The sequence below is a fragment of the Phacochoerus africanus genome, chromosome 13 (genome assembly GCF_016906955.1).
Source record: "Phacochoerus africanus isolate WHEZ1 chromosome 13, ROS_Pafr_v1, whole genome shotgun sequence".
NCBI lineage: Eukaryota > Metazoa > Chordata > Mammalia > Artiodactyla > Suidae > Phacochoerus > Phacochoerus africanus.
The window spans coordinates 56,838,001-57,126,358 of record NC_062556.1 but is presented as its reverse complement, the minus strand read 5'-3'; the positions used below and the strand labels follow the sequence as shown (position 1 = coordinate 57,126,358).

At 33.9% G+C, this 288,358-nt stretch overlaps 1 long non-coding RNA gene across 1 annotated transcript; it reads right to left on the bottom strand.

Annotated features, from left to right (window-relative positions):
- Positions 1-76,418: 76,418 nt before the first annotated feature.
- LOC125113144 (uncharacterized) lies at positions 76,419-280,667 on the bottom strand. The gene is made up of 3 exons (XR_007131364.1): positions 280,623-280,667; positions 80,673-80,718; positions 76,419-76,708 (listed from the first exon to the last, which is right to left on the bottom strand). It is a non-coding gene; the product is annotated as an uncharacterized LOC125113144 (long non-coding RNA).
- Between the last annotated feature and the right edge of the window lie 7,691 nt (positions 280,668-288,358).

Below are 288,358 nucleotides of genomic sequence, written 5' to 3'. Positions count from 1 at the left end.
AGGTTGCAAAAAAAATCTGTTTTCCTTTCTTTCTCACCATGGACATGGCATCTAAACAGTCAGCTCACATTAAGAAGAAAATCATAATCTATAACCTATGAACCTTTCTCATAATGGCATATTGCCTATAGCTATAATTACCAATTGAGAAAATGGAGCATAAAATTACTAAAGAAGCATAGATAGTTAATATTTAAACTCACAAGAAAACTTAATTAATTGAGAGGGCAATCAACAGAAGTAGAAATGTTATTGAGAAAATGATTATATGAACTGTGATGGGGTGAAGTTGGGGAGAAGATAAAACACTGAATTTCACATTAGTTTCATTACTTTTTATAAAGTTAGGAAAATTAAATGCCTTGACTTTAATTAATGTTCAAATGAAAGAGTGACATCTTGAATACATTTTAAAACATTATGTTTCAGAAAAGATTTTTCAAGGGCCTCTTGTAGTCTAATGGTGTGCTTGGGATTTTTTGGTTTGGTTTTTGGTCTGGGTTTTTTTTGGTGTAAAATGTGTGTTTAAGGCATTTTCTCAGTCTTTCTCCACTTCTCCCTGCCATCACTGATATTCTCTCCCTTCACAAGAATCCCCTGTTTTGTGGTGCATCCTTTCAACCCAAGACTGTTATTTCATTTTAAATTTATCTTCCATTTAGACTGATTATTTTGCTAATTTTAGGGTAATTATAAGGTACAGTACTGGAAATTATGTTCCTCTTAATTAAAAGCTCTTTTAAAAATAAAATAATTTTTCTATTCCTCAAATTTACCATTTGTATTACATGGTTTTAATTTTTTTTAATTTTTTGTTAGAGGTGAGTGTTGCAATATCTATAACTGCTCTCATTTGCTTTCTTCCTTGTAATCATAAGATCATAAGCTCACCATAGGTTCAGGTATTAGTCTACCAATTCCAATGTCAGTTTTTCAAGAAAGCTGTAATGATACGGGCTAGTTTGATTTCTAAAGATATCTCATTCTGTAATTGCTCATCATTAAACTCATTTAATTTTTTTCCAGAAACTCTGATAAGAAGTCATCCTAAAATTGGACATTTAGTAAAAGACAAATTATTTTCTTTTTTACTTTACGTTTGCTTCATAATAGCATATTTTTGAGTTACAACTTTAAATTGCATTTAAGACAATTATTCTTATGCAAGGCCATCTTATCAATTTTGATGTATATATATGTGTCAGAGATAGAACCATCATGTGCTTTTTTAGTCATTTTTGTTGATGTGATGATATTTAACACAAAGCTTTACTCACATTGTAAAAAGTTGCATATAGTATTTGAACAGATAGGTATATCAATTATCTGTAACATTATTATGTATGTGTATAATGGCCATTTTGTGTGTAAACTATATCATTCATATCCATTATATATAAAATGTGAAACTTTTATATCTCTATATACTGAATGTATTTTAAATTTTTATTCCCCTCTGGACCCAAATATGTGCAGCGTGTAGAAGATTATCAGCACAAAAATTGTGGTGTGAAAAAATAGATAACACTTTTGGCAGTCACTACAGTCATTCTTTTAAATATTTAGATGAATTTTATTATTTAACTCAAAAAAATCATGTCCATGAAGCCATAATTAATCCCCATTTTACAGATGAGGAAATTGGGGCTGTTAGCTACTGCTCTAGGAATTGAGGATAGAAAAACAAACAAAAAAAATGTTATTTACCTTCATAGTGCATGTATTCTAGTGAAAAAGACAACCAACAACTTAGTAAAGAAACAAGTAAGTACAGAATTTCCAGATAAACAAAAAGAGGACAACCATTCAAAATAAGGGCAGAGAGGCTGCTTCATTTTCGTTTCTTTTCTTTTCTTTGGCCATCCTGTGGCATGTGGAGTTCCCAGGCCAGAGGTCAGATCTGAGCTGCATTTGGTTGGACCTATGTGGCAGCTGCAGAGAGGCCGCTTCATACTGCAAGATGGAGAAAGCTTTTCTGATGGTGTAACACCAACAATGAGACCTGGAGAAAAATAAAGAGCTGCCCATGGAAAGACTCCTAAAGAATTTATCTCAGTGTAAAGGAACATAGAAAATGCAAAAGCTCCAAGTGAGAGGATAACTCCTAGCCTATAAGGTAGTCAATTGACAGAAGAACAGTGTGGCTAGACTATTGTGAGTGCACATAATATAATACAGCCTGGCTGAAGGATAACCAAGAGTGCTGGAACTCAGGGGCAAGATTAGGCAGAGCCTTGACAGCCATGTTGACAATTCCTGACTGCATCTTAAGTCAGTAGAACTTTCAGTGTGGACTGAAATCCTGCGTTTCCTCACATGCTCAGCTATTACCTTGTTCACGCGTGGTAGTTTACGTGGCATTTCAATTTTCTTTTTGTTTTTATCTTCCACAGTATTTGAATTGTTTTAAGAACAGGGCTTCTTCTTCCTCTATTTATTCTCAGACCTAACATAATACTGGCAAAGTTTTAGGACATGATTAACTTTAAATGAATGAGGCTTCTTCTTCCTCTATTTATTCTCAGACCTAACATAATACTGGCAAAGTTTTAGGACATGATTAACTTTAAATGAATGATCTAAACTTTAGAGGATTTAATAATGGCTATTTCCACTAACTAATATATATGAATTACAATCAGAGACACAGAAAATTTTAACCCAGTTTCGCAAACTTGTATCAATTACTACTCTCCAAAAATCGCTTTTAGAATGAATTGAATCTTTAATTGTGGATTTTATATAGTGACTTACAGGTTTTCTCATTAACCGGAGGATGTAATACAATATACACCAGATCTTTCAACATCTTTTATAAAATATCAGACACATATTTTAAAATACTACCAAAATGGTTAAGATTATTGTTTGTATTTTTTACCATTTTCCCCAGGTATTAAAAATGTATATCTAAAAATTGTTACATTAATATAAGCCCTTTTGCCTGATAATCTATACCACTGAAAATTCTTCAGAAGGCATTAAGCTTAATATGGCTTAATGCCTAGCTTAAAATCCATCTATTTGATCTCTCTTCAAAGCAGTCATTCATATTTATTCCCTAACTTTCTTATTTCTCACAAAAGAAAAAACATCCAGCAAAACATCTGCCTATAATTGCCGTTTGTGCTGAGGCTGATAGATATGAAATAAGGTACAGAGATACGGCGAAAGTGACAAGGCTTTTTTTCCCTTGTATTTTAACATCATTTTATTTCATAATCCCTGTTTATCACTGCACTGGAAAGTCACTTTGACCCTGAGTGAAAAAGCTCAGACAGACTTCTTTTCTAACCTTTTACGTCCCATTTTTCACTTTGTAGTTTCTTACTAATTTAAAAACTACTTGGCTTTATCAAATTCTTCACTCAGGACCTACATTACTGGGTTTTGCGCTTTGAAATTGTAATTATTAATTTAGATTAGAGTCTCATCTAGTTTCACAAATGCTCCTCCACCAGGAAAGAGAAATAAAAGACTGATGAAGCTCTGACCTGACTTTGAAATCAGAGGATAGAGAGCCCTGTTATAAATCAGTCTTAGAATAGTGAAGACATAACAGATCCTTTAAAAAAAAATAGACATCTACACATTTTACATAATGCCAAGTTTAAGAAGCCTTTCAGCTTTGAGGGAATGATCTACCCTAGTTAAATTACATATTTTTTCCTATATTTTCAGTATTGTCTCATCAAAGTTAAATGCAACTTGTTCAAGATAGTTCAGAGACCCAGAACTACTAGTCCACTTCCTTGGCAAACTCATTTTATTTACACTGAAAGAAAAAGCATATTTTTTCCTACTGCATCCTTACTTGCTTCTCCCTGTGTGTCAACCTTCTCCCCATTTAGTTCATAAAAGATATATTTTAAAGTATATAGTTAAAACAACACTGAGATGTAAATTTCATTTTTTCCCTTAAAACCACCTTTATTACATATGTAATAAGTATTACATATATAAACACCTCTATACGCATTACAAAATGTATATCATATCCATTTTCTTAAATAAGACTGTTCTCAAAGTAGCAAGTACATACCACTCTTAGAACTGTCTTTTTTACATTTTTAAGTAAATTGAGATGTAAGACATATTGGTCACTAGAGATTTGTTAAATGTTGATCTGGGATTGATAGCAGTTTCTTTACAAAGAGAAGCCATCTGTGCCCATGTATCTATGACAGAGACCAGGAGAAAGACATGATTATATAAAGAAACATTGTGGGCCAGGATGAATGTTGACAGTTTAATATTGTTTTCTAGATTTGGCACAAGAAATATATAATAAAACTGAAGACTATATTACAAACAATACCTTCTACCTCAATTAAACAGCATGTGCTATATTTCAACATGATGTCTATGTTTATAAAGATGATATAAATAAGTTCAAAATGGTATGTTATTACTTTCTTACTGTGACAAATATCTACTTTTATTCTGTGCTTATAATGTCAGAGGCTTTGTTTGCTTTACGTTATCTCACTTATCCTACAGTAGAGCATTATGTTCATTTTACCCATTGTCCCTGAAAAGAAATGACATGGTTTGCATCTACCTCTCAAAAATGCTTTCACCCCTAATTTTCTCATTTTAAACTCATGGAAACCTGTGAAATAGCATCATTATTTCCATTTTGCAGACTAAACACAGAGGCAAAGTTCCTTTGCTGGGACCCAAGAAAAATTTAAGATTCTCTATTATCATTTCTTGAAAGGGCCTAACAATTGCTCCCCCTCATACTTCACACTCTCTATATATATCTGAAGATATTAGAAGCAATTGTATTATACAGATTATTGTCTTTTCTGTATTGAATGATAAATTGGGGTGTGCCAAAATAATTAAAAGTCTTTATTTCGAAGATTAATGGTAAATTGAAAGATTCTTTAAATGTTGAGCTTATCCATTCTTCCACAGAACATTGAGTAACAGGAGAGCTGGTGATTTGAAATGGCATTTTACATTATAATTTCAACTTAAATGAGATTTTGAATATTTTAATAAGTTATGTAGTGTTTTCAATAGAATCTATAATTGACATCTCAAAGTAAAACTTTCCCTTTCATTTCTTTATGCTTGAGCAACTTTTTAAAGAACATTTATATGAAATGCATTTTAACATTTTAATTATTGATGTTAATGTTTGACACCAAAAGTTGGTAAATTCAGTTTCCTAGAGCACTACCCTCTTCAAGGGAGCACTTAAAAGAATATATTGACCCAAGTAAGTAGGTCAACTTTGCAAAGAAGGTTTTGAAACTCCTGCCTAATTGCTTCCATAAATGTACTGTTTTGAACATTTTTTAGTGTAATAACATCTTTTCCATGGAAGGTGATATTTATGCCATATCATGATTTGATAATGACACTATAGTAAATGGCAGCTATGTTACCAAGTCAGGTCGGAAAAATTGAGTGATCTTTATAAACCTCATCAGCTGTATTTAAAAGACTCTCCTTTTCCAGCCTTTTCCCAAATTCAGCCTCATATATATAATTTACCCCCAAATTGTGATTATTCTAAATCATATGACTGATTATAATGGAATAAATGATTTATAAAGCAATCATTCTCTCGGCTGCTTCCTTGCTTGAATTATTCATGTATTATAAAATATACCAAATTAAAATTATCAATATTGTAGTTGCAAAATTAGAAGGGACCATCTAAGGAAAATATTAACAAAGTAAATTGTACCCTTGACTGGTAAAGTCTTATTTCAAATGAACCTTTAAAAAGTGCAATATCAAAAAAAAAAAAATGAGGAAGGAGTCAAATCATCTTTGCTATCTTGGTAAATGTGAAAAGAAACTCCAGAGAATGAGAATATTTACAAATTGAAGAATCATAGGATGTTCTCCTTGTGACAGTGAAGAAACATTGATGACTTTTCCAAACTGTACAAGGCATAAAGTCCATTTTCACCAGGGTCCTCTGTTCTGGAGATTCCCGCTGAGACCAGCTTCCTTGGTGTGCCCCACAGAGGCTGTGCCTGGAGCACAAATGTAGTTTAGGCAGTTTAGCATCAACTGAGTGAGACTAGACTGTCACATCCATTTTTGCATCAAGAACGTTCAAAAATGGAAGATTGTATTCATGATAAGTCCTCTACTACTCAGACAAAAGGTTGAGAGGAAAGAAGAGAGAATGGGAGTCATAGTCTTTGTTAACAGAACTTAATTTTTTCAACCTCTTGTGGCTTCTGTTCTTGTTTTCCAGAACTGCACAGATGTAAAGTGTTACACTCTTAAAGAACCACTACACTTTCATGCCCTTGCTGGGGAATTTTTATAATGGCCTGGATCCTGCCTTATCAATACCATTTTTTTATTCTTTTTTTTTTGGCTTTTTGTCTTTTTTGTTGTTGTTGCTATTTCTTGGGCCGCTCCCGCGGCATATGGAGGTCCCCAGGCTAGGGGTTGAATCGGAGCTGTAGCCACCGGCCTATGCCAGAGCCACAGCAACGCGGGATTCGAGCAACCTACACCACAGCTCACGGCAACGCCGGATCGTTAACCCACTGAGCAAGGGCAGGGACCGAACCCGCAACCTCATGGTTCCTAGTCGGATTCGTTAGCCACTGCGCCACGACGGGAACTCCCATTTTTTTATTCTTAAACTCAATGTTCAGGTCAAATTTTAATTGCAACTCCCAAATACCCCATTCATCTCACGTTGGCATTTGTTTTTTCCTCATCTTGTAGTACCCTTCCTTCTTCACCTGGATAATGACCATGCATCTCTTGCCTGAGTTTCTATGCCATTACTTACGGAAATAAATTTCTAATGGTTCACAAAACCTGCGCTGTCTCATCTAGTCTACCTATACCCTGTATTTATCCTCATCTTAGCGGTGAAAGCAATGGGCTGTAAAATCTAATAAGCTCGACTTCACAAATACTCTGGAACTTTAATGACAGCTGGGAGTGTGTGTCTGTCTCGCTGCTGTTTTTTTAATGCTAGCACAATACCTGGTACATAGGAGATTATCAGTGCATATTTTTTGGTTGTATGGGAGATTATCAATATGACTGTGGAACACCTACCCAAATCCTACTGTGTATAACACGTTTGTACATAAACATATTGAGTTTCAACAAAGGAAATCAAGTAAACTTCTTGCTAATCACTTTTGGTGTCTGACCATTTGTAGAGAAGAGAGTAGTTGCAAACACATGACTGCATCTCAATATTTGACTACAAAACAAGTTTGAGCTTTTCAAGTACCTTAAAAACTATGCACTTTTATTACTGTTATTATTTTGCTTTTTTAGGGCTGCACCTGTGGCATATGGAAGTTCCCAGGCTAGGGGCTGAATCAAACCTACAGCTGCCAGCCTACACCATAGCCACAGCAATGCCAGATCCAAGCTGCATTTGCGATCTACACCACAGCTCACGGCAATGCTGGACCCTTAATCCACTGAGTGAGGCCAGGGATCAAACCCGCATGGTTCCTAGTCGGATTCGATTCCACTGCACAATAGGAACTCCAAAAACTATACTCTTTAACACCCTTAGAGAAAGGAATTATGAAACATAAGAATCATATGTCAAAAAATTAAATCATTAGTAACTAGATCCACCCTAAGAAATCAGTCTCCTGAGTCCAAGTTTAGTGAACTTAACTTATTAATCTATCCCATAACTTGTCCCTTATGTAAAACAAATTAGAAGATTTTGCCTTAAAAATATTGTGCTAATGAGGAAATGTTCCCATATTCTATAATACTATATTCAAGATTTGTAAATCATCATTAAGAGATTTTGCTGTTTAATTATAACATCTCCCATATAGTGTATAAGTTATGAATAATGCACTTGCAATACATAAAAAAGATATTATAGTTTAGAAATTGCATTTATTTTCAACATTGAAAATTACTGAGCTGTATATTCTCAAAGCAAGAAATATTCTGGTTACCCAGATACCAGTAGGAATTAATGAGTCCAAAGCAATTGAGAATTTATGCAATACCAGGTCAATCTTGTTCTCTTTTATACCATCTTTGGAAAAAAATTGACATAACATTTAAAATGCTTTATAAGTGAATAATTCATAAGTAATAATTTAATGATCATTATAGATCTAGAATGCTAAAGAGGTAATAGCAGATTTTGGAATGAAGATCACAAGTTATGATTCTTCCCTGACGTCATCTAGGCAGATCAGAAACATGCATTCCTCTTTGCATTATTCATCTAGAAGAGTGGAACACTGAAATTTCTGTTTTGGTTCATTTACCGTCAATAAATATTCCTACATTATAATTATAAAGCATATCATGAAATAAAACTATTTCAATATTTAAAAAAGCATTTTATGAGCATTCTTGGCTAAAATTTTATATACTTTTATGTTTGTCATGATTACATTTAAGAAAATAAGTTTAACAAATTATCATATGTGATACTGTATATTTTGTTCCTTTTAAACGTTAAATACAATGATATATATATGCACTGTGTGTGTATATGTATATATGAACATATTTGTGCGTTTGACATTGTAGCTCATACCGCATTTTATAATAGTTACATTTGATTTTTACAAAAATTGCAAAAGAAAGTATGCATGGCATTATAAAGGGAGACATTTAGATAGAAAATCTTCATGTTCAAATATTTGATTCTTTGTATAGGACTCTGCAAACCAACTAACTGAAAGTCTCTTCATTCTAAATTGCTTGTGAAAAATGCTACATTATGTGGACTGGATTTTGATTTTAATCTATGTATTTACTATCATTAATAATTCTTATTAATGGAAAGTAGTTTTGGCATACTGAAATTCATCAAATCGATAGAATTATCTATCATATTAGATAAAATGAGATAATTTTTTCTACTAGTTTTTATTACTATTTACTGATATAAATAATTTAATTATGCATTTTTAAATAAAATATATAAAATAAATAAATATGAGAAATAAAATTACACATTTGATTGTGAGATAAAGTGTAGACCTCAATTTTTTATTTTTAAAAGGTGTGATTATGTAAAACATCAACGTTAGAACTAGCTCATCTTTTATTAGCTGTTCTACGAATCTCTTAATAGATGCTTTTTTTTGTCCAATGGCATTTTTTAACATCACCATACCCCACTTCATACTCTGTCCTTATGATTGAAAGGCAGGGTCCATGTGGTTGATTTTCCCACCATATTGTAAACTGAACATCTCTTTCGAGCTTTATGCTATTTGGACATATGATCCTCTATCTTCATTATTTCCAGTAACTTCAGTTTCTTTGATTACACTTTCCTGATTTTTTTCCCTCTTATCTATCTAGCAAATTCATATTCATTCTGCTTTGCTGACATTTTGGCCTCTATTCATTCTGAAAATATTGGTATAACTACCAATTCATTTCTAGGACACCTACTCTACAAAGACTTCTTAAGCAGAAAATACCCTCTTCTCTGGATTTAATGTTACATATATGCTTGTGGTTCATAATGCACATGTCCAACACAAATATATTTTCAACCGCCTACCCACCCCACATTAGAAGTAAAATTAAGTGACATTTTGCTAACTATTCATTCCAGGGTTCATTCTCTCAAAAAACGATGTATAAATAAATGTTTAAAAGTTTAGATTCAGCTTTGATGCCATCTTTGTCCTTATCTTTCCATTTCTTAACAATCATCAAGCCGTTACAATTAGCTCCCAAATATTTCTCCCATCCATCTACTTTATTCCCTCTCTACTGCTTTTGGTAATCTTGCTCTCTTCCAATTAATTGTTCTCCAAGTTGATAAAACTGTATTTATAAAATACAGATTGAATTGAAAGTCTCCTTGAAGTCATCTAATGACATTCCTTTATATAAAGATTAAATTCCATACCCTGACTTACAGAATAACTCATCAATAATTCTTCCGTATTTTATGTTCCAGACTCTTTGGATCTCTTCCAATGCATTCTTCTGTCATACCTCTAGGTTTTCACCACATATGCACAACGCTAAACTTTTTACTTCATGTCTTTCCTGATCTGCATTACTCCTACATTTATTGTGCTCTCAGATTAAGCATGATTTTCCTGGAAGTAATTTGGGAAGATTAGAGGGAGTTAAGATAGAAAAACTGGTTCAGTTGAGTTTAAAAACGATAAATTCATAACGTTATGCTATGGGTGTGTAGCATAACACACCCACATATATATATATACATACATAATACATATATATGTATATATGTATGTACTTGAAGTATTCTATATAAAATATTTACTGTAGGAGTAAAGACTGAAAATAGTGCCTACATTGGCTTATTTCATGCAGTTTTTAGGATATCTCTCCAATAAAAACTATGTCAAACACTAAAACAATGGCTTCAGATAACATTTTTTTTTTAAAAAAAGAATACTGCTGTGTAGCACTGGGAACTCTGTCTAGTCAATTATGATGGAACACGTAAAGTGAGAAAAAAGGATGTATACATGTATGTGTAACTGGGTCACCATGCTGTACGATAGAAAAAATATATATATAAAGAAATGAAAAAAAAAGAACACCATGTCATGTTATCATGTTTCTTTATCAATGTATCTTAAAATTTTAACAAATCTAATTTCTAGTTAGCTATTGTTAACTAAAGCATGCCCCAAACAGAAGCTGTTTTCTACTATTAACTAATTGATTCTCAGTGGAACAAATTAGCTACAAAATTTACATAAAATGAGGTGATAAGGCTGATTCTCAGACAACTTTTGTTGTTACAATGCAGCATATTTTAAAAGGTATAATAATAAGATTTTAAATACTAATTAGATGAAAAAATGTATTTTTTTACATTATGTATTATAATTTCAGTTGTCATACTTGCATCTTGCCAGCTTTTTTTTTAAACATTTAAACAGGTTGTTCCAACTATCAGAGCATTAAATTAGAATATAAAAGTAAAATTTATCTCTGTGTTGTAAGAGTATTTTGACTAAAAGTAGACTCAAGTAGACAGGTGAATAAGAAATGTGATTCCCATAATTTTGCTTTTGTTGTTTTCTGATTAGAGTTTATGTTTTAATTTTAACATTAAGAAATCCATATTTACTTTTTGAAATAAAATTATATAATTTTAGGTCATTAATTTACTTCTATTTTGCCTAGATTTCCAGATCACTGCTTGATGACATTTCAAACTGTGGGTACGTAATCTTTTGGTTTATCAGAGATTCAATTTTCTCTTTGAGATTGCTGTCTCTGAAATGCTTGTCTTTAGATTCAAATCTATATCCTGCTTCTCCTCTCATTTTGGATGCCTAAGAAAGTGATGTTTTTCTCAAAGCAAGCTCATATTTGTGCTTTCCTTTGAGTAAATTGCACCAGTGAACTATAGGATAGTCAGGTTTAGAAGGGCAAAGACTTTTCGGATTACCTTGCCTCCATACCTCTCTCTCCCTGTGGTGTGAGAGGATGAATGGCACCGCACAGCAAGTCTGTATTAAATTCTGATATAAGAAGTCCTCAAGAAGCAAAGGAGAAAATGTAGGTACCTTACTAAAAACAGACAAACATTTGGAGCACTGCATCAGCTTTATCTTTAAAAATTTCTATTTAATCTATTTTATTTCTCACATTATCACTGCGAACTACTGCTTTTTGTACTTTTGTGTGACAGTCACTAATTCTCATGGCATGCTTGATTTTTCTTTTCATGCATGTGGCAATTTACTCTTGTCTCACAAGAACTAGACTGGGATATTTTACTTTCTGTACCTAATAAAATATAAGTCGAAGTAATGGGTGACACAATCTGGGTAGACCCTTGAGAGTTGTTCACTTCATTCTAGCTTCCTTGCCTGTGTAACCATGGTAGCATGTGGAGATGAGGCCTGAATCTCTGAATAACCAGCGTGGAGACTTTTGGCTGACCCGAGATAGAAAGGTGGTATGAGGATAGTTCCTGTTGTGGCTCAGCAGGTTAAGAACCTGACTAGTATCCATGAGGATGCAGGCTTGATCCCTGGCCTCACTCAATGGGTTAAGTATCTGGAGTTGCTGCAAGCTGTGGCATAAGTCACAGATGTGTCTCAGATTTGGTGCTGCTGTGGCTGTGGCTATGGTCGGCAGCTGCAGCTCTGATTCAAACCCTAGCCTGGGAACCTCCACATGCCAGGTGCAGCCCAAAAACATTAAAGAAAAAAAAAGAAATGTGGTATGAGGAAAAATTTTTTGTTGTTTCAATACACTGAGATGAGTGTGTTCTTATTCCATCACATAATCAAATCTTTCCTTACTTACAGTTTCCGTACCAACTTCCATTCTCTACTTACTCAAACTTTTTTTATTCATAATCACCTTAATGATTTCTCTAAAAGCTCAGCTACTTCCATATCAAAGTATTATGTATCTCTCCACTCCCTGGTAAGTTAAATATAAACTCTTGGGACCTAAATTTGAGATTATATTCACCATCATTGCCATTTTGGCAGTAGTTGTGAAATAGATATTTGGATACATCGGATAAAACCAGAAAAGGAACAAGTCATAACTGGGCAGGTTTTAATTCTATAACATTTGCTGAAAATAGGGAGAAAATTTACCGTCATGGCCTACAAGACTGACTTTGGGTCTACAGAAGGATTATTCTCATGAAAGAAAGAATCACTATTATGGGGAAAAAATATAGTGATTGAAATGATCATTTAAATTTTAATTGAAAATAGTGTGCCATGACGTCTTCCTTTTCAACCCAGATCTATTCTCCAATTTTCTTCATCATTTTCTGTGTATTAAGTGGCTGACCTAGATGGGCTCTGTCAACCACTTCCCATGCAAAACCCTCAAGAATGAGAATAGTGCCCTTATAAAAGAGATCATAAAGCGCTTTGGTCTCCTTTCTGCAGCATAAGGACACAAGGAAAAGATGAGGCAGGAAGGAGCTCTCCAGAGATGGAATCTACAGGTGTGTTAATCTCGGACCTCCTGGCCTTCAGAACTATGAGAAATAAATTTTGATTATTTATAAGCCATCTATTTCTATGGCATTTGTTATAGAAGCCTGAACAGACTAAGATAGAAACTGGTACCAAGCCATGGGTATGTTATTGTAACAATTACCTAAAAACGTAGAAATGACTTTGGAACTGCTAGTTGAGGCAAGAAGAGTTTTGAGGGGTGTGCTAGAGCCTACCTTGCCATAAACAGACCTTTTTAAAGGTGACACTGGTAAATCTCAGAAAGAGAAGAAGACAGCTATATGAAAGCTTTAGTTTGCATAGAGAACACGTAAGTAATCCTGTTTACAGAAGGTTGGTTGAAATATGAACAATGAAGGTCATTCTGATGATGTCTCTTGTGGAACTGAGGATCACATTTTTGGTCACTAGAGGAAAGGAGATCCTTGTTATAAAGTGGCAGAGAACTTAGATGAGCTGTGTTCATGTCCTGGTGTTTTGTGGAAGATAGAAATTGCAAGAACTGAAATTGGGTGTTTGGCTGGGTAAATCTTTGAGCAAAGTGTTGAAGTAGTGACCCACCTCTCCCTATCTGCTTATAGTGAAATGTGAGACGAGAGAAATAACCTGAAGATTACATTGAGAAACAAAGAGGAACCAGAAATTTAGAATTTGGAAGATTCTCAGGCTTTTCATACTGAAATGAACGTGAAAGTCTATTGGGGAGAGAACACTAAGGTTGGGGCCTCATTGCCGTTCGATAAGGCAATTAGTCAGCCATCTCAATAGCCACCTGGAAATACTATCCCAGGTAAAGGAAGAAGGACCCCAAAGGCAATCCCAGATCATTAGGATGGCTTCGTCTATCAGGGGTTCAGAATGCAAGGGTCAGAGGGCAGAGTGGTTGACCTCAGCAGGTCCTGCCAGCACCACCTCACATGGCAAGCCCCATTTCCTGTCTGGAGCAATCCCAGGTGGGGCATTGCAGGCCTCAGTGAAGGCCAGACCCAGTGGCTACCCCTCTAGAGGTAGGTGGAAAACTCTGATGGCGTCTTCATGGCTTTCCATGTTGGCACACATGCACAAGCTGAGAGCCACTGGGCAAAGCTGCCTTCACCTAGATTTCAGAGGGCCAGGCCCTACAGAAAAATCTGGAGAAGGCAGCATCCGCTTAGAGGGTCCAAACTAGAAGAGCCACCTGCTCCCCTGTAGAACTGCATGTGGCAGGTCCCAATTGGGAAGAGCAGAAGAAGCAGAGCTGTCCCTAGGAAGAAGTGCAGGCAGTAGACTCCAGCCCCTGGGAGCTAAGGAGGTGAAGCCACAACCCCAGCAGAAGGAGGATTCTTTTTTGAGCCTGAACATTCAATGCTGTCGTGTTAGGTTGTAGATTTATCAAAATCACTCATTTCTGCCACTCCTTCCTTCATTCCTATTTCTCCCTTTGGGATTAGCAGTGTCTATTCTATGCCGATTACACAACTGTGTTTTAGAAGCACTATACAGATTCATAGCTGTAGAGGACGTTGCCTCAGGATGAATTATACGTTGAGTCTCAACCATATCTAATTTTGATGATTTTTAGATTAGACTTTGAACTTTATACTTTTGAGTTGATTCTGGACCAAGTTAAGTTTTTGGGGGATATTCCAGTTGAATGAATGTATTTTGTGTGAGAGAAGGACATGGATTTGGGGGTTCAGGAACAGAAAGAATGCTATAGACAGTGGTTGTGTCCTCCCAAAATTCTTATGTTGAAACCTAATCCCAGACATGATGTTATTCAGAGGTGGGGCCTTTGGGTGATTAGGTCAGGAGAGTGGGACAGCCCCTTCACTCCTTCCTCCATATGAGAAAGACAACCATCTAGAAACCAGGAAATGGCTGTTACCAGACATTGAATCTATTGATGCCTTGATCTTGGACCTTCAGCCTCTCCAAGTGTGAGAAATAAATTTCCGTTCTTTATAAACCACCCAGTCTATGGTATTTTGTCAGAGGAGCCCAAACAGATTAAGACACCCTGGAAGATTATCAAAGTCAGGGGAAAGTGTGGACATTTATGTGTGTCTCTTAGTCCCTGTGGGATCACCACAGAGGGGCTGTGTTCCTGTGTGAAATTCATTACTTCCATACACTGTACTTCTGTATTTCTGGATCCTAGCAATGAGCCTATCCCCTCTTTCCCAAGGAGAGAGTCACAGCTCCATGTGGTTAAACAGTAGTAAATGCACTATCCTCTTGCTGCTCAATAACCCCTCTGCTCTTTGTAAATGACCCTTTAATTACCCATTAATTATTTTACTTTGGGTGGGTTTTATGATAAGTTGCTGACTGACTTAAGTTTAGCTAAATATGGCCTAGTTGCTGAATATTTGTAGTTGAAAATAATTTTCATAGTTAACATTCCATAAATTTGAGATATAATATTGATATAATATTGAGTAAATACATCTTGGGGCCAGAATGATGAAATAAATATGAAAAAGTGCTATTAACAATTAGTGTCTGGCTTACTGTTAAAATCTGTTTAAATATTAATAAAATCACACCTAGGATAACATCCATGATTATATTTCTACTACAAAAATAGTATCAAACCCTAGAGTGAGACTGCAGGCTCTATAAAACTATTGAAAATGAGAATCTAGAATGTAGTCACAACCTCATTTGCTATGTGTCTGTGATGTACCTCATGGCTTTTTCTGTTTTAGTACATATTCCAACTTCTCTCAACAAATCTAGCCACAATGATCATCTCTTTGGGGGATGATAAGCATTTAATTGAATATATTTATCAAGAGCACTTGAATACAAAAATGATTGTCATTAAAATAAAATAGCCATTATTTTTGTATAAGCTTCACCATTCTGTCATTACAGAGGAGGTCAGAATATAATAAAATGTCTCACTCAGGTTTTGAATGAGACAGCAGAGACATTAAGAATGAGGGGAACATGATGCATTTCTTTTCAGAAAATGTATTCACAAAGGATCTTAAAATTTGTCCTTTTGGGCTGTGCAGTTTTGCCAAATGGCCCAGGTAGAGTTACTTCTTTTTCTACTGTCAGAGGTAAGGACATAAAAAGAAAGAAACCCTTCACCCTTTAAACATTTTTTCATGCTTCTGCCTACAGTCATTTAGCAATGGGAATTATAGCATTTTTTTTTATATTTATTCCCTTGATAACAATGCTTTGAATAACAACGTGACTTTAGAATTGAGAGTAATCTTTAGAATAATTTATATGCTTACCAGTATTGTTAAAATTCACTTACTGTCTAAATATTTCTATTTATATGCAGGGATAAGTATTGTGTTAGTATTCTTATCTATTTATTAACATTTTAATAAATAGATAAATCTTAAGCTGATTTAAAACAAAAACCTTTAAGGAGGTCCCGTTGTGGATCATTAGGTTAAGAAACCAAGTAGTATCCATGAGGATGCGGGTTCAATCCCTGACCTTGCTCAGTGAGTTGGGATGTAGGTCGCAGACACAGCTTGGATCTGGTGTTGCTTGGGCTGTGGCCTAGGCTGGCAGCTGAAGCTCCAAACTCCAATTTGACCCCTACCCTGCGAACTTCCAAAAACCTCAGGTTCGACTGTAAAAAGTAAAAACAAACAAACAAAAAACCTCTATTATATTTCAATTTAATTCAGTATTCATCTGGCATAGTATAATTCACATACAGCAAACTATGGTCCGTAACAATATTAATAATAATATTTGTTGAATAATCCATATGTATTAAATTTTAACAGCATCATACTAACATTATTTATTTTAATCCTTATTTCAATCCTGTGAAAAAGTTGTTTAATTTTAGGAATATTAGAATGTTTAAGAAATTAAAGACCATTGAGATTTGGAAATGACCATTCTCACATAGTTACCAAATGAAAAATCCCTATAATGTTGGTGATGCTGACAACTACTTGATGAAACTATTAGAGAAAATAGTATACTCTACTCTGTCTCCCAAAAGAATGAGAGTAATCTTTGAGTCATTTAAAAAACAAGCAAAAAAAACTTTATCAGATTAAACTTTCCCATTCACCTACCATAGTGAATGTTCTTGACATTTTAAATGTCTTTGCTGTCTTGATTAGCTATCTTAATAAATCAAGTACTGTTATAACACATATGTGATCTCATTTTTTTAAATTTAAGAAAATAAATATTACTCCACTTCAATTGTTTTGAAACTTTGTTTATATCACAAAGCTTCAAATATTCAGCTGTCTCTATAAACAAGACCAATTTATCTATAACATAAATAATTACTTATATTTATGAATATTTGTATATATTTTAATTTATATTTTATAGCAATAAAATGAAAATATAATAGTGTGAGGTCTGTATATGTCATATTTCTTAGACACACGATGATCACATAAATATCATTTTGCTGAGAATGAGGAAAATTAGGAATATACAGAATATTAAGTCTTTCTGAATTTTCTTTAGGTGACTTAAATTATAGCTGGAATTGATCATATTACTTCACTCAGTAGGATTCAAAATAAAATTTATACTAAAGCAATTTGAGAAAAAAAAGTGTATTTTTCTTTATATTCTCAAAACTGTTAACATTCACCATTATAATAAGCAGCTGGATTTTCAGTATAATTCAGTCATAATAAAAATGTAATTCAATATGCTCTTTTTTCACTTTAGACTTAATAACATTTGGTATTCCTTCAGTTGCTAAGATTAAAATACAGAGAGCCAAATATAAATGGAATATATCCAACTTCAGTATAAAATCAACTTTCCCAAAGGAATATTTTCCTAAACTCAATTTCATCCAAACACCTGGGGTAATATGTTGTATATATGCATCAAGAGAGGGCCAGAGGGTTAAGGATCCATCACTGCCACAGGTGTGGCTCTGTTTACTGCTGTGGCAGGGGTTCAATCCCTGGTCCAGGAACTTGCATATGCATCAGGTGCAGTCAAAAAAAAATAAAAAATAAAAACATTTAAAAAAGGAAAGAAAGAAAGAAAGAGCCGTTGTTAGAATGTTAGAATTTAGAACACAGATTCCCAACCTCTGCTTATACATCTGTAAAACTAATAACTGTTCTTTAATATTGGGAAGTGTAAATTATTTTTTAAAACTTTTAAATTTTAATTAAATCAATAATCCTTTCCATGAATTTGTGCTTTGAATAGATTCTTCTTTACTTTCCTCGTAACTTATTTTCAGACATAACTCTAATTCTTCTGCCACTTTCTAAGGTATCACATTGGAATAAGAAACAAAAATATTATGGCCACAAATAATACCTCCTGGAGAAAAGTTAACTTGATAAAAATTCTCTATTGTCCTGTTGGTGATGATAAAGAATTTTTGCTGGTCTTATCTCTTTATAACTCAAAAAATAAAACAAAATGATAGAATTTGTAGGCAAGAAAATTGCTTTTTTTAGTGTTCCCTATCATTGCAGTTCATGACATCAGAGAATATTTATATTTGCATTTTTTTTCAGATTCTGACTGGAGATGCAAAGATGTTGCTTATTGTAAGAAAATTAACTGTTTATCCATAATATAAACTTGGATATGAATAATGTCTCGCACATAACAAGTAGTCAATATCTACATAATGAATAAGTTCATAAGCATAAAATATAGCAGATTTAACATCCTACATAAAATATATTATATATGACTGATCTCTTTTTATACTCTATAAATACTATTGGCATATAGAATTATAATTCCAAGTCAGTGCAAAAGAAAAAATCTGTGACTTTAGGATAAATGAAAACTTTAACTCAATTTTAGTTTTTGCATAATGTAGTATTTATAAATACTTTTAAAATACATATACACGAGCCCTAATCAAAGTCTAAATCAGGGTTGTCTGAAGGATGACATAGTTTGCAACTTCAGTAATTTTAAATTAATTTTAATGTCTTTGAAAACTTTTTATTATAGTTTATTTACAATATTCTTCCAATTTCTGCTGTACTGCAAAGTGAACCAGTTATACATACATACATACATACATATATATATATATATATATATATATATATACATTCTTTTTCTCACATTATCTTCTATCCTGTTCCAGCACAAGTGATTATAGTTCCTTGCACTATACAGCAGGATCTCATTGCTTGCTTATCCACTCCACCTGCAATAGTTTGCATCTACTAACCCCAAACTCTCAGTCCAACCTACTCCCTCCCCGTCCTCCTTGGTAACCACAAGTGTGTACTCCATGTCCATGAGTTTGTTTCTTTGCTGTAGATACTATCAAATTTTAGATATAGAGAAAAAAACTTAATTAAAAATATTTTCTATAAGATGGGAAACTAAGATTTATATGAGAGATATTAAAACTAAAGAATAAAGGATATAATTTTCCACAGTCTTCCATGCTCAACTTTCTTTCACTGCATGCATGACTTAGCCAATAATTTTCATACACTCTTTTTTTTTTGTCTTTTTGTCTTTTGTCTTTTTTGTTGTTGTTGTTGCTATTTCTTGGGCCGCTCCCACGGCATATGGAGGTTCCCAGGCTAGGGGTTGAATCGGAGCTGTAGCCACCGGCCTACGCCAGAGCCACAGCAACGCGGGATCCGAGCCGTGTCTGCAACCTACACCACAGCTCAAGGCAACGCCGGATCGTTAACCCACTGAGCAAGACCAGGGACCGAACCCGCAACCCCATGGTTCCTAGTCGGATTTGTTAACCACTGCGCCACGACGGGAACTCCAAATTTTCATACATTCTTAATGCTTGAAACTATGCAGGGCATCGGAGTATGAATTATGCTTCAACAAAGTTGAAATTACTCAAGTGTTTTAAGAGCTTAAAGTGTGATTATACCTATATTTCAGAATGCATATAGGAGAAGATTGAAGAAGTGAAGCTGAGGAGGAGACCATCGAGAACGGATCAATCAGGACTTTAACACAGTAATGCAGACAAGCCAGGAGAGAGTCTTGGGCTAGGAAAGTGAAGAAAAAGTGATTTCAATGAATTTCATTTTTGACAATCAACTGAAATATGCAAGTCCCAGCTATATATAGATGAAAGATCCAAAGGAAATGTAGCTCTCTCATACGGGGGTGACAGCATGTGAGATTTCAAGTCCCTATGTAATATAATTTCGTCTGAACACGTGCATGTATTTGGCAGTTCTTGGAACTGGTTGTGTGTCCAATTGAAGCTTATGAAAAAAATATAAGCTAAAGAAATTTTTCTGGGCCTAATTAAGTTCCTAAATTATTTTCAAGGCTTTAATAAATAGTTATCAAGATTAAGTCGTATTACAATGAAGAAACGGTGGTATAGAACATACGGTCTTGTATTTCGGATAGAGTTATTTTTGTTTCTTTTTATTTGCTCTGCATGTGGTTTATCTATCTCTTTATCTAGCCATATCTATCTCTCAGTTAATAGCTTAGCTTTTCTTTATTTTATGCTGATTTTCTTGAAGCCTGTGATTGAGTAGAGATGCCAGAATTTAAATCTAAGTGGAGAATTAGGATGCAATCTGGTCTGTACAAAGTGGGTTCCTGGATAAAATAAAAATATAGTTTTTATTCATTCTGATATTCCTAGTTTGAGTAGACCAAGCCATCTGCTCTTTAAAATCTTCCAATGAAGAGCTATTTTAGTTAGATCTGAAACATGTCAGTGATACATGCAACCTGAATACATTATTGTAATTCCATTAATTGTAATGAATTTGTGATGTCCTTGAGGCACCCTATTTTATTCAGCTTTATGACAGCTGCCTGCATCCAGCATACAGTTAGTAGTTAACAAACGTTTGCTATTTTAATTACATAACATATATTATCACAAAAATAACTGAATAAAATTGTGTAGTTAAATATTTAACACAGCTCTAAAACAATTATGAAAATGTTTTGAAAATCCACCCCCTACATGAAAAAATTGTTTTGTGTTTGAATGTATTCATGTTCTTTGACCCAGTAATTTCACTCCTATGCGTATTTACAAATTTGTACCTAAATGCAAAAAAAAGACATGTACATATATGTCTTGGAGGCATAAATATTAATAGCTTAAACTATAAACAAGCCCCATGCTGTAATACAAGGGTTATAATTGGTATATTATTTGTATATGTTATATATTACTATAAATAATATATATGGTACCTATAGTTATAGAAACACATGTGTAAGATATACATAGTAATAAATAGACATATTTTAGGTTATAATAAACACAAAATAAACTATTCAGTAGTATGTTGGTACATGATTTTCAAATTATTATATATTAATCTCAATTGTCCCATTCCTCCTAAAATCATAGGTACTGTAATTATACTCTTGTGTATCTATCCAGGGCAAGGAACTGCTCACACATGCACATTACTTTTTCCTCTTTCTTATTCTTTCAGTGCTTGGTATTCCAACCAATGATACTATTTGACTTTCAATATTATAGAGGAAATAATCCATGGAGTCACTCTACTACTCATCTTCTTTGTTATTTCTTGGTTAATTTTTAAAAATTTGATCATATGTACATGATTAGAGGACATATAACTTGCAATATTTCTGTTGCTTTAAAACTCATATTTGTTTTATATTTACTCTTTGTATAAATATGTTCAATCATCACTGCTTGTCCTTTAGCTGTAATTTCCCAAGTTATTTCTTGGTTGCTTAAAGCTCATCCTCTAGTAATTTCCCAAGACAGCCTCATGAGCACAAAATGAGTTCTTGCTTGCATGTTTAAAATAATTTTATATTGGCTATATACTCGAGGAAATTTGAACTGCTTTTAAAGTTCGTGGATCACACGGTCTTTCTCAAACTATACAGTAGGAGTAACTCAATTGGACTGTGATTTTTCCCATTATGCTTTTGAGAATATTGAGACCACTTGATTTATTTTCCACTACAAGTGATTAAAAAACACTTGATTCCTTTTATTTTTAGTGTACAAGGGTGTTATCTGAATGTGATGATTAACTATTTTAAATGAATTTTTCTTAGCACATTGAATAGAATAACATTTCGATATGTAGATTCATATAGCTGTGTTCACAGAAGTATTGCTGTGCCCACAGCCTGCAGAAGTACCCAGGCTAGGGATCAAACCCACACCATAGCAGTGGCAATACCAGGTTCCTAACCCACTGAGCCACCAGGGAACTCCAACTATTTCATAGTTTTAATGACTCATTAGACCGAAGGGAAGAGGGGACACAAGAAGATTCCCTCAGGAGTTCCCATTGTGGCTCAGCAGGTTAAGAACCTGACATTGTCTCCCTGAAGATGTGGGTTTGATCCCTGGCCTCACTCAGTGGGTTAAGGACCCAGTGTTACTGCCAAGCTGCTGCATAGTTTGCAGATGCAGTTCAGATCCAGTGCTGCTGTGGCTGTGGCATAGGCCGGCAGCTGCAGCTCTGATATGAGCCATAGCCTAGGAACTCATATGCTGTAGGTGAAGTCCTTAAAAAAAAAAAAAAAAAAAGATTCCCTCAGGAGCAAAAATTGAGTTTTCTTATCTGTTGCTGTATTGTTTTTCAGGATAGAAGGTAGAATATGTGAAGACAGTCAGTAGAAGAGGAAAAAATAATGTTAAAAGGGAAAAACTGGAATTTGAGTCACCCTTCACAGCAAAAAAAGAGATTTGCCAAAGGGTTAAACATAAAATAAAACAAACAACAAAAATTATAAAAGGAAGTGCATTTACAATGGAATGGGAGCTGTAACTGCCAGCCTACACCACAGCCACAGCAACACCAGATCCGAGCCACATCTGCAACCTGCACCACAGCTCATGGCAATGCCAGATCCTTAACCCACTGAGCGTGGCCAGGGATCAAACCTGCAACCTCATGGTTCCTGGTCGGATTCATTTCCTCTGCTGCCACAAGGGGAACTCCAAGAAAGCATATTTTAAAAAGAGTGAAAAATCTTTAAGAGAGCACATATACAGCTTTACAATGTTACTTAAGAAGTTATTATTAGGGTATATTTATAGTCATAATTTCTTGATTTTTTCCCTTTTGTTTATTTATTATCTTAATTGAAGTCTCTGTGTGTTACATTGTGGAGTTATACTTTTATCTCACTTAAGAAGAACTAAAATGTAAAAGAAGATACTAGTTAATCTCACGTATTTCATGGTAGAGTAAAACATACATTTCTAGAAAGTTTAGAGATAAAGACTGCTTGAGAGGAACTCAAAGCAATTCACTTACTCTGCCATTAGTGTGATTCAGTGGTCTGCCTCCAATTTTTAAAATTTTCTTCCTCAAACATTCACACTTCATGACAAGTTGTGAAACTGTATCCCACTTGTAAAATGTTTGTCTGACTACTTAGCTTTAACCTTGGAGAGAAAATATAATACAAACACTGTGCTGACAAATAGATGGAGGGAGGAAAGGGAACTTAAGAGAAAGAGTTAACAAAGACACACAAATGGAAGCCAATTGCATTTGACTCTCCATTGTTATTCACTTTTGCTCTTGTGAAAGAGCCAAATACAAATATTCTACCTATAGACAGGTAACAAAAGAGAAATATGGACTTTTCACCCACATGTTCAATGCTTTTCAAATGTTGAAGTATATCTTCACCTTTTAAAAATGTTGGAACACGTATTTGAAAAGCTGAACATTGATTATTGAGATCTAGCCATTAAGTTGTTCTTAATCATAAAATATCGTTAAAATAAAATCTTACTGCATATATGTTAAACATTGTGATTATATGTGCATATATGTGTGCATGTTTATATGTATATATCATAATTTTCCCTTTTAATATACAAATTGTTTGCAAGTTGATTTTGAAAATTAGTGAAATCTAAGATAATGAACTTTTATTTAAAATGGAAAGAATGGGAGTTCCTGTTGTGGTTCAGTGGTAACTAGCCTGACGACTATCCATGAGGATGTGGGATCTATCCCTGGCCTTGCTCAGTGGGTTAAGGATCTGGTGTTGCCATGAGCTGAGGTGTAGGTCTCAGATGTGACTAGGATCTGGCATTGTTGTGGCTGTGGTATAGGCTGGCAGCTGAAGCTCTGATTAGACCACTAGCCTGGGAACTTCCATATGCCCTGGGTGTGGCACTAAAATGGAAAAAAAAAAAAGGAAAAGAAAAAGAAAGCATGTACTCAGTACTCATAGTATCTCAGCAGCTTGAACTCTCTATTTGCAAGGATTTTCTGTTTCGTTTTTTTGTTTTTGGCCACACCCATAGAAATTTATTTACATGTGCAAATATGCTCTATTTATGCTGTGCTCTGAAATACTAAAAAAAGGCAAATGCAAGAATAGACTTGGGCTATCAAATGTCTGCAATTAAAAGAAGTAGAGAGATCCTTCCTATTGTGGCTCAGCAGTAATGAAACCAACTAGTATCCATTAGAATGAGGGTTGGATCCCTGGCCTAACTCAGTGGGTTAAGGTTCTGGCATTGCTGCAAGCTGTGGTTTAGGTCACAGATATGGTTTGAATCTGGCATTGTGGTGACAGTGGCATAGGCCACCTGCTACAGCTCCGATTCGACCCTTAGCCTGGCAACTTCCATATGCCACAGGTGCAGCCCTTAAAAAAAAAAAAAGTAGAAGTAGAGAAGAAGTTGAGAGGGATAATTTGGGAGGATGGGGTTGGCACATGCACAATACTATACATAGGGTAGATAACTAACAAGATGTGACATATAGCAAAAGAGGTCTACTCAATGTTCTGTGAGAACCTATATGGGAAAAAAATAGATATAGGTACCTGTATAAGTGATTCACTTTGCTGTACATCTAAAGGTAGCCCAACATTGCAAATCAACTCTACGCCAATAAAATTAAAAAAAGAAGACAGGTAATTTTCTGATGCGATAGGTAAGGTAGCAATTTGGGAAAGAGTGATAAACTGCCTTTACGCTCAGAGATGTTTGATGTGAGGCTACAGATTTCTTTGTAAACTTTCCTGTCTACAGTCTGAAATGAGATTTATTCTTCAGTGAGAGATTCTTGTACCATAGCCTTTGCTTTCTAATTCAGGCTATTCCAAAATATTGAGTTTTATGAACAGTTAGTATTGTGAGGAACTAATTAATCAAATAATTATTATGCTAGGGATCATGAAAGTGACTAAGTGAATGATCTCCCTATTGTGCATTAACACAGTACTGTAAGATCAAGCATTGGTGTCAAGATGCCCATGGAAGCTCAGCTCCCAGACTGACAGACTGACAGACTGTGTGACTTTAACTTTATTTAATTTCTTTATTCCTGAAGCTCCTTATCAATAAATATGTATTGAAATAATAACTATCTTACTACTTTTGTAATGGACAGTGGGTTTTAGTATTTCAAACATAATAAATTTTTTCAAACATAATAAATTTTATATATTATTGTTAATACTAATTTATAAATTATTACAGAGAGATAACAAACTTCTACCAGGTAACTTTTCTGGTTAACAATTAGCTTAGCTTATAAAATTTGAGAACCATAACATCAAATCAACAATGACCAAGCATATCATATGTGCTCTATTTAATAGCAATGAAGTGAAAAACCAAAGCAATACTATTCCCACTTAGGTCTTTAAGCAAGAAGTCTAGAATGGAATTTTTTTTTTGTCTTTTTGCTATTTCTTGGGCCGCTCCCGTGGCATATGGAGGTTCCCAGGCTAGGGGTTGAATCGGAGCTGCAGCCACCGGCCTACACCAGAGCCACAGCAATGCTGGATCCGAGCCGCGTCTGCAACCTACACCTCACGGCAACGCCGGATCCTCAACCCACTGAGCAAGGGCAGGGACCGAACCTGCAACCTCATGGTTCCTAGTCGGATTCGTTAACCACTGCGCCACAATGGAAACTCCCTACAATGGAATTTTAATCAATAGTGGCAGAAGTTAATTTGGATCAGTTAATTTTGATCATTCATGCATCATTATAAAGCAAATACTTATTTGTTAATTTTTATTCCCACATGATAGTGAATAAGACAGTTTTTACTTTCAAGATGATTTCAAACTATTGTGAGAGATGAAATCAACAGAAAATATAATCTATTGCAATCAATTTTATTATCAATATAAGAGAAAAGTCTTATAATTGTACAAGAGAAACTGAGTCAGTTTTGCAAGCCTTTGGAAGTGAGGCCTATACTGTTTCTAGCAAAATGTAAAAATGACAGCTGGCTTGGGGGAGAGAGAGAGAGTGTTGGAGAAAGGAAGATGATTAAAAAATAGATACGCTACAAGTTGGATGGATTGTATAGATTACAATATGCAGAGTCATGGCATTCAATGTCATCTTCATAAAAAGTGTATATTATGCTAAAGATGAGAAGATGCTGGCAGACTTAAAAAGTGCAGTAAGAGCTGAAGTATTTAATTATGTATTTTTGAATTTTCAATCTGAATTCACTGTGAAGACACTGAATAGAGAATAGCTTGGCTCTGGCCTGGGAGACTTAGTGAAACGCCATTTGAATTACTGAAACAAAAGATGACCAGAAACTAAATTTAAAGAACAGAAAATTCAGAATAAAAAGTAGATGATTTCAACTTTACACATTGCTGATGGAGTCACTACAATCACTTTGGAAAATTTTACAGTATAATATAAAGTTATGTATACATCTATCTTTGACTAAGCAGTTCCATTCATAGATATTGAACCAACTTTATATATATATATATATATATATGAACTTTTGTATCTATATCTTAAAGCCTATATATCTATAATGTATAGATATTATCTATAATATATGTGCACATAATATACATAATATATATATTACACAAAGATGTTTACAAGCATATTCTTAGCAATTTTATTCATAATAACCAAAGATTAAAAACACTAAAAAAACAAGAAATTCTGTCAAAAGAAAGATGGATAAACAAATTGTTTCACAGTCATACAGTGAAATATTACTCAGAAGTAAAAAGAGGGTGCTGACCTTTGTAATCTGATGGATGATGCACATATAGTTTATATAGACAGGAGGCAGACACACATACACATGGACTAGTAAGACTACTACAGGATTACTCAACTCATACGAAATTACTTCAAAGTTAACCCCTCATTTATTACAAGAATATGTTTCCAATTATAGTGCTATAGTTCTATAATAGCTATAATGCTGTGTTTAAAGTTAATAGAGCCAACAAAATAGAAAAAAAATGGAATGAATTATATTCACAAACATATCACAAAAGGCAAAAATTAAATATTATACCTGAAAGTCAAGTGGCTAATTTGACTTACACAAATGTGGAGGAAATAAAGGGGTGTTAAACATGGTCGTGTAAAACAAAACATTAAGACAATTATTTGGCAGTAAACATTTATAGGAACTTGGTCACATCATGCTCTTGGATTCTCTAGTTTCTTATTCTCAAGAGAATGGTCAACTGCAACCATGATGCTCCCCATGGACAACTTGCCTTTTGAAACCTCCCTTATGGGCATCACAGTTTGACTGAATGCATAGTTTCATTTATCAGTCCTTTCCTAATATAAGCCAGAAGTTGCTAAATGTTTTATTTTTTACTTTGAATGCTGAAAAATGAACTTCAGACTCCTTGGATAAAATCTCTTCAAATTAACTTCCCAAGCATGACCCTTTACCCTCTTCCCTCTATACCAATTCTCTTTCTGCATTTTACTATGTTTATTGTCTCCTCAATATTTTCCTCTAAGTTAGTTTATTATGGACATTCTTTTCATGTCTGCTTATGGAAGGAGAAAACCCATTCAAAATCATTAGCTTAAGCATTTATTAAAATATTACAATCCTAGAATAATTGCCATGGGGGGCAGATTTCAGAATTTATAGGAAAGTCTGACAAAAGTCAGGTACAGTTTTGTACTGAGAACTGTTCACTGTTCAAATTCTTGGAAGGTGTAAATATATTTAGGGATATTAATATAGGATGAAGTTCATTAAAACAGGCATCACAGATGAGAAGTCTTTTGTATAATAAGATAGATGGAAAGAGTTAACAGTGAATGAATGGCTTGCAAGGTTCAAAGTGAAAAATGTCTAGTCTTTCTGGCATTGAAACACTGAAAAATGAATCTTGAATCTGCTGCATACACTTTCTGATATGTGAGCAAACTATTCTCTTTGAGTCTTTCCTTCCTGACTATGAAATATGAATACAACTTATTTTATAAGTTTTTCAGAATATATGTACAATACTTAATAAACTGTCTAGCCTATAAAAAACAAAATATAGAGTGGAAACTATTTTTATTAAAAATCAGTGGTTTTCTGTTTTTTGCTTTTTTTTTAAATCTCAAACTGCCTTACATTAAGTTCACAGGATTTTTGATAAATCAAAGGGTTTTTTGTTTTTTTTTTAATGAGGATTTTTGTGATTATCCCATCTGTTACCATGCCTTGTCTAGGCTTCTTCCAGAATATTTTTGAAACCAACTCTCCATATTGCTTCTTCTTTAGTTCTAGTCTGTATTAATGAAGTTGTAGTGGCTCAAAGCTAATTTCCTTACTCAGTCTGTAACTCATTTAAACAAATGTATATGTCAATGCCAGGCGAGACTTCCCTAGGATTAATTCGTTTCTAGTCCAAACATCTAATGGCTCCTTATTTCTAGAGTAAGATATACTTCTTCAGTTTTGTATTCATGATTTTCTGTTAAATTTATTGTCTGAAATAACTGGCCCTATTTGATTTCTAAGGCTCCTTCTTACATAACCTTTCTACCAACTAAACTGATACACATGCTTCTTTTAAACTATATCCCATAATTTCTTGAAATCATTTTTTTTTTTGCTTATTTAGTACTCTTTAGCCAGAATTCCCTTATTTTTTCAGTACAGGTTAAAGTATACTTAAGCTTTCCAAATTACTATCTTGTTGTTCTCAAAGATTTGCCACAATCCAGTAATACTGTAGTAAATTTCTCCTTAATCTGAACTTCTGTAATACCTAATCTATATCCTACAACCATGTAGATAATTCTAAATTTACATTTTTTTTTGCCCACACCCATGGCATGCAGAAGTTCCTGGGCAAGGACTCCTCACTACAGCTCTAACCAGAGCCACAGCAGTGACAATGCCAGATCTGTAATCCTCTGAGCCACCAGGGAACCCCCTAAATTAACATTTCATATTAGTTCATCGATTAGACCAAGCTCCTTGATACTGAGAGCTATCTTTGAATTTTTTTTTTTTTTTTTGGTCACCGCAACCAGACCTAGAATACTCATGCATCTCAATGACTGAATGGCAGAATTTTTTCCTGCCATCACGTGCTGACAACTCTCTAATATAATACCACCGGCCTTTACAAAGCAAAGACTTGGCATTATACAGGATAACTGACTCATAAAAATTAGAGTTGCAGGTTTCTAATGTGTTGTCATTTCTTGAAAAAGGGATTCAGATAATCATTCTTTAGAATATCATGTGTGGATATAGTACAGTACATTTTGGTTTTTATTTCTGTAAATATAAATGAAAAAAAACTGAAGGTGAGAATCTGTAACTGTACTTGTCAATGAAGCAAAGTTTGTTTTGTAAATGATTTGGGTCACTGTAAGATCAAATATTGTAAGTACTTTTTGATTACACTTACCAAGGGCATTTTTTGCAAGATAACAGTCTCCTCACATTTCACTCTCATCACTAGACTAGCACATAGTAAGTAGGCGGCTTACGATAAAAGCTGAGCTGCTGGGTTATGTCTATCCTAAACAGTACTAATCAAATGATGAAAAGACTGCCAAGAGGTTTGACATTTAAATGGAACTATTTAGCAGGCTTTGGGAGTGGTTGGGCAGTAGCCTGTGATCCATGATAAAAGCTTAAACAACGAATTAATTCATTGATGTGAATGATTCAAAGGCATATTTGTAAAATACATCTTCGTGATACTGGTTTAACAAGAGTTTTTAAAGACCATTTTAAATGATTTTCATTCGCATCTATTCCTATTGATAGAAAAATAAAAACAGCATGGTACTGTGCCTAAGAAGTGGGGAGCATCAGGATGAATTACAAAGGCTTAACATGGGAAGATGTGATTTCCAGTGTCAGCTTCACAGCCTAAAGTTTATGTGATTTTTGGATAAGTTAATTAAATTTTAAAATTTTGTTCCTTTAAACTACAATACTGGAAAAATTAAATATCTGCTTGTATTATTTTCCAGAAATTTAGGCAAGATTAATTGAAATAACAGATGAGATTATGTTTTAGCTAATGAAAGATAAGGTGAGGTGAATACATTGCAAATGTTCTAGTTAAAATTGAAGCATTATAAAAAATTAAAGAATAATTGAAACAATGTTTAATATATATATAAATAGGTTATGTATTTTGGATTTATTTTTAAATCATTCTCACAAATAGTACTTCCTAAGAACCTATTGAATTTTCACTCATTGAATAAGGTAGAATAAGGTAGCAGATATGAAAGAGAATTTATGTATTAGGGTAGATCAAATAAACACATGAAAAAACTTTAACTTCAAAGAAAATGGAAAGGTTTTGAGGATGTGGTAATAGACTTAAAGTAGGGAAGAATTCATTCTGAATCATGATAAATCAAAGAAAACCTCAGAGGTCAGGTTTATTTTAAGGTAGCAATTAAATAGTTTGTAGAACATATATTTTTGCCCCCCAAATGAGATAATCTTATAAATAAACCAGCAGAAAAAAAATTCAAGGTCTGTTTTGTGAAGTGCCAAGGTAAAGAAACTACGTAAAACCGAAGAAGAGAATGAAAATCAAGCTTGAATTAGTAACAAAACTCTCTCAGACCACAATTTGCAAGATTTTGGAATGAACAGCATTCCTGCAAAGCAATGTTTTTGCTGTGTCCTCTGATCAAACAACAACAAACCCCCCCAAAGAAAGATGTAAACCAAAAATGAAAAAAAACACACAACAAACTCCATCTTCAATGTACATTTCCTGGTCCAATTAAAGAACTAGTTGAAGCCAGAATCAAATTGTGCCTTTCCAAGTTCCAGTGTTTGCTGTAGCTTCAGATCATTTTCAAATACACACATATACATCTGGATTACATGAAAAATGATGATAAAGGATGATTGTAAAATAAAAGCATTACAATGTCAGCTATGCTTCATCCTGTTTTATAAAGTTCTTAGTAGCCATGATATTAACCTGGTATCAATCACAATAATAAACCTGCTTCTGGCAACTGTTCCTGTCCCCATTCCTGGTGTGTATTGAATTAAGGATTAAAACAATATTTTTAGAAAAATTTTTGAGACGGCTTAACTCTCATCAGTATAGGTGGATTTGTCCCTGAGTAGCTTTGCAGCAAGGCGGATAATAGAATGGGGAGGAGCATGCCCTGTGGTGAAAGTGACCTGGACTGATCTGTAGCACATGTACTGGAGGGGTTCAGGAAAATGACATTTCCTCTCTAAGCCTCAGTTTTCACCAATGTCAAACCGAGATATTCAAATGTCTCTCAGACATTATTTACGAATATAAAATGAAATACTCTTTATTTTTGTGACGTATTTAGCTTAATGTCTGGTGCATAGAACATGTGCACTGTATGGTGACTAATTATCAATCACTATAGCCCAGGATTAACTCTTATTTCCCCAAAGCAATTTTACCATGAATTAGATGATAGAAAGTAGTCAACATTGCCGCCCCGCTTTTTTTTCTTTTTTCTCATGGCTGCATCAGCAGCATATGGAAACTCCTGGGTCAGGGATAGGATCCAAGCTGCAGCTTCAACCTATGCTGCTGCAACATATGATACTTTAACCCATTGCACTGGATGGGGGTTGAACCCTCACCTCAGCAGCTACCTGAGCCGCTGCATCTGGATTCTTAACACACAGCAGGATCTCCTCAATCCCTTTTTATATTGAGAGGAACTGTAGATTTTGGGTGCTGAGAAGTCATATTTAGACTTGTAAAGTAAGTTACAAGCTCTTTGCAGTCAGGGACAATCTTATTTGTTTTCTTCATCCCCAGTGCCTAGCAAAGGGTCCGGTAGATAGTAGATGCAATGAATGTTTGATGAAAACAGCTATTGAAAGGAAGAGGGAAAAACCAACAAATACTTTCTGCCCATCAGTTGCAGCCAGTGGAATAGACCAGTTTAGATAACTTCAGGTGTTGGACAAGAAGCAAGTCTGAAGGGCTTGAGACAGCCAGTTTTGAATTGAGCACTGATACTCTTCTGTCCATTGGGGACCTGAAACAATCATGCTGGAATGGCAAGTTTTTAGAACACTTCTAGGAAAAGGAGTTGTTTTATATTATGACCTGATTGCTATTGTTTTTCCACAGGGTCTTTTCCAGTATATTATGCAATAATATGTTTTATAAAAATAACTTATTTGTATATATATTACTTTCTTAATGCATGCAGGAGGAAAATACTTATTTTACACATTAGTAACTCAGTACTCATATATAACAACCATTGATATATTAGGATCATTTATATAAAGTTGCCTAGATGGATAAGTATGTCTTAAGGTTAAAAAACAAGAATAATTGTTCAAAGGGAGGAACATTAAAATTGGTATTTTAAAATAAATATTTTCATTAGAATGCGTGAAACTTATAAAGAAACTAAAATAAATTTGATCAAATTACTGTGTTATAGATAAGTGTGTACACCTAAAGGAAATATTGATTCTTTTAAAAATTAATGAGGTCAAAACTATTTTTATAATAATACTAAGATATTATTTGCCATTTCCAGGGTGCTGACATTAACACTGATAGTGTCAAAGCAATGATGGTTACAGCTTCTGGCACTTTATCACAAATAAAAATAGTACATTTTCAGAATGTCCCTAGTGAAATAGTACTAAACTATTAATTTCATTAAATCTGGATCCTGATTATACATCTTTTCTTTTTTAATATTGGATATGACAAAAGGCATCAATATGGAATGCACTTCTCCCACAAACTGAAGTATAAAAAATATTGTGTTTTAAAATACATTTCTGCACTCATTATCCTCATATTTTGTCGAGAATTATTGCATCTACATTGATAGGAATGTTGATCCATACTTTTCTTTTTTTTTTTGTCTATATAGTTCAGATTTTGTTTTCCAGTACTGCTAATATTCCCTTACATAAGTAGTTTCACATCTGGAATTTAGTGATGATGTCATGTTAGCCTTAGGAACATATATTTTAGTGTTTTTATATTTCATATTATCACTTATATGTACATGGCATAAGGGATATTCCATATTTTATTATTAACACAAAAATCTCTTTTCTCATCCTTCTATAGCCCAAGGTACAGCCTCCGGAAGGAAAATTTTTACTTTTAGATTTAAACTACACATTATTGTAAATAGAATAAAAAACAGATTAATGTAATAACCAGATTCCCACCAGTTAGACTGAACAAATATAAACAGATGCCACATTTAAGTGAGATTTTTTTAAAAATACAATTTAATTAAACTTACCTGACCTACTATCTCTCCCATAGATAATGTTACTGAAATTGATATAATATTTTCTGGTTTGGATTGTTTTCAAAGGGAATTCTTCTGTCATTCTTATATTTTTTCTTATGTATGTAATATTTTTGTCTGTTTATAAGATCTCCTAATTATTGATGTTAAACAAATTGGTTATGCTATGACAGTGAATTTTTTATCTGGCTAACACCCATCTTACTTTCCTGAGGCTACCATTACAAACTACAATATACTGCATAGCTTAAAACAACAGAAATATCTTCTGTCACAGTTCCAGAGGCAGAATCCAAAATCAAGGTGTCAGCAAGGACCACACTCCTTCCCCTCCAGAGGCCCCACAAGAGAATCATTTTATGCCCCTTTTAGTTTCTGACAGCTGGCAGCATCCTTTGATTTGTGGCTGCATCTCTTTCTCCTCATCCCCTTCTGTGTTTCTCTTGTAAGATACCTGTCATTGGATTTCACACCAACCAAGATAATCCAGGGTGATCTCCTCACCTTAAAATCTTTAATTATATCTACAGATTCTTTTTACAAGTAAGGTAACAGTCACAGGTACCAAGGAGTAAGATACAGACATATCCTTTGTGGAACTACCACCCAGCCCATTACCACCCTAACTAGTCTATTCTTCATATCACTCATTTTATTTTTTACCTTTAGAAATGTGATGGTCCTTTTATTATACTTTTTACATTCCTACTTAATGTATTTCTTTCCCTTTTTGAGCATAAGAAATATAGTTATAATAGCTTTTTATGTGCCCTTTTCTAATAATTGTAACATTTGTCTCATTTCTCAGTCTGTTTCTTTGTTTGTTTTCCTCTTTATAAGTCACATCTTCCAGTTTCTTTGCATGTCTGGTACTTTGTGATTAAAGGATAGGGATCTTCCATTTTAGCTTTTTGGATGCTAGATAGATTGTATCCCTGCAAGTATTCTGGAGCCATGTTCTGGGATATAATTATGTTATTGAAATTAAATTTGATAATATTATACTTTTTTTGGTGTTTTTCTTAGGGCTGCACCCTAAGGGTTTCTCAGGCTAGGGGATGAATCAGAGCTGTAGCCACCTGCCTACACCTCAGCCACAGCAATGCCATATCTGAGCCATGTCCATGAGCTACACCACAGCTCAGGCTACACCAGATCCTTAACCCACTGAACAAGGCCAGGGATCGAACCTGTGTCCTCACGGATACTAGTCAGATTCATTTCTGCTGAGCCACAACGGGAACGCCATTACACTCTCTTTTAATCTTCACTTGTCCAGGGCCATTTTGTCTCACTAATGAGGCAATATCTTTCTGAATATCCTATCCAATACTCTATAAATTAGGAAATTTGCTGCTGTGGATGTTTGAATTATTCCTAATCCTTTATGATCCACAGCCTCTCTCCACTTTCCGAGCGCTTCTTTCCCTAACTGCTATGGACTGAATCGTGTCCCCTCAAAATTCACATAGTGAATCTCTGGTCCTCAGTAGGACTGGTTTGGGGTTATAGAGCCTTAGAAGAGGAAATTAAGCTTCAGTTAGGCTTTAAAGGTGTAGCTCTAATCCACTATGACCAGTGTCCTTACAGAAGAGGAAGAAACACCAGAGATATAAGCAGATAAGAGGCCATGTGAGGATAAAATGAGGAGATGGCCATTTGCAAACCAAGGAGAGAAGCCTCAGGAGAAACCAGACCTACTGACATCTTGCTCTTGGACTTCTAGTGTCTAGAACTGTGAGAAAATGGATTTCTCTCTTCCAAGCTACCCATTCTGTGGTATGGCAGCCCTAGCCTGCTAGTACATTGGTGCTGGACCATTTCCACTTCAGGAGAACCCCCTGAAGATCGCTGGTTCTCTCTCTGTGACACTCTCTCCTCTCTAACACATTTCCCTGTGACTCTCCCCACTTCAAACTCCTGGACTTCCAGCTCTGGTCTTCAAGAGAAAGACTCAACAGTGTACACATGTCAAGTTAACCTTAATTTAATCTACAATTCCAATGCATTCTCAAAGTTATTTCAAAAAGGATTATTCTCAGAAATAAAGTTACTTTAAAGTGCATCCTTTAGAAAAATTAAACAATAATCTTAAAATATATAAAGAGGGCAGTAAAGGATTGGAGCTGTTCAAGCCCTGCACCTCAAAGTTCTTCTATAGGGTTCTCTATTGATTTTTATCACCATGACATTTTTTTAACTCAATTTTATATTTTCATTATATAATTCTATACTTTTAACCACAAATTTTATATTATTTTATCTGAATAAAACTCCATGATAGCTCAGCCTTCCTCAAGAATGACATACTTTTCTGATTTTATTCATATTTCTTTGTTTAACACTATCAGATATTGATTTGAGAGACTTATGCAATATCTAATGATGCTCTACAACTCCTGTGCAGATTTAACTATCTCCACATAGAAATTTCCCATCTCCTCCCAATACTTCTTAAGTATATTATTTGAGTATTTCTAGTGGCTAAATCTGTACCCATGGGTATAGTATATCCAATTATTTAACATCAAAATAAAAGACATATACTTTAAACAATCCTGATATTAAATGGGCCGGCAATTATTTTTTTATATCCAATAATTATTACCATCAATATTGTCCACTAATTTTTATGGCAGTGTGGAAGTATATATGCTCTAATTAAGAGACGTGAACCATTTGCCCTCAGGCACTTTCTAACGACAGAGGGGGAATGATCCTCACAGGCAATATTGCCCATTGGTCAATAATAGCTCATTTCTGCCTGGGTTTGTCCTATATGAAGTGCTATGGGATATTAGAGAATAAAAGGGCCAGAGGCACTGGTTCTTATTTCTCCTTTTTATCTAGTAGATTCTTGTCATTGCTACCTCTTTTCGTAGTAACTAGGAGATCTCCAAGCAGATCTCTGTAATTACAGCTTTTGCCTGTTAAGCCTGTTCTGCCCTGGGCTCTAGCAGTATCATGACTTCTGTTGACTGAGCTGTTCCATCATCTCTTAAACCAATTATCTACATCAAATCCCCTATTTAAAATACTTAGAGTAGTTTGTTTCATCCTGGATGTAATCTCACTAAAAACATTTACATTAAGAAATCCTCATTAGAATATTATTTTACGCATTTTTCCTGAGGAAGTGGGTAAATTTAAATTGATAAATTAGACTAATAGAATGGTCCATAACATCTCAGTGAGTTCTGATTGTTTAGCTTCAAGAAAAATAGGAAAATGGGTAATATTAACTGGTTCAACCATGTGAAATATTAAAGAGGAGGACAATGGTCAGCTGTTATTAATCTCAATACAGAGATAGAATAAGAAAAAAAACATGCAAAGTGTTTCAAAATGGACAAACAGCTGCTAGCAAAATAACCCAATTTAGAAGGAATCGTAATGGAAAACTAGAATGCCCAATAGGGTAGGGCCATTACATTGTATACAGATACATACTAGAAACAGCCTTCTCTTATGGAAGTTGGAGAAATTTCTATTCGGAAAGCATATCACAGTACCCAAAGCTATGGTGAAAAATTCCATTTAATAATTGGCTTATCACTAATTTAAGTGAGGTACATTAACACCTAAACTTGGGAGCATGCGATTTTAATGCTTTAAATAATCTAGAGAGCATTAAATCTAATTTGTTCACATTATTAGAAATAAATTAAGTTAAAAATTTTAAAAGTCAGGTGATCTGAAGTTTATAATGTCTGAATTCAATCTAAAAGTCAAATATTTGCCTCTTAAGATTGTGTTTATTTCGCTGTTTCTAAAAGTGTTATAAACAAGGTTATTTAAATTGGTACATTGTAATGACTTTGTGTTTATTGAATGTCTACTTTAAAAAATAGTGACTACATATTTATTTAATTTGTATTTAGATAAGAAATCCAATGAATAGTACACTGTATCACAAATACTGTAACTGAGAGTTCCCGTCGTGGCGCAGTGGTTAACGAATCCGACTAGGAACCATGAGGTTGCGGGTTCAGTCCCCGCCCTTGCTCAGTGGGTTAAGGATCCGGCGTTGCTGTGAGCTGTGGTGTAGGTCGCAGACGCGGCTCGGATCCTGCGTTGCTGTGGCTCTGGCGTAGGCCGGTGGCTACAGCTTCAATTGGACCCCTAGCCTGGGAACCTCCATATGCCGCAGGAGCGGCCCAAGAAATAGCAAAAAGACAAAAAAAAACCCAAAAAAAACAAATACTGTAACTTAGTAAAATTTCTTATTCCTTTCTTATTGCCTGCTCTATAAGGAAGAAGAACAATGGTGTGGAGAGAGACACCCTTCTGCTGAATGCATGCCTCTTTGGGATAAAGAATGGGTTGAAGAACTTATGCCTTCTGTTAGTTAATCTTGACCCCCAAATTTTCCTTTTTCTTAAGTCAAACCGTATGATATCAAGGATGTCATCTAACTTTATATACATGACAATTATTTGAGGAATAATGTAAAAGGATTTACACTAGCAGTACTCTGCACACATATTACTACGTAAATGGAATGCTGGGGCTTTGTAGCGCTAACAGCTAGAAATCATTTCAGATTGTATAAGGGACACTTAAGGAGTGCTGGTGTATGCTAATCAATAGAGTTGTAGGCTCAAAGGGGGCCAATATTATATAAATGAGAATTGATGGAAAAGGTCTGCCAATAGTTGGGTAGTTCACATACAACTTGACCTTACAAGAAAATCAAAATGACATTAGAAAAGAGAAAGACCTAAAGCTCAAGACAGACTAGATCCTCTTGGTAAGTTAGTAAAAGACTTAACATTTACATTGGAAATGTACTACAGGAATGGAATTAATTATAGCAATAAAACAAACGGAAAATAACATTAAAGATAAAAAAGAGTGAGTCTGGGAGTTCCCGTCGTGACTCAGTGGTTAACGAACCATGAGGTTGCGGGTTCGATTCCTGGCCTTGCTCCATGGGTTAAGGTTCTGGTGTTGCTGTGAGCTGTAGTGTAGGTTGCAGATGTGTCTTGGACCTGGCGTTGTTGTGGCTGTGGCGTAGGGTGCTGGCTACAGCTCCTATTAGACCCCTAGCCTGGGAACCTCCATATGCCGTGGGAGTGGCCCTAGAAAAGGCAAAAAGACCAAAAAAAAAAAAAAAAGAGTGAGTCTGTTCTGAAGCTAAATCACCACTTTCGTTAATCTGAAGTATTTCATATGCTCCTGACTAGTATCACAGGTTCCCTAGTCTTTGTAAGATGCCTGTACCTATAAAAGTAATAAAGGATATTTGGATATTTATTGTGGCTAGATTCCAGAGTCAGAGATTTGCAGTCATTACAAAGGGTTTTAAAGGGGTTTGAGTTAACTGACTCATTGTTTCTTAAACTATGGTTGATGCAAAAGTCAACTACACCAGAATCACTTGGGAAGGTGTTATAATATTTATTACTTCATCCTCCAAACCATTAAATGAAGCACAATTCTGGGAGTGGGTCCTGGCGATCTGAATTACTAACAGGCTTCACAGGTGACTCTTATATATAATATTGGAGAACCTTGGGCCTAAGCAGATGCTATTGATTGGACAGTTGACTAAACAGAGGCTACATTTCTAAAGAAAGGTATGAGATATCAACCACAGATATCTTTAAATATAGGATTTAAAAAATCTGCTCCAAGGAGATAAGCATAGCTATCCCTGGAGGTGACCTTCAGTTCTGAGATTCTTTTTTTTTTTCTTTCTAAAACAGGATTAATCACCTCTCACTGGGTGGGTGTTAGTTTCAAGTATTTTGATTATTTTCCCCTTCCACATAATTTTGTTTATGAGTCATCAAAGCTAAGCTGTTTTAAAAACAAATTTCACTAGTTCTATTAGATGATCCTCATGTATATACAATATCCTCGTTTTGAACCCTGGTTGTATTTCATTTTTTAAAACCACCGTTAATACATGCTAGCTATCTAATTATTTTATAAAAGCACAAATAGGACCCAGTATAGCCCCAAGACTGTCTCCATGTTGTTAGGACTTTATCTTCTGACCACATTAGTAAAGATAAACTTGTTAATTGCATATATTCAAAAGGATCATGTATTTCAGAACTTGAGAACCATGAGCAGGTCTGTAGTTTTCTGGCACATCAGACTGGCTTGTCTGTGTTTAAAGAACTTTAAAATGAATCTTGAGGAAATTTTTGCAAAATAAGAAAAGCTAAGTGTGCGTAAGGACAGAAAAAAAATGTACCAGTTTTGGCAGAAAATCCATTGACAAATTCTATGCTTATTTTTTAAAATACATTTGTTTCTAAAACCACATATTTTTCACATCTACTGAAAAAGAGTAAAAAAAAAAAAAAAACTACTGTCCCTCTTTCAGGGGGAAATTTCTACAGTGAGTACCCAGTTTACTACAGCACAAAGACACTGAAGTAGGACACCTATGGCTGTTTCCTATTTCAACAATAGTGTTAAATACTGTTTTCAGACAGGATTAATCTATCTCACGGTCTTGGTTCATGAGACAAAAGTTGTTGAGGAGGAAAGGCTATTGTAATCTAATATCCTTCAGGAAAAGTAGGAAAAATCTGAAGAGTGATTGAAAACAGAGGTTTTTATGATGATTGTAAACTCTTCAATTTTCACATTAAGAATTAAAAAGCCATGTTCACATTTTGCATTTATTTTTTTGAGAAGAAGCAATAAGTTATAATCTTAAATGGAGGACTTTTCAAAAATATTTTCATGAATATTCTCTAGTGACTGATCCTTAGATGATGACAAAGGAATTGGCCATCACCAGAAATGAATGAATGAGGCAGAAATGAAACAGACCGGCAAGGAGAGAACAGTCTCATATCAAAATATGTCTTCTCATATTCTGGTTGAAATGAGGCATTTTTATTCATTAGTTGAGAGATCCTCTTTTGAAGTGCACAATGTATTGTTTGCTGATTCAGATTTGACAGTACCTTGGTCAGTTACTGAAAGGATCCAATTTCATTCCAAATCAGTGCAACACACAGTTTTAAGCATTTCCTTTCCTGTCTGTGGATTTTAAGAATGTAATCTCTTGTGTTGGTTGCATTCAGATTTCTTATGTATTCTGGAAGAAGCTTCACTTTTGATATGTGTGATAGATTGAATTTCTGGCCATCCGTGTCTCTACAACATAAATTGATATATATTACCTTCCTGTTCACTTTGGGTTTTACATTTTATGCTTTCTTAATTGGGTTTGGGACCCTTTTCCCTACTTTCTCTGTCACACACATATACAAACATGCAACTGCATATATTTGCTTTGCTCCCAGACTCAAATTTTTTTACTCATATTTCCTTATAGTTTTAAATTACTTGTCCCCAGAAAAAAATGCTCTTTGACTTTTGTCTGTGTACAGTCAGCATAGAAAATATGCTGTAATATTGGGATTGGTCTGAGGAAAACAGTGTTATTTAGGATGAATGATTAGATAATAAATCAGATATAAATAATGTAAATTTTAATATTTGATGTTGCACTTTTGAATTTTAGATATGCTTTATGCTTAGAAAAAATATTTAGTTCGATTTGGGCATAAGCATAAGCAATTCCTTTGAGAATTGTATGATGTAGCTATTATGGTCAAAGCCATGTGTATAACTATCATTTTCATGATATATCAGCAATAAGCATTCTTAAGTAGTACTTTACACACCCATAACATAACAGTCATCACAATAATATTCATTTTTCAGATTTGGTGTAAGGAATAGTTGATTTTATATATAAAATGTTTGGAGAAGTTCTGATGTCTGATAAATTCTCCTGTGTTAGCTGTAATTTGGGGCTTTTTTAAATAATTAAAGTATAGAATAATGGTAATATTTGTATATACCAAAAAAACATGTATTGAAATCCTAATCCCCAGAACCTATAAATGTGACCTTATTTGCAAATAGCGTTTTAGTAGATGAGATAAATTCTAGATTTGGTCATACTGGATTAGGATGCTACAAATCCAATACGACTGGGTGTCCTTAGAGAAGTAGTCATACAGACACAGAAGGCGAGACTCTCATGAGATGGCAGAGACTGAGATTGGAGCGATGCATTTACAAGTCAAGAAACACCAAGTTTTGCTGATAATTGCCAGAATCTAGGAGAGGGTCATGAAACAGATTCTCCCTCAGTGTTTCCAGAAGGAACCAAACCTCCTGACACCTTGATTTCATACTTCTAACCTCCAGAACTGTGAAACAACAAAGCTCTTTTGTTTTAAGCTTCCTAGTTTGTGGTACATGGTTATGGCAGCCCTAGGAAACTAAACAAACATGGCATTAAAATTATAGCAACATTTGCCATTACAATTGAATAGATACAATTTGTGAAGCCCAACTAAGAGAGGTTAAAGTGAAGTCACATGCTAAAAGCACAGCAAGAAAAAGCAGGTAGAAGAATCATCCACCACGCATACTGGGGATCAGGAAAGAAACAGGTGGAGAGAGGATACCCAAGAAAATAAATCAGGCACTATTCAGGTGTCAAGGGAGGACAGCCAAGAGGTGAACCATTAAGATAGGTGGGTAAGCAAAACAAAATGAAACAGATGTATGCTAATCAGAAAAGTCCAACATAGAATACAGTAACTTGGATGGATCCAGGAATAGGACTGTGGAATATATCAGAGCTAGTTATTTTAGCTTTGCAAAATACTGGCAAATGGTATAACTTGATATTGCATCACTATATACTGACACAGAGCTCTCAAATAATCTCTGTACAAGTTATTTCTCTAGTTCAGTAACATACTTAGAACTTGGAAAGGGCAGACAAGTTTAGGAGTGGGAATAAAAATTTTGCCTAGGATACAAATGATGTGGGGCAGGTAATTTTTAAGCAATTTAGATAACTTTTTTCTAAATCCACCCATTATCCCTTCCAGGCTTTATCTACCATTACCCCAGTCTTTTATAAGTATTATTAAGATTCTGAATTTTAAATAATTAGATATCCTTTAGCTTTCCCTATCTGTCTAAAGTTTTGCCTTCAGTGTTTTGTGACTCACAGCCATTCTACAGATTAGGGATTTTTATTCAAGTAAACTAAAGAAACATAAAATTTATCTAAATATATCTAGAAAATAGGGGGAAAGTGTTAGACAATGGAAATAATTGTGAGCTCTACTGAATCAGTAAAGTACATTTATTTGGGGTTTTGTTTAAAGTCAAATCTTGGTTATATTGTTCTTTTTTCCATCACCATGTTAGTATGTTCATTTTGTTATCTGAGTCATTCTATTTATCAGTTTCAGTGAGTAATCTTCTTTTGTTTCTTAGCTTTAGCTGAGACTAGATATCATAGGTATCACCACTACCTTAACTACTAAATTATGTTTAATTTCATGTTTATTTCTCTTTTTTCATTTTTAAAGTTTTATTGAAGTACAGTTGACTTACAACATTGTGAAAATTTCTGCTGTACAACAAGGTGGTTCAGTTATACATGTATACACATCCATTATTTTTCATTTTTTTTTTTACTGTATAGATTATCTTAGAATATCAGGTACAGTTCCCTGTGCTATATAGCAGGTCCCTGTTATTTCTTTTCTCTATGTGAAAACACTCATTTCATTCCCCCTGTTACTTTTGGCTGTTTTGGAAACTTAGGAAAACTTTTGCAGAGAAATTCTGTTCAACATGCCCTATAAATGTTCTTCCGTGTCACATAGATAAATAGACACACACATCCTCAACGATGATAGAAATTTGTTTTATAAGTAATGTGATCTGCTTGTTGTGTGACAATAAATGGCGTTCAATTGTTTCTTTACATTTATACCAAAATATTACCCATTATGTAGATAAATCAGTCAATCCATAATTTGTTTTCAAAATCTTAACTATAGTAAATGCAGAGCATGGAAAATGCGCTGCAATAAAAATTAATGTAAGTAAAAATAATTCAATATTAAGACAATTTTGACGTATTAATGAATTTGACATTTAGGCCCATTAGAGTTTTCAGCATATTCAGCAAAAAAAAAAAAAAATCAAGCAACAATATATTTAGTCTGTTACAATCATGAGCAAATTTCAGACTTTTTAATGAGACATACAGATGTTATCCTTTAGATTTCAAGCTCGTCTGTCTTATTTCAAAATATCAGCAATTCTTTACACCTTAACTTTGTGAACTTGTAGATTTTTGTTGGGTTCTTATGTCGAAATGATTGGTGAACTACTGCATTTAAAAAGAAACAAGACTCTTTATAGAATCAGTTCCAATTATTATCTGGAACTTATTATGAAAGAAATATTAACATTATTTCTCACTGAACTTTTCACACTGTTAGCAATCTTTCACAAAAGTAAACATATCAATCAAATAAATATAGATATGTTCTCTATACTTGTTCTTGTAAAAGCTGAGCTTGGTATTCAGAATGACATCTTCTTTAATCATCAGCTCCTAGTAAAGGACTCCCACAAGCTTCCTCAGGGATATTAGAATCAATCTTCCATAAAGATAAAAGGTATTCAAGAGCATTCATACTCTTTCATGAGCTAGGATTCTTACAGGTGCATGGGAATAGAGTGATGAGTAACTGCTAAATAGGCAGAAAGTAGAACCTCTTTTTCCCTAACTCTAGACTCTCTTATAACTCCATACCAATCCCTTCAAACAAACATAAATATGACATAGATTAGGCAGCTGACAGAACACTTTTGGGCAAGACCAACTGCATAACTTGTAGAACCAGGTGCTAAATGGAAACTCAAGCTTATTGTTTAGAAATTAATAAGAATTTTAAGATGCCGGCAGCATAATGTTAAACCAAGTCTGGGAGACCCTATGATACTAGATAGATTGCATGTCTGTAAATCCAAAAAAACTTGTTTTGAGGGATTCTCAAGGACTCTGAATGGGTGAATCTAATGGCCATCAGAGTGGCTCCAGTCTTTTACATATTTATTCTATTTAAGCCTTCTGCCCAGAAAGGCAGGAAAAGCATTTCATTGTCCTCTGTTTTCTAATACTGTTAATGTCACAAACAATACCCAGCCCTGCAACCTCCCTTTTCCAATAGACCCAGTTGGGGAAAAAATTGCAAACAATCAGCTTCCTTACAAAGACTAGCATAATAAACTATTATATTTTAGAATTGCATCTTGATAAGCAAAAGTAGTATACTTATAATTTGAGCATTATACATGCTGGGCACTATTCAGTGGTTTCACATGTATTAGCTCATTTAATCTTCAAAAAAAATAGGAATTACATTATTCTCAATTTACTGGGAGTGAAACAGAAGTGAAGAAACAGGAAAGTAAGCCATTCCTGCTTTTCCATGTAGTATAGTCAGACCCCGGTACAAATCAAGGCATTGTGTGTTCAGAATCTGCACTTAAGTATCAGGTTATTTTATATTGACAAATGATGCACTTTCTTCTTGGTGATTTATTGACTATTTTATTGATGTGGGACCTTTATGTAGAAAAAGTAAATATAGCATATGTGTATAGTGCAGTTAATTAGCACAAACTCTCCAGCAGCCTCAATAAACCCCTTCAAAAGCTCTCACAATTGTTAATCACTCCTGTTCTCCAAAAGCAACTACTACTCCAAATTCTAAACCCATAAACATACTTGCCTGTTCTTTAAATTTATATAAATGGAATTATTCAGTATGGGCTATATATTTGGGCATCATTCTCTTGATATTATGCTCGTGAAATTTACCCATACTGCTGATGCAGCCATAGTGAAATCATTTTTATTGCTATGTAGACATTGCACTGTTCTATATCAAATTTATTTTTTTAATGTACTGTTGGGCATCCAAGTTGTTTCTAGTTGGTTTTCCTTTATGGGTGATTCTGTGGTAAACATCTGTGTGCATGTGTTTTGTTGCCCTGGGAGTAAAACTGTTAAATGACAGTATATACATATGTTCAATTTCAGTACATACTGCCAAAATGATTTTCAAAATTTTTAAAACAGCTTACATTCCTACCAGCAGTCACTCTAAATTTGTCTACTTTTATAAGTGTGGGTAATATTCTCAGATATTACTTTGCATTTCCTTGATGAATAATGGATTTGAGCATGTTTTCAATTGTTCATTGACCATTGGGATAGCATCATCTATGATGTGTTTGTTCATGGTTTTGTAATTTTTTTAACTATCTTGTTCTTATTTAGATGTAGGACCTCTTTATGCACTATAAATATGACACCTATGGTAGTTATAAATTTTGTAACTATCTTCCTTTACTCTGGGGTGAACTGCTCATTTTCTTATTATTTCTTATTGATGAACAGAAGCACATTTTGTGTTTAATGTATTCAAATTATTTTGTTTAGAGGTTTCTGTAAACTCCTTTTTTTGCTGAAAACTTTTTTATTTTATTTTTGTATTTATTTTTTATTGTTATTTCCCCAACACACCTTTTATCCCCTGCCCCCCCCCCCCCGCCACTGTATTAAACTCTTTAATTCTATATCAAGTTCAGGAAGGAATTCTCACATGTGTTTTTTAAAAGATTTATTTTCTCCTTTAACATTTTACATTTATATTGACTATAGAACTCAGTATTTTATAGTGTGAATTGGGGTAAAATTACTTTCTTTCCTAAACAGATATCCAATTGAATCAGAAGTTTTAATTTAAAAAATTGATCTTGGAGTTCCCTTCGTGGCTCAAAGATTAATGAACCTGAGTAGGATCCATGAGGATGCAGTTCGATCCCTGGCCTTGCTCAGTGAGTTAAGGATCTGGCATTACTGTGGCTGTGGTGTAGGCTGGAAGCTATAGCTCTGATTCGACCCTAGCCTGGGAACTTCCATATACCGTGGGTGCAGCTCTAAATAACAACAAAAAAAGGAGTAAAAAATCGATCTTTCCTCAGGTTTGTAATTCCACCTATAATTATATGTCCATACGTGTGTGATTCTGTTTATCTTTTTTCATTCTAATAATCTACATTTCTAATCTTGCCCTAGCACCATCCTGTTTTAATTCAATGTTTCATGATAAATAAAGATGCCAGTCAGACATTTACCCACCTATGTTTACCTCTGGAGTGTCCTAGCTATTCTTGGGGCTTGGTTTCTCAATGTATGTTTTAGAATTGACTTCAAGTTTTATGAAAAAATCTAGTGAGGAGAAAATACATATGTATATGATACTGAGTCTTAACATGGTAAGAATATTAAATTTTCTAATCAAGTTAGGTTTCTTTAAAGTCTTTCAATAAATTTGAACAATTTTCTTTACAAAATGATTATACACATTGTTCAATTTATAATGAATATGGTAGTATAAGTCCTATACATTTTTTTTTCGTTATTTCCTTTGCTATCATTGTTTCTCGGCATTTCAGGGTCATTTTAGGAAAAGAATATTAATCTCCCATTCTGCTTCCTTCCAAAATATTTTGGGACCCTTATTCTAATTCCACTGAACCTATAGATCAAATTGAGAGAAGGACAATTTTACAACATTAAACATTCAATATCATAACATAGTATATACCTTAACTTATTGAAATATTTCGTATTTTATCTCAATAATGTTATATTTTTCTATGTGAAGATCTGACATATCATTCAGTGATTATTTTTAAGTGATTAAATTCTTTAACATATCAAAAATATCTTAACCCTTCATTTCTAATGTTTTACAACTGCATTACAGAAATGAAGTTGACTTTTATTTTGATTGATATCTAGTGACCCTGACAATTTCACTTATGAAATGTGTGAGTGTCTGTAACTATTAAAGATTTTCTGTGTACCCACTAATGCCATGTGTGGATAAGGACTTTTTTTGGTATTCTTTTCAAGTCTTTCTGCCCTCTATTTCCTTGTCAATGCTCTGATTAGTTCTCTTAGTAAAAGAGTGACTAAAATAGCAAGCATATTTCTAATAAGAAAATCTCACCCAATCTCACCAAGAAGTTTTAAATATTTTATTGTTGGCCTGGATTCAATAAGCTTTTCCCATAAAGGGACAGATGTATGTACCTTCATCTTTGTGGCCCATACAATGTCTGTCACTACAACTACAAAACTGAGGATGGGGCAAAAAAGTAGCCAGAGATAAAATGCAAATGAATAGCCATAGCTCTGTGCATACATACTTATATTTTATAACAAGGAGGGGCTGCATCTGTTTGAGGGCCATTGTTGGGCGGCTGTTTTCAAGAGTAAAGATACCTCTCTGTGTGCAATTTTCTGTGTTTTGTATCATGAATATATGTTGAATTTTATCAAATACGCTGAATCTTTTATGACAATAGTTCTTTTTATCTCCTTTATTCTGTGAACCTTCTGAATTGCAGTAACTGATTTTCAAATATTAACCATGCATGCCTAGAGTATAACCCAATTGACTGTGATGAATTATTTATCTTTCTTAAAAACTATTTTTATTGATTTAGTTTTTTAAATATATTTGTTAGACTTTTTGTTTATTTTTTTGTTTTGCTTGTTTGTTTTTTTTTAAATTGCTCTATGCTATAAATTTTTCCTCGTGTTATTTTTGTCTTACTTTTCTATCAAGATCATTCCTCAACTTAATGAGTTTGGAAGCATTTTCTTTTTTTTTTTCTTGGCTGTTACGTGGATGCTTCCAGGCCAGGGATTAAACCCAGGCCACAGCAGTGGCCCAAGCCACAGCAGTGACAACACCAGATCCTGCAGAATCATCAGGGAACTCTAACGAAGTAATTTCTCTTATTCAGCCTTCTGATTTCTGGGAAATATAACAGTATGCTTGTCTTTTAGATATTTGGTGAAGTAATCTGGACATGAACTTTTCTTGTGCAATAGTTTTTAATGGCAGGTTAAAATTGTTTCATAGATATAGTACTGTTTAGAATTTTTAACACCTTCTTGTATTAGTTGACTATGTTTTTGAGGAATTCTTTTTCCACTTCATAAAAATCATAAATTTTATGGCAAATATATATTCAGAAAATCAAATTTCTTTTTTCTGCCCAAGTGAGGCAGTCCAGAGAGGGCAATTGTCAGGGCATAGAATAAGACCAAGCAGGGTGGAATATAAAATTCTTGATCTGAGAATGTGACTGAGAGGAAAATGTTTCTACCTTGGTATTAATTTATACATTACAGTTTGGAAAGACACCCACTCAACAACTAAATATTCATTTCCTTATGGAGATTATCTTTAAATTATAATTTGGAGAAAAATGGTATTTAAAATTCGATAGGCTACAATTTTCTGATCTTGATTTTATGCAGAATTTGATTTTGGCATTTTATTAGCATAATCACTTGATTTACTTCATAAGGTAATACAGGTATATTATTATATACTTAAATAAGCTAAGGTTGAATTGATAACAAGCAGTCATGTTATCAAATTCTTGAATATTGTATTTTTTCCTACAGGAATTTCCTCCCAATCACTTTCATCCCAGTTACATTGGCAACAATATTGTGGATCAAGTATGCTCATTGTTTCTGAATATTTATTTACTTGTTTTGTAATCAGCCAATGATTAATAATCAAGAGCCTAATATAAATTCATCTTTGTTCTAATATAGAGAAAGACAGCACAGGAAGTAAAATCCACTGCTTATCTCCCTGAACAACATCTTTTCTATATGAGAAACCTAGAGAACCATAAATCAAATTGAGGTGAATAAAACAAAGGTGTTCATTATATGAAACAATTATATATTTTTTGCTCATGGTGAAAGTCAAGCATATAGTGAGCATCCACTACATACAAAGCTATAATAGATACATGAGATGCAATAAAAAAGGTCTGTGTACATTAAACAAGAACCTGTTCATCAAAATCACAATTGAAGTAGTAAATAGGATTTAAAATAATAAGAGAAGATGTTACATAGGAAGTAAAAGTAGAGTTGGACTCAGATCATGTAGAAAATTTGGATTTTCTTTAACAGCACAAGGTGATTTGTAGTCAGCACAGAAACAGCAGATTTGAAATTTGAAGAGCTAAATTTTTATGCTCCATTGGAAAATAGATATTAGGTTTTTATAAAGGCTATCTTATAGTAAATTGGAAAACCAGCAATAAAGATTTTAAAGCTGTAGTCAGATACTTTTGACATTTTTAAATATTTTAGAATAGTTTTAGATTTACAGAAAAAAATTAGATAATACAGAATTCATTTACACTCTGCACACAGTTTCTGCATTATTCATATCTGATATTATTGTGGTACAGTTGTTACAAGCAATGAACCAATGCCAAAGCCACTGTTATTAACTAAACTTTATACTTTATTCATGTTTTCTTAGTTATTACCTTATATTCTTTTTCTGTTCCAAGATTTCATCCAGGATATTGCATGATATTTAGGTGTTATATTTCCTTAGGCTCTTCTTGGCTGTGACTTTTGCAGATTTTCCATTTTTGATGACCTTGACAATTTTGAGGAATACATGTCAGGTATTTTACTGAATGTTTCTCAGTTGGAATTTATCCGTTTTTTGTTTTTGTTTTTTTTTTTTTTTTCAACTAGTAGATACACTGGAGTTGTGGGTGTTAGGGAGGAAAATCATAGGATAAAGAGCCATTTTTATCATACCATATAAAAGACACATACCATTAACTTGATTAATAGTATTAATATTGATGTTGACGTTGGCTTTGATCTCCTGGCTGGAGTAGTGTTGTCAGGTTTTCTCATTGCTCATTTTCTTCTCTTTCCATTTTGTCTTCTTAGGAGGAATTCACTACACACACCCTATGCCTAAGGATTGGGGGTTTATCCTCCACTTCTGTGCAGGCAGAGTACTACATATTTGTCATTCTTCAACAGGGAAGATCTCTCTCTCCTCCATTTATTTATTTAATCACTTCTTTATATCAGCCTGGACACGTGTGACAAGACATTTTTGTCACTTCCCTAGATAAAATTTCAGACTAAAATGATCAATTTCATAGAACGTCTCAGGCACACATTGAGTCAAAATTGAAACTACTAAAGATTTACTTATTGTTAAAATCTTGTTTCCTTTTGCAAGAGTGCTAACCATGCTTCTCTGTGGAACTAAGTAAGCTATTTTTTCCTAAATGTTTATTAGGTAGATCTTTTTATTATTGATTGGTAGTCAATCTTGAAATTTACTTGCTATTTCCTAGTGCACAAATCTATGAACTAAAATGAAAAACTACTTTCTGGTTGTTTTTGTAGTTCTTTTTTGTGGCTTTTTTTCTCTCTTCCCTTGTGACTTTATGACTATCTCTAGTGCTATGCTTGGAATCCTCTCAGGTTTTTTGTTTGTGGTTGCCATGCGATTCATACATAATAGCATAAATAAACTAAATAATCATACATATATAAGCCCACTCTAAATTTTTAGCCCCCCACCACATTTAATGTTTTTGACTTCAAAGTTTACATCTTTTTGTTTTCTATATTGCTTATCTATTTATTGTGAATTTAGATTACTTTTCTCTTTTATGTCTTTTTGCCTTTTTTTTTTTCTAGGGCTGCTCCCACGGCATATGGAGATTCCCAGGCTAGGGGTCTAATTGGAGCTGTAGCTGCCAGCCTATGCCAGAGCCACAGCAACTCGGGATCCGAGCCACATCTGCAACCTACACCACAGCTCACGGCAATGCCAGATCCTTAACTCACTGAGCAAAGCCAGGGATAGAACCCGCAACCTCAAGGTTCTTAGTCGGATTCATTAACCACTGCGCCAGGACGGGAACTCCATAGATTACTTTTGTCTTTTAATCTTTCTAGTAGCTTTGTAAGTGGCTGATCTACTACTTTTACCAAATGTTTGGCTTTACCAGTGAGATTTTTCTTTCCTAATTTTTGCACTTGTACTTGTGACCTTTTCTTTTTCCACTTAAGTCTCTTCAACATTTCTTATAAAGCCAGATTGGTGGTGATGGGGTCTTTTAGTTTTTACTTGTCTCTAGAACTCTTTATCTCTCTTTCAAATATGAATGATAACTTTGTCAGGTGGAGCATTCTTAATTTTTTTTTTCCTTTCAGTACTTTGAATATATTATGCCACTCTCCTCAACCTGTAAAGTTTCCACTGAAAAGTCAATTAACTTTGACTTGTGTACAACTCATGGGAGTTGTGTTGCATATAACTAGTTTCTTTTCTCTGGCTGGTTTTAAGATTATTTATCTTTAATTTTTGGCAATTAATTATAATGTGCCTTGGTGTGGACCACTTTGGGTTCATCTTGTTTGATACCCTCTTGTTTCCTGCAGTTAGATTTCTATTTCCTTCCAACTTCCAAGGTTAGAGAAGTGTTCAGTTATTGCTTCTTCAAATAATTTCTCTTCCTCTTTATCTCTCTCTTCTCCTTCTGAGACACTTGTAATGCAAATGTTAATATACCTGATGTCCCAGAGGTCTCTTAATATATCCTCATTTTCTTTAAATTTTTTTTTCCTTTTCTCTTTTCAGATTTCCATGACGCTGTCTTCAAGATCACTGATCTGTTCCTTTGTCTCCTCAAGCTCACTGTTGATTACTTCTAATGTATTTTAATATCAGTTTTATTGTATTCTTCAGCTGAGTTGAGTTTTATTTCTTCTTTACATTTTCTAATTCTATGTTGAGTTCTGTATTCATCCATTCTTTTCCTAAGTTCCTTGAGCATCTTTATGATCATGACCTTGAGATCTTTATCAGGTAAATTGCTTATCTCCACTTTGTTTAGTTCTTTTTCTGAGGTTTTGTCCTGTTCTATTGTTTGAAATATATTTCTCTCCTCATTTTGCCCAATTCTCGCTGTTTTTGTTTTCTATGTGTTAGGCCAGTTGATTACGTTTCCTTATCTTGGAGAAGTATTCTTATGTTGAAGATGTCCTTATGTAGAAGATGGCTCAGCAGCATGCTGGTCATGAGAGCTATACACTATTCTCTATGTGGGCTACATACACCCTTCTATTGTGCAAGGCTAACTACTGTGGGTGCAAGGAAAGGCAGGGCTGACCCCTAGCCTGGTGAGCTGCAAGGCCTTGCTTTATGCATGTGGTGGCTATGGCCTGCTGAGGGAAGGGTATACTTCCCATAAAGTTGGATGTACAGCCCACGGGGGTGCAGGGCTGCTGCCTGTCAACTGATAAGAAGGTCAGGTCCTCTAATAGCTGACTGGCTAAGGGGGCTAGGGCTAGTGCCAGGCAGTTTGTGGGTAGGTTCCAGCACTAATATCTTGAGGGAGAATTCCAAAATAATGCTTGCCATCAGCAGCTATTACAGTAGAATGAAACCCCCAAAATGGCTGCCTCCAGCATCCATGTTCCCAGGAAAACTTGTGGGTGCCCCTGCCTGTCTGAGAGGCTCTCCAAGATCAGCAAGTGGGTCTGACCCAGACTTATTTTATTTTATCTTATCTATTTTATTTTTTTTTCTGTAATTCTTGTAGCATGTGGAAGTTCTTGGGCCAGAGATCAAACCTACCCCACAGTAGCGACCCAAGCCACTGCAGTGACAACACTGGATCCTTAATCCTTAACCTTCTGTCCCACAAGAAAACTCCCACAGGATCCTTTTAACCTATTTACTCTTAGGGTGTGTGAGATTTTGTGAGCCTTCTTTAGGTGTGGGTTATCTGTTTCCTATATAGCTCTCCATTTCTCTGTACAGAGGACTTGCTAGTTTTCAAAACATCTCTCCAGTACACAAATGCCCTAGGAAAAATCTTTTTGCTGTAATAGCTCCCATATCAAGCAAAGCGCAAGTGCGTCTGACTGATAGAACTTAGGTAACATTCATTCCTTATACATGAGCGACTTTAAAAAATGTTATGCTACATTTGAAAGTCAAACATAAAAATTTAAACTTTAAAAATATGGGATGAATTACAAAAGATGTTACATAGCTGTGAAAAACAAACATTGGTTATGGCATTTAATCCCATTATGATAGGGAATCCTCGTAATTGAATGTTAAGGTCTCCTTGTGGAGACTTCTATTATATTAAAGAATATATATATATATTGAGAATTGTGACAGGTATATATGAGTGTGTGTGTGTGTGTGTGTGTGTGTGTGTGTGTGTGTTAGGGCTGTGTGCCTGTGTGTATTCATGTATTTGTGTCTTTCATACTATTTATCTTCAGGACTACTTATCACTGGTACTATTTATCATTCAAGACTGAAGTGACTTGAATACAACTCTACACATTTAAATGGTGGACATACCTGGGATATAGCAATCCACGACTATTTTATCAGACTTTGACACTTGCTTTGGAAAATCATAAAACAAATAACTAAGGGAAATGTAGCATAATATGAAGGAATTAAAATGCATAAGCAAGTTGAGAGGAGTGTGGTCTCTATGTTGGGTGGAGCCTGCTGAGATCAAAAGAAGAAAGTAATTTCAGAAAGTTCATGGGCAAACCTGAAGACAAAGTATAAAGTTCATAATGAATGTATTCAAGAGAGCAAATGTTTGACTTAGATAATTAAACTTATTTAGGTTATAAAAGCAATGGTATTTAATATATAACTGCTATTTTAATATCTGTAAGTTAACTTCATATTTTCCCCAAATTTCAGTAAAGTCTGAAGTACACAGTCTTCTTCGTGTGTCCTATAGAAAAGTGGGAAGAGAGAGAAAAGGATATAAACACTGCCCAATATTAATTTCTCTGCTGACATCCATTGAGATGGATCGGCATTCTATCAAGGGCACTTTGTCCAATATATCCAGAAGATGAACAGCTACAGAGTGAGTGAGCAGCTATCCATGTCAGAACTGGGACAGCAGTAAAAAGAACCAAACAATGCAGAGAAAGTAACAGCATGATATATGAGGATGCAAAACTGACACAGCCCTGCCTCCATTTTGAATAATTATGTGTATTATTCCATCTCCCAGATAGGAAGGAAAAAGTAGTACTTTACTCAGAGAAACAAATGATAACAAAAAACTGGGTCAAACTGTATTTGCCTGGTATCCAAAATAAACAGAACCTTGAAGTAATTAGCTGATAAAATATTAAACCTATTAAATACATTTTACAGTGCTGATGTTCAAGGAAATCTTATAACCTTTACTCATATCATAATTGTGGAAGAAAATCCATATAACTGTGGAAGAAAAATCATATTTCCACCATGAAAGATATTCAGTAAATTCAGAAGTTCCCACGATAGCTCAGCAGTAACAAACCCAACTAGTACCCACGAGGATGCAGTTTTGATCCCTGGCCTTGCTCAGTGTGTTAAGGATCTAGCATTGCCATGAGCTGTGGCATAGGCCTGCAGCTGAATCTCCAATTCAACCCCCTAGCCTGAGAACCTTCATAAGCTTCAGGTGTGGCCCTAAAAACCAAACAAAAAAATATAAGAAAGAAATTAAATAAATTCAATATTATTGTTTTTTTCCTTTCAAGCCAGTACCGATGTCCAGTCTCCTTCATAGCTCAACTTGTTTTCTTTCACTTGCCTATCTTTGTTTGACAGTGTCTGAAGGAAAATTTAACACCTTTCTTCCTTTTCTTTCTCACCATTCATTACAGAAAATTAATTTATAATAAAACAATGAAAGATTGGGGGAAAAAAGACTGACCTGAGGTTTGTATTGTGCAGGATGTGTCCAGAATTATTTAAAATTTGAACTAAATTATTATCCTATCATAGAACCACTTGCCTATTATAATCTCTCAATGTTTATCTAAACAGGCTCAAAGGGAATGTAAATGAAGCACATGAATACTTTAAAACAGCCAAACACAGTACAAAAATGTGGGTAGCCCTGTTATAAAAATTGTCTACATGATCATATCTAGGCAGAGATACTGATTCAGTGTGGTTGTTGTAGACAAGACTGGATGTATACAGTGTTTCATGAACTCAGCAGGTTGGCACTTCCCTTAGATCCATGTACTTTGATTTTAAATATATATTTTTCTGTATAACAATGCTACATATATACAGGAAATCCCTACAGATATCCTACACAGATAATAACACAACAAGGGTTTGAATAGTGCAGGTCTATTTATAGGCAGATTTTTTTCAGGATTTACATAGTAATATACAATCTGTGATTGGCTGAACCTATGGATGTAGAACCTCAAATAAGGGCCAACTGTAAAGTAAGAAGCATATTTTCAACTGTGTGGGAGTCAGGGCCAACCTTTGCATTGTTCAAGGGCGAACTGTACATTATTTCAAAACAACGTATCATTGATGCAATTTAGATTGAGGTTATGAAGAGGTAATTAAGTATACTCTTCAGATCAAAATAATTATTCAGCATAATCTTTGATAATACGTATAAAAAGAATCTCCAAGATCAAGAGAGCATTTTTTAAAAATATGAATGACCAGTAATTCTAGTTTTGTGTAATGAAGATTAGGCTTCCAAAGTAAATGGAGAAAATAATAGCAACAACAACAAAAGCTTTTGAGACATACATTTTCTATTGAAAACAACATAACTCTCAAAAACATTCATCAGAAGAGTAAAGTTGTAGAGATGATATTTTTCGTTGGACACCCTGAAAGAATTGGGAATTCTAGGCCATTTCATCACCAAACAAAAAATAAAATCGTCTAGAATTAATAGCTTGGAGATAATTCTAGTTGAAACAGGAAGCCAACATAAATCTGCCAAGATAGGACTAATATGTTGTTTCTTCACAGTGAAAGTTAAATTATGATCCAACAAGTTCTAGACATGCTGTAATTTGGAGATAGCCTTATCAAAAAAGCCATAAAACTAAATAGTACAGTAATAGGTTGCTATAGCAACTGTGATGTGAAATAAATAAGTGAGACCTTTAAAAAAGCAAGTTATATGAAACATGCAAAGCTATGGCATAATTCATAGGGCATTAAATTCACATAAATTCAAAAAAATCTTGTTGAAATATGAATGCTTGCACTCTTCTTTTGAAAGGGTTTAAATATATTTAAAAGCTTAAAGGTACATATTTAAAAATGCCATGTAAAAGAAGTTTCTTGTTTGCAAGATGGAGAATTCCATTCAAGAGTATAACACAAAATGACTTTTAAGTGCATGTTATGTATTTGAATATTAAATATTAGTATTAATACTATCAAATCATCCAAGCACACACAATTTTAAAAGACCAGATTTTCCTAAAACAATTTTTTTTCCTTTCCTGTCACATTCTTCTGCTCTTCTCTCTCAGCCTCCCTCTCCCTCTTTTTACTAAGAAGTCAACATTTTCAAAATATTTTAATAATATGTTACACTACAATTAAATTGATAGAATAATATTTTCTCCATAGTCAGGTGAAGGAATATGAATAGTAGTAGTCATATTTGGTTTAAACCAGTTTCTCCACATTTCCACCAACACTTTTGTTTTTTTGATAATAGCCATTCTGACAGGTGTGAGATATTATCTCCTTGTGGTTTAGATTTGCATTTCCCTGAGGATTACTGACATTAACTATCTTTCAATATACATATTGGTTATTTGTATGTCTTTTCCAGAGAAATGACTCTTCAAGTCCTTAGCCCATTTTTCAATCAGGTTATTAGTTTTTTTGTTTTTGTTTTTAGCTATGAGTTGTAAAAGTTCCTTAGAGATTTTGGAGATTATCTTCTTATCAGATATATGCGTCGCAAATATTTTTCCCATTCCATTAGTTTTATTTTCTATTATTGTTCTCTTTGCTGTAAAGAAGCTTTTTGTTTGACATATTCTCATTTATTTTTGTTTTTGTTGTCCTCAATTTTGGTATTGTATTCATTAAACCACTGCAGAAACCAGTATCCAAAAGAATCAGAATCTCAGATATTAGCACTTCCATGTTCATTGCAGCATTATTCACATTAGCCAAGATGTGGAGACAACCTAAATAAATGTTCATCGAGAGATAAGTGGATGGAGAAAATATGATATATTCACGCAATGGAATGCTGTTTAACTTTAAAAAGAAGGACATTCTGGAGTTCCTGTTGTGCAACAGTAACAAATATGACCAATGTCCATGATGATGTGGGTTTGATCCCTGGCCCTGCTCAATGGGATAAGAATCCAGCATTGCTGTGAGCTGTGGTATAGGACACAGGCGTGGCTCAGTTCTGGCACTGCTGTGGCTGTGGTGTAGGCTGGCATGTGTAGCTCCAATTCAACCCCTAGCCTGGGAACTTCCATATGCCTTGGGTGCCACCCTAAAAAAAAAAAAAAAGGACATTCTGCAGTATGTGACAATATGAATGAATCTTGAGACATCATGTTATGTGAAATAAGCCAGTCACAGAAAGACAAATATTGCACGATTCCATCTATATACGTTTTCTAAATTAGTCAAATTTGTAGAATCAAAGAGTAGAATGTTGGTTGCCAGGGTCCAGTAAAGGGAGAAATGGAGAGTTATTAATCAAAAGGCATAAAGTTTTAGTTAAATAAGATGAATAAATTCTAGAGGTCTGCTATACAATATTTTACATACAATCTAATGTATTGTACCCTTAAAACTTTATTAGGGTAGATCTCATGTTCAGTGTTCTTGCCATAACAAAAGAAAACAAATAAATGAAAGCTTATAATCAAATATTTATCTAATTTTCCTAGAGGAAACCAAATTTTAGGTAAGTTAACTGAAGTATTTTGTGTCAAACCCAGCTAGGTGCTTTCATGAAATCCATCATTCTCTTACTCCTTCTATTGGAATCTCAAGTATTCAGAGGGATTGAAGAGCCCAGATTAAGATTTCCCAGGATCTCATGAAGGAAGGAATGTAAATGCAACATGCTCGTAACTAAAAAGACCTCAGTGAAAGTCTACCAGTGGAGTTTTCAGAAACCTGATTTCTGTCTTGATTGAAAAGTAAAGTGTCTGGTAGCATGAAGATTTTGTATTTATTTACCCTTCTTTATTCTTCTGGTTTGTGGTATCTTTGCAATAGTGGGGCCAGACTATGAGGAGGGTGTAATGTCACCTTCATGAGATAAGTAGAGTAGAAAGATACATTGTATGAATAGATCAATGACATCATCAAGCTACATTGTCAGTCCTGGATCATTCATTCAATACCAGGGCATTGTTTGTTTATGTGAGATACATAATCCCCCCCCCCTTTTTTTTTTTGATAAATCAGTTGCCTGCAGCAGAAATTTGATATCAGTATTTTGGTTCCCTAAATGTTCTACTCTTACATAGGATAGTCACATTAAAGAAAAGAAAATCTTTTTGCTCTTTTGGTTTCGTTCTAGGAGGCAAATTTCCTATTCTCTTTAAATGGCATCTATATCATCAGAATAAGTCAATATTTGTCCTTTAACTTGCATTTTTAAAGGCCATAATCGAATCTATAGGCTCTATTTATAAGGCTCTAGCCTTCACTACTTCCAGATTTTCTCTAATTCTACTAGAACCCAATAGGAAGGGAATGGTTAAAACACAGGATTTAGCATATATATAAGTCCATTCCTTGGATAGTGGAGCCTCCCAGATAGACTCAGATCAAAAAGTTTAAAAGATTCAAGTACTTTCAATTCAATTAGCATTTCCCTTTTGAATAATTTTTTCATACTCACAGTGCCTCTTGATGAGAAAAGATCATGATGAAGAATGCGTTTATACTGATATGTGCTTACCTTAAAAATCTTTGTTACATGGATATGTTTAATTTACTAATGAAACATTTTAGATGTAAGTGAAGTAGAAATACTTAAGCTGAAATCTGTTGGGCTTGAAATTACTATAATCAAGTTTCTATAGAAACGTAAATTAATTTGAAATTCCTGAAAGTTTTACAAGCTAGTTGAAGCAAAAATTAGGAAAACCTTCCACTATTATTATAAATGCCAACTTGAGGTATCATTGTTGTTCTTGTTGTCTTGGGTGAGAATGCTTATATCCTATATCTAGATATAGGTCCCCAGAATTTTGTTCCTTTGGAGAAAGAATTCAGCAAAGAGACTGAGGGTGGTGAGGCAATTAAGTGCTTATTTGAAGAGGCAAGAGAAGTGTTGAGAAAATATATGCACAGACAGGCTGAGGGGGTGGGGTTATAGAAAGGGAAAGAGAAAGAGAAAGACAGAGGCAAAGACAGAGAGAAAGAGTAAGAGGGGAAGAGAGCAACATATGCTTTGGAGGTTGTTTAATCACTTGTACTGGGTTGGTCCTTCTGGATTCCTATGGCCAAGCATTTTGCTTTGTCTGGCTTTGTCCTGACTCAGGGCCCTGCCCTCAGGATGGATTTTACCACCAGGGTCTCTGGGAAGTTGATGGGATGTACTAGGGTCCGGTGCCCCTCCTTTCTCTGACACCCTCCCGAGGAAACTTCCTGTGAGTGTGTAGCTCTGGAGGTCAAGAAGGAGAAAGAGATGGTCTCTATCTTTTATCCAAGCAGGATGCAGCTTTGATCTTGAAGTTATCTGTCCACAAGGAACAGATTACAGCTGCTCAGCCTGGGACCCATCTATGTCCTGCTTTAGTATTATTCTTATATTCTTACGGCAATTGGATATTCTTCAATTCCAGCAAGACTTTCTTTGATATCTATATTCCTTAGAGGGATATGTTATTTAAGAGTCTGATATTAGAAATTAAAAACAAAAACAAAAACACTTAAAAAAGAATAAATAAAAAAGAGGTTTTTAAAAAATATCTTTTTATCACCAGATACCACACTTCTGATGAATAAAATTAACAATCATACTCAAGGGATTCTAAAGTAGACAAATTATATGTAAAGTGCCTTTTAGAATACAATGTGTCAAGGACTATATATAGCATGGCCATTCTGATAGAGTTTATGTGACTGCAAGTCTTATATTATTTATAAAACCGATTTCATGGTGATTCAAAAATCACATTTCACAGCTTGCCTTGTCAGATATACCACATGATTAAAACTGGGAATGGTTCTTTTATAGTAATCAAATGGTCTAGCCATTTTCTCAGGTCAAATGAGTGTGAAAAAATGAAGCTTACTATCTTGGCAGTGATCTGCTTCATACTTTTACACTAGGCAACCATGACCTTAAATCTGTTCTTTCCTACTAATTCCTACTTTATTTTTGCCCTCACCACTTAGAAATTCTGCCATAATAATTTCCTAAGTCTTTATGAAACAGGTTCAGAGTAGCGGGTCTAACAAAAGATGCTTTCTCAATAACTCCTACAAACTTAGCATCTGCACTGCTGAGATTTTCTTTGACAGAACAAGTAACAGAGTCTTGACTCAGATCACCTAAATTCAAATTTTTGTTCCACTTTGTCTTTGTGATTTTGGTCAAGTTCCTACATTTTTCTGTGCCTCACAACCTTTGACTTTAAGTTGGAGATAAGAGTACTGCCTAGTTGCCGTGAGCTGTGGTGCAGGTTGCAGACGCGGCTCAGATCCCGCGTTGCTGTGGCTCTGGCGTAGGCCGGTGGCTACAGCTCCGATTCAACCCCTAGCCTGGGAACCTTCATATGCCGCGGGAGCGGCCCAAGAAATAGCAACAACAACAACAACAACAACAACAACAACAACAACAACAACAAAAAAGACAAAAAAAAATTGCAAACTACCAGAATACAATCCTGAGAATAAAACAGTATGTTAAAAAAAAAAAAAAAAAGAGTACTGCCTAGCTTATAGGATTGTTGTAAGAACATACTATGTAATATCCATGAAACTGTATTTAGATCAATGGCTCTAGTACACGAATATTACTTGCCAATCATAATAGGATTGTTATATTATTATAATATAGGAGTAATCATATATTTTAAAAACACTAAAGCCATTTTATTTTGAAACAAATTGATGTGAGAAGAGTTCAGCCGACTTTCAAAAAATGTAGTAGCTTATATGTTTGAAATTGTGGAGATGCAAAAGGAATATAAAATAAATGTGTGAATAGAGAACAACACATTATCAAGAATGGTGACATGTCAAGGAAAGAAAAACAGTTATTTAATTATATCCTCTTAGGTTTCAAAACCAGTCTTCCTTCTGTGATTGGGTGATAAATATGTTACTTTATGTCTGAGAGCTTCTACTTAATTAAAGTGAGGAAAATATCATCACTTAACCTTCTGTGTGTGACACATAATAAGAAGTATTGTACATGCACGATAAATTGTATATGTTACAATGTTCTTATCTTGTCCTTTGCTCTATTTTTGTTTACTAGCCTCTTGTTGCCTTATGTGTTCTTGCCTCAGCCTCAAGACATGTGGGTAAATCTTTAGACTGTTTTCTTTACTTATTTTATGTATTTATTTTACATTGCAATTGACAACATTGTGTACACCCCTCTGATTTATCCCTTTAAAATGTTTTCCTTTTATTTCCTAACATGGAAACATATGGCTAAATTCATTCCATGATATTTTGTTTAAGAAGATAATTTTATTTAAAACAAGAATTTTTAACAAACACTTAATATGAGGGAAAGCTGTTACAAAGTAATGCGTATGTATTGATGATGTATCAGGCATTTTAAATTTACTATCTCATTTTAATTCTTAGACAAATATCTACAAAGTCATAGAAGTTAGTAATATTTCAAAACACTATTTTTCAATACTTTTAATTAACAGGTGATTAATACATAGATATTTTATAGGCACATTCCTTTGTTAGTTTAATATGTTATGTTGTATTTTGATTTGCTAATACACTATTCAGAAGGATTGCAAAGAAGATGTGCAGGGGTGATTATCCCTTTAAGAAAACCTAATAAGATAACTCAGAGACAAAAAGTATACGAAAAAATGTGGACATTACGCAGTCCACTCAATATAAGAAAACCAGGTAATAAATATTTTTACCACCAAGGCATTTGTTGACATAGGTAATAGAAGCAGGAACATAAAAAGAATTTCAGTGGAAAAGAAGCAGCAGGCTTACATATACAAGGCCCTTGAATTATTTCTCAAAAGGCATGCAATCAATAAACTTACTATCTATTTTGTTCTAAAACAAGGCAAAACTTCATTATCTACTAAAATACCTTTGATATTAAAAGGCAAGATTGTGGAGTTCCCGTCGTGGCGCAATGGTTAATGAATCTGACTAGGAACCCTGAGGTTGCAGGTTTGATCCCTGGCCTCGCTCAGTGGGTTAAGGATCTGGTGGTGTTGTGAGCTGTGGTGTAGGTCTCAGATGTGGCTCAGATCTGGCATTGCTGTGGCAGTGGCGTAGGCCAGCAGCTACAGCTCTGATTAGACCCCTAGCCTGAGAACCTCCACAATGCCTTGGGTGAGGCCCTAAAAAGACAAAAGATGAAAAGAAAAAAAAAAAAAAGGCAAGATTGTTTAATTTTGTCTTTTCCTTCTCATATGAACAGTCATTCTCCCAGAGAGAGCCTGGTGTCACCTAGTATTAAAATAATCCAAATTTATATATACCATATGCTTTTGATCTGCTTTATGGTGGAGGCTGAAAATTATTGCAGCAAAGCAGTGATTTGTGATTAAAGTCTACAGCTTCAACTAGTTCAAGGAAAGGGTTGCACCTGATTAGAACTAGAACTAAGTGAGTTCAGTCCCTGCATGTACAGGAACGAAAATGCCTGCCATCCCAAGACACTAAAAAGGTGTATTTCTTCTACCTTTCTCAAGTTCTGCAATTTTGTGCCCTAATTCTGCCACCTGCTGGTATGCTATAGAACTGAAATGAGCTGATCAAACAATTTTGCAGGAAGCATACAATTAAGTTTTAATTTTCTTTGCAAAGTAGTTTGTATTTAAATTATATAAGTATATTTAATGGAGGATGATAAAGAAGGTAGATAACTTTTTTATGTCAATTATTCCCTGTTTTCCATAACTTCTTTTAAGGACTTGATGTTAAAATAAAAGATATTCCTATCAGGCATTGAGAAAAGTATGCGAACCAGTAATGTAACCAGTAATTTTCTAAGAAACTCAGATAATAAATATGCGTGGCTTACAAACCATCAATTTTAAAAATAATAATTCTTATATTTTCTTGGTTTTCTCAGCTTCTTGGCATCTTTTGCCTTCCACACAAATGTGGGCCAGGGAATGTAGCCACAATGGAGTCACATGAGGGTAAGCTATTGTATTGTTGCCATACAATGATCATACAGAAGAGGAGCTAAATCTGCACTGAGAGAAATTATAGGGACACTGTGTAATTATGGTTTGCAAGGAAACCTATATGATTATAATTTGAAGAATTTAAAGAAATTGCTTTTTCACACTTGAGGACAAAATCTTTATCTTGTGGAAACTAATTCTTTTTCCTTTTCAGGAGAGCAAAGACAATTATATACTCAGAAACGTAATTAGTACAATACTGATTAAAGGCAACAGGCATTTAAAAAGACCATTTATTAGTCATGCATTTTTTTCATTATGTCAAGAGAATATCTTAGGAAAAGGCAAAAAATAAAAAATTCAAAGAATTAAAAAATGCACTTAGTGTAGTAGATTATGCCTTATTTTTTTTAGCACTTTATCCAAATTAAAATTGTTCATGCTGATTAAATTGAAGTTAGTTAGATATATTTGTAAAGGCTGTCAGATTTTCTCAGGCTGTTTTGCAGAAAGTGGAGCCTGCCTGAGGCAAAGGCTTCTTTGCTAGTACTCTGCTCAGCAGAGCAACTCAGGGAACAAGTTGACATGACTTAAATATTACTTATAGGTCAGGAAACTTTGAGAAGGAAGGAGTACCTTTCAGTTAATCATCCATATATTTGTGAATAAATGTCTTTGTAGTGTTGTCTGGAGGAAGAATCTGAGCATCAGATTGTCATTGCTAGGTTAGGTTACAAAAGAGAAAACTCCTGGACAAGCCAAAAAATAATGGCCAAAAGTTTTTTGTACATGTGTTTGTCAGTTTGTTTTAAGGTGTATTATAACAGAACTAAATATTTAAATTCAGGATGGCAAAGAAATGTCAATTTACTGTTACTTTTAAATTGTTAAAATCTGAAGCTAAAAAATCATCAAAATGTATGGTTTCACATAATGGTTACCAACCAGATTGCTAATGTATATATATTTTTTCTCTTTTTATCTGTTCTTTTTTTGTTTGTTTGTATCATATCTATATAAATACAGAATTTTAAACCTTGAATATCCCACTTATATCACTACTAGGTGTCTATCGCCAATTTTTTTTCTCTCCATTCAGTCCACTGTTCTCATAGTCTACTGCCAATGACTCTGAAGACCCCAGAAAGGTTGCTGATGCTAATTATTGACAGAGAGGTGACCATTAATGGAGTTCAGGTGATTTCTGAAACTATCTTGTGCATTAAATGTTTCTTCTTGTCTGTACCGAGCTAATCAAGGTTTATGTCCAAGGGGGTAGGTCTTGTCTAAAGTTTCCTTCTTTATGGCTGTCCAAGATATTAGCTTGGTGTCCTCTGGTGTTTAAAATACTGCCAAGGGGGAGGGGTAGGGAGCAGGGTGGTTGGGGAGCTTGGAGTTAATAGACACAAACTATTGATTTTGGAATGGATTAGCAATGATATCCTGCTGTGTAGCACTGGGAACTATGTCTAGTCACGTGATGGAGCATGATAATGTGTGAAAACAGGATGTGTACATGTATGTGTAACTGGGTCACCATGCTGTAGAGTAGGAAAAAAAGTTGTATTGGGGAAATAACTATTAAAAAAATGAAAAAATAAAATGACAGAACATTGTAAATCAACCATAAATTAAAAAAAATAAAATAAAATACTGGACGTGTGATGGCATCATAATCTTTTTTCTCTCTAGAAGTCAGAAGAGCTCTTCTCTTCAAATTTTGGAAATATTTTGTTATGTAAGTTTTTGAGATAGACTTCTTTATTCTCTCAAATATCATCTTGATTCCTTTAGCATACATCTGTAAAGTCCTATACCTAGACTCAAACACAATCCACAGAATTAGGGCAAGAATACAATTTGAGTGGATATGTTCAAAGTTCTAGTCACGATGATGTTCATTGCAAATTGAGGATCAAAGTTAATAATGCCACAATATATTCTATAGTCATTAAATAAAACAAAAAGGAAAAGAAGGATCTTCCTTATAGTAGAACACAAAATTTTATATATATACATGTATATACGCATTTAGAAAATCTCCAAATCTACTCTAAAACTAGTAGGTTAAATTTTGAGATGGAACAGGATTTTTATATAATTTGAAGTTAAATACCTATAGAATGATTATTAATTAGTTATAATTATTAATGATTTTACAGAGGAGAGAAGTTGTGGGCACTGCCTTTACCAAGTAGTCAAACCTAACATTACCAAAGGCTGGGGAAAAATGACATCATACATCTTCAGATACAAGGTATTAAGAAGGATGCAATATGGATGGTGGGTATGCCTGACAAAGAGCATAAGGTGAACCTAATCACTAGGAAATATCAGACGAAGTCAATTCAGAGACATCTTACAAAATAACCGACCTATACTTTTTAACAGTGTCAAGGTCAATAAATAGAAATAATGACTGATGACTCTGGAACTGCTCCAGATTAAAGGTGGCTAAGGAGATATGACAACTAATATCACATGTGATCTTGTATTGGATCCTGGAAGGGAAACGATACCTACAACGGTCATTATTTGGACAACTGACGTATGAGCAGGAGACTTGATGATTACACTATTTCAATGTATATTTTCCAACTTTTAAAACTTCATGGTTATGTAAAATAATTCCCTTTTTCCTTGAAAATACAAACTGAAGTGATAAGGGTAAAGGGGCAATACATCCAACTTGCTCTCAAATTATTCTGAAAAATAAATGTATACTTATAAACAGAATTGTAAAACAAATGAGACAAATTATTAATGCTCAGGAGTAAGGGCAGCATTGGATGAAGGATACATGGAAGTTCATGGTGTTATGCTTTCAGTTTCCTTGTAAATTTAAAATTACACCAAATCAAGAGCTCTTAAAACTTACTTCCCATCTTATACACCATTTCATGATGGCCCATTTTCCTTAGCAAACATTGTGCACCTTGGTTTTCTCTTGTCTTAAAATAGTCCCAGGAGTTCCTGTCGTGGCTCAATAGTTAATGAATCCGACTAGGAACCATGAGGTTGTGGGTTTGATCCCTGGCCTCACTCAGTGGGTTAAGGATCAGGCATTGCCATGAGCTGTGGCGTAGGTTGTAGATGCAGTTGGAACTGGCGTTGCTGTGGCTCTGGCGTAGGCTGGTGACTGCAGCTCTGATTAGACCCCTAGCCTGGGAACCTCCATATGCCATGGGTGTGGCCCTAGAAAAGACAAAAAAAGAAAAAGAAAAAAAAGAAAAAATTCCCAGAAGACACTTTGATCCTTCATTTAAGTAGATCTCTAGAAATCTGGACACATAGGTTTTAATAAAACTATAAAACATTTATGTGTATCTTTACTATGAGCAAAATTTGGTTGAGAAAGTAAAAAGAAAAAAGGAATAATATTCTGTCATGAATACTTATGGATGCCTTAGATTAATGCCCTAATTTGAGGGAATAAATGATTGTATTAAAAGACATTCTTTAGGTAGGACAGTGAACAGATTTCATAGCATATAGCTAGTGCCCAATAATATTTCATATTACCTATCAGAGGTGAAAATGCAAATAAAAAAGTGTATGGCAAACAAAAAGCTTTCTTTTATCTTTTCCAAATTAATAACACATAGTCACGATTTTCTATTTTCTGGTTTCCCCAATGAAGAGAAACTAATTGGGCTTAACATTTCTAATTAAAGAGAAATGTTTTCAATTAATTTATTTTATCATGTCTTGCTCTTTACCAAATCAATGCTATGGTGTATAAGTTACCTCCAGAAAAGATGGATATTAAGAATCTGTTATGAAAGCCATGTAGTATAATATAATACGTTTATCATAATAGTAACATGTATATTGACACCACGATTTTCATAGAAATTAGAGAGTATAACTTATGTCTATCTTGGTTAAAGAAATAGGAGTGCTGTTGATTTGTTAAAGTCAATACCTGAGGTTAAAAAGCATCTATGATGCAGGTATCCTATTATTCCCATTTTAAAGAATTGGAAGCAGAGGCCCGAAAGGCTTTTATCAATTTGCTTACTGCTACAAAGCTATTTTGCTTTTCAATAATATAGACAGGTAATATAGACAAGTAATTTAGAAATATTTGTGTTCTTTGGTGAGTACAGACCATTCTCTACTCAAAAGAACCATTATTATTTTTAGAAACTTGCAATTTAAATAACAGAATTCCATATTGCTTATCTTAACATCTGAACATAAAACTCAGTGGTAGAAGTTTGCCTGCTAAACTTGTTGTCAATTATTTCACTGTTTATAACTTATGAATAATCTATTGAATGATAAATCATAGAAATCAGTTAATACAAAATCATGACACATTTATAGCAAACAGAATTTGGCTGTAAATAACATGACAGTTCACACTTTTTTTCAGTCAAATGATAATATGTATAACAAAAATGCATCCTAAGGTATTTAAACTCTGATCAGAGTGAGTTTAAGAATCGGCAGCTCAGTGCCTCCATCAGGTGGAGAGCAATGAAGAATTTCCGGAGGTTGTTTATAACTCCCCAAATTTGTTTGAAACATCTGGGCATGGAGCCTAGGACCAAAAAGGTCTTTGAATTCAGACATAGGTAGTTAAAGTCATTTTGTTTTTTATTTTCTCAACATAGTTTTATTATTTGATTCAATAGATGAAATATATGTTTATACTTAATCTTATCCATGTGAAAAGAGTACTCTTTGAATTTTGTGTTATAGTTACTACTGTCTGAAAAAAAAGTTATGAGAGCTATTGTGCTAAATGTTCCAGAGACTCAAGGCACAAATTGACACTATTATTTTTCCTTTATTATTCCTTATGCATTCTGTTTTAGATTATGTTATTACATTAATCATCTGGTATGAAAATCCATCCTAAAAATTTCAACACCTTAAAGAGAACTTTCATTTCCTATTTTCTTATCTATTTGTAAGGGTTAATGTTTATCAGACTTTCCATTTCATCATAACTAAGCAATGATAAGAATGTTCTTAAATTATACTTTATGACAATGAACTACCCACAAGACAATTTAAATGCAATTTGTTGTGCTGAAAATATTTCCCCTAAAAATGTTAATTGATCTCAGTGTTCAGACATGAATTTAAAAACACAATGCTATGTAATCAAGGCTGAGTAGACCCTGCTTATATTGTCTCTGAGATATGATTATTGCTCTGTGGTATAATGATCTCTAATGAAAATCAAAAGTCATAAGGACATGGCAACATAATGAATTTCCAGCTGGAAATATAACTTGTAAAATGGGGATAATATGAATGTTTAGTCCTTTTGGAAGGAGGAAAAAGAGCAAGACAAACTTAGATCTTCACTGGGGATTAACATGGTAATTACACACATATTTGAAAAATACTTGATTGTTGCTTGTACTTGATTGATATTTAATTGTTTAACTCAGTACAGCTCTTGGAAAAACTGAGCATTTTTTGGGGAAATTATTTATTTTTCAATAATTGTATCAGTAGGTGCACTACTAGGATTATTTTAAACTTTTTTTTTTGTCTTTTTTGCCATTTTTCTTGGGCCACTCCCGAGGCACATGGAGGTTCCCAGGCTAGGGGTCTAATCGAAGCTGTAGCCATCGGCCTATGCCAGAGCCACAGCAACGCGGGATCCGAGCCACATCTGTGACCTACACCACAGCTCACAGCAACGCCGGATCCTTAACCCACTGAGCAAGGCCAGGGACCAAACCCGCAACCTCATGGTTCCTAGTCGGATTCGTTAACCACTGAGCCACGACGGGAACTCCAAGATTATTCTACACTTTTTGTAATGACTTGGAGAATAAGTAAAAACTAATCACTTTATTACTCTGTTTTGAAAAATATATTGAGTGAAACTGATTGTCACTTTGAATTGGGAAAACTAAAAATTTGTAAATGTCTTAAGAGTAAAACATGTTTATTTGTTTTCCCAAATCATTAATATGTTTTGAAATAAAATGTAATATCAGAAATAAAGCTTTATAGCAGATACTACTACTATACTACACTAGACATAACAGGGTTGGTAAAATTTTATTTTCATGCTGAATATTTCTGAGATGTTAAAATATATTCAAATATTTCTTTTATAATTCAAAATATACATGCTAATATAGAATTTGAAATATATATGAAAGATATCAAATATGTACTCTACCAATAAACAACTATAGCTCTCTGAATAAAATGTAATTTATTGTTAAGCATTTTGATTAAATAGTAACTCAACATTTCATAACCTCTATTGATTTAGAATGAATTTGTGTATTTATAGTGAATTCATTGAAATAAAATAATTAAAACTGGTTATTTGGTACTGAACTGAGTTTAATTTTCTATGAAATAATTTTATTCAAATTTGCAGTACCAGACCACAAGCATACAAAACTACAAATAGCTATGAGAAATTCATTCGATTATTTAATATTCATTTTTGAAAAACAATTTTTGGAGTGATCTTGAAAGTTGACAGCTTTTCTGACAAAATTTTCCAACTTCTTTGGTTTGTGTTTGCATTGTGTAAATGTAACTCCCGGTATATCAGAGAAGATTCAGAAGGGTGAAGGTTAACTTTTCTTCTCATTTAACTAAAACTAAAATGTATATTTCTGATTCAACACATTAAATAGAGTTGTATTTGCCCCTTTATCCCATAGCTTGGAATGGAGAATTAGGAATCTTTGAAAAATTAATAAATTCTAACACCATAAATACAAAGAAATTATCACTCTAATTTTATTTTTGTATATCCACCAGGAAAAAAAAATAGACATTTCCTCTTAATACTTAGAGTTGAGATGAAAATTTATTTGAAGCCATGACTGTAGAAGAGATGGGTAATAAGATTAATTACCATCGAGCAGAGCAAGATGTAACAAAAGCTCTAGTAGTTTTCACCTACTATATAATTCAGGTTACAAATGTGCAGATGAAAAGGGACATTTTGAAATGAAAATGAATGTTACATAAATAGTATTTCAGCAATAGTTGGACCAATAAATAACATTTGAAACTATATTTATTTTTGAAACATTATTATTAAAGTATAGTTGATTTATAATGTTGTGATCATTTCTGCTGTGCAGCAAAACTAGATTGTACAGCAAGAAGAGTACCTCTAGAAACTTTACTAATATTCGAAGAGATGGTCTTATCAAGGGAGATAATAATAGCAGAGCATAAGCGAATCCATTTAACGGAGAGAATCAGAGAACCAGGCACGCAAATAATACATGAATTTACATAGAGAAGAGATAGTTATCCAAGCATTTAAGTGAGATTATAATATACAGTCCAGGACGATAAGTAAAAAACATAGTATATGTATCATCTAAGCACGACTTACAGAAATGTTGACTTGAAAATTTACTGTGCGACTGATCCACCCAATTCATACCCCTTCACCTCCCCACATCCTGCAATATAGGATCCTGATTTATTTCCAAGTTTCGAAACAAAGCTAATACTTGTGCTATGTACATAGTAGACTTTAATAGTACTATTTTCTATTTGGAAGGTTGTCAAAACAGATGTATATGAGTGGGGGAAAAAAAAAGAAAGCTTATCCAGATATAATATAAATACTTAGCTACAGATTACAACTATTTTCTTGAGTTTTTCTGTTTCCTTACAGAATAGTTACTGTGTTCCTTATTTAAAGTCAAGTGATAGTTCCATTTATTATGTATTTTGAAGTGATAAATGTTTTGATATTTAATACTTTTGATAATTAAATATTACTTTATTTTGTCCTATTGTTTTTACTATTGTTTTTTGAATCTCTAATTTATTGATTTCTTCTCTGATCTTTATGATTACCTTCCTTCTGCTGACTTTAGGTTTCATTTGTTCTGTTTCCAATTCATTTAGGTGGTGGGTTAAGTTGTTGATTTGAGATTTTTCTTATTTTTTGAGGAAGGCCTGCATCACTATAAATTTCTCTCTCAGCTCTGCTTTTGTGGCATCCCATAGGTATTGAACGGTTGTGTCTTCATCATCATTTGTCTCAAGGTATTTTTTAATTTACTTTTTGATTTCCTCATTGACCATTGGTTTTTTAGTAGCATGTTGTTTAGTCTCTATGTGTTTAATTTTTTCTCATTTTTTTTCTGTGGTTGATTTCTACTTTCATACCATTGTAGTCAGAGAAGATACTTGAAACAGCTTCTATACTCTTGAATTAGTTGAGGTTAGTTTTGTGCCCCAGTATGTGGTCAATCCTTGAGAATGTTCCATGTGCACTTGAAAAGAATGTATATTCTAATTTTTTGGATGTAATGTCTTGAAAATAACAATCAAGTCTAACTTTTCTATTGTGTCATTTAGGCTCTCTCTCGCCTTATTGACTTTCTGTCTAGAGGATCTGTCCACTGATGTGAGTGGGGTGTTAAAATCTCCTACTATGACTGTGTTCCCATCCATTTCTCTTTCTATGTCTGTTAGTATTTGTTGTATGTATCTGGGTGCGCTTATGTTAGGGACATATATATTGATGATTGTAATATCCTTTTCTTGAATGGATACTTTTATCATTAAATAGTGTCCTTCTTTGTCTTGATGGCCTTCATTTTAAAGTCTATTGTGTCCAATATGAGTATTGCAACTCTGCTTTCCTGTCTTGTCCATTGGCATGAAATATCTTTTCTCATCCCCTCACTATGTATCCTTTGCCCTAAGGTAAGTCTCTTGTAGACAGCATATTTTAGGTTTTTGCTTTTTTATACAATCTGCCACTCTGTGTCTTTTGATTGGAGCATCTAGTCCATTGACATTTAAGGTAATTATTAATAAATATGTATTTACTGACATTTTAAACCTTGTTTTCCAGTTGATTTTATGTTTCTCCTTTGTTCCTTGCCTTTACTTAATCAGTTAATAATCAAGTAGCAATTGATGATAATGGTGGTAGTATAATTCTTTAATAATAAATAGAGAGTGATGCACATACTAAATAATAATGAAACTCCTAACTGGTAAGTGATCAATTGTGTCACTCTCTAGGATAAATAGAAACACATGTCACAGTGCATCCAGTCAAAATTCCATTCATTATGAACTATTTTTACTATATGTCTTATACTTTGCAGAAATCTGCAAACAATTGATGATTGTCATACTGCCTGCTTTAAAGTTATCACTCAGTAAAACACAGTAAATTATAGTTGATGTATGATCACTCAGTAAAAATATGGTTAAATCAGTAACTTAAATGAATATGAGTCAATTAGATAAAAAGATAGCATATATTTCCTGATTTTTCAGAGGGCTTTTTTTTTTTTTTTTTTTTGCAGTGGTTCATGGGCCAGGATTTGAACTTGTGCCACAGCAATGACAACACAGGATCCTCTTACTGCTAGGCCACCAGGAAATTCCTGCATATGCCACAGGTTTTTAATGACACATTTTCCTTTGTTAATTACCAAGTAGTAGATAAAAGACTAATTACTATCCGGCCCTACAAGATTGAAGTGTAATCAATAGCTAAGCAGAAAGGAATTGGATTTTTATATATTCCATCAACATGTGGGAAAATTTATTTGGCTGTCAAAATATCACCTCTCACCATCCATAAAATCATTTCATTTTGATGGACCCTAGTATCTGCTGATATTTTGGTAAATTATTACTGTTGGAGAAAAATAAATCACATGGTTTCCAGGCATAAGGGCAAAATTCTCTTGGGTCATTAACTAACATCTACTTACTAAAATAATCAGCTGACAGATGAGAAACCAAGTATCAAAGGGCAAGCCTACATGTTCTGACTAGTAAAAACACAGGGGAAAATGAGCTTACTTTCATGTCTTCATAAGGCACAGATGGAATTTTGAAGGCATTATATTTTATTTAAAAGTTAAGCGTCATCCAATACCACATGAATAACTCTGTATAATAAATAAATAGATTTCTTCAGTGAACATATGGCATATTATTTGTACAAATTAAAGTCATGTAAAGTCTATAGATACACTTGTGTTTCTAATCAGTATGTTCTGGATGATTTCACAACGAGCAAAAATCAGTATTTCTTTCTGAAATTGATAAATTGTCAGAAAAAGACAATTCATGTAGAAGTTTCAATTAGTCTAAGCAATTTTTGAGAGTAGGATCAAAAAGGTGCCGATTTAGTGTCTTTAGTGAAGTATTTATTAAATGCGAAATAATCATTCATGACTTAAGTACACCGAAGCAGAGATAAAGACTCTAACTAGCCAAGAAAGAGAAAAATGGAATATTTCTAAAATTAATTCCAATTCTAGTAAATTTTCCATTAAAAAAGATCACAGAAGAGTTCCTGTCATGGCGCAGTAGTTAAGGAATCCGACTAGGAGCATGAGGCTGCGGGTTCGATCCCTAGCCTTGCTCAGTGGGTTAAGGATCTGGTGTTGCCGTGAGCTGTGGTGTAGGTCGCAGATGCGGCTCGGATCCTGCGTTACTGTGGCTGTGGTGTAGGCCGGCAGCTACAGCTCCGATTAGACCTCTAGCCTGGGAACTTCCATATGCCATGGAAAGTGGCCCTAGAAAAGGCAAAAAGACAAAAAAAAAAAATAAATAAAAAAAAAAGATCACGGAAGTCAGAATATGTAGCATGCTATAATGTGTGTGAGAGGCAGTATTTTGGGTTTCCGTATATTGTTTAAATAAATTTAAACAGAAAAATTTTCCATTTGTAGTTTTTACAGCGAATTGTTTCATTTTTCCAATGTTGTCTATTTCGTATACAGCTATAAATATACAGTTACATAGAATCTAACTATAATATTCAGTTCTTGACATGTAAAAAAAAAAAAAAACTCCAGGTACTCAATAACTTACTGATCAGTTTATATTTTCATTTCTAATTTGCATATACTACACTCTATCATCATATTACAATGCTTTGAGTTCTATGTGTCTAATTTTATGCTTTTTTGCCATATGAATCTCATTTGAACCTGTCAACTCTGAAAACTAGCTTTAGGTTCTGCTTTTTACAAAAGAAGTTTGTAACAGAGGTTAAGATAGATTAAATATACAGTTCCATGTCAAACTACCACTAAGTGTGCCATAGCCAGAACTGAAAATAGGCATGGCCTGTTTAACACTGGAGACATAGCACAATCTAAACTCAGAAAATCATATCTGATTTTCTTTATTCCCCCTCAGCTCTCCAACAGCAGTGGTAGAATTTATTGCATGGTATATGGTGGAAAGGAGATGTGAGGGGGCAATCGTCCTCATATTTTAGTTCATCCACATTAAAAAAAATGAGAATTATTGAATTAGTGTTAGTTATCAATCTTATGATAAATATTGGGACATATGGAAAGACATGTATAAATTCCTGTAGCTATTTTTAGTGATGTAGTTAACACCAATCAAGTTATCCAATTTGCCAGGCTGGACTCTCTGCAAAGATAAATATTCTGGTAGAATTTTTTTTCCAAGCAAAATATAGTTCATTTTTTAACATCAAAAACAATATTAATATTGAAAAATTAAAATCAAGGCATTAAGGAAATGGAACAGAATAATCGTGATGCAATTCTAATTCATTTATGGCTGCTGCCCTCCAGCAAAGATCTTACTTATTACCGAAGGAATAAAAGAGAAATTAACACATTCCCCCCAACGGTCTAGTGATTTACTGTCTTAACTTTGTAAAATAATGGAGAGGTTTCAAAGACTGATTCAATTTTCTGAGCTAATATTGATACTGATTTTACGGATATTAAAAAGACTGTAGAAATGCTTCCTTATGTTATTTCTAGTGAAGTGTGTAGTTGATAGGCAGAGGGAATGTTGAGGAAACAGTCTTCATGTTCTTGTTCTCAACCATCAGCATGTTACCAGAATTCAAAAGGACCAGAGAGGCTAGTCTCCTAGATCTCCCAGGTACCCAGCAGGCTGTTGTCTACATGTCCTCCAGTGGTTACCAGAAAGAGTTAAAAGGATTACCTAGAGCACATTTCCCCACTCTCTCAAATACCTCTTAACCATGAGACTCTCTGCCATCTTCTCGTCTAAGCCCTAGTTACCACTTTAAATCTCAAACCATTCACTTTCTGATGCTCCCCAAATTTTCGCATTCATTTTATTTTGACAGATCTGTTATCTTGTCCATGAGCTCTGTCAACCCTTCAGAGTGAGTTGGACAAAAGAAGGCATGGCTCATAGTATTTCTTTATTATCATCAGAAAATGGAAAGACATGTTTTTCACTGTTACATTTTAAAATCTGTAATATTTGCAAAGTGTGACATGTAACATATTACAATTTGAATAACACTGGTGAACCAACCATAATATTTAATGGGATAGGCATAAATTGGTAATATTGGTGTCAAAAGACAAATCAATTACTCTGAGGAATTAAAATGATGGAATTCATTGGTGCACTATGATTTTCCAGGGCTATGAAGAAATAGAAATTCCTAAATTGCAAGTAAAGTTTTAAAAAATGTGTAGTTACCACATCCAATATTTTAATATTTGAAATTCTCCTTCCAGAGTTCAAATTATGCAAAACATATCTATAGAATAAATACTTTATTATCTAAGTTTAAAATGTCACCATAACATTCTCCATTGAATGTGACAGTGATATTTTAACGTATTTCTCGTAAGTATACTAGGCTAACAGAATAAAGAAAAGACAGATTTAACCTGTATATTCTCAGAATGCTTTACTGATGCAGTAGTGCAGAGAAGCTAATAGGTAAGAGTAAAAGAAGTAATATATATATATATAATGCTTTTATTTAACCCACATGCATGTTGTCATATATTTAAATGGAATTTATCTTTAGAATAATTTTAAATTGATAGAAAAATAAACATGAAGATAGTCCAGAGAGTTGGCATACTCAGTTTGCTCCATTTTTAACATTTTACAATGGCATGCTGCAACTTTCACAAATACTGAAAATATATTGATACATTAATCTTTTTTTTTTTTAAGGGCCTGCACCTGTGGCATATGGAGGTTCCCAGGTTAGGGGTCTAATTGGAGCTGTAGCCACCGGCCTACTCCACAGCCACAGCAACGCAGGATCTGAGCTGCATCTGCAACCTATGCCACAGCTCATGGCAACGCCAAATCCTTAACCCACTGAGCAAGGCCAGGGATCAAACCCGCAACCTTATGGTTCCTAGTCGGATTCATTTCCGCTGAGCCATGATGGGAACCCCTTGATACATTAGTGATTAAAGTCTCTATTTTCTTCAGGTTTCATTAATATAATGTCCTTTTCTGTTCCACTATCCCAATGTGCTTCACATTTAGCTATTAGGTCTCCTTAGAGTCCACTTGGCTCTGACAGTTTCTCAGACCAAGAGGAGCAACTTCCAGACTTGATTGAAGGAACCCTGCATCAGCTCGATACAATGGGCTTTGAAGCAAATATAACAATTTGTTGAGATGCTTGGTCTGGGATTGAATGTGCTCTGTGGGTAAGATAAAATAAACAACCAGCTATTAAAGTGGAAACCAGCTATTTGAGCAGAAACTGATAGCTATTCTGAAGTCCTTCCTCCCCATCTTCCTCTGTAGGGGTGATGTTCAGCTTGGCACAGTGCTGTTCTAAAATAAGATCTCTATTTCCCTTCTTCTTATGTAGCTAATGAGGGCATGTGACTAGATTCAGATGTCCAAAGTAAGTAGGAGTATTGAGAGGCAGTTGCAGCAGTCTTCCTTAGAAAGTGGCTTGGAAATAATCTTTGTTTCTTTTCCTTAATTTCTTGTTTTTATTTTTATTTTTTCCTCCAGGAGTACAGTCAGAGTCCTGAAGAGTGAAGTCCATGTTGCACAAGGTGAAGTGATGAACACAACTTGATCCTGGGTCTCTGACGACTTAATATAGCAGAGCCTGCATGCCTGCTCTTATTTGCATTCTTATGAGCTTTTATTTTAAATTTAGATGAAATTCTATTATTTTTTAACTGCACTTATTCTGGGATATTTTTTCTTTATATCTACAGCATAGCCTAATCAAAACTAATATAGTTAATGAAGCCAGGTATTAGTTATACAGATTAGAATGTGTGACTTCATTCCTTGTTGGCTTCGTGTTCTCTTAGTTCTTCTTACATCAGTAACATACATGTGCATGTTTTCAGATTGAGCATGCAAGCTGACCTGTTCCTTGGATCAGAATGAAAGAGAGTTTCTCCCACAATTTGACCTCTAGAATAATGGTGGGAAAATGTGTAAGTTTTTTGTTTGTTTGTTTGTTTTGTTTTTGTTTGTTTGTTTGTTTTTTACAGGGGAATAGAGGCAAATACACTCATGCTTGGCATACAACCTTTGCCTCTAAAATGGGAATCTAGCCTTTTCTACTGGAATTCATGAAACTGTGGTATATTAACCTGTTAGCTGGTACAAAGGAAAAATGTCAGAGACTCAACAGTTCTTGATATGGTAAACATGACCGAGCAAATTATCTACTGCGGGAAAAGCCCTGCACATTTCCCAGACAAAGGAACCTCTTCTCTAGCATGGGAGAGCTGTCTGCTTTTGCTTGTCCAGAGGTTTCAGGGGAATCTGGGTATTAAATTTCCTCTAGCAAATTCACTGGTATCTGCTTTTCCCATGTGGCTGTAACTCACTCCTTGCTTATCAGGGATCAGTCCTTGCATGGGGACCTACTTGAATGGGCTGTGAATTCAACCATTGTGCTATTTAGCTACTCTACCAATATTCCTCAGCCTGATTTTCCATCAAAGCTGGCTCTCTGGTTGCTGAAGGAAAGGGTATCTTTTGACACTTATGTAAGCCCATCTGACTGTCACACTTTCCCTTCAATGGTGTTTTGGCTGAACTGGCCCTGCAAATTACTTTTTATAGGTGTATTAATGATAGTTAAGAAAAGTCAATGGAGTTTCCACCATGGCGCAGTGGTTAATAAATCCAACTAGGAACCATGAGGTTGCAGGTTCAATCCCTGGCCTTGTTCAGAGGGTTAAGGATCCAGCGTTGCCCTGAGCTGTGGTGTAGGTTGCAGATGTGGCTTGGATCTGGCGTTGCTGTGGCTCTGGCGTAGACCGGCATCCACAGCTCTGATTAGACCCCTAGCCTGGGAACCTCCATATGCCGCGGGAGGAGCTCTAGAAAAGGCAAAAAGACAAAAAAAAGACAAAAAAAAAGAGAGAGAGAGAGAAGTCAATGGACTTCTTTGCCCTTATAATTCACTGTTCCTAATAATTCTCAGATTTTCCTTATTTTTGGATAATTCTAAAAGTATTATACTAGGCCAGTGCAATTCCTTCTACCTAAATACCATTCTAATTCAAGTCAGGTAAGAGTCAATAAATATTATGCTAAGAAAGAAGATAGTAGATTTTTTTTGTCCACTAAATTGTGTCAATCATTGGTCAAACCCATGGCCTTTCAAGATTTCCCTGAAAACAGCCAGATTCAGCTGGCCTGAGCAGACATTGGTATTTACAAGTTTGGTTAATGTGCAGAAAAAAAAAAAAAAACACACCATAGTAAGTACCAGCGATATTGATAAGACACCAATGGTGTCTGTTGCTTCCAGAGAAGCCCTTCACATTAACACTGCAAAAGCATTTGCTTTTCCAAAGCACTCCTGAAACATACATGTGGACAAAACACTTCTGAAAATGGAAAATGGTGATAAATTGATTCTTGAATCAGCTGTCTTTATTTTATTTACTAGCATTCATTAAAAGAACACTTAGAATAGTGCATTTCCTTTAACACTGGAGTGAATTAAAAGAAAATAAATGTTTTTAGTAGTACAGTCTAATATTTATTGATAACAGAGATAAAAAGCCATTAAAGGTAAAAGTATAATATAAACCGTTTTAGAAGTAATCTCAATATATAAGACTGGTTAAGGAAAGTACAAAAATTCCAACGGGTTTAATACCATTGAATTAATGAATGTTAATTGGTTGGAAAATTTTCATTATTTAGACATTAAAAGGAGCAATAACAGTAGAATAATTTGAAAGTTCAGGGTCACATGATCCTCAAAGAGGAGCAGTCAACCCACACTGTGACTTAAAATCCAGATAACTAAGGCTGAGAATTATTGCTTTCCTTGAAACTGTGTGACATTCTCTGAAGTATTAAGGCAAGAGCATTGTGATAAAGTGAATCAGTGAAAATAAGAAACCTGAAACTGGACGGAATTCCGATGACTTGATGGATTTTCCCAATTTTTGACTGAGAAGTGCTCGAAAATTTACATTTTAGGACAATAATATCTCACTAACTCAACAACATTGTGAGAAATGCACATAATATAACATTTGAGATACAAAGGTGTAATGCTACAAAAAAGATTATCACACAAAAGTAAAAAATGTCCTACTATAATAAAACATGAGATCTTTATCATTACACTTTAACTGCATTATTACAAAGAGAAGAGGTAGAAAGTATAAAATTGTTTTGAAATTTCATTAGTTTAATTAATTTAGCACATGTTCATTTTAAAATAGATGCTTAAGGCATAATTTTATCAAATATTTTGAATATCAAATTTATAAAGGAAATTCCAAATATGGACAAATACTTTCTTTAATATTTCTAATATGAATGCCCAGGTTCACAAACTGTACTTTGTTTCCTTGTTTAAAACTTTAAAAAAATTTGGCAATTTAATACCTCTGGAAAAGGACTGAGCCCTATATTTGATATTCTAGTCAGGGGTACATATTTTTTTTTGTTCTTAGGTAATTTTATTGATGGATACAAATTTACTTGATGTTACATTGACTATAGTCTTATAACTTTTAATTTTTGCTCTCATTACGAAGAAAACATATATATGGAAAAACGGCATGAAATCAATATAAGCAGCTTAACAAAAACTTATAATGCAAGGACCCATTAAACCAAAACCATATCAATAAATAAAACATTTCCTCTATCCCACAGCCATTTATGTACCTTTCAAAGTCAAAACAAGTTATCTCCACTATAGAAATAACTAAAGGAATTACTATATTGTCTAGTTTGTTTAAAGTTTTAAGATACACATACATATGTATATATTCCAAATGCATACATATTGTCTAATTTTGAAATTTTAGATTTATTAATTATATTGTAGTCATAAGACATACACTATGTTTTCATCTTTTAAAATTGTTCATACAATGTATTATCTAGTCAGTTGTGGGTTTTTTTTGTATTTTAAGAAGCTGTTTACCTTTTTAAAATCGGTTTTATTGAGATAAAATTTATATATCATATACTTCATCCACTTAAAATGTGTAATTCAGTGTTTTTTAGTATATCAACCTTTTGTGTCTGTCTCATTCTATTGTCAACCAAAGTTGTGGTTTAACTGAACCTTGTGGTTCTTATGATTACAAGACACCTTTTGGCAATAGCCATCAGGGAACTTTGGGGGGAAAAAAAATATGTATTACTTACATGTCCTTGAAATTACATGGCATATCTGGGGCCACGTGGTTAGGTCCTGGGGAGAGAAAAAGAGATAACAAAATTAAAATCAATATCAGTATTAATGTATAGAGTACACCAGGGTATCTAGAGTTTGGTATTTATTGGAGTGGGGGCATCGGCTTTCAAAGTGTGAGTGTAAGGTTTCAAGGGCTGATTCTGTATTGGTTAAGACAAAAGAAGAAATTCAAAGCACAGAAAGAGAAAAAATAAGTGATCCAAATTGTCAGTTATCAAAATCAACCATGATTTCCCAAAGAAGCCTAAGGGTGGAAGGTGATTGGCTCTTTTAGTCCTGTGGCTAGTAATGCATTTCTTGAAAATAGCCATCTTTGGAGAGAATGTCTCTTTGATATTGATGCCTCCATAACTAAAGCTTAAGTCAGGTATTTGTATTACAAAAAAAGTGGCGGGGGGGGAACTTTCAGAGTTTACACTACAAGTTTGTGCAACCATTACCATCATCAGTTATGAAACATACTCATCAACCTCACAAGAAATCTTAGATTTTAGCTATCACCTCACTACACACTACCCCATTCCCTACTTTAGCCCTAAACAACCACAATTCTATTTCTGTCCCTACAGATTTCCCTTTTTTATACTTTTATATAAATGGACTCATATAATATATGGTCTTTGTGATTGACTTCCTTTACGTAGCATGATGCTTTCAAGGTTTATCCATGCTCTACTAAGTGTCAATACTTCATACATTTTTATGGCTGAATAATATTCTGTGGTATGGATATACTATATTTTGTTTCTCCATTCATCCTTTAATGGACATTCGTGGTGTTGCTAATTTTGGCTATTATGAATAACTCTGACATATATATATATATATATATATATATATATATATATATATTTATTCATAGTTTCTCTCTGAACACATTTTAATTGTTCTTGGATATATGCTAAATATTAAAATAACGACTAACAAGTCATGGACAATAGCTATTCACAGAAATCTCTCCTCAATCCTCTGCTACAAGGTTGAAGGACTCCTAGGGTAAAAATCCAACAGATAAATTGTGATAGCAGTGGTAGATTCAGACTGTGATGAATACAGAGAAATCTTATGATGCCTTTAATCCATAAAGCCCTGATCAAGTTAGTTCTATTTATTTATTTTTTGGTCACAACACGTCATAGGGAAGTTCCTGGCCAGGGATCGAAACTGATCCACAGCAGTGGCAATGTTAAATTCTTAACCACTAAGCCACCAGGGATCTCCAAGTTAGCTCTATTTAGATGAATGGCTTATAAGGCAGACTTTCTGGAATGCAGCTGGCCTGTTTCATTCCCTCGTTTGATATATACTCCTCCACAGTGTATTTTAAAATTTTAGATCTTCCATCTCTTTTGCTTGTCATCTGGGTGAGTTTCTTCAACTGATCTCCCAGGTAAGTAACTAAGTTGTTCTTTGGCAATAATTTTGCTTCTCAGTCTAACAATTGAGTTTTTTATATAAACTTTTATATTGTCCATATTCTGAATCCAACATGTTTTTTATAACTACTCATCCCTACTTCATCATTTCAGTATCAGACTGGATTTCCTTGAAGATATTCATATCCTTGCTATCAATTCCATGACAAATAATTTTTCCTTTGAACATATATTTCTTCTGAGATAAAAGGAACCCTGGTTCTTAAAATATGCTGTGATTAGGAATGAAAGCTCAAGACCAAGTTTTGCTTTATATTTAGAAACTTCAGTTGTATTTATTTTAAAAGTCCTGAATAAAGTAAGAAGATAGAGATATGCAGGGAAGATATTTTTAAGAAATCATGAGGTTTATAGATGCTTTTAACTGAACCAAAGACACTACATAACGGGTATCTTAATGATGAATGAATGATTAGTACAGTAAGATATTATTTAAATATAAGGAAGTCGTGTGTACATGGAAAAGAGTACTAGGTGGGTTATGAGGAATTCTGCTTATCATTTATTGTTCTATGTCACTATGAATAAGAACTCAAAACACAAAATCTAGCCATCTAATATAATATTGAAAATATAAAAACAGAAATCACACAGAACATAAAAACAAGCACTGATTCATCTACAGAGCAATAGTTGAAGATCACAAAGATTGTCAGCTATTTTATATTTTAAAGCTCTCTGTATTTTATTATTATATAATCCTTTATATTAGTACTCTAATAAAAATAAATATTTTCTGATTCAAATGGACACAAATGTAGATTCATAGTCTATATCTTTCAAAAATCAATGAAAAGGAACCATAGCTGATAGATTTTTAATTCTTAAAGTAATATTACTTTATTCCATGTCACCATGAGATAAAGTAAAACTAAAAATTTCAGAATAGAAAAGTCTTAGAATAAAACAACATGCAAAACAGCATTGAACTAATTCTAATACAAATGGCTGAATATTTATGTAAATGTTTAAGATCTATGTACATGAGTAAATATATTGTACATAATTCATATAGATGCAGTGTGTAGAAAGAAAAAAATCATAGACTATAAAAATTAGCTCTAGAAATTAGGACAGAAGGAAAATAAAATATAATAAATAAATTTCTTCTTGTGTAAAGGATGAAATAAAAATGAAATAAACAAATTTTCACTCTTGACCTTGAAAATTCAAGAAATAAACACCAAAGCATGGTTTTTTAAATGGAGTCTTTTTAAAATAGAATTTATTTTAAATAGAGTATAATACAGATTATGTCTCTTTAAAATGTTTGAGGAAGAACAATGAAAGATGAACAAAAAGTTATATGTTGTTTCTTTTTGATTATTTATCCTATATATGTATAAAAATCAATTAATGAGGATAAAAGAATAAATATGTCAGATTATTCTCTATATATATGAACTATATTGCCATAAAAAACACATTTATAATTTTTCAGAAATATTCAGAAATATTCAAATTATTCATAAAGGCTAAGACTAAAATTTTACATGTAGATGTGGTTTTTTTTCAATTTAAATAATACAAGTAACTTTCTGGAAGTATAATTAACTTTATTCATTTTTTTCCTTTAAAAAATAGGATACTTAGGATTGCTACGTGAACTAAAGCATAAGAGATTTTGTATATATATTTTTAGATTAACATATTTGAACATATCAAAGGGATTGGTTTCTAAGGTACATAGTAGTAAAATTAAGTCAGAATAAGAACTTTATAATTGATATCAAAGAAGTAAATTAATTTTTAAAGAAGTATTTCAAAATAAGTATTTGACTAAAATTGATCCACAGTCACCTCCCTTTTTGTAAAACATCTAAGGAATTGTAATCCCTGAAGCCTTGGTATCAAATAAGATATGGAAGTAAATATGGAAAAAGCAAAAGTAATTACTTAGAATAAGTAATAATTATAAGTAATAAACAAAAATAATTGTTTAGAATAAGCACATTCTTAGGGTATTTTGGGGGCAATAAAACATTTCTGCCAACAAAAGACGCCTCTGTAGCAACATAGAAGAGAGACAAACAGTTAATTACTGAGTGAGCATTAACAGACTTGCGTTCATATAAGATAGCATGGAAATGAATTTTAAAAGGTAGACAGACTATCACAAATTTAAACAGTAAGGCAGGATAAAGAACAATTAAAACTTCTCTGATCTCTTCCTGAGAGAAAAGGGTCAATCCTCCTGATAGTCCCTGGTATATCTTCTCAGAGACCCCTTGGCTAATTCTGACAGAATATTTTTACATATATAGAGGTTATTTAGCCCAAAAACTTAAAGATAAATCTACATTGTAAAAACTGGAGATCAACTTAATCCCTAGAGAGATTTATCTCTATTCTATGCTAGAGTCAGTTTCACTATGTCTCCAAGGAAACATAGTGGAGAAAGAATTGAAGAAAGAGGTAATATATTTATCAATGGAAAAAATAAATTTTTATTTACCTTACAATATCTCCAATGGAAACAGTAATCATTGTTTAGAATAAGCACGTATTTCTGGCTTGTTTCTAGCTTGTTGCCTTTGAGCTATGTTAAAACTAAGTATGTTAAAGAAAACAAATGATGAGACATATGCAAATAATTCTGTTCTGTGAAGAGATTCACACTCCTTTCCCCCTCAAAAAACTAAAAAAGTTTGACAGACCATTAACAAGTTTATTTAACGTGCTTGAGCTATAAATATGCCTGCTATTGATAGGGATGGAGTAAGAGAGTTACACAGGTAGTTTAGTAGTCCCAATAGGGGACCATAGATGGAGAGGGAAGCCTAGAGAACTTTGGGAGATCAGTGTAAGTTAATAATCACTCAAGAAAGCCATCAAAAAGAAGCAGGCTTCGGAGTTCCCGTCCTGGCTCAGTGGTTAACGAATCCAACTAGGAACCATGAGGTGGCGGGTTCCATCTCTGTTCTTGCTTAGTGGGTTAGGGATCCGGCGTTGCTGTGAGCTGTGGTGTAGGTTGCAGATGTGGCTGTGGCATAGACTGGTGGCTATAACTCCGATTCAACCCCTAGCATGGGAACCTCCATATGCCATGGGAGTGGCCCAAGAAATAGCAAAAAAAGACAAAAAAAAGAAAGAAAGAAAGAAAGAAAGAAAGAAAGAAAGAAAGAAAGAAAGAAGAAAGAAAGAAAGAAAGAAAGAAAGAAAGAGAAAGAAAGAAAGAAAGAAAGAAAGAAAGAAAGAAAGAAAGAAAGAAAGAAAGAAAGAAAGAAAGAAAGAAAGAAAGAAAGAAAGAAAAGAAAGAGAAGGAAAGAAAGAAAGAAAGAAGCAGGCTTACCACAAATAAAAGTACAACATGCTTTGGGTCATTACCCTTAGGGCAAAAGAAAGGAGTTTAAGGACCACCCTTCTGCTGATTTGATGAGCACAGAGACTGTCCTAGTTTGCCCTCATAGGGTCAACTCTCTTATTGGAAAAGTAAGGAGAAGCTACTAATTGAAGAAAGAGGAAGAGGTGATCTTTTCCCACTCCCCACTTTCCTTGGATTATAAAAATGTAGCCCCTCTAATCCTTGGGTCAGATCCTCCTCGCCTGCTCCCCTGCATCTCTCACAACTATCTTATCTTAATAAATCTATTTCTTGCTTATCACTTTGTCTCTTGCTGAATTCCTTCTGAGCTGAGGCACAAAGAACCTCAGTAAGTCCAGATACTGGGTGAGTGGTTATAATTTAAAAACCATGGATTCAAGTCCCAACCTGGGTGTTGGCTAGGTTTAAGTCATAAGTGTTATCAGTTTCACTATTTTCATTCTTTTTAAACCTTTGTTGTAAATACATGCCTTCTTTCCTCATTCATAATGAGTTAAAGAAAACTTTTAATACATGTTCACTTTATATTTCTGTGAAAGTTATAATTTTACCCTTGTTGGAATATGTCTTTGAACAGATATGTTTAGTAGCAAGAAACTTGAAAACAGATTCAAGTTGACAAACTATGCATAAGAAAACACAGTTGTGTACTGGGATAGGCAAAGACAGGCATGCAGGTATCCAGTTAAAGGCAAATATCCATGTAGAGGCATCTTGAAAGAAAGGATGTGGCCATAGTCGCTACTCGGAATATCCAGAAAGTTGGTTAACTGGTCTAAATACAAGCAAAACTGATATAACATAATTAATCTGACCAAAGAAAATCTGCTGAGGTCGCATAAATTAGTCACAGAGATGCCCTATCACTGCAGACAACTCTCAAGGGATCAGGGGCAGAAAGGTGTGGGTTAGTCAGTCAGTCAAAGCAGTTTTGTTGATGGCATCTTTCTTTCAGTCTCCAAATCCAGCCATTTCCCACTTTTCACCCCAAAAGGTTAAGAATAAGAATACATTTCAGAACTCCTAGAACAATGCTACTTTTCACATTATTAATCCATAATTTTAATCACTTTGTGAGAAGAGATGAGATGTAAAAATTCAGTGTGTTTGTATTGGATATTGGATATGTGAAAAACTATGGGCTCTTGATGAACTATATTTAGTTTATCATGGCATCAGACATGGAATATAAGTAAATAATAAAACTTATTATAAAATCTATTGCAGAACCAGAGATGAGAACAATCAAATTTCTTCTAGAAGTGCTACAAGGAATTTAGGGATTTTGTTTGTTTGTTTTTTCTTTCTTCCTTCCTTTTTTTTTTTTTTTTTTAGCCATATCTTCTTGTACATTTCCTATGGCCCTAAAGTAACCAAGATACCAAGATACATTTTAATTTTAATTTTCACAAAGAAAATGTTCAATTTAATTTTAATTTAATTTAGATCTAATTTTCATTTTCACAAGGAAAATATTCATTTTCTAAGACTTCTTTGTATTGGTAAAAACATAGGATTCAATGTAGACTTTTAAGTCTGTTTCTTTAACTTAGGGATGTATAAATCTTGATACCACTGTGACTGCATATAGCAACTGTTGTTTTTCACCATTGTGTGATATGACTGATTGTCTTTTCACCATTAAAATAAGTAGCCTTGTTTGAAAAATCTGGCAGTAATTATAGTGCTAGCTCTATGGTCATGAACAAAACAAATAAATATAAAGTAATGGGATGGAGCTAAGCTGTTAATGAACCCAACAAGTATCCACGAGGACATGTGTTTGATCCCTGGCCTTGCTCAGTGGGTTAAGGATCCAGTGTTGCCATGAGCTGTGGTGTAGGTCATAGATGCAGTTCGGATCTGTTGTTGCTGTGGCATAGGCCGGCAGCTACAGCTCCAACATGACTCCTAGCCTGGGAGCCTATGAATGCAGCCCTAAAATACCCATAATTAATTAATTAATCAATTAATTAATGGGAGGATAGATTTAGCCTTCTGTTATATTCTACCCAAGTTTATAAGAGTGATGTCATTTTCAGGATTGCCTTTTCCTGTATAGGCAAAATTAAACATGGCATTGCTCAAAACAATGAACTGTTACACTTTTCAACTTGTATTCATAGAGTTTCATTCAGCTTCCATGGAGATGAAAATGAGCATGTATTTATTTAACTTCAGAAAAGGAGAGAGTAATACAGAAGAGGAGAAGGTGGCTGTATTTAAATAAGTGCATTTGGCTATCACTTATTTATCCTATTTCATGTGTCCCCTAGAATGTTAGAAGTTAAAAGATGAAATATTATCTCAATCTATTGTCAGAATCTAGGTTGATTATCACAAATTATAATAACCACAGAGCAAAACAATTTGTGTCCTGCAGAATGGCACAAATGTTATCAGATATACAATCAGTAAATATAATGGAATCGTGCTAGGGAGATGGTAGAGATGAAGACGGAAAAAGAGAAAAAAAATACTTGGCCAAAAATTTTTTTTAAAAAATAAACATCCTCAGAAGCCACAAACATGACTACAAATGCTGAGACAAGACATATTGCTGATTTTACACTGGAGTTATTCCCTGAACCCTAGTGAACTTAAGTTTCTATTTTAAAGGTCAAGTAGAATTAGAAGAAAAGAGATAAAATATGGAATCTGCCCAAAGTTCAGGTTCAAATAAAAGCTTCCATGTGTATGTGGACCACAAAGGTCTAAACTTCAAGTAAAGATGAATTAGATATAAATTAATTCTACAGAACGGCCCGCAAAGAGATTTTTCCTGTCTGAAAACTAGTGCTGGATGGAGGGAACAAATTCTCTGCTAAGAATATGTAACTAGAGTTCCCTTCGTGGCTCAGCAATTAACAAACACGACTAGGATCCATGAGGATGTGGGTTCAATCCCTGGACTTGCTCAGTGTGTTAAGGATCTGGCATTGCCCTGAGCTGTGGTGTAGGTTGCAGATGCAGCTCGGATTCCGCATTTGTTGTAGCTGTGGTGTAGACCCACAGCTGTACGTTGATTTGACCCCTAGACTGGGAACTTCTATATGCTGTGGGTTTGCCCTAAAAAGCAAATAATTAATAATAATAATAATAATAATAATACGTAACTACAAATAGAACTTCAAATGCATATGTGTTCCAAATCAGAGACCAGTGTCATCCAAACAACTGCTGAGCAGTGAAATGTGTCCGTGAACGAAAAGTCGGTAATTATCAGTCTCTATGTCCAAAATTAATACAGTGAGGGATTACAACTCTAGCTGGTAGTAAGACCTTCTCCTTCCCTTCAGATGACACTTACCCTATCCTGGAAAATATTGAACTAAAGCTAGAAGGGTAAGGGGGTTTGCAGTTAGGACAGAGAGAAGAACCTGAGCACCTGGCCCAACATATCTTTTTATCTTCATTATAAGCTTTCAATGAGGAACAACACTGAAAATGTGAAGAAGACTTCCATTGAAACAATGTTTTGAGTTTTAATAATTATAGTTTAATTTTTGTAATAAAACTGCTATTTTGACTTTAAGTGAGAAATGCTTAGGATAATACACAAAAATTGTAATTATACATGGGATTTTTTTTTTTTGTCTTTTGTCTTTTTAGGTCTGCACCTGTGGCATATGGAGGTTCCCAGACTAGGGGTCTAATTGGAACTGTTGCTGCTGGCCTATGCCAGAGCCACAGCAATGCCATATCTGAGCCATGTCTGTGACCTAGACCACAGCACAAGGCAATGCTGGATCCTTAACCTGCTGATCCAGGCCAGGGATCAAACCCACAACCTCATGGTTCCTAGTCGGATTTGTTTCCGCTGTACCACGACAAGAATTCCTACATGGGATTGTTTCTATTCTTTTTTTTGTGTGTGCCAGTGTGACAGTTTTAATTGTTAAAATTTAATAATAAATCTGGAGTTCCCTTTGTGGCTCAGTGGTTAACGAATCTGACTAGGAACCACGAGGTTGCGGGTTCGATCCCTGGCCTTGCTCAGTGGGTTAAGGATCCGGCGTTGCTGTGAGCTGTGATGTAGGTCGCAGATGCGGCTCAGATCCCACGTTGCTGTGGCTGCAGTGTAGGCCAGTGGCTACAGCTCCAATTAGACCCCTAGACTGGGTACCTCCATATGTCAAGGAGTGGCCCATGAAATGGCAAAAAGACAAAAATAATAATAATAATAATAATAATAATAAATCTAAATATCTTACTGGTAAAGTCACTTTTTTTAACCTTTCAAATATACTGGTTTAAGTGAGGGCCTTTTTTTATTCACATGAATTTTAGGGACAACTTTTTACAAAAATAATTGGATTTGGAATATCATTTATTTCATTGACAATATGGACGGAAATGCCTTATTAATAGCATTACATCTTTCCATCCATGAATATAGTATAGCTTACCCAATGTTTAGTTCTCCTTGTATTTAGTATATCTAAGTGTTTATAGTGGATGATTTTTCTAGTCACCAAACAGACTAGAACAAGTAATCACCTCTTTTCTCCACTAATAAATTTTAAATCATTCAGATCTTCTATTGACCCTTTTTACTTATAAAAAGACACTGACTTTTTAGTCTGTTGCTTCCTATGTAAGAGAATAGTACTTTAAAAAAGTTAAAAAGCAAGCACATATAAATTATATTTGTATGTATTTCTAATGAGCCTATAGGCATTTATATTACCATAATAATTCTAAATAATTCAATACAGCATGAACTTATATAGATGCCTTTATAAAAGATTCATTATGACACTGCATTTTTGACACTACATTTCTGTCTTGTGTATATAGGCATTTCTTTGTTGTTGTTGTTCAAAGTTAAGATTTTAACATTAGGGTCTGTCTCTCAGGAATTTTTATCTTAGCCCAGAGGATAAATTTACACTCAACCTTAAAGGAGTTGTAGGTGATTCCAACAGGCAACAAAAATGTGAAATCTTTGTGCTTAAAGAGAGACTGGAGAAGTAGTGCTTTTAATTTTTTTTTTTCAATTTAGTGATATTTTCCAAGCAAAATAGGCAAAATATTTTAAATATTTTCCTTTTAAAACACTCTTGGGATAACTGTCAGTTTTTGGTCCCCTCCCAACCCCACCTCTAGTCAAAAAGTAGAGTAAGAACTTTTTGAAAAAAGGAATCTCTCTAGGGATTCTCTTTCTGCACACAGCAGGGTTTGACCCCATGTGAGTGAGTAATTGCCCAGCTGAAGGAAGGGATGAGGAATGACCTCACAGCCTGAAATCCAGAGAAACCCCAGAGGCTTGAAAGACAAAATGAAAATGAGACTGGGCTGTAACTCTTCCTTGATTCATTTTTTTTTTTTCTCCCTGCTTGACTGTCATTTAATTTTTGCGGCCCTACACCTTTTTGTATTGTTTCCTGCACCTTCCCCCACCACACAGCAAACTTATATTTCTTGTAACTAGAAAGGAAGAATTGTTTTCTCTCCACAACTACTGATAGCACTTAGCCCAGGATACCTAAAATGGTTATGGAGTTAAACAGAAATGATAAATGAGAAGAGGAAAATAGGATTTTTGTTCCTTTAAATTATTTTTTGACATTACACTCTCCTGTAATTCTGTATCAGCACAGTTATATTACAACTATAATGAAAGAGACTTTACAAGAAAAAAAGCATTTATGAACATTCCCCTCTACCTACATCATCGTTTGGCAAACTTCAAGAGTAAACCGAAACCCATGTGAACCTTATTGAAAGTAGAATAACATTTTAAAGTGTGAGTTAATATTCTGCTTAAATTCTTTTTGTGTGTGTGAGTTTCTGAGTAGATATCTGGGTAGTATAACTTTTCTTACATAATTTCAGTTTGTCTTTTACAATCTGAAATTGTTCTATGAGGTTTACAACATTAAAAACCACTGCAGAGAAATGAGAGTTATAATATTTTTTCTTAAAAATAATTATAGTGATATTTACAATACTTTAATTATTAGTTGCAGAAGTCAAATATCATGCCCATCTCTTTAGTTTAAATGCATCAAGGTCACATTAAATCTGCCTCAATTTTTACATTATACCATAGATTTGTAGAAAGTTTTTCAAGTTCCCATTGTGGATCAGCGGAAATGAGTCTGACTACCATCCATGAGGATGAAGGTTCCATCCCTGGCCTTGCTCAGTGGGTTAGGATCCAGCGTTGCGGTGAGCTGTGGTATAGGTCACAGACACAGCTCGGATCTGGCTTTGCTGTGGCTGTAGTATAGGCCGGCAGCTAGAGCTCTGATTAGACCCCTAACCTAGGAACCTCCATATGCCACCGGTGTGAGTCTAAAAAGATTAAAAAAAAAAAAAAAGTTTTACAATAAATTTTGAAACTTGTTCTCCTTATTCCATAATAACCATTTCCTTTTAGAATTGTATTTGATATATTTAAATTTAATTGTTAGGTAGGATAAGATAGGGAATAGAACTGGGGGTGGGGGAGTACTCAGAACAGACCATTCATCATTACCAAAAACAGGAAGCCTGTGATCAAACAATAAGAAAGAACACATGGAAACACAAGGGACTCTTCTGGACACTTCCCTATTACCCATGCAGATGAAACACCCTGCCTGAAACCAATCAGAGGATCAAATGTTCCCCATACAGAGCTTAATCAAGGCTCAGACCTTTTGCACAGGCAGAGGGGTCGGCAGGAATAATAGTGGGCCTGGGGTGGAAGAAATCAGGTCCCCTTCAAGTCCCCAGTATGGAGATTTAAAGGGAAACCCAATTGAGGCCAGTCTCTACTCCCAGGGCAGCCTGTGCTCTCTCTCTCTCGGAGAGTGTAAACAAAGCTGTAGACTTCCATGCTGGGCACATTATTGGACTAGATCGCAGTCTCCAAGGCAATCCACAAGGGCAATGTTTTCATTCTGGTGGAGGAAGGCTGAGTGACACCCCCTTAAACCACCCCAACAAGAGCTATTTACTCTCCTCTCGTGTCAGCGGTCACTTTAAGGGGTTCCCTTTGGGTCACCTTGACTGTTTGGATCCCAGTGCAGCACTCCTGCCTAGAGAGCCTGCCTACCTTCATCTCTAATGCCCACCAGCTTTAATTCCTTGATGTGCAGAGGTGGGGATTGAGGGAATAATGCAGAGCCTTAACATAATTTTTTTTTTTTAGCAAGTGTAAAAACTATGGGTTAAATGATTATAAAGAATGAAAATAATTCTATATTTTACATATTGATTGCTTATTCTGAATATACTTTTAATAAAAACACATCAAGAGGTATTTGAAGTGTTACAGAAGACCGAAATGAGTGGAGAGACCAAAAACTGCAGAAATATGGCAAAGAAGAGGCATATGGATGTAACCAAGGAGAGTATGTAAAGAAAACAACTCATTAAGCTCTGGTGAAGATTTCCACTAATCTGACTTTAGAACAGCCTTATCTATGCAACATTGTTTTTCACTTGTAAGTCATGCCACAACTCCCACCTCCACCCCACCAAAGATATCTCTTGCTCTCTCTCACACACGCACATAACACAGGAATGGGCATACACATTGCACAGAGAGGAGATAAAAAGGGAAATGCATGTACACTCATTCACAAAATCTTTGTGAGAAATAAAATACATAAATCTGGAGTGAGTTCTCCAGAGGCCATGTGGGATCTGGAGAGAACAGAATAGGTAGATTCTAAGGACCAGAGAAGGGCAAGGCCTGAACTGATAAGTACTGGATGTCTCTGAAGAGTTGCCTCCTATCGTGTGTGGAACATGGGAAAAGAGCTCTCTTTCGCATTTGATGTAAATAAGACAAAACTGTGATTGCGGTCGCTATATACCTAATTTCAAAACCACAAGTTGTTTTAGGGATGCGTTCCAGTCGTGAGGCAGTGGAAACGAATCCCTCTAGGAACCATGAGGTTGCAGGTTCGATCCCTGGCCTTGCTCGGTGGGTTAAGGATCCGGTGTTGCCGTGAGCTGTGGTGTAGGTCTCAGGCATGGCTTGGATCTGGCATTGCTGTGGCTGTGGTGTAGGCTATAGCTCAGATTGGACCCCTAGCCTGGGAACCTCCATATGTTCCATATGGCCCTAAAAAGCAAAACAAAACAAGAACAAAACCAAAAAAAACATGTTGTTTTAGTGTGAAAAAGATTCAAAAAACAAATAAAATTTGGCATTTTTTTTATTGTCTAACAAATTCATTGTATTATGCTGGTAGACTTACAGGAAAATTCTACTTAAGGTCCTTCTCAAAAATTAGTTTATTTTTATGAGATGAAAACAATATATATATGCATCCAAATAAAAGCCCAATTAAAAAAGTATGCTGCTTATCTAAATATCAAAAGGAGTTCCTGCTGTGGCACAACAGGAGTGGTGATTGTGCCACAGGATGCAGCATCAGGATGCAGGTTCCATCCCAGGCCCAGCACAGTGGGTTAAAGGATTGGCATTGCCACAGGTGTGGCATAGGTCACAATGTGGCTTGGGTCTAATCCCTGGTCCCAGAATTCCACGTTCTGGGACAGTCAAAAAAGAAAAAGAAAAAGAAAAGACAACATAAAAGAGCAATCTGCGGCTACATATTCGAGTATGCTAATATGTTTCTGAGCCTAGCTGTTTCTAAGATCAGAGTATTTTCCTTAAAAATAAATTGACTTTTCAATTTGATCTAATTATTTTTAATTTTAAAATAATTCCTAGAGCCTTCCACGTCATTTCATTTTATGGTTAAAATTTTTGGAAGGGTGGTCAATATCAATTAACTCTTCTCTCTATAATATAGTGTTTTTGGGAAATAAAATGCTCCCTATATATGCTGAGGTTCCTGGCAACCTGAGGATAAACTTGGTTAAACATAGACATTTTTTGTATTCCATTTAAAAATTGAAATATATAAACACTGCAGGCAAAATATTTTTACAAATATAGTTTTCCAGTTTTGTTTTCCCCTATACAGTTTATTTTAGAAAAACATTTTTAGCAAGACAACACATCAAATAAATTGTTGTCACTATTTATAAATATTTGAATGTATTGCAAAATGTACATGCTACAAAATTGTAGACTTTTTCATTTTTATTCCATTTAGATGAAGATTATAAATTTATCCAATTCAAAATATGGACCTATCAAAAGATTCTCTCCACATGTTCAGATATCCAAAGTTCCATCATGTTTTTTAAAATTAAATGATATTTTGTTATTTAATATATATTTGTCTTTCTCTTGGTTGATGAATTTCAACAACTTCTTGCTTGCATGTTTGTTTTCATTAATTGCAATTAGCCATAAAATTTCAAGTGCTGAATATTTTGGACTTCCAATTAGTAATTTCAACATTAGTGATTTGAAAATAAAGGCATTACCATTGCAATACCATTACATGTCACTAATTCTTCAAACTTATATAATATGTTAAATTCTAATTAACAAGAAGCAGCAAAGAGAAAGTGAATATTGTCATGCTGAAGTATTTTTATGTATTCAGCATCAAGCTCCTTATATTAGCATTTTATAGTTGCTTGGGTATAATGTGTGTGTAAATACTAATAAATTAAGCTTATCATTAGAACATTATACCCTTTTTGGATAGAATCATAAGTTGTATATTCACTACAACCTATTGCAGAATCCTTTTGGCTCCATAGTTTTCTGAGTTTAATAAAAAATATTGTTTACATAATAACATTTGCCTCACCAGATTTGGAATGCATTTTATCATTGCAAAAATTAATTTTATCATTAATGTACCTTTACCTGAATTTATAACATATTTAAAAAGTCATATAATCAATTTTTAAAATATACTCTCAAGAGCTTTAGTCTGATTTACAAATTGGATGAATGAATATATTTGAACCATTCTTTGCATTTACCTGATTTTCTATTGACTGTTTTAGATGATATTGTATAAAACTGCCTTTCAATGTTTGCGAATATTTTCTTCTACTAGTCAGCTAATATATTCACAAGTATCAATTCACTTTTCCATGTACACATGAAAATTTGATTAAAATGATCAAAATTAATTTAGAAAGAGAAACTTTTGACCTAAATAAAAAGCAAATCTCCAGAGTAATATGGAAAAGTTATTTCTGCTGCTGCATGTGGGGTATTTTCACCATACCTTTGTATTAACTACTCACTGTTGAAATGGATGATAATGTTTCTGCACCAGATTTGATTTTTCTGACTTCATGGGTTCAGTGATGTCCCTACTACCTCTCTGTCATGGTTGGTGGCTAATGTCAACAAATATTTTGTTCATCATGAACTTTTTTAAAATAAAATATACATATATTTATTTATTTATGCATTTATTTATTTATTTTGTCTTTTTGCCTTTTCTAGGGCCCCACCAGTGGCATATCGAAGTTCCCAGGCTAGGGGTCTAATTGAGCTGCAGCCACCGGCCTATGCCAGAGCCACAGGAACTGGGGATCTGGGATCTGAACCGCATCTACAACCTACACCACAGCTCACGGCAACGCAGGATTCTCAACCCACTGAGTAAGGCCAGGGATCAAACCTGGATTGTTAACCACTAAGCCATGACGGGAACTCCATGTTTCAATTAAAATGCTCTATCATTTGTTAGATCACTGTTACCAAAGGGGTTTACCATCAAATTTTTAAATTGCATTGTTAACCAATAAAGGATATAAGCAACTTGGACCTGCATGGTAGAAGAAACACCATAGTCTTAGTTAGTTTGGGCTGCTAAAACAAAGTATCATTAACTGGGTGGCTAAAACAATGAAATTTGAGCTTCCTGTAAGCTGGGAAGTTCAAGATCAAGGTGCCTACAGATTCAGTGTCTGGTGGGGGCCCATGGTCCATATTCATACAAGGTCTTCTCACTTTGTCCTCACGTAGTATAGAAAAAGGCAAGAGAGATCTCTGGGATCTCTTTAATAAAGGCATTAATCCCATTCATGAGAAGTCACCCTCATGACCTAATCACCTCCAATAAGCATAACCTCTTAATACCATCATTTCAGGGGTTAGAATTTCAACACATGAATGTTGGGGAGACAAAATATTCAGTACAGCAATTATAGGGGCTTTTTTTGACATTTATTATATAATTATATGATCCCTATTTTTGTCCTACTGGGAAAACAAAACAATCCTACCAATTAAAAGACACTTTGTACCAATGTGGAAGATAAAAATAACAAAATTAAATATTGAGTAAATATATTACTATTTTTATTTTTGCTGTGATAAAATACTATAAATTTTGTGGTTTAAACCATATAAATTTATTCTTTTATAGTTCTGCATGATAGAAGTCCTAAAATCAGGAAGGCTTTCCTTTTCTACATACCCTCTCCAGCATTTGTTATTCGTAGACCTATTAATAATGACAATCATTCTGAGAGGTGTGAGGTGGTATCTCATTACAGTTTTGATTAGTATTTCTCTAATAATTAGTGATGTTGAGCATTTTTCATGTGATTTCTGGCCATCTGTATGTCTTCTTTGGAGAAATGTCTATTTAGGTTTTCTGCCCATTTTTGATTGGGTTATTTGCTTTTATGTTTTCGAGTTGTATAAGCTGTTTGTAGTATTTTAGAGATTGAGCCCTTGTCAGTTTCATTGCTTGCAACTATTGTCTCCCATTCAGTGGGTTGCCATTTTGTTTATGGTTTCCTTTGCTGTGCAAAAGCTTGTAAGTTTGATTACGTCCCATTTGTTTATTTTGGTTTTTATTTCTATTGCCTTGGGAGACTGACCTAAGAAAACATTCATATGGCTTATGTCAGAGATTGTTTTGCCTATGTTCTCTTCTAGGAGTTTTATGGTGTCAGTGGGAATGTAAATTGGTAAAACCACTATAGAAAATATTATGAAGGTTCCATACAAAACTAAATATAGAACTACCATATGATCCAGCAATCCCACTCCTAAGCATATATCCAGACAAAACTACAATTCAAAAAGATATATGCACACCCATGCTTACTGCAGTACTATTCACAATATCTAAGACATGGAAATAACCTAAATGTCCACTGACATATGAATGGATTAAGAAGATTTGGTGCATATATATAATGGAATACTACTCAGACACAAAAAGAACAAAACAATGCCATTTGCAGCAACATGGATGGAACTAGAGATTCATACTAAGTGAAGTAATTCAGAAAGAGAAAGACAAATGCCATGTGATATCACTTATATGTGGGATCCAAAATAAGGCACAAATGAACCTACCTACAAAACAGAAACAGACTCACAGAAATAGAAAACAAATTTGTGGTTGCCAAGAGGGAGTGGGGAAGAAGTGGGATGGTGGGCAAGTTTGGGGTTGGTGGATACATTTAGAATGGATAGGCAATGAGGTCCTACTGTATATCACAGGGAACCATATTCCATCTCTTGTGATAGAGCATGATGGGAAATAGTATGAGAAAGGAGAATGTATATATACATTTATGATTGTGTCATTTTGCCTTACAGCAGAAATTGACTCAACATTGTAAATCAACTCTACCTTAATTTAAAAAAAGGAAAAAAAAATCCTAAAATCAGACTGTTGGTAAGGTTGCATACTGTCAGTAACCTCTAGGAAAGAATCTATTCCCTTGCTTTTTCTAGTTTCTCGAATGCCCACATTCCTTGGCTCACAGACCTACCTCACTCCAAATTCTATGTCTGCCATTGTATATCCTTCTCTGCCTCTGCCCTCCTCTTCCCTTTCCCTTACAAGGACCCTTGTGATTACACTGGGTACAACTAGGTAATCCAGGATACCCTTCCCTATCTCAAAATCTTTAATATAATCACATCTGCAAAATCTCTCTTTACTATGTTACGTGTTCACATGTTCTGGGAATGGACTGGGGCTCCTTTTTAAGGTCATTATTCTTTCTACCAAAGTAAACATTAATAACATGCATGTAAAGCAACTCAAAAGGCAATACCAAGTTAGGATAAAATCTCACACACTTTATATATCAAAGAAGGAAAGATAGTTGCCCTCATCTCTTTTAGAGATCAGGAGCTATATCTCCTAATGGTTTTCTTTACATTTTGTGAGAGGCCACTGAGCTAATTTTATGAAAAATTTTTACATATGTAAAGGTTTGCAAACTTGGAGACACCACTGCCTTGTAAAAACTCAACTCCCAGAGAGATCTCTACTCTACAGGTTAGAATAAGAACTGGACTCAGATTAATTATGTCACCAAGGAAACACTCTAGCAAAGATGGAAAGGGATGACAAAGAGAAACTGCACCTGATTTTTTTACCCAGCAAGGTTATTGTAATAGAGGTCAAGTTTATTGCTATAAGGATGAGCAATTGAACTCAACTCTGCTCAAAAATAATATGAGAGAGATTCTAAGAGCTGCCATGAGCTAGTAGAAAAGTATTGGAGAACATTGTGGGGGAAGTGGGTCAATATGATTAGGTCATATGCATTTGCTATTTCCTGCTTATCAAAGTTAGGTGCCTACACATTCTTGGAAACTAAGATAGAAGCTCTATCTCTGATGATTATATTTCCAAAGTGGTGATTTGTGATTTCTTGAGAAAGACACTCCTGCATTGTAAAACTGGCCAGAGGCTAAGAGATTTATATCTTAAAGGGCCAAGAAAGAATGTACATTGTAAGTTTTCTGAAGTAAATTCTCTAAGAAAAAGCAAGTCAGGAGCCTAGACTTAGAAAGAGACCTGCTGAAAGTTTAATCAAGCTAAGGGGAATTTTAAGGAAGTCTTGGTCAGGGAAAATGGTCTTTGCCCTTTGTAAATGGAGAAAGGCATTTTTATTTATCCATTAATTTTACCTACACCTTAATTCTAAGTTTCCACATTTCTTACTGGCCTCCCAAAACTGGTTTCTGGGCAGTTGAACAAATGACCTTTTGGAACTACCATATTTAACAACGTCTCCCATCACATGACTCTGCATTCAACTCTTTTTAAGAACATCGCATTTTATCAACGAATAAGTACCCTGACTGCAGACCTCAAAAGGAAGTTTTCTGTGAACATGAACATATCTAGGAAAAAAAGAGAGTTTTGGTCATGTGTTAAACTAAGGATTCTGCTTACTGGAAATGTATTTTGCAACACAGCAGAAATTGGAAATATGCAGCAAGCCCACTCTGATATGTTAATAAAAATGAGTAATATTTCAGTAAAGAGACAGTACATGGAAAATATTGATGTAAGTTCTGAACCAGGAAGAAACTTGGAATAACAGAAGGAAACCAAGAAAGTTGTGGGCAAACCTTGACTTCTGGTCTTTATGGAATCTGGCAATGACACATTGCAAGGCACCACACTATTGGCAATAGGGGAGCCTCTTTAACCCTAAGAAAATCAGAAACAATACATCTATTTTTCTGTGGACAATAACCCCCCAGGCAACTTGATACATATGGAGTGCAGCGTATAGTGGAAATAAGCTCGTTCCAGGAATGATAATCTTTTGAAACAATTATAGAGATAAGGAATGACTGAAAACTAAATTTCAGCTGTAAAACTAAGAGACATATCCAGAAGCAATTCTAGAATTGATCAGGCTCTGCTTATGGAATAGATAATGAAAAATGCAGGGATTACTCAGAAATAAAAATATTAATCTAAAGAATGAAACCAAGCTTGAAGACTCAAGATAGAAAATTCAGACTTCCGAAATAAGTCAGGTGATGCCTCCTTAATTTGTTTTTCCTCAAGTGGTAACACAACAAAAAGCTACTGAGTGAGGCATTTCAATATAAATGGATAAATCAATAATGCACAATCAAAACTTTCTAAACTTTCTAGGTTGTTCAAATGGTACCATACATGACAAGTGTTTGAGATAATCAGTTAAAGTAAGTATATTTGGGTGTCTATATGCACCGTGAGGTAAACACAGATAGTGAATAAATTTAAGCATTTTGAACTTTTAATACACAATTAGCATTTTTTTTCAGTGTCACATAATACAGCCATTTTCTGTGCTTCAAAAATCTTAAATTTATAAAAAATGTATAAAGTACATTAAAAAGTTTACTAAATTACCATCTTATCATTTAGATAGTCTCTCTATAAAAAGATAAGTTAGAAAAAATGTTTCAGTATTTACATCTATTTATTAAAAGGTTAATTTGAAGGAAAATAAACCACTCAAACATGAAAGATACTTTTAAATAAGAAAGTAATAGACAAAAACTATTCTGCCTTATTCCTTTCAAAAGGTTAAACTTCAGGCTTGGCTTTTCTTTGTCCTTTGTTATCTAGAGACAGAAAGTTACCTTGGGGGCATATCATCTTCATTCTGCTAAGAAGACATGATTTTTTCCCCTTTATTCATGCAAATGTTATGCTAGAAGGCACATTTAGATGGGTGAGGGTATAAAAGGACCTATTGTGTCCTGAAAAGGGAGCCCCTCATAAATCTTTCTCACTGGGAGCTGTCACGAGGCAGGAATAGGGACGGCCACTGTGGGGTAAGTAGACTCCTGGGAGTATAGGGCTTGACACTCTCACTCCTTCTATAATTTGAAACTTCAGGAATCGTCTGATGCCCGAAGTCTTTGGAGGAAAGGACATAGATAAGAGGAAAACATCATGGAAAGACAAGAACCTCAGGGTGATTGATTCACGATTAATACAATAAACCGAATTTCCTGAAGGACAGCTTGCTTCAGCAGAGCATGTGGCTAAGGATGAACACAGTGTTTTCAAGAAGGGTATCAATGATTATTTGACTGGATGGGCTGCTGTGTTTCTATATATGCCTGCAGTGCCCAGGGAGTGATTTGGAACAACCAGATGATCACATTTGTGGAGAAAGAATGGGTGTCAATCACAAAGGGCAAGACTAATTTACCAAACAGCTAACTCAAGTCACTGAGAAGCAGCAGTTGTGCCAGAATGATTAGACCCCACGTTTTTTCTCTATCTGGAAGCAAGATTATCCTATGTTGGATATTAAAAGAAAACTCTGGAATTTTGGTCAATTATTTTTTGGTCAAAAATAATTTCTTGTTAATGAAGACAAATCTGTGTTGGAAGGGAGAGGAGATAAACAAATAGGCAATAAATATTGTGAAAAAAGAGTGGCTTGATATGCTGCTGTGAACTGACCTAAAATGATTGCGTTGTTCACAATTAATGGATATTTCAAATTAATACTATAAGCTTCCTTCCCACAAGGGTGCTATCAAACAGTATGATTATAATGAAAATGAATGTCAGTCTAAATTCTGCCCCAATTGGAAATGTTCATTATCAAACAACCAAGGAAATACTTATAGAACCCAATTTTTAAGCTTGAAAAAAATCACCAGCTCCCTGGCCTTTTAGAAACTTGTACAATAAATCTAGAAATGATATTCAGCTTGCTTTCTAGTGTGATCACACAACAAAATTTTCATATCTGTAGTTAGGATGTGGTATCCTAGTATCTAGGTCACCATTCCCAAGGGAAGAAATCCCCGAGTGGTTCAAAAGCCAACTAAGTACTACTGATCATCTGTGCTAAAAAGTTTAATCACAGATCATACTATATATACAAACAAGTGAACTAAGCAAGTATAACAATATCATTTTTTTTCCTCCTTTGACTTACTGGGTAATAGTTGCTTCTAAAATGTCTGAGAAAGTTCCTGCTAGGGGTAATGGGAATTTGAAAAATGAATAGTTCATAACTTAGTTGGAAATTTTAGAAGCAGAAGGAAGTAAACTATTTTTAGAATGGATATGCTGTTTCAGAAGCTGACTGATTTTGGTGAGTAGAACAAGACGAGGTAAGACCAGGAAAAAGGCTATTTAATGTGTTCAGATATGAGTCTACTTTTTGTCCTGATCAGTGGTTACACAGGTATGAAAATGTAGCAGGCTGTGTACTTGTAAAGTCTCTAGATTTTTGTAGGATGTCGTATATCATTAAAAGGTTAATGAACTATGTTTTAAAAATTAAAAACAGAGACAACAAATGCATGGTGGATGTGTAGTGGGGGAATTATAAAACTGACTAAAGTAAATCTGTATAAGTTTTGTTTAGAACGTTTCAGCTTGTATGTGAAAAATGACTTGAGATTTCCAGAACAAAAGTGAGCATTCTAGTGCATATATACTGACTAGATCTGCAAAAGAGCTTTGGAAAATGTTCCAAATAGCCATGGTAAAAGGTGAATGAAGGTGGGTTATAATGGGAATCAAGAAAGAAAAGCAGGAGGCAGACTAAGAATGCTTCACATTACCAAAGCAACAAGTTAATATGTTATTCCTTAAAAAATATAAAGGAAATAGAACTCAGAAAAAAATCCTGGTGATAATTTACATGAAACGATGAATAGAAGTGCATGATCTTAGCGCTATTATTTGATCATCCCCAGTAGTACAGGTAAGGGAAATGATTTACAGTGTGCTTAAGGAATTTGCACAGATGGCACGTGGTGGAGAAAAGATGCAAAGACAGCCTATTCAAAATGGACCTAGCACTTAATTACTAAAGTAAAGTGGAAGTGGAAGTTACTAAAGATAAGGAAGTTGAGGAAAGGACTGGCTGGGTAACACAGATGATTGGCTGAGTTTCCTGTTTCTAAAGTTTGGGAATAAAGAAAAGAGTCGGGATTAAGTATCAAATGCCTAGACAGATTTGATAGAAGGACCTACCAGGAAGAGGACTGTAGCAAATGGTATATTGGGGTACTGGGACTCTCAAAAAGTGTTTACACCAGTTTCCAACGGATCTTGCAAAATATACAGGAATGGTGAGCTGATCTTAGGAGGCTACAAAGGGGTTTTTATTTGCCTTTGATTATGTTTTAGTTAAGACAAGAGATTTGAGGCAGCACAATTTTTAGAGTAAATTTGGGAAGGGTTATATAATTGAGGTTTGTATGTTAAATTTATCCATAAATATCTTGTCTTTATTCAAGGTTTAAGTAGAATCTGCCAAAACACAATTCAGGTCATCTTTTTTATTTCTAAAGTGGCTGTAATTATAAGGAAAATAGAGTGTGTCTTTAACAACTAATATTTTGCATAGGAAAAATGAAAGAAAAGTCATTATGAAATACTGTTTAATTGCTTCTTTGAATTTGATCTGAAGGAAGATGTAGGATATGAGTACTTAATTGGGTCAGAATTTCAGTCCACAATTCCATGCTGGCAGGAGCTGTGTATCGCAGCAGTTTACTCGATAAAAGGAAGATGGAAAATCAGGATTTGATGGTATGGGTGATGAGTTATAATACTAGGGAGATAAACATGCATCAGGTGATCTTCATTTCTGATAAGATGAGAGACACTGCGCCAAAAATCTAAAGTGGGGGTTTTAGATTGTGATGACACACGTAGCAGCAAAACCATTTCTGAAAATCTCCTTTGCCATGTGGGTCAGCCTTCTAAAGGGTGCAGGAGTCAAGACATAAGTTATTTATAATCCATTCATTTACTGCTATTGTGTCTTACATGAATCACTGCAAACTGCTGCATGCTTAGAATAATGAGTCAGTTCTCCAGTTACAGGTTTATAAAGAAATTCAGGAATACTGAATTTACAATTCTGACAATGTATGTAATTGCAATTATAATCATTATAGATAGAAGCTTTACCTTGGAAATAAATCCACTGATGCTCTAATTACATTCTAAAGTGTACAAAATAATTGATGTAGCCATTTAACAAACATCTAGTTTAAGGTCAGCAGAGTCTCTTGATTTTAAAATACAGCCTTACAGTGCTATAGACTCTACATGACAGTATCTTCAGGACAGATTTTTAATTTAAGAACATGTAGAAGAGTAAGTACATAGAGTCTTTTTTATAATTTATGTAAAATGCTTGCACATTTGTTTTATATATACCTACATATATGATAACATGTATGGGGAAAAAGAGCTTTTCTAGCTAGCTATTTATCTAGAATCTCTCCTGAAAGAGGCATAAGAAACTGGTAACTGGGTGTTTTCATAGCAGCAAATTAGATCACAGGGAACAAGGGTGTAAAGAAAACTTAGATTTTGTGGTACATCCTTTTGTTTCTTGTCACTTTGCTCATACATGTGTATTCTTGATTAATATTATCAGCTAATCAGAATCAAGAAAAGAAGATGACTGAACACAGCCTTCTGGGCAATAGACCTCTGAGCCCTCATGAACCTGCATCTAACTCTGAGATTCTAGAGAGGCTAATAAATATTGGAGAGTGAATGTTGTGTCAAAAATAATGAAACTATAATGTTAAAAAGACAGAAATGTAGGCCATTGGATTATTGTTAGTTTGGAAATATTAATGTTTTTTCTCAGAGTAAATAAATCAGGAAGTGGTGAATATGAGCATCATTTCTTCTAACCAACATATCAGGGAAACATGAACTCCTTTTATGATATGCTGGTTGAAGAAGTAGTAGGCTATTGCCATTTTCTTTGTCCAGCATTTAGTTCAGAATATTTTCTCTATACGTTACAGAAAGAGCTACTCATTCCACCATTAAATATTTATCCACTCTCTAAATCAATGTGTTTAATCCACCTGACACCAAGTTGACCAAGGCATATAATTACTTTGAACCTATTTTAGAAGAGTTCAATATGCTTAGAAATAAAATCAAATATCCTTGGATAATTAACATTTATATTTTATAATACTTTCCAAATATTAAATTAGATATACTTATATTTATATAGAGAGTTCAATATGCTTAGAAATAGGATCAAATATCCTTGGATAATTAAACATTTATATTTTATAATACTTTCCAAATATTGAATTAGATGTACCTATATTTATATAGAGATAGGTAGATAGATATTTAGATTAAAAATGGAAACATGTAGAAAATATTTTCCTTTTGGTTTTAATTTAGATATTCTGTTGTGATAAAAAATATTCTCTTAGATCAAGTAACATAATCATAGTATTTAGCAGCAATAATTGGTTGGACAGTACCAGAACTAAGAGAATAATAGAAACCCCACAGGGGAAAGGATGATAATTATTGGTAATGCCAAGTAGATCTCTTTTGAAGAAAAAGACAAAGCAATTAAAAATGGACTTAACTACATGTACGCCCTTTGTTTTGATGAAGGATGCTTTAAACATTTCCATAAATAAAGAATATACATACATGGAATTATTTGATTGTCATTAAGTAGTCTTTCAATTATTGAAAATTCCAGTGAACTGATATGTGTTAGATATTTTTGAAAGAAGTTTATAGATTTAAATAGAGAACACCCTTAAATTTTTTATAATTGAATATTTTCCACTATGAAATAGTAATATTAAAAGAATATATATCTCTTTAAAGGGCACAGCTGATGGTGATTATTTTAAGCATTGTAAAGGAAAGGATCTTCTTTTGATATTTTAGACTCAGTTTAAATAGATAAGCTCATATAGTGCTTTGGCCCTTCAATTAATTTTTTTAAAGTTTAATAGGTTATTGATACACATTTTAATAAAAATGTCTCAGCTTGCATTCTCTCAAGCCATATTAACAAACCATATGCTTTATAATTTGCATCTTTGCAAAGAATAAACAATACAGTGTCTTCGCAAACTAAATCATCTAAATAGAGATATCTAGATACATTAAATGAAATTTATGTTAATTTTCAACTAATCCATTTCAGCTTATCCTACATTTGCCTAGGCAATTGATTTTGAATTTTGCATAAGTGACACAAGATATAGTCACATAACAATGGCAAACGTGATGGAACAAATTTACACAACTGTATTTTATTGAACATAGCTGAGTTTGAGGACCTATGACCATTTTCAGTATTGTCTTTTTGTCTTTGAGGCCATTATAACAGAGTTTAGCTTCTCTCTAATGAATTACTGGTTGGTTGCTAACATTTAGTAATCTACCACTAGATGAACACAGGTGAACTAATGGATTGGGAAAGGAGAGGATTCAATGTTCATGCGATATTAAGGATTGTCAATAAGTGAATTATATATAATTATTTTTCTCACTGTTTTACTTTGTTTCTAATGCTTTGGGCTATGATAATATACAATATGTTTAATGTGAACAATTGATGTATGTAATTATTTACTAGCATAAATATATTTTCAATAACAGATAATTCTAGAAATGCACACTACTATTTATTACTTGTCCTTCCATGTCAATACAAGTATAAAATAAAATACTGGAGATATAATTTGTGAGTCATAATATATATGCATTTTAAAAATTGCCAAAGATGTTAAGTATAGAAGATACTAATATTTTTCCTGTTAGCCACTTATTTGTTTGTTTGCTTTAGTGTAGGGTATTATGCTGTAATTTTAATTTTTTTATAAAGTCATATTTAGTGATATTTTCTAAGAATTCTGTTTCCTGGCTTTACTGCCTTGCTTAGAAAAGGATGTTTCATTTTATTCTTATTATATAAAGTGTCTTTGATTATAAACAGATAAGTTACTTTAGTGATATTTCCAAGTTTACTGAGATGACTAAAAACTCCAGTAGAGTAGAAAATAGAAATAGTGACAGTGAAAATTCACCACTTCAATGGTAACACCAGGAATTTTTCACTAGTAAGTATAATCTTTGCTAAAGATTTTAGCTAATAAAATGTATTTGAAATTCATTAAGTTCCCTTTTATTTGAAGTTTATTTAAACTTTATTTTAACTTGTACAGTATTATAAATATTTCCTGACTATTGATATAATTGTATAGTCACTTTACATTAATTTCAAAATTTGGAATTGTGCTATATTAAGATAGTTTCTAATACTAGCATGTTCTTGGATTCACAGTATAAACTCTATTTAGTCATAGGTTATTTTTTAAATTTTTGTTTCTGGATAAAATTTGCCCATGTATTATCTTTGTATGTTTGCATGTAAGTCCATGAATAAAGATAATGCCATGTAATGACATTGATTGGTTTGGGCATCGATATTATATCAATCCCCAAAAATAGCTGAGATACAGGAGACCTCTCTCTACTTTATTTGAAACTTCTTGTGGGATTATAATTATTTCATAGTGAAAAGTAAAAAAGAAGAGAATAAAAAGAATGCATTATTACTAAATGCAACAACATGGATGAACATTTAATGTTGAGCAAAAGAATCTAGATACAAAAAGTAAACACACAATAATGCCATTAATGTTGGGTTCAGTTTGGATAATGGCCACGAGCTACAGTTTTAAGCATTGTGATACACATAAATTTCTTCCAAGCAAAAATCCACCTTTCCACTTTATCTGTTGTCATATTTTTCCCATTTCTCTTTGCTACATTTTGAAATATTTTAAAATGATACTTAGTGTATAGGAGCCACAGCAGAAGTATGAAAAGCATACAGTATTTTGCTTTCTATTATGCACAGATGGGAAAAATAAGAACATAACATAAAAACAGAAAGAAAAACTTACTTGTAAGTAAAAACTAGTAGCACACATTGAAAAGAGTAAAATACAATTGTTTCTTTTTTGTACATAGTAGAATGGTTTAAATATGATGAAAAATAAGATGGACTAACTTAGTTTTCTTTAGTCAGCTTTGTATAAAGAAAGAATTAAAATGCTTTGATTTCTTAGGCTATGGAAACTTATGGTTGAACAACTTTGATAATTACATAGAAAAACAACCTTTGCAACCATTTAGCTATAGGTCTATAGATGACAAACATGGACTGAAATTTTTTATAAGTCCTTCCATTTATTTGATATATTAATTTAATTTTTATTATATGTCAGATTGTGCGGTTAGTATTTCTGATTTAAACAAACAAAAAGAGACAAATTATAACAAAGCAAAATAGATCTTTCTTCCAATAGTCTATAGCTTAGTAGGCAAAACAATAAAAAAACACATGATGTCTTTAAAATAGTTGTCTATTCTTACTATTATTCCCAAAGAATTTGCTTGAAATGGCCATCTATACAAGCTTACAGTAGTCAAGAGCAAAAGAAATCTGATTAGCTTTTAACATTATATAAAAAATGAAGAACTCAAATGGTAAGAGGATCACAGGTACTGAGTTTAGAATCTAAGTATAATCACTGTTTTCCCTTCCATCACTCTGGAGGAAATTTCATTTTTTCCACTTGCTATGAAAAAATGGAAACCCAAGATAAGTGGCACTTATGGCTTAAGGTGTGGCCAGTTTAAATAAAACTATAACAGAAAAATAAAAGCAATAAAAAACAAAACTTTAGATAAGAAAGATTAAACCTTAGCCTTACATAACTGCTATCTGCTGGAATGGCCTTTTAGAAAGTTGTGGCAGTTACCATTCTCACTAATGATTGTTACGCAGCAACATTCACATGGCACATTCCTACATTCAAGAATATTCTTATGTTTTATTTTCAGAATGTTCAACTCTAATTTCTGGGTGATTATTAAAATATCTGATAATAATTATGTCCTAGAGATGAAAAGGGATGGAAATAGATAAGAATACCAGGTGAAGTTATTTGAATTGTAATAGAAAATTCTTGGAAAGAGAATAGCTTAGTCCAAACAAACTAAATGGTTTCATAAAAAGGAAAATATTTTAAAGGAAATAGTGTTTTTTGTAATACCACTCAGAACTCAAGATAATAGGTCGGCTTGTCTGATTTTGCAATGTAGATGGGAAATTCTGGCTTTGTAGATACATCAATTTCTATAGTAAGTGATTGTTCACTAAAAGGCATAGAACACTTCTCTTCAAAAGAGCATTTCTTTTAGAGTGTGTGTGTGTGCGTGCATGCATGTGTATTTGTGTGACTTGGAGAGGGAGAAGGAGATAGAATGGTGATTCTGTGTCCCTCTGAAAACTAAAATGTGAACACACATGTATAAAGTCTTTAAATGAGTAGTGTTTTATTTATTTTTCTATGCTATGGATGACTCAGTGGCTATAGATGAATGGATGATACCAGTGCGTACATATTGAATTTATTTCAATAACAGAGATCGCAATTAAAATCTTATATTTCACAGCTGTACTGTTACTCAAAATCAGAAGTGTATATGGAAATGAAACTGACAACACTTAAGACATGAACCCAGCCAAAACCCGGTTTGGAACTTGAAACCATGGTTTTTAAGTTAGAATCACTAACCCGGTGCCTGGACTTACTGAGGTTCATGCTCTTTGTTCCTCAGTGCAGAAGGACTTCAGCAAGAAACAAAATGATAGACAAGAAATAGATTTATTAGATAAGATACTTGTGAGAGATACAAGCAGGCAGGCAAGGAGGTTCTGCCCCAAGGATTAAGTGAGCTACATTTTTATAATCCAAGGGAAATGGGGGTAGGAAAAGACTTCTTCATTCTCTTTCTTCCAATAGTAGTTCCTCCTTGGTATCCAGTAAGAGAGTATTTGATCCTATAAGGTAAAACTAGGACTGTCATGGTGCTTAATCAAATCAACCTAAGTAAGGATGGTGGTCCTTAAACTCTAGCCCTTGGTCTGAACCTAAGTGCACACCTCGCCCCATCCCTCACCGAATGACCTGAGGCATATCTCATGCCTCCACTAGTCAAGCAAGGGTGCCTCATTCTGAGGGCCCTCTCAAGCTATCACCAATACCCACAGTGATCTCCCCAAACTCCCCAGGCTCCCCTCTCCATCCATGGTCCCCCACTGGGACCCCCACAACCAACCATGCAACTATCCTACTCTATCCCTATCAGAAATGTCCAGGGTTGTTTCAGGATTGCAACATGTGCATTTTTGAATCAATTCCTGATTTTAAAAATGATCAGCGTAAGAGAAAGCTAATAATTTTGGGATCTGAATCACCTGGAAATATTTTTTCGTATTAAAAATTTAGGCTTAAAATATTTTTCAAGGACAAACCTATATACTGCATACAAAGGAAGTCCATTTATAATGAAGTAAATTCAATAGATAGGTATAGAATGTGAAGAGACCAGGTACAATTATGCTCCCAAATCTGTATATAGTTGTATAATTAAAACAATTTGAGCTATAAGTAGGTACAATAAGATAAAAAGGTTTGCCAAAATATCAAAGCCAGCAATAATATCTAAAATGTAAGAGTGGAAGTTCCATAAACCTTTCCAAATAGTTATCTCATTCTATGCTTTGAGAAATAACTCTGAGATCCTGTAAATTGAAACAAAGCAGAAAAACTTTACAGCAGCAACCTGCTCCACACACCGTGGCCTTGGAGTAATGAAAGGTCAAGTCCGGTGATCATCTATCTCCATAATTTCACTAACAATTGACAAACACAATTTAGAAACTGCCAAAAAGTGAAATTGATCTTGTTCCTAGCAAAAATTGTATCTATCTGTTTAGATTTCTCTACTATGTTATGATAGCAACAATGATAAAGAATTCATTCACATCCATCAATAAGAGTATGAAAGCAGTACTTTGTAAATGGTTTGATTCAATTTACAGAACAGAAGTTCCATTTAAATGATATATCTTAGAGAGAACTAGGAAATCCTCTAATGTTATAGTTTTTCTTTACTACATGCATCTATGATTTGAAACAACCACAGTTACGGTATGGTATGGTATGGTATGGTATGGTATGGTATGAAACCATAGCTATACACCAAATGGTCACACCTTGAAAATACATAATTAAATATATTAGAAATTAGCATAAAGTAAGAGTTTAATGTTTTCAAAGTGTGCCTGAGATTTTATTCTTTAGGAAAAAGTCAGCTGAGAGTTAGCTCGAGGGTTTTTTTTTAATGTGTCATATCTTTTGGTCATTAGAAGTGTCTGCTCTGCTTGTGTACCACTTGGCATTCTATGCCATGCTTATTTAAAGCATAGCATGCTTAGAATTAAGACTATAAACTTAAAGGAACATTTTATAATGGTTATTATTAACTGATATTCCTAATTTGGGGTTGTAAATATTAACTATATTGAAAATGATTTAAAACATGTAATTATTTGTTGAGAACATTTTAACACATATTTCATGGTAAGAACTAGGAACATTTCACAATATTATACATTTATCCTTAGGTAGGTAATTATCCATGTATACATGCATCTATGCATTTGTATATATTTACATGCATGCATTGATGTATATGTATATCATAATGTATGCTATTACTACATCATTTGCCATTTATCAGGAGAATATATATTTAAATAAAGGATATACTAATATGTATACATATTAGTTATTCCCTTGGAAACAAGAGGATTGTAAGTCAGTATCAGAATTAACATAAGTGGGTTGCAGCAGTATGCTGTCAGTTAAAATTTTTTTCTTATTGGAGTTCCTGCTGTGGCACAATGGGTTAAGTATCCTGCATTGTCTCTGTGGCAGCACAGGTTCGATCTCTGGCTGGGGGATAGTTACTGCAGCTGTGGCCCTGAGTGAAAGTCTATGGAGGCAACTTAGAAGACTCCGTGGTATTATCAATACCACTGTTAAAAATAGATAAATAAATAAAGCCCTGAAGAATATGTATATTCAACATGTGATGCTTTGTGTACTTATAATAGTGGATATATGAAATAAGTAACATGCATACATACACAAATAAAAATACCAAGACATACACAAGTATATTTAAACAGTGACATTTCATTTTTTGAAAGTTGCCATTTCTGTTAGATTTTAAAATAGCCATACATTTCCCCCCTTGTTGCAACCATGCTATTGCAATGTGATATTGTGGATCCTCCCAACAAGAGGCATGAGCTTTCCCTCCACTCTGATTCTGGCTTAGTGATGAGGCTAGTTTTGGCCATGAGACCTTATAAATGAAATGCAAACCTAGGTTTGAAAAGTGTTTGCTCATGATTATGTGCTTTCTTGCTGCCATTCGGAATCCTGAGACCACCACAGGATATCACTGGAAGAAGCCCAGGCTAGCCTACTGGGTGACAAGGAAACACGAAGAGCAGAAATGAGTTGACACAGCAAATCACCCCATCCCAACAGGCCACCAACTACTGAACATTTGAGTGAGACCATCCTGGAGCATTTAGCTGCCAGGTGACGCATCAGCTGGCAATGGCAGCATGAGAGAACCCAGTAGAGATCAAAAGAATCTCAAAACACAGCTGAGCCACACAATTACAAGCTACATAAAATGATTTTACTTTAAGCTACTAAGTTTGTGTTAGTTTATTATGCAGGAAAGCCTGGTTAATATACTCTTAATGTTTCTATACTTTGTAAACATGTAGTCGAGGGTGCCACCTCTTTTATTTTTTTATTTATTTAGTTTTGGTGTGAAGCTAATCCATTACATGGATAAAGAAGTAGATTTATTAATATGCCAGAATGAACTGCAGAAGAATTAGAAATGGTGTAGTGGTTTGGAGAATATATACTCAAACAATTTTTCTTTCACTCTCTTGTACATTAATAAAAACAGTTTTGTGTTATTACTACAGCCTATCAGATATAAATTATTATTTCTGCATGTGATTCTTCATTGAGTTCCTGTACTGTGTTCTTCATTTTTACCTTCTGATTGAGATTTACTCTAATTATTTGGTGCCTTTTATTCAAATTTAAATATACATATATATTTCATTTTATTTAATTTTATATTTGTATTAAGATGTAGTTGAGATGTAATTATCCTATATCATTAAATGAGTTTCAAGTGTACAACATTAAGATTTGACACTTATACATTTTGAGAAATGATCACAAGTCCATCACCACATATAGTCACAGTTTTTTTCCTTCTGATGAGAACTTTTAAGATCTACTCCCTTATTCACTGCCAAATATATAATACAGTATTATTATCTACAGTCACCTTGCTGTACATTACATTCTCAGTATTTTTACTTTGTAAGTTCGAACCCTTTGATCACTCCCTGTTTCTGATAACCACCAATCTATTTTCTGTGAGTTGGGGGTTTTATTTTTATTTTTAGATTCCACATATAAATGAGATTATATGGTATTTGTCTTTCTCCATGTGACATTTCACTTTGCATAGTATCATCAGGGTTCAAATGGCAAGATTTCCTTCTAATTTATGGCTGAATAATATTCCATTTTGTATATATGCCACATTGTCTTTGTCCAATCATCCACTGATGGAAAAGGTTACTTCCATATCTTGGCCAATGTAAATGATATTGCAATGAACATAGTGGTTCATAGTCATATATCTTATCAAATTAGTGTTTTCATTTCCTTAGAAAAATATAGATTTTATAATTTTCAAAGAAATTGAAATCATAGCTTTCAATATAGTGCATTCTGAAACCTGGCATGATGTGTATAATGATATTCAGAAAATTGCACTGCATGCAATTTTAACCTTTAGTAAAACATGAGCAGAGGCTTTTTATTTTTGCTTTTGTTGACATTTTTAGAATAATTTTCATCAGAGTCATACATACTCATGATAGCATATCATTTGCACGTAGAAGAGTTTATCATGAAAAAGTCTCCTTGTATTCTGAATTATTCAATGCTATTACGCCTAGCTGATATAAAATAACAATCCCCAAATTTCTGCAGCTTAACACATAAAATGTTTGTTTGTTGCTCTCTCAAAGACTGCTGTAGATGTTCCTAGGAGAACTAATGTGATAGACAGCCCTCCTTTAAGTGGTTCTTGCTATAGACCGGAGAAAATGGGGGAAAAAAAAGAAGTAAATGGGGAGCTGATGAAGGGCAGGAGGACTGTTTCATTTCTATTGACATCATTTGGCAGGAACTAGTTACATGTTACCAAATGGGAACATAGAGACTTGATTATTATTATTATTGTTATTTTTTTTTTGCATGCACAGGATGAAAATGAATAAATTTGGTAAGCAAATAACATTCACCTTTGCAAAATTCTCCTTGCCCATTCCAAGTCCTACTCCTCAAAGGCAAATTCTTAAAATTTTTCTATGTTTATATGTAACATATTAAATCCATTTTCCATTTATCAGTGTAAGTATGTTTGCTTTTACTCCTTGCTTTGAAACATAGTTTCAACTTTAAACTCAACATAAAGTTTTATATCTACTTCAATCAACTACTAACAGAATATCAGCTTATCCTGAGAGTAATTTTTGCCCTGAATCTCCCCAATTTCTATCATTAGTACTTTTAATTTAGCATTTTCAGGGTTGTTAAGAGTTATTTTAAGTTATCTCTTCAAAATTTTTTTTATTCTCTGTTCCAAGGTTGATTAAGATTATGAAGCAACATGATTTTTGTATTCTTACTAGAAATTATGTTTAATGATGTGCCAAGTAATTTAAATATTCAATTTTCATTTGTATGTGGCTATTATTACTACTTCACAGACAGTCAAATATAACTATCCCTAGCTAGCTTCAAAGCAATTATTTTGATTGTATTGTAACCCTCCAATTTTTTTTTCTCTCCACCTCATCTTTTGTTTTGGTTCAATTTAAACTGTAACTTTTATACATAATATGATTACTTTTTTATTATTTTATTCATTTTTGTGTCTTTATCACCAAAATTTTCTGAATTTTCAATCATACTTAATGTTTTATCTGGATCCCTTATTTCTTAGAAATATCCCTATTGAATATTTCTGCATGATTTGGAGAAGTCGTCCATTAGGACACCACAGGTATTTGTCCAATTCTCTATATTTAGAGTCATTGTCTCCTGGGCCACATCTTCTACACTGACCTTCTCCCCACCACTGTCAACACCATACCACCAGCAATTTGTCTAGCACATAAACTGAATTTATCAGAAGCAATTTTTCTTTCTCTTTTATGCATGAAAATATCTTTCATGGATTTATAGTTGATTGAATATCTGGCTGAGAATAAGTTTGAGATGTGACCCCAAAACATCTTTTTCCTCAGACACTTGACAGCAACATTCTAGTATCTGTGAAGTACATTTTTTATTTTTATTTCCATTATTAGAAAATATTTTCCCTTTCTTTCTTTTAGTTTAAGGATTTGCTCCTTATTTTTTGTGTTTTAAAATTCTATATATTTTTCACTTACTCTGTCTATCTTAAAAGGAGCTTTTTACATCATCTAAGAGCGTAAGTAAATTTTCTTCTATTATTTCTTTCATAGCAGATTCTTATACATTTTCTCTCCTCTCTTTATACAAAATTTATTGAGTAGATTGTGTGGACATTTACTTAGCACTGAATCCTCTCTTATTGAACTTATCACAAATCTAGCATATAACTGTGAAATTCAGGGTTGTTATTCTTACCTCATCTTTATTTCTTCTTTCAAATGAACATATAATTCCTTTTCCCATCCTATTTGAGTGTATGGGCACAATTTAGGCTGATGTACATCAAGTAAATATATCCTGTGGGAAGGGCAAGATACCTACTTTTTATGGCCTATGGCAAAACGAAAATACAGGGTCTCTTCTTCAAAAAGAAAAGGAGAAAAGTGCCATGAAAGCTACCAAAATACAACCTTGTAAATCAAATATACTTCAATAAAACTTAAATAAAAGTACCAAAGTATAACATTTCTCTTTCGTTTTAAGTCTCTCTCTCCTGATGTATTTTTATTTGTTATTTAATGCCATGATCCCTCTGGCAATAGACCCTTAGCATATTTGCAAGGTGAGTACAGACCTTACCTTGACAATCTACTCTTGTATCACACCAACTGCCTATTCTGCATTATGCCAGATACTGGTCCGTGGCTCTTCCCCTGTCCTAGGACTTGCCTACTGTTCACAGCTTGAACCAACAGCAGGTGGATGACCCCTATTGTTTACCAAACTCTACATCAGGATAGTCTTAGGATTAGAAGTGGGCAAAAGGTGCATCTCCACTGAATCATAAGGCAGAACACACTCAGTTCTGAGTGTGTGAAGGGCTATCATCATGCTCATCTCTGAAATGTGGATGTAGGGATATGAAGTTGGCTCTGATTAGGGCTTCTGAAAAAGAAGCTTTCTTCTTGTTCTGCTGAAGCTACTTGGAAAGATACTCATTATCTGGATAGTGTGGCATGTAGATGCGACAAGATAAACTGTTCCCGTAGTTAGGATAAAGATCACACATGCAGGTAAGCACATCTAAGAGTATGACAGAGAAAGAGGCTGAGCCCTTCACAAGGAATTTCCATTGCTTATCCCATCTCTGGACCTTTCAGATACAAGAGCAAACACATTTTTAATACAATTTGTTAGGTTCCCGCCTATGTATAGTAGGAAGCATCTAAACCGACACTTAGTATTGTGCATTTCCAAAGGTATAGGTCTGTCTTTCTTTCACAGGCTTTCTTTTAATGTTTTTCTTTATATCTTGGGAGAATATTTTTGAGTATATCATTTATAGCCCCTTCATTTTTCTTTAAAATATAAATTCCATTTTTAGTTTTTGAGTTTTATGTTTTTACTTAATTATTCTTCAATGTCATATTATTTTTAAGGAATATATTTTCCCCAAATATCTGAATATTTGAATATTCAACTGAATTTACATTTAGCTTATTGTGAATTTTTCATTTTCCTAAATTATCCTTGTTTACCTTGGTTCAGTTTTTTATTGTTTCTTCGCTTGCTTTTGTTTTTGCCTAGTTGTTATTGGTGATGCTTAGTGTTCTCCTTTAAGCATGAGGATATTTAATTTCCCCAATACCTATGTTAAGTCCAGTGATGGTATGTGGGGGATATTTTTTTCTATACTGTTGATTTAGTAGATCTGTTACAGGGTAGACAATCCGTGGAAAAAGCCTTTGAACTTTCTAGCCATCACTCTTGGAAAATAACTGGCAAAACTCACTTTCAGATGAGGAAATCTGGATGCTGTTGGATTATGGACTTTCAGTAATGACACAAGAAATGCTCATATGTGGAGGTCTTCTTTACAGGCATTCACACCATTATTAGATTGTCTGGGAATGATGCAGGCTCCCTGTTTTCTGTATGCTCCTGTGAGAGGATATAGTACCACAAGGTCTGAATTGATTCCTTTGGTTTTAAGATGAATTTCATTTCAGCTCTCCTACTTTCTGACTGTGAGCCTAGAATCTCTTGGAAATCCTCTTGGGCTGCCTTCTCTTCCCTTTTATTGGGCAGCATTGAACCATATTCTTTGCCCTGACTTGAATGTTTGTTTCTATTTCATGTTAGCATCTCTCTTTCTTTCTCTGGAATACTCTAAAATCTTTGTTTATGAGCTCCTTCTTGCTTATTATGTGTTCGTTCCTTTCTCTACTTCTGCACTCTCATGTCATCATGGGAGGTGCAAAAAACAAAAGAAATGTTCTTACCTTAATTCCTGCACTGAATTTCAATGACCCATCACCTTGCTTTTTTTATTGCACAATTCTATATGAAATGAATTACCTACTCTACAATTGATTGCTTGAATAATTCTGTAATGCATTCTAGTTTGTCAAATTTAGCCTAAAAACAAAAGAGCCATAAAAACAGGTTTTAGCATTCTTCAGCTGTTTAATATGTGTCTCCTTTGCAGTTCAGTAGCTATGCATTACAATATTTGTGGGTATCTCCTTACTAGTGAGAAAGAATTACTGATTTATATTCAATAGCTCATATAAATACTTAGTAAGATAGCATCTGATTAACTACAAATAATGTGGCACATGAAATGGCACTTCCCCTTCCTCTAGAGATTCAAATGCTCTCTCTGCTCTAACATTCTTCTTCTTTTTTTTTTTTTTTCTGGCTGCACCTGAGGATATGGAAGTTCCTGGGCCAGGGACAGAATCCAAGCTGCAGCTATGACTTATGCCACAGCTCTGGCAGTGTGATATCCTTAATTCATGGCTACAGGACGCATATTGAACCCATGCCTCCACAGAGACCTCAGCCACCACAGTGACAATGGGGGATCCTTAACCTGCTGGACCACAGCAGGAATTCCCTCTGCTCTAATACTCTTATGAGCACACATATACATGCACTAGTAACATAGCAAAAAAAAATTGTTCTGATCCTTATTTTTGAAAGATATAAAAAATAGCTGTTACATGTCAACCAAAAATTAATTACGATCAACAAATATTATTCAACTTTAAGGTTCAAGATAGAATGAAAGAAATGCAGGTAATACAGTTTAAAATAGTGCCCCCCTTCAGTCTCAATTAGGTAACATTCCCTCAGGGAAGTATAGAGAACATAATTCTAGTTATATTAGCTTAGTTCTCCTCATTAACCACTAATGCATAAGTGTGATGGTTAAGAAGTTTATATAATGATTTGCTTATTAGACCAATCAACACACAATCATTTCTAAAGTCAATCAATATAATAGGTGATAAATCACTTGCTAATTCAATATTAAATTCAGTTTTGTCCATCTCTTATACCTTTAAGCTCACCTCTTTCTTTATCACAGGCATTTGACATCATTAACTCAACACACTTACATCTCCCCATCTTATTAAAAAGAACAACAAATAAATGCTCTCTCTAATAAGATCTCTTTTTAATTTCCATTACAGAACATATTACAAATAGCGGGTTTTATATTCTCTGTGTACATTTTTGTGCTCCGAAGTATCCTTTTACTGGACTCATTAATTTCAATAAAGTTAAAACAAAATCAAAACAAGGTCAAACCCTGTTTCTCCCATATTCTACCAAGAGAACGAATTCCCTTTCCTGCAATAACTATCATAGTGAGGGTTATAAGTTCCAGGTCTTTATTTCAGACTCAGACATTTATGCAGATAGCTAGAAGAGTATATGCAACTCTTTCTTGAATCCATCTACATACGTGTTTCTCAACTTAATACAATGAATGCTATATAAAAAGTGATCAGTGAATATGTATTTAATAAATGAATACATATGTGTAATTTTATTTTTTTCTTGAACTATGACATGGATTTGTGTACACTGGTAACAAATATGGTAAAGAAGCAATAAGTGAACTATAATATTGTTTTGTCCCCAATATCATATGTCAAATTATTGAGTCCATTATAAACATTAGATTAGTCTTATGACAACAACTTATAACCACTCTAAACAGAGCCACAGCTTGCACCAACACTATATACGTTAGGAAAGTAGGAAAATAAAATGATAAAGTACTAAGCTTTAATATTAAATTAAAATTGATTTATCTGGGCATAAAATCCATTCATGGATTTTAATCATAGACATTGAGGAGATCACAAAGAAAACTCTGGTTGATAATAAGTCAAGTTGCTATTCCCCAGACCACTGAATACAATCATAATAAATGAAATGATAGAGCAAGGAAGTCATTACTAGCAAACAGAATAGTGAGGTTTCATCTTGTATTAAAAAAAAAAAAACAACTTTATCTGATCCTGTTAAATGCATCAGCCAGGAGAAAGAGAACAATAAAATTAATAATGTGTTCCCTGATAACACAGGGAGCAAGCTGAATGATAAATCAGATAGGATGGCACATAGTAAACCTGAAAACGGTGGAAATGATACCAATGAGACTAAAGAGAATGTTCATGAAATGCAAACAAATGAAAAAAGTAAAAATAATAATGGATACAATGATGGTGATATAAGTAATGCTGAGAGGCTTATCTTTAAGAGAAATTACAGAAAAATGAATGCCCTAAGTTTCTTCAAAGTGAATATGCGCTAACTTAGAAAAGAAAAAAAAAAGTAAACATTACCTTATGGTTGTTGGTGCTACATATTATAAATCAAAGTTTGAAAGAGATATTTTAAATTTTTTAAAGTAAAAGTCTCTATATCATTAAGTATTCCTAGAGATGATTCCTTTAACTATCGACTGTGCAGTCCATACAATAAAAATATTACTGATTAAAAGTATTTAGCCTACACTGAGACCAAACTTGCATAACCACGAATATAATCGCAGAATTTCAAGAACCAGCCTACATATTTGAATCAGTTTATCTTGGCTCCTTGTCTTTCGTTGTTGATCCTTGTTTTGACAGAGTTTCTGGGAACCTATTCCTGAGCATACACTACCACACAGCAGATGGGGTCAGCTCATTCAGTACCCAATTAGTCACCAATTAGTAACTTCCCTAGCCTCAGGCAGTTTGCATCTCTGAAACCATGCCAGATACTGCTTGGGATCTCAGCCTGTTCTAAATGAATACCAACAAAAGTATTGTGGGAAAATTAGTAATTTCAGGTAATTCCTTTCCATTCATGCCATTCTCCCCTGTGATCTTTGGAGGTCAAACAGAAATCAAACTATATTCAGGCTTCTCTTTCCAATCTACTCATACTTACAGCACTTGTTGCATATAATTCTCATTATGCCTCACTGGTAACCTTATATCTATTGTAAATAAACTGACTTGTAAATGTTAAATTCCACAGAATATTCTCTTCAGCCCCAAAGATGAATTGAATCCTGATTCAGAACTGAGCCCTTGGATTCTTTTTTTTACCAATCTAACTTGTAGTAAAGTAAAATAAAATCAAGTAAAATCATACTAAACAAAATTGCCAGTCCCAACAGACCCCACTTATCATGGTACCGGGTCTAGACAGACCACCAAATTTCTTCTTGTTTAGCAATACTGCTACATAATATTTACACTTTTACTATCAACAAATTTCCAAATTTCAAGATTTCTGACATTCAGCTGTGTTAGACTTTCAAGATATCTTTAATTATTTGCGTGCTTCCATTCTCTCCAATTCTACCATGTTTCTCATGTTTGTTCTCCTTTTTATTATACCCATCCCTATACTCAGGGTTGATCATCTAAACTTTACTTTTATTTAGAATTTCTTAACCTAGGTTTGCTAAAAAGTGAAAATTAAGGCTAATTCTTTATTGGGATGTACAAGGCTAGGACAAAGAGAGTGAGGGAAAAAAAGAGAAGAATGGGAAAAGATACCTTGCCCACTGCTAGAAAAGATAGAACCAGTCAACTGGTATGGAGAACGGATCAGGGCAGGTTGTATAGAAACAATCAATGAAATGAAAGGATCATTGTACAACTATAGATGTGATAAATTCATTTGAGTAATAAAAAAATTTAAAAAATAATAATAATAATAAAAAAAGAGAAACTATCTATGAAAGGAGGAAATAGAGAAGTTTACCTGGAACACTCTCTCTTATCTCTCATCTATAGTCATCAAACTCTCTCCTATAGGGAATTAACTTCTCTGCAGTTAGATAGTAGTCCCTTGACTCTTTCAGTAGCTACTGTGAAAGCCAGAAACTTTAATATGTTGTTTAAGTCTGGAAGAACTGGGGAAAGCCAGGCCTTGAGGCTTAGTGAAAGGACTGTTTAGGTTTCTACAAAATTCTTTGTTGTGTTTGCTGGAGCACAATCAGTAGCTGAGAGCTGGGAAAATCTGAGGCATTTCATGCAAAATATTACGGGTACTTAGCAACACCCTCCTTTCCCCTGTATCCCCATCTTAGGGGAGCTGCACAGCAGATCAATTTCCCGATTAACCTTATGCTTTTTATACCCAGAAAGTTGAATCTTACAGTACAGAAATTTGTGTGGCATAAAAATAAAATCCTTTGAGTTAATAATTCCATTATAATTCCATTTCTATAGGAAATGAAAAATATATATTAATAGCTTAACTTATCCCTCTATCACCAAGAACACATCTTTATTGTTCTAGAAATCTGGGATCCTTTTATTCTAAGGTTCAAATCTTTAAAACACAGACTCAAAAAATAGATATAGAGTTTAATATTCTGAATGGAAATTGCTTCCTCCCATCAAGTTTAAAACTGAACAAAGTTTGTTTTGATATAGAAGCATAAAAAAAAGTAAAAGAATAGAAGGAAGGAAGAGATTGAGTGTAGGAGGTAGGAAAGGAGGAGATTCATATTCTTTAAAGAGAGTCATGGAAAAATAGGTGTGCTATTTCCCATTCATTATAAACAAGAATTATATAGCTAATTTCTACTGTTTGCAAACCTAAAATTATGACAGTAAACAATCTCGTTTTACCCACCATAGGAAAGTGTGTAGGTATATCTTTGTGAAATAAATAATAATTAAAAATACTATATAATGAAATATAATAAAATAACAAAATTAATAAGTAATAGTAAAATACATAATATATAATAAAATATAATAATATTAAAACTGAAATAAATAATAGATATAATAAAAGGGATGAAAGGAAGAATTAGGTTTATTTTGTTATTATAAAGTACTTATTCATGGGGACTTTCCACTGTGGCTTGGCAGAAACAAATCTGACTAGCATCCATGAGGACACAGGTTCAATCCCTGGCCTTGCTCAGTGGGTTAAGGATCTGGCATTGTGGTGAGATATGGTATAGATTGCAGATGTGGCTTGGACCCCGTGTTGCTGTGGCTGTGGTGTAGGCCAACAGCTGTAGCTCCGATTAGACCCTTACCCTGGGGACCTCCATGTGCTGTGGGTGTAGTCCTAAAAAAACAAAAATAAAATACTTACTCATGAAGTGGTATCGTGTTACTGCAATGTGGATTTGCATTATCTGTAAATGTATATTTAAAACTCTAGGGTAACATTAAAAAAAGTAAAGAGATAACTATAACCAACATGCTGAGAAAGGAGATCAGTGGTTGCCAGAGGTTAAGACAGAGGGAGGCATGAATACAAAGAGCATTCTTTCCTCTCCCCATAGGTGGGAGACAATGCTAGAGTGGGCTGGAGCTGGGTAATTTCTTTCTTTCAGGTCAGTTTTGCTCTGATAACACCCCAGCATGTTAGGCTCTGGTTAACTAATTTCTCCCGAGGGCAGGCCTTGATAAGAACACAGTCCAGTGGGGAGTTCCTGTTGTGTCTCAGGGGGTTAAGAACCTGACTAGTTACCTAGTTACCCTGAGGATCCAGGTTTTATCCCTGGCCTCGCTCAGTGGGTTAAGTATCCGGCGTTGCCATGAGCTGTGATGTAGGTCACAGATGTGGCCTAGATCCAGCATTGCTGTGGCTGTAACGTAGGCCAGCAGCTGCAGCTCTGATTTGACTCCTTGCCTGGGAACTTCCATTTGCCGCAGGTGCAGCCCTGAAAAGCAAAAGCAAAACAAAACAAAACAAACAAAACAAAACAAAACAAAATAAAACAAAAAAAAACAGATTCCTGTGGTCCTGTGGAGTAATATTTTCCTTCCTCCCCACCCTCACCTCCACTCACCCTACTTTGTCCACATACTGAAAGCAAGAGGGGATTTTCCTCCAATATTTGCTCTTTGAACCTGGCAAACCTTCTGGAGGTAAGATTCGCAAAAGTGTGGTGTCTCCCCTCTGACTGGGTTCTGAGTTTTAATTCTCAGATTAGTCCACATTGTGGCTCTAGCAATTCATCAATTCCAGTTTAGCACTGGTTGCCATGGTCATTTACCCTCACTGATTTTTCTTTGGTAAGCCTTGGCTCCCTATATTTGCCTGTTTTTTTTTTTTTCCTCCAATCTCAGGGACCATGGATTGTCCTATGTTTTCAAGTCCCATAGATCCTAGAAGAGCTGTTCATTTTTCAGTCTCTTCAGCTTTTTCATTAGGATGGAGTGGCAACTTCCAAGCTTCTAATGTGCAGAGACAAAAACTGAAACCTTTGACGGTTTTAACAAAAATAGATTTTTCAATGAACAATGATCATAGTTTGATACTCCTTCATATATACTTATTTTTAAATTTTTTATTAGAAGTGTCAACAACCTTTAGGACATATTTTAATTATGACCATGTTCTTTTGGGCAGAATTGTCGCTGTTTCCCTTCTTTCTCCGTGTCTGCTGTTGTTTCCCTGTCTCCGCCTCATCTCTCTCTCTCTCTCTCCCTCATCTCTTTCTATCTCAGGCAAGATGAATTTCTATGCCTCTAGGTGGGGTTCATTTTTTAAAAAAGAGTGACCAAAGCTCACAATAGCATTATAGTTGCCACTTCCCATATTTAAATTACCAATTTGGTCAAAGATGTTTGATTTATTCCTATCATATATGATTCTTCATAATGCTTTACAATAGTTTTCTCCTGATTTTGGTATGTTGGGTAAAACTGGAGACCACAGAGGGAAGTGAAATATTATCTACCGAGAAATGTCCAAATTCACTGTGTGCTACTAAAGGCAAATATGAGTTTTAGAAAGTGGAATATTATTTCCAATATCAAAGTATAGAATGATCCAAATAGTCTGAAGAGGATATTTTATGATATGTTCTACTGTCAGCCCATTAAGCTATTTGGTGGAATATAAAAAGCTACTATTCAGCTGCCTTAGCATAAAAATAATTTTTAACCACAAATGATTTTTAAACTTAAATGCAAGGGGGATTTATGTTGTTAAACCTGACATTGCTCTGGAAATAATAAAATACTAGGGTCATTTCCAAAATCATTATATTATGCAAGGGAAATGATTATAAAGCATATTCTGTGTTGAGTGTGTGTGTGTATGTGTGCATTCATGCATGCATGTGTGTGTTGAACTTTAAGCAGAATATACTAATGCACCTAGTTTGGTGAAATATATGTTTTATGTACAAAAAAAGACTGTGCTCTTAGATTCAGATGCTATATTAAGTCAAGTTGTAGCTGTAAATCACACATATAAATATTTGATTTCTGTACTACTCCTACACCTTGGCTGCTAAACGCTGCAGCAGAAAAAAGCAAAGCTATGCAAATTAGTGTCCTCATTCATAGTCATGGGTTCCACAGCCATTTATATGATGTTAAGGCCAAAATCTATATCTTTAGAATAAATCTTTCATCCTGACCTCTAACTTGTAGCATTGTTTCATAATTTATTTACTTTACAATATTTTCCTTGACTATTCTCTGAATATTTGCAATCAGATGTGTTCTAGACAGTACACATTAAACCAGTCTGAAGCTAAACTCATCTCAATATGTGACAAATAGGTCTGCTCTATGTATTCTATATTTTACCACTAACATTGTCCACTACAAGTCACCATAGGAAAAAACCCAGAAGTTTAAGGTTACATTTTCTACTTACTATTTACATTAAAACAAAGAAGAGGTTCTTTGGATTTCACTTCCTATATATTTTATAAAGATATTAAATTCTTCATAAACATTTTGTGTATTGCTTTAGTTATGATTTTCATGATTTTGTACTGGGATTGTTTAAATAACTTCCTATCCATACATTAAAGACTCTCTCTCTCTCTCTATATATATATATATATATATTCACACACATATATGTGTGTGTATACATATCTAAAATTGGAATTGTTGTGGTAAAAGTAACCTGAATTTGAAATTTTTTTTTTTTTGGCTGCACTGGCAACATACGGAAGTTTCTAGGCTATAACTCATTTTTTCTTTTTATGGTTACATCTGCAGCATATGGAAGTTCCCAGCCAGGGGTCTAATCAGAGCCTCCAGCTAAGGCCTAAGACATAGCTACACCAGATCCGAGCTGCATTTGTGACCTATGCTGCATCTTATGCTGATGTTGGATCCTTAACCCAGCATCCTCACAGAGACAATGTGAGGCCCCTAAGCTGATGAGCCACAATGGTTACTGCTAATCTCCACACATTTAAATTCATGGATTTTTAAACAATGCATGGAGGTAATTTGTTAGTCTTTGATTTTTTTTTTCTGCTTAAATAAATGCCTGTTACATAGCAGATACTGTCATCGTTATCTTTTTTAATTTTTTAAAATTATAGTTGATTTATAATGTTGTGCCAATTTCTGTGGTAAGCAAAGTGACCCAGTCATACATATATATATATACATTCCCTTTCGTATATTATCTTCCATCACGGTCTATTCCAAGAGACAGGATATAGTTCCTATGCTATACAGTAAGACCTCATTGCTTATGCATTCTAAATGAATAGTTCGATTCTACTAACTCCAAATGCCCAATATTCCCAATCATTCCTCCACCACCTCAAACCCACTAGGCAACCAAAAGTCTGTTCTCCATGTCTATGAATCTGCTTCTGGTTTGTAGATAGGTTCACTTGTGCCATATTTTAGATTCCACATATAAGTGATAGCATATGGTTATTTGTCTTTCTCTTCTACTTCACTTAGCATGAGAATCTCTAGTTGCATCCTAGTTGCTGCAAATGGGCATTCTTTTGTGATTTTTATGGCTAAGTAGTATTCCGTTGTGCATATGTACCACATTTTCTTAATCCATTCATCTGAGGATGAACATTTAGTTTGCTTTCATGTATTGGCTATTGTGAATACTGGTGCTATGAACATACAGGTGCATTTATCTTTTTGAATTGCGGTTTCATCTGGAGTAGGATCTCTGGAGCATATGGTAGTTCTACATTTAGTTTGCTGAGGAAGCTCCATACCATTTTCCATAGTGGTTATACCAATGTATATTCCTGCTAATAGTGGAGGAGGGTTCCCTTTTCTCCATACCATCTCTAGCGTTTTTGTTATTTGTATACTTAATAAAGATGGCCCATCAATATTTTGATAAGCTGTTATCCAATGTACTGTTAGTGGGAACAGAAGCAAGAACAGACTATTTATTATCCCTGTTCAATATTTTTTTTTTTGGCAGGTCTGCAATTAGAAAAGAAGTATTAGCATATGCTAATAATGAAAATCTTGGAAAAATATTTGTTGCTAAAAATATAAATATATTTAAGTCCAATAATATATTACTCACTTATAACTAATAAGATTTATTAAGTAGCCTGTCACATAAACATCAAAATATAAAAATCTCTTGTAGGTCTATGTAATATGAATATTGAAATGTTTTAAAATAACCATGAAGTCCAAAAAAAAAATTTTCTGACTGACATTTTAAAATGAATCAAAATATGCAAAACTATTTTTACTTGTAGGGAGAAAATAGGCCATTTGCTTTCACTAATTTGGGTAAATACATCTAAAATTAACATGCTTTTGGAAGGATTAAATTAAGAAAGTTTTAAATTATTGTGCAAAAGCTTAGCCTAGATAAAGTAGATTAACATACCCAAAACAAAGCATTTATATAAATAGATACATATTTATATTTTCTAATGATAAATATTTGAATGTTCTTTTTAATGTACTTTCTTTAGTATTCCATAATTTTAAAGCTCTTTTGTTCATATGTAATACAAGTCATAATCTCAAGAGAGATTGATTTATTTCATTTTCTAAAATATGTATATAAAATGAACTGAAGAGGTAATTTTCTACAGTTTTCATCTACTTTATAGACGAATTATTTAAATTTGTATTTTATTTTCTATCAACTTTATAAATAAATTGTGACCTACTGTGTGAAATTCTGTGGAAAAAGTGTAAAAGCTCCATGAGTGTGATTAATTTTTTGACAAATACTAATTTAATTTATGAACAAGACAAAACAGATCATTGAAATATCCATCAAAAATAAAAACACAACTTCCTTGCTCAAACATTAAAAAATATATAATTTTTTTCTGTCATTTAAGTTGTTAGGAAGCAGAGAAGAAAAAAGAGATCCCAATTCACATTTTTTGTCTTTTGTCTTTTTAGAGCTGCACCTGCAGCATATGAAGGTTCTCAGGCTAGAGGTCTAATCAGAGCTGTTGCTGCTGGCCTATGCCAGAGCCATAGCAATGTCAGATCTGAGCCCTATCTGCGACCTACACCACAGCTCATGGCAACACTGGATTCCCAACCCACTGAGCAAGGCCAGGGTTCTAACCCACCAACTCATAGTTCCTAGTCGGATTCACTTCCACTGTGCCATGATGGGAACACCCAATTCATTTTTTTCAATCTCACTTAATCCTGAAATCAAACTCAGAATGAGAAAAAAGTGAAAATTCATCATTTTAATATTAAGTTGCAAATATTCTAAGCTAAACATTAACAACCAAATTTAGCAACACCTTTAAAGATTACTATGTCATAACTAATAAATTTGTTTAAATTAAGGAACAGTTTTAATATTATTTTTGTGTGTTATAAATCAACAAAATCAAAAGAGAAATAATTATGTTGTATTTTGGTAAATTAAAAAAATAATTTTAATGAAATTTATGATTCATTATGGAAACCAGGGTTAAATAGAAGTGCATATATCATGTGCAGACATTATTTCTCAGTCTTATAGGTAATATCCTACTTAAAGTTAACATATAGCACTTATTCAAATTAAAGTCAGAAACAAGAAATGAATGGTTACCTTTATCATTACTGAATACTATTGTCCTTAACATTGTAGCCAAATGAATTGTCAGACAAATAAATATAATTCCCCAACACCTTTTTCTTCTCTCTTTTAAATAAACATGCAACACCTTCTTAATTTTAAAGGAAAAAAATGAAAGCAACAAATATAATTTCTTTAACTTTCAACCCCCAAATTTTACAGGTCATTTCTTCTACTCTTTTTTTTTTTTTAACATTCCTAGTTCTATTGCTACTGTTTTTCATATTTTCCCCCAGTTTTACTCTTTTAAATTTAAATTTAATATTTTCCTGCTTTTATTGCAATATAGTTGATTTACAATATTGTGTTTTTTCATGTGCACAACAAAGTGATTCAGTTATTCTTTTTTTTCAGGTTATATTCCATTATAGATTATTACAAGATATTGAATATAATTCCCTGTACTACACAGTACTCATTCTTATTGATCCTTAAGATAGATCTTTTTGTTTACTAAGGAATCAGCTTAACTCAATGTGTTTGAATAGAGTGCTAATTTAGACTTATCAGACTTCCTTAACTGCATCATACCTGGAGTAGAAACACAGAAAAATTGTGTAAGATGACACTTGCATATGCAGTAGGTTGAGTTATAGAATTCTAAGTTTAGGAAACTCAGATTTATCTAATAAGAAATAAGCACACTTGCCCTTTGCTCAGGGCCGTAGAAGTTACTTGAATCCTATTCTACATCAACACCACTATAATTTTCATACCAAAGGAAATAAACTATTTCCTAATATCATTTATTAACCTTGAATTCCCACATTTGGCTTTTACAGTAAATCTTTTTTTTTTTTTTTAAGGAAAATTCAGGATCCAGGTTCTGCTATATATTGTTATTATGTCTTTTTATTTATTTTTAAAAGTAAAACAGTGCTGATCACTCTTTTTTGTTGTTGCTTGTTTCCATGACTTGGATTTCTTAAAGTTCCTTATAAAAGTTAAACATTCTGCATTTGCAAGGTTGGTTGGTTTGTTTGTTTTGGGACGATGTCATTTAATTTTGTGTCCAAAGAGAAAGATAATCTTAAATCTTAATTAGACTTAGGTTAAGTATTTTTGACAGGAATTCTTCGTAGTGATTCTGAGTATTTACTATTATATCCCACCAAGCAGCACCTATTACAGGTAGCTCGGCTTTTAGTGATGCTCATTTAAACCAGTTAAAGTGATGACTACCAGCTTTATCCCTTAAAAACATCTCCCATTTTCAATTAAGAAGTAATAAATGGAATAATAAAACACCACCTTTGAATAGACATGTTTGCCTGAATCTATTATTTCAGTAAAGGGAGCAAAATTATGATTTTTATGGTACTATATTTTTGTTACTTGACAGTCTTACATTAAAAAATGTCATTAAATGAGAATAAAAACAGTTTTTCTTTCAAAATTTGGGTTAAATCTTTACTTCATCTACAGCCAATTTCTTGAAAGAAATTGGGGTCATGTTACCTACAATGGTGAAAATACTTTAATCTTTTGAATATTCCAATGGATAATTAATAGTTTTGTGTTCATATTCTCCAAAATTCCGTAATGAGGCATCTTAAAACTGGTGTTGGTGTCAGATAAAAAAACCTATTTTATATTGTGTACTTTCAGGATCTCTGGCACAAAATGTCCCACAATCGCAGAGTTCTCTAAAATTCCAAAGTGTCTGTTCCTCTATTTAGAACAAGATCTGGGTAGAATGTGGTTTATTGCTTCTGAGTGTCCTTTCTTTAGGTTCTCTCAGGGCCGAAGCTTATAAAATATTTTGGAATGATGACTAAAACTTATTTTCCAAGTCCAATTTAATCTTTTCAAACATTCTTTAAAATGTCATATTTTATTGTTTTATCTTAAATATTTTTCTTCCAAATTTCAAAACAGTCTAATGTAAAGTTCATCAAATCACTTAAATGGCCTTAGTAAATACTAAAAAATAAAATTTCTGAGGCATGTTTATTATCTCTTTACAAATTGCTGTTCTTAGAATTTAAAACTCTAAAAGTATATGGTAAGAATATACAGTAAGTTCACTAGTTACATGTCTATGTGGTCAATTTGACCTATATTTAGAATCATTTTTTTCACTTTATTTTCAACTTTGCTATTTCTTTTGAAAAAGCAAATTTATCTTTCAGAATATTTAAATTATGTATATGGTTCAGAAATCAATGTAATGTACATAGCCAACACAATCTTGAAAAAGAACAAGGTTAGAAGTCTCATAATCCCAATTTCAAAAGTTATTAAAAGTCATACTATTTAAGCAGTGCTGTACTGCTATAAAGATAGACACCTTGGTCAATAGAACAGCAATAATCCTTTGCAATTATGGTCAATTGATGTTTTGCAACTGTTTTTCAAAACAGTTGAATAAGGAAATGATAGTCTTTTCAACAAATTTCTCATCCTTATACAAAAGAATGAGTGAAGATCAACTCCTTATCAAACCATGTAGGTAATTAACTCAAAATGAAGCATGGATCTAAATTTAAGAGCTAAAACTATGAAACTCTTAAAAGAAAAAATATAGGAGTTGATCTTGTGAACTTGAGTTAGGAAATGTCTTCTCAGATATGATAATAAAAGAACAAGTGTCAAAAGAAAAAATACACTTCTTCAAAATTTAAAACTTTTGTGTGTTAAAAGACACCATTAAGAAAGACAATTCACAGAACAGACGCAAATATTTGCAAGTCATGTATCTGATAAAGACTTGCATCCAGAATATATAGACAATACCTATAATTCAATAATAAAAAGACTAACCATGCTATTTGGTTCTTCCTTGTATGTGCATATTCAGGTGTTGATTTGAGACCTCAATGGAGATCCTCTTTATTTGCTCAGTTTACTCTCAGTTTTCAAAGTCTTAGCCATGCTAATTAAAATCAGATCCAACTATTCCACAGATCTGAGTCATCCACAGGAGTTTCTAAACTATTACGGGGCTTGATTTCCAGGTCTCATTTCTCTTGTGATCTCATAGACATTTTCTGGTAATCTAAATATTCTTTTCAGTCTTTGGCCAGGAGCCAACAACATGACTTTGCTGCATTTTGAGAAATTCTGAGCCAGAGGACTCAGATAAGTAGCATCCAGATTCCTCACAATAGAAATTGTGAAATAAGAGCTCCTTTGTGGTATAGCAGGTTAAGGATCTGGCATTGGCACTGCAATGTCTTGGGGAAAAGCTGTGGTGCAGGTTCAATCCTTGGCCCAGGAACTTCCACATGCCACAGTCACAGTCAAAAAAAAAAAAAGTGAAATAATAAATGTTTTTTCTTTTAAGCTGCTATGTTTGGGTTTAATTTGTAGTATATCAATAGATAAAAAATACAATCAATGATTTTAAAATAAAACAGGCATTGGAATTTAACTATAGAATTATGCTACATGAAATTCTCTGAGGACTTACTTACACCCTGACGATTTTTTTTTTCCACTAGTACCTCTGAGGCAAGATTATAGCTATTTCCATACATTTGCATCTGCCTGAAAAGACTATACATATGTATAGAACTCAGTGTCCTAGAAATGGCGCTTCAAACTTTTAGGTACACCCTACAATGTCTGGGTGGGTGTTTCAAATACACACTGTTTAAACATGAGAACACTGTTGTTAAATATGAGAAAACACTGTTTAAATATGAGAACACTGTTGTTAAATATGAGAAAACAACTGGATACCACAACAATTGCTTAAAATAGTGATCATCTTATTCATTAAAAATATAGATGGTTCCGAATTTGTAGAATGAGTTCCTTAATTTTAGCTAATGATTCAATTATTTAACATTTGGGGGGGAAACAAAAATCATGTATAATGCCAAGTTTTTTAAGGTAATAAAATGTAACCTGGAGATATTACTTCATATTACATACATATACATAATTTTTGTTATTAAAGAAAACTTTGTATTAGTTTTGTACAATCAGCGATCCTATAAATTGCATTGACAAAACAAAAGTTCCTTGATTCTACATAAACTAAGAAATTTCATCTTACCTTTAAGTGTGGCAAATATCTATCCTTCCTTCTATCAATCTAAAACATATACATGAAAAAATAAGAGCCATAACCAATCAGTGTCAATTTGTCTCTTGTATAGCATCCCTTTTGAAATAAAGAAGACATGCAGCCATGACCAGTTTCTCACCGTAGAGTATTCGTAAAGAGCTAGATTTGAACTTTTTTTTTTGGCATTAAAAGAATCTAATTGCCTTTTACAAATGGTCAGAATGAGTATCTGTAACTTCATTGACTGAATCACACCGGTTACTTGATACTTAATTGATGTACTTGCCTCTACCTACTGTCTTCAATCAAAGAATTAATGATTTGTTAAAAGAAGAGGCTGGCTTCATTAAACCCATGTGTAGTAACTAGTAACCAACTGGGGTGTTTTAAATTGAAAAATTGCGTGAATAAATTCACTTTTTTTTTCTGTCCAAGTTAGTCATTATATAGTTTTAACTGTAGAGGGAAAAAAAGAAAGAATAGACAAAATAAGTAGGAGGATACAAACACACACATATATATATATATGTATATACTGTCTTTTTAGGGCCACATGAACAGCATATGTAAGTTCCCAGGTTAGGGGTCAAATTGGAGCTGCAGCCACTGGCCTACTCCACAGCCACAGAAATGTCAGATCTGAGCAGCATCTGCAACCTACACCACAGCTCACAGCAAGATCAGATCCTTAACCCACTTAGCAAGGCCAGAGATAGAACTTGCGTTCTCATGGATACTAGTCAGATTTGTTTCCATTGAGCCATGATGGGAGCTCCAATGTTGGAGAATAATTTCAATAAAAGGATGTTATACATGGAAACACAAATGCCACACCCTAGTAAACTGTGACAATGATCAAAAGTAGATATAGACTAAAACAATCATCACACTGGCCTTGCATGTTTTTTCGTAAAAGCCTACTGTCCTTTTGACTGGTCTATTTCACTATTCTCATCAAATCTCAGCTTTAATGACATATTGGTAGTCAGGATATTCTATGTAAAAGACCCTCCCTATGATTCACTATAAATAATACAGCGTTTACTTTTTCTGTTTTTCCTTCATAACAGCTGTCACTGCTTAAGTTTATGTTTAATAACTATCTTCAAGAGGAGAGGGATTCACTTTCAAGGGGCTTGGTCAGTTTTATTACTCCATTTGAATACCTGGCATATGATAATGTTCTTTAAATATCTGGGATAGATGGAAAACAAAAAAACAAAACAAAAAAACACCTTGAATATTGTCGCTTCCACTAGACTGCCCGCTTGATTTGGCAGGGAATAGGGAACCATACCTTCAGTATGTCCCACTGATTAACCCTGCACCTGGCACTTAATAGAAATGGATAAAAGTGTGTTAACTGAATGAGCAAATAACTGCACAAATGGATAAATTTAATTCCCCATTCTAATGCCTATAGACTTGGATCAGAATTCCTGGGAGAGATAACAGCAAGTGAAAACCTGAAAGATGTGTTTCACTAAAGAGTTCCTGTGAATCACTGGAACCCTAGGGTCACTGCTGGGGGATGAATTAAACCATTGTGAATGGCAGCGCACCGCGAAAACACAGAGGCACAGGGAGGCAGCTTCTGCACATTTCTGCATTGGCACTGCCAGCAATTCTGTAGGCATTAATGTAGCAATGTGCTGCAGCAGCTGCCAGCAGTAAAGATGTATGCTCTGCAGTAAATGTAACCACAGGGAATGGGAGCCAGAACCAAAAGAGAAATAAAAATAGGAAAAGACTGGATCTAGAATGATGGTACTAACAATGGTGGCTGAGACGACCTAAGGCAGCAATGGCGCATGGAATGTTTAAGGATACTTGAAAGTCTCCAATCTCAGTTATTGGCAGAAATGGAGAAAAAATATTTGCCACTGTGCCAGTGAAAGGATATCCCCCCCCCCCAGGCTAGTAATAGCAGAATAAACACAGGTGACATAGATATATTAGAGAAAGGCTATGTTCAAGAATGTTAGGGTGCATAATATATAAGCCTCTGTGATTCTCTGTGCATTTTAAGGAACACTGAAAACAAAAATAAAAATATTCAACAGAAAAGCTTCTCCTTGAAAAAAAGGTTCCTCAATGAGGTCATGTTTACTGAGGATATGTGTACAGCTTATTAAAACTTATATTGGTGCTTCACAGAAGGAGTGCTTAGGCTTGCTCTAAATATTGGTTTTGAATACAGGCAGAAATAGGAAATTTTGCAATCTCACATCAAACTGTGTAAGTATAAGCATTTTCTGATAATACAAAAAAGCACACTAACCTCCCTAGGGTGGAGGCAGTTACAAAGAAGACTTCTTGGAAAATAGTGAAACCTAAGGATGACCAAGGGTTAACCAAAAAAACAAACAAACAAATAAACAAAACCCAACCAAGCCAGAAATAACCAAGTGGTTGTGAAGATACACACAGTTATAACTAAGAAAGTAGAGAATGCATAGCAACAAAGAGGAATGGAAAGTTTCTCTGCATTTTGGAGTGTAGGGTAATCATATTTAGGGCTAGAGAACTAAGAAGGCCAGACCATCAAGGTTTATTTTAGGCAGTAAAGTGTTATAGAAATCAGTCTTTATTCCACAGATACCTCCCACAAATAGCTATAGCATTGTCAGTGGACTAAACTATCTACAATAGAAAGTTGCAAGGAGGGAAACTGCTTAATCTTTTTATCTGACTTAATATCATTCTAAATGTATCAGAACTGCAGAGCTTCCAGAAATGTAAATTCTTCTAATCAACTTTCAGAAAATGACCTCCTATTTTTCTAGTTGTATACCACTTTTACTACAATCCAGAATTATTTCCCTTCCTCACCAGCCCTGAAATTCATGTCTGATCATTTCATGGTTTCATAGCATCCTCCACAAAACCCTTGACTCTGCTTCATTATTTGTATACTTTTTAAAACCCACCTCATAGGATCAAACCTATTGTATGTCTTTTGCTATAATATTTTCAGGGTGATAATATTAGCCCTTAATCTCATATAACTATGAAAAATTGATTATGCAAATTATGTTTTCTAATATTTGCTGGAGGCTTGACATTACTTCTCAAAGATTTCATTTTCCTTATTCAGCTTTTTAGCCTATTCTCATCAGTGGATCATAGTCAGGTATGTTGGCTATTACACAAGCTTTTTTTTTTTTTTAATCTGGCAACAGTCTGTTACCTCAGACTCATCTTTCAACGCTGAATTAACATTCCAGAACTTTACTTCATAATCCAGTAATAGTCTGAGACTTTGAAAATTATATTCTACTCACACTTTTGCACATTTTTTTCATACTACCTATGTCTGAAATGCTTTCATGCTGTGTCTTCTTCCATTGAGAATGCCAAATCATAAATTCAAATGTAATTTTGTAATCAACCCTTTTAGGTAGCATTTGCTGAATATCTGCCAAGTTCCCAATTAAGCCTGTATTGAATGCCAATTATACTTCCTTATGTTGCTTAGTGCATACCTTGAGAATCCTCAAAAGGTTGTACTGAAAATTGCTATGTTGATCTCAAAATAAAAAATAAAAGATGAGGGAGTTCCCATCGTGGATCAGTGGAAATGAATCCGACTAGGAACTATGAGGCTGTGGGTTCAATCCCTGGCCTTGCTCAGTGGGTTAAGGATCCAGCATTTCCATGAGCTGTGGTGTAGACTGCAGACACGGTACAGATCTGGCATTGCTGTGGCTGTGGTGTAGACCGGTGGCTAAAACTCCAATTAGACCCCTAGCCTGGGAACCTCCATATGCCAAGGGTGTGGCCCTAAAAAGACAAAAAGACCAAAAATAAAATAAAATAAAACAAAAAATAAAAGATGGAAAATCTGCTATATTATTTTCAAATCCATAGAGCATAAAATAATATGTGATAAAAAGTTTTATAAATATTAAAATTAAATAAGGAAGACATTGTGTGAATGTGTTGTTGTTTTTCCTCTATAGAAATCCAGGATAGATAAATGACTAGAAACACTATACTTAAGTTTAGGCCAAAGTAAAATATCAGAGATAGGATTTGTCTTCCCCATCAAAGCACCAAAACAGTGGGAAAAATATGTGGAGTTTTTCAAGATACAGAGATTAGCTGCTACATGAAAGTGCTCCTAGAGAGAAAGGAAAGAAAATAACAAAGTGAGGTCTATGATTGTCCTGAAATAGTGCCCTGATAAAGTTTGAAGATGATGGTGAATGAAGAAAGAACCTAGAAGGCATTAAATACAGTTTCTGAGTTTATGAGAAAAATATAAGACTCCAAGAATACCAAAGTGACTACAGTTTACAATATAGAGAACCTCAGATGAAAGACCTGACTGTGGGGAACCCTGGAGTTCTTCAGTGGGTTCTTCTTGAGTATTCAGCTGTGTACTAAAAAGTGCATATACGTATGAAAATTAACTAAGCCCACTGAAATAGGCATCTTGAAATGATTAGGGGTAAAGTACCTAGTGCTTACATCTGGCTAGGAATAGTGGATGTTTCCATTGGTCATAGATAGCTCAAGACTCATGGAATATTGAGATTAGTATAAAGAAGATGCTGACTCATTGTTGAGGTATACTTACCTCTACCCTGAATATGACTCCATTCCTGCCTAATGAATCATAAAAATGAAATGTCAAAAGATCCAATTTCTACAAGCAACTAAACTGCCTGGAAGAAAGATGAAAAATATTTTTAAGAACAGAATAACTTTCTGATAGGAAGCAGGAAAATATAAACCATAATGGCAAGAACATTTAAATAATGGAAACTGATAGAGAATTGACATAGAAGAAACAGATTTTAAGGAAATTCTCATAATTGTACTTCATATGTTCAATAAGCAAGTAGATATATGAAAGATATTTTTTACACTGTATACATTTAGAAAGATGTGAAAACTATAGTTTGGAAAATAAAGATACTCTAGATGAGATCAATAGCGGATTAAACCAGAGAAAGAACAATTAATAAATTGGAAATAAAAAAAGAACTTAAAAATTCAACAGTGTGAAGAATAAAAAAGAGAGGAACATACCAGCTGTAATACAAATATAAGAACTCTAATATAATTGAATTTTTAATATGATAGAAAAGAGATGATGGATTACAGTAAAAATGCATGAAAAAAAATTGCAGGCCAAATTTTCCACATTTGATGAGACCTATAAAATTATAAAGATTTTTAAATAAAATTTTAATACAAAAAATATGAAGAAAACAAAAAATATGAAGAAAACTATATCCAAGAGGCAGGACCAAGAAGTCAGACCAATATATCTTGTGCAAAAAATTAAAAAATCTAAACAAAATCTTATTTAATATGTATAAAACAAAAATATAATTTAAAATTATTTTATATTATGACAAATTAACCCAGAAATGTGAGTTTAACATTCAAATACCAATCAACTCAATCCATCATATCATCAACTTTAAGAAGAAAAATACATGATTTTAAAAAGAGGTATTGAAAAACATTAAAAAAAAATCCAACATGCATTTTTAATAAAATTTTTCAGTAAATTAGGAGATAAAAGTTCTTCAACTTGATAAAGGGTGTACAAAAATCACACTTAACATTGCAATCTTGAATCTTTTATTTTTAATATCAGAAAAAAGACAATGTGTCAAATCATAATACATCTATCTATTCAATATTGTCTTGGAACTTCCAGCCAGTTTAATATGTTAAGAAAAATAAAGACCCTTGGATTCAAAAGGAAGAGGTAAAACTGTCCTTTATTTGCAAAAAAAAAAAACCAAAACATAAATTACTTGTAATTAGAACATACAAATAAATCTTAAAACTAAAGAATCACAATACAACTAGCAATTAAAAAGAAAAGAGAAAAAAATTTGAATAGATTCTTTGCCAAAGATGTTAATGAACACATGAAAACAAATGGATTATTACTAGTTATTAAGAAAATGCAAATTAAAATCCCATTTAGATGATCCTGCACACTATTTGAGTGGTTAAATTAAAATAACTGACCATATCTGGTATTGCTGAGAACGTGGAGGAACTAAATTTGAACTCAAATTCAAGTCTTTTATTCTTAAACTGTATTTTGGCCCTATTTTACTTTTCTGCAAGATACAGATAGTTATTATTTTCCCCATTGGAGATATTTTGAAAATATACAATATTATGTATGTGCTTAAAGCATTTGACAAGGGGAAATGATATACAACAGTTTTTCTTTTTTTAAAGGAATATTTATTATTGCACTATTATCCTACTCTATTATCCAAAAATCAGCACATTTCTCAGCTCTCTTTGGGATTTTTCCCAAGTCATTGAGTAGAGCAAAATAAAAGAAGACTAGTTAATAAAAAATGATTAGAAATAAAAAAACCCAGATTTTTGTGTACTAGATGCAATGACACATGAGTATGAATTAAAAATAAAATCTAATAATAAAAACTTAAAATTTCTTAGTAGTTATTATACACTATTTCCTAAAATAGACACATTCTTGCATTGTTTCATTTATTTTTTCCAAGGACACTCACTACAATATTAGTTGTATAATTATCCACATTTTATGATGAGAACACTGAGGCTCAGAGAGATTAAATATATGATCACATTAGGCTGATTCGAAAGTGCAAGATCTTCAACTACTGTACAAAATACTCTAATACTTGATTAGAATGGTCAAGCTAAATAAATTATGGAAAATTCTTAAAATGGAATACAAAGCAGGCATTAAAATTCTAATAATAATAGGAATGGCTTTTTACTGATTACTTGCCTCTTGAAAGTTTTTTTATGCTAAATACAGATTTTATATCCATTTTTGTGATAATCAAGAGTGGATTCACAGGGAAATGTGTACCAGGTGTTTAGTGAGAAATGCAGCACACAACCAGGGTGCACAGAATGATTTTCTCATTCTCTGGTGAGAATGTGTGTTTGTATACATATCTAATTTTGTTAAAATGTTTGCCAAAATAAACCAGTGCTGTTTCCAAGTGGTAGCATATAAGTAATTTATCTTTTGTGACTTCTGTTGAACTGTTTGCAAGCATCATGTATAACAGTTTTGATAAACCATTTACATATTGGGAAGATAACATTGTTCCTACATAGGTAGTCACTTGTGCTTCTACACATTTTTTCTGTATCTTATGAAAATCTGAAGAATGACCGATCTCTAGTACTAACTGGAATTTGACTTACTTTTCCCAATTGAACTTTTAAAATCTTTAAGCTCCTTGTTCCCTGTGAAACACTCATTTCTGAGATAATCTCACGTTGCAAAGTATTAATACAGGCTTAAGCTAAATTTTGATTGGTTTATCTCCATCAGCATCCTGCATACTATTTAAGTGGTTAAATTAAAATAATTGACCATATCTAGTATTGCTGAGAAGTGTGGAGAAACTAAATTTGAACTTAATTTCAAGTCTTTTATTCTTAAACTGTATTTTGGCCCTATTTTACTTTTCGGCAAGATAGAAATAGATATATTTTCCCCACGGAGGTATTTTGAAAATATGTATTATGTATGTGCTTAAAGCATTTGGCAAGGGGAAATGATATACAACAGGGTTTTTTTTAAGACATATGTATTATTATTGCACTATTATTCTACCCTATTCTCCAAATATCAGCACATTATTTTATATCTTTCAACTTAACTGTAGCCCCAACCTGCCCCTGCCATCCCCACTTCTCATATACTCTACTTATCACCCTGAATTTGTTTGTCTTCCTTTCTCCACTCCTATGCCTTTAAGCTTTCACACTTGCTGTTTAATTCACCTAGAATTGTTTTTTCCCTATTTTCCCACAAAATCCTATTCATTGTTTTTATCATAGGCAGTATTTTAGTCATAGAACCCACCAGAGTGTCTTTTACACATGAATATCTTGATAAATAAATCAACTTCTGCTCAAAAAGGATGCATTTTACTCCATATAGAATGGAAATATCCTATTTGGCATAGGGTATGGTCAGAGGGTTAATTTTGCCTGTATTAAAGAAAGGGAATTATTTCATCATTAAGAGGAGTGTGTGGCTGTAGAAAGATAAACAATATGTAGCAACTGAACCCCGGTTCATTAATGTTTTTAGTTTTTCCAATATTTATATTTTTGATCCTATCAGTATTTCTCTCTGAAATGTTCTGCTTTCTGTTTATCACAAACTTATTCACCTTTTAGGTTAAATTATATTAGATTTTCACTAGAAATTACAATTTTCCTACAAACACCCCTGCTCCCCTGTTTTGCATAACAAAAAATGTATGTGTGGCAGATCATTAGAGTCATTTTAAGATTAGCAGATGAAATGAGAAGCATTATTAAAATTTTTAATCCCTCTAAGCACATTGGTTATTCTGCTCACTGAGTTAGTATTATTACAAATATACTGCTTGTATGCAGGACTCTTCCTTATATCACCTATGGAAATACAGTGACTTTTTTCTCCAATGTATAGAATGGTTTTGAAATGTGTATGAATGCAATTTTATGTACCTCCAACATTGCAATTAGACTTTGATACTTTTAATGGTTTATGCATTTTTTATTCATACACACTAAAACAATCAGAAATCAATAATAAGTAACAACAGTCAACATTTACATATTGTTTGAGATGTACCAAATATTGCACTAAATCCTTTTAATTTATTTACCATTTTAATCCTTACAATTACCCTGTCGTGTAGTTACTATTATCATCCTCATTTTACAATTGACTAAACTGAAGAAAAATGTGGTTAACTAACTTCCCACAGTTAAATAAATAGTAAGCAGAGAGCCAAGTTTCAAACCTAGAAAATTTAGCTCAGAAGACTCAGCTACTAACAAATATCCATAATGCCTTTCTCCTTGGAAACAGAGATAACCTAAGGTAATTTCAGGATAACCTAAATTAATGAAATTTCATGGAATATAAATTTTTGAATTACTGAAGTCATACATATTTTAACTTAAAACTGATAATATGGTAAGAGATCAAATTGTGTTAAGAGAAGGAGTACAATTTTACTATACTTTGGGCAGGACAGTATCAAACAGTCCATGTTCAAAGTATAGTCCATAAGGATATTGATACTTTTAATATTGCTGCTTTAAGCATTTATTAAATAAATAAATACATGAAACTTTTATGATAAAAGTTGGTTATAATTTAGAATGAAATTTCCATATCACAGGCATAACATTTGTATTTTTTAACCTTTATTTTAAGGATCTCAGCCAAGTTAGAAAAAAATTTTAGGATGAAATATTTTACTAAGGATTAAATATTGCTAATGGGAAATATTCACATAGGAAAATATTTTCATTGACTTTTTTAAAGACATGGTATAGTTTATGTTGAATTGAGAGCAAATGCATTTTTAATAATATCCTAAAATATTTTTAAAGAGGTATGTTATTATAACCTACTATATACTATTAAGCCTGAGAATATATACTAAGTAATACATTAAAGAAAAAATTACTATGAAATTATCAATTTAGCTCTTAGAAAAGAGCAATGTTAAATGCAAAAATTCTTATTGATAACAAGTAAAACTCTAGTAAACTAAATGATATTTCAGAAAAGCATAAGAATATGAAATACCATCATGTTTTTGGAGAAAATAAATATATATGCCATGCAATAGTATTTAATATATTTGCAAATTAAGTCAAAAATTCTGTGAAGGAAGAAATATGTTTATGTTTTCACCATATGCTTCACTCAGTGACAGGTACACTGCGGGGACTCAATATTTTAAAAAAAGAAAATTATTCTATGAATGAGCACTATATCAACATAGTGGGTAAGCATTTTTCCCCTCATGGTGATCAATAATAGAACTGAAGCATTCAACATTTTTCTAGGAAAAATATAAGAACATGAGAAATTGCTAACTTTTATTGGTAAGTGTGCTTATTTTGTAAATTACTAAGAAGTGGTACCTAAACTATATCCCAATGAGCCTTTTCAAAATAGGCAATTCTCTAGATTCTGCCATAAATATTGTTGAGTCCTGAAAGACAACATCCTAAGACTCTGTTGCTAAGAGGAGAAAGCTAAGATTTTTTTTCTGATCAGTAGAGCTCAGTCCTACCTCAATTCTTATTTCTGGCTGACTACTTAAAACAGACTACAAAGGAGTGCCAAATGAGTTATGATAATGTTCATGCTTATCCTTCCAAGTTATTTTCTTGTAAGAGATATCCATCTCAAACATACCAAAGCAAATAATTAAAGCAAAAACACAATAAAACAAAGCAAGAACTTATTAAAATTACCCCAGGTGAATCACAGGAACAAGAAAGTAGAATATCAACTGAAAATTTGGGAAGATCGAAATCAAGAAAGCAATCAAACCTCAATTACAGAAACAATTAAAAAACTCTTTATAATGCTGTGATAAATTAGAAAAGAATAGAAAATAACAAAATAACAATAATTAATACAAATACTAATTAATAAATAATATTCCTTGTTTGTGACAATGTCATAATTGATGAACCTGACTTCCATCCTCCCACTACATAGCATGTATGCTCCTTTCCTTTGCTCAACATTTCAGCAGCACAAAATTCTTTGCCAAGTAAAATAATTCACACATTCATCTGAAAGAGGAATATTTCTTTGATGTAAATCTTTGCATTGATATCTTGGTGGTCACCTTTCATTGTATATAACAAGAGGCATAAGTATATAGGAAGTGTCCCAAGCAGTTCTATAATTTCTTTCAAATCCCCTTTCCTTTGACATCTCTGTCATCTTTTGTTGAAGCATTCCTTTGAAATCTCTGGTCATTTAGCCAGAAAATTATGCATGGGATACCTCTGCTTCACTTAAAGTCAGTTTTAAGTGCATGTTCTGTGTGTAGATAGATAGATAGAGATATGTTAATATCTCTGTCTATCTTTATAGTTGGTCAAGGTTCTGTCAACTGTGATATTTTTTTCCTTTTCCTGTTCACCCCTGACTCGAGTCACCCCTCACCCTTCACCCATCACTTTCTACTACTAAGTGAGCTAATAAACACTGGAGAATCTTTGAAAGATTGATTTTATGTTGAAGTTATCATGCTACATAAAACCATTTACAAAACCGGTACAATATTGCTTTTGTCCTCTGGTTTTCTTGGGTTTTTTAAATTAACTGGAACCTGGTAGTAGATTCAATACAGAAACATAAAGGTGTGTTTAAGGAATCCAAACAGTAGCCATATGAATACACTAGACAGAGATTCAATGTGAAAACAATATATACATATAATCCAATTTTTCTGTGCCTTTAATGATTATTTAGACTTCAAAATATTGACTAGACTTCTTTCAAGGTGTATATGTAGCTATTTGAGGAATCATGAACACTGACCATGGAAGAAGAAATCTCTCTGAACTTAGCTACCATTCATAAACCATGTGTTATCTGCTGCGTGCACAGCAGCATTCCATCTTTAAATAGAAATAGTGTATACAAACTGGATCCAAACATATCTTAAAAGATGCAAAAAAATTACATGAACAGGTGGCTCAGACTACCCTATTACCTAGTCCTGCTGTTCTGCCACATCTCCCTGACAACATGGGTATGACCTCATGGGGTGTCCACTATGACTATTAACAGAAGGGTAAAAAATGTAGGTCTGTTTGCAGCTGAGTCTGCATATTAAACTGTTATCATTTCAAAGTGGACAGCTGCTAAAAACAGCCCTATGCAGGGTTAGTAATAAAAAACAGTGTTGGAAAGAAAACTTCAGAACATTTAGCAAAATTTGTGATTTCCACCTTATTAGGAAGCAAAGATGGCCAGAGACACAGATCTGGAGCAGTGACTCATGGGATTTCATAATGGATTGACTGGCTAGTTAGGGTCTTAAGCAGTTAAGATTAAAAGATTGATGGCTAGGAGATCTGAAGAGGAGTCATTTGGATAAACCTCTTTGAATAAACACAAAGTATGGAAACACTTTTTTTCCATAAAGATGCACATTAGAGGACATACTCTGCACAGATATCTCTCAAAAATCTAGTGATATTAACCTTGTTCTGAATGTCACCTTAATTCAGTCACCCAAGTTGTTCACTAGGCACATGTACAATCTGGCCAGTATGGCACAACTGGGAAGCATGAATAAACTCAACAAAATGTAACAACCATAGTCTTATCTGCCACCACAGCAGAGCAGCAAACTCAGATTTATCTTATCAGAATCATTCTACCCAGCTAGTAATAACTTTATTTTTTAGCTTTTAGTTCAACTGTTCGAATAACTTTTTTTTTTTTGGCTGAGTAATTTAAGAGAAACATGGCTGTATTTACTGGGTATTACTTTCATGCATAATGACTTTCTATGCATAATGTCTCAAAATTGTGGAATGGGAAACAAAAATTCTCAAACAACATGGGTTTGTGCTGAGCAAGGAAAATATTCCCATCTTTTACTTTTGAGTTGAGCTTTGAGTCAAGGCTGTCCCTCCAGCAGAGGACAATATGGAGCAACCAGCTACCTGAGGGTAGATTATATTGTACCCCTTTTTCATGGAAGAGGCTGCAATGTGTTCTCCAAGGGGCTTTACATAATCTGGATAAACATTTGAAGCTCAGAACACCTTTGCCAGCACCAGAAACTGTAGAACTAGAAGTGCCGGTGGAATTAATATCTGTCCAATGCTGTGGCGTCTGATAATGTCTTTTTATTTCAATGGTAATGGAATAGATTTTAGTAAATTGAATAAAGTGAATGAATAGTTTCTGAATAGCAAAATTGGTGGATTGTTCTGGTTTTTCTCTTTTAACCCTTTAGATCAGCTTTTCATACTTTTGTCCCCTGAAGACTGTCTTAACTTGCCACTTTCGCCATGTAGCTTCCACTTGGTTTGGACCAAAGATAAATAACAGAAAAAATAAAAATGTGGAAGAGGGTGAAGCCAGATATTTAATTTTTTCCCCTCTCTGCCCTTTTGCTGCATTTTGTGCTGTAGTGGTGAAGCCCTGACGACTTCCTACCTCTTACACTGGATGCCACCTTTCCCCTCCCCCCACCCTTGGAAGCCCAAGCTTGTGATATGGAAACGCCACAATGAGATATACCAATTCTACCAACTCCTAGCTTTACCAGGCATTCAAATTCAGGTACAAGACTTGGAAATTAAGCCACATTGAACCCTCTATATCAGCACAGTCATTGCTTGAATATTGCCAAGTGACTTAGTTGATACCATGTGGATTAAATAATTGCCTAACAGAGCTCTCTCCATATTCCTAAAATATAAAATCAAATGTCAAAGGGAAAATTTAAACCATTAAATCTGAGGTGAACTTGTTGTATCCCTATAGAAAATTGGGGCATATTTTAATAGTGTAATAGTGGTGGTCTAAAAACACTTAAAACATGTAACATTGTTTTGTAATTGTGGCTAAATGTCTTCAACTAAAAGAGCCTGGAAGAGAGTCTTATGAAGACTGGAGGCCTCGGAGTTCCCGTTGTGGTGCAGTGTAAACGAATCCAACTAGTATCTATGAGGATGCAGTTTCGATCCTTGGCCTTGTTCAGTGGGTTGGGGATCCCGCATTGCCATTAGCTGCAGTGTAGGTCGCAGATGTGGCTCAGATCTGGTGTTGCTGTGGCTGTGGCATAGCCCTAGCCTGGGAACTTCCATATGCTGCAAGTGTGGTCCTAAACAAAAAACAAAACAAAAGACTGGAGGCCTCAATGAGGCTGTTAGCGATCTCGAAGAAGACTGAACTGGATGTTTTGCAGTCTGGAGAAAACAGGATCATATTTATGCAGTAACGTAAATTTGTCAACACTGCTTCCTCTTTCATGACAGGAAACACAGAAAGAGGATTTTATGAACTCCGTTATCTAACATGAGATATTTCAGGCAGGATATAGCCATTTTCCATTGGCTTCTAGTTGTCAATGATGAAATATGTGAAATTACAACTGTTAGCTTAGTTTCTGAAAAAAAAAATAAAGAAAATATAAAAGCAGAGATTGATGACTTTAAAACATATAACTCATTCTCATCTCCACTTCCTTGTAGCAGAGCATTTTCAAAGAAATGGCATCAAAGTGACTCCAAGGTGCCACCAGGAAATGTGGTCTCAGGGCTAAGGTGACAGGTGAATGGCTTAAGACCCTTTGCACAGGTTTCAGAAGAATACATAGCCATGCTTAATAGGGCTCCTAAGACTCCTAAGGGCATTGTAAAACAACACCCTGACTCTGAGCCTAAGGTAGAGATGAGCTGGTCTTTAGAAGTAAAGTGAAAATAATAATAGAGAGGCTTCATAAATAAATACACAGGCAACCTAAACTATCTTTAGAAAAATTATATTTGTTCAACTGAAACTATAAACTGAAAGGAGGTCTTTGGACACCCAAACGTCTATAAACAAGAATCAAGTTTAAAAAGCTACTCTTTGAAGTCCTTGCCATTTTTAATGAATACTCAAAAATGCTGGAATGAGAAGGTATAAGAAACTAGAGAGCTGACTTAATAGCCAAAACGATCACTTCTAGGAAAAATGACTGGACTTTAATCACTGATCTAGCAATATAGTCAATGACATATGTACTTCACCATCACACACATACTTTTTGATTGATACTGTCTATTGAGCAATCTCAGCTCTATCTCAAGGGTATATATTGAATCTTTGGGTTAAAAATAACTTGCTTTTCTGTTCACAGAACTCTAGATTAATAGATATTATGGTTTAGGAAATACACACAAGGAAATTCAATTGCACATTAACAAGATTCTCAGCTCAACACTTGAGCTGATTTCATAATGGAATGCAATTTTGTGGTCTTGTGTAGGAGGTAAGTATATTCTGCATCTGAGTGGAATATAAATCATTGAGGGCCTGAGGCAGACTGAGATGGCTAGTCTCCAATGGTCCACAACCAACCACACTTCCCTACATTCACTTGGAATAGCCCTGTGGAAGCAAAAATACCTAATGGAAATGCAAGAATATAGTTTGAAGCTAGATATAGAAAGCCTTGCTGCTTCTAGTGTTGATCTTTTGCAGTTTTTGTGAACTGTCATGAAAGAAGTGCAAATACCCTGAGGAAACCCAATCTGTGAGAAAGCCCAAGATAGATATACAGAGACAATGTGGAGAAAGACAGTGATTCTGTACAATCTCCAGTTATCACAGCCATTACAGCAAAAGTGTAAGGCATCATGAAGCCCCCACTCAAGACCAGTCACCAGCTGAATATCAATTAGTGAATCACATATGTAGGTGAAGGGCCCAGCTGAACCATTAAAAAAAAAAATCACCCCACAAAATCAAGATCAAAAATACAAGGGTTCCTTCAGGCTGCTAAATTTTGGAATAACATTATTATACAACAATATACTGCTAGAAAACACTTGTCATTAAAAAAAAGTTAACACTGTAATTCCAATGATATTATTATTTAAATGTGATGTTCTCAATTTAAAATATAAATTTGTATTACATAAATTCATTTGTCAATGCATTACTTGATTATTTATGTATTTTTTTGGTAATTGCTTTTAAATCTTTATTTGGCATTGCTGATACTAAAATACACGGGAAAAGAACTGCAATTATGGTATTTTTAAATTTCAGAAGCACCAGGTATGCACAAGTGATAAAAGGCTTTATAAACCATGTGTGTGACATAATTTTTAATTTTTAACATCATTAAACATGAATCAAATTAACAAATGATAACTATTTCATGTGGTTGGACCCAAATCATACTTTTACCTCAAAATGTACAATTCACAAAATGTACATTCACAATTCACAAAGCTGGCTGTTACAGCCAGTCCAATCCCAGGACAATGCCCATAGGTTCACAAATCAACTATTTCTAGACAAGTGGTCCTTTTGGTCCTATAGTTTTTGGAAAAAAAATGAATGATGGGAAGAGAGTTTAAACAATAGCATATATTATTATCTACAGGTCTTCAAAGTAGAAACAAATTCATGTGCTGCTGTAAGCCTCAGTCTCCCCTGAGCACACCATCACACATTAAACTTGTACACATCACCTGCATGTCCTACCACATGACCTCATTTTTGTTCATCATAAACCCTTTCAAGTGCATCCCCAGATTGTCCCCCAAGATCAAGATAACTAATTAATCTTCCTTTTAATTACAATTTACTTCATTTTGATAGATCACCATTGCCATAGCAACCACAAAAGCTGTAGATATGACTTATAGTCCTACTAATTAGTTGTTTTATCTGGATTACCTCCATGGAATAAACAAATACATGTAAAATATTCTATAATTTTACCCCTGTTTTAAATCATTTTCTGGTGATCTATATAATTCTTCCAAATTAGGATTTCATAATTCCATTCCTACTTTAAAATCAGTGATACATGCTATTTTTTTTTTTTACTGTTTCAATAAAAGCACTCTCTAAATTACCCCTCATGGCAAAACATTTATTCATTTCCTAGTTGTTCTCCATGGATCAATGGATGAAATATATATAAATTAAAGAAAATAATTAATTCCTTATTTATACATAAAATGTGCTAACTTTATTCATACATTAAAATGCACATCTTCTATTACTAAGACAATGTTGGTGATAACTACTCATGATGAAATTTCTTAGAACATAAAAATTGAAAGTATGTAATTCATGCAAAAGAGGAAATGGCTTCAAGGTGCATGTTTAAAATTGGCTTATTATTTTATGCTGAGATGACAGATGAGCTTTGGAAAATAATTTATGCTATAACTGATATTATACTTACATCTACATCCTCTATAATATTTAGACTGGGTAAGAAAAAAAATTGTGTTCATGGAAAATATTGGTCTATAAATGTTATATTTTATAATAAAACATTAAAATATTCACCTTTATTGTGATGATTTTGTTACAATAAACTGAAAAATAATAAACTGAAAAATTTGGTTGTAAGATTTGCCTTAAGTACAAAATAAATAATTCATATTTAAATACATTTACCAATTTTTATAATTAAATTTATTTGTTGTATCTTATTTATTTTAACCCAAATATATATTAATTTATAGTTGCAATTCATATCCTGCAAAGTATTGCAGTTTTTAAAAAGTCATAATACAATAAACCTAAGAAATTCAGAAAATTTTTATTTTGATTATATGTGCAAAAATATAATCAAATCACTGAGCAAAATTGATAAAGCTCTAAATACATTTCTATAACTCTTTATAAAATAGGGTAATTCTTCTATATGAAAATACAAGTACTGATTTTAGAGTTTATGAAAAGTGCCCGAGAAGAAAAAATTGTAAAGCCCCATTCCTCTGTAGGTATAAAGCATTGGTTGAAACATTATTGTGTATATTTTCAAGTATTTTATCCAAATAGCTAATAAAAGTACAAGGCAGGGCAAAATGCACAGTGCTTCAGAGTGTTTGAAGTGATGGTGAGTACTGAAAATTATCTCCATGGAAGCAGTTAATTTTGAACTAAGCACTGACAGTTTAGAAAAGGGAAGAAAATTGACTCAAAGTGTTGCTATATGTTAGGTTGTTACATTACATATAAAAAGTGTGTGTGTGTGCACATTCAATCATGATGTTCTAGAAAAAGACTGCTTGGATTTGCACAATAGCCCCACCACTTCCTATCTGGCTGGCATATGGCAATTTACATAATATTGCTTTTCCATTTAATCATCTGTAAACTGAGGACAGCAGTGGTACCTATTATGCAGTTCGAATGAGAAAATATAACACACTTAGAATTATGCATGACACTAGGTATTATGTAAGTATTTAATTTTATAAACTAGACTTGATTAAAAGGATTAATTAAAATAAGATAAACATAAATTATTCAGTAGTATGTTTAATTTGTATCATTCACAATTATTTATCATTAATTCTTTCATCAGCCAAATACTAGTTTGGCTCTAAATTTTAATGCTCTTTTTCCTCAATCTTGTTTTAGAGTGAATGATAACACTTGCCATATCTCTGTTGCATATATGTGAGTAGAAATTGAAAATGAATGACAGGCTCCCAGATACCTATCAAATCTCATCCTGGTGGGTAATAGTTTATTAAGTTTCAACTCTCCTGAATTAGGTCCAATATTATGCAGTCAGAGGCCTCTAGGCCCTAAATTAAGATTAATTAATCAAAACTCACCATAAGAAACTGTGACATTCAGATGTGTGCTCTGTTTGAGCCCAGGCTAGACAATCTGTTCTCATCACATCGATTTCTGAAACAATATTCCTAAATCCCTGCCCTTCTGTATTCTAATCTTTCATCAGCTTTCACCACTTCTTTGAACAAGTTCAAACTATTAAGAAAAAAAGTTCAGATTGTAGCTAAAATAGGCTACTGGATTGAGAAAATTGTTAAAAGATAGTCTACATAGTTTTCAATAATTTTTTCAGTCTTGCAAATTAACCTTCTCATAAAAAAATACAGATATGCCGATCTGTAAAATCTACATAGCATCACTAATAGTGCTGGTTTGCTTATTGAATTTGTATTTCAGATACTATGTGCACTTTGAGTTATGCCCAAATTAAATTTGAACGTCTCCTTTAGAAATATATCTAGTTCATAGTCACTACTTACAGGGTTTTAAATTTTATTTCGACCCTCTACAAGTTCATGACACATCGAGTGGCAGCCTCTGTGGGGGGCAATGATACCCTAGATATGAATCGCTGCTCTGGAAAAATAACAATGGCAATTCAACATATCGGTATTCCAACTGTCAATCACACATTCTAAAAGAAGTTCTATATAAATATGAAGGAGATTTCTATTAGTGGTATTTCTGTTTTATTAAATATATTTATTATTCAAAATATAAACCTTTGTATATGACAAGGTATTACAAAAAAGTCTATTTTTAATAGTGCTATTAAAAATAGTTTTAAAGCTGTTCAAGCCTATGCAGAACACGGATTCTGATTTTAGTGAAAATTTGAATCAATTAAAAATTATATGTTTGGGAGTTCCTGTTGTGGCTCAGAGGAAATGAATCTGACTAGTATCCATGAGGACATAGGTTCTATCCCTGCCCTCACTTAGGGGGTTAAGGATCCAGCATTGCTCTGAGCTGTGATTTGTTTGGTGGCTACAGCTCTGATTTGACCCCTAGTCTGAGAACCTCCATATGCCATGAGTGTGGCCCTAAAAAAAAAAAAAAAAAAAAAAAAAAGACCAAAAAATGTATTTGCTGATTATGTGTAAGTCTAATTAAAATTCTTGTCTGAGGAACAACAATTACAGATGAGAGGAACTAAGTGCAAAAGACTTTTGCACAAGAATGTTGTAAACAGGCATTTCACATTCTCATTTCATCAATATCTTAACATTCTCTGAAAATACAAAAAAGTATTTTAATATTTTCATGGTTAAATGAAGCCATTTAAGCCCTTGTATCACTTGCAAGTCTTACTGATTTCTATTGAAATAAAATAGGAAATTTCTGTATATTCAATATTTTAAATCCAAATTAATTGCAATATCCAATGATAAAATGTGATATCCTGTTTTGGGGAATTCTTTTAACTTAGAAAATAATGTAAATATTTATATATTGCAATACCTCTGATGACATACACCATTATATATATATATATATGTATATGGAATTTTATGCCCTCAGTAATAAAAAAAATCACTACTTAGGACATTAATTCTATGTAAAATACATACTTGGATATCTTTTATATTATCATTTTCCTTCTCTTTTAATGACTTTTCATTAGTGTGTATGTATGCAAACACATAGACATAAGCTCTTGCCGACATACATTTATCCCCAGTCACCAACAGAATTTCTTTGCTGACCCATGTAACCCATAGGAATGGTTTTCTATACATGTGGTCTCCATATCTTCATCTCTTCTACCTTTTGTTTCCACTCTAATTAGGCATTCTCACCATGTCACTACTATAAAATCACAGGCTATTTTCCCAGTCATCCGAACGGTTTGTTTTTCAAAATCTGCAGTAATTCCCAGCAAACATCTTTCACCACCTCTCACCAGCATTTAACATGAGTGGCCTGTCCTTTCATATTGAAACATTTTCTTTTATTGGCACCTTATATGTCATATTAGAAACCTATTCTTGGTCAGTTTTGCTGCTTTACTTCAGTTTTCCAAACTAAATCTCTGATATCTTCTTTTCTCTCTATTGTTAATTTTTGTCACCTTACATTCATTTGCCTTTAACTCTACATTAAAGTTATAGTCATATGGCTTTAATTATATAACAAAGTTTTTATCCATCTCACAACTCTTTCAGCTGGACTCCAGACTCTACCTAAAATTATATTCTTGAAATCTTCTCTTAATTATTAACTGTGTCTCAAAATTATGCCCAAACATTGATCTTGTTTCCAATCCAAACTCACAAATACTCTTGTCCCCTTTGGCTGTTTCTGTCATCATTGTATATTACTTAGTTTCTTTGTCCCAAAAGGTTGGCATTGTTAACTCTTGTTTTTAATAACCAATATGCAATCTATCTTCCTTTCAGCTCTAGCTTTGCAATATAATCAGATCTTATACATTTCCCTTTATTTCCTCAGCCACCACTATATTCCCAGGTAAAATTATTTCTTACATGGGCTAAAGTAACAACTTTCAAGTTGGTTACCAGGTTCTACTGTTGATGTTCCTACATTTTTACTTGTCAGTGGCCACTGGGCAGTAGCTCTGTTATTTTGTTTTGCTTTTTTCTTTCCTTGTGGTAGTGAGGTTATTTTTTTTTTAGCATAGGCTAGATCAATTGTTAGCAGGCAGAGGACAAATTAAATTTCTAAATCTATGAGCCTCCCACATTGTTATTATCTGTATTCTAGACTTTGCCATTCTTCACTTAAACTGTTATCATAGTGTCTCATATTCTTCTTTGATAGCAGCTTTTTTGATGGTATTGTTTGAACACTGTCTTGCTTTTCTACTAATTTTTCTACACTTTAGTAGTAGATTTATTTCATAAGAATATTTCATAAGTTTTGTACATTGTACAAAACCCTTGCTTTGTCTCTAAAGAGCTAACAAGACAGATTTCAATATCTTCAATGTTACCTTCTAAGTCTTGTGCTCTAGATTCTGAAGGCTTCTCTGATCCATACCCCTCACCATCTGATAGACATTTACCAAACCAAGTAATACTGTAGTAATTTTGAGATCCTCATGTCTCACCATACTAACCATACTATTTCATATTTCACTGTCTTTCTACTTAAAATCCCTTTTTCCTTCTTCACAAATTCCTGCCTTTACTCTGTATCCTTTGTCCACTACCATTGTATTTCAAAATTAAAGCTCAATGTGCCACTTTTAGAAGAACATCATGTACCTTAACTCCTTACAGTTTTTCTGAGCTGGTGTAGCATTTGCAAAATTCTCTAATTTTAACAAATTAAAATATCATGCATATAATGAAATATCATAGCAATATGCCTATCCTGGTGTATAAATAATTCTGGTGTGATATGCTTCTATAACTGCCTGACATATTTTAATAGTTTAATATATGCTAAGATTATTGTTTTATCATTAAAATTTATGTTTAAGTATTAACTTATAGTAAACTGTAGCTGCATAAAAAGTTTCTATAATGCTTTAAGAGGAATTCTTATAAGGAAGGAATATTTATTTTGTAAAATACTTTTACAAATCAATCAAAATAAAAAGGATCATGGTTATGAAGTATTACTTTGAGGAAACAGTCGATGGAAGAGATGAAAATTTCCCATTTCATTAGAATGTAAAAGGGATTTAGAAGTGACTTTGAGGAGAGACTAAAGCAGAGTAATGGATTGGTTCACCACTGCAGCAAGCTGGCTATAGTGCTTTTGATAACTGGAATGTCTAAAACTTAAAATTAAATAATTTGCTCTGTGGCTATCTAAATCCCCTGTGTCTCACCCCAACAATAAACTTAAGGATGTGTGGCATATGCAAAGAGGCTGGAAGTTGATTTTGTCCTTGTTGCTGTGTTTATTTGGGGGAGCTTTGTCTGAGATCCAACTTGTACTCTATGCCAGATTAGAAACAAAAGACAAAGTTGTGGATTTGGAGATACATATTCAGCCAGGAAGAAAATAGTTGCCAGAGATGATCATGAGAACCTGAGAACTCAGGCGTTTGGAGAAACCTGGCACAGAAAACAAATGGAGTTAATTTAATTAATTTCTAGATCTCAGTTGTGGTCCACCCCAGCTAAAATCTGCATAACATGTACATCCATCACAATGGACTAAAATGATTTTTACCTGTTTGTCTCCTCTATGAAGGTTTTTTTTTTTGCATCTAAAACTTTAACAATTATAGACTCTGGCAGAGGTGGTCACTCATAAATATGTTTTTTGAATTTAATCCTATACATTGACAAACTCAAGAAAAATGATGTGACCTCAGTCTCACAACTAGTTTTCATCCATTGATGCAACTCTCCTCATAAATTCACTGACAGCTTTTTGACCCTGCCAAATCCTATTTATCTAGAAATAATTGTTCATACATAGCAAGATTTGTTTTTGGTTTTATTCCCTGTGCATTGATGGCATCATTTTAAAAACCTGAGACATAAAATAAAATCATAACAGGGCCCTTTAATCTTTAAAAAAAATTTTTTGTTACAATTGATGCACAATGTTTTGTCAATTTCTGTTGTACAGCAAAGTGACTCAGTCATATATATATATACATTCTTTTTCTCACATTATCCTCCATCATGTTCCATTACAAGTGATTAGATATATAGTTCCCTGTGCTATACAGCAGGACCTCATTACCTGTCCACTCCAAAAGCAAGAGTTTTCATCTACTAACCTCAGATTCCTAATCCATTCCACTCCCTCCCCTTCTCCCCTGGCAGACACAAGTCTGTCCTACGTGTCCATGAACTTTACTGTTTTGTAGATAGATCATTTGTGCCATATTTTAGACTCCGCATATAAGTAATGTCATATGGTGTCTTTCTCTTTCTGATTCAATATGAGAATCTCTAGTTCCATCCCCATGTTGCTGCAAATTGCATTATTTTGTCCTGTTTTATGGCTGAGTAGTATTCCACTGGATATATTAACCACATCTTCCCAATCCATTCATCTGTAGATGGGCATTTAGGTTGTTTCCATGTCTTGGCTATTGTGACTAGTGCTTCAATGAACATATGGGTGCATTTATCTTTTTCAGTGAAAGTTTTGTCTGGATAAACATCCAAGAGTGGGATTACTGGGTCATATGGTAGTTCTATATTTAGTTTTCTGAGGTGTTTTTCAATAGTAGTTGTACCAATTTACATTCCTGACAATAGTGTAGGAGGGTTCCTTTCCTTTCCAGCATCTGTTATTTGTTGACTTGTTCATGATGGCCACTCTATTATGAGGTGGTACCTCACTGTAGTTTTGATTTTCATTTCTCTAATAATTAGTGATATTCAGCATTTTTTCCTGTGCCTGCTGGCCATCTGCATGTCTTCTTTAGTGAAATGTCTATTTAGGTCTTCTGACCATTTTTCAATTGGGTTGTTTGGTTGCTTTTTTGTTGTTGTTGAGTTGTATAAATTGATTTTTGCGATTAAACCTTTTTTGGCTGAGTCATTTGCAAAAATCTTCTCACGTTCTGTGGGTTGTCTTTTCATTTTTTTTTTTAAATGGTTTCCTTTGTTGTGCAGAAGCTTTTGAGTTTAATTAGGTCCCATAGGTTTATTTGTGTCTTTATTGTCTTTATTCTAGGAGGTGAATCAAACATGATGTTGTTGAGATTTATGTCAAAAAAGCATTCTGCCTGTTTTCCTCTAGGAGTTTTATAGTGTCTGGCCTTACATTTAGGCCTTTAATCCATTTTGAGTTTATTTTTGTGTATGGTGTTAGACAATGTTCTAATTTCATTCTCTTAAATGAAGTTGTCCAGTTTTCCCAGCACCACTTATTGAAGAGACTATCTTTCCATCACTGTATGTTCTTGCCTCCTTTGTCATAGATTAATTGGCCATAGGTGTTTGGGTTAATTTCTGGGCTTTCTATCCTGTTCCATTTACCCATATTTCTGTTTTTGTGCCAGTACCATACCATCTTGATGACTGTAGCTTGGTAGTAGAGTTTGAAATCAGGGAGCTTGATTCCTCTAGTTCCATTTTTTCTTTTCAATATTGATTTGGCTATTTGAGGTCTTTTGTGTTTCCATACAAAATTTTAATATATTTTGTTCTAGTTCTATAAAAAACGTCATTGGTAATTTGATTGGGATTGCATTGAATCTGTAGATTGACTTAGGTAGTACTGTCATTTTGACTATATTGATTATTCCAATCCAAGAGCATGTTATATTTTTCCATCTATTTGTGCCTTCTTTGATTTCTTTCATCAGTGAGTTATAGTTTATAAAGTGCAGGTCTTTTGCCTCTTTAGGTAGGTTTATTCCTAGGTATTTTATTCTTTTTGATGCAATGGTAAATGAGATTATTTCCCTAATTTCTCTTCCTGATCTTTCCCTGTTAAGTATGTAGAAGTTAGAAAGTGTAATTGATTTCTGTGTATTAATTTTGTATCCCATGACTTTACCAAATTAATTGATGAGCTCTAATAGTTTTCTGGTGGTATCTTTAGGAATTTCTAGATATAGAATCATCCCGTCTGTAAATAGTGATAGTTTTACTTCTTCTTTTAAAACTTGGGTTCCCTTTTTTTCCTTTTCTTCTCTTATTGCCAAGGCTAGGACTTCCAAGACTATGTTGAATAACATTGGTGAAAGAGGACATCCTTTTCTTGTTCCTGATCTTAGTGGAAATGCTTTTGGTTTTTCACTAAAATGATGTTAGCTGTGGTTTTGTCATAAATGACTTTTATTATTTTGAGATAGTTCCCCTCTATGCCCACTCTCTGGAGGGTTTTTATCAGGAATGGGTGATGAATTTTGTCAGAAGCTTTTTATGCATATATTGAGGTGATCATATATTTTTTTTATTTTTCAATTTGTTGATATGTTGTATCAACTGATAGATTTGTGGATATTGAATAATCCTTGCATCCCTAGGATAAATCCTACTTGATCACGGTATATGATCTTTTCAACGTATATGCGAATGTGGTTTGCTAATATTTTGTTGAGGATTTTTGCATCTATGTTCATCAGTGTTATTGGCCTGTAATTTTCTTTTTTGTTGTTGGAATCTTTGTCTGGGTTTGGTGTCAGGGTAATGGTGGCTTCATAGAATGAGCTTGGGAGTGTTCCTTCCTCTGCAATTTTCTGGAAAAGTTTCAGGAGAAGAGGTGTTAATTCTTTGAATGTTTGGTAGAACTGAGCTGTGAAGCCATCAGGTCCTGGACTTTGTTTTTTGAAAGATTTTTAATCATATTTTCAATTACAGTACTTGTGATTGGTCCATTCATCTTTTCTATTTCTTCCTGGCTCAGTCTTGGTAGGTTGTACCTTTGTAAGAATCTGTCCATTTCTTCTAGGTTGTCCTTTTTTTTTTTTTTGTCTTTTTAGGGCTGCACCTGTGGTACATGGAAGTTCCCAGGCTAGGTGTCAAATGGGAGCTATAGCTGCCAGTCTACACCACAGCCATGGCAACACAGGATCTGAGCTGTGTTTGTGACCTACATTACAGCTCTTGGCAACACCAGATCCTTAACCCACTGAGCAAGGGGAATCAAACCCACATCCTCATGAATAGTAACTGGGTTTGTTAACCACTGAGTTACAGGGGGAATTCCTCGGTTGTCCATTTCATCAGCATATAGTTGCTCATAGTTGTTGCTCTTGATCCTTTGTATTTCTGCCATATTGGTTGTAATGTCTCCTTTTTAATTTCTAATTTTATTGATTTGAATGCTGCCCCCCCCATTTTTTTTTTATGATGAGTTTGGCTAACGGCTTATCAATTTTGTTGATCTTTTCAAAGAACCAACTTTTGATTTCATTGATCTCAACTGTTTTCTCTGTCTCTATGTTATTAATTTCTGTTCTAATCTTTATAATTTCTTTCTACTAATTTTGAGCTTTGTCTGTTCTTCCTTCTCTAGATAACACTGTATTGCTATAAACTTCTCTCTCAGAACTGCTTTTGCTCTGTCCCATAGGTTTTGGATGGTTGAATCTTTATTGCCATTTGTCTCTATATATCTTTTAATTTCCTCTGTTTTTTTCAATGAGTGTTTAGTAGTATGTTTTTTAGCTTCCAAAAGTTTGTGTTTTTTTCTTTTTTTTTTCTTGACATTTGTTTATAGTCTCATAGCATTGTGATTGGTGAAAATACTTGAAATAATTTCAATTTTTTAAAATTTATCAAGGCTTGATCTATGACCCAATATGTGATCTGTCCTGGAGAATGTTCCCTGTATACCCAAAAAGAAAATATATTCTGCTGCTTTGGGATCAAAAGTTCTATAGATATTAGTTAACTTTATTTGGTCTAATGTATCATTTAAGGCCTGTGTTTCCTTGCTGATTTTCTTTCTGGATGATCTGTCCATTGCTGTAAATGGGGTGTTAAATTCCCCCATTATTATTGTGTTACTGTCAATTTTCAGTTTAAGGCTTTTAGTAGTTGCCTTATATATTGCGCTGCTCCTAAGTTGAGTGCATATATATTTAAAATTTTTATTTCTTCTTCTTGTATTGATCCTTTGATGATTATGTAGTGTCCTTCCTCATCTCTTGTGACCTTATTATTTTAAAATCTATGTTGTCTGATATGAATATTGAAACATCTGCTTTTCTATACTTTCCATTTGCATGTAATATTTTATTTAATCACATCACTTTAAGTCTGTATGTGTCCTTAGATCTGAAATGGGTCTACTGTAGACAGCATATATATGGGTCTTGCTTTTGAATCCATTCAGCTGGTCTTTTTCTTTTAGTTGGAACATTTAATCAGTTTACATTCAATGTAATTATGGATGAGTATGTATTTATTGTCATTTACTTAAAATTTTTTTGTATTGATATTTTGGGTCTTTTTTCTACCCTTACTCTTTTTGTTGTCTTTTCTTGTGATTTGCTGACATGTTTAGTGTTACATTTGGCATTTTTTTTTCTTTTTTAATGTGTGAGACCATTATAGTTATTTAAATAGTTGTTCCTCTTATATTTTGATATATCCATCCATATCTGTGCAGAATTGTTTTGTCTTGCTGGCCTCCTTAATTTCAAATGCATTTTCATTTGTTCTCTCCTTTTTTCATGCTTGCTAGTTTAGATATCATATTTGTCAATTGGTGATTTCCTACTTTTAAATTATCTTTGCCTTTACCAGTGAGCATTTTCATTTTTAATACTCTTGTTTTTAACTGTAGTTTTTCCTTTTCTGTTTAGGTAAATTCTTTTAGTAGTTGATGTAGAGCTGATTCGAAGGTCCTGAATTCTCTTAGCTTTTTCTTATCTGTGAAGCTTTTGATATCTCCATCAAATGTGAATGAAAGCTTTGCTGGATAGAGCATTCTTGGTTCTAGGTTCCTCCTCTTCACCACCTCAAACATATTTTGCCACTCCCTTCTGGCTTGTAGAATTTCTGCTGTTATCCTTATGGTAATCCCCTTATATATGATTTGTTGAGTGTCCTGTGACTCAGTATTTTTTTCTTTGAACTTAATTTTTGTCAGCTTGATTAGTATGTGTCTTGCTGTATTTCTTCTGGGGTTTATTTTGTATGGAATTATTTGTGCTTCTTCCACTTGAGTGAGTGTTTCCTTTACATATTTGGGAAATTTTCAGTTATAATCTCTTAAATAATGTTCTCTGGCCATTTTCTCTCTCTTGCCCTTCTGGAATCCCCATGATGTGAATGTTGGTATGTTTAATGTTGTCCCAGATGTATCTTAGACTCTCTTCCTTTTTTTTCATTATTTTTTCTTTATTCTTTTCTGTAGCAGTGATTTTCACCACTCTGACTTCCACCTCACTTATCCATTCTTCTGCCTCCTAACCTGCTATTGGTTCCTTCTAGATTATTTTTCATTTCAATTTTTGCACTATTCATTTTGCTCTTCAAATCCTCTAGCTCTTTGTTAAACATTTCTTTTAAGTTTTCAATCTGTGTCTCTATTCTTCTTCCAAGATCTTGGATCATCTTTACTATCATCACTCTGAATTCTTTTCCAGGTGAATTGCCTACCTCCTCATCATTTAGTGGTTTTTGTCTTGTTCCTTTTCTGAAAGCTGTTTCTTTGCTGACTCATAGTGTTTACTTTACTATTTATCATCGCTTTGACAGTGGGTATATAGATGTTGAAGCAGGTACCCATCCTGGAATTCTCAGGGGTGGTAGTGGTTCGCATGTACCTCTTTGCTGGATAGGTTCTAGGGACTGTTTTCTGTAGATATAGGAGCAGGTTCCAATGTTCTGCCAGCACTCTACTTACTTGGCCACTCTAGGGATCTATCTAAGTCCTCAGGGGCATGAGGGCTTCTCCTAATTGCTGCTCATAGGCTCTCTCTGTAGCTGTAGGATGTGTGTTTCTGGCAGTCCCTCCCCCTGCCTTGCTGTTCTTAGGGGTGCTCTCTGTAGCCCTGCAGATTGGAAAGTGGGATAATGGGCCTCCCCTAGCTCCCCTGGTGTGGAAAGAGTGCCACTGATATGAACCTTCACAGGGCCACTGGCAGGGGTCTTGTATTTTGTGCTTTTCACTGGTTGGACAGCCCACAGCTCTGTCAAAGACTGGGCACCTGCAGCCCTCTTGTGAAAATGGGCGCTACCACCAGCAGTTTTTCTGGCACTGCTTTGCTAGCATGAACTTCTGCAGATTCTCTGGGTGGAGCCAAGGCACCTGTGTTTTCCATGATCAACAGGGAGTGGGCACTGGTAGCCCTCTCATGGGAATGGGCACTGCTTCACTGTCATGAGCTTATGCAGATTCTCTGGGTGGAGCTGAGACACCTGTGTTTGCCTCTGTTTCCCCTGATCAAGCAGGTCACTGCTCTTGCAGGAAGTAGGCACCACCACCACCAGTTTTTCTGGCACTGCTTTGAAGATGTGAGCCTCTGCAGATTTCCTGGGTGGAGTGAAGGCACCAGTGAGTGGGCTCCATTGGCCTTCTTGCAAGAATGAGCACTACCTCTCTGGGCAGAGATGAGACTTTTGTATTTTCCCTACTCAAGCAGGTCCTTGCTTCTGCAGGAAGTGGGTGCTGGTCCAGCAGATTTTCTAGTGCTGCCTTGCTGGTCAGAGCCCCTGCAGATTCTCTGGGTGGAGCCACAGCACCTGAGTTTCCTGATCTCTCAGGGGATGAATGCCACCACCATTGGCAGGTCTTCTGCTGCAGGTTGGGCTCCACTAGCATGGGGCCCCTCACTGGCAGGAACTGGGAACTTGTGTTATTCCCCTAAGTGGTTACTCCATCTGCTCCAAGAAGTCTGTAACTCTAAGGGTAGGGCAGCAACTATGGCCAAATGGCTTCTGAGTTGAGGCAGGCAGTGTCCTGCAGCTTGAGAGAGTGGGCTTAGGGAACAAGTCTGTAGTGGTGGATTCCACCCCTTTCTTCCAGAACCCCCAAACAAAGGCATCCAGGATCTAAGCCCAACTGGGTTGCCTCTGCTTAGATGCTCTCCATTGTGGTCGCCCTATACTCTAGTCCCTCCAAGCTGTTTCCACACCACCAACCCCATTTTTTCCTCACATAGCTGGCCCCCGCTCCCTCTTTGGGTCTGATCTCTAAGGCCAAAGTTTTAGTTTCCAATAAATGCTGACACCCACCTCTGGATATCCGTTGCCCATATGGCACCTGGCTACCGTTGTCCTTTGCCCACAGCACTGACTATTTCTGGAGGACTTTCTCCTTATTAACTGCTTCAGACCATTTGCCTAGAGTTCTTCCTCCGTTTTTGGCTGATCTCATAGCTAGTGGGGGAACTTCCCCGGGATGCAGGAGCTATTCCTCTTTCCAGGTCCCTCCTGGGAGAGCTGGTCCTGTCTCATTTCCTTTCTCTACTTTTTCTCTTGTTCTTCTTCTTTCTTTTGTCCTATCTGGTTTTGTAGTGTTTTTCTTGTTCTATTATAATCTTGAGGTCTTTTGTCAGTTTTTAGCAAATTTTTGTGTGTGAATAGTTTCATATATTGTTGTATTTTCAATGTATTTGTGGGGGTAGATGAGCCTTCCTGCTACTCTGCAATCTTAGCCCCTCCCTTTTATCTTTATATACAGAGAAGTTCCACTTACTAAGAAAGTATGTTGGGAATACAGTACAGAAAAGCAAATTTCATAGGAATTGATATATGGAGTTCTTTATAATAAAATGGTGATACATAATGAATTTTAAATTTTCCCCTACATACTTGTGAATGCGTATCATCACCTCTAAATTAAAACATTTCAGAAAAAAATGATTATTTTAGGAATCTTCAACAGTATGTGCTATGGAGTTAATCAAACATAATTATAGATGGAAAACAATCTAAATATGTGAAAGATTATATGGCTTGGGTGTTGTAATTTTTTTGTTATGCTTTAATGATATTCTCACAGTACTCAGTATATTTTGCGTGAAAGTTGATGACAATATATGAAAATAAATATGGTTTATGTTATTTGTGTGAATATATTTTATTATGGAAATTAAATAGTACAATTTTTTCTCCCAACGCCCAATTCCATAGCCCTTTATTTATCGAAAAATGTTTATGGCAATAACTCATTAATACTGAAAAGTGACATAATTCAGTTTTGATAGACCATAAATTTGGGTACTAATATTTTTTTCCTATTACTTAATTTTGCAAAATTTAATTTGATTTTACTGACAAATAAAGGTGTCAGTAGGTGTTTGAATGTATACATTTTTAAGTGATGCTTTCTGTTACTTATAAATTTCTTATTTGGTGATTATCCTCTTCTTAAACCAGTCAAGGCTCATTTATGGGTTTGCTGCAAAATTATCTTTCTGGGACTTTCTTTCTTTGCAATTCTTGGTTAGAATACAGTCCGTCATTTTTTTTTTCCCAGAAAAAAAATATCTGTCCCATTTTTTCTTCATTACATGGCTTGAACACATCCTTGTGTAAATTCTTGTTAAGAGTGAATTGAAGTACAGAAACATAGGATGGGGTAACTCACTGGTGTATTCCTTTATGAATTGAAAATAATGTCCTTAATTTTTCTTCTAATTTCTAATACTTAATGTGATTGATGGAAACTCTATTGTCAAGTTGGTCAGGTCTGTGTGATTTACACGGTTTACAAACAATTTTTCAAAACAAAACTTATTTCCTATAACAGTTTCAGATTTACAAAAAAAAAAAAAAGTACGATACAGAGTCCTCAGATAGCCCACACTCAGTTTCCCCTCTTAATAACTTACGGTATATTTGTATGATTAATGAACCAATATTGAAACATGATTTTTTTTTTTAGTTGTATATAATGACCATTTTTTCTATTCCAGGGTCTAATACAGGATAATACAGTACATTTTGTTTCATATCTCCTTAGGCCTCTCTTGGCTTTGACGGTTTCTCAAACTTTCCTTCTTTTTTTTTTGTCTTTTTGCTATTTCTTGGGCCACTCCCTCGGCATATGGAGTTTCCCAGGCTAGGCGTCGAATAGGAGCTGTAGCCACCGGCCTACACCAGAGCCACAGCAATGCGGGATCCGAGCCGCGTCTGCAACCTACACCACAGCTCACGGCAACGCCGGATCCTTAACCCACTGAGCAAGGGCAGGGACCGAACCCACAACCTCATGGTTCCTAGTCGGATTCGTTAACCACTGCGCCACGACGGGAACTCCAAACTTTCCTTGTTTTTGAAAACGTTAACAGTTTTGAGCAATAATTGTCAGGTATTTGTAGAATGCTCCTCAATTGGGATTTGACTGACAGTCTTCTCTTTTTTTTTTTTTTATTTTTATGGCCACACCTGTGGCATATGGAAGTTACTGAACCAGGGGTCCACTTGGAGCTGCAGCTGCAACCTACACCATAGCCAGGGTTCCGAGGTCTATCTGCAACCTATACCACAGCTTATGTAATGCTGGATCCTTACTCCACTGAGCCAAGCCAGGGATGAAACCCACATTCTCATAGAGACAACAGTCAGTTCCTTAACCTACTGAGCAACCATAAGTACTCCCCTGATGGTCTTCTTATAATTAGATCAGGGTTATGGTTTTTAGAGAGAGATCACAGAGATAACATATCATTCTCCTCACATTATATGAAAGGTACATATTGTCAACATGACATCACTTTGATGTCTAAGGTTGTGTGTGTTTTTTTATTGGAAAGTTTTTCCTTTATCACTCATTTTCATACTTTATTATTTTATTTTTTATTTTTCTATTTTCAACATTAAGGAGAATTTTAGGAAGTTCCCTTGTAGTGCAGTGGGATAAGGATATAGCGCTGGCCACAGATATAGCACTGGCTGCAGTGTGGTATAGGTTTGATCCCTGGTCTGACAACTTCCACATACTGCGTACATGGCCAAAAAAGGGAAAAAAAAAACCCAAAACTGGAGAAATTTTTAGACAATTTTCTCTCTCCTACAATTTTTATTAATTTATACTATTTTATAATCCCGTATTTTGAATTTAATGTATTCTCTGGTTAAAAAGACAGTCTGCCATTTTTTTTTTTTTTCTTTTAGGACCAAACCTGCAGTATATGGAAGTTCCTGGGATAGGGGTCAACTTGGAGCTGCAGCTGCCGGTGGGAGATGCTCTATGGGAGCAATGCCAGATCCAAGCTACATGTGCTATCTATGGCTCAGCTCTCAGCAATGTTGGATCCTTAACCCACTGAGCAAGGCTAGGGATCAAATTTGTATCCTCAAGGATACTAGTCAGGTTCTTAACCCACTGAGCCACAACAGGAACTCTGATAGTATGCCATTTTGAAAGGGAAGGTCTGAATTATTTGACTAATTGTTAATTCAGCAAATTACAGTTCACCCTTAAAGGAATTAATGTCCATATCATGAACAAAATATGCATAGCAAAAATATAAATACATAAATCATAAAGGGACTTAGATCTGATAAGTTAAAATATAACTGATTTGTGAAGAAATAAGATTTCAGATATAATAGGCAATCAAAATGAGAGAAAAGCAGAGGAATGAATGGAGAGTTTCAACTTCCATGGATAATATATAAAAATACATACATATTAAAGTGTTTCAAGTATCAAAGTAACTTTTTATTTGGCTTTAATAAAGTAGTAACTACAATGGGATTATTTATCAAAGAAAGCTTCAGGGAGCTTAATTACGGTTACATAAAATAACACTTTCAGTTGTTAAGTACAAATTGAGATAGAAAATTTATCATTAATTTTTAATAATGCACTCAAATTGAAATGTTTAGACATTTGCAACATTTAGCACTTTTCTAAGCCTAAGTCGGTAGGTTAAAAATTAGCATATTTATTCAATGTGGACTAATTTAGTTATTAATTTACATAATTTGCTTATTGCAAGCCGCTTTCTAAAACATTTAATTTCTTAACCTTTAGTGAAAATCTAATGTCTTAATAATAATATAGTACTCTCTGAACATGACAATTTAGTGAAATTATCACATAATTTAGCTTTTGCTTTCAGCAATCAATGAGTTTATATTGTGTTTATGAGTGTGTTTTGGTTAAAAAAAAACGCTAAAATTATAAAATTACTTAAGATTTTGAATTTGCTTATATAGCACTATTCCCTTCCCAGAGTCTATACATTTCAAAGAAAAATAATGATCATATAAATAAAATCAGGAATTATTTTAAAAAATGATATCTCTATTCAATGCTAGTTTATTTTTTAGCTGGCCAGTGAAAACTTTTGTACATTCTGATTTCTCTATGGAAAAAAGGGTTAAATAGATATTTCTCCAAAGAAGATTTACAATACAAATAGAGAACAAGTGTTTGAAAAGGTGCTCAATATCATTAATTATTAGGGAAATGAAAATCACAACCACAATGAGGTACAACCTCATGCCCATTAGGATAGCTATATTAAAAAAAAGAAAGAAAAAAAAGAAAAAATATAAAGTTTTAGCAAAGATGTGGAGAGATTAGAACACACATATATTCTTGGTGGGAATATAAAATGGCAAACTCTTGTGGAAGACAATTTTCCACTTAATCAAAAAGTTAAACATAGACCTAAAATTCCACTCTTAGGTATAGACATACAACAACTGAAATTAAGCGTTCTAATAAGTTCATGTGCATACCCATTCCTAGCAACATTGTTCACAATAACCAAAAGGTGAAAACAGTGCAAACATTCATCAATAAACAAACTGTGGTATATGTACTGTTGGAGACCACGGAACAGCAGAACCTGCAGAAGGCAAATATCTATGGACTCAGAGTTCTAAAGTACAGAGTCTCCTTCAAAGACAAGATGAAGGACTTTTGCATTAACCACGTTATTCTACAAACAGTTGCGTTATGTTCTAAGGATACTCCCTTTGATATTACTAAAATGATAATCTCATTATTGCCTATGCCTGTCCCTGCCCACTAATCTTGTCACTTTCCTTAATCCCCTTAATAATAACCTCATCACCTTCCTTAATAAAAACCATGTGGGCTAAAGCCTAGGCGCCTCTGTTCTATGGAGCAGAGGGCCTCCTGGTCCCCCACTTTCTAAATGTAAAAGTCTTGTGTGTTCTATTATACTGCACCGCCCCTCTTCCAGGATTCCCCCTTTCCCTGCAGCGCTGGATGTGGCACATAAAAAATTGCATATTTTTTAACCACAATAAGGAATAAAGTAAGGATACATGCTATGCATCATGGATGAATCTTGAAACACTGTGTTAAGTGAAAAGATCCAAACGCAAACAGTACCAAATGGTTATATAATTCCATTTACATGACATACCAAGAATAGATATGTCCATCTAGGTGGAAAGTGAATTGAGAGTTGCCAGTGGCTGGGAGGAGAAGTGGGAATAGGTTGCTTAAGAGGCACTGAGATTATTTTGTAAAGGGATGGAAATATTTAGAAATAGATTTAGGTTGTGGTTGCAGAACATCATGATATACTACATGTCATGGAAATGTACACTTTAAAATGTTAATTTTATGTTCTAGGAATTTTGCCTCAAAATATTTGTTGTTTATTTGTAATTTAAATTTGACTGAATAGACTATATGTTATCTGAAAACTCATATATTTCGTATTAACTGCATCACTTATCAAAATACCATAAAAATTAGGCACTTAATGAGTTATTTTTTAAAACATCAAATAGCTTATTTTTTTCAGTTTCTCTTTTAGTCACCTAAAATTACACAATTTTCCACTATAACAGCCATTTTTGTCCTTCAGAAGCACATATGCTGTTACAAAAAGCAGAGCTTGAACATCTTTGTGTTTGCATAGAAATGATTAAAAATCTGTATAAAAGTCAATGCTGTCCTTAATTTTATGTTATTTAGAAATCACTATTCTTATTTGCCTACCTGTACTCTTAGACTTCATATCTTATTTTTATTACCAGTTCAGCATTAAATTATACATATATATATGTGTGTGTGTGTATAAATTGATTTTTTGAACTTTGATTTTACTCCTGCATCCTTAATCACAGCACCCATGTTTCTTATATCCTTTCAGTGTTTATAGCACAACGCCAATGAGACCACGCAGAGAGAGTGTGAAGGCGAGACAGATATAAGTTTGAAGTTCTTATTTTCTTCTTTTAATTTAATAGAAGTGCCTTACTAACAGTTTCTTTTTCCAACTGAGTGAAAAAGATAGTGGTGATTTTTGCAATCTCTTTACAATAGCACAAAACAAAGCCCAGGAAAAAATGCCCGTGCACTAAAGCTAAGCTCGAAGCATGGAGATGTCTATTAGATGTTGGGCTGGGGTTACATGACAAGCATCTTAAAACATTATTTGAAGCAAAGCTTAGTGCATTTTTCCTGCAAGATGATCCTACTAATAGGAGGGAGGCATGGATCGAGCACTCTCTGCTCACTGTGGAGGCAGGATAGCTGAAAGTTAGCACCAGCTTAGTAGAGACAGTTGAATTGAAAGCCTGCCAACTGCATACTTAAAACAAGAAAGAGATGTGCTCAGCAAGTCAGAGGGATCAAATCATTCTGGGATCTTTAACTCGATGAAATTTTCTTTTAAAAAAAATATTCTGAAAATAATTCCTAAAAGCAATAGATTTAAATTTATATTTATATAGTCCCTTTAAAATGAACCTAATTTCAGTAAGATAAACCTTCTGCTTTTCATTTCCATTTCTCCTAATTTCTGTCGGTTTGATTAAAATGCTAGAAAATTAGCCAAATGTCTGTCCCATACTTAAATACAGACGACATGTGTCTTTAATACATATATCAATGTTTTTCTTTATTTCATACACAATATATTTTTCAGAAAACAGAAGATTTTTTTTCTCTTCAAAAATGAGTTTATCAAGAACGTAAATGATAGACACAATAATAATCAGAAGTGAAGTAGTAAGATTAGCAATATTGGTCTATCTAAACTTTCCGGACTTTGTAATAAAATGCACCACATTTGGTAAATCAGGTTATGTTACGTCTTCTAATAATTATAAAAAGACTGCATATATCTTGGTTAAAATCAAAGTTCATGCGATGCAAGCCACTGACTTCTTAATACTGGCCCTTAGCTGTTCTTCCCAGGAAGGATATATTGAAATACCATGGCAATACAAAACAGGAGAACATAATTCCAACAAGTACTCTGATCAGAAAGTAACAACTTCACTCAGATGATGCTTAATGTTCCCCTTTCATCCCCATAACAGCAGAAAGAATGTTTGATGCTACTTAGCAAACTCAGGCACCAAAGGAAAAACATGAGCAAGAATTCTCACACTGTGGAACCAGAAAGATACACCAATGTCTCTTACAAGTAAAACACATAGAAGCAACCATTTTGGACAATACAGGGTAGATAATTGAAGTTTGAATAAAAATCATTAAATTTGGCTCAGTAATTAGAGTCAGCTGGTTCGTTTTCAATTAAACACATTGTTATCCAAAGCCTGCCTCTGTGTTTAATGTTCAGGTCAAAATGAAGAAATAAGACAGGCAGATAAAGTTGCTCTTCAGAGATTTAAACCACATTAGACAGTTACAATAAAGACAAATAATGACATGCGGAAGATAAGGCTGTGGACATCAATGACTTTGGACTAGAGGTCTAGTCTATGTTAGACAAAATGATTTAGGATTGAGAAAGATGGAGTGATACATGCTTAGGAAACAAGCTGCTCTGTGTGGCTAAAATACAGGGTGTATCTAAAGAGTGGGGTCAGGGGAAGAGTGACATTGAAAAAAGAGACACTCACACACCCTGACAGGCCTTATACACTGTAAAATAAAATAAAAGAATAACATGGAGTCATTGAAATTTAATTCTGGAAATTGACCTCAATGAACTTGCGATACTGAAGACTATTTTTCCTGTGGTAGTCAGTTTGGAGAAAAAAGTGGATTTGTGGATCAAAAACAATAGAAACAAATAATGACAAAAACTGTAATGTCAGAGGAGATAGAAGTGAAAAACTTAGTATCATAAAGTGTAATGAGTGATGGTATATTAGAATAGGTAAATGGAGAGTAAAAAATGTCTAGGTTTCTGAATTGTTCAACTAATTGGATGGTGGTACAGCTCACTGAAATAGGGCAAACAGAAGGAAGTAGGCTTAGTTTGGGGCATATTGAGTTTGTTACGCCTACTGTTTATGCAACATTAATTGAATCAGATGATCAAGGCTCTAAGCAGTGAAGAAAACCTCAGTGGCTTAAAAAGACAAAGGTTGATAGCTCATTTGTATTATATGCTCATTACAGATAAGAACTGTTCTCTAAATCCCATTGGATTACTTTTTCCAGTGGGATTCATTATGAATGCTAGTGTTCAATGGAAAGAGAATCAGAGGTTCTAATTAGACTTACAAGAGGCATGGTTCTAGGGGCACCATGATTATTGTGTTAACCCATAGTGTTTCTGGAAAAAATGTGCCCTGGAATCAACTATTATATTCTTCTAAGCTTCTTTTCTAGTCCCACTGTCATTTTATTTTCTTGCATAAGTCACAATAGTTCTTAGAGAGGAAGACACTGCTCAAGTAATGACAAGTTCAGTCAAATATGCTTCATATTGAAAAGTCCACCAGTAAACTGCAATTTGCATTCACAATTACAACCATTTGTTAAAAATGAAAACTTTGAACTTTCATTGACTCATCTCATACTTTTGGAGAATTAGAGTTATCCTAATGGAATAATATTTCTTTTAAAATTTGTCACTAGAAGCTAAAAATGTTGTTATATCAAAACAATTTTATTTTATTTTTTTTATTTTTTGCCTTTTCTAGGGCTGCACCCGTGGCATATGGAGGTTCCCAGGCTAGGGGTCCAATCAGAGCTGTAGCTGCCAGCCTATGCCAGAGCCACAGCAATGCGGGATCCCAGTTGCCTCTGCAACCTACACCACAGCTCATGGCAATGCCAGATCCTTAACCCACTGAGCGAGGCCAGGGATCGAACCCACAACCTCATGGTTCCTAGTTGGATTCGTTAACCACTGAGCCATGGGAGTTCCCGTCATAGCGCAGCAGAAACGAATCCAACTAGGAACCATGAGGTTGAGGGTTCGATCCCTGGCCTCACTCAGTGGGTTAAAGATCTGGCATTGCTGGCGAACTGTGGTGTAGGTCGCAGATGCAGCTCGCATCTGGCATTGCTGTGGCTGTGGCATAGGCCGGCAGCTACAGCTCTCATTAGATTCCCTAGCCTGGGGACCTCCATATACCATGGGTGCAGCCCTAAAAAAAAATAAAAATGGACAAAAAACAAACAAAAGCAACCTAAAGCGTTTTTTAAATAATATTTTGAATTCATAATGTAAAGTATTTTAAAAATACATATGTTCATATATGTTTGAGTCCAATAAAAATATAACATATTAAGAGACAAAAATATAAAATGTAAAAAAAAATTGTTTTTCATATGGGAACAATGGACATGGCTATCATTTAAGTTCATATATTAATTTTTTAAAAGATGAAATAAAATCCAGAATAAAGCAAAATGTGAGACATACTTCCTAGCAGAGTGAAACATTATTTTTTGTATGAGTTGCTATGCAGAAAACTGTAAGGATGAAGTGACCCATCATCCTATTTATATTGAAGCATTAGTGAGTCCTATAAAAATCTCATGTACTAGTGGATAGATAAGTTATAATCTGAGGAGACCCTGAGCTGTCAGGAGAAATTCAATGCAGAAAGAATTTTTTTAACCTTTCAAAAGCAGACACAGGTCTTTCAGTGGGGGAGTGCTTATATGACAATGCAGTGAGAGCAGGAAACTCCTCAAGGGCTAACTGCTGGGAAACTAACTCACTGATAATTTATAAAAGTTACCTAGAAGCATGGTGACATTTAAACTCAAGCAATAAATTACAGTTATAGAATGCTGAGCCATAAAAGAAGAACCACTGGGTAGACATCACAAACTACCCAATCATTCTCATTCCTAACCTCATTGATGGTCCGCATTAGGGCAAGAAGCCAAGGTCATTTAACTTCAATCTGGGAAAAATCAGTGGTCAATCAAGGCAGTAGATAAATGTTCATCTATCATCCAGTGTCAGTAAATCCAGTCACCAAGGGGGAAAATATTTTAAGCTAGTAACTATGAATATTTGTAGTGGTAGGTAAAAGATTTAATCTCAGAGAAAATGAGATTTTATTTTTTATTTTTTAAAATTTTATCATAGTTAATTAACAATGTTCTGGTGATTTCTGCTACACAGCAAAGTGACCCAGTCATGCGTGTGTGTGTGTGTGTGTGTGTGTGTGTGTGTGCATATACATAATTTTTCTCATATTATCCTCCATCATATTCCATCAATAGTGGCTAGATATAGTTCCCTGTGCTTTACATCAGGATCTCATTGCTTATCCATTCCAAATGCAATAGTTTGCATCTACTAACCCCAAACTCCCAAACTCTACTAATCCCACTCCCTCCCCCTCCCCCTTGGCAACCACAAATCTGTTCTCCATGTCCATGATTTTTTTTTTCTTTTCTTTTCTGTAGCTAGGTTCATTTGTGCCATATATTAGATTCTGGATATAAGTGATATCATATGGTATTTGTCTTTCTCTTTCTGATTTACCTCACTTATTATGAGAGTCTCTAGTTCCATCCATGTTGCTGCAAATGGCATTACTTTGTCATTTTTATGACTGAGTATTATTCCATTGTATATATATGCCACATCTTCTTAATCCATTCATCTATTGATGGACATTAGGTTGTTTCCATGTCTCAGCTATTGTGAATAGTGTTGCTATGAACACAGGGATGCATGTATATTTTTCTATGAAATTTTTGTCTGGATATATGCCTAGAGATTTTATTTTAACTAAAAAATGTTATTAAGTATAGGTATAAGTTTTGATTTGTTTTGTTTAAATATGGGTAAATTATCTAGAAAAGTCAGATCTCTATCCTAATAATAACAGTTTTTTAAACAATTAATGAGTTCTTAAAGTTTGCTATTTTCTGTTTTATAAAACTTTAGAAAATACACAGGATTCTTTGTTCCAGAGAAGTTAGTTTAAGGATTGTGAGAAGAAAAAGCATGCCTGAAGTTAGTATGAGGGCATTGAAAAGTGAGGTTTGACAAAAGGTTTGTCATCTAAAGAGCTGAAGTTTATTTTAAGATCAAAGCCGGAGTTCCCGTCGTGGCTCAGTGGCTAACGAATCTGACAAGGAACCATGAGGTTGTGGGTTTGATCCCTGGCCTTGCTCAGTGGGTTAAGGATCTGACATTGCCATGAGCTGTGGTGTAGGTCGCAGACACGGCTTGGATCCCATGTTGCTGTGGCTCTGGTGTAGGCCGGCGGCTACAGTTCCAATTAGACCCCTAGCCTGGGAACCTACATATGCAACCGGTATGGCCCTAGAAAAGAGAGGAAAAAAAAAAAAAAAGATCAATGCCATATAACATGACTTCCTCTTCCTAAAAGCTAACTCCATACATGGAGAATGCTTGGAATGGAAGGAGAACAATAGCGGGTTGTCTCAATGAACAAGAAATTATGTACTTGGAACAGCGAGTATGGAGATGTTGACAGGGAGAATAATTGACACAAGAAAAAAATATTTTCAACAAGTCAAAACATCTCAGCTAAAAATGAAAATTGAGGCTGTGCATTTTGTTGAACATGAAGTAATTCTTTAAAGAAAAAACCTAAACAATATTAAACACAATCTGTGCATTTCTAATAAGCAATTAAATACAACTTCTACTTAAATAGAAACTTCAGAAGATAAATTAAATCAATGAGGCAAATGGTAAGACAATTAAACAAACAATAAAACTTATATGGAAACTAACAAACATGCATAGACATGTATTTGCCATAAGTGAGTAGGATGGGGAAGTACTAATGAAAAATTTGAAACAACTACTTGTCTCCTGTGCCCAGTTACTTCTATATTAAAGAATGCTTGTGATTTCATTGGGTCTACTAGAATAAGCCAGGATGGTCACCTGTTCTGAGGATTAGTATTCAATACCGTCAGCAATCTTAGTTCTCCCTTGTCACCTAATATAACATTTACAGATTTGGGGGAGTAGAACATAGGCATCTTTTCAGAGTGGTTAGTGAGTGGTGGCATTATCCTGCCTACTGCAGTTATTTAGAATAGATAAATATGTTTTTATTTGAGGAACAAGATAGTGGAAATGAAGAAACTGAGTATTTAAGAAAATGAGCAGTTAATTGAGTGAGAAGAAACTAAGGACTGAAATGCAGGGTTTAATTCTTACATAAGATAGAATATGTTCCTTTGATCTCTTACATATACTTAAACAATCAGCTCAAATATCACCAATTATCCCTAAATAAAATATTTAAATTTTCTACTCCAGTAATAAATAAGCACTACTTGTTAGTTATTTCATTAAATACTTAATAATTTTCAAAAAATATTTATTAATTGAATATTTGCTTTTTTTTTCTTTCTTAAGATTGCAGGTGCGGCATATGGAATTTCCCAAGCCAGAGGGCGAATCAGAATTTTAGCTGTGAGCCTACACCACAGCTACATCAAGACCAGGTCTGAGCCACATCTGTGACCTACACCAAAGCTCATGGCAATGCTGGATCCTTTAACCCACTGAGGGAGGCCAGAGATGGAACCCATATCCTCATGGGCACTAGTCAGGTTTGTTTCTAATAGAAACTCCTGGATACCTGCTTCCTTAATATTAAGAGTAAAAGATAAGTGAGTCATAAAATTTTTAAGAAATTTACAAGTTTATGCAAATATTATGACTAGGGAATGTAAATAAGTCACATATAAAGAAGGAAGTTTAATTCTATTGAAAATAAACAACAGACACAATCCTAGTTTCTATTCTCCCCAAAAAAGAAATACATGGCAGGGTTACACGCAGTTTGGACCACTGCAGGGCGCTCATTCTGATTCCTTATGTATTGTATTTAAGGTAGAAGATGATGTACACTGTAGCAAAAACTTGCTCAGGTGCATTCATCATACACTAAATGGCACAGTCAAGGAAGGTTTGGTAGGCTCCAGAGAGGTGTAGAGGAAGAAGTGTCCATGACTCAACCTCTGATGCCTGTATATATCTCTGTTACCCGGAAAAAAGTACTTTGCACATTAAAATGACAGACCTTTAAATATAGAGATAATCCTAAATTATTCAAGTAACCAATCTAATCTTGTGAGCTCTTAAAAGACAGAGAACTTTCTCAGCCTGGAAGCACAAGACATACAGCAAAAGGTGAAATCTGAGAGATTTCATGTGTGGACAGGGTTTGATACATCATTGCTGAATCTGAAAAAAAGGGCCTATATACGAGGATTAAGGAGAGAACTTTAGAGCTAAGGGAAGCCATAGCCTGACAGCAAGGAAGCAGGAACCCTATTCCTGCTTCAGGGATCAGATTCTGCCAACAACCTAAGTGAGCTAAGAAGTGAATTTTTCTCACATTCTCCCCCTAGCAACTCAGCCAGCCAAAGTCTTCACTTTGGCTATATCAATTTTTGAATAGAAGAACAAGTCTAGCCAAACTGAACTTCTGACCTACAGAGCTATGAAATAGTAAATTTATGTTGTTTAAAACCACTAAGGTTGAAGGAATAGTATCAATCTCAATATAAAATCAAATAGAATAAAACAAAAGACATAAATGCAAACATCTTTAATGGAAGTATAACCATCAAATGAAACAATACTCAACAATAAAAAGGCATCATCTACTAATGCAAATAATAAAAGAGATGAGTCTAAGCAATGTTATGCTGTTTGAAAAAAGCCAGAACAAGAGTGTATACTGCAAGGTTCCATTTATAATACATTCTAGAATGTGCAGAATATATTTAGAGAATTAGAAAGCAGATCATATGTCATGGAATTGGGATGGAAATGAGGTTGATTGCAAAAGGGTATAAAGAAATATTTTGAGGTGACAGAAATATCTTGATTGTGGATCTGGCTACAGGGGTGGATATGCATTTTCAACTCATCAAACTCTACAACGAAAATACATAAGCTATGGTTCATATGTTTTATGCTTATAAGCCCCTCCATTTGTTATTCCACCATCCACACTATGGAAAAAAAATCTAGTTTAAACAGTAAATTCGATTCTTTTTTTTTCTTGTCTTTTTAGGACTGCACTCATGGCATATGGATGTTCCCAGGCTAGGGGTCGAATTGGAGCTGTATCCACTGGCCTCAGCCACAGCCACAGCAATGCCAGATCTGAGCCATGTCTGCCATCTACACCACAGCTCATGGTAGTGCTGGATCCTTAATCCACTGAGCAAGACCAGGAATCGAACCTTCGTTCTCATGGATGCTAGTCAGATTTGTTTCTGCTGAGCCACAATGACAGGAACTCCAAGATTCTTAATTCATATTTTAAAATGTTCATTGCCTTATCTTACCACCTTCCAAAAAAATTTTTTTTTCACCTGTTCCCCCCATACCTGCAACACTCAAGTAATAGATGTGATTTCATTTGTTTGAAATGGGTGACATTACCTTATCATTTGGGTCTCCTCTCTAGGTGGAAAATGCTTAATTTTTAGATCAAATCTCCTGTTTTTTGGTCCCTTCAATGAATATATCATGGATTGTTTTTACATCTTTCTTTGATTAATGTTACACCCTAGTGTATTTTACAGTAAGCTGAGTCCAACATTGTTTTAAATTTTGCCCATCAATATATATTCAGTGATTAACACAGTACCTGCTGTATACTTTTCAAAATTTATTTGTTGATTCATTCAATACAAGGAAGAAGTAAACTCTATCTCATTTTAATTATTCTTAATTCTGCTTAGTTTTATTGTCTTGTTTTTTGTTTTTGTCATCTTTCTATCACCTTATTCTAATTTATCTGTGCTAAGTAATAAGCATCTTTAAGACAGAGGTTATGTCTTAAATCTTCACCATTGTGTAACTAGGCCTAGACCCCTAAGCATTCAATAAATATTAAAGAATAAATAGATGAAAAGAAATTAATGTAAACTGTAAGCTAAAATGTAACTTTAGAAGTCATTATCAGGGAGTTCATGTAGTGTCTCAGTGGTTAGCGAACTCAAATAGCATCCATGAGGATGTGGGTTTGTTCCCTGGCCTTTCTCAGTGACGGAGTTGCGTGGCTGTGGCGTAGGCCGGTGGCCACAGCTCTGATTGGACTTCTAGCCTGGGAACCTCCATATGCCACAGGTGTGGCCCTGAAAGACAAAAAGACCAAAAAAATTAAAAAAAAAAAAGAAACAAACAAAAAAAGTCATTATCATGTTTTTCTTCTTTAACTTTGCTTAATTCCTTTTTAAAATTCTCCAGTCTTCAAAACTGAATTAATTAAAATACATGCAAAGAAAAACATATCCAATTGTACCCTTAAATGGCATACATTTTAAATTTAACAAAAATGACTGTAAAATATACATAATTTTTGTCATTTCTCGGCATAATATTCAAATTACTATGCAGCATCAATGTAAAAGAAAAAAATCATAAATTCCCTGGTTCATACATATGAAATTAATTATTAATATCAAATGACCTATAACCAAGAGAATAATGGAATTGGAAAATGATAACATTAACCAAATTGTTTTTAAGCATATAACTATCATTGTAATAATACTTTAAATACCAGGGTAAGTAAAATATTATCTGCCAGAGTCATAAGAATGTAATTTTTTAGAAATATTTTCTAAATTTTAGGGAGGAAAAATAAACAGCTGAAATTTTTATCTAACATGTTTTATAGCGCTTGTAAGTATTGTTTAATTATGTTAAAGCAATATATACATTATCTTTTCTACATTCCCATTATATCATCAGGTATCTGTGATATCTTCTTTATATAGACACTAATTTCATTAACATCCACCTTCAAGTGTAAGGTACTCATGCATTAAGTATCAGTTATATTCCCTAAATAATTTGAGAGATTTGCAACAATGATAATGACTATGATGTTCTTTTGACAAGGAAATGTCACACTATAAGTGTCATTGAGAATTCTACACTGAATGAGGTCATCACTAGGAGAGAATTTTTGCCTCCCTTTTTAGAAAAGGACCTCATAAATGTCTTCAAGTTTCTATGTTTTGATATAAATGTCACTTCTTACTAAAACATAAACTTTTAGTAGGTCACTCATAAGCAGTCCTGCAAAGTAAGAGTTTTGGATAAAATGACCACAAGAGGCCAACACATTCCTAGGAGAAAACAATCACAATAGGACAAAAATATCAATCGGGAAAGGCTTATAGAGTGTTTCTATATTGTAGCACCAATTTGTTATTTTATTTTAAGGCTACTTGTTGAGTCCTTAGTATGATCAAGGCATGATTTTAGGTACAGAAAAAAAAAAAAAAACTAAAGCAAATAAGTAAATAAATAAATAATTTCTATTTGAATAATTTATCCAAGGGAGAAGTGGAATGTTCTCTGAGTGCTTATCTAAAGTAGTCTTTGGGGAAATGCAGCAGAGTTTTTAAAGAAAACCTTCTACTGGAAAGTACTATGTAATATGCATTCTCCATGATGTATACAATTTATGTAAGTAGTGTTGAGGGATAGGATGGGTGCCATGTGTTTGAAAGTTGTGAAGCAGCACTTGAAAAAAAATTACAGTATTGGAACTACCTGATCACCTAGATTTAAATTCTATAAATGACTTACTGCAGCCTTCTAACTTCAAGCATGTTCTATGCACACTTTTATTAACAATCTCTTAGTCCAACAGAGTGCAAGTCTGAGATGGTAATACTTGAATTTTGCTGTTCTGAGCTCCCAGTTCAAAAGCGTTAATACATATAATTATTAAACTCACTTACTACACAATTTTTAAAATATAACTCTCAAGGTATAATTTGCATATAATAAAGTGTATCCATTTTAAGAGCAGTAATTTATAATTTTTGATAAGTATATATATTCAGGTAGCCACTACCACATTCACGGTACACAAATATCCTTCATCAGTAAGGTTTCTCCCTGCTCTTTGATTTTATATGAGTAAGTCTATGTGTTAAGGAACTGAGCTCTCAGCTGCTTGCTCAAAAGGAGCAAAGCCAGTCTACTGACATCTGGTCATGGTGAAGAAAAGGGCAGTGAAGGAGAAAGGGCGGCTTGCATTCAAAAGACTAGAACTTCCAATGGCTTTTAGGTTTTTAAAGGCAACCTTAGTGGTGAAAGTTACAGGGTATGTGATCAGCTCCTGGATGTTTTTTGAATGGATTGTGGTGAGATAACAGGGTGGTAATTTTGGAATCTCAATTATCAGCATCCTGGTTCCAATAGGTCTGGGGTCTATGTGCTGGTAGTCAGTATGCAGTCAACTTCCCTCACCTGGTGGGGGAGTTTAATTTCTGCAGAGCAACTCTAGGATGTGACATGGACTATTGTCTATAATTAAATTTGTTGTTTGGAATTCAGAGGAGTCCTAGGAGGTTAAAGCTTTTCTACAAACAAGAGGTGGGAGAAACAGGGTGGGCTATGGCTAGGAAGGCCCTGCAAGGTGTGAATCTCACATTTCTTGATATCATGAAAGTGAGGCATTGACTTCCCTTTGTTCCAGATTAAATTTTTAAAGATTAATTTTTACAGTAAGTGAGCTTGGAAGAAAAAAGAAAGCACCTCTCTTTAGAGAAAATGACAAGTGTGTTTACTGTGCAATATAATAAAGGCGATGTGTCCCACCAGGGAAAGAACAGACATGTGTAGGGTCCATTAAAAGAGGTTCAAGTGCCCTAAGCTCAGGCCCCCTTTCTGCAATGCAATCAAGGGTCATTTGACCCATCTCTCTTATCCATGTGGGAATTTGGGCTCAGGAAACTTCAGGCTAAAATTCTGACACTCTACCTACTGCTATTTGAGCATGGTAAATAATAAACTAAACTTCATCTCTAACTCTGGAGACTCTCTCTTCTAGTATCCATTAGCTTGTGAGTGGGTTAAATATCCAATCCCTCACAGTCCTTGACATTTTTGGTGACAATGCTGGGGTGCTGAAAGAAACATGTGTTTCTGGAAAAGCAAGCTTGAGGGCTTTACAGATTAATTACTGGGATTTGAAAGAAGGCCATGGATAAGTAGCAAACATGTTTATCGAATTATGTGCTCAACCAGGTAATAAATTGTCCTTGAGGAGGAACTGGGGAGTTTCATGTACAAATTATGGGAAAGAAGGTTCAACACAGATGTTGCCAAAATGCAACCTTGGGAGTCCCAACTCTCTTTAGGATTGGTGATTTTTTGTGATAATCTGGTGATGAGTCTCAGGTCCACCTCATTTTATCAAATAGGACAAATATTTAATTCTACATGGAAATAACATTCTGATCAATTTTTAGATCAAATTACGCACACACTTAATTGTATGCAGAAGGATTAAAGTCCATCACTGCTGTGGGCAGAAACTAGACCAGCTAGTAGAAATGTGGATGATTTGTTTGGAAAATGAGGGGTAGAAGTTTGTAGCCTATGCTAAAGAAAAATGCAACTGAAAAGTCTTACTGCTTAATCTCCCTTCAGTCTATGACACCTACAGTATATCAACTGAAAGGTAAGAGTGAACATCTCATAGGGGTTTGTTTTACTTTTTTACCTTGGATCTTTTTCTATGTACTTTTTGTTGTGTGTTTCTTTTTTTCCCCAGTGATACCTGGTTGTCATAAGGATACCTTTTTTTGGTCTTCTCTAGGAGGTTTACCTGAGACAAACTCTTGTGGGGGATTAGAGATGAGACATTGACTAGGAACTGTGTTCTTATTGCCCCAGATGAGGTTTACTCTGCTGATTAAGTTGACCCACTGATTAATGAGAAACTGGCATAAAGAAATCTAGATAAAATCTTACAGTTGGTCCCCTGCACCTTGAGACACACCCCAGTAACACACATTAGTCTCCAGGCAAGGACTTAAGATATATTATTTTGGGAATTGGACTGCAAATGTCTGGGATTTAGCAGTTATTAAAAACATTTCCACAGCATGAGCCAAGTTCACAGAAGCTACAGTGCACTACCTTGTAGCTCTAGCCAAAAAGCAATGTAGCTATGGCTGCTTTTCACAAGTTTTGCAAAGTTAAAATAGATGATGAAAGCCATGAATATCTGCTCACCTGATAGAGATTCACCAAAGAGAAATGGAAAGTTTAAAATACTTGGGATTTTGTTTGGTTATGTTATGAACCTCCATCATACCACTTTCAAGCAAAAGTACACTTAAAGCCTATTTAAGGGCATGGGGCTACTCTCTTCCTTTGCAACTTCTGATTCCTCATTTTCCCTCTATCTTGATTCTATACATTTCACTTTAAAGACAAAGATAATTGTTAGTGTGCTTGAGGATTCTGTATGTTTAAAGAAGATTAAAGATCATATGGACTTATCTGAGTATGCTGGGGAATTCCAAGAATGGGTGGATTCAAATATATGGCTCTGCTGGAGATGAACACAAAAATCAGGACCATGGAAAGAAGAGGTAACCGACTTAAGCTTACGAAATTTGTTCAGGGTTCATAGAGGGGACATAAAGTTAGGGAAAATTTAAGGGTGAGGCTTATTAGACCAATTTTATGTATTGCTTTTGTTTCTTCTACAAAATTGATATGTTGTATGTGTAAACTTCCCAGTCTCATAATTGCCAGAGGGAATTCTTTTGATTGGTAAGGGTCCTATGCAGATAAATGCTGGAGAAACACATGAATTTCTCCCCAGCTTTCTTCATGTCTCCACCTAAGTGGTCAAAGAATATTAACATAGAATCTCATAAGGATAAAAGAAAACCACAGACTTGTTTAAGGACTTAAAATACTCAGGAGTATAGAGATGTGATATGTTAGTAAAACATGTTATAACAATCTCCTGTGGCTAGTGAGAAAGGTTAATAGGACTTGAAAATTTACAGTGGATTATCTCCTACTGAATACATTTATTTCTGTCATATTCTTGATGGTTTCACATACTATAATTGAACAATTGTAAAAATTGAAGGTCCTTTTCTTTGAACACTGATGACATCTTCTTTGTCACATCACTGGCAACAGAAGATGAAGGTCAGTTTGCAAGATTTATGTGGCAAGATTTCCAATATATGAAACTGGATGGATCAAGATTTAGTGTAAGTGACTCTAGACATTAATGTCCAAAGCACTCATGTTTAACTAATAGGGTTCACCATTGGAGAGAAAGGTTAATGTAACTGGTGGATTGTTTCCTTTTGGCTAATTGAATGTAATTTTGTTGTTGCTTCTACACCTGAATGTGTTTCAGACACTTCACTGTTCATGGCAACTCTCTTATCCATCTTCTTAAGCAGGAAGTAGATTAGAAAGGAGTCTGACTTGGGGAGCAAAAGTTTTTCATTAACTTCCTGCATTATTACCACTCTATCAAAAAACTTTTAAATTACTATCACAAAGTTACAATTTTTCTTAATTTCTCTCTATATCTTAATAAGTAGGAAAACTGGAGGGTATGAAATAAAATCACATAGGTAGCTGAAGGGGGGGCACTAAGACTAATAACTTTGTTTTTCTTTTTTGAATTTTGTGGGTTTTGATTTCATATGTTGTGATAGGCAGAATAATGGCCTCCCAAATATGCCCACTTGCTAATCCCTAGAATATGTTCCTATGTTACATTACATAGCAGAGGAGAATTAAGGTAATAGATGGAATTAATGCTTCTGTCAACTAATCTTAGGTAGAAAATCCTGAATTATCCTGGTGGGTCCAATGGGACAAAAAGAGCCGTTAAATATGGAAGAAGGTGGCTGATAACTGCTGGCCTTGAAATGGAAAGGGACATGGACGGGGACACACTGTAACAGGCAGAAAAGGAAAAAAAGTGGATTCACCCCTAGAGCCTTTAGATAGGAGGGCAGTCCTGCCAACTCTTTCATTATAGCCTAGTGAGACCCATTTCAGATTTCTGACTTCCAGAACTGTATAATAATATATTTATGTTGTCTTAAGACACCAAATTTGTACTAATTTGTTGCAGAATCAACAAGGAACTAATATACATCCCTCCATGAAGATGATGACCATCAAATCCAATACTGACTCAACAACTACAAAGTTAGAGTCAAATAAAACTTGCATTTAAACACTGACTAAGCTGCTATGTTATGTGTGTTCAAGTGCATGCATTATGTGGATCATTTGGGTTGAACAAATAAAGTAACTTATTTTGAGGCTACTTCAGTACCACAGTTAATTATTTTTGCTAGTTGAGAGCTGTGGAAATGGAGAGGAGTTTATACAATTGTTACATATTTAGATATAGAATTATTCTAAGTAAATTTTAGACAGTCTTCCCGAGACCTATTGTCCAAGAAAAATAGAAGGGAAAGTGTTGTGGGAGAGAGAAGTATCAGAGATGATTCCTGGGCAACAGACTTGAACGCTTGGATTGATGAGATTGAGAACAGAGATGAAGGACTATCTTTCCAAAGTATGTTAATAACTGGATAATAATTTGGACTAATAGTAATTCAACATCTTATTAAAAACGGTCATGCATTTATAAAGGCTCATAAATGTGTATTAAGTGGTCTGGGGGTATACTACAAATCTTTGGCTTTCCCTGAAGGAAAGCAAAAACTTGACATAAACTCACCTTAGGTGGAGATAAAAAAGAAAATGAGGTTGAGGAGAAATTTTAAAAGAAAGAACAATCCTTTCTTTTAAACTTGGATATATGAATATAATGGACCTCCTTCTTTTTTAAGTTGGTTAAATATATCCTAGGAAAAAATAAGCCAATGTATAAAAGGACGAACATATTATGGCCTCAAAATCATTCTAACGATCATTGATTTCAAACCCATTCATGAGAATATCCAAGGTATAGGAAAACAAGTACTGGGTTAACGGAAAAGTTAGCCGTTAAACCATGAAGTGAATATAACAAATCTAAGTACTGATTTCCTAATCTGTAAATTCAAGGAGTATACTAGATTACCTGTAATGTCCTTTAAAATCTGTCACCTTTTTAAATAGTGGCTGTTCCATTTAGATCCACTGGCATTATGCAAATCATTTCTAAGATGTCTCATATTAATGTATATAAAAGGGAGAATTAATATTAAAGGTCTTCTAAAAATTATTTGCTGTCATGTTGTTTAATTACTGAAAAGAGGTAAGTAAAAATGCACTTGCAAAAGATTTATTCCAGTTTTCACTTTTTTTTCTGAAGTGTTTTTTAAACTAGAGCATTACAATACAAAATTAAGATTCATTTTCAAAGCATCTATCTTCACTTTGTATTGCCTTTCATCTGAGGATCTAAGAGCATTTCACATCTTTTCATGATTTGCCAGAGGCTCACGATGAGTCCAATCTCACTAGCTCCGTGACACAGTCCCCCTTCTGAGTGAACACCCGTAGCTGTACTACTGTGGGGCAAAATTCTTGACCTGTTATTCTAAAAACAAAGCATTCCTTTGCTCAGCGGTGACTATCCAACAGTTTTTGTGGTTCCAGCTGGTTAGGAACATATTGAAAGAAAAAAAAATTACCTTTGTAACATGATTTCTAAAACCTCTTATAATCAAACACCCAGTTAAGTGGAAGATTGTGATCAGTTTTAATTCTTTTATTTAGAGATCTTATTATTTTCTGATAGTTGGTCCTTTTTTCATAATAATTTTCACTTAAATTGATATTTTTAATACAATCTTGAAATATCTTTGGAGCTACTTTTACTGCTCCTTGGCCTGAAGTGTTTATTAAGACCTTTTCATTCTTCCTACAGATAAAATTCATGCAGTGGGACAGGAAAAAGAATGAGCTTCAACTTTTCTCTCATTTCTCCAAATGTATCCCCAAGAAAGCACAAAGATACATAACACAGTTAATACTTTCTGATTGCTCTATCTTCCTGTATTCATAATTTAACATACTTTTTAATGTTTAGCTAGAAAAGCATAGCAACTAGAATTCCTGGCATACATTAAGTGCTTGACTCAGAAATTATATATTGTTACTCATGATATACAGGTAATATGAGGAGATGTGCTATGATACAATGTTTTAGAAGCATGCCTATGAATAAATTACGCTCCCTATTCATAAGCAGTTGATATTATGAGGTAGGAAATGATGGGATTATGTTCTGACATGTATAACCATTATCCAAGAAAAATGTTTGCATTTTACAAGAATGGGAAAAAATAGTCATAGTAATGGTAGTGAATACATAATCGAAGTCATTGTAAAAATAACCACATGTGTTAGGAATCATGTCACTACTTTGAATTTTCTTATTAATTCTACCCATGATAAAGGAATTTAATTAGGAATTAGAATTGTGGGTTGCTTTTATTTATATACTAAGAAGTAGGGTAATCCAGTAAATCTGTGTCTTAATGTGGCCTAACTTGTAAAACTGGGTATCAATATTCCCTGCTCTAACAAAGTCAGTTTTGATAAGAAATGGGTGATTTTATGTGAAAGTGCTTAACATACTACAAGCTAACATAAAAATTAAAAAGCACTAGTACAATTATTAATAACAGTTTATATAACACTCTGTTAGGTCCAAATATGAACCAGGGAGCCACAAAAAGAGGGGGTAAGAACAGATAATATGCCAAGGCTTTTTACTGGAAAAATCTCCACAAATGTTGACCCAGGCCACCAGCCTTTGTTAAATCCTACTTAAAGACATTTTGAAAATGTTTCCCTCTTAAAAGTCAGGAAAGTCATACTGTAAACATGAAGAAGAGAGAATGAGCGGGAGAATCAGAAGTTGAAAGGAACGGGCTTTAGTGAGAAGCTGAAGAGAAATCTCACTGGATTGATCAGTCATTTAAGTGACTAGTGAGAGATAGGTTCCTCTGTGCCCATGTGGGAGCAGGTAACAGATCTCAGGATGAGAGCTGGAAGCAGAGGTGGTTGAGTGGAAAGTAGTTTGGGATAGCTTATACAGTCATGGTGTCCCAGACATCAGCCACAGACATCGTTGTCTACAATTGCCTTATAAACTCGATCAATTCCATATCATGAGGTACTAGTAGACTGTTAAAAAGTTATCTAAAAAAAATAAAATAGCAAATATCTATAATAGCTAATGTAAAAAAGTACATATGTGCATGTATAACCTCCAAAATTTACTATGTTCCATATAACGCCTCCAAAGTTTACTATGTTCCAGATAATGTTTCATTCAGATTATCTCATTAACTACTAATAACACACAAATACAATAATTGTTATTATTATTCTCACTTTAGAGAGGGAGGGACCCAAAATAAAAATCTTGAGTAATGTGCCCAAGTCCAGGCAGCTAATAAGTGTTTAAAACCAGAATTTTTAAAACCAGGAAGTTTGATTCTACAAGCAGGGTTTTTGAGAAACATGACACACAATTCTTCTTCTTTTTTTTTTTTTTTTTTTTTTTCTTTTTCAGCCACACCCACAGCATATGGAAATTCCCAGGCCAGGGATTGAATCCTAGTTGCAGCTGCACCAATGCCAGATCTTTAACCTGCTACACTACAACTAAAACTCCAAACTATATGCAAATCACATTTTTTTCTTTTTCTTTTTTTTTTTTTTTTGGCCATGCCTGTAGCATGTGGAAGTTCCTAGGCCGGGAATCAAACTCAAGCCACAGCAGTAACCCAAGCTGCTACAATGCCAATGCCAGATCCTTTATTCACTGTGCCACAAGAGAACTCCAACATGCTACTTTTAATAGAGTCTACTTTAACCTCTGAATACCATTCACTTCTATACTTTTATTAGGATATTGGGCTGTTTAATCCCACTGCCTCACTCAGTGAGATCACACATACACACACAGAGGCACAAGTGTGTGCACAGTGGCAATGAGACAAACCCAAAGTCAGTAAGAAAACTGTTTAATATAGAGTGACAGGAATTATGTGCTATCTAAATTAATAATTTACATGGAGGGGACTAGAATTTGGGAGTGTCCTGCCTGCATCTAATTGAAAGTTATTCCTTTCCACAAAATATTAGTGTCGTAGAATTCTCGACCCTCAATAGAAATGCCAGCATCAACTTTCAGGTACAGTACAGCAATTAATTAAACACAGATACATTTCTTTGATTTCTAGCAAATCAAATACACACCAAAAAAAAGTATATTTAACAACAACAAAAAAGGCAATGACTCAAAGTGTGAACCTTGAGAAATGTTTAATGAAGCAACTCTGGATTCAATGTAATTGCTATTTACACTTTATAAAATGAAGAAAGTTTTCCCAGCTGTGCAAAGTGTGAATTGCAAGGGACATTTAGTTTTCAGTGTCTGATACAAGGAGAATGGGATGGGAATTGCACTGTGGCAAATACATATTTTTTTTAACAGCATATGAACTAGGGTAGCTCCAAATCTGTAAATCTGAGAATACAATACAATACAATACAATACATCTATTGTGTAACATGTAAGTCTCTTTGTCTTTTATATATTCTTATCAACTCTCCATATTTCTTTTTTTTTTTTTTTTGACATGTTACTGTTTCCTTTACTTCCTATTCCCACTCAGTCTTCTACTTTATCCCAGCATGTCCTGTCAGGGCACCGCTAAATGGGAATTTGGGATTTAAAGCAGGCTGCCTCTTGTAAGTCCTTTACTCTATCTTTATCCCTATCTATTCCCAGACAGAAAATTTAGAGCTACACATCTAAAAACATCTCATACTACGGATTTTGACTGTGGACAGATGCAATATTAGAGTTGGCATCAAAGCTGTTTCTATAAATGTAGTTAGCCTGACTGACATAAATGTAAAATGGTTTATTAAGCAAGCACATTTATCATTCAGCATATAGGAATTCAGAGAAATGTTAAAGGTACTAAATATTTGTTCCATATGTAAGCACCTAACCTCTTTTCCCCAAAGGTGATGGGGCTGCATCTCTTAGATATGAAATTTCCCCTCATCTGACATTACAGTGTTTGCTCAAAGGAATGTATCTCACCAGAGGGACCTGTCCTTCTGCAAAATATCATTCTTATTAAATGATAAATGATTTAATTCAATTAAAATAAGGTCATATGCATTTTAAATAAAACTAAAAACTAATTCTAAAGTATTTGGAAACTTGGGTGTGTACTTAAGCATTTTTACATGTAACTATTTACATATAGGTCCACAAATTTTAAATAGAATTTTAGAACACTCATTTATGAACTGTATCAGTAGAGTCAATTTATTCCTATATTGGTGGAAAATAATTACAATTAAATTTGCTACCAAATGTTAAATGTTTCCTTTAATTTGCCTCTGAAAATACTATAAATAAATATTATGTGCATAATACATATATACTATGCACATATATTTATTGCTCATGCATTGTATTATTCATGTGCATGTGCACTCATGTATATATACATACGTATGTACATATATAAATTAGAACTTATTTTTCATTGGCTGAACACTCTCAGATTTGAGGCCTAATTTATTTATGGTATGAGGATAATTAATGTTATCTTATTTCTAGACACACATATCTAAATGCTTTCTAGGAATAAAAAGAAATGTTTATTTTTATTTTAGTTCCATAATAGTAAATTTAGAAATATATGAATTTCTGTTAGACATAAATCTTTATCATTAAATTAACATAAAATGTGTCAGCATTTAGATTAAAATCTGAGTTCCTGGAAGAATGTTCTTTTATTTTTCTAGGAAATATCTAGGATTATGTCCTTCAAAATGACTTCAAAAAAAATGAGCTATTCTATAATTTCATTTTGTTTTTAAAGTTGATTTGACAAGCTAATTGCAAACTTCATTATATAACTTTAGAAAGACTGTTAATTTGAAAAATTATCAATTTAATCTTCTCCAACATTGACAGTTTCTCTGCCCCCCCATTGTTTCCCTAGACTAAATATCTATGGTCAGAGATGCAATGATATAAGAAGATATGAATTTCATGAGACGTTACAAATACTATCTTCAGTCAAGGTATGAAAACATCATTTCCAAAGAATGCACAAATCCTTAAAGGGGCAAAAAAATGTTTATTTTAACACATTTGCTTTATTTATTTTATTTCATACAATTTATATATATTTTAGATATTTACTATAAACTCTTAATTTGTTTAAATTCAATTTATTAAGATATTTTTAAATGGTCTATGGTCAGAACATCCTGAATGCGCCTGATCTCATCAATTTTCTTTTTTTTTTTTTTTGTCTTTTTGCCCCTTCTTGAGCCACTCCCCCTGCATTTGGAGGTTCCCAGGCTAGGGGTCTAATCAGAGCTGTAGCCACTGGCCTATGCCAGAGCCACAGCTCACGGCAATGCTGGATCCTTAACCCACTGAGCAAGGCCAGGGATTGAACCCGCCACCAACATGGTTCTTAGTTGGATTGGTTAACCACTGCACCATGATGGGAACTCCAAAATTTTTAAGTGAAGATAAGATTGTACTTAGAAAAAGGAAGAAAGTATATGCATAAAATTTAGATTTTCTGTTCAAGGCCTGCTCAGAATACTTGGTATATTCAATGACTGCTCCAAAATATTGTTTATCATGTAAAATCTTTGAGTTTATATAATCAATAATCTGACTATGAAGAGACTAGTCTTAAGAGCTACTGAATTAGACTAGTGTATTCAAAGCCATACAAAAATCAGTAAGTGGAATTTGGAGCATTATTTGAGTACATTCAGAATCCCTAAAATTGGTTTTGATTACTCAGAACTCCCCCAACACTAGTAAGATTCACTTGGGAACAAATGGAACTCTTCCTTTCTCTCTCAATATGCTGTTTCTATCTTACAGTATCATTAGCTATCTTACCTGAGATACTTAACGCCTCTTTTTTATAATCTCACCAATATCATCCCTGCAGACCCATTAGAAATAAAATTTTAATTAGATCTCAGCCATCAAGTAAAACTTTAAAACTAAAAGTCTTATGCTATAAAAATTTCATTATTTTCATAATTTCCATTGACAAATATTTATTAGGGAAATGAATTTATATTATTCACAATTTATAAATATGTATATACTTATTTACACTCTGTTTTTTAAGATTTTAGCCATGAAAGAAACACCAACTCTCTGGAGAAACTGCCAATATAAACATCACTATTAAAAACATGAAGGATTCACAAGTGGCAGTTTTATCTCCTACCCAATTACTTTGTTCCAATTTGGCCTGTTCTGATACCACATGGTCTTTAGATTCTGGCAATACATTATTATCATCTCAATCAGGTGGTGTACCCAGTACAGTAAGTAACTGCTATTCTAGCTACATTCTCTTTGCTGGAGAAAATCAAAGCAGTCCCCTGGTCTCTGCTGTGAAGCTATGGAGTGCCAAATGCTTTTTTTGGCTAGCAATAAAATAAGTTTAATTTTACCTAGTAGTGTAGGAATATACCTTAATTGTTTTTTATCAGTGCCACAACAACTCTCCTGACATGTGTTATAGTTTATTCACAGAGATTAGGAAAAATCATACAGGTCCACTAAGTGATGAAATGATGCTTGTAGAACTGGTTAGGTGGTGAGGATAAGCTACATAGGATGCCTCTGTAAATTGTTTTTATTCAAGAGGATGGGATATATGCCCCACAAAATTTAGGGTCTCGCCACCTCCATTAGTCACCTCAGTGGAGGGTCTAGCTTTCTAAAGTAGATTAGGATGCCTTCTCATCAGGTCAGTCAACCAAATACACCTCATGTCCCAAAGACTAAGAAAGCGCTTCACGGTCTCTGAGTTTATTGGCAGCATAACAGCATATAATTTTGTGACTCCCCACTTTATTTAACTTACTCTTTTTTATTTTTTATTTTTAGGGCAACACCCACAGCATATGGAAGTTCCTAGGCTAGTAGTCAAATTGGAGCTACAGCTGCCAGCCTATAGCACAGCCACAGCAACACTGGATCTGAGCCACGTCTACTACATACACCACAGCTCATGGCAACATCACGCATCTGACTGAACGAGGCCAGTTTTCCAACCCACATTCTCATGGATACTCGTTGGGTTCTTAATCCAAGTGAGCCACAACAGGAATTCTTATTTAACTTATTCTTCACTGTAGGGCTTGCTGGTGAAAATTGTAATTTAGTTCACAGAATACAGTTTAGTTTGTATTTTTTAATAGATGAGACATAGGAATTGCCTAAAGATAGATATGGTGACTGATACTACTTGAATTTTCACTGCTAAGGAGTTAATATACTCATTTCTTAAAGGAAAAAACTGCTATACTGTGTGGAACCATATTGGTCGATATGTCTGTAGTGGAAAACTACAAGCAGGAAGAAGCCTGTCTATGGAGGTTTCAGAGGCAAATGTTTCATTATTGCCAGTTACTGCATATTGACTCATTAGTATTCATTTCAACTAAGTATATTCAATAAATCCCTTGCAGCCTGAATTCACATGACCTAGATTTTGCCAAGAAGAAATACAGGAGAAAGATAGGAATGGGAGTAAGCAATATGAATTGGTGGCCCCATGTGGAGAGATTGTTTCTTGCAAAGAAGTGTTCGGTGATCTTGGGTCATTTATGGGAAATGAACTACTGTTTAGTCCCCAGAGTCTGTCAGAAAGAAAGAGATAACAGTAGGAATGCTGTTCTACTGCAGTGGATAGTGGGCTACTTAGCTGTTTCATGCTGCTGCATTGTTACTGGGTGAGAAACACACAATTTTGTTTTCTTACTCTGAAATTCTAACAACTTATATGATGCAATACACTAAGTTCACTACTGCTCAAATTAACAGTCAGAGTTACCTGTTACTAAAATTTCTGATTAATAAATTCGCAAGTAGGCCATATTACAGAAATGCAAGGATGGATTAGTGGTATAGATTGTAATTTTGTATTTAATTTAAGCACACAGAAGAAAAGCAAGCAATCAATATTAGTTCAGAAATAGTTGCCTCAGAACAGTAGGTAAATATCTTCATCCATCCAAGATACAAAAATTAAAAACATGAGTAACCTCCACATGTCTAAAATCTTTATACTAAATGTATACTGCAAATATATATTGGAGATTCAATGCCAAACTATCATTAGCATCAGAAAAAAAAAGACAAAAAAGCTTACAATGATAATTTACATTCAACTTCCTTTGGAAATTTTCATTGCAATAAGATCACTAGAAAGTGTAAACATACCAGTATAAAAAAATCACAATCCTGCAACATTTATAATTTTTCTACCTCAAGTATCTAGGAAGAACAACAAAACAATAATAAAACTATTATAAAAATGAAAAGGAAAGCTACTAACTGGGGAAGATATTTACAAATCGTATGTCCAATGAAAGACTTCAATCTATGGTATATAAAATGCTCTTCATGCTCCTCAGATAAAAAACAAGCAAACAAAAATGGCAGTTCATTTAGAAGCTGGGAAAGTAACTAGTAGACATTTTACAAAAGAGGGCACTGAGCTGCCTGATGGCAAAGTAGTCCTGTCAGGTATAGCTTTTGTAATTGCCAATGAGCAGACCTGAAGTCACACAAATTTTTTACCCAGGAACTGGACTCTTCAAACCTAATGATGATGAATGAAAATTGTGTTACAATAAGGCTAGTGAAGAGTTAGAGTGAGGCACTGGGTTCCAGAAAGAGAATATAAACTGTGAAAATTACTGAGCCAAAATAAAAATCATAACAATAATAACAATAGGAAGAAGAAGAAGAAAAAGAAGGAGGAGGAGAGGAAAGAGAGGGGGAGGAGGAGAAATGGGAGAAGGAAAAAAGGGAGACAGAGAATTAGAAGAAGAGGTACAAGAAAATAAGCATTATATATAAAGGGCAAGGAAGAGGAAGATGAAGAGGCGGAGGAGGAGGAAGACAAAGAAAGAGGAAAAAGGAAAATTGATTTATTGAATGAAATAAACTGGCTGGTAATACTAGAGGCTACTCATCAAGTGTGATCTAGGCAAGAGGAAATTGGAATGGCAGTAATCAGAGAGCAGATGCTGTGTACTTTAAAGATCAAGATGTTTGGAAAGTATTCTAAGAGCAATGGAAATCTACAGATAACTTTTAAGCAGCAAAGTTTATATACCCAAGTTTGCCATTTTCAAAGTTACTCAACCTGCTCGTGAAAGTGCATTACATGACTGCAAGGTAGAATTGGGAGCATGATGTTCTTGTAAATTTATTTTGCAGAACTTCAAGAGACATGTTGGTTTCCTAGATGTAGGTGCCAAAAGAAATGGGAAGAGATTGGCTGAATCAAGAGATATGTTTTGCGTTAGAACTGATGCTCTTAATATTGTGGTTTGTAAGAGTTAAGGACAACATATGAAAGACTTCTGCTGCGATGGCATGATCAAGTGAATGCCTGGAGGCTTTTTTATTTGGTTTGTTTTTTTTTTAAACTTATTTGAGGACAATGAAGGAAAAGCAAATTTGGAGGAAAATAAACACCTTATTTGGATATGTTAGGGGATCGAGATAAAAATCGGAAAGGTAAAGAAAATGGGCAATAATGGAAAACATATCCCTAGAGTAAATATTGAATTGTGAAGAAATGTTCAAAAACGTATAAAATATTTACTGCTTTAGGCCCATCTTCATTGAATTGGGACAAAAAACTATCTAGTTTATTTCCACATGTAAGTTACAGAATTTTAGTGCATGGTTATAACAATGGATTGAAAATAAAAACTGAGCATTAGGCCAGATCTTCATTTATCAACTGTTAATTTCCTTATTCACTTGAGCTGGCCATTGAATTTCTGTCAGACTTAAAATTCCTGGAATGACCATTTTGAGAGTTAGTGCCCTACTGTAAGTGCTTTTTGTTATGAGGCATGCACAAGGACAAAGACAAGGGGTGATTTAGCAATTTGTATCCAAATTTTCCTTGTAGCATAAGCCCTGATACTAGGTGAGAAAATATACTAAATCATTCACTGACTACCCTTTCTCATGTCTCATAAAATACTTTTAACAAGATGTTCAACTTTGAGTTATGTTGTCAAAACAGCTTTATGGGAAAAGAACTTTAGGTGAAAAGCAAAGAATTTTGAGATTATTTTCTTTTAACCTTATGTGACTACTGGTTTTTATTTTAATGGATGCTGTTTTTACAGGTATTCCCTCTAATTGGAAAAAAAATTAACAATAATTCAATGATGTGTATCTGAAAATTAAAACATATATCATTAAATTTCCATAACAACCTTGAAAGTTGTATGGCTTAGTATGTTTTGGCTGATGATTAAAATCTCAAACATTAGGCAACTTGTTCAATATAATAGAAAAACATTTATGGCAGAGTTGTGATTCGGAACTAACTCTGAGATTTACTTGGCAATTTTCCACTAGTCAATTATATTTCATAATTAAAACAATAATAATAATAATAACTGAGTCAAATTATTTTGGGGGAATTGGATAGAATTTTAAACTTCTTAATAAATATTCTTGTAGTAAATATTAGTTCTAAATGTTTCAAAAAATGAAATTAACTTTTAAAAAATGCATAGTAATTGCCATGTATATATTTTATTATTTTCTAGTCTCAATTTCTATTCATATTAACATTTTCCCACTTTTTCTATCAAATATTTTTAGAATGCTTTTGTATTTCATCCACTGTACCACATATTAGATTTTAATTTTAGATTTATTTTCATTAAATCCATCTGTTAAATGCATTTCAAAACTCAATTCCAATTAATCACATATCAGATAATACTTATCTGATATATTGTTTTTGTAATTATCATATGCCATATTCCTTTTATCCATTTTTGAAGATATACAAGCAATACCAACATATGATAAAATAATTTAACAAGCTAACATCTTATTAAACATGACTAGATTATTTTAAGGATTAAATAGCAATACTAGAAAACACTAATCAATAAAATTACTTTTTGAGGTTGTACTGTAATGTATGAAATTTCCATTTAAGTCATAGAAAGCTTGGTAAAAGATTTTATTAAATCCCTTCTAATAGTTTATCAGTGTATTACTTTTAATGAAAAACATTTTGAGCTGAAAAATAATACTATAATACAGCTTCCTTGATACTAAAATTAATACTTTTTTAAATCTAATTACACAAGATGCCTATTAGGGATAGAAGAAATGATATAATAAGCAAGAACAACAAAAATAATTTAGTTCTACTAGTCCTTTTAATTAGTAATGTTTAAATGCAAGAGTACCTAGATACATTGTTTAAAATGCAAGAGTACCTAAATACACAAACATATTTTGAGGAATTGACTATATTGATCAGTGGATAGATTCCAGGTGATTTGCACACAAAACACTGTGCTTTCCTCTTAGGCATTATTGGTGGTAGCCAAGGATAGCTTCAAAGGAGGAGGTGTGTAGTGGGTAGGCTCAAGTTCTGGGGCATGTCTGTGGACCAAGGAAGGATCGGAAAGGGCTTGGGGTGGGGCATTCCAGATGCCATGTAATCCAGGCGTCAGTGCCAAATGATTTTGGCAGAGAATTTGGTGGAGTATTCCTATCACCCTCCTCAGATTCTCCGCACAGATGACAGGGAAGTTGCAGTTTCTTTATGATCATCTGTCCAGCAGGGTTAGACAGTGACGAAGGCGCCACTACGCGGGCATAGGCAGAATTACAAGGCGGGGTTCTCCGCGCAACCTGTGAAAGGTCTGCATTTACCCATTGAGCATCTTCATACGCTAAGGCGCTTCGTATTAAATAATAAATTTGAAAGATCAAAATTGCAAGTCATGATAGTGACTGAGAAAGAGAGAAAAATAAAATGGCACTTTTTCCTTCTCGAATGAAGGCCCCCACATTTGTTTTACCCTGATTCTTGCACATTAAGTAGCTGTCACTGGTAGTAATATAGCTGTTCTCAAGAAAACATAACTCCTAAAATATAAGAATCCCTAACATTGTATGTAGAAATTTCATAATATTTCTGTAAATTAGGTTTTTTAAATGCTACTATTCTTTGTAATGTGAACTTAGGGAGGCAAGATGCATGCCTATTTTGACTGATTTTATTTTCTGCGAAAAAGTGTATATGTGTGTTGAAAGAGTGGATGACTGTTAACCATCTAAAATAAATTAATATAACGTAAACATATTACCCAAATTCTTTAGTGTTAACACAAATAATTGAGACTCCTTTTTAAGACTCTGCACTTTGCAGCTTCATATTAAACTTCTAAAATTTTTGGAAAACAACAATTTTATCTTTCTCCCCAGCTCTAATCACCCAATATTTGAGGCTCATTGATGTTCCAAAGATGTGAATTTAAGATATGTTTAAAAACTGTATTGGGGATGCAAGTAAGGAACAGCATCCTGCCCATAAAAAGAAGAGGAAATAAATATTCATAGATGGATATAAAGCCAAAATGAAACTAAAAATGAAAATTTTCAATTTTTTATAGCTATGTAGGTAATGGTACATCTTGGAAATCTTATGATCAATTTGTCATTCATTTGTTCATTGTTCCTTGTAAATATAAAACAAGTACCTTAAAGCCATCTGAATTCCTTATGCTGTTTCTAAATGTCGGTTCATGTACTGAGGGAGCACATCTGTATTCAACTTTAATAGATGATGCTTATCCTTCCTTTACCCTATTTTCCTCCAACATGTACAAAATCCTCCAAATGCTTGTGTCAACTCTGATCTGCTCTGTTATGCGCCTCCTTATCCTTTCTTGAAACAGCGACGGGGACGTACTCTACATGCATCTTCTTTATTGTGACTTGTCCCTCTGGTCAAGGTTTAACCCTGTGGTAAAGTCTCCTTTCCAAGTTCTCCCTTCGCCTTTGTCCTCTCCAAGGCTAACTTTATGCTTCTTCATTGAATTTATACCTTTTAATTTTGTGACTAGAATTGATGGTAGCATGAAATTATGAGAAATTAAAAACAGCATGTTACACAGAATTATCCTATTAATGTTGGGGCATATTATCTGCCTGGATGAGAGATTCAAAAAAATTAACTATGATATTATAGGTAGAATAGGGGTTTAAACAGAAATAAATGACAAATTGGAAGCACTCTCAGAAGTGTTGCAGTCACGGCACATGGACCTAATGGGGCCTCATTCTTTTTCATATTGTGTAAAGATCAGAAAAGCCATCTCACATTCAAAATTTACTCTAAATATAGAAAATATCCTTCAAGTGAATTCTACAGGTTGATAGTAAAACAAATGAATATGAATTAGCACCCACCTTTAAAGGGCTGAGTGGCAGATAGGTAATTAGTTTCATTCCAACGTTAGGTTTATTTCTTATATAAATAAGAATTGATGCATGATTATGAGTTTCTACATTTTAACTTAGTGTTTTTAGAATGGTTTTTAATGGCTTTGCTACATGGTATACTTAAACCATTTTAATGGAGACCTGAGAGAAGGAAAAAAAAAAATCAGCTGGTAAATAGTTTCAACTTCATAAGGTTGGCCATGGTTGAGCCAGTGATTATTATTATCTAGTAGCCTACTAGGAATGGAGAGAGCTCATTAGGTAGGGACAGATTTTGATACTTTCATTCCCATAAAGTCATTCAAATGAGTTACACAATAAGTAGGAGTGGAAGTCAATGGCAGCATCCTGAGTTTAAATAATTGAGTTATATCTATATTTTAGTCAATAACTGATGATAGTAGCAATATATGTAGTGGTTCATTATGGGATTTTAGACAAAATGATTCATTCTTTCCTCTTTTTATTTGACAACACAACTTAGTTTTCACTTGTTGAGTTACCTATTCTATTTTGTGAACAGTCTTAGTGGAATGGCCATTAAGCTGAGCTGCCCACTCCATAGGATAACAGAGGCTGCCTAATCTGAATCTTTTCATAAATACTTCGAATAATACAGATTTACAAGGAGAGGAAGGAAACCATTCATAACTTACGGCTGCATCATACAAGAGGGAAGATGATGCATCAAAGATTATTTTGCATGTAACTAGGAAAGTAAATACCTGAAACTAGAAGAGCTAATTATGGAGCCTGTGTCTGGTCTGAGATCAGGTGAAGAGTACGCAGAAAAGGAGGAAAACAGCACAGGTCTAGATACTGCCATGAGAGGATCTCCTGAATGGAGAAGGATTGAGAACCGTTCTGAGGGCACTGGGTGCTTAGAGGATTGAAAAGAACGGGTTTAGGAATTCCCGTCGTGGCGCAGCAGAAGCGAATCCAACTAGGAACCACGAGGTTGCAGGTTCTATCCCTGGCCTTGTTCAGTGGGTTAACGATCCAGCGTTGCCAAGAGCTGTGGTGTAGGTTGCAGACGTGGCTCAGATCCCGCATTGCTGTGGCCCTGGCATAGACTGGCGGCAACAGCTCCAATTAGATCCCTAGCCTAGAAACCTCCATGTGCCACTGGTGCGCCCCTAAAAAGACAAAAGACAAAAAAAAAAAAAAGAGGTTTAGAAGCAGGTGGGCAAAAAGGCTGACTTGAAAATGCTTGGGTTAAGGGGGAGATGGATGTGGCTTGGAACAGAGATGTACTCATTAGAGGTTTGATTAGGAAGACAAAGAAGAAAGCACATATTCAAAAATAAGTTTTTCACAGGAATGGAAAGATATATCTGAAGACACATTAGCCACACGCCTGCAAAACTAGCCTGTTGTATTCATGTTTTGAAATTAGAAATACTTTATTTCATAGAATGAGCTAAACTGTTTCACTGATGTGTCTAGACATACATATACACACACCTGTCAAAATGTAATTTGGGTTTTTGGGTAATATTCTGAGCAGGATCCTGTTGTAAGGGATTATTGAATATCAGTTCTTCACTCTATATACCAGCTATATCAGACATATATATAAATCAATCCTGTTTTACAGATGAGCCATCTGAGGCACTGAGAGGCTAAATAATTGCTCCAAGCTCACTTAAGTAAAAAATTGGATTCTAGATTTGAATCCAGAAACCCAACCTCCAAAGACCATCTTTTTACCATAATTTAATGTCAAAAATTGAAATTACATACATGCATATTAATGTACAAAATGATACAGAGGCACAGAAAAGGGGTTTCATGTATTTTCTAAAATAAAAAGCAATAAAATATGAACTGAAGTTTGAGATAGCAAAATATTTTAATTTGCACTGTCTTACAACAGTCCTTTAAGAATAAGGTAACATTAATCTCATTTGAATTTTTGTGATCTTACAGAGCATGTGAAATATTTGAAAGTAGCTTTAAGAAAGTAGCTTTAAGAACAAGAATATATTTGAAAGTAACTTAACAAGAATATATTTTTGTCACATCCACTATATCTAGGGCATATGATATATTTGAATACTGTTACAGTTTTATGTTTTTGTGGCAAATTTCAATGCCCTTATAAATTAACCCAACTTCATACAGTACATAACTTTTCCCAAGGGCTTCAGATTTGTATTGAGATAACATAGGCTATTTCTTAATGAATTTCTTGTGTATTATATACCATAGCGTTATTATGTACTGTTTTGCTTCATCGCATTGATTATTGTGATAACTTTTTACGATTTAAACATCTTCTAATCCCTAGATGCTACTTAAAAGCTATTATTCCTGCAAAAGAAATACATGAATCCAATTATTCAACATATTTGTATCCTTTAGTAACTTTTATAAATGAGACTTTCATTATGCTACTCCTCTAGATACCCTACAACTAGTAAAAGTAAATACATATCTCCTTTGAGTAGTGATAATAGTAAAGAACAACAAAAGAAAGATGCAAATATTTGTTTGCAACTGTTTTATAGGAACTTAAATAAAATCCAAGAAGAATGTTTCATAAACATGGAAACCCTTCAACAGAATGGTAGGAATTTACTATAGGATATAAGTTTTTTCAACTGCATTTTTAGTGATTGATCAATTATACAATGAGTCTGGTCTCTATGCACAAAGACATATTTATTGAAAAGTTTCCTCAAGTATCAGAGACAGAGTAAATATTTAGAGTTCACCTATCATTGCTTTATGGAAAAATATTAACTTCCTTAAAAATAATCAACAAACCATGATCAACTTAGGTAATACACAGTACCTTAAAAAATTAATAATCTACAATTTTTTTTTTTTTTGCTTTTTAGGGCCACACCTGCGGCATATGGAAGTTCCCAGGCCAGGGGTCAAATTGGAGCTCAGCTGCTGGCCTACACCACAGCCATAGCAACGCTGGATCAGAGCTGCATCTGCGACCTACACCACAGGTCACTGCAACTCTGGATTCCTGACCTACCAAGTGAGGTCAGGGATCAAACTCACAACCTCATGGATACTAGTTGGATTTTTTTTTTTGCTGAGCCACAATGGGAACTCTCCGATAATCTACAATATTGAATGGAGTTTAAAGGTCACATTTACCCCCAGACACCACAGAACATGTCCATAATTTGGATGAATTAGTAAAAAAATATTCATGGAACAGTAATTCTCCCTACAAAGTGAAAATAAAAAACCCCCAAAACAAACAAAAAAACTGTTTTGACATGAAGATTCAAAAATGTAGTATTTTTCATAATATTATGAATTAAATTATATATACTAAATTACAACATTTTCATCATAAATTATTGACTTCAACTTTTGGAGACAAGCATTTGGCTTTTAAATACAAAAATAAAATACAGAATATTATATTTTTATATTTTATGAATAATTTGGGCAGTTTTTAAAATAGCATACAAACCAAAATAAGAATTTATCCTTGAGGTAACACACAGAGAGATGTGTGCTAATGAAGGAGACTGTTAATTGACTTTTTGATCTAATCTCCTGTTCAGGAGTAGGTAAATTATGTGCTGCTGGCCAAATCAATATGCCCCCTGTTTTGTGAGATAGGAATGCTTTATTTTAACATTTGAAAAAGGCTCATTTAAATGGCTCTGGAAGCATTTAAATAATAGGCTCAAGATTCCTTCTTGGTCTGCAAGCCTGATATACTTATTAATCAGCTCTTTACAGAAAACATCTGTGAACCTTTGGGACCTGAGGCTTAAAGTGACACATTGTATAAAGAGAAGAGATTTAAATCTGTACTTGTGTCAGAAGTGAGGTTGAGTTGTATCTCAGTTAAAGTGATAACATAATCTTCACATTTTGCTAATTTATTTTTTAAATGATGAATATGTATGCTCTTTGAACAATTGATATTTTCTACAAGAATGTAAAATCATATCTCACTGTTAAATTATGAAAAAATGTGTCTAATAATATGATTAATACCATTTTTAAAATATTCAGATTTGTGGAAATTTTAATGTAAAATTTATTCCATATGAACATGAAACTAAAACAGTAGTTTACATACATGTAACTATTCAGTAATGTAAAACAGGCACTTGGCATATAACAAAATTAGAGAAAACACTTAGATGCTTGTATTTCAAAGCCAGAAAATTCCACATTTGAATAACTAAACTTGGCAAGACATAAAATTTTAATTGTGTAAAACTTAAGTCCTAAGTAAAAAATTTGCTACTAATTTTGACCATAAAGAATGATCAGATGTGTAATTCCATTAGGCTTTCTATATGTACGATAATTGTAAAACCTGGAATTTATGTGTTCATATTAATTACTTGTTTTTATTCAGTAATTTTTCTCAACCAGGTGCCTGTACATTCATTTGGTTCTTAGAAAACAGCTGTCTTTTATAAAGAGAAAAAGCAGAATTTTGAAAATAAATTTTATTATTAAAACAAATTTATAAAGTCTAGTTATTAACAGATTTTACTTATACATGTTTTCAAAATTATACCATAGAAATAATTTACTTAAAATTAGTCATGTAATTCAAATTAAATAGATTTTAAATTAATAAGCCAGGGAGCAGTGTGCTTCACAATGAAAGAGTGACATGCCTTGATCTACTGAAGCTGCCATTCACAAAATAATTATTAAAATACCATTTACCCCCCTCTCTTACAATTTATTATTTCCCTGAATTCCCATAAGCCCAATTCTGATTTCCCATGTCATATATGCAATAGCCTTTCTGTCATCATATGAAATGTATATTTGATTGATTGGGAAAGGATGCAGTTGAACTGCCACTCAAGTGGCCTCCATTTATAAAACAGAAAAAATAAATGCAAAGCTGAAAAAATAAAATGCAAGACTTAGGCAAAATCTATATATTCAAAATGCTTAAGAAATAATAAAAATGTAATGTAAGTATTCACCAATAATACAATTTTTTCTTTGCAATAACCTCATATATTCATAATGTACTGATTATAAAATAACCTAAAAATTTTGTTCCAGAATATATTTCATTTGAAAAGTGGAAGATCTATATCAGGGGCACAACTTCTTTTATGATGGTACCGACTTCAACTTATATAGAAAGCATTCTCTGTGATTTTAACTTTTTTACTGTTAATTGAATTATTTATTTGTAAAAATCTGATGTAGAAGAGAGAACAGAAGGAGAAAGAACAGGCCTATATATTTTGAATTGAGTATACTGGCTATTAATTTAGATTCAGATATTAATTACAAATGAAAATACATTTCATTTTATATTGATAATATTCTACAGTATCATACAATGCCAGTCTCCATTTGCCCATGGTATATTACAGAAAGAATGAGGTTTAGAGCATAAGATCTTTTTATGAATTATAAATGAGAACTTTTAGAAAGTCTCCAAGGTGTGAGAGAGGATTCAGCTTTAGCAAATTCACTTAAAAATATATGTCAAAAGCAACAGAGAAGTGGACAGTGGTAATAGTTAGTAAAATTTCATTAAAAAGATGCAAATGAAAAATCAGGCATCTTAAACACAAATACTTTTTAAAAATGAAGGAAACTCTTAATGTAGAAATGTATGAAATTGAGGTATTACTGGATTAGAGGGATAGAACAAATGAAAATTTTCTTAGGTTGCTATAACAGAATATCATAAATTAGATGGCTTAAACAACAAACATTTATTTTTATAATTCTGGTGGCTGGGAAGTCCAAGATCAAGGAGTGAACACATTTAGTTCCTGGTGAAAATCATTTTCCTGGCTTTCAGACAGCCATCTTCTCATTCTGCCTTCAAGTGGCAAAGTGAGGAGAGTAAGAAAGAGACAGAGAGAGGGCGAGTTCTGGTATCTCTTCTTCTTAGCCAAGGACACTAATTCCACAGTAAGGTCCCTACTCCCATGACCTCTGTAAACTCATTTACTTCCAAAAGCCTCACCTCCAAGAACCATTACATTGGGAGTTAGAGCTCCAACATATGAATGTGGGGGCAGCTAGAGTCAGTCAGTCCATGAAAAAATAGAATAATGTGCAACACATTTACCCCAAACTTTCAAAGAGATGTTCTGACAAGTAAAGTAAAGCCTTGTCCAGATTCAAAAACACACCAAGAGCATGAGAGGGACTCTAGCCCAGTTGCAGGCTTTGAATCTAGAGAATGGGGGACATGAACCAAGAAATGTCCTGATCTTGAGCTTGTCACAGCACTCCTTTGACAGCCAGAAGGAAATGGGGGGTCTCAGTCCTATAAAACTCCTAACAGCTTTGAGTGAGGAAATGTATTTTTTTCTTAGAAATGAAAGAGAGAAGATTTGCAGGCACCTTGATTTTAGTGCCTCTTCATCCATCACTATATTATATGATGTATACAGCTTAGTAGATATGCATGTTATGTTGATTTGTGATTAATAATATGGCCATATAATTTTCTACTGATGGACAAGTAGAGTGTATCAAAGTTTGTCTGTTTTTGGTAATCTAAAACAGTGCTTCAATAAACATTCACATATTTGGCTTTTCTCTTTGGAGACACATGGAAGGCTATTTATTTATTTATTGTCTTTTTGCCATTTCTTGGGCTGATCCCTAGGCATATGGAAGTTCCCAGACTAGGAGTTGAATTGGAGCTGTAGCCGCTTACCTACGCCAGAGTCACAGCAACGCGGGATCCAAGCCGCGTCTGCAAGCTACACCACAGCTCAGGGCAACACCGGATCCTTAACCCACTGAGCAAGGCCAGGCACCGAACCCACAACCCCATGGTTCCTAGTTGGATGTGTTAACCACTGAGCCACAACAGGAACTCACAGAAGGCTCTTTATTTATAAAAAAAAGGAGTAGAATTGTAAATCAAGTGATATACATATCATCACATTTACTAGATGTTGGCAAGTTGCTTTGCCAAGAGTTTTCAATTCTCTGTACTCCCTGTCCCTGCAAGTAGGATGATTCTCATTTTTCTAGTATAGTATTATTTGATTTTGCCATTTACTTAAAGTTTTGTGTGTTTGAAAATATATATTACTAGAATTTTCATCTCTGAAATCAGGTGAAGTAGATTTATAATACTATTTTATTCATCTTCTACACATTTACAATTAATAACTTCTTTTCATTCTTTAAAAGAAGTTACTCCCACTTTATTGATAGATGATGATGAGAAAGAGAGAAACAGGTTCTTGATATCTATACTTTGATGTTTATATGAGTTGCAATTATCATCTCTCGGTATATTTTCTTGGGCTTTTATCTGTGATATATTTGTTGAATAGATGTTTTTAATAAAGGCAAGTCAACACAGCTATTCTTTAAGGTCTTTTCTTGTTATTTTTTTTTTTTGTGTGTGTAAATTATTTATGGGGGAGAAATGCAGGATATTAAAATAAAAGTGGGTTGCTAGCCTTCTAGCCAGCCTAGGGAGTACAGGAGAAAGTTGGGTTCTTCTGGATTGCAATAGAAAAAAGATAAATGTTTCCTGTTGGCCATATAAAGAATTGAGGCAGGAAATTGGAGTTGATGCCTCTTAAAGAAGAGTCATCCCATTTGCAAGAGGTCTTTGCCTACATCAAGGAAACTCTTAAGTTAGAGGTCACACTGGTGTGGGTTTTCTGAAGAACCTATAGAAAACATCCACAAAAATGAGATTAGTATTTGAAATATGCCATAACTGGAAACCATCAGTGAAGAGTCAACTCTCTCTGTCCACAATATACCCTTCCTCTCTCTGTACTTTTTCCCAAATTGTGCTGAAGCCCAAGAAAACTGTTAGAACAGAGAATGACCTTAAGTGAGGAAAAGAGAAAAGACCATTTTTCTGCTCCCATTGTGATTTTTCTGGCTCAAGATAGCCTTGAACTTCACATTAAAAGTTTGGAGTTTTTGCATTTTCTTGGACTGCATTTTATTATTTGAACAACAGACTATTTATCTTCTGGTTGACTGGCAAAAACAGATACTCCATCCTGGGTGAGAAAAACAAGTTGAGAGAGTAAATGGCAGGACAATTTTGCAAAAGAATAAAGTTGCTTTATGCTGGCCCCCTATGTAGTTCAGTTCATTCAATAAACTAATCTACATGCATGGGCCAGGAAGGCCACATATACAGTGTCATGTCTTTCTGTTCTAAGCAGAAGTTTACCAGAATGTTTAATGAAGTTCTTTTAACTCTCTCAGGATGGAATTCCACTCCGGAATGCAGGGATTATTTGAAGACACTTTGTTTTCTAATACTTAAAACATTTGCTTTAAAAACAGACTTTCAAAATCTTTTCTATTTCTCAGAATGGAAGTTAGCATGAAATATACAAAAAGTGAGTTTTCATATGAGCCACACTGTATTTGATGTTCTCCAGTCAGCTCTTACCTGGGTACAAAGAACAAAATATTTTTTTTATTAATAGAATTGTTTTTGCATTGCCACTTTCCGTTGAAAACATAGTAAGTATACTAATTCTAGGTTTTGCTACAGTGAATCATTTAAAAAGAGATCAATATGATGGACAGTGATTTTTGTGTCACTTTTTTCCCTGAATATTCACTGTATCTTGCACCCTAAAAGAACTTAGTTGGTTCTCAAATGTGTCTTAATAATCACTTTTCAGAACCTGCAAAAGGTATATCTAAGGCAAAATGCAACATTCACTTACTTATGAAACAACATGAGACCCCATATGTCACCCCAATAATTAGTGATTACTTCTGCTATTTTTGAAAAGAACACACCTACCTTTTAAAAAAGCCCACATCTACAACAGAAATGCTTGTTTTGCTATTATTAGTATTATTTCAGATATACATTTTTTCTTAGTTCTTAGATATTCTACTGACTCAATGCATCTCTGAATGTGTTCCTTCATATTAGTGATACAATGACGATGATAACTGATGTTATCAGCAACACGTTAATAACTTCATACTGACTTCTGCGGTTGCAGCCACCAAGTAAAGAGCTGGCCGTGTTTCCTCAGATGGCCTTTCTACATGAAGTAGGGTGTGGATATAAGACACTGGCCATCAAGATGAGACACAGAGTCCATAGGTTGCAAAACATTCCTTGAAATTTTCTAATTTTTCAGGTCACACAATTTCCCCAATTAATGAACATTAACATGTCTCTTCTGGCTTTGTCTTCTCCTCTCTTCTCTCCTACTGGGTTCCTAAGTTTCTACTATGTATCAGACCCTACTTTGTCTTACTTCCATCCATGAGAGACATTAGAAAACTCAGGCCTAGATAGCATAAATTTAAAGCTGCCTTTATTCCTTTTTTTTTTTCTTCCACTTTTAGGGCTGCACCAACAGCATATGAAGGTTCCCAAGCTAGAGGTCTAATCGGAGCTACAGCTGCTGACCTACACCATAGCCACAACAACAGCAGATCCAAGCCGCATCTGCAAACTACACCACAGCTCATGGCAATGCTGGATCTTTAAGCCACTGAGTGAGGCCAGGGATTGAACCCGCAATCTCATGGTTCCTAGTCGGATTCGTTAACCACTGCGCCACGATGTGAATTCCTATAATTGCTTTTATTCTTAACGTTGCTATTTCTAAATTATTATAATGTAAGTTAAAGAAAGCAGGGCTATACTTTTTTATGATTTGCTGAATTATCAACATTTACAATAATACCTATAAGAAGCAAATACCTTTTGGACAATTGGATGAATGAACAAAAACATAAAATAGTTATCTTATGGCTTGGACTGTTACTATTAGGACGAACATTGTTATCTGTTACTCATTTAACAGCAGTTCTACTTCTATAACTGCCTTTAATCTACATCAGTAAACCAAAGATTATTTGGAGTAAGATTTTAGAGATGAAACCATAGAAAAATACAGATAAAAAACTAAAGAAGAAAAGATGTAGTACATATATATTATAGAATACTGTCATAAAAAAACAGTGAGATAATGACATTTGCAGTAACATGGATGCAACTAGAGATTCTCACACTAAGTGAAATAAATCAGAAAGAGATAGACAAGTGCAGTATGATATCACTTATATGTGAAATCTAAAATATGGCACAGGGAGTTCCCGTCGTGGCGCAGTGGTTAAAGAATCCGACTAGGAACCATGAGGTTGCAGGTTCGGTCCCTGCCCTTGCTCAGTGAGTTAATGATCCGGCGTTGCCGTGAGCTGTGGTGTAGGTCACAGACGTAGCTCGGATCCTGTGTTGCTGTGGCTCTGGTGTAGGCTGGTGGCTACAGCTCCGATTAGACCCCTAGCCTGGGAACCTCCCATATGCCACGGGAGCGGCCCAAGAAATGGCAAAAAGACAAAAAATAAAATAAAATAAAATAGAAAAATAAAATAAAATAAAATATGGCACAAATAAACCTATCTACAAAACAGAAACATACATAAAACACAGACTTGTTGCCAAAAGGGAAGAGGGAAAGAATGGGATGGACAGAGAGTTTGGGGTTGGTAGATGCAGGCTCTTATGTTTAGAATGGATAAGTAATGCAATCCCACTGTGCAACACAAGGAACTATATCCAATCTCTTGAGACAGAACTTGACGGAAGATAGTATGAGAAAAAGAAAATGTATATATGATGTCACTATGCTGTACAGAAGAAATTGTACAACATTGTAAATCAACTATACTTTAATAATACAGAAGTTACATAAAAAATCTTTAAGTAAATGATTTTTAAAATGTGTATATTTCACATTTTTACTCTGAAGAAATCCATATACCTTTAACAATGTTTCAGAATGCTAAACTGATTATATGGAAAAGAAGACAGTTATCTTGATAGCTTACATAATCTTTCTATGATACATGGTGCATTGTGATAGCATTTTGAATTATTGTGTTGTTGCTGACAATCTGTGCAAACTTCTTAGAAGATAACTCAGTATATGGCTCCTGTCATCACTGAAGTCTAATAAGAGAGATAATATCTCAAAGCTCTGTAAATGGGACCAGAGAGTAATAATTGAAAGGAAAGTTTAGAGCTTTAATTTTAAGATCTTTTGTGCTGAAAAAAATATAGTTTTCATTTTATCTACATACTAATCAGAGGCCTTTAAAAGCAATACACATACATGACAGCAAGAAGAAACTAAATGCCTGCAAAATGTTAACCTCACAATGGAATGCGTCATTATTTTAAAAATATTACTTTATTATGTATTTTTGCTATATATGATGAACTTATTATATGTAGAGTGATTGATTAAAGAAAAATCATAAGCACATTAGCAGAAATGTGGAAAACAGATATGGATTATGTAATAAACACATATTAAAATTTCTATGGGAAAAAAGCAAATAGAAAATGTAAGAAAACTTATACAAATAAAGGCTTGGGTGTTCTGTTTTGACAATACCACACAGTGACTCAGCCAAAATTATTATAAAAAGATATATCCCTGGAACTATTTGAATGACATTTTTGAATTCCATGTATAAGGAGGACTTCTTAAAGGATATACACATAGTGGTACTTACCAAAGAAAGGCAAACTCGTAGAATTACACCTTTAAAAGTAAAAGCTAAAGTAGGGTCATGGTATTTTTTGTTTATTTCAAAATGGTTACCAACACATAAAAATGTTGAAATAATTGTACCAAGAACTTTTTTTCTTAAGAAAATTTTAAAGTCACTAACATTAAGCTCTGTCAGCCCCTAATTCTTCATTATTTTCTACAGATAAGGGGTATTTTATATAATTAAATTACATCAAGATGAGAAAATTAGATTTGATCATCTATATACATTCTTTTCTACAGATCGCATTCAAGTTTTGGTAATGGTCCACTAATCTTGTTCTACTTTTTGGAAATTTCTATAATGTTTTTCACAAATATTTTCATTTTTTGATTGATTGAATCCAAGGATGCATAACTTGTGGATATGCAGGACTTCTATACTGTGACTTGTGGGTGACAATGGCCTTTTAGCCAGGACCACTCTCATTTTTTGAACCCCTTAATTCATTCCTCTTCCATATGGCATCCAGCAGGTGCAAAGAGTAAAGAGTTGTCACTTTACTTGACAGATATCTGCTCCAAATTTTCATCTGCATCCTCTACCTTGATATTTGAACTTGGATCGAGGCTTTCCAGTTTATATCTCGGGGTGTTCAAACAGAATTTGGTAAACATAGGCTGATCTGGGGTGCCTGACATTTGCATTAAGTAACTGACACTTGCTTAAAGTGTTCCACTTTCTTTCTTTGAGTCCACTGGAATTCCTACAAATTCAGTTCTTTCTACATAAAGTCATCATCACCAGGTCTCCCATCACTGACTCACTGACTGGCATTCCTATCCATTTGGACAAACAAATAATTTTAAAATTAGCCTTCATGTTCTTTTTTGCTCCCCACAACACCAGTCCTGTACAAAATTAACTCCACAAAGTCCTATCGGTTTTATCTCCTCAGTATGGGATGAGTTCATAAATTATCTTCTTTCTCCTATCATTCTCTATGCAATATCTAGGGCAGAGAATAGTAAAACATAGATACTTAAATTCTGAAAGAAAGACAGTAAATTCTGAAAAGAATGCAATAGCAACTTTCAATTTTTCTTTTACTTGAATTAAAAAAATTTCATTTTCTATGATTTGAAAACAAATTCAGCCTAATAGAGTACTACAATCCTTTCATAAAATTTTAATTAATATATGTTTTCTAAAGTTTTACTGTTGTAGTCTTTGAAGTTAGAAACTTTATCTCATTTTATACGCAGTGATTACCAGAGAATTTTCCAGAGTTTCTTGAGTTACTGATTGACTGTTTATATGACTACAGAGTAAACTGATGCACAGATATCCACAATATGTAAGAATCCAGTGGATTATAACACACTATTCTCTTCATTTCATTTGTCATTAAAAATCTTAATGGAGGATAAATGCTGAAGGCGTCTACTGAGTGACATAATTTTAAAACTTATAAAAATTTATTTTTAATAGTTTTGATATCTTATTTGATTGATATTTATACATTAGTACTCGAAAAGCTGTTTCAAAGCTCAAACAACATGAGCCATGTTGAAATGCACAGGAGCAAGAATAAATGAGCTTACTTGCTTAGTTGTTTTTTTTTAAATTAAGAGTAGTAAATCTGAGTGTATTTTTCTTTTAAAATAATTAAGTGCCAGTCACATGTTCAATCAAGAAAACAATGCTAGTCCTAAATGATACGAAATTACCGCATATGTCTCTCAACATATGAGAAGAAATTCCTTGAATATGTTCTTATTTTTCAATATAGATAGTTTTTTAGATATGTAAAATATTAAATTTTATTACAAAAAATAGTCCAAAAGGGAGAAATATTTTTTTTTTCAAAAATGGCAAAATTAAATTGAATATATATAATCCCTTCTATTAGGAATATAATAGATAACTATAATTATTTATTAAATTGTGTAGTCCCTACCATATTGCATTTTAATTTTATAAGAAAATTATTTGTACACTTTGAACCCATACACACACACATACACACACCCTCTCCTCTGTCTCTCCATCTTTTCTTCTTAATTCAATGTTTACATAACTTGGCATATTGACTGAGTTTGATCCTAGTGTTCCCCTTGGAGGCAGAGTAACAACTAGACCTCCTTTGTTTTAAGCATTCATACATGGTTTTATGATTTGTAGTCATTTATACAGGATAGAACAATGACCCCCCCAAATAAATAATTCACCAGGAGAATAAAAGAAGTGATGGGTTTGTTAGTCTAGGGAGATATTCAGAGAAGGAAATATGATGAATTTACTACTGTCACCTAGGAGGATGAAGATTAATATTGAGGAAAGAAGTATTATTGTTTAGGTGAGTGGAAATTATTTCTTTATACTAGAAGACTAGAATAAAATAATAGCTATTAATATTACATTGCCCATTATAATTGCCTGTTTAGATATTTAGAATTTTATTTATTAATTAACACTGAATTCTTCCTGTTAACGTACAGAAATATATCATTTTCTGATTAGAGAATATAGTCTGTATTTTGGAACTTTTAATATCCTATAATAAAATTATATTAATTACCTATTTTGTATAAAAACATTTTATATATTACCTAATTCCTATACCAAACTAATGAGATAATTCTTTACAAAAGAGAAACTAATAGCTTAATAAGATAGATTCTTTCCAAATCACACAGCTTTTGGGTTGTAAGTTTAATCCCTCAGGCAAAAATAAAATGAGTGGAAAGATGTAGCAGTATGACTACATATATTGTTTGGCTGTAGAAACACCATATTCGAGTGTGGCATATACAGATTATAGGTGAAAATAAAACATCTTGTGTTAGTTTCAATTTCCTCTATCTCAGCACATGGTCCGTTCTGGGCTTTATTCAATTCTGAGCCTGAAGATTCAGAGCTGTTTGGGGGAATTTTTCTGTGTGAAACTATTCCAAGGGGGTTATTTTCTTCCCATTGTGAATAAATATGGATCAACCAGTTTTACTTACTTGTGAAACTCTTCAATGAAAGCATCAAAGTGAGAAACAAATATGATGAAACAGAGGTATACATTTTAGTGGCAACATTTTTCGATCATATTTTTGTTTATTTAAAAAAATACCATTTACTCTATGTTAGTAGAGAGTGTCTATAAAGAAAGGAATTTTTTTTTTTTTTTTTAGGGCCGCACCTGTGTCATATGGAAATTGCCAGGCTAGGATTCAAATTGGAGCTGTAGTGGCCAGTCTATGCCACAGCCACAGCAACTCCAGAACCAGCCCACTCTGCAGCTCATGGAAACGCCAGACCCTTAACTCAAACCCAAGTCCTCATGGGTACTAGTTGGGTTCGTTACCACTGAGCTACAATGGGAACTCAGGAATTACTTTTCATATCTTGATATGGCTGTTAATTTAACAGTGTGTGCTTCACCAGTTCAGTAAATAACTCAATAAGAGTCCCATGTCACCTGATGAAATGCCACATTTAGTGAATAAACTGGATTTCCGGGTTTGGATCCTCAGAATCTTCCATGTAAACTGAAAATATAATGTCTACTTATAGCCTTCTCAAAACTAATTTGACATTCTTAGATTATATTGAGTTATCACCAGTGCTGAGAAAAAACGTACAGCCAGAGTTTCAATTTGAGAAACTTGATTTTTTTTTCCTCCTTAAAAGAGCTCAACTTGGAAAATATCACCCCATTTCATTGAAAAGGCATGCTAGTTTTGAAATAAATTGCAGATTACATTTTGTACTTTTGTTTATCTTTGTGCTTTTGTTCATCATATTTTTAGTCCTGCTAATTAACTTAGTTCAGTTGGGACAAATTATCTTAAACTTATCTGTTCCTTGATGTTGTTATACTAACATCATAATAAGTTTAGGCATATTGCTATTAGTATGAGCTCTGAAAACATCTAGTTGAGTACAAATTCCAGCTACTCACAAAAAACACATGTTGTGACATTAATTAAGGCAAAAACCACTGAAATGCATTTTTCTCATTGGAAAAATGGGGATGAGAGGAAACTAAAGTGAGGATTTAAAAGAGTAATACATGTAAGATAACAAATTTTCAACAATAAGAATTAGAGAGAGGTTAAATAAAATAATCTCAGGTAAAATTTTACATGCAAACTTAATGAAACCATTTCTTATTAGTAGCTCTTACAAGCTCTCAAAAATGGAATGGCAAAGGGAATGAAATATAACTCCATACTCCTTCTAAGGCTTTGAAAGAGTCTGGCTAAGTTTAATTCAGATACTTTATTATGGAACTAGATTGCAAAGGCAAACTGTATAAGAAAAAATATTCAGAGAATTCTGATATTTTAATAATCCTTGCACTTAGATATTAGGATTTAAATGATGTATCATGGTATAAAATTTATAAAATATGAGGGAATAGTTATATGTTATCATAAATCATATTTTTCTGCTATCTGTGGGGCAGAAGCATACCTCAGCTTTTTTTGCCACTTTTTAAAATTGTACTTCAGAACCGTAACATTTAAGAAATACCTCCTGACATATATCATAAAAAAAATTCCCTTTATCTCCCTCTTAAAGTCTTCTTTGTATCTCCTCCACTTCCAAATATTATTACCTATAATATTAATTTTCTTATTAATATTTATTATATATACATTCTTCTAAAATTAAGTGTGCTTTACCTTTAGATAAGTGTTTAAGTTAATAAACAGTGATTATATAATTCAGTTAAGAAAATATTAACATCTACATGGTTTACTGAATCCATAAATAAAGTAGTCATGAAACATAACTTTCAAAGGAGAACACTGAAGCATAAATATTAAATGCTTCCATGTCTTGGCTATTGCGAATACTGCTTCAATGAACACGCAGGTGCAGAACCATGTCTAGATACTTACATCGCAACACAACAATGAGAGGAAAAACTATGTATACATGTATGTGTAACTTGGTCCCCATGCTGTACAGCAGAATAAATAAATAAATAAAAAATATTAAATGCTTTTTTAAAATATGTCTGGTATTTTTCCACTCTCTCAGTTTCCATTTTTGGCATCATTGAAAGTTTGGAACAGCTGTGTTTAAAAGGTAGTTGACCAGCATGGATAGGCGGATGCTAAAGGTGCTCTATGTTGATTCTAATACAGGCAAAAAAGACATTACTACTGTTTCAGGACATCTGAAATTTTCTTCCAGGAATAACTTCCATTGCACTCCTTATTTCAATAATAATAATTTGTTTGTAATTTTCTTAGTGTATGTCTTATATTTTGATTTCTATTTTTCCCGAGAATCTCTTTTTTAATGGATGCGGGTAATGAAGGTGATAACCACAATTCTTTAAAACACTTCTCTACTCACTGGATACTCTTGTTTTCTGTGTAATCAGTGTTTTTGTGTGATTATTTTGGTCTCCTTATATCAGCGCTGATGATAATGTCCGGTTTTCAGTTGATATGTGTGATGTTTTGTGTTTCCCCTGCTATTACTACCTTCCCTGCTGAAAAATGAAAGTTGGATACCTATCTGTATATGTCCCTATTGTGATGGGTAATTCTCCAGCTTCACTTATAGTAACTTAAATGCACATCCATTTTTGTACAATTTAATGCATGTTAGTGGGATTTTCAAAATGGACTGGAGACAAACATCTTCACAATGCTAACTTTTAAAAGGAATTAGTAAAAATAACTTTTGAATTTGTATTTATCTTGATATTAGGCATAATGTGAAACAATTCATTTTTTAATCTAGAATTATATGTAAATGGTCACATAAGATTTTCATTTCTTTGTCTTATAATTTGGGGTAAAGCCATGCTTATCAAGAAATGCCAAGTGTTTGTTTTTTTGGTAGTATTATTATTTTTTAAGATTATCTCTTTTAATGAGTTTCCTAGTTGCCACATGTTTTTAACTACTACTCAGATAATTTAAGGTAATACTGCAAACTCCTGTAAAACACTTTAATATATTATTTCAAATATCTAAATACTAAAATTTAGGGGTGGGGGAAACAGGGAAGTGGTGGTAAAACTGTGCAAACTTTCAGCTACAAGATGAATGAGCATAAATATAGTAAAATTTAGTAAAAATAGTAAAAATATAGTAAAAATAGTAAAATTTAAATGTACACATCTCCATTCATGTATGATAAAATAAATTTGTTTTCAATATTCTCTCTGAGACTTATTTATTTTATATATTCATACATTTCTAAAGATTTGTATTGATTGAGGTATGTTACTTTAGAACTTCTAAAAGGAGACAGGATGTATTGTTGTCTCTCACTGCCTGTCCCCACATGCACACAGAGCATAGCAATATGCTCCTATGTCACAATAGAAGTTGTAAATTCTGAAGAAATGGCTCAATCTGCGGAAAGGGTGATAATAAAACTTTCCAAAAGGTGGTTGATATTTCACAGGAGACACAGATTATGAAAAAAGGTTAAATTATCATGATGCAAAGTATCATTGTAGTTAATTTTCAAGCAGAAATACAGTAATCTGGACTGGTAGAAAGTACAGATTTATGATGCTTTAAGCACTTACAAATTATTTCGTATATTGTAATTGGGATTGCCTATGCCCAAGATTCTGTTCTTTTGTCACTACATTGAATTCAGGCTATTCAAAGACCTTTTTACATGTGAAAAATATTCATACAATTTCATCAGTTGCTCCCATACCTTCCAAGACATGATATTAGGTCTTTATATACAGACAGTGTTAAATAAATTCAGTCAACATTCAAGAAATAGCTGTTCAGTTGTATAAAGTATATTGCTGTATTAGTTTGCTGGGGCTGCCATAACAGACAGGGCATTAAAGAGCGGGGATTCATTTTCTCATAGTCCTTGGGGCTAGAAATCTCAGACCAAGATTTCCAGAATTGGTAGGGTTAATTTCTTCTGAGGCCTCTTTGATTTGTAGATGGAAGTCTTCTCCCTAATTTTTCATATCTTCCTCCCTAAGTACATGTCTGTGTCCACTTTTCCTCTTCGGATAAACATGCCAGTCATATTAAGGCCCATCCTAATGACTCCATTTTAATATAATTACCTGTTTTAAAATTCTAACTTCAAATACAGTCATATTCTTAGACACTGGGGCTTAGAACTTCAATTTATGAAGTTCAAGGACAAAATTCAGCCCCAAATAATTACCTAGATAAAAATACTTTGTTTACCAAATCTATCTTAATCCATATGGGCAAATTGTAAACCTCTGCAAGTAACACATTTGTATGATGGTTCTGAGAGGTTTCCTCAAATGGAAGGTATAACCTTTTCATGTCTCTCAAATTTCCTGCTGGCTGGTATATATGTGTGGATGCTAGAGTTACAGAGACCATCTTATGCCATTAGCATAAAGATGGAGGAGAGATGAGATAAATCATCCTAGATAATCACAGCAATTGCATTATGGGACTGTACTTGAGAGAAAAACATCATATTTATATATTCTGTTTTTATATAGATATAAAAATTTTTTTAATTATGATTTTACCTGTCCTAATTCTAACTGATCAAATGAAACAGGGCATTTTGGACTAATTTGGCATTGATCTTGCCAAGAGAGCAAGAGATGAATTTTTTATTTCCCTTTTATATTTTGGTATCAATACTTATTAGTAAAAGAATTATAGAGGTTGAGGAATTGGAATGCACAATGTGTCAATCATTGAGAGACTGACAGTTGATATTGTGATTATCTTGATAAAATATTGTTTCAATGAAGATATGTTAATTTTCAGTTCTATAAATATGAATAAATGGCAAGCACTAGGTTAATAATCATGCTATTATTTAAATAGTTGTCCATCGTGGACTGAATTGTATAACACCAAAAGTCCTGAGTTGAAGTCCTAAATAGTAGTTCCTCAGACTGTGACTATACTTGGAGCTAAGGCCTTTAAAGAGATAAATAAGATAAAATAAGGTCATATGGGTGGACCTTAATTCAGTATAGCTGGTGTCCTTATGAAAGAGATTAAGACACACAAGTGCATAAATAGAAGAAAGACTATATAAGGATGTAGCAAAAAAGGCAGTCAACTGCAAGCCAAAAGAGAGGTCCCAGGAAAGATCAAACGTACTAAAGGTTGCTTGCTCTCAGGATCCAGCCTCCAGAACTGTGAGAAGATATTTCTGCTGTTTAAGCTACATTGTCTGTGTTATGGAAAACTTAGCAAATTAAAACTCAGATATTGTCACAAATTATTGACATTCAGGAACATTTATATTTCAGAAATAGAGGTTAAAAATGGCATTTTCATTTTCATAACCTATCTTCTAAAGAAGAATACTTTTTCTGAAAGTATTTGAAATGTATTCATTATTTTGTTCATTGTGTTGCTTGTTGACACTCTAATTGAATAGCATTTTCTCCAATAAGTTATTATATTTTCTGACAAAATACATTTCTTCTCTTAGAGAAAAAGGGGCTTTAAAAAGGGAGGAAAAGCAAAATAATAATAATAATAATAATCAGGGCATGTTATGCTCAATATATAGGGAAAATGAAAGAATTGGTGATAAAAAGGATTAGTAAATTTTAAAGGAAGAATATCAAAAAATAAGAAAAACATCTTTCATATGTTTATAACATTGTTTACTGATAAATGCAGTAAGCTTTTAAGAAAGATAAGTCAGTGTAAACCAAATGTGATTAATTGGTAGGACTGGGAAATAGTTTAAAATGCCATCATAAGAAGGAAGAATTATCTAAAAGGAATTCCCATTTGTCTAATATTACTTTACTGTTTTGCCACTTAGTAATTCTTGTCCACATGGAACTCTTAGCAGTCTCTTTTGAAATCATACACCCCAAGTCTTAAACTCTCAGATAAAAATAGAAATACAGGGAGTTCTGGTTGTTGCAGTGGAAATGAATCTGACTAGTATCCATGAGAACATGGGTTTGATCCCTTGCCTCATTCAGTGGGTTAAGCATCTGGCATTGCCGTGAGCTGTGGTATAGGTCGCAGATGTGGCTGGGATCCTGCGTTGCTGTGGCTGTGGTATAGCCTGGCAGTTACAGCTCCTGTTTGGCCCCTAGTCTGGGAACCTCCATATGCTATGGGTGTGGCTCTAAAAAGCAAGAAAAGAAAAAGAAATCCAAAAATCCAAAATACAATTGATGTTAAAACAACTAATTACAGAAGAAAAACTGCAAAAAAAAAATTTACTGCAATCTGAAAAATCAGATCTTACCCCAAAGGGACTGAGAATCCATAATGTTAGAGAATACTTGTTTACTCATTGTTTATAGATAATTATATATTTAGCTTTTATCTATTATAAATCAAGATCAATTTTGACAATCTTCAAAGAACAACTCCTGAGCTAGGATGAGTGTTGAACTCAAGAGTGCAGGATGTGCATGGCCAATATTTTCCAGAATAAGGTACATTGACCTGAACCAGTCAGGGACCCCCTCACCTGTGGGAGTGGTTCTTTTCGGCATGCATCAAAGTATTAGGATCTTCAAGGTCCTATGAGGTCCTAACTAATTGTCTAGTCAGCTTGTATTATGAAGACTAACTCAGTCCTTCATTTTTTTGCTAAATGGTTTAGGCTGATATCTTTAGGCAGATATTTTTAAATAACCACTGGATTCTAAGTTTTTAAGTTTCTTTTTGATATACATATTTAAAAAAATTCTGGTATGAAATAATTCTTATGAAAACATAATTCAATGCTCTAAAAGACAAATATATTGAAGTTGTGACTTGTGATGTGGCGGTCTCCATTTTGAATCATTTGATTTTTTAACGAGTGACAAAGTAAGAATATAGTGGAGTTCCCATCGTGGCTCAGTGGTTAATTAACCCGCCTAGTATCCATGAGGACGTGGGTTTGGTCCCTGGCCTTGCTCAGTGGGTTATGGATCTGGCATTGCTGTGAGCTGTGGTGTAGGTCATAGATGTGGCTTGGATTCCCTGTTGCTATGGCTGTGGTGTAGGCAAGCAGCTATAGCTCCAATTCCCCCCCTAGCCTGGGAACCTGCATGTGCTGCAGGCGCAGCCCTAAAAAGTCCAAAATATATGTGTGTGTGTGTGTGTGTGTGTGTGTGTGTGTGTGTGTGTGTGTGTAAACATCTGTACTGTTGTCAGGTTGAAATATTTTACCACTTAGGAAGACAGAACACTTATTTGGGATGATAATTTGCAATTGAAAGTCACGATAGAAAAATACTTTACTTCTGGGATGTGATTAATTTAAGCAAAACAACATCTGTCACACTAATGTTAATTTTACTTTTATTCTTATTTTTTTATGTTTATGTGGGGTTTTTGGTAAACAAGCATTACATTTTATTGACATTAAAAGTCTGAGCTTAAGAAATTTATGTCTAGTTATCTCCTGTAATCATGTTATAATAGAATTGCAAACATCTCAAGAACACACAAAACTTGACCTCTCTTTTATAAGCACCTCTATACCATTCCATGTGAAACTAGCAACTGATATTGACAATATTAATCCTTTTTAATGACATTCTCAATTGAAATTTTGTACTGACCTGTGGTATATACTTTTCTATATTTTCATATATATGCAAAACTCTTAAATACAAAGCTCAATAAAACATTGGAGGTAATCACAGGAATGTACCTTCAAAATGCCCAGTAAATATAATCATGCTACCCACTCAGAATCCCCCTCATGTCCTCTGAATAACTACCCCTCCTCTTTTAACCACTATCCCAAATTTAACCCAAAGCATTAGTTTCTCCTAATTTAAATTTCGTGTGAATAGAATAATTTAGGATGAATTATGCTGTCTGGTCTTTTATAAGAAATATCTTTTTTGTAAGAATAATTCAGAGCTGTCTCATGTAACTGAAGTATGTTCAATTTAATTGTTCTGTCCTACTCGAAAGTGTAAATATATCATAATTATGTGTACATTTTATACCTAATGGGCATCTGAGTTTCTGCTTCAGTTACTATCTACTATAACTGAAATGCTAAGAACATTCTTTGAATAAGTTTCTAGATGCTCAAGTTCATACATGTATTTCTTAAGTATATTCTCTAAAGTGAAATTGTGTGCACCATGCTTATTTTCAAATTGATAGATATTACAATTTTTGCAATGTTTTGCAGATAAAAATCATTCTACTAGTGTTTAAGAGTTTCTATCATTTCTATTGTTAGTATCGATAGTTTCTATCATCCTATATAATTGACTACTCTCACTGTTTGCTTGTTTTTGCTTTTAATTTAGGTATAGCTATAAGTATATTTTTCTCCATGTATCTTTATTTTATTTTACTTTCATGTGAGTGTGTGTGTGTGTGTGTGTGTGTGTGTGTGTGAGTGTACATGTGTGTGATTTGTCAGGAGACAAAATTTCATTAATATTTTTTTTTTCTGCAGTCAGTATTTCCTAAGCATAGACTGCTAGTAACATAAGGTAAAGGATGTTTAAAATGGTAAACAAGTAAGTTCCTTTGTGGCCCAGCAGGTTAAGGATCCAGCCTGTTGCAGCCATAGTGCAGGCCTCAACTGCATCACAGGTTCAATCCCTGGCATACCACTGGTGCAGCCAAAAAAAAAAAAAAAAAGCCACCAAAATAATAATAATAAAAAAGTCTAAAACGGCAAATAAGATTGGGAAGCAGACAGGAAAGATTTACAAATTTATCTTCCATGAAGCCACTGATTTACATTCCAAATGGTAGTAGACCTAGGGACCTCCCCCCCCTGGCAGGAGGAGTAGATGCCTAATGCATTTTTATTATGGATTTATAATTACTAATCAACGTTGGATTTGTGAAATTAGCCTTATTTATGTTTTTCTTAAGGTGGTATTGGATTCTGTTGCATTTCACTCATCCTTACCACACTGAAATGTTTGTCACAAAGCTTTAATGGGATATAATTCACAAATCATACCATTCCAGGTTTTTTAGTACATACAGAGTTGTACAATTATCACTACGGTCAATTTTAGAATATTTTATCACCTCAAAAAGAAACCCTGTACCTATTATCAATCACTTCCCATTTTCCAACAGCAGTCACAGGACTAGGAAACCACTAATCTACATCCTGTCTCTATAAATTTGTCTATTCTGGAAATTTCATATGAATAGAATCATATACTACATGATTTGTTGTGATGGCTTCTCCCACTTAGCATAGTGTTTTCGAGGTTTATAGTTTGTTATGAGTACATCATTCCTTTCTATTCCTAAAAAAGATCCCATAGTATAGATATGTCACATTTATACATTCATCATTTGGTGAATATTTGTTGTTTCTAATTTCTAACTTATGAATAGTGCTGTCATAAACATTCTCAAATAATTTTTAAGTGGTTGTACATTTTCATTTTTGGGGATATATATTTAGAAGTGGAATGCTGGGCTAATGGTAATGCTATGTTTAATATTTTGAAGAAATTCCAGATTTCAAAGCTGACAAACATTTTATATTTTCACAATCTGTGTATAAGAGTTCCAGTTTCTCTACATCTTTGCCAACACTTGTTATTATTTATCTTTGCCATCCTAGTGGGTGTGATATGATGTGGTTTTGATATGCATTTCTCTAAAGATTAGGTGTTGAATATTTTGACTACTTGCATATCTTCTTTGCAGAAATAACAATTCAGATACTCTGCCCATTATTAAATATTAGGTTGTCTTATTATTGAGCTGTAAGAATTCTTAACATAGTCAACATAAAAGTTGTTTAATACATAATTTAAAACTATTTTCTCTCATTCTGAGTTGTATTTCAACTTCCTTGATAACACCGTTTAAAACAAAACCTTTAACTTTTTTTTTTTCTTTTTTAGGGCCATATCTGTGGTATATGGAAGTTCCCAGGCTACGGGTTGAATTGGAGCTGCAGCTGCCAGGCTACACCATGGCCACAGCAATGCCAGATCAGAACTATGTCTGCAAACTACACCACAGCTCACTGCAACGCTGGATCTTTAACCCACTCAGCAAAGTCAGGGATCAAACCTGCATCCTCATGGATACTAGTTGGTTCATTTCCACTCAGCTACAACGGGAACTCCAAAACCTTTAAAATTTTGATGAAGTCCAATTTACCTTTTTTTCTCCATGTGATTTGGAATCAAAATTAGTAAAGTTTTGTCAAATCAAGTTTATGATGATTTTCTCCTAAATTTCCTTCTAAGAATTTTATAACTTTAGCAGTTACATTTAGATTTATAATCCACTTTGAGTTAATTTTTATGTATGGTATGAGGAAGAAATACTATTTCATTCATTCTTTTGCATGTGTCCCAGCATAATTCATCTAAAATAATTATTTCTCTATTTTTATTGTCTGGGCATCCTTGTTGAAGATCAATTGACTACAAATATAAGTGTGTATTTCTGGTTCACAGTTTAACCCCATTGATCTGATCACAATACTTATACCAATATTGCACTGTCATGGTATGCGCTTACAATAAGTTTTTTTTGAAATTGGGAAATACAAGTCTTCCAAATAGGTTGCTATTTTTCAAGAATGTTTTGGTTTTGCTAGATCATGTTAATTCACATGTGACTATTAGCATAAGCTTGTCAATTTCTACAAAAAAGCCAAATGGGATGTTGATAGGGATTGTGTTTGATGATTAAATCAATATGGCGCCTGATACATTGTTAATACAGATTTTCTTCTTATCATGAATGTAGGGTGTCTTTCCATTTATTTAGGTCTTTAGCATTTTTCCAAAAGATTTTATAGTTTTCAAGAGTGTTTAAAATTTTTTAAATTCCTTTTTTTTTTTTTTTTTGTCTTTTTAGGGTCATACCCTCGTCAAATGGCGGTTCCCAGGCTAGGGGTAGATTAAGAGCTGTAGCTGCTGGCCTACATCACAACCACAGCAATGCCAGATCCACGCCCAGATCCAAGCCGCATCTGTGACCTACACCACAGCTCATGGCAACGCCTGATCCTTAACACACTGACTGAGGTCAGGGATTGATCCTACGTCCTCATGGATACTGGTCAGATTTGTTGCCTCTGAGTCATGACTGGAACTCCAAATTTCTTTAAATTCTTTCTTGTGCTACTATAAATGAAATGTATATAACATATATATCATACACGTGTGTATTTATCTGTATATATAATAAATATACATGTATACGATATATATTATATATACTATCAGATTATTTCTCCAAATAAATGAGTAGTATCTATAAATATTAAAATCTCAACATCAATTAGAAATCTTAATAAAAATGTCAAATCAACAGAGAGGGAAAAACGGATGAAAGGAAGGGAGGAATAAGAGAGACTGAGATTCATGATTTGTTCCTATAGTTTTGCATATCATATGTACCTGATATAAATTTATATTGTCCACTGCCTAGTAAAAAAATAAGAAATATACCTTCGAAAGGAATTTTTAAAATAGTATTCATTTTACATGAAATATATTATTAACATTGTATGTATTATATTATAATATTAATTTATTTCAATGTAGTGATACTTATCTGCTTTAGATTTTTAATGTGCTCGTAGTCTTTGTTATTCTTTCTGAGTAGCAATTGAGAAATTAGCATATTCCCAGTTGTTGTTCATAGATTAAAAAATGTTCTGTGGATATTGGGGCAGATAAAATTCTCAAGCCTATTTATTCAAAATACCCTTCTTTTCTTAATTATACAGGTTATAACTTGTATTTATTCTAAGGTTCTACTTTACCTGAATTAATAAATTACTATAATTGTATTCTCTGATAAATGTTAAAAACATACAAAATATGACAAGACAAGGCTCCCCAAACTATTGAGGCTTTTCAAATTAACTCTGGGAATTTTTGTTTGTCAACTCATGACAACTCCAGATGACTAACGTGTCAAATAATGGTGATGCTTAGATCCCTGGAGTCATATATTTAACAAACAAAAATATGTAGTCAGCTCTCTAATGTCCTGATTTATGTTGTTTGTTTTATCTGATTGCCGTGGTAGTTTAACATTATTGGACATTGTGGCTTATCCAGTTTTGAACAGAGTTAAAATTAAAATTAAATTTCTCATAACAGAAACAGGAAAATGAAACATAATAAAAAATGAGCATTTCAAATGTGATATCTTCAAGATCTTCAAATAATAAAATATGTTGTCAGAAAATATAGAGCTTTATAAAATAGATGAATGTGCAAGTGGCCTGAATGGTTTTGCCATATCAAATTAAATATCTTTCCTTTTAAAAGTCAATCTGCTATTGCTTATTTTTTGTAAAATTTAATTTCTCTTAAATTATAATTAAAATTCTTATCATAACACAATATGAGCTGGGGCCTGTTCTCTCTTCTTTGTAAAATAAAGTTCATGGTAATTTTTCTCTTCATGGTCTCAATTATATTGCATCATTTTGCATATATATTTATTTTTTGCAGAGGCACTGTCTGATATTCTTATTTTTCTGGCCTTACATTTAGGTCGTTGATCCATTTTTACTTTATTTTCTAATATAGCATAGAGAATGTTCTCATTTTATTCTTTTGCATGTAGCTGTCCAGTTTTCCCAGCACCACTTATTGAAGACAGTCTTTCCTCGTATGTTCTTGCCTCTTTTGTCATAGATTAGTTGACCATAGGTGTTTGGGTTTATTTCTGGGCTTTCTATTCTGTTCCACTGATCTATATTTTCTGTTTTTGTGCCAGTACCATAGTGTTTGGATGACTGTAGCTTTATGTTCATTGCAGCACTATTTATAATGGCCAAGATATGGAAGCAACCTGAATGTCCATCAACAGAGGAAAGGGTAAAGAAGACATGATACATATATACAATGGAATATTACTCAGCCATAATTAAATAATGCCATTTGCAGCAATATGGATGGACCTAGAGACTACCATACTGAGTAAAGGAAGTCAGACAAAGACATATCACATGGTATTACTTAGAGGTGGAATCAAAAAACTTATTTATAAAACAGAAACAAACTCACAGATTTCAAAACCAGTCTTAGGGTTACCACAGGGGAGACCTTGGAGGGGAGGGAGGAATTGGGAGGATGGGAATAACATATTAACATATACATACTACTGTATAAAACAGAAAATTCACAGGAACCTAATGTACAGCACAGGGGAATTTACTCAGTAATTTGTTATATATGGGAAAAAGAATGGATATATATAAGAAACTGATTCACTTTGTTGTATACCTGTAATTAGTACACAATTTTAAGACAACTATTATAGAACAACAATAAAATTTAAAATGAGGATTTTAAAGTGTTGGATATTCATAGAAAATTTAAGCCAAAACATGTATAAATATTTGGAATTAATTTTTCATTATTAATTTAAATTTAATATCATACCTGGTTTGCTTGTTTTGAGATGTTTAGAATTTTTACATGAATGCCTATAGTGTAATTGTTTCTTTTATTTTCCTTTTACATACTATCCTGGTTTGTTTTTTGTGCTCAAATTTATGCAAATTTTACAAAAGATAATAGAGTTAACAGTACTTCTTTAAAAAGAAATGTCCTTAACTTTACTAAGCCTTTCCTCCATTTTCAAAGATTTATTTTACTATTCTTCTATTGTTTTTCTTTTCTTTTTCATTTGTTTGTTTGTTTGTTTGTTTATTTATTTATTTATTTATGTCTTTTTTGCCTTTTCTAGGGCCCCCCAAGGCATATGGAGATTCCCAGGCTAAGGGTTTAGTCGGAGCTGTAACCGCCAGCCTACACCACAGCCACAGCAATGCAGGATCCAAGCTGAGTCTGTGACCCACACCACAGCTCAAGGCAATGCTGGATCCTTAATTCACTGAGCGAGGCCAGGGATGAAACCTGCAACCTCATGGTTCCTAGTCAGATTCGTTAACCACTGAGCCAGGACGGGAACTCCTACTGTTTTTCTTAAAGTTACACACACACACACACACACACACACACACACACACACACACACACACACACACACACACAGGGCAAGAGCTAGAGTGGATTAACTTTATTTGGAGATGAAGATACTTGTTATAATGGTTGACCGATAATTTAAATCCCAAAGGCAAAAGCAGTTCTCTCTCAGTTCAAAGTCAAGCCTGCAAATTTGGCTGCTTTAAAGAAAACTGAGAACAGTGCAGCTAGGGGAAGGAAATGGGAAGACCAAAAACAGGCTTTTTCAAATGGGCAGCACCACAGGAATCATTGAAGAATTCTTAGTCACAACCAACTTTGACAGTTTGGTTTAAAGAAAAACCCCCAAATTTCATTTTATCACTTCTACCCTTAAATCATTTCTCATACACTTCTATGTAAACTTCTTTCCACTCTTATCAAACAAACAAAAAACAAAAAAGCCCCCAAAACACTAAAAATAACAACGGAAACCCTATATTGATTCATCTCAGTTCAGTAATTACTGTGGGAGGGAAGTCCTTGCCCCAGGCCCAAGGCTATTTTTGTTTTTTTTATAATAAATTCTCTTTTGGGAGTTCAGTCGTAGCACAGCAGAAACAAATACGACTAGGAACCATGACGTTATAGGTTTTTATCCTTGGCCTCACTCAGGTGTTGCTGTGAGCTGTGGTATAGGTTGCAGATGCGGCTCGGATCCTATGCTGCTGTGGCCATGGTGTAGGCCAGCAGCTACAGCTCCAATAGGACCCCTAGCCTGGGAACTTTCATATGCTGCAGTTGTGACCCTAAAAAGCAAAATAAATGAATACATATATACATACATATACACATACATAAATTCTCTTTTTAGCATGAGAAAACTATAGATGTCACTAATATTCTTTTTGCATTTAACTGATTAAGTTAGGAGTTCCCAAGTCATGGTATAATTTGAACACTCAGACTTAAGAAGAAACTAGCCCTCTTCTTGGAACAAAGAGAGTATCCAATAATAAATCCAATAATAAATCCAAGAAAGGTTGGTAGAGATAAGGCTATTCAGTTCAAGGATAAGAGAAACTATAAAGGACAACACAAGTTTTCATACAGTGATCAGATGTTCTTTCTACCAACTACATAAACAGAAGAAAAAAATGAACCTTGGTAGGCAGTCTTTTTGTGGCAAGTTAGGGAGATATTATCTACTATAGCTGAACAGATCTGAAAGTAAATATAATTCATTTCCTTATATGCCGATGACGACTTTCATCTCTGTTAGCATTAGTAACTCATTGCCTATTTTGGCCAGATCTTTCCCCACTCTGTCTTCAGAATGGTCAGTTACCAAAAATATTTATGCATCCATTTTTGTCAAGTGACAAAAGGAAGTGGGAACATGAGTGTTTACAATAATGAAATTTTATTATAGTGCTACCATCATGTCATAGGGTACCTCCTTTCCAGAATAGCTACTTAGCATTATGGGGACTTCTCTTGTCTCTCCAGCTTTGCCAAAGAGATATTACCTCTTCGGAATAGGTGTAAGGGGGGAAATGGTGTTTCCAGAGCCTGACACTGCACATTTTTTCCTAGAGTATTATTAGAATAATTCATTTGGGACATGTTTCAAAATTTTTAGAAGTCATGTTTTTTATGCCTTGTTTCATAATTTTCAATGGAGATATTTATCTCCATTTCAGCATGTGCAATAGTCTGTAGTGAATACTATGTCACATTTGTTTTTGCATCACTACAAATCTAGAAATTTTGGTTTCACCCATAGAGTATGCTCAATGTTTAGTGATATAGTTACAAATCATGTGTAATTTATATTTACATCTGCATTTCATAAATTATACTTCACAAAGCTTAACTTTATCAAAGGAATAATGTTTTGAGAAATATGACTTTAAACATATATACTTTATATAATTCTCTCTAAATATCATTTAATGTCAAATAAAAGTTGTACTGAAGCAGATAAATAGGCAAAGATGACCATATCCAAGTTTACTGCAAAGGTATAAAACGAATGCCATAGGAATGAGAGATTAAATTGAATTCCTCTGAAATGAAAGGACAACTGAAAGATTTGAAGAACAGTGGTGAGCAATGAAAAAGTACTGAAAGACACACAGGGGGAAAGCGTTAGTCAACATGATTAGACCTTCTGCTTTTGCTAAGTGGCTCATCAATTAGGCTCCTGCTCTCTCATAGACACTGGGAAATAGGAACCCTGTCTTTCTTCATGCATGCATTTCAAAGAGAGGGCTTCAAGACTCTTGAGAAAGACATTCCTAGGGTGTAAAACTGGCAAGAGGTCGGGAGATTTAAATCCAAAGGGGCAATGGTATATTGCAAATTTTCTGAAGAAAATGCTCTAAGGACAGTAATGTCAGGAGCCTAGAGTCAGGAAGCAATCTGTCTTAAGTTTGGTTAAGCTGAGCAGAAAGTTTAGTTAAGACTGTCTTGGTCACTATATACCTTGTGTGGATTTAATTTCAAGCAAGCAATTATTATAGGCCAAATGTCTATTTTTATACAAACATTAGTTCACAGATTTTTTAAGAGGACTAGTACCCCATGCAGAACAATTTGGGAAATGCTGGCATGATTTTTATGGTTATTGATAAAAATGTCACAGATCCTATGCAAAGGAGATAGTTAATATTAGTCTTTCAGGAATAGTTTTAAAATATAAAGCCTAGTAATGCTAAAATAAAAATACTCTGAAATAATGTTTATTTTTTCTAGTATAATATTAAAACCTACCTATTGTGACAAAATTATTAATTCTTCTCAATAACACTTTTATAACTGCTATCTTTTTCTCATTTTTTTCTCATTATTACCTGTATAACTATCTGTTTTCATTAAAAACAAAAACATAAATATAGATAGAACCGAAAAGTGAGAGATAAAGTAGGAAATGAGCACATTTGGGAAGAGAACATCAGCACATAGCTAATGTGAAAATGAATAAAACACATACACTTAATTCTTACACAGTTTGCTAGTTTCCATAATAATTTGAAAGAAAAATTTCAATCTTGAGTAGTGGCAAATTCATACATACATTCATACAGAAAAGGACCTGTTACATGCAGTAGACAGGATCTATGCTCTCTCATGTGTTAAAAATGAATCTACTTGCTAGACATGTTTTATAAAGAAAGTCAAAAGTTTAATTGTATTGAAATTGGAAATATTTTCATTAAGAATTTTACATGTCAATTAACACATATAAAAAAGAATACCTTAAAAATATAACTGGCAGGGCTAATAAAGAAATATAGTGTATTTTAAGATTCTTTGGTGTCCCTTAAAATCATCTCTCATGCTCAGAACAAATGTCTGGTGCTATAATTGTTAAGGTGAAATTTGAATTAAGAACAAAGTTTACACTTACTTTAATCTTCACTTTAATAATTTTACCATATGATAAACTAATGCACAAAATGAATTTTGATTAAAAGTTTTAAGTATTTGGGCTACTCAGTGTAGTACAGATCAGAGACTTACTCAGCTCTAATATTTCTCCATTCCCTTTTCCAAGTTGGAAATATAATCTGAAATATATTGTCCATTGAAGTAAAACACACAACCTAAGAGTTGTGAATTATGTTTCCCTCAGGGACCTTATTGAGACTATATCCTGGAGAAAGTGTGAGGAACTGTTCCAAAGAGGTAAAGGAGGAGTCAGGATCCATAGGAGTTTTTGCTGAAAAAAAATATATTTGGGTATCAAAAGATCACTGCTAATCACAAAATCAAACATTTCAAGTTAATGATTTTAGCACCTTTCTATTTCAGGGAAGATGCAAGAGTCTGGGCGTATTGAAATTATTCCTTAGATATGCCTCTTAACTATCTAGAGCCAGTATCCTGTTTTTCTCCATCCTGAATTACCCTGAAGGCTGTAACGGCTGATAGCTTGATGGTGGGCAATAATTGTTGTTCACTGGAATAGCAGTCAAAATTCTTTGACTACAGTGTCATGAATATACAGTCTAAAATTTTGGTCCAGGGAGTTCTGGATATTTGGGGAGCACAAGTCACCAGTCTTAGTTGAACATCAAGGCCCCTTCAAGGAGATTGAACTCAAAGCCTCTGGGCAAGACAAGAATTACCAGACCTTTATCATTGCCCCACCCTTATCATTGTAATACCCCTTCCCCCCCTTGAGCAACCTGTCTTACTCATTCCTACCCTCTACTAGGAAAGGTATGTGGCCCACACCTCACTCTGCCCCTAATGGGGCAATATGAGTCTCTAACCAACCAGCAAGTCTATTGTAGGATCTCTCTTTTCCTTAATCAATCATCAGGTCAGAAAAATGCAAGACATTTTTCTCCCTGGGCCATAAAAACAGACATGTGTTGGCTCTCCCTATTTATCAGGAAGTTTTCCTGCTGTGCCAGCAGTGTGTCTCATCTCAAACTCTTTTCTCTCTTCCAGCTAGGCTCTCCCTGATTATCAGGAATCTGCACATTGTACATGGTCTCTTACCTCAATAAAATTGTCTTTTAGTCACCTTGCTTTGAATCCATAAAATTCTTTTTTCCAACCCACATATACAAGACCAGGACAGGATCGTTGCATGGCCTGCAATAAACTAAACCTTTCTCTGCTCAAACTCCAATACTTCAGTGTGTTTGGACTCACTCTGCATCGGGCATATGATTTTGTGCTAACAAAAGCTGTGAACAAGATATTTGAAAAGTTTTCTTAGAACTAAAACTTATTACAATTTCCTTTTTGGGATTAACCCTGTGTGGTATTCTATGCATGTTTGTCCAAGTTTCTGGGTATGTAGATAGATGTGTATTTTAGGTATTGACACTTAAAGTAGACTTTTTGGAACCAAATCAGTGACTTCTTATTTGCTATGATTTTCCTTGATAGTGGAGAGGCCTGGCAGGGACTTAGAAGGTAGTGGAAGAATAAAATCAGTGTTTATTCTTTCAAGTCCCTTTCATCAAGGTCACATGAGATGTTTGTGTCAATTGGATGGGTTACATTTCTCAAGTTGCCCAAATAATTTCCTCTGGTTCTTCATGAAATTTCCCTCTTCCTGTCATTTCATGGCTTAGAGGTCATAACAACTGTCGAGCCACTAATCTCTGGAATTACAGCCCTGTCACTGAAATACCTATAACCACACTTTATTTTTTTTATGGCCACATTCACATCATATGGAAATTTCCAGTCTAAGTGGTTGAATTAGAGCTGCAGCTGAGGCTTATGCCACAGCCATAGCAATACTAGATCTGAACCACATCTGTGGCCTATGCTGCAGATTGTGGCAATGCCACATCTTTAGCCCACTGAGAGAGTTCAAGTTTCGAACCCACATCGTCACAGGGACTAAATTGTGTCCTTAACCCACCACACCACAATGGAAACTCCTATACTCAAACTTTTGTAAACAACCTGTTTTAAATAAACTCTGCTCAACTTTGCTTCTTTCAAGTATTCAATCTATTTTTACTGAGATCCTGAGCAATGTAGTTACAGATACCAGACATGGCTTGGAAAATAGAAAACCTGAGTAGGATTCTGGGCTTGGCACAGACTCCCTTACTACTTTCTCCTGCTGATTCTCCACCTCTCCCTTGACCAAAATTTTTGACCTCAAGGGCAGGGCCCTACAAATGTGTAAAGTAGGAGGAAAATTCACAATCCTTATTCCTAGATGGATCGAATGAATATGCTAGTTAGAAGAGTTTAGTGGATAGCCACTGAACTAACACTCATCTCAACAATATTCCTGAAAGGAACCCTAAAGAGAAATCCCTCAGCTAGCAGATATGTGATGTGCTTATTTGGTTGTCTGCTTCCTATGGTAGGAGAAATTATCAGAGTTTAGAATCTGCCTGGGTTTATGGGGACTGGTTGATGGGTTAGGTGGCTTGTCAGAGACCTAAAAAGAAAAAAAACTGCAGCATTTTTGAGAAAGAGCCTGACAGAGTGGACACAAAATATGAGGATACTCCACTTAAAATGAATGCACAAAATTTGTCATCCATGTCAGTATAGGTCCTAAGTAATATTTATGTTTTATTTATGTGCACAGAATTGTGACAAGCTTTAAGAGGAGGGTGTTTTTTGTTTTGTTTCCACTATTTTTGTTTTGTTTCCACTATTGTTAGCGATCCTCATCCCCTTATTATTTAGTCACGATTTTATTTATTTATTTATTTATTTATTTATTTATTTTTGCAACCCTGTAAAGAATGCAGTGATGGCTAATATGTTAGGTTGGATTGGAGTAAGACTTTTTTTTAATTCACCTGTCAAGGAGAAAATTTATGTTAATGGATCCATGGTGAATTTTACTCATTAGAAGCTCATTATATTTATGTGAACTAAAAACAGAATTGATAGTTAAGGAAAAATAGTGATTTTGCAAGTAGTTTGATTTGACCTCCTAATCCACTCTTGTCTCCTCATTCATTTCTTCCCAGAAAGAATGCCTTCTATGACACATATTGATGTGTTCCTAGACATTCGACCTCACTCTTGTATTAACCAATGGAAAGTCACGGAGGAGCATTCAAAAGGTGGGGAGAAAGATTAATGTATCGATTTCCCTGTCTTTCTCCAAAATAAGCATTAAATAATTACTTTACGTACTGATTAATGTCAAATAAAAATGTAGGCATATTAAATGTTCTTAAATCACTAATTTTTCTCTACAATTCATTTGGTTAAATACATAAATATATACTTAAGGCAAACAAATTGTTTATAAATAACCAATAATTTATAATTTATTTTCATATTTATAATGTTAAAATGTCAACTCATCAAAATAATATTTACACTATGAAGTAAGGCACATTCATTGAATCATTGATATCCTTTTGGAAAGAGATGGTAACAGTCAGTTAGAAAATTACTTCTAATAAAATAACTATTTTCAAGTCTCTCTCATTATGTTTGTCATCAGTGCATATTGATCTAAGCGATATTTTAAGAATACTTAGTTCCTTCCTCTGATAAAGGGTACTATTAATAATGACTTCATTTGCCTTTTTTTTTTTTTTTGGTTCTTTTCCTGATAAGTTTCTCTAAGTTTCTTGTGGAAAAATAGGGGTAACTTAGTAAGAAAATGAAAGAAATACAAGAAGGTCATCCGGAAATAGCTTAGAGACAAAGAGTCAAATATATGGTTTTTTTTAGTTATGAGTTTGTGATATGCATATGGGCTTCTGAAACATTTTGTACCAGCAATTGAACGTTGCCAGTAACATTCTATCTTTTAATTTCTACCTTTCAATTCCACTTTTATTTCTATGCTAGTTTTATTTTATTTTATTTTATTTTATTTTTTGATACAAGCAATTTCCTATAGTTTTGAACATAGACTTGAGCAGTTCTTAGAAAGGAATGGATTTATTGTTTACTTCTGGGATGATCCCATTAAATTACTAAAAACTCTAGTAACATAACGTAAAGCTACTGTTAGAAACTTATGATTGGAATAGGAAGGTATGTTGGAAAGGGAAGTCACTGTCCTTAAAGGAAAAGATGAAAGTATTAGGCAGAATCAACAGAGATAGTCAACAAAGGATCAAATTTGGGGAGATACTCTTTTTTTTCCCAAAATAAAAAGTTTTAAATATGGGAGAAATGCTCTCCAAATACAATATAAGCTCATGCACATTGATGCACTGATGTTTTACACATGCAGACATTTAGAGCACTGCTTTAATTATTATCTTTAAGTGCCTTCACAGCATAAATGGTTTTACATTTGATGAGGAGAGTGGTAAAGAGTGAAGGTGGACTCAATGAATTTCTGGTGTAGCAAGGGTGTGTGCAATTCATAAATACACTAGGAAAAGTGATTGTTGTATCAAAAATAAATAGATAGGAAATAAAACATTTTATTTTATAGAAGCATGTTTTTCCTTTGCTTTACCAGTATTGTTATAATACATTCAGAGAGAAAAGGTTTTGTTTTGGAACCTTCTGCTGATATGTGTAGGTTCTGTTGATGTCACAAACAGATTTTGCCTTTTCTATTTGTAAAATTGACAGTTGACGATGAAACTACTCCACTTATCTATAATTTTACTTTATAATAACGTCAATATTTCAGGGGCTAAAGAGAGAAGCATTTCTATGATGCAATTGTGAGTAAGGTTGAATGACCAAGTTGAATTTTAGTTTTGATTCATTTCATTTTGTAAACTGCTTAGTTTGCAACAAAGTGCTCATTCAAGAGATGATCAATCTCTTCTCACTAAAATCCCTAACCTTAAAAAATCCTGTGATTTTAGATACTCACTCTTCCTTAACTTTCCCTGTAGGTTGCTGGTAATAGCTTTCATGTGAAATAAACTGTAACACCAAAAATACACTATGGTGTTGCTCTTTTTTTTAGATCACCAGAAAATTATGTTATTTTTATGATCACTGAGCTCCCGTTCTTTGTGGCATTTACAAAATCTCATTAACCTCATATGTAGGATATTATTAAAATGATTACAAAAATGTTAATTTCCAAATAGCCCTTATTTTATTTTTTAAAATTTTATAATGATTTTTACTTTTTTCCATTATAGCTGATTTACAGTGTTCTGTCAATTTTATACTGTACAGCAAGGTGACCCGGTCACACATACATATATTCTTTTTTTACATTATCATGCTCTACCATAAGTGACTAGATATAGTTCCCAGTGCTATACAGCAGAATCTCATTGCTTATCCATTCCAGAGGCAATAGTTTGCATTTATTAACCCCAGATTCCCAATCCAATCCACTCCCTCCCCCACCCTCTTGGCAACTACAAATCTGTTCTCCAAGTTCATGATTTTCTTTTCTCTGGAAAGGTTCATTTGTGCCCAAATAGCTTATTTTAAAAGTTGATTATGGAGTTCCCATTGTGGCTCAGCAAATTATGAACCTGAAATAGTGTGTGTGAGAATGGAGATCTTGTGGCCTAGCTCAGTGGGTTAAGAATCCGGCATTGCTGCAAGCTGCAGCATAGGTCGCAGACATGGTTCTGATCCAGTGTTTCTATGGCTGTGGCAGAGGCCTGCAGCTGCATCTCCAACTAAACGCCTAGCCTGGGAACTTCCATATGTTGCAGATGCGGCCATAATTTTTTTTAAAGTTGATTTTATTTTGCATAAAAATTTCACATAGAAATACCCAATATGTACAGAAAAAAATTCACCCAAACAGATAACTCAGAAGCTAAAAATGTAAGAAACAAAAGTCAAACAGAAAAATGGCAATACAACTTAACACACATTCCTTTACATTTACCATAAAATTTGGTACTTCAGAAAAATAATTTTCCATAGATGATAATAATTAGATCATTATAAATATACTTTAATTGAAAGAAGCTACCATAATAGGTAGATTTTTTACAGAGATTTTGACTCTTTTACATGACTGTAAATTATTATAACTTTTTAATCACATGAAGTCATATCATTTTTGACCACTGTCATGGTTTGAACTGTGTTGCAAAACCAAAGAACATTAGGATTGCTAACAGCTAACTACCAGAAGACTGGAAGAGGCAAGAAGGGTCCTTCTCTATAACCTTCAGAAGGACCCTATTGACAACTTAATTTCTGAAATCTAGCCTCCAGAAATGTGAAACAATAAGTTTCTTTGTTTTAAAGTGCATACACACACACACACATATATATAGCAGCCCTAAGAAACTTATGTAATTGTTCATGTGAGGCTTGAAAATAAATATAGAAAAACATAATCACTTTTTTGGGAAAACATACCACATACTACTTAATAATGATTAATTTTACTCTGATAAGTAAATTATAGAAGAAATTGAATGAAGATATTAAAATAAAATAATGCCTTTTGCAGCAGCATGGATGTAACTAGAGGCTTGCATGCTGAGTGAAGTAAGTTAGAAAAAGAAAGACTAATACCATATGATATCACTTATACATGGAGTCTAAAATATGCCACAAACTATCTATCTACAAAACAGAAACAGATCATGGACATGGAGGGCAGACTTGTGTTTGCCAGGGAGAGAGTGGGATGGATTGCGATTTGGGGGTTAGTAGTTGCACATTATTGCATTTGGAGTGGTTGAGCAATGAGATCCTGCTGTATAGCACAGGGAACTATATCCAGTCTCTTGTGATAGAACATGATGGAGGATAGTGTAAGAAAAAAAATGTATATATGTTTGATTGAGACACTTTGCTGTACAATAGTAACTGACAGGGCATTGTAAATCAAATATAATAAAAAATACCTTTTAATTAAAAAATAAGTAAAAGATAAAATATGCATCTGTGCTTTGTGAGTGTATATACATGTATGCATGCAATATACTCATTTATATTATAAACGAGACATAGTGAGTTGTTGGAGGAGGTCATCAAGAGGATATGGCTAAGGGTTCACCTGTGAGAGGGACCCAGGCAATCAGAGGCTCCTCACCCCTCCCCTGTCCTTGGAATGCACACTCTGCCTACAATTTCCACAGCAGAAGCTATTCCCAGGACATAGACTGAGAGAACAATGTGTTGTTGAGACCAAGCAGATTGTGTAGATGAGGCCCCTTTAAACTTTTAAGATTTTGGCAGGTAGGTGCAGAGATCTACTCCTCTTCTAGCCTTGCAAGATAAGTGTTGAATGTAAGTTCCCTAGCTTATTTAAATTACATCTTCCAATGTGCAGTGTCCTGGCTCTTTCTTTAGTCTCTCCAAGCCTCTGTGTTTCAAACTAAAGTAAGTGAAATAATTCATGCATTCTGATTTTCCTGGATAACTTTGCTTTGACTTGCAAAATCAAAGGAAGAAACATCTAATATAGGAAAATATAATAGTTCACTTGTTGTTTAAATACATAGATATCTGCAGGCCAGTTGTTAACATTTTAAGCTTTGCTTTTTAGTGCATATTGGGAGAATAACTTGTACCTGATCTAAGGAAAGATCTTCATGAGTATCTGTGGATTTATATATGTAGTAGCTATTAAAATAAGTAAACTGTAGTCAAACAAAATAATATAATAAAGGCAGTTGTAGAATAACCTGCTTGCATAAATTTAAAACCATAAAATAGCAAAACTGCCAACTCCATGACTCCATCAAAGTTGAAAAAAAAAATTATCAAGACATCACCTAATGCCCTACTCAAGGACTAGAATTTCTTATACCTCTACCTTACAGTAGCATAACTACACTTATTCAAATGGGAATTATTCCTGTCCATTGTTGTTTGCTACTTAATTATCTCTGCCTCTGGCATTTACTATTCCACTGGGAAGAATATGAGAAATTATGTTATTTCTAACTTTGTTTGAAAATAAATACATAATATGAATAAACATTGTTTTTTTCTTATTATTAAATACACAACATTATACACACACATGTATTTTTAAAAACAATGGTAGGAGTTTTCTTGCAGTTGCAGTAGTTTAAAAATCTGGCATTGTCACTACAGTGGATTGGGCTGCTGCTGTGGTGTGGGTTCGGTCCCTGGCTTAGGAATATGCCATGAGTGTGGCTAAAAATTAAAATAAATAAATAAATATAAATGTAGTGAGATTCAATATTAAGATATCAGTTATTTTTACACCTAAAATTGGTAAATTTTAACTTTGCCAGATACACTTGTGTTACCTATTGATAGATGTGTCATCCTCTTAGAGCGAATTACTTAAAGTGTAGCCCAAGTGTTGAATAGTTTATGAATATTACTTTGACTGTTATTGTAATAGGCATGAAAAACTTATTAAACACAATTTGATATACAAAAGGAAGAAGGAAGAAAATAAGGAAGGAAAAAATTAGAAACAATAAAGATGGAAAAAGTATAGGAAAGTAAGAAGAATTAAATCATATCTCTAGTGTTTGAAGTGGTAAGATATTACGAATCATTTGAAATGATTTGATATGTAAAGAAGGATTTAAAGATTATAAAGTCAGATTATTAAAAATAAGCAAATAGTCATGTCAGAATGCAAAGTATTATTTCAGTAAGTTAATATATAGAAAGATATTTCAAACAGAAAAAAATTGGTAAAGCTATAACAAAGTAAGGAAAGAAGGTAAGAAAGAAAGGAACTCTGTAAGGAAGCATAAAACTATAGAAGGATGGATGGATATAGGCAATATTAAAATTTTGTCTTAATATAGGTGCATAGAAAGAATATACACATTTTTATTTAAACAAAGTATGTGTTTAGAACAATATGGAAACTCCCACACCAGCAGCTGACTGGAGCTGGAGCTGAGGCCTACACCACAGCCAGAACAACATGGGATCCAAGCTGCATCTGCAACCTATGCTTCAGCTTAACCCACTGAGTGAGGCCAAGGATGGTTCCTGCATCCTCACAGAACAACGTCAGGTCCTTAACTTGCTGAGTCACAATGGGAACTCCCTATGTGGTTTTCGAATCACTGTTGGCCAGATGACTATAATACTTCTTTATTTATCAATTTCAAAAATATCAGCAAAAGGAACAAACATTCAGCATTCAGAATAAATACAAGTAGCTTGGAGAAGTTGTGGAGAGAAAGAGATGAAGAGGTAAGGAGAAGAGGGAGGTAGGGAGAAGACCTAGGAGGTGGTGGGGAGAGAGAGAGAGAGAGAGAGAATGAATGGATAATTGGTCAGCTGCAGCTGTTATGCCAGCCCAGCCAATGCAACGGACATTTGAATGCAGAAGGCATCTTGTATATTAGACTGAATAGTACCTTCAGGAGACTTTTGACTGCAAGTGTAGGAGGGACCCCAAGAGAGAACTGTCCATTGTAAACAGTGAAATATTTAAGCAATATGTTCTCTAGCAGATTGTTCTATGGACACGAGACATCCCAAACAACTGAGAAAGGATGCCCGAGATTAGAACACCATAATAGTGGAATCTATCAGCAAATATTTGTGATATTCTTCAGTAATGAGCAAAAATCAGGAGCAAAGAAACGAGAAAATATGATATACTCTTCACATGATATGAAAAAGGAAAAATACTAAAAACAGTTTCAAAAAGAAATTTTAAACTGGCTAATATACTAAAATTTTTCAGTGAAAGCCATTAATTTTGTTACTTGATGTAACAGGCAACTGAAAAGTACATTAAACAAAGTATTTGAAGTATGTAAAATAATTATGAATTGAAAATAAAGCTAGGTCATTTTTCAATTATGCGATATAAACGCATTTTTATATCAAATGAATTTCTCAAAAATGTAAATATTTGCATATGTTTCAGATGATATACACATTTTATGGCTAATATCACAAATACTACAGACATATATTTCGTCCTTTCTTTTTTTTTTGCTTTTTAGGGCCGCACCCACGGCATATGCAGGTTCCCAGGCTAGGGGTCAAATTGGAGCAGCAGCTGCCAGCCTACTCCATGGCCACAGCAACGGGGGATCCAAGCCACATCTGTCAGTTACACCAGAGCTCATGGCAACACTGGATCCTTAACCCACTGAGAGAGGCCAGGGATCAAACCCACAACCTCATGGCTCCTAGTTGAATTCGTTTCTGCCGAGCCACAACATGAACTCCTGAATTACATATTTCTAATACTCAGTTTAAAAAGACAATTGGGAATCAAAGTATCTACTTATAGTTAAATAATGATATAACTTTAAATATATGGGCATTAGAAATAAAACTTTGAGCTTCATTTTTACAATTTCTCAACTTTTAAAAATTAGATTTAAAATAGTGAACATCAAATGCTTTAATATTTATTTAGTTTTCTATAATATTTAAATCAATGTTAAAACCTAATACTTAATATTTAAAAAATAATGCAATATTTTTGAAATCATAGTGAAAAAACATGGAAAAACTGTCAACATTACAAAATATTTTATTAAGTGGAATTTTAAAAATTATAAAATGTAGAATTGTAAAATGTCTATTGACAGCTTTCAGAATATTTTAAGTCTTTGAAATCTTGAAAATAGATTTAGCATTTCAACATTCATATTCATGTCTCATAATAATCTGCTAATTTGAGTATTAATGACTCATTTTTCATGCCTTAATAAGTCTTATTGGATTGGATCGTGTGACTTGCAACATGTCAGATCTTATCCTCACACTTTCCTTAAATAAAAAATGTAGCAGCTGTTAAGGATGCATTAATAATCCCTTGGGTAGCAATTTAACAATCATATATGCAAAATCTATTTCAATATATTTGAGCATACTGACTTGGAAAAACTCCTTGACATTTGAATTCTTCTGTTGACACTGAGTTAAATGCATGTAAAAATTATTACATGCATTGGTTGCAATTTTGATTTAAAAAAATACATCCTAACCAACAGAAGAAAGCCTAATGTGTCATTTTGCATTCCAGAAAAACTTCATTCTAAAGCTTTGTATAGAAATTGCATTTAATAATGGCAAAGGTATTAAAATGCCATGAATTAATGTATGAATTGCTGAATTAGAAGAAATAGTCTTAGTTGTTTTCTCCATCAAATTTCTGCATTAGTATGAAGTCAAATGCCTTCATCTGTTTGCTTATTGTTATTAATTTCCTCAATATTATTTAACATAAAATTTATTCTTATTTAATGCTTACAATAAAGGTATTAGATGTTACTAAAACCAGAATAATCCCCATTAGCCCTTTTATCCCTCATTTTTGCTAACAAGTTACCAATATAAAACACACAAATACTGAACTTGCCTTTGTAAGTGATAACTCTGATTAGCCACACTACTTTTACAATGCTATTGTAGTCAAGAAATCCACTGGTTCAAATTAGGTAACCAAAAAAAATTTTTACAAAGACTGTTAAGATATTTTCCTATTATAACATCTTCTAATTCTGTAAAACTCCCGCTAACATTAAAATGCACATACGCAATAAGAAGTATTTTCAAATATTCTTGCTTATCTGAGTTCATTTAAATTATTTTGAATATTAAATATATTTATAATTGATATTTGGTTTCTGTAGGTTCAGGATACTGAAACGTAAATGTATTTCTCACCAGTTCTAGGAATTAGTTTGAAAAGTATAAAAAAGTGAAATCAGCTTTCTTTTTTATTTTTACCTTTTAAACTCCACTGTGTTCCTGTAACTGCAGTTTAACAAAAACATGTAGTTATGTTGCTGAGTGACATTTATGTTAAACATGTATTTTTGGATACCTAAAAGACTAGAACCATGTAAACTGACCCCCCCCCATAAAAAAATGTAAAATACAAGAGGCTAGAAAAAGCCGGCTAGCATACGAGGTAGAGAATAGTAAGTTATGATTACACAAGGGGTATTCATATAAATAGCAAGGTATATTTTATACAACTCTTTGCATGTTGCAAACCCTAATTGAAGTAAACTTTACAATTATTCATTTGAGAAAAGAAACATGGATTGAAAAAAGTGTACATTTTTATACATGACACAATTTTAAATCGGAGACAAAGTAGGACATCTTAAGTGAATTTTATGATACAGACATTCACATACTTCTTTTCACTAAACTTAGAAATATTTGGAATATGTATTGATCCTAGAGGGCAGTTGTAAAAGTTATTACAGATGGCCCCTGACTTAAAAAATTTATCAACTTTATTTATTTATTTATTTATTTATTTGCTATTTCTTGGGCCGCTCCCGCGGCATGTGGAGGTTCCCAGGCTAGGGGTCGAGTCGGAGCTGTAGCTGCCAGTCTACACCAGAGCCACAGCAACGCGGGATCCGAGCCGCGTCTGCGACCCACACCACAGCTCACGGCAACGCCGGATCGTTAACCCACTGAGCAAGTGCAGGGACCGAACCCGCAACCTCATGGCTCCTAGTCGGATTCGTTAACCACTGCGTCACGACGGGAACTCCCTATCAACTTTATGATAGTGCAAAAGTAATATGCATTCAGTAGATAACATACTTTGAATTTCGATCTTTTTCTGGGCTAGCCATATGCAACACAATATTCTCTCATGATGCTGGGCAGCCACAGCAAGTCTCAGCTCCCAGTCAGTCACGGGATCAGGAAGGTAGACAACCAATATTTAAGACCATTCTGTACTTATACAACCATGATGTTTTTCACTTGAAGTGCAGTACTCAGTAAACTCCAGGAGATAGTCAACATATTAGTATAAAATAAGCTTCGTGTTAGATGATTTTGCCCAACTGTAGACTAATATAAGCATTCTGAGCATGTTTAACATGGGCTAGGCTAAGCTATGGTGTTCAGTAGGATGAGTGTATTAAATGTGTTTTTTGAGGAGTTCCCATCATGGCTCAGCGCTTAACAAACCCGACTAGTATCCACGAAGTTTGATCCCTGGCCTCGCTTAGTGGGTTAAGCATCCGGCGTTGCCATGAGTTCTGGTATAGGCATCTGATGTAGCTCGGATGTTGTGTTGCTGTGGCTGTGGTGTAGGCTGGCAGCTACAGCTCAGATTTGACCCACAGCCTGGGGACCTCCATATGCCATGGCTGCGGCCCTAAAAAGACAAAAGGAAAATGTGTTTTTGATCTATGATATTTTCAATTTACATTGAAAATGTGTTTTTGATCTATGATATTTTCAATTTACAATGAGATGTAACCCCATTGTAAATTGAGGAGATTTGCATTCATTCAATCAACAACATAGACTGAGCACAGATTATGTAATCTGCTTTTGTGAATTAAATGCCAATGAAGATGTGAACTGGTTTTACCTAGGGTCATTGGTTGGTTGTTTTATTGTCAAGTCTGAGTCAGATTTCTAAAGCATGAAGGTAATGAGTGTATTTTTGCATAAAATCTGGAATTTATCCTATTGTGCCATCACAGGCTCTAATTTTTTATCTAAATAATCACTTCATTAAAACCCACAAGTTCCTCTAGAGTATCAGCTGAAGGAAAGTTACACATTAGGCTGGAGTTAACTTCTATATTATAAAATATAAAATTAATGTAAAATATAATACAAATTTGTAATTTTGAAGAAAAACTTCACATTTTTTCTTCATATGGTTTCCAGGAAAAAATGACTTTATAATTCTGAAATTTTGCATATGACCAATAAAATATCTTTTAAAACACACTGAGATTAGGATTTCATTAATCCTCACCCAATAAATGATTATACTAATATCTGAACTATATTTATTTTAGTATAACATTATAGACTGACAGCATTGCTTTTTTTTTCTCAGCACTTCAAAGAAGCAATTGTAGTGGATTTGACTTCTATTCTTGGTACTGAAATATCCATTTAATTTTGTTCTTAAATACTCTAACATTTCTCTGTGTGTACTTATTTTTGTGGGTTTTTGCTTTTTTGTTCGTGTCTGAAGTCCCTTTATGATATATCTATGTGTAGATTTTTAAAATTGCTCCTTGTTAAAAATATTTATGGAACTTTATATTAGAAGATTTTTTATAAATTCTACCAAATATATTTCTCTTCCTTGTTTTTACTATTTGCTGTTTTTGCAATAATTTTTAGATAAATTTTGCATTGATGCAGTATAGTCTTCATTTCTCTTAACCTCATTTTTACATAGCAAAGCCAGCTGTATTTTTCATAATTTCTTGAAAACTTTGTTTACTATACAATTGTCTCTTGAATAAAGTGAAGGTTAGGGGCATCTACATTTCTTGTAGTGGAAAATTCACATATAACTTATATTCAGCCATCTATATCCATAGTTTTGTATTTGAAGATTCAACCCATCAGGGACCCTATAGTACTATAGCATTTACTATTGAAAAATATATCACTTCTTTTAATGTTTTTCCATTTTTAGTATCTGTTTAAACTTCTTTCATCGCTGTTTTATAATCTTCAGTGTGTAAGTCTTTTCCTTGGTTACTCCTAAGTATTTCATCCAACTATGAACGGGATTTTTTTTTTTTAATTTTTAAAGGGTAGTTTATTGTTACTGTATAAAATTGCAATTAATTTTTGTATATTAATAATGCATCCTACACTTTTACTAAATTTGTTTATTTGCTCTAACATGTATCACATTGTGTGTATTGTGTGTTTGTGTGTGTGTGTGTGTGTGTGTGGTGTGGTAGAGTCTTTAGGATTTTCTGCTTTTAAGATCATGCTATTTGCAAACAGAGATAACTTTACTTCTTCCTTACCCTTATGTCTTTTAGTTGTTTTTCTTGCTTAATCACTTTAGCTGGCACTTTCAGTATCATGTTGAATAGAAATCATAAGAGTGGAATCCTTGCCTTATTCTTGATCCTTTTAATCAAAGAACTTTCAGCTTTTTACCACTTTTGAGTATGTTTTATTGGTCATATGCAAAATTTCAGAATTATAAAGTCATATCTGGCCTTTATTATGTTTAGGTACATTCCTTCTTTACCTAATTTATTAAGAATATTATTATGAAATAATTTTGAATTTACCTAATCAATAAGTTCTTATTTAAAAATAGCAAAAAAGCAATAGATCTTTTATCTGAATCTACTGAGATGATTGTATGACTTTTTTATTCTTAATTGTAATAACGTAGTATATCACACATTTTATTTGCATATATTGAACAATCATTGCATCCTAGTGATGTCACCTGGCTATGGTGTATGATTCTTTTAATGTGCTATTGAACTAGTTTCCATTTTGCTAATATTTTCTTGATAATTTTTCATCCTTGTTCATCAGAGATACAGGTTTATAGTTTTCTTTTGGTATCTTGATGTGGGTTTGGTATCAGAGTGATTCTGGTCTCATAAAAAGTTTAGAAGTGTTTCTTCAGTTTTTTAGAAGAGTTTAAAAAGAACTTTTATTAATTCTTCTTTAGATGTTTAGTAGAATTAACTTGTGAGGCCAGTTGGTCAAGGGCTTTTCTCTTTTGGGAGGTATTTGATTATGGATTCAATCTCCTTACTCATTATTGATCTGCTCCAGCCCTCTTTTTCTTCTTGAATCAGTGTTCATGAGTTGTAGGTTTCCAGAAAGTTATTAATTTATTCTCTGTTGTCCAATGTGTTGACATATAATAGTTTTTAAAATAATTTTTAATCTCCATATTAACTATAATATCTTTTCTTCTACTTTTGATTTTTTTAGTCTTCTCTGCCTTTCTTAATCTAGCTTATGGTTTATCGATTTTGCTTATCTTTTCAAATAACCAATCTGATTATAATGCAACTCGATGTAGAATTAATTTGATTTTTCATATTTTAATAACCTTGGCTTTCATGAATCTGGTTGCCTATTTCCCTCCCTTGGTTTGTGAAGTTTTCCACCATTTTTATTTAAATAAGCTTTCTACTCCTTTCTTCTCTCCTTCTGGGACTCCCATAATTAATATATTGGTCCATTTAATGGTTACCCATAAGTTCCACAGATGTCCTTCACACTTTTTTATTCTTTTATCTTTTTAGTCCTCTGACTGGATAATTTCAGATGATCTGTCTTTGAGTTCACTGGTTATTCTGCTTTATAACGTCTATTGCTAAAGCTTTCTATTGATTTTTTTTTAGTTTAATTATTGTATTCTTCAGCTCTAGAATTTCTGTTTCGTTCTTTCATTTTATATATGTATTGTTTTTCCAGTTATGTTTACATGTCTACATATGTTCTCCTGTACCTCACCGAGCTTCTTTAACATTTATTTTAAATCTCAGAGTTCCTGTCATAGCACAGCAGAAACGAATCCGATTAGAAACCATGAGGTTGTGGGTTTGATCCCTGGCCTCGCTCAGTGGGTTAAAGATCTGGCATTGCTGTGAGCTGTGGTGTAGGTCGCAGACGTGGCTCAGATCTGGCGTTGCTGTGGCTCTGGTGTAGGCCAGCAGCAACAGCTCTGATCAGACCCCTAGCCTGGGAACCTCCATATTCTGCGGGTGTGGCCCTAAAAGGACAAAAACAAACAAACAAAAAATCTTTGCCATCATTTCTTAGATCTCCATTTCTTTAGAATCAGTTACTGGAGCTTGATTTTGTTCCTTCAGTTTCCCTGATTCTTCATAATTCTTCTAGTCTTTGCATTGGTGTCTGTGCATTTGATGAAGCAGTCACATCTTCCAGGTTTTTAAACTGACTTCAGCAGGAAAAACCTTTCATCAGTCTGCCTGGCTTGAAATTCTGGACAAGCCTGTTTCCTAGGTCTGCTGGCAGGTGACCTGGTCCTGGGGTCTACAGGCAGGAGGACTTGGTGCTAGGTACCTTGGCCTGCTACTGAATGTATTATTATGCTTCTTGCCTAGAAAAATGGATTGTCTCAAATTTTTCTTTGAACAACACTACCAAACAACTCTATTCCAACAAAATGCAAACATAAAATCTTCCTTTGGAAATTTACTAAAATTTCTGTTTTTAACACATCCTAATAAAGATTTAACTGCAGAGATTCCAGTGACTTTAATTGTACAGATTTTTGTTTACCATAAATCAGCATAACTTTTCTATGAGACTTAAAATGTTTCAAGTTTAGTTTCAAAATATATCTCTTGACTTAAAAGAAAAAGCATGGATATTAACATTACACCTACTGAAAAAATATATTTCAAAGAATCTAAGATGCAAAGAAAAACATTTTCTCTAAGTAGAAGTTCATATACAGAAAATTATATCTCATCCTATGAGTTTGCACACTTCTATATCATGTCTGAACAAAATCATATTACGTGATGCTTGGCTATGATAATTTCATTAGAATTGTATAACTAAATATAATAAAATGCATATTCTCAAATTCAGACAACTTCTAAGTGGTTCTTTCAGAAAGAAATGAAAATGGGTTTCAAGCATAGTGATTTATTTACACATCATAAGTTATTACATTTCAGATATTTGAGGGTGCTTATTATTTATTGTAGTTTAGTTTGTTAGTGCGCATTTGATTTGTGATGTTTGATTTCATGGATTTTTATGGGGTAATCATTTGCTTTACATTTCAAATGGAAACACTAAGTAATATTAAAGTCATCATATAGAAAACATAGTTATTTTATAGTAGAAAGAAAATTTAAGAATTATAATGTGATTAAGAACTGAGATAGAAACCAAAAACTGCAGCAGTTACTGCTCAAAAGACATTTGTTCTCTTAACAGTGGAGAGGTCATTCTTAGAGAGAAAATAAACAGGCACAGCAGGAGATACCTACAAAGACATAATATCTGGAAATCAAATTGATGTAAGCTACTCTTGATCACCCGCAGGCACCCCAATTATCTAGAATTACTATCCCAATTAAACACCTGTCTTTACAGTTGAGTGTTATTAGGCTCAATTTGATAAGATGGGAAAGTCCCAATTAAGAGGCTTCCCTAATTAAGCATGCTTTATGCACAACAGCCTGATTACTACAAAATGTCTTTTTTTCTGTCCTACTTCAATAGAATTCTTATCCATTACTTATGATTTTTTTCCACTTAGGCAGTTATATAATATTTTATCATGAATATTTTATAACAGTTAAAAAAAAAAAAAGCACTTGGTAGAAACGGTCCAAGTGTGGCAAAATTCTTTTCTCTTGACACTAAGCTAAATACAATATGTATAAGATTTAATTCTTTAAGAATTTTTATTCCATTTCTTTTGGACTTTCCATACAATACTTGATTGCATTTATATTTTAAACCTCTTAAAAATCATAGGTAGCCATTATATTTTATGTGACTTTGAAGCTAATGCAATATTGTTCATCTAGTGTATGTTTTACTCCTCTTATATTTCACCACTTATTAAAGCTGGTTACATAAATTGGTTAAAACCAAGATTTTCAAACTGAAATCCATAGAGTTCTAAGTGTCCATGCATTGCTCACTGGAATATGTGTCATTAGGAGGGAATGAAATTGTACTAAGGCTTGTCTCCACTCTCATGCCTATTGCGTCAATAGAAACATAATAATTATACAGCTTTTTAAAATTTAATGTGATTTGGAAGGGAAGTTCAGCAGAAGTGAATGTAAGTATATTTTATATATTAGTGTTGCAAAACAAATCTCCTCAAAATGAGTTGGCTTAAAAGGCCAAGAATCATTTATTGTCATATAGTTTCTGTAAGTATGGAATTTCAGTATTGATTGATTCGGAGGTTCTGGCTAGGAGGTTTCCACAAAATTACAGTAAATATCAGATAAACTGCGGTCTTCCTACATCATACATGCATCTGCAGAACTGGTTTCCACAGAAGCCACACAAATAATTTCATCTATGCGGCAAGTTGGTGCTGGTATTTGGCTAGGAGCCTTACTTCCCTAAGTGGACTTTTTTTAATGGGAATATTTAAGTGTCATCTTGGCACAGAAACTAGCAAACATCAGAGCAAGAAATTCAAGCAACCCAACTGGAAGTTGCAATGCATGATGACTTGGCTACATATTCCATTGGTCACACAGAAATAGCCAGCGCTGATGCAGTGTAGGAACAAAGTATACAACGGCCTCCTAGGATGGCCATTACTGGGTCCGTCATGGATTTAAATAGCTTAGTGCTTGCTAGCCCAAATTCTTTTGCCAAATTTTCAAGGTTTAACTTTCAATTATGCTGTTATCTATGTGGCTCTGAGTAATATACTTAACCTCTACCAATTTTGCCATATTTAAAATAGAAATTAAATATTATTTACCTCATCATGTTTATGAAAGTTTAATAAGCCAAGAGTCAAAAGTTATTTTAAAAGAGGGTGAGAAAAGTGTGGGCTTTCTCTATATACACTTGCTACTTCTATTTTTACAATAATATCAGGAGTAAGTGATTTTATATGCTTTTTTTAGAGGCTAAAGCATAAAACCTTCCTGGAATCTCAAATCTATATACTGTTGGCCATCATTTTAATTGTTTATTGAGTATAAAGAAGCTAGAAAATACATTTTCTATGATGAATAAAAGAAAAAAAGCGAAACAGATGATCTAATTAAGTTATACAGTTTTATGGAGGGATGACCAAAGCATAATAAGAATTAAAACACAATATTATCCTTACTTTTACCAATCTTATTTTTGGCAAAACATAACACAATGGCTATGTTTCAGAAAATAATTAAGTTATACAATCCATATATTTTCATCACTAACTTATGCATCACCACCCTTGCAGTTCAACATAAACTACATACATGAAACAATTTTATGAATCAATTAATATATTCAAACAGGTTTGAGAATAATTGAAAATATAAAATACAAAATTAAAAAAAAAAAGGCTGAAGTACAAGTTTAGAGTTAACACTCAGTTTTGAATTTGAACTGAGGAAAGAGGGAATAGCAGTATCTGAAATAATTTCTCGCTCATGCCTGAGATTACTTCCTGACAAAATGAAAATAGGCTATAAACTAAAAATAGTCTCCATCATTTATGCTAAATGTAGATGCCTGCCAAGAATAACAATGTTAAGTGAAATACGTCTTGAAATAAGACCCACTGTCATGACACTCCTTTGCTATTAATCTTAATTCACTGATGAATTGGCTTAGCAGTGATCATATATTTTCATAAATTTGATTAGCAATAGGAAAAATCTGGAAAAAAAGTTTAACAAATCAATATAAAAATATAACTCATAAAAATGTATGGGAGTATTTAAAACAGAACTACTGAATGAAAGTAGAATTTACATTCATTTGCAATTCATAAGTTAGTAGTACCAATGACTTCAGTAAAATTGAATTTCTTGTTCCAGCCATAATCAGCTATCTTTCTACATCAACAAATTTTGTATCTTAACATCCATCACAGAATGAAGGAACCTATTTTACTGAATTATACTAACCCTCTGTAAATGATGTAATTTACAGATAAAATCATTGCAAATGAACCAAATGTCCAAATAATTGAAAGAAACCCAGGACAACAGTGACAACAATAACAGCAAAACATATAAACACACACAAATACACAATACATGAATCTATACCGCCTCCTTATTTACAGTCGATCTCAAGATTTTGCCTAGCAATATAAAAAAACGATTTAAGTAGGTGTCACATTCTTCCAAAGACACATTGCAGCCACACTCACATTAATTTACTTTTTCCTATTTTGCTGTTTTCTTCAACTTCCCTACTGCCTTATTTTTCAACATGAATCTACATCTTCAGTTGTTTAAGGCTTGTATTTTCTAATAAGTAAGCACAAATCTTTATTTATAGAGGTTAGTCAATAAGTATTTATAGAAGGAATAGATGTTGAACTTGATAAAGAATGACTCCATTAACATTGCCATCTGAAATGAAGAAGTATAGGAGTTCCCGTTGTGGCACAGCAGAAATGAATCCGACTAGTAACCATGAGGTTGCAGGTTTGATCCTTGGCTTTGCTCAGTGGGTTAGGGATCCGGCGTTGCATTGAGCTGTGGTGTAGGTCACAGACGCAGCTTGGATTCTGTGTTGCTGTGGCTGGCAGCTGTGGCTCTGATTGGACTCTTAGCCTGGGAATCTCCATATGCCATGGGTGTGGTCCTAAAAAGAAAAAAAAAAAAGTATAGTGGATGATCTGTACCAATGAATAAATGAGTGCATATGAAGTTTAATATATCTATTCAATAATGCTTCCTCTTTTAAAAAGATATTTATTTTAATGGGAAAAATCCCATGCCCTATCTGATATAAAAATTCATTTTTCCCATTAGTTGCCCAATTTATTTTAATTTAATTAGATCATAAAATATAATAAAATACCATAGAATAAAATAAAAATACAACGAAAATAATTACTTGATGAAGAATGCTTCTTTTTAAAAAGTATCTCCAAAGTATTACACTGAAAAGATGTGAGTTAGTGTTATGTTACATATGCTTAATAATATCTGAACTAAAATGTTACAGCATATAGCTATGTTCTAGATTATAACAAAGTTTCATAAAGCATTAGTTACTGTATTGCTTTAATTGATAGAGTATTAGGAATCAAACTGTTATCTCAAATCTAACCATGTGAAAATATATCATAGGTATTCTTATTTTGTCCTATGGTTAACATTATACCTAATGAAGAAAATCAGTAAAATGTATATCACAAAACAATCGATTGCTGTGATCATTCTTTATCAAAGAATTAACATAGACTATTTTCCTTTATGCTGGACAATCTTGATTATATATGTATATTACATACATGTAATACATATGTGCATATGTATGTACATTATATATATATGTATAACATAAAATAGACTGATGTGGATGACATTTCTCATGTTCCTGGTACTGATAAAATATAAGTGTATCAAACATTTATAAAATGCATCAGAAGTAATGATCCTTTTCATGAAATATTCCACAGTAAAGTTGGAAAACAATAGAACGTAGTAATATAATTGAAGATTTTCAACATCAACAGAGCAGTACTAGTCAACAGAGTAGTAGTCATGTAGCCATGGCCATTATTTGGTTAGATTTACACCTCAAATAAGAATATTTTTTAAATTTATTGAATATTGAATTATGGCTTTCTGATCAAGATTTCCAATGCATATGTCAATGTGGGTATAAATAATTTATTTTAATTGACTTTATTTTAATATACAATGCATAAAAGGAGTTGAAATATTATAAAGGTAGAAATTAAAAATATGAAGATACCAATTAATAATGACATAAAACATCAAATGAAAGAAGTAACTCTAACAAAAATGCAAAATGTATGTATCCAGACAACTAATGACAAAATAAAGGAGTCCCCAATGAAAGGAGTAAAGAATAGTTAGAACATAAGTATAAAATTAAATAGGATATGAAGACATATATCTAAGTATGTGTGGATTATTTTTCTGAACACTAATTATAAAACCACAAAAACAAAACAAAACAAAATATTCCAGATTTCAAGATCAGGTCAATACCAAATAAAACATAACCAAACTAGTCTTCCGGGTTTTTTGTTTTTTTCTTATATAGTGCAATCTAGGAAACAGAAGACTACTTTTTTAAAGATTGGATTAAAATTTTTGTTCTAATAATAGGATTTCTATAGTAGGAAAAAGTCCAATAGACAGCCATCATTCCAGGGCTAAGCTTGAGAAAGGGAAACTGAAGTTAAAAAAAAAAAAAAAAAGTGCAAAAGGAAGAAAGAAGCTGCATGGCAAGTGGGCCTCCATTCTAAATGGAAATACTGACAGACAGCTTCAGTCTTCTGTGTATTCCAGGAAGACCATTTGTAAATGAAATAATATATAGCAGTTAAATCCAAATAGTTCCAAGAACTATTTGATGGGGTGGGGGTGACAAACCTGGATTTAGCTGTTATGTATTAGTTCATTTACACATAGCCTTCCTTGAATACACAGCAGATTGAAACTGTCAGTTTTTCCATTTAAAATAGATTCCCACTTGCCATGCAGCTTTCTTTCTTCCTTTTGCACTTTTAAACTTCAGTTTTCCTTTCCTAAACTTGGAACTGGAAGAAAGATGGAAATAAGGAAGGTGGTTCTTACCCTTCTTTTGGATATGTTTCTTTACTTCAACCCAGTTCCTTTAAGTAGAACTAGCATAACATGAAATTTTCTTTAATCAAAATTAACTTTAGTGGTACGAAAATTCCAAAAACCTCAAGGATGCGTAATTAGGGGGCCAAAATCTCTGAGTATGACAGAACACCTGCACAGAGAAAGCAACAAAGACAGATGAGAAATTTATGGATTCACCATTGTCAAAGGTAAGCCTCTTCCTTAGCTCCAGGAATATCTACGCACTATATTTTGGACCAAAAGAAAAAAGAAAAAAAAATGGAGTTTATCTTGACAAATGGATATTCTCCATTTCTTGCAAATAAGATGCAAAAGAGAAGCCTGCATCAGTTTAGGATATATAAAGTCACAATGGAGATTACTTAATGAGCCCTAGATATTATTATGGGGTAATGAAAACGTTTTAAAACTAGAGAGACATGGTTATTGTATAATACTGTGAGTGTGCTACATGCCGCTGAACTGTCCACTTTAAAATGGTTTATTGTATGTTATGTGAATGTCACCGTAGTTAAAAATCAAAGGTGGTAAAGAGACCAAAAGCCTTATCATTCCATCCCCTTAAAATCCAACAATAAATTAACAGTAAAATATGAATACGTATGGTTTTGTTTAAATGAATATGCTTTATAAAATATATCATCTTTACCAAAGAAATACACAATTACTTATTCTAGTTCTAGAGGTCAACCCAGTCATTTTTTCCTACCCAGTATCTTGAATAAGAGGTATTATTCTTTCAAAAATCTAATCTATGAGGTCAAAAGCAGAAAAGAAAATACCGTCTAATGAAAATTGCATTTCTATTTCTGTTTCTGAGGCACTTTAATCATTCAGTGTGTATTGTTGCTGAACTTAACAATCATCTTTTGTGGGCAAAATAGCTCTAATTAGCTCCATGTTAAGCACTGAGCTGACAGGCAAATATTCTCAAAAGAGCTCTAAATTAGCACTAATTTAAATCACCTCTACTATCAAAGGGCTTTCTTTAGCAGATCCGGAAAGTTTGTACAAGATTTCCTACTGGACTATTTAAATGAAAATCTTTCATCTGGAAGGTGTATGCTACAACTACTAGTAGGCAGGGGCAAATGGCAAATTGACAGTTTTCCAAAAGCATATTTAATATAGATTTTAATTTATATATATATATTATACATACAATAGTTCTAAAGCTATTGAATTAACATGGATATTCCAAATGTGATGAAAAAAATGAGGTAAATCAGCTTCTGCATTCCAGTATGTTCTCAAAGGAAGCAGGGATTTCATTTGCTCTCTGATTATAATCCAAGTATTTAAACATCTTTCTATCATACAGTAAATTCACCCATTAGAGACAATAACTATTTAATTACCAGAAACTCTAAACAACTTTTATGTAATGACATTCATAACTTTAAAAACATTTTTCTATGGAGAACCTGAAAAATAACTATTATGTATATAGACATCTTTGACATCCATGTACACAGACATACATTTTTCATAAATGAACTCATATTAGATACTGTTCATAAGGATTAAAATATAATTAAAAATAGTGTTTAAAAAGAAAACAGGAAAAATGCACCGGATATGTAAACTGTGGAATTCCCATTATATATAATATATTAAAGAAATTAGATGGTATCATTTATATCATTCTAGCTTTTTTATTCCAGGGGTATAAACATATACAGGACAAATAACTTATCCCTCAATATTAATTATGTTTAAATTGATAATGATTTCTGGAATAGATTTAAGGAAACAAATATAACCAAGTTATTTAATGTCATTTGTCTTATTTTAGATAAACATATAATAATTGATGTAGGACTTAGGTAGAAATATCTGAAAGTATCCAAATATCACTCATCACCTTAAACTATCATCCCGTACCAACACACTGTTGTTTTTATTCTGCGATTTTGCAATAATCCTCTTAGTGCATCTCTTCTTCTAGGTTGCTCCCCTTCCATTTCTTTTTAATGGACTAGCTAGTATAATCCTCCAAAATTTAAGGCAGATCATATCACTCTTACACTTGTAATTATCTACAGTCTTACTATTTTCATTCAAGCTGTAGTTATTACAGTGACCTACAAACTGCATAATAAATATGGTTCTGTGCTATGTCTTATTTCAGTGACTTCATTTTCTATTTTACCCCCACTTATTCACTTTACTTCCATCAAAGCATAGCCAAGTTTGACAGAGAGATTTTTGCCTCATTAGAAGTGTCGATTTGTCAACAATTTAGAATGGGAGACCACATGACATCGTTTTCATGAACTATATATATAAGGAGCTCAATTTTCATATGCTAAATTTTTAAAAGCATTGACTTCTAAATGTAAATTTCTAGTTTTCATTTGGGTATATGATTCTGGAATTTAATGAAGAGATATTGGTACTCAAATGTATATAGGTTCAATGTACATAGGTCTCTTAGATTTCTAACTAAAATATGGCCACTGTATTAATTAAGGGTCACAACGAAATAGCACAACTTTGGTGGCTTAAGCAACTGAAGTTTACTTTCTCACATTTTGGAAGCCAGATTTCCTAGATCAAGGTGTTGTCAGATTTCCTAGATCAAGGTGTTCTGAGGCCTCTTTCCTTGGTTTGCACATGACCATCTTCTCTTTGGGTTTCCACTTGGTCTTCCCTTTATAACTGTCCTAATTTCTTCTTTTTATAAGGAGATAGTGATTTAGGGCCCATCTCAATCACTTAATTTAACTCACTTATCTCTTTAAAGAGAGTATTTCTGATTATAGTCACATTATGAGGTATTAGACTTTAATATATGAATTTTGGAGGGACACAGTCTATCCCTTAATAGGTGCTCACTGCTAATTTGTGTTTTCAGGGAGAGCCAAGTTGTCTTCATGAAGACAATATGGAATGGACAGTAAAGTGTGGTGCAATAATACAACATGTTTGAGAACGCACATGCTTTCTGTCTACTGTAAGTTTCAGATAACACTAAGATATACTGTATAGAGCTGGTATCCCTAACGTTAATGAGAGTGATGGGGTTCTGGAATGTTGAAGTCCAGATAGCAACACAGAACTGTTGAGGTAAATGAATAGTTCCATAATGGCTATCAAGGCAGAAGTGGCCATCAGTACTCTTTGTTTGAAGGCATTTAATAGGATAATGTGAGAAATATATGTCATAAATCAATTATAATGGAAAAATAAAAATAAAATACTTAAAAAAAAAGAAAATAGTATTCTAAGGGGTAAGATGGAAGATCAGAAAAGCTGGTGAGAAGAAGGCTGATCCAAGCCACCATGGTGGTAAATAACACTGCTTCATAAGCTTCCCCAACCTAAGTCGTTTTCCATTGACTGAAGTGAAGAAAAGTCCTCTTGAGGAACAATTTGTCAGTGGGACTATATATATATCTCTCATTCTTTTCCAAATGGAGTTTTGTAACTTGCCAATGCAACTGAGCACAAGAGAAAGGAAAATTTCTAGAACTTTAAAAAATTGTTTTCAGATATAATGTCTGAGGTGACACTGAAACCAAATTATATGAAATGCTGAAACAATCCTCTGGATTGACTTACATATGAACACCAAGTAATAAATGGGTTTCGATTAAGCTTACCATACAGAATATCTAACATGTCATTGGGTATTCTGTTTATTTTACAGCCCTCGATATCTGTTCACGATAATATACTTAGCATAAAGAAGACTCACACTGGTTCCTACATTGGACCTTTGTGCTAGGAAGACCTAGAAGGAAGCCCTTGCAACTATCAAGCCTCTGGTCAAGACAGTATATCCAAAGTAAAACTATGTTGTAGGAAGTTTAAAGAGAAACTACCAACATCAAGGATTTTAAAGATGCAGAGAGACTTGTATCCATCACTGTTCTTTGTAATTACCTATCTGAACCTCTAAGGAAAACAGAAGAGTACTATGACATTAATCACTGGATAGACCAAAACACCAGGTGGTATATTTTATCGGGAGAAGATCAATACAGCCTTTGACATTTTGTAGGCAGCTTTCAGTTTTGCAAATGCTTTTTACTCCCAGTGTCACTAACAAGAAGGATTAAAAAAATCATCTTTACAGGGAAAATTCAATCATGCATCTTTGGTGTCCTGCTGCAGGGCTCTGTTGGTTCTTTTGCTCTAGGATATAATGTATTCTGTAGAGTTCTTAATTATACTGATATTCTGTGTTACTTATATTTTTCTGTTTGTGATCTGATGAGTAGGAAGTGGCAAGAAACATAAATTCTTTAATAAACAACATGCTTGCCATGGTGTCAAGGTGATCTTGACAATGTTTAAACTGATTGAAAATCAGTGAAGTTTCTCTGGGTACAGAGTTTTGGATAATCTCAGACATCCTCTCTAATGTAAAGCTCCCTATACTCCAATAAACTGACCCCTAAGACTGAGAAATTGATACTTGTTGTATCTCTTTGGATTTTGTAGGAGGTATATATCATTCACAGGGCTGTTATCATGGCTATTTAATTAGTGACTAATCAGTGAATTCTGCTATCTGAATATGGCCAAGAGAAAAGGAATTATTTGCAGTAAGAACAGGCTACAAAGCATGCTCTTTGACTTTAGGACCATGGACCCAGGAGAACCAAGGCAATGTGGATGTATGTTGTTGATATGCAAGCTGTGCAGAACTTGCATTAAGTTCGTTGGGAGAGTAGCTTCTCAGGCTCCTAAGGTACTGCAGCAAGACCTTTCCCTCTTTCGCAGAAAACAATAAATGTCTTTAGGAATAGCTCCTAGGGGATCAATGGGACTTGCTAGAGATTGTGTATTTGATCATAGGGCATTTACTGACTATTTAACCTTAGTTTCTCATTTTGACACCGAACGTTATGGAATCCACTGATTCATAACATCAAGCAAGCATAGTGAAAATGCACTATAACATGGAAGTAGTAATTTGAGACTAGCTTTAAACAAATGTAGAAAAAAGAGGCTCAGACTGCCAAGTCACTTATTTCTTTTGTACAAAGACCTGTCTGTCAACTCTCATCTATTGTTTTATGGCATATTCCCTATGATGCACTGAGGAGGGGAGGAAAAGACCTGGAGATAGTTCACATATAGATCATCACATATTATGTTGGTAGCCTGGATGGTTAGCAGTTGTGTTTCATTCCACTCAGGAAAAGCTTTGAGAAACTGTGGTAAAGAAAACTTCTCAATGGGCAGGACTGTGAGTAACATACTTCATTTTCTCAGGGAAATTGGAGGGGATTTGGCCTAATGCATGATGTACCATTGATATTTCCCTAGTGAGGAAAATAATGGCTTGTCCTGGAGAGCATGGGACTTGGATAGTATAATGCTGGAACACTGAGGGAAAGAGACTTGGGAAGAGAAATGAATGGACCAAAGAGACAGAAAACGGCTTAGTATCATATTAATGTCTGCCAGAGATGATTATGTAGGGACTTTTATCAGGTTGACAGTATTACTGACCTAACGAGGTGAGCCTGCTCCTTTACTCCAAATCCCAAATATTTGTACAATAGGCCAATGAAGAGATCAACCGTAATAGCAGGAGTGATGGCAGTGTATTGTCTTAACACAGTCTCCCTTTTCACCCAGGCCTATTTAAGGGTGCTACTACTAAATGCCGAATCAATCAGCAGTGCTAATCTTGAGCCCTAAGGACAGCACTATTTCCCCAAGGAAAAAGCTCAGAAAACCTTCCTAAACAACACAGTCTGAGAATTTACAGACGGTCTTATTAAGATCAAGAGACTCATTTTACAAAAAAATAAATAAATAAAAGATGAGGAATAGTGAGATCTCAGTTATGTGTGTCAGTGATCTTACCATGTATCACATTAACAAAAGGAGCAGTCCTATGAAACTGTGGCCTGCATAATGGTCCATTACATTAAAAATATATGTAACTTGAAAGATTCAGATGCTGTCCTACAAATTGCAGTGTATGTCATTCATAGTCAATACATAGTGTGGAATGTCAAATGCCACAATAAATGGAAGCCTAGAAATCAGGAGATGGAAGATAGTTTGGTTCCTTTTACTATCATGCCCAGGGACTCACTTCTGAACACTGTGCCTCCCATCCTAGAAATCTTAGACCTTGGAAATTGATACCTCTTGATGTCTTGGGACTCTAAATGCAGGGTATTTCTGCCCATGGAAAAAGTTAAGACTGATGTGGAAATGAAGCTGTGATTCTAAACTGGAACTTCAGATTCCTGAACACTGACTCTGATTTCCACAAAAAAACTAGAATATCTACTAAATAATGGACAGGGCGAAGGTATATATGAAGTTGAGGGGATTCAGTGGGATGTGTCTTGGTGCTTTGTGTTAAGTTCTAATTATGAATAATAAATAATGGATTTTTTTTTGTCTCTGAACAACATAGCTTCAAAGGTTCAGTGTCCACAGGCAAGCAAACAAAATCACCTCAAATGGTACCTGGGTGTTAAGTAAACTGTAAGTACAGAGTTGAGTAGAGAAGTGGCAAATATTAATTATACTTTTAAGGACTACCTTCAGCAGATGGATGTACTTTGTTTCAGTTGCTATCTCACTTCAACTTTTTTTTTTCTTTTTTTGCTTTTTAGGGCCACACCTGCCACATATGGAAGTTCCCAGGCTAGGGGTGGAATCTGAGCTGCAGCTACCGGCCTATACCACAGCCACAGCAACACAGGATCTGAGCTGCATCTGCAACCTATACCACAGCTCATGGCAACGCTGGATCCTTAACCCATTGAGCAAGGCCAGGGATCGAACCCGCATCCTCATGAATCCTAGTTGGGTTCCTTAACCACTGAGCCAGGAAAGGAACTCCTCATTTTAACTTTTTAATATACTGTGATTGGCCACCTCCTTGAAGGATTAAATTTTCCCTTATTCTATCATGCAACATGTCATAAAATCATTCTTAGAAGAGAGCCAAAATCTGTAATACGATGTTAATTGATCTGAGTGTTGCCAGCGATAGACCACATCCCAGTTATAATTCTCTCCTGATTAACTTGGCTCCCCTAGTCTCCTCATCTTGCTCAAGAAAAATCATCCCCTGTTGCCTGCATGATTTAATTTTTGATGCTCAGTAGCTCTCGCTGAATATTTGGGGGTGAAGGAAGCCTCTCTGCTCTACTTAGTAGAACTTAGCCAGAGCCTTAGCGATCGCAGTAAGCCAGTTCAGCTAGACCCAAGAACTTAAGAGTTTTAGGATCATAAAACATGCCACAACTCAGGGGGTCAATATAGTTACCCAAGTGGATGCTCTAAAAGCCAGTGGACCTAAATCAGAAGTAGAAGGCAATTATCATATCTTAGGGAAAAAATTTAAAATAAATAGTTTTGTTGTTTTAAAATTAGAAAATGTCAAAAAGAGCCAGGGAATAAATTTCTCTCTCTTCCTTCTTCCCTCTTACCATCATATTGTTTAGAGGCACAGGGTTTCTATATGGAAGATTAATGAATGCCTAAGCAAATGGCTTTGTTTTTTACAGAAGCTATGGCTAGCATATGATATACCATCTTGTTTATTTTACATTTTTCCTAACTGTTCTTGAAATGGGATCATTATGTCCAACAAAGTATCTACAAATAGGCTTTAGAGCAAGTTTTATGTTCCAGAGATCCCAGGCTAAGATGGTCCAAATGGTTAGGAAATCTCTAGGTCCAAAACCCAGATATGCAACTTATCATTATTAAAATTAACTTACAGAGTCCTTAGCAGGTGACATATGCTGTTCTGTACACTTGACTCTCATAATAACTACTATTGAGATAACGGTATCCTTATTTACAGAACAGGAAATTGTGAAATAGAGATTAAATGGTATCAAATATCAAATTGATCTTTATAATAAGAAAATTCTCTTGTTCTGGCAGAAGTTGAATCTCACTAATTTACTACAATGCAATCCATTATTATTGGACAGTGGCTTTAAGGTAATCTTGAATTTTGTTGGAGGCAATATTTATAGTTTATTTAAAAGAGTTTGTGCATTTTCTCAACCATACAAAATAGCTACCATAATCCAGTGTTTTCTGGAGGAAGAAAAGACTCTCAATTTTAACTGGTCGCAATGTAAGTTATTCTGTTTGATGCATATGAATCATTTAAGTTAATACAACTGAAGGATTTATAGCAGGTTGGAATAATATAACTTCAGATTTTCTTGGGCAGAATATTGTGGAGGGAGATTCTTGGCTTTTGATGTAAACCTTTATTTAGCAAATAGCTCTTCTTTTGAGAAATAGTGACCTAGGCGAGACTCAGACCCTATAAATATAAAATGACACAAAATGAGATATCAGTTCACTGTGAAACACGAGTTTGCCATTATAAACTTGGTGTTAACTGACTTGCAAAACAGAAAGACAATATGCCAAGTTCTTGGCTAGTGATTAAAAATACAAAAATATTAACATCATTTTATAACATCAGAGACATCAAAATATAACAAGATAAAATGCAGTTTGGCTTTTTCTGTAGTCAATGATATTTAGAAATAAAATAAATTATGTTTTTCTTTATGAAGAAGATGATATCACTTTAATTACCTTAAGTGACTTAATATATTTCATATTGTTTTCCTTAAAAGAAAACAATACATAAACATATCAGAGGTAAAATCTCAGCCTTGAGTTCTTTCAAAATAAATTCACAACCTATTTTGGCAAGGGTGTTAGATGGAGTTTCCAAAGAGAAATGTTAATGTATTCAAATATATTCAGTTTTTTCCTAATAGCAGCATACTTATCTATATAAATACACAGATTATTTCAAGTAACAGAATTCCTTATTTTAGCTAATTGGTTTGATTCAATTTGCCTTTATGTAAATCAATCTTATTTAAATTTTATATTCTTTTTTCAAAATAATATAGTCCAAAATTTGTGTCACACAGAATATCGACAGAATTTGGAGTTTTAGGTCCTAAACTTGATATATTTAATAAGTTTTCAGGATAGTCAAGGTACCAAGTAAAAAGAAATAAACATTATTTTCATCAGGCAGTTTTGTTTAACTTCTATCTTTTTCTATGTGCTGCCAAGATTTCTTATGATTTGTCATATTTTATTAGCCTCAGACATGCAATCCTACTTTCTCTTCATCATCATCATTTATAGCTTTACTTGCCTCTGTGTGAAACTTGACAGCTTGTTATATTTGTGAGCATTCATTTAGAGTACCTTATTTCTGTTCTTCAAGAAAGTCTTTATTTTTAAGTTTAAAAGAGCACATCAATTTAACAGATAAATAATTAATGTTAATTTTTAGTGTCCAGAATATTCTTAAGTTTTTACTCTAAAATCCAATAGAGAAAAATCCCCAGCATATGTCAACTGAATTTGCCTGTAGTTTGGACCTCAATATAAAATCATGATTTTCCTTTTTCCCTTGTAAATTGACCTAGCTTTAGTAATGTTATGATTTTTTTTTTTTGATTTGTCAATCACCTGATTGTTCCTAGCTGGCCACAAGCAGTTTTTAAACTAACTTGCCATCTTTAATTTTTGTGTTATACATGTTTTAAAAGATAAATAGCATTTCGTTCTCTATTGATTCAAGAAAATGTATTATTTTTAATTTATTTTGATATACTAAAGAGAGTTTAAAAAACAGAATTTTGGAGTATGGAAAATTTGAAAATTCAGATAGTCAAAATTATTTCTAGAAGCTTCCAGTAGAAGTAAATATTTGTTCATCTGAAAAAATTTTATCTGACCACTTACAACTTACTTTTATACTCTTTTAGCTCTAATGTTGTTTTGAAATGATTTAGGCATTGATTTTTACTCCAAGTTATCTAGAATATTTTAAATGTACCCATTTTAATTTAATTTTTCCCACTAAATCATATTATATAATTAAATTTACAAAGAATTTAGGAAAATGATAGGATATAACCATAAAAGCACAGGTAGCAATTCTCTTTACACTAGTCCAAATTTGTTTAGAAAAAAATATTCAGTCTAACATTTAGAAGTAGATATTTCTCAGATGGAAGAAATACATGCAGTCTTTTGGTGAAGATAGATGGACGGCAGATAGATAATGTCAAATTACAATGTGAGGAATATGTGAGTGTACTAGTAATGGTGAGAGAATTCAGTTTATGACATTTCTCTATTTATTTAGGGAGAATTGTATACTTTAATCAAATATACATATATGTCAATAGTGACAAGATACCAAAGCTTTTATGGAATAGATTAAGTTAATTTCTCCAAAGGCAGTACATATTGTTTCATTACCAGCATTTTCTTCCACTCCAATTACCAAGCTGTTTGCCAATCTTTTTTGCTCCTGTAAACTCTGAAAGGATTTTGAAGAATAAAATGATACTTTGTACATTTTCAAATTATCATAGCTTTTTCATGTAAGGTTAAGTATTTGCAAACAATATTTTCAGCCTATAGTATATTTGGGATACTATAGAAAATGGTTACATAACTAATTTAAATGTATATGACAAATCCCAAAGAATCCCCATCATCACATACAACTATTTTTAATGTTAGCAACTTAACATTTTTCCTTTTCTTATTTCAATGAGGTAAAATTTTATTTCTACTATTTCACAAAATTATATACTACTGTATTATATATTTATTATTAAAGCATTTTATTAATAACATTTATAGGCATTTGGAAGAAAATTATTAAACATTATTAAATGTTTAATAATTAACATTATTAAATATTAAAATTATTAAACATTTTTAAAATTTATTAAAAGTAAAGTGAAATAAAATGATTTTTGTATATTTATATTATTTCCACATGAATAATTATGGGAAGCTCTGTGATTATTTCTCCAAGCTGTCATCATTTAATTCTACCCTGACTATTCTTCAGTTGCCCTGCCCAGATCTCCCTCAGAAAAGAAATTGCATTCAGCTGTGTAGAAAGCAGGTAACTGAGAGTCTACAATTGTAGCACGTTTAATTTGTGTCCTAGCATTTGAGCTGAGACCACACATTTCCTGCCCAGTCTCCAGCCAATGAGTGAACATAGTAAGGTTACAAAGCTGGTCATTTTTGTCCAAAGCAGGACTTCTTTATAGGGTAATAGATCTTTCAAAACTTTTCATCATGGTGGCAAACAATTGTTCATATTACAGTGTATCACTCTCCAAAATCTACCTGCCTATCCTGTTCTCTCCCATTTTTCATTTAATGGGTTTTAGGTCCTCATTGGATCTGAAACATCAAAACATGTTTTCTGAAGTGTTCCTCTGTGCAATCTGGCTTCTTCTCCCTTTTTTATTAAATGCAGGCATGAAGTGCAATAACCTTTCTGAATACCTAAATTTATCTCCAGGTCTGCTACTGAGATAATGAATTGATACGAGCTCCCATTTATCAGGTTTTAATTCTAGTAATAATTTATTACCACTCCTTGTGATATAAAAGTCTTATAATTGTTAGTTTTGAATTTTGATGTGTATGACTATAAACTCATTTTTATATTTATTTTTATTTTGAATAATTTCATATTCAGATTATAGAGTTGCAAAGATAATCCAGATAGTTTCCCATATACCTCTCACCAAGCTCCTCCTAGTGTTAATACCACACATAATCATGTCACAATTATTGAAATTAGGAAATAAACAATGGTGCAGCACAAGTAGAGCCTTGTCGAGAAAAACAACAACAAAAACAACAACAACAATGGTGCAACACTAGTAATGTACAGACTTATTAAATTTTCAAATGCTTGTTAAAAGATTCATTTAGTCATCATATCTCCTTTCAACTTGATAGGTTTTACATCTTTCCATTTTTTTAACTGATCTTCACATTTTTGAGGAGTATTGGTCAAGAATTTTGTAGAAACAAAAACTTTTTTTTCTAAGGTTTTTTCATAATTACACTGAGACTATGGATTTGGGTGAAGAATATCAGAGGTGTTCTCCAATTGCATCATAACAATGGATATGTGACATCAACATGGCATCAAGGACTTATTTCTATTAAACTTGATCTCGTGTTAAGGTGGTATCAACCAGGTTTATCCGTTGTAAAGTTTGGCTTACAGATTTCTTGCAATACTTCATAAAGCCTTTGTATGGTTTTGGCATTAGAGTAATGGAGGCCTCATAAGTGAGCTGAGGGCCATTCTCTCTTCTTGTATTTTCCAAAGGAGATTTTGTACAATAGATGTTATTTCTTCCTTAAATGTTTGGTAGATAAAGACTTTTTTTTAACTTAATACTAGTTCCTGTTGACTTAAAAATACACACAGGCAGGAAAGAGGGCACAGGGCACCACTGTCCAGTTTTCCCAGCACCACTTATTGAAAAGACTGTCTTGACAGAGACAATATTTCAGAGTAGAAGGACTTGAACTCACTTCCTCTTATGAAAAACCAAAATTACAACTAACTATTGAACAAGCATCAACAAAAAAGACTGGAAGCTACAAAAAAAATATATATATATATATATATCCTATACTCAAAGACAAAAGAAGTTATATCAAGATGGAAGGGTGCTTTCACAATAAAAGCAATCCCATAAGACTGGGTAGGTAACCCACAGATTGGAAAACAACTATACTGCAGAGGCTCTCCTACAGGAATGAGCGTTTGGGACCCCATGAAAGGTTCCCATGTGTGGGGGTCTTGATTAGGAGGAGGATCCCCCAGAACATTTGCCATTGAAGGCCTTGAGGATTGAACATGGGAACTCCATAGTCCTGGGGGAAGAGAGACCTAACTGATGGAGGGCATGCACAGGGTTCCATGTACACTGGGTCCCAGGGCAAAGCAAGGACTCCACAAGAATCTGGATCATTCTCTCCCAAGGGTCTTGGAGGGTCCCTGGCAAAGCAGGGGTGGCTGTGGCTCACTTTTGGGGTCCCAGGAATAATCATCAGTGTGAGTTCCCCTGGCGGTTGCCGTTTTGGAAAAATCTGGTCCCACCCATCAGGGCTGAGAAGCTCCAGGCCAAACAACAAACAGGGGAACACAGCTTCACACATCAGGAAACAGGCTGCCTGCTGTCCTCCTAGGCACACAGCTGCCTCTAATAACACCAGAGACAAAGCCCCACCCACCAGAGGTACAGGAATTAGCTCCACCTACAGGGGGCAGGCACCGATACCTTCGATCAGGAAGCCTACCACAATCCCCTGTATCAACTTTGCCCACAGGGAACAGACACCAGAAGCAGAGAGGCTATAATATAACTCTGTAGTCTGCAAAAAGGAGACCACACAAAAAGATATACAAAAGGAAAAGTCAGAGAAATATGAGTCAGATGAAGGAAACATATAAGACCCCAGAAGAACAGCTAAGTGAAGTGGAGACAAAAAACCTACCTGAAAAGGACTTTAGAGTAAAGGATGATCTAATATCTTGGAAACAAACATAGAGGTAAAGATCAATAAACTAGAAGAGACATTTAGCAAAGGAATAGAAGATTTAAAGATTCAACAAGTAGAGGATACAAATGAAAGATTCTGAAAATGCATTTGCAATTAAAAGGCCATCAACTTAAAACAATCTTGTATATATATAGACTCATATATCAAAACCTTATCATAACTGCAAACCAAAAATCTGCAATAGATACACACACAAATAGTAAAAACACAGCACTAAAGTTAGTCACCAAACTACAAGAGAAGAGAACAAAAGAAGGGAAGAAAAAAGACCAACAAAAACAAATCTAAAACAATTAACAAAATGGCACTCAGAACATGTATATCATAATTGCCTTAAATGTAAATGGACTAAATGATGGCTGAATGGATACAAAAATAAGACCCATATATATGCTGTATAAAGACAACACGGTACGTATATATAATGTGATATTACCCAGTCATAAAAAAGAATAAAATAATGCCATTTGCAGCAAGATGGATGGACCTAGAGATCATTATACTAAGTGAAGTTAATCTGACAGTGAAAAACAAAAATCCTATGATACAAGTTATATGTGGAATCTAAAATAGGATACAAGTGAACTTACTGCAGAACAGAAACAGACTTACAGACTTTGAAAATAAACTTATGGTTACTGAAGGGGACAAGTGGTGGCAGGGTGGACTGGGGATTTGAGATTGCCCTATGCCCACTGAGGTATATGGAATGACTGTCTAAGGAGAACAGGAAATTTACCCAATATTCTGTGATAATCTATATGGGAAAAGAATATGAAAAAAATGGATTTGTGTATATGTGTAACTGAATCACTTGTACAGCAGAAATTATCACAGCACTATAAATCAACTATACTTTAATAAAGCTTTTAAAAATGAGAAAAACATATGCACAACTTAAAAGTTGACAGTTAAATTTTATTTGAGGCAAAGTGGGGAGTTATAGCCTGGAAGCAGCATTTCGGATAGCACTGAGATACAGCTCCAAAGAGGTAGGAAGGAAAGTCAGTGTATGTGATTTTGGTGAAAGGGGAGGTACATGTAACTAAGCACACATTTTGCAAAAGTTATGTGCTAGTCTTGTGACGGTTACTGCTAGTCATGAGAAGCAGACATCACCATGACAAATTTGAGTACTTTTTTTAGATATGGGGAGAAGCAAAAATTTGGCACATAAAATATTCTCCTGAAATCTATCTGAATACTTGTTCTTCCAATTTTCCTAGTGCATGGAGTGCCTCAGTCCTGATCTCCTTTCAGGGGTGTTAGGGGTCAGCATCTGCAGTGACTCATTATTCAATCTATGTAGGGGCAGATGGCAAGTGACAATCTCCAGTTCACACTCCAGTTCGTTTGTTCGTTCGTTCATTCATTCGTTCCTTCCTTCCTTCCTTTTCTTTCAGGGCTCCAGGTGTGGCATATGGAAGTTCTCAGACTAAGGGTCAAATCAGAGCTACAGTTGCCTACCTACAACACAGCCACAGCAACACCCATTCTGAGCCACCTCTGCAATCTATACTAGGGCTCATGGCAATGCCAGATCCTTAACCCACTGGGCAGGGCCAGGGATCAAACCTGCATCCTCATGAATAATAGCCAGGTTCATTTCCACTGAGCTGCAATGGGAAATCCAACACTCTGATTTGTTCTACTTGCATTTCTTTTTTTTTTCTTTCTTTCTTTTCTTTTTTTCTTTTACATCTGCACCCCTGGCAGATGGAAGTTCCTGGGCCAGGGATCAAATCTGAGACACAGCCTACACCATAGCTGTGGCAATGCTGGATCCTTAGGCCACTGTACCGCCAGGCTGGGGCCAGGGATCAAACTGGCAACAGCCACAAACATAAGCTGGATCATTAACCCACTGCATCATAGTGGGAACTACAAGATGAAGACTTTTGTTCTATAGGAGAAGTAAGAGTAGTAGGTCTCAAAAGGAGTTTTTATAGTGGCTGGTCTTCTTTTATAGCCAGCACAACAAGCAAATAATTCTGAGGTTCTTCCAGATCTTCCCTGTGAGTTCATCCTAGAGAGCTTGGAGGGAAGCCCTGTAAAGGTCCAACCTTCCTCCCATTTATGCAATCTGGGGCTTCTCGCTTTTATTCTATCCTACGCTTGGTCTAGAACATTTTTTTAATTTATTTATCTGAATATTCTTTCCCATTTAGGTGGCATTGGGCAGCTTTTGTCCTAGGTAAGAAAATATGGGATCCTGTTTCTCTCTACACATTACAGGTTAGTTATTTGCCTTTCAAAGTCAGTTTTCTGATGAGTTCAAGGAAAGCCACTAATGTGCCTGTTTCTCCAGCTTTGTTCTTGTCATAAAGGTGAGAGTAAATTTCTTTTCAGTTCATCATTCAGTTCACTTGCTGACCTCAGGAGCTATTTGACCCCAATTTTTTTTTTCTTTTTAGGGCTGCACCCACGGCATATGAAGCTTCCCAGGCAAGGGCTCTATTGGAGTTGTAGCCACCGAACTACGCCACAGCCACAGCAATGCCAGATTCGAGCTGCGTCTGTGACCTACACCACAGCTCACAGCACTGCTGGATCCTTAACCCACTGAGTGAGGCCAGGGCTCAAACCCCCCAACCTCATGGTTCCTAGTCAGATTCGTGTCAACTGCACCACAATAAGAACCCCTGACCTCATTTTTTTATGCTCTTTCTTTTCCTCCATTGCTTTTTCTTTAGCATTTTCAATTGCAATGATGATGAATATTGAGCAATTACTAGATTTCAAAAAGTAAAGTAATATGGATAAATTATAATTCTATATAATCAAAGAGTAACTTATTTTATAATGTCATACTTCTGTATAACACTATTTATATAATACTTATACATGTAAAGAAATGAATTTCTTATTAAAAATAAATCTGGGTTATCCTATTTGAAAGATTAAATTTTAAAAAATAATCAAATATCAACATATGTGTGCCTGTATTTGAATTTGGATGTTTTTCTAAGTGAATTAAACAAATTTCTGGATATGGCCTCTTTATTTTCTTAGTTCTATTTTGAGAAAAACAGTTTTTTACTAAATAGTATTTCTTTTGCAGAAGCAAGTAATCTGGTCAATCCATAATTTCCTTGAGAAATATGCATTTTTTTCCTTGAGAAATATGACTTCAGGGAAATATACAAAACATATGGATTAATTTTGTTCACACGGTAAAGTGTCATCACATAGATTACAAATATTAAAGGTTCTAGATTTTATATTATTAAGAAAGCACTTGATTATTTACTAAAATTATATAATATTTCTCACATAATCTATCCATCTAAATGGTATTGAGTCACTCAAAAAGAGACCAAGACACAGGCAATATGATAATTATGTTCTAAAGCTGAATTTAGATTATATGATAAATGCTGTTTAAGTTTCTAAGTACATTTGTTATTTGTAGACTTTTATAATTAATGTGCAGTTACATCACCGGTACGAAGAATAAAATTGTATTTTAACTGGTGGCAGCTAATCATTTCAGAAATTGGCTCACTACATTATTTTTTTGTTGTTATTGAGGTGAATTTTAAAATGATGACACTTTGGAAAACTCTTTAGTATGGAATCTGGGTACCTTTAAAAGTGATTTGTTGGAGTTCCCATCGTGGCGCAGTGGTTCCGACTAGGAACCATGAGGTTGCGAGTTCGGTCCCTGCCCTTGCTCAGTGGGTTAACGATCCGGTGTTGCCGTGAGCTGTGGTGTAGGTTGCAGAAGCGGCTCGGATTCCGCGTTACTGTGGCTCTGGCATAGGCCGGTGGCTACAGCTCTGATTTGACCCCTAGCCTGGGAACCTCCATATGCCGCGAGAGCGGCCCAAGAAATAGCAAAAAGACCAAAAAAATTTAAAAAAAAAGTGATTTGTTAAAGCAATTTAAAAGCAGAAAATTCTCTTCCTTACTTTCTGCTTTCACTCTATTTAATTCAGACAGAAATAATTAACTGAAACAATGAAACATCAATATTTCATTTTAAATTCTAATTAATGCTATTTAGATGCACTGGTTACTAAAACATATGCCAGGTAGTATTTTTATATTACTTTTCACTCTTCTTTTTCCAAACAAGCGCATTATTTTGTGTTCTTAAAATGGATTTTCTGGCATTGCTACAGCTTATGTGGCAACTGTGGCTCAGATCCCTAATCCCTGGCCTATGATCTCTATATGTTGTGGGACAGCAAAAAAAGAGAAATAAAAAAATTAATTAAATAAAATTGACTTTCAAGTCCAAAAATGACATAGGAATGCATTTTCCTTTAATAACGAAGACACTGCATACTAAGCTGGAGAATCTCCTAGTCTACTTCCATTCTTCCATTCCCAGACACTGTTAAGAACTGTTGGGTTTTACTTTAGAATTTTAACAATTCAATGTGGTAAATGAATGTATATCTGGGGCTATATTTATGCTTTGGTTTTGTGTTCTCTGATAATTTTGTGGCTCAGTATTCCACCATGGTAATTATCTCTTCCATTTCGTTTAGTCTGGCATTTTTTCCATCTTCTGATCTTTTGTTTTTAGTTTTGTTTTTAATTTCATTATGTATAGTTTTTGAGTTCCAAAATCTCCAATAGCTTATTATTGTATGATGATTTCTGCCTTATGGACACAATCTTCATTTATATATCTGACAAACAAAGATATAAAGTATATTTTTCTTTTGCTTATGTAATTCAATCTTTTTGTATTCCTTGTATCTCAAATTAATAAGATAGTGACCTTATTCAAAAGTCTGTTGATTCCTGAATGTGTACTGACTTTCCAACACAAATTTCTATGTGCTAACTTTGCTGAGACTGACCTTTGGTAAAAAGCTTTTGTTCTTGTTTTTATTTCTTTTTAATAGTTATGAAGTGAACTTTGTGTGAGAAGTCATTTAGCAGTAAATCAGACCATACTAAAAAAACTACCTTATAGCAGTTAGTTCCATACTCATATTGTGAGAAGCAATTTACTATTAGGCAAACATTATCCATTCCAGTTACATACCCATTCCAGTTACATTAAATAATGTAATATGCATTATTTTAAAGTACCAGAACTAAAACCTCAAGAACTTTGTTCTAAGTTTTATGATTGGGCATGTTTAAATAATATAATAAAAATTACTTAATGCTCAGCTTCTATGAAATGATGTATTTCTTTTTAAAGGAAGCTATCACTAAAGTTTGAGAAAGACTGAACTAAGGAACAAAGCTGGTTTGGGAAATGTCTAGTTAAGGCAGAAGAGAGTTGTTTTCTGGGGAAACAACAGACACTGTGTAGACTACATCTGATTCTTCCAGTATTTGCTCTATGTCATTCTTTACCCTGACTCAGAATTAGTCACACATCAGTATAATTGCCTCTAATTTTTTCTGTCACTGTACTGAAACAATAAAGTACTGTATCTTTCTTGTTTACTATTTTACCTGCAGAGTCTGGCACATGGTAGTTGCTCAAAAAATATTAATGATGGAATAAATTTCAGAAATATTTCATATTGTTTTTTAGTCACAGAATAATGGTAAGAATTTTTACACATATTAAGTATTAAAACAATACACCAAAATATTTCCCCTGCATTTGAAGAATTCAGAGAGATAATAGGTGCATATATAAGGACTTCTTTTTTTCCTTTTTCAAAGAGTGAAGTAGGAACCTATATTTTCTTAGATTGCACCCAATGTAAAAACATGGTTTAGTGAGTAAAATAGCCTAATGAATAAACAGAAGTTTCCACAACATTGATTATGTGTATAAACCATCTCAGCCTTAATGACTGGCTGCCACTTGGAGTTTGCTGTTTATAATTCTGTCTCTGCCTCCTAAGACCACTTTGTTCTGACTGAGACACCCCTTCACACTTTGCCGCACAGGCGCGTAAGTCTGGGCTTCTCTGATATTGACAGCTCTATCATATTGATTCAAATTATGCTTCAACATGCCCTTGAAGGATTTCTTATGACCATCTGTTGCACAATTAGTTTTCTTCAGTTCCTCGTACACAATTGCTTTGGAATCTTATTGCCATCAATTTTATTGCCTAGGCTTGCAGAACAAGATAAAATGAAAATAACTTGGATGTTCAGAATTTGTGAGTAGTCAATGACTATATTACTTGAAACTTTTATCAAAGTATGTTACCTTAGGAAAAACTTTGTTTCTCAATAGAATGTTCTCCTAAGAATGGAAATGATTGATCTCAGATCACACAGGTATTGCAAAATGGGAAATACTGTACTAACGTCATTGCTATCATGACTCACATTAATGTCACATTTTATAAAATTATTTTCAATTGATTATGAAACTGCATTTTAGATTAAGGTACTTGCTTAGTGTTAACTAGATACCAAGTATCTAACTGGGATTAGAAACCAGGATTTCTGACTGAAGATATTACCATTACATGTTACTGATCTGCAGAGTTTTAAAAGCTTGACATAATTTATTTGCCAGAGTAAAGGAGCCATGTATCATACCTGGGCATTCAACTTTCAGAGACTGAGCACTCAGCTACTTTGCAAAGACCCTAGCGAAGTAACATTGTAGAAACAACTGGCTTTGAAGTCAGTGGGTTCTATGGCTTACTATCTGTGTGACTTTGGGCAAGTTCCTTAACTTCTCTGAGCTTCATTTTCCCCCGTTATGAATTAGAGATAACGATGCCTACTTTGTAGAAATTTAACCAGGTTTAGATATAACTGATGCAAAAAATTAGTAGATTGCTAGACTCAGAGTAATAATTACAAATACCACCCTTTACTATAACTTGTGAAACCATAATAATATGTTATACAGAAGAGCTTTAGATAATTTTGCTATTATCAATAAGTATATTATGATCTGACTGCATGCCTATTCTAATTAATAAAGTGGAAAATTACTTAAAAATAAGCAAAAATAAAAATATAACAGCCTGACACAAATTATTACTAAACGATTACAATGTGTAATTTCTAAACAATATTTTAGTATGATATCAAATTATCTTGAAAATGTTTAAAATAAATAAGACAACTTTTCTTTCTTAAAATTCCATCAATAATTCAGTAATAAGTGAAAGATTACTTTGTCAAATGAATAAACATAGAATGGAAAAATCAATAAATGAACTCACTGGAGTTAATTCAGCATATACTATACAATAAGAATTTGTATTCTATGAAGACAAACTAAACATTTTAAAAAGTAACAATCTTTAAATAAATGTGTATTATTTTATAATAGAAAAAAGATAAATCCAAGGTTAGTACTATTTCAAAACTGTTTTAAAGTATTATAAGGAAGTTAATAATAAAATGTTATATTCCATGGGGATAAAATTCTTACAGTTTCCTGGAACTGAAGATTTATAAAATGCAACATATGTGAACTACTTTGGAAAGATATTCTTAGTCATAACTCAAGTAAACTCAGGTGTGATACAGCAGATGCAGGAACTTAAACAGTATTTTCTGATGGAAAAGGAGAGGAAGCAGACATATTCTACAGAAACTGGAGTCCCAGGAGAAAGCCAAACAAATATAGAAAATAGTTCAATGCACATGTGAGGATAAAAGATGGCAGGTAGCTTCAGGCATTTTTCTGGAAATAATTTTATATATTATTTCAATCTGCTAGAACTAATGGAGCATCAGAGATAATATATACCTGCTCTACACTGTAATTCACCTTAGTTGTATGTGTGTGTGTTTACCAGACTGTTAAATTCCTGGATTAAAATAATGAGTAGAACTCTGCCCATTCTATTTATATACTAGTTAATATTGACATAATAGTTATCAGGAAAAATACCTAAGAGTGTAATTTTATTCCTCCTCTCCTCCTTCTGAAGAAGATTTTGGGTTTAAAAACTTTCATCATAGAAAGGGAAAATAAAAATAAAACTGAAATCTAGTCATTTATTTATTTTGATGCATTTTCACAAAATTATGTTTCACAATGTGGGATATTATAGAATTAAATAAATTTATTCTCCCTCCTCAAATTTTAAACAACCAGATATACTGTATAGTCTTATTCTACCAACATGAAAATTGGAAGAAAATTCTCCTTGAGTATCACTTTTTCACTCAGTGAGAGATTCTAATTTAAAAAACATGGGTTCAAGTTCCCATCTGGGTTTTGGCTGAATTTGAGTCCCGAGACGTGGGTTCATGTCCCAATCTGGGTTTAGGTTGTGTTTGAGTTCTGGCACCTGGATTCAAGCCCCCATCTGGGTTCTGGTTGTGTTCAAATCATTAGTGCTATCAGTTTCAATTTCATGATCCTTCTATATACAAAAGGAAGAGCATCTAGATGAGCCTAATCTTATCACATGAGCCTTTTAAAAGCAGAGATTTTCCTTACTGGTAGCAGAAAAGGAAATAAGAAAGATCTGAAGAATAGGAAGGAATGGGTATTCCACATCTGGCTTTGCAGATGGAGGGAGCCATGTGCCAAGAAATATAGGCATCTAGGAAGGGGTAGTTTCCAATGATAGTAACAATGAAATAAGGCCCTTAGTTATACATTTCAAGGAACTGAACTTGGTCAAAAAATCGAATGTACTTTGAAGTGGATTCTTCCACAGAATTCTTAGATAAGAGCCATTTTCAGCTGACATGTAACTTTGGACTTTTGAAACTCTATGCAAAGAACCCACTCAAACCAAACAGGAATTGTGACCTACAGAAATGTGAGCTGAAAAGTGGGTATTACTTTAAGCTACTAAGTTTTTAGTAATAGGTTACAGAACATTAGAAAATTGATACACAATGTAAGACATTTTTAAACTGTGATCTTTATGGTGAAAATGTCAGTTCATATGGATTTGCATCCTGAAACACCTCAATAAATTTCTTATGAATGTCAGTATAGATAGCTTTTATTTTTTGTTGCTCGTTTATTTATTTATTTTTTTGGACTAAAAACTTTTCCCTAAAAATGCAACATTTTAGTGGACAGAAAACTCATATGAGTCAGTGGTATGAAACAGCTGCCAAGGCCACTAAGTCTATTATAACAGATGTTTATTACATAGGTCAGTGATGTTTCATGAAGAAAACATCTTTCTCACCTCTCCAGTGTGAATGAGAGGCAGGGTTTGGAAAACTATTGGCATTGACAGAATGTGTTGCATTTCTTTGAAGTGGTATTAAGATTAATTAGCATTTTGCATCACCTGTTATCCAGGTTAACTGAGACCCTGTATCCAATAGTCCTCCATAAGTCTAGACAGTATTCTTTCCCAGTGAAAACTTTACTTTGTTTGAAATCAACTCCCTAGGAATTAGACTCTGGGGAAGAAATTTGCATGTGGGATGTGTTTTTGGACTTTTAGGAATACATCTAAAACAAGGTGAGGGAAGCAGGAGTGGGATTAAGCCGAGGATTATTTTTCTGTGATGAATTCTGACGCACTTGCAAAGAGGTCTCAGCTGATCCTAGGATAGCTCTGATCTAAGGATGGCCCTTATCATCACAAACTTAAGTAGTTTATTTTACTTTGCATGATAAAATCACAAAATGATATCAAATTAGAAAATTAGATCATGTTAAAAGAAGTATAATATCAAGGGATTAGGAAGAAAAAGGTAATTCAAAAAGTGGATTTCTTTGTTTCCAAAGGAACCTAGAATACCACCATCAACAACAATAACATGTATCTTGACAGAAAGACATACTATCTATTTTCGTAGAAAAAGCATTTTTTTTTAAAGCTTTGAATTTCAAAAGAAAGTTTTTGGATGAATATTGTGGCAGGAGATAGGTATATTTAGAAGGATTACAATCAGAAACATTTTTGAAATATTTTGTAAGACATTTTATATAATGACTTTCATAGAAAGCTGAGGGCATGATATCAAAATATAATAAAATATATGTGGGACTTTAAGAAATGATAACCAAATAAGAAATTTTTGATAGGCAAATGTGTACCAAATAAAATATATATTGTTGTGAATTGTGGGTGTAATGTGTAGTTTTCAAGTATTATCAAATAAGCAGCATAGTGCTCAGAGAGCGTTAGAGAAAGATGGGAGAAAAACACAGATGGAGACCACGCCCTCTGACAAAGGCTTATGTGGGTATAAATTATGCAGCTATGTTGCTAGATGAGGACCAATCTATGTCTGAGAAAGAAAACAAATGGTGAAAGAATGCCAACAGATTATACAGGTTTTGAGAAGTTGATAAATGATAACATCACACTCTATATATTCATACTTATTTTGCAGTATTTTTATGGATTGTTTATTAATAAATATAGATATCTCTCTGTAGATTTTACTTTTTAAAAAATGAGGAAAAATATAATTTTTAAAGCTTTACATTGAAACTGTAAATATTTTGAGGTTGGTTTGTGGGTATGTGAGTAGTCACATTTTGGACATCTGTGAGTAAGTCAGTTAACATAAACATTATTTCTCTATAAATAATGGACCTGGATTGGTATAACATAAAAATGAGCCATTTTATTTAAAAACTCCCTATTTGTAGCCTCATTAGGAATTTAGATACCATACCTGGCTAAATTTATATTTTTAAGAATTGATTGACTACAAAGTTAAAGGCAACATATAAGTACTTCCAGAGAGCAGCAGAACAGAATCTCAATACAGAAATAAGCTAGCCAGCAGGGAGCATCAGATGTTTCTGATTCATTGGAAGCAGTGGGGAGCAAAACTTCCATGAGACAAACTGTAGCTTTGCTAACAGTGCCCCAGGGTATATTGGCAAATACATCTGAAATATTGACTTTCATAAAATAGACAAACTTACTTTGTTTGCAGAACTCACATTCCCTTTCACAACTATACCTAAGAATTTCTCCAAAGACAAAAGATAATAGAGTTTCCTCTTTGTCTTTGGTACACTGTGAAACATGACAGTGAATTGGAAAGAGATGGATACCTAAAAACAAAGAGTCCTTATCTAAAACCACAGAGAGTGGCAGAATACCCAAATATGACTTTTAAACCTAATGTCCCTCTTTAAATATGTCTTTAATAGAAAAATTGACAGATTATGTTTCCAATGACTAAATGAATAAATGTTTTCTTGACTAGTTCACAGATAAATTAGAATGGAGAAAGAGATGCATATAATCCACTGAGAAACCCTTTCTGACAAATTGTCTGTTTGAATAAAGATGTTTTTATGTTATGGTAAAATATTTCTATGAAATACAAATAAAATATCTATGCCCTCTTAATGTAAGTATTCCATTCTACTAAAGAAATATATGTATACTAATTCTCCCATTTCATACTACAACTTACAATCAGTGCTCTTACTTTCTTTACAGCAAACTTCTAAAATTATAATATGTAAATGGATCACCCAAAATCTTATTAAAATACAGGGATGGGGACCAGAGTTTCCAAATTTCTAACATGTTTCCAAGTGACTTCAAAGCTGACCTTTCTCCAGACCATTCTGAAGAGCAACACTTTAGCATGGAGGTTCTCAATGGATGTAGAAGAGGACACCAGAGTGCCCCAATTGATAACATTTGTGCCTAAGTCATTGATACCCTTCACTCTCAGTGTTCCTGGGTGATGCCTGAGGCAGCCATAATTGGGGATGATTTGTTACAGCTGCGTAAAGCTTTATTCATGTATTATAGTAACACACACCTTATGTGTGTTCATATATGACTAAGTGTAGAAAAATTGCATGTAACAATTAGGAGTTATGCCCTAAGAACATTCCTTAATTAAAATATGCCAAAAATATCTTCAATACTGGTTTGACATTCTTGAAAAATATTTTGGACTTACGACTTAAAGTGTTTGAAGGTCTTTTGACTTGCCTTAGTCAGTCTACTGCATAGGACTTCCTGAGAATTTTAGCAGGCAAGATTAAAAAGAATAGTATTCTTGAAAAATTCCTTAAAACTAGACTGAATAGTTCTCTAAAAGCCTAGCTCTCCTGAATATATTTAAATCACTAAAAACATCTGTGTACATTTTTTCCTTCTTGATTATAAAATGTTATTTTTAGAAATTGTAGCTTTGTAATCCATATGATATTCCCAACATTCTAGATAGTTCCAGTTATAGCTTAAACATTTGTTTGACTATATAAATGCATATTATTTGATTATTTAGAGTTTTTAAAAGTATTATAATAGAGGCACTTTTTAAAATTAAATGGCCGTTTACTGTGTCACAAAAGAAATATTCCTTGTATCAGTTAGCAACATCCTCTGCAACAGAGACAAAAGATAGAATCTTTCAACTCACTAGGGCATAATTAACGACTATGAAGCCCAGTCACAGGAGAAGTTATAGAATTTCATTTAAGTAAAATACAGAAAGAGGAAAGCAATTCACACTGGTAAAGGTCCAGAAGTGGTTATCCTTGGGAGTAGTGACTGAAAGGGAGCATCAGGAGACTTCTAAGCTGCTGGTAATGCCCTAGTGCATAATCTAGGAAATGTGTTCAGTTTGCTAAAAATCGGTACAGTGTACCCTTATGGCACTTTTACTTTTTAAGTAAAATGAAAACTTTTCTGTTTAAATAAAATTTACAAATGTGTTTCAAAATTTAATTGTAGGCTTTTTCAGAGGTAGAATGTTGTCTATTTAAAATATTATAATTGCCACGTGTTTGCATGAGGGTGTATCATGCATGGTTTTGCTTTCATCAGCTAATGTATAGGTAATTTTCAGTAGAAATTTCATGAGAATTTGGGAGATAATATTTAACAGTAAAATATCACCCAACAGTTGGAAAAATAACTGTGTTTCTGTTTGAGTGTGTATGTGTATGTGATACATGTGTTTGGTGCAAGATATGATATAAACTCTTTTATTTAGTAAGTTCTAATTGTAACCTTTAAATCTGCTGAGAGGGTAAGTTGCAACTATAGATTTAATGCTATGTTTTTGAAAATTTTGGAATGTTTTCCTAAATCTTTCTTTCTACAAACAGGTTTGATAGAGAATTGCACAACTGAGAACTTCCTATCTGACGAAATGGCTGGTTCATCATGCAGAACATTCTGATAAACAGAATTATAAATCAGTGAAAGATAGCTTGCCTTTAAGTTGTTGAAGCTCTGCTACAAAATAGGCACTTTAGTCAAGATAATGAGATCCACTGCACACTATAGGCTCTTTATGAAAATACCCTTAAAGCCACTCTTTCCTGACATTTACTATGGTAATTAGACATAGAACTAAAACATATTTCTGACATCTAAGGCTGCTTTACCCTCAATAAGAGATACAACTTTTCTAAAAAGTCTACTTTTAGGATATTTTCCAACAGCCATTTTTCCCTTTACTCCAAAGTAGGGTGGTGGGTCACGTGTAGTAAATAAATGGTATTATCATTTATTACAGTACACATGAAACATTTCACCCTATGTGGATGGTGAAATGTATAAGCACCCCTAAACAGTTGTTCCATATCAACACAAAAAGAGTGATTTTTTTTTTGGAGAGTTTGTTAAAGAATATTCAGCCTAACTCTCTATGTCCAAACTTAGATTTGAAGTTCAGAAAGAAGCTATTTTTCCAAACCAGAATTATTCAGTGGATCTGGAGTAATTCATCTATTTTTGTTTCTCATTTGTGTCTTTGAAATGTTTGTACTTCATGGAACGTTTGCCTTGCACTTAAGATTTAAGAAGTAGGTAGAACTGCATGTACGTTTCATAAAACCCCAACATATTTAGAAATAGATAGGTTTTATTAAATTCCTCAGATTTTTAACTCAAAGTTTATCAAGTATTGTATGATGACTAGTAGCCCCCCAAAGATTCCCACATCCTTTTCCCAGGAACTTGAATTTTACATTAAGTAGAAAAGTGGACTTTTCAGATGTGGCATATGGAAGTTCTCAGGCCAGGCGGCACCAAATTGGGAGCTGCCGATCTGCACCATAATAATAGCAACACAGGATCCGAGCTGCGTCTATGACCTACACCACAGTTCACGGCAATGCCGGATCCTTAATCCACTGAGCAGAGTCAGGAATTGAACCTGCATCCTCATGGATACCAGTTGAATTTGTTAACACTAAGCCACAACAGGAACTCCCAACCAATAAACTTAAAATGGGAAGATTAACCTGGATTATCCAGGTTTGCCTAATGCAATTGCAAAGGTGTCTATGAGAGTAAGACAGTGAAGTTAGGGTTAAAGAGAAAATATGTGAGGATGAAATCAGATGTCAGAAAGAAAGGAAGATACTGCAATAGTTGGCTTTAAAGATTGAGGTGAGAGGGAAGAATTGGGGGTATGAGCCAAGGAACCCAGCCAAAACCTAGAAAATATTAGATTCTCATTTGAAACCTCTAGAGGAAACCATCCTTGTGAACACCTTGAACTTAGCTAAGTGAAAATGATTTCGGACTTTTAACTTCCAGAACTGTAGGATAATACATTTGTTTTGTTTTATGTCAGTAAAGGTGCGGTCATTTGTTACAGCAGCAATAAGAACCTAATACACTTGGTAACCAGTAACTAATAACTCCCCACCAAGCCAGTTACTTTACTCCTTACTATATAACTCTTTTTTACACAATTCACTCCTTTTGTAATTTTTGCCAGTAGCTGCTCTAATAGGTTTCTGCAGAGACTGCACTTTGGTTCATTTCATGCCTCCACGAATGGGAGATCCTTCCAATGCCTGTATCATATCTCCTTAGCTTATATCTGATTCCAGCTAGAGGTACTAAAAGTTCTGTGGCTTCTGATTTATTTTACATTGTCAGTCTCTCCCCTGGAGTGACTGTTGCTCATCTTTCTTCATTTGTTCTGGGGTCTTTTCTGATACCTAGAACAAACCCACTGCACACTGAAATCCCACCAAACTTAACGCTCCTATAGAAGATAGTATCTCTACTGGCAACCCTCAAATGCGGCACAGGTGCTGTTAAATAATTATCCCGGGCACCATTATTTCAGGTGCATACATGTGAATTTCATTCTGGATTTTTCTCAAATGTGGGAAGAACAATTCCTGTAAACTACAACAATGAAATGCATAGGTTCTCATTGATCTGGCTTTTAATATTGTCCTGCCTCATTCTTGCCTCACACATACTCCTACTTCCTGTGATCACTTCTCAATTAACTACCTGCATTAAAATCTTATCTCAGGCTCCGCTTGCCAAGAAACCTAAAGTAATGAACAAGGATAATGTCAACTGTCTTGAACACAGCAGTCAATCAAATGCTTTTTGGATGATTTGCATTTGAAAGACAACTGATTAATGAGAAGGATTTAAAATACATGTTAAGAATTGTCTTGATTTTGTTGGGTACCTTTAATTATCTTCCATGATGATGATTTTTTTGCTTTCCACACATAACGAATTTAAATGAGAAGTACCATTAGCATGCTGTTAAAACTGTCAACAATGAAAGATATTTCTAAAATCTGGTTATTAAATGGTTACTCACATGGCATTTCCTCGAAGGTCAGCTTATTTAAACATTTTGTTGACTAAAAGAAAAAAAAAGTACGTAATATGAAAAAATCAATTCTGATCTTTCATGCTTTTCATACTGAATAGGCAGTGCTGAATAAACATTCTTATAATCAACACAAGTCAAAAATAGTACTTTTCATATATATGTTTGATGATTACATGCAATCTTTTAAGTCTCTCTTTAAAAAATAAACCATGTAAAAGCAATATACAGGAGTTCCCATTGTGGCTGAGTGGAAACAAATCTGACTAGTGACCATGAGGATGCAGGTTCGATCCCTGGCCTTGCTCAGTGGGTTAACGATCCAGTGTTGCCATGAGCTGTGGTGTAGGTCTCAGACACAGCTTAGATCTGGCACTGACCCTAGCCAGGGAACCTCCATATGCGATGGTGTGGCCTCCCCACCAAAAAAGATTAAAAAAAATCAACAGACTAGGAATATATACATATCTATGAACATATATACATGGATATATACATATATGGATATATGTGAATATACATGGATAGATACATGTACATATGTTGCAGACCCTCAATTGCGATTCTTTGCTAATTCTGAATAAGCTCATGTTTGCTGGAGAAATACCTGGCAGTCTATTTCTTTCTGGTCAACAACTCATAAAAACACATGTAACAAGTTAATTTTTACTTATGAATCTCCTATGAATAGTGATTACGTAAAAATGTGATATGCAGATTTATATTTCTAGATACAGTTCATGGCAATACTTTTTCAGTTATTTCTTTCAAGCTTTAGTGACAGTATGGAAACAAAATTCTTGACCACATTTAATTGAAGAAAAATATGAAGACAGTGTGGTTTTTCAACATTTTATATAATTAGATAATTTGGATTTTTTTTCTAAATAATTACAGACACAAATCTTTATCATTGAATTCCAGCAATGTTTTCAATGTTATCACAGTCTCATCAAAGATTGAAATTTTTCCATAGAAAAGATTTTTCCTTGTTTTTTGTTTTGGAAGTGTTGTCTTTTTAATCCATAATATAAGATATCCTTATTTTTAACTTAGGGTATTTTATCTTGTATTACGTACTTCCTTTTTCTCCCTCATCTGTTCATTATCATCTCTTCACTTGAGATACGTATGTGCTTGTGTTTAATAATTTGTCTTAATTTTATCTAATTTTTATACATTTCTTAGTATTATGTATTTTCCACGTGTTGTTTGAAATGGTGCAGGTTCTTATCTCTGCTTATAATTTGTTTTTGTCCAATCACTTGCCATTTTCTTTCTTTCATCTGTTTATATGTAGAATACTGTTGCCTAAATATTCACTGCCCTCTGTAATCTTAGCAACTCTTCTTTGAAAATGCACAGTTTTGAATTTCTCAGATATCAAAAACAGGTATACATCTACAAATTTATCTATTTATAGAATACATTTTATTTTCCATCTGTGGTTTGCTCTTCTGCTTATTTTACTAGTGCAATTGAATAAGTCCTGCACTGGAGTCTTTTTTGTCATTTTTCCTTGAGTATGCAATATTTATTCTGAGTCATCCATTTGGAATAGGGTAGAAAAGACCACCTCATAAAGTGAGTTGAGGTGCAAATCATTTAAATTTTGCTAGGTTGACACAGAACATCATCTCAGATTCTCTACTTTGGGGGTATATTTCTTTCCTATCCTGGAAGACATTTGTATTGGGTCAGAGTGAGGGTCAGCATGTTCCAAATCCTTAGTATGGCTCTCTAGCACTTCAATTCCTTTCCAGGAAATTTAGCTAGCAAGCTGACTAACATCTAGTATTTTCTCCTCAGTATGTCACAGATAGAGACAAATGTTTTTAGATGTTTTTGCTTGTTTGATTGGCTGGGTAGTTAGTTGGTTAGTGATTGATCAATTGCTTTGGTTTGACTGCTTAAGAGATAAATTCTATTTCCTTGCTGAATCTGGCCTCATTTTTAATTCCATGTTTTCCCCTGAGGAGTCCACATGACCTTGAGCTCTGCCTTGATAGGCCTATAAGTATCTCTTACTTTCTTATTGTTTTCTGCTCTGATGTTTTTTCACAAATAGCATTTTCAGAACTAAAGTTGAGAATTAAGACTTATGGTTTCATAGGAGTTTTTTGTTGTTGTTCTTTTTTCCTACTCCTTGTTGATTTGGGTTGTTTTCAAAGGCCAGAACTGTGAAGATATTCTTTAATTTAATATTATCATTGCCTTTAATGAAATATTACCTAGTCCCTATTTATCCTGAAATTTTATCTGAGTATGCATAAATTTCCTTTTGTTTGCATGTAATTCATTCTTAAATGGTGATAAAAAGAACAAAAATGATTAGTTCATAGAATATTAACAAGTGTTACTAACCTATTTTGTGTTCATGGTGATACATTTCCATCTCTATAAACTGATAATATTATTATACTGTGTATTATCTATTAATTAATGACTGTAAAGTTTGTGATGAATACTAAGTATTAAATTTTGATAGAAAAACTAGCCATCTAAAAATTATTTATAATAATTTCTCTGACCTATAAAACTCATAAAGAATACAGTCATTAAAATGTTTTTCTGAAAAGCTACACTACTGAGATTTTATTATTATTAAATTCAAAATTTATTATTATAAAACTGTGAGGATTTAGCATAGAAAATAATACATTTGTGTTCATATGAGCCTAGGAACTTTTCATTACATATTTACTGACTATTCTTTTCCAAGATTGTCAACAGCATTTCAGGAATGCTCATTTACTTTTAAGTACATATATTAAAAATATTGTACAACATAAAGGATGTTTCATAGTATTTCATACAATTTCTAACAAGCACTGTAGTTACTATCAATGCCATTTCAGAATGCTCTTGACTCCTTCAGAAAAAAGAGTTTATTATTGTACAAAAGTTGCTAACTGGTAAATATCTATGGTAGCAAGTTAAATATTTCACTTATCCTGGGATTTTAAAACACAGAAATTTTTTTTCTTTTTTTTCTTTTTTTCTTTTGGTCTTTTTGCCTTTTCTAGGGCCGCTCCTGCGAGAGCTTTTGCTGCTGGCCTATGCCAGAGCCACAGCAACGCAGGATCCAAGCCACATCTGCGACCTGAACCAGAGTTCACGACAACACCGGATCCTTAACCCACTGAGCAAGGCCAGGGATATAACCTGCAACCTCATGGTTCCTAGTTGGATTCGTTAACCACTGTGCCATGACAGGAACTCCGAAAAAAATGTTTAATAACCTAGTATTTTCAAAGATGATGGAGACATAAAAGCTAAATCAGATGTATTTATATAACAGTAAAATAGATGAAAAAGTCTCAGATATCAGAATGATACCTGAAAAATTATATACAATTTTCAAACTGAGATAATGACATATCATTCCTCAAAAGAATGGGCCTCAATTTAAGAGATTAAGTTTGAGATGCTAAATTCAAATTCTGACATAATTATTTGCAAGCAAGTAGCCAATAACATTTTACACAACTTTTCCATGCATATGTGTTGGTCTTTCCACTGTAGTTTTGTCATACATGCTTCTCTAATATGTTGCGCCAAAAAGAAAAAAAAAATACCAAAGTGCCACCTGGGGGCCTATGCATTTTTATTCTTGTTTTCATGAAAATTGTACCTTAAATAGATTAATAAATGCTAGATCTATAGATAGAGAGACAGGTAGATAGAAGTAAATATAGATATTTAGATACATTGATTTCAATATTTTAAGTATAGAATTAACCTCGTGCTCACTTCTTTATAACGACTGACCTATGCTCTATTGAACAATAATTACTGGTGAATGAATGAGGACATTTTTATTAAATCTGATGCATGTAACAATTTGAGTTAATTATCAAATTCTCTAAACATTATCAAATTCCCTAAAATCACAGACAATAACTTGGGCAGGAATTGATTATCTATGGTTCTGTGAGAAATTAAACTAACACTAATACGAGGAGAAAAGTACACATGGATTGAATATTCTGTATTAATATTTATAGGTCATGTGAAATTGTATAAGTGAATTATTCACCGATGATTTCCAGTTTATTCAGCATAAACTGGAGAGCATAAATACAAAAACATTCTGAAAATGAAGGGTGGTTTTTCTGGAAACTGGTATGTACCAAAAATACAATATGTAGGATTCTATTCCATGTTGTTGTATTTTCTCTTTCTAAGCCCTCTCCCACATTTAAATATTTCCATTAATTTATCTAAGTTATAAATTATTCACCTGTATTTAATCAATAATTAATATGACATTTACATTAATATCCATATGGAACTAAGACAGCAGAACTCCGTCTCTACTTCTTTACATTCTTTTGTTCATAATGAGATAGAGAAAATGGCCACATGACTTGTATAAATGTTTGAAGTATGGCTTCTTGTATATTGTGAACAATTGCTATAATTAGGCAATTGTTATAGCAATACCCACAGAAAATAAAACATGCATATTCAATGTGTAATCTAAAGACATAATTAGAAAAAAAGAAATGTTTTGGTGAAAAATTTATATTGGGAGATTTAGCACTACTAATATTTTAGGCAATTTTTTACATTTTCTTGTAATAGTTGTTATCTGTTATGGTTACACGAAATATCCTTTACTAATCATAGATTTTAAAAAAAATTACCTGAACTCTGGTATATGGAATATTCAACTTCATTTAGTTTTGAAAATTGTTAATTTTTTTGAGATGAATATTTTCTTAGCCTTTGACTGTTTCAAATGTCTTAAGTCCAAATTAATGTTAAAAATCCTACCAGCTCAAATTAGCCATTTTACCTTTTTCCCCTCATCAAACTTTGAAACATGGATTAAATAAATCAAAAAAATTCCAAAGCTAAAAAAATATTTAAAAGGCTAAAATTTATAATTTCTGTGATGGTGACTGTACCCTTCCATGTCCTGATTCAAGTATCTTTAAATTTTCATTTATAAAAGTCTATGTTCCATAAAGTAAAGGACTGCCATGAGTTTATAATGGCATATTTCAAATATGCCATTATATTCAATTCAAATAAATATGCATATTTAAAATAATTTATAAGATATAGACGTGATGATATATCAATTCAATCTAAAGACTATTCTTACAATTCATGTATTTTAATGAATCACTTAAAGTAATTTTGTGCATTTTAAACGTCTATGAAATGACCTAAAAGTAATTATCAATTGAGATTATCTCTTAATTCATGAAACTACATTTCCTATGTACAGTTTTGATAGGAAAACACAAGTTTTTGTTTCCACATTTGAAGCTCATAATTACTGCTCTGTCATAAGAAATGGTCTGTAATTTGCAGTAATTTTTTTAATTCTTGAGAAATAAAAATTTTGCAGAAAGAATGAATCTCCAGAGAAAATAAACATAATTACAGTCAATTAGTATTCCATTCAAATAAATGTCCAATGTGATACCATAGTTCATGCAGGACATTCTACATTTTATAAAATAGAAATTATCTAGGCCTCTTTTATCTTTATTAGAAAACTATACCTGTGTATTTATATGCATTATTGGATTTTTTTTATATGTTTCAATGATACTTTCCATTATTTTTCTGTAAAGTTTTTCTTAACTGCTGCCTATTTTTGTTTGTTGGGCTTTTTGTATTTTTAGGGCTGTACCCACAGCATATGAAGGTTCCCAGGCTAGGGCTCTAATTGGAGCTGTTGCTGCCAGCCTACACCACAGCCACGGCAAAACCAGATCCAAGCTGCGTCTGTGACCTACACCACAGCTCACGTAAACACCGCATCCTTAACCCACTGAGCAAGGCCAGGGATTGAACCCGCAACCTCATGGTTCCTAGTTGGATTCGTTTCTGCTATGCCACGAAGGGAACTCTGATTACTGGAATTTTAATGTTGTTTTCCATCTGATAGTTTCTCTTCATAATTATCTCCTATCTTTAGAGTTATTTCCACTGCTGTGAGATTTCCCTATCAATACCTGTACATCTGATACTTGTCTCACTTGACTGATGCCCTAAAACCCAAAGAAAAATCTTTTAAGACCAAATCTCGGCAATCAAAAACAGTGCTCAAGATAATGTATTTTTTTGTATCCATAAGAGTAGCACACCAGTAAGTTCAGAAATATTCAAATTAATATTTAAATATTCAAATTAGAATGTTAGTTCAATTTCAGGCAACACTGAAAGGGAAATAAAAAAAGAAAATCCTGGCTTACCTAGAATTTTTCTTATGCAAACTCAGGAAATGCACTTTAAATTCTTAGGATTTAGGAAGGAGGGGAGAGATACCCCAATAGATACTTCTAGCTAAATTAATCTAGCTTGAGAGACCAATTAGCCTACTGAAAACAGCTTGGAAAATCAAATAGGATATATATTAAAAATCTATTTGGAGGCATTGAAAAGTTACCAAGGCAACCAGTATTTTGGCATAAAGCCTGACCCTGACATTCTGTGCTCCATCTATCCTTGGGCCATTTGCTGATTTGAATACAACCAGGGAAAGGCAGAGATGCTAAGGAGACATGTTCACAGGCTTACAAATGTTAGTATAAACTGAAATGGAACTTAAGTCCTTGTGAGATGGGAGGAAACTAGTAAATACTCACAATGTGTGCTTGTAATCTCTGAGAGGATACTACTTAGGTGCAGAGTGAAACAGAAATATACTAGCCTTCTCAAAGAGTTAATCTCAGTTTTGAATCAATTTACAATTGGGTTATTGTGATGTCCCTCTACCTCAGATTATAGTAGAGAGTTAGAGGATTTAGAAGAATTTCCCAAATTCTTATGAAAATTTGGAGGAAAAATCAGAGTTTAGGTGTGGACGGACAAGTTAGAGATCCATGATAAACAATGCAGATTCTGTTGATACTCTTGAAAATCAAAGAGCAAGAATAGCTCCCATAAAAAACAAATTCAAATAAGAAATGGTATACTCTCAGTCGGTTAAAATAATCTACCAGAAATAACAATGAATTCTTTTTAGAAATAGAAACTATGGATATTCACGCTCCATTTATTGAATCTTTTTTTTTTCCAAGAAGAAAAATCACCCATTTATAACATAAACATGAACACTTCTTCTGGTACAGAAGAAGTGTTCATGTTGTAAAGACATGTGAAACTGGGTGAAATACACTAAAATACATGCTTAGGTGATAGATTCCCTAAGAACCAGGGAATTTACAAGGTCAGCTCCACATTAGATCTACCTCTGAGTGGGGACAAATCCTCAAGTGTTGCACAGCAAGCTGGAATCCAAGCAAAGTGCCATATTCCCAGAGAGCTGGAAGGGCAGAGGAAAATTTTCAGGAGAGGTGAAGAAATTGGCATTTGTGGAATTTTGATGTTGAACATTTTGACATTGCATCAGAGGAAGCAGGAGGGTCCTCTGAGTCCTGAATGAGGGCTTGGCCATTAAGTTAGGGGTAAGCCTCCCTGAATCTTCTCAGAGAATAGGTGAGTTGGGAGAAGAACAGGGATACTTGCGGGTGAATATTTCTGGAGGAAGTTGAAGATCTGTCCCCATTTGAAATTAGAGTCCATGTGAGAAGCTGATAAAAGGGTATAAACTTTTAGTTATGAGTAAGCTCTAATGATCTAATGTATCATATGGTGACTATAGTTGATACTCTAAGAATTTTGCTAAGTAGATCTTAAGTGTTCTGATTAGAAAGAAGTATGTGAAGTGATAGATGTGTCAATTAACTTGATTGTGGGAA